The sequence below is a fragment of the Ursus arctos genome, unplaced genomic scaffold (genome assembly GCF_023065955.2).
Source record: "Ursus arctos isolate Adak ecotype North America unplaced genomic scaffold, UrsArc2.0 scaffold_5, whole genome shotgun sequence".
NCBI classification, from domain to species: domain Eukaryota; kingdom Metazoa; phylum Chordata; class Mammalia; order Carnivora; family Ursidae; genus Ursus; species Ursus arctos.
The window spans coordinates 78,914,272-79,202,629 of NW_026623067.1; the positions used below are offsets into that span (position 1 = coordinate 78,914,272).

Consider the following 288,358-nt stretch of genomic DNA (forward strand, 5'->3'; position numbering starts at 1 on the left):
CCGCCGCCGCCACCACCGAGGTCGCCGTCGCCTCCGCCTCCCGCGCGACGTAAGCTCCTCTGCTCACTCCCCTTCCCCACTGGGCGCGAGGCGGGCCGGCGGGCGAACGGGCGCGCGTACGCCGAACACCTCCGGCTAGCGCGGGGGCGGTGGGAGGGGCTACGTTGTGGAGTCGTGGGGTGTAGAAGGAAAGCTATTGGTTCTGAGGCGGGCGAAGAGTGAGTGCGCGCACGCGCATGTATGGGAGCGCGCACGCTGACCGCGCGGAGGCCGCCGGACTCTGGCCACGGTCGTGGGCCGCTGATCCTTGCTCGGGCGCCCTCTCTTAGAGGCCGGGAATTGAATTCCGGGAAGTGGGAGCTGCAGGCTCGCTCCGTGCGGGTATGGACGCTACTGTCACTCGGAACGATTACGCAAGGACGTCGCGGCGGAGAGACTGAGAAGCTACGGGGGGAAGAAGGGTGGTGGGGAAACGCTAAAAACGACGTTGGGGCTCGGGGTGCCGCGGGAGGGCCAAGTTGGATAAGCCGAGGGAGCAGGGTCTTGCGTGGAGTCTGGTTGCGAGGCCTCGAACCATACCTCCCTCGGCCCAGTCTGAACGCCTGTCCGGAGGGGTGGGGAGGAGGCTGTGCGTCACACCAGGCAGCCTGGGAACCCAACTGTTGGGCAACTGTGGTCACCTCCCGCCACCTCCTACGCTTAGGCTCCCTCGGGGGTCTGATGCCCCGAACGGGCGGGGCTCCTGAGGAGACGCAGAAAAATAGGGACCGAGTTGTTGACGTCCTGTGACACTTCTTGATTCATTTATGGGTAGCCCTTGCCTGATTCAGTAAAAAGTTTTATTGCCTTTCTAAGTCCCTTCCTGGAGGGCGGGGTGGAGGGTGAGGTGCCGACTCGCAACAGAAAAGCAACTCCGGGACGTTAGTAACTGTGTCAGTTTAACCTGCTGCAATTTAGTTGACGGTTTTTTTCATAACTGTAACTGCGGGCCTCAGTTACAACCCTTTATAAGTGTCGAAGGAAACACCTTTCAAGCATGGTGGTGGTGTCCTGCTTCACTCTTTTTGAAAGCATTTTTAAATCAAAATTCTTTCATACTTTTTTTTTCCAGTCCATTGATCAGTCTAGACTCACTCGAGGTTAATGATAAAAACTCTCTAATCCTATTCGCCAGTGATTGGATTTGGTGCAAAGGTCCACCTTCCAAACCAAATAAGTTTAATGTGGTAGCTGCATTCCCAAAATAATTCTTTTCGTCTGTGGGAAATACTCATGTTTTAGTCCACCAGCTGTTGAAACAGTTTGGTTTAAAGCCTTCAGAAAGATCTCAAAACATAATTCCAAATATTTCATTGTATGGAAGGGCATATTCACCCATTGGAAGTAGGGAAACAAACAAGTACACTTGTTTACTTGTCTACTCAGAAAAAAAATGTTTATCATGAAGTAGTAAGACAAAATGTAGCACTACCATAATTTGTAAAATGATCTGTGCTCACCCCTTTTTTTTTCTTTTCTTTTTTCCTAGTTATTAAATAGCTGTAATGCTGGGTTGTGAAGAATAAGATCATAACAAATATCCATTTTTAAGTCCCTAAAAGTAGGAACTAACTGCTAATTTTTAATGTTATGCTTTGAAAATACGATAAAGGTGCCTTAACAGTAGAGGCTTCCTGTGCCTCAGACTAATTTCTTTACTGGATTACTAGAGTGGTAAGTAAAAGGAAAAAGCCCCAGAAAAACAGTAACCATTTCAGATAAAGAACTTTGTAATCAGGAGAATGATTTGGATAATAAAGACTTGAATTGTATCTGTACTACATTTTATCATTATCTTACAAAAAAGAATTATATGAATTATATGTTTTCTGAAAGCACACCACAAACCTTTCTAAACTATGCCATTTGGATGTGATACACTCTATAGACACTTTTTTTAAAAATAAGTCTTAATAAATTTGTAACAAAATATTGAACCTTGGAGATTTGTATTTCTGGTAATATCATAATAAACTTTATGACTCCACAGAATTTTAGAATTACTGTTGAGAATGTGGAGAAATACAAGGTAAGTGGAAAATGGGAACAATCTTACCAGTTAAGTTTTTTAAAAGTTATTTGATGAATAAGGCAAGAGTATTTTTTTTGACCATTTGTTATCTGCACAGTTAAATTTTTAGTTTCACTTTGTTTGAACAAACTCTGTCCTTATCTCTATCTGTTGGTACTAAAAACAATAGACAGTTGATAGTCTCAGCACATGACTAACAAAAATCCTTGAAAATTAATGTCAACCAGGAAGTCTTTATGATTTCCCATTTGAGAAATTTCATATTCTTTGGAAAGCATATTACTTTTACAAACTTTAGGACAGCACTTTGTGGGTCCTTGATTCTGATATGCTCTGCTAGGACTATTTACTGATGGGTATCCATAGGCGGAGATAGATTGAGAACTACTTATCCAGAATTGTGAGATGTTCAACATAAAGACAATGAAAACTCTTGCTTATCTCACGAATGTTTTAGATGCCAAGATAGGACTTTAATTCCATAATTATGTTCTTGTTGCCTAGAGGATTTGTGTATGAGAAACTGCTAAAACAATCAGAACTGTATTAAAATAGCCTAGAATCTAAACCTATGTCATTATCCCCCAGATCTTTGCCAAACAGAGGAATAGCTTTCCAAATACACTTAAATTTACAAAGTCCTTTATAAATAGAACCCATGAAATTCTAAGTCACCTTATAGTGAAAATTTACATTTTTTATTTTTTTAATCATTTAAATTATATGACAGCTGTGGTTCCCACTGTTGGTCTGGGGGCAGAAGTCAGTAACTGAGGAAATTTTTTCCTAACTGTACATGCTGGATACTCCCATTCCTGTCCTCTTCTGATATGCAGAATTTCTAGGTTCTATATAGTGTTCAGAAATTTAATCTGGATTTTTCAGATATCCACCAACAGTTCATTCACTTTGCTTATAGCCATTGTATATGGGGATTTTTACTGATAAATTCTTGAATCACAAGTTAAATTTCAAATGGAAAGTTCTTAGAGGTGATACTAAGAGGCACCTATATAAAATCTAACCATTGAACTGTATATAAAGATACTACTTTCTCTAATTTCAAAGTTAAGTACACCCATAGAGTAAGAAAAGTAAGAAAAGTAAGTTTAGCTAATATCAAATTGGTGCATTAATGCTGTATTATTCCTCTCCTGCAGATCCTTTAGTTACTGTTCATTTTACCTCGTGTATGTCGTCTTCACCCTTTCTTAATCTCCACTACTTTATTTATGTAGGCCCCAGTTTCTCTACATGTTTCGCTCTAGCTCACCCTGTGGCTTCCTTCAGACTTGAAATCTAATGAAATCACTCCCCTGCTTTACATATTTTTAAATATACTACAAATTTGCATTTATTATATAGTAATTATTTAGTCTTCTCACAATCTGACCCCAGCGTTGCCTCCCATCATCCTAGGAGACACGTGACACTCTAGCCACACATTTTTTCACGTCATTAGAAATTTACCTTTAATTGTAAATGGATATAGTCCATTTATCTTACGAAGTCTTTTACAGGTTTTTAAGTAAATCATCAAGGATTGTTGAGTGTCCTGATGCAGTTGTACAGACAACTTATGAGACATGTCAGGTAGGTCTCCACCTCCCTTTTAGGACATCAAATTGTATTCTGTAAGTGCAGCATGTCTTGTATTGTAATAAAGCATTTGTTTCCATACTACACTGTGACCTCCTTAAGTGGAGACACTCTGTGTCCCCAGTGCACTTATCATTGACATTTATTCAATAAATTGCATACCAGACATTTCTGCTAGCATGGGGGTGATTGTGGGGGATTATAATAGAGCAAAACCAGATAATTTCAAGAGTTAAAGTTTAATAGAAGAAACCATCATACTGTAAAATTGTAACTGAGAAAAATGGAATGAAGAATCAATCATGAGAATTCATAATGGAGAGCCCTAGTCAGAAGAGTCTTCAGGGGCGCCTGGGTGGCTCAGTCAGTTCAGTGTCTGACTCTTGGTTTTGCCTCAGTTCATGATCTCATGTGTCCTGGGATCAAGTCCTCTATCGGGCTCCGCACTCAGTGCAGAGTCTACTAAAGATTCTCTCTTCCTCTCCCCCTCCCACTCATGTGTTCTCTCACTTGTTTTCTGTCTCTCTAGAATCTTAAAAAAAAAAAAGTCTCCAGAGGAAGTGACATGAATGGAGAACTGAAGAATTAAGATGGAGTAGATAAGCAAAAGAGAAGTAAAGAGCTTTCCAGGTAAAAAAATAAGACGGGCAAAAATTCTGGGCCAGAGAGATGAGGTCACCTTACAGTCCAGTTTGCCAAGGATAGGTATTTTTTTATTTTCAAAAGTGTTCTGGTTTGTACTACAAGGAGCAAAGTACGCTGGAGTAGACAGAACTGAGGAAGATGAAGCTGCATAGGAGCCAGGCTATTCAAGGCCCAAAGCCAGGTAAAGAGGTGGGTTTGGGGTACCTTGATGGCTCAGTCAGTTAAGTGCCCCAACTCTTGATTTCAGCTCAGGTGATGATTTCAGGGTTGTAAGATCGGGCTCCATGCTGGGCATCGATCCTGCTTAGGATTCTCTCTCTCCCTCTGCCCCTCCCCATTCTCCCTCTCTAAAAAAATAATAAAAATTGAGTGGGTTCTTTTCTTGGAACAAAGGGAAACCTTTGAAGGATTTTAAACTGTGATAATGAAGGATTTGCAAATTGGAAAATTTACTCTAGCCTTAAAAAATTAGTGGCATGTCAAAGAGAAAACAGTATTCTTAAGTGAGTTAGGCTAAAAGATAAATAGCTTGATGGACCAGGGTAGTGTTAAGGAAGAGAGAGTAGTTTTGGAAGGAACTGTCCACAGGACTTGTTGATGCAATTGGATTCAGGATTAGAAGGAGGAGGGAAGCTGTACATACAATGGAATGGAATGGAACTGAATGGTAATAGCATTCACTTCAGTGGTAATATATTTGGAGATGGGTAGGTGTAAAGATCATAAATTTGGGACTTACTGAATTTCTGATACCTTTGAGTCATCTGAGGGTCTTTGGTATAGAAGTCTGGAGCTGAGAAGGGAGATCTGGACTGAATAAAAACTGTTAAGTGTGTGGGGAGAAATTAAAGTCTTGAGTGTACATTAAATAAACTTGGAAGACAGCCTAGGACTATGCAGTCGAGAACGTCAATTAATTTTTGGCTAGATGGAGGAAGATGAGCTGGGTAAGGAGTTGCAGATGTCAGGGGTGTTGTGCAATGGATAACAAAGGCATAAGTACTTGAAGGAGTGGTGAATAGTGTATAACACTACTGAGAATCATGGGAAATAAGGTTGGCATATCCATTGGATTTAGTAACATGAGCATCTGTTACCTTAGGACTATTTTGTTGGAATAATAGGGCCAGAAGTCAGATTGGAATGGAATGTGATAAATGAAATTGAATCATTGAGTCTAAAATCATTGACTTTGACTTGGGAGGGAATGTGAATTGTTCTGTTTGCTTTTTGGGGAGAGGGTTGTGGATTTTTATTTGTTTAGGTGAAAGAGTTCAGATGTCTCAAAGACAATGAGAAATGTCCTTTTTAGAGAGGCTGATTAGAGAAGAGTTAGCAATAATTAGCTGGGAGGATTAAAGATAGCTAGAAGGATTAACAATCCTTCAGAAAAGGAAATACATTAAAAGTCTGATTTGGGGAAAAAAAATTTTTTTTTTCAATTAGGAGCTAAACACTAGATACTACTGTTTATAGTTATGGGCTCCAGGTGGGCATTTGGTGTGATTTGAGAGTTTCTGTGAGCCTTCTATTCCCCAAATTTATGTATGCCTCATATTCTACTAATGTTTGAAAAATTGTTGGTAGAAATCTATTTTAAAGCAAATACTCCTGGAAAGAGTAATATGTTAAGAAGTTCACAACTGTGCCAAAATTTAGAATTAAATTTTGGGTAGATTTGCAATAAAAATATTCAAGCCCTGACTCAAGAGATTACATTCCATTGTTTTAAGGTGGGGCCTTGGCTTGTGCATTCTTTAAAAGCTCACCTTTTTTTAAAGATGATTCTATAGTACTGGAAGACTATGGACATCATTGTATTAATACTGCATCAACTCAAAACAGTTTAGATGAAGTGTGGAGAGTCCAGGACGCTTATTTTTGATAATAGTGGTTATTAATGGGGCAAGGAGAGATTTTGCCTCACAGGTGAAATTTGGCAATATCTGAAAACATTTTTGGTTGTCACAATGAATGGCAGGTGCTGCTGACATATAAGGGGTAGAGGCCAGGGGTACTGCTAAAGATCCTACAATGTACGGGACAGCCCCAACAACAAAGACTTATCTGGCCCCAAATGACAATAGTGCCATTCTTTAGAAACCCTGCTTTAAAGGATGGCAAGCTAAGTAGTATTTTTTAGTGAAATCTTAATGGGTAGGGTTGTGGCTTGGTAAGGGTGCTAGTGAAGGAGGATCTACTGTACCCAACAACTTAGCCTAAACTCAGCCTTGCTTATAATTAGCAACAAAAGAACCTCAAACCACATTTGCAGAACAAAGAAATATAACTGGCACAATAGACTGATTATGTTATTTTCCTTGTTTAAAAGAAAATATAGTGTAATTGAAACTCTTCTTATTGCTGGTGGAAGTGTAAATTGGTTTGGAAAATTGATGGTAGTATCCATTATAGCTGAACTTATGCCTACCCTATATCAGCAATTTCTATCATAATAAATTAATGCAGGTCTCATTATTCGAAAGTTCATCGCAGTTTGGTTCGTTATGGCCTCAAACTGGAATAAACTGAAGTATATCCAATGAAATACTACCCATCAATTAAAAAGAATAGATTGCTACACACAATAACACGGTTAGATCTGACAGGTATTGTGTCGAGTGAAATAGAAGAATTCATACTGTATAATTCCATTTATATAAAATTTAAGAACAAAAAACCCAATTTGTAATGGTGAAAGGATAGTAACCTCTCAGGGTATGAGTATTAGATGAGGCATAAATGATGAAATGTTGGAAATGTCCTTCCAAATCTTCATCTGGCTGGTTGTATGAGTGTATACATATGAAAAAGTTTGAACTGAACATTTCAATTTTGTTGACTTTACTTTGTATATGTTATATCTCCATTTCTTAAAGATTAGGGAAAGAAAATGGGAAACCTAATTTTGAACTACTTGAAGTCTTTTGTCTCAAGTGCTTGATCAAATACAAGGTTAGCTACCTAATAGATTCACATCTTAAACAACTGCAATGCATTGTTTAGTGAAAATAAATTTTGAATTTGGAGTCAGATCTGGTTTTGAACCATAGTTTCATCCATTTTTATGACATTGGTAAAGTCACTAATTATATTGGTATTTTTGTTACTATGGAAGAACAGAAGATTGATGAGTTAAGAGAAGTATAGAAAAATCCACTTTGGGGGTGTCTGAGTGGTCAGACGGTTAAGCATCTGCCTTCTGCTCAGGTCATGATCTCCAGGTCCTGGGATCCAGCTCCATGTCGAGCACCACGTCGTGGAGCTCCACAGCAAGTGGAGAATCCGAGTTGTGTTGCAGAATAAGAATGATCTCACATTACTATGTCACTCAGTGTTCTAAGTGTTTTCATTTTGTGAGGTTGGTACTATTATACCCACTTTACAGGTAAGGAAGCTCAGAAGCTTGACTAAAGTAAATATGTATTGAAGCTAAAATAAAAAGACTGTCTGACTCCAGAGTCTGCTTTCATGAAACAGTGCTGACATATCAGACACAGCTGTAAGAGCTGCCTTGGTTCCCCATAGGTTTCCATTTCTTGATCTCAGTCTCTTGAGAAGGTTGAGTTTGCTTCCTATCTTTGAATTATTTATCATAATTTATCCTTCTAATAAAATTTCATGTCTTTGCTTAAGCTAGCTTACGTGGATTTCTGCCAATTGTAACTGGGAGAGTATTTCTTCAGTTTGTGAATGGGATTGAAAATAACAAACCTCAGAGAAACGGAAGCTGGCTGAATCAAGGTGGAATAGCAAGCAATAAAGACTTTCCTGCCCTAAAATGGGAACTTGTTAGCTTTTGTTACACAACTGTGAATCTTTTACCCAGGCTTTCTCCAATAGTACCTTAGAACTCAGAGTATATACACACTGAGGTAACGCATCACAGAATTTTCTAGCTACATATATAAAAAAAAAAGAAATCATGCATCGGTTACTATATGTAGAGTTTTTTTTAAAGTACTTTAGAAAAGAGAAGTTCTAAACAAAATTCCCAGATGAAAGTCAGTTGCACCAAATTTGGCCATTTATGCCAAATTCAGCAGATTTGACAATTATTGGAAGCCAATTTGCCTTTGGTCTGAGAATATATAAACAGATCAAGAAATTAGTCAAGAGAGGGGTGCCTGGGTGGCTCAGTTGGTTAAGCATCCCCCTCTTGATTTCAGCTCAGGTCATGATCTCAGGGTTGTAAGATTGAGCCCTGCTGCGCATGAAGTCCGCCTAAGATTCTCTCTTTCCCTCTCCCTTAGCACCTCCCCACCAAAAAAGAAATTAGTCAAGGGGTTTATTGAATTGCAACTTTTTTTTCTTTGCCACCTTCTAACACTGAAGTTTTTACATTTACATTCCAGAAAGTGAAATTTTAGTTATAGCAATAGGACTCTCAAGAGGCGGCAAATGATATTAAGGTATTCCAATTTCTCAGTTCCCTCCAAAACATTTTTCACTGCCCATCCCTTCACAAAAGTGTGACGATCCTTTGCGTTGTCTATCAATAGCTACTAAGATTGGAATGCACTATGTGTCTGGGAATATTACTAATGGCAAACTCTAAGCTGCTGTGCACACTTTTTCTTGTTTGCTTTGAGGCTAAAGCAGAAAACAATGAGGATGGACAGAGTCCCAGCTGTTGCTAAGAAACAGAAGTTCAGAAGAATTGATAACTTAAGGAGAAACCTGATCCACTAAGTTCTTCAGCATTAGCTAAATACAAAATAAATATCCCTAAAAGAAAATTGGCAGGCAGTCCTCCACAATAAAGCATTTCATGTCATAAACCCCAAGATAGACTCAGAGCACGGACTATCTCAACCCTCAAGCACCTCATTCTCAAGTACAAAAGAATCTGCACCAGCCAGCAGTGGGTACCCTTGCCCCAAATGAAGAACCTTAGTGTCCTTTGTCAGGAGTGGCCCTGGAAGACTAAAACAGAATCTAAATTGAGTGCAGCCAGATTTCCTAATAACTGACTAGGAAGTGGGTCCATTAGCTCATGCCTTATAAGATTTCAAGGGCCTATTATTTACTATCCCATTCCTGCTGAATATAATATATAATTTAGTTGAACTAGTTGAATTTATATTTAATCCACATATTGCAGAATTAATTCAAGTATTTCTTGGATGCTTTTTATATGCCTATCCTTGGGGTAGGGGCATGGAAAACATGTTAAGATGGACAAAGGGTTTTCTTACTTGGAGTTGCCATTCTACTTTAGGGGAGGGAAACGAGAGGTCATTAAAGAAATAAGGTTACAAGGATGGGTTCTGCAGGGGAAAGGTGAGGTAATGTCAGAAAGTAAAAAGGAAACAAATGGAAAGAGCAGTGGAGTGGTCAGAGAAGGCTTCTTCGAGCTGTAACTGGTAGAATGAGGTCATGCCTATTATAGGAAGAACCATGGGAAGAGCAGGAAGGAGAACAAGTGCAAAGACGCTGAGGTAAGAAGGGGTTTGTTACATGTGAAGAACCGAGGGAGGCAAGTGTAGCTGAAGCATAGTGTGTGAGAAGTTAAATTGATATTGGACTCAAAAAAACATTTAAGGAACCTCCTTTGATCCAGAGACTTGTGGTCTATGGAAAGCATAGGGGTTTAATTCCAAACACAAGCAGATATTATTGAAAGGTTTTACACCAAAGAATAGCATCATCTGATTTACTTTCTAAAAGATTGTTGTAGCTGCTATGTAGAAAATAGATAATCGTAGCAAAAGTGAAGTGGCTCTCTCTAGCTCTCCACTTAAAAAGCTATTCTAATATATAATAGCTGTTAGAATTAGAGGAGTAGCTTTGAAATGTAGAGAAGATAGAATTAAGATTAATTTAGGATGTAAAAGTGACAACATTTGAGTTGAGCCCCTCATTTGCTGTACATTAGTATCTAAATATATCAATAAATAGCAAACAAGTATATTGTTTGGAAATGTGGAGATAAATATCAAAGAGCTAGAAATGTTGAAGGTATTTGAGAGTGAAGAGGGCTGGGAGAGGGAAATGCTGGGTTTTTTTCCATAAACATTCAATATAATTTTTAAATAAAAATTGTGTGTGTGTAAAATCTTTGCTGTGAAAACGTTAGAGAGGTGTGTGGTAATAGATGGAGTAAGTCAATGAAGCATTTCTCTTTAGTTGAAAATGCTGATGTATGTTGGTAGACTGGCATGAATAATAAGCAGAGAATGAAAATTTGATGTGTAGTAGACAAATGTAATAACTGAAGAAGCAAAACTGAGAAGAAGAGAAAACATAGGTGTCAAGAGTTACAGTTGCCCCCGGTAGGGAAAATGATACTATTTCAATTTTAACAGAAAAGAAGGCTGAGAAGGCGAGTACAGATGCAGAGAGGTTTGTATATCTGTCGGAATGGAAATGAAGTAAATCCTCTCTGATGGTTTCTGTATGCACAATGAACTACCTATGGAGTAGGATCACCAGGTGAAAATGAGGAGAGTGAAGGAGTTTGGGGTAACAGGAAAAAAATACATTTCTACCTCAGAGAATGTAAAGATGAACTTTGTAAGGAAGCATAGTAGGACTGCCGGGTTGGCTTGGGTGTTCGTTTGTGGTGTGTGGTCATGAATTTATCGAGAAATGAGTCAGCTAATTGTATTATTTCTTTGTTAAGTGGCTTGAGTCTGCACAAAGAACCAAATAATTGAATTCAAGCAGGTTTGAGATTTTGTGAAATGAGTTCAACAGAGAGAGATGGGAGTCAAGGCACTCGACTGCGCTTCAAAAGGAATGATTATATGATGAAATATGAAATCCAAGCTGGGTAAATGTGGGAGTGAATACAGATAATTAACAAGTAGTGGGAGTGGAGGAGGGTATCAATGGACTGGAGGTCTGCAAGAAGCTAGAGACTTACTGCCAAGCTAACGTGAGCTGGACAGAGAGGAGGTGGTGGACCGAATAGGATGTTCAAAATTGCTATTTCCCTGGTGGCACCATTATCGTTTCTTATGTGGCCAGGGTTAGTCCAAGATATGAATTGAGGTTGGTGATAGTCTTTGGAGATGATGAAGGTTAAAGAATTAAGTCTTTTCCAGTTCCATGGTAAGAAGCTTGGAAGTCTCCACTCTATGCTAGCAGACTGTAAAATCAGCAACTCTTCTTAGATCAGTAAGAGAAGGGACAACACAGGGCAGACCTCTGCCCCCAAGATTGGTGAGACAAGCGAATACACAGAGTCATGATTTACCTGAACAGAGACAAGCAGAAACCACTGTGGGAACAAGACCAGATTAGGAAAATCCGAACTCTAATTGATGAATTTCTGGAGGCTTTGTGTAGACAACTCTGGGAGTTAAAAAACTTCAGGGGACCCAGTCATAGAGGGGTCCCCCAAATATTGTGCGATTTACCTCCAAGAGCTTGACTAGGTTCCCACAATAAATATGCTACACAAATCCTCTTGTGCTTTCTGCAGTGGGGAGGGGGAAGGAACCATTCAGAATATTCGAGACCATTCTGTTCTTCTGAACAAAGCTTGCCCTCAGGAGAAACTTGTTAGCCTGCGCCTAACCTACTGGGCTTGTATTTTCAAAGCCTAATCGACCTAGGGGGAGGGAAATATCCAACTCCTGCCCAGTCTAGTTATCCTGTCCCACCTCAGGGGGACAGAAAAAAACTGAGCAACACTTGTGCGGTTCACAGCCCAGAGGCATAGGCTCACTAAATGATTGAAATCTAATCGCAGGACTATAGAATGCTTCTCCTCCACCAACACCTCCACACATCACTAGAGGCCCATTTGCAGCAATTCCTTTTATCCAATACATTATGTCCAACTATCAAGGAAAAATATTTCCAGGTATATCAAGAGGCAAAAAACCACAATTTGAAGAGACAGAGTAAGCATCAGAACCAGACCTGGCAGAGTTGTTGGGAATTATTAGTCAAGGAGTTTAAAACAACGATGATTAATATACTCTGAACAATAATGGATAAAGTAGCAGCATGCAAGAACAGATGGGCAATGTAAGCTGAGAGATGGAAATCCTAAGAAAGAAACAAAAAAATATGCTACAGATTAAAAAACAAAAACACTGTAACAGAAAAGAACTAAGAGACTATGCTATTGGATGGGTCATCTACATGTATTTTCAAAGTCACTGAGAATGACCATGTGTAGTCTTGGAAAGGAGACATATGCTAGTAAACCAGAAAATAAAGTTGTCAATAAATAAAAGAATGACTAGAAGTGGACAGCTGTGAGGAACTTGACCAGTGATCAAGCTGATCACATCAGCTTCAAAGGAGCTTATATTCTTGGAGTCAAGAAGGACACACCCCAGATCCTGACCCTGAGATTCACTATACAGGGGCAAAGAGAGTCCAGTTGAAAAGAATATAGTTGAGCCATTATTAATTTAAGACAGCCTAGACTCATTTAATGCTAAGAATGTAGGTCCTAATTTGATAAGGACACATTCTATTCAACAACTACATGTGAAACATCTATGTATTGTGCTATTTGTTTTAGATGTTTGAGATACAACAAGAAAGCCAAGTCTCAGCATTTTCTTGGAATTTATATTCCTGTATCGGGAGCTAGAAAGTAATCATGTTATATCTGGTAGTGGTAAATGCTATGAAGAAAAAATACGTATTTTAAGAGGGATAGACAGTGATGGGGATGGTATTTTAAACAAGGTCACAGAGAGCTTTTCTGATAAGGTCATAGACATATGAGCCAAAAACGGAATAAAGTGAAGAAGAGAGGCTTGCAGATATTTGGCAGGGGCAGGGGCATTCTATGTAGAAGGAAGAGTGAGGACAAAAGCCATAAGGCCAGAGGGTACTTATTATGTTTATGACACAGCAAGGAATCTAATTTAAGTTCAGTGGAGTGAGCACTCACGTACTAATTATTTGTTTATACTAATTTTTGTATTAACACTGAGGAAGTAAAAGAGCTCATTTAGCTAGAAGCTTCTCCATCTCTTTTCATATTTTAAATTCTCCATAGAAGTATTTAGAGATTTGGCATCACATAATGCATAAATGCTTTATTTTTAAAAAATTAAAAATCAGTTTGATTTTATGGTTTCTTAATATTAGTTATGATTGTGGATCACCTGTTTTTTTCCTGTTATGAGTTAAGATCACTTTAATTAGAGGAATGTAAGCAAAACTTACATTTTATATATGTCACTAAGAAAACTTCCAGAGGAGATGGTAAGTGAGCCTACATGATTCATCTTAAATAAATAAGAGAAATAAGTACAAGTACTTTGTCTAAATTTGATGTTCTATGGGTCTTAGTAGTTAAATGAACATCTGGTCATTAATAAATAAAGCTGATTGAACATTTTCAAAACAATTCAAGCTTCTTAAAAAAACAACAACATAGGAAGAAGAGTGCAGTCTAGTAGAACTGCTATGAGGAAGAGTGTGGCAGCCAGTATCCTGCTGATTTTTATACTTCCATTTTGGCTCCATCCTCCATGCCCCCTCCTAAATCAACTCTTAACAAAGAATCCAGAGGGTGTCTTTAAAAACATAAGGCAAATCCTATTGCTCCACTGTTTCACACCCTTCCAGAGGAATCCAGCCTTCTTTCCATGGTCTTCTCAGAGCCTGTATGACCTGACTTCAGTCTAGCTCTGCAGTCTTACCCCATCATTCTCCCCCCCACTCATTCCGTCCCAGTCACTTGGCCTCCTTTCTGTCCACAAGCCTGCCAAATTCTTTTCCACTCCCAGGCTTTTGCTCTGGTTGTTTCTAGGCCTGGAATGCTTCTCTCAGCTCTTCTCATACAGGCTGTTCGTCATCCTTTAGGTCTCAGGTCAGATGTCACTTCCTCAGAGAGGCCCTCTAAACAGCACTCTATAACGAAGCTTTCCTGAGTTACTTTTTCTAGTTCTCTTGTTTATTTTCCTCATAAAAATAGCGATTAGGATTTACATTTACCTCATTTTCCTTGTCTTACTTGCCTATTGTTTTCTCCCCTACTAGAAGGTAAGCTTCCTGGTAAACTGATAGGATGAAACATTTGGAAAAGTTTAGGGATATGTTGAAAGTAAATTTTGTAGGATTTTTTAAAAGCAATTAAAAATTACAGGTAAAACATAAACATTCTACAGAAAGGTAATAAAATTATAGTACCCTGTTGCCATCTTTTTCATGGTTATCATGAAGTTAAATATGATTTAACTAAATATGGTGATGTAATTCTCTTGGAGTGGCAGGTGTGGACGTGATATGTGTGCTAAATGCCTATAGTGGAAGTTGGCATTGTTTGTCCAACAACCATTCCACCTTTTCCCATGTAGACCACTTTAGAGATCGGCCTGATTAAATTGATTAGTGTAATCTGATTGCCTTTGCCAGTCTAATAAATCTGTGGATGGGCAGTTCTGAGCCAATAAATCCATGGCATTCCCGAAGTTATAGGAAATGGCTCAGGAATGAACATATGACCCAATTTGTAGTAAAGATCTATAAGGGATATGTCTAGATATTCAGAAAAAGAGATTATTCTAATGTGAAAAATCTGAGAATGAACCTCTCTTTTCCTTTGGACGTCAGCTGTGTTAGTGTGAAACCAGGAAGTGCTACAGCTCCTTTCCCCCACAGGAGAGGCAGTCGAAGGATGGGGACATCATTCCAAGGATAATAGAACTGAGGGAACCACAGAGAAATGGAGCTAGTGCCATTGAATGAAGTTGACTCGGGTTCACAATAAACTCTCAGCTTCCGATTGTGGAAATCAGCACAGTTCTTATTTCTTAAATAAGGTGGGATTGGCATTACTAGAAGTTGAGGCATTCTACCTGACAAAATCCTATTTCTCTTAACAACAAGTGAAGAGACATTATCTAAAATATGTAAATGAAGAAATAGCTTTCAATATATATTATTTTTTTAAAAAGATTTTATTTATTTGTTTGACAGAGAGAACACAAGCAGGGGGAGCGGGGGTAGAAGGAGAAGGAGAAGCAGGCTCCCGCTGAGCAGGGAGCCGGATATGGGGCTCGATCCCAGCACTTGGGATCATGACCTGAGCCTAACGCAGACGCTTAACCAACTGGGCCACCCAGGTGCCCCTCAATATATATTATTTAGAAAAATAGAGTTCGCTAACAGAAGAAACTGCCTTAATTACCTGAGAAGTGTTTACCTCAGAGCCCAGAGATGAAGAGAAATGAGGCATAGGCTATTCTTTTTAGTTGTTAGTCCGTCAAAACAATTTGATTTGCTAAACATGTACTTTAATTATTTAGACTTTTTCAAAAAGAACCAATGAAGTTTAGAATTTTAAATTGAGTCCATTTAAAAAAATGATTTCTTTAATTACTATTTAATATGGGCAATTTAAAAAGCAAAGTATTTGGTGTTCTAGATGTAGATAGTGGTAATAGAGGAGTGGGGTACATAGAATGAACGTAGGAAGGAAGTCAGGGTCTTAAAGGATAAGAAGTTTGAAGTTTCATCTTTTTTTAAATTTATTTGAGAGAGAGAACATGGCGGGGGGGGGGGCGGTAAGGGCCAGAGGGAGAGGGAGAAGCAGACGCCCCGCTGAGCAGGGAGTGGGACCCAGGCTTGATCCCAGGACCCCGAGATCACGACATGAGCAGACACTTAACCAACTGAGCCACCCAGTGTCCCTCGTCTTTTTTTTTTTAAAGTGCCAAGTGGGTAATATCTAAAATGTATGTACTATGTTACACAGGTATTGAACAACCAAAAAAAGTACTGAATGCTTGTTTGTTAAGATAGATTTCTTAATACAAAATGGACATTTCATACGTATGGTTGTCATAGCCCCTTTCTGAGCAGTTAAGAACATCGGCTTTTCTTTTTCTTAGATTGATATTGATAGTATGCTTTCTGTAAAAATATTATGGCCCCATGTTCCACTTGTAAAATCTTTTTCTGTTTCAATGTGAAGCAAATTTACTGCTCCCCAGTAGATTTTCACAGTGCTCTCGTGTTCACTCTGCATAAAATTCTAGATAAATATTTGATACTTTCCTCCCCTTACTACAAATTCACTTTGCATCTTTTCTCATCCAGATTTCAAATGTCATCTGACATATATTTCAGTGGAGTGTTTCAGTATCTTCCATAACCACTTAATTTTTATATAGGATAAATAGTTGGAGACACATCAAGTAATTTTTTCACTACAGAAGAATGCCCATGTGAGAGGAAAGTAGTGGCTGAAATCCAGCCTGTGTCCACTTGCCATGTACTCTAGAATTTGCTGTCAGCAAGAAGGCACATTTTATAATTCACACACACAAAGTTTCTATACGTACTGTCGGTGACCACGGTTGGAGAGGGAAACAAAAACAGCAATAGGAGAGGATTATAGACTATATAATCATTTTCAGCAAAGACTTTTGGAACATTCTCTGAGTGATAGGCCCTGAGATCACCAAACTGAGGTAATCAGTGGGCCCAGAATGAATTGGGGAATCACAGGTCTGTTGAGTACCCCAGTTCGTATATTTTTTCCCATTGTCTCATTTGATTAGTGTCCCTTTTTGGTCTTAAGTATGGACCAGTATGGATAGTAAATTATGCAGTCACCGTAAAAAAGAAGGGAAAATTCATTATAGACTGAGTGCTCACAGGAGGGTTGGTGGGGGAAGGAGCACAAGGTGGAAATATGACTGAAAACATAGGGTCTCTGAGATGGTGAAAGGACACAACACTTTTAAGGAGTTTATTTGTCTTGAGAGCAGTGAGAACTAATGATGGTTTGGGAGCTGGGAAATGATAAGATCAGGTCTGCTTAGTGTTGGAAAGATCTAACATACATTTCCCTACCACTGCCTTTCCTCCCCACCCCCTCCCACCATACACACATACATGGGACTAGGAAGAAGGAGAGGAGAATCATGTCCTTTCTGAGTATAAACACCCTCATAACTGAGCTCCACTTAATCTTCAACGAACTATAACTCCTTGGAATGAAGAACCCACCCTCTCCATTCCTGTAAAACACACTGCTGTCATAGGCGCGCTTAACTTTTAAATGCTTTTATGTGGTAATCTACTCTAGTGCAACATACATTTCTGCTTCTGGAAGTTGAATTGCACATTTTAAATTATGTATTTGTTCTTTTAAGCCTGTTAATGCTAGTTGTACTCATTGTTGCAGTTATGTAATTTAAAAAATTACATAAACTGATGAACTAAGAAGGCAAACTAATTTCTATGAAAATTTTATGAAATGATTTTGAAAACTGAAAGTCAACTGGCTAAGAATATTCGGCTGTAAAAAAAAAAAAAGTAAAATAACAAAAATCCAGAAGATTCTGTGCTCAGTTTGCTTTATTATATGCTGTGTAACTGAAGCCACATTAATATGCTCTCTTAAAGAGATAGGCCAAGTCTTGCCTATAGTCAAAGCTACTACTTGGTTGGGCTTCCAGTAGTATATGATCATTCCCCAGGATTCATCCAGGTTTTGCAGGGGGCAGACAAATGATAGGGGCCTAGGATAGGGACCATGTATTAGGGTTCTCCAGAGGAACCGACTAATAGGATATATATGAAAAGAGATTTATTGTAAGGAATTGGCTCATTCTTAAGAGACTAAGCAGTCCCAAGATCTGCAGTTAACAAGCTGGAGACCTAGTAGAGCTAATGATACAGTTCCAGCCCTAGTCCAAAGCCCTGAGAACCGGGAGGGCAGATGGTGGTATAAGTTCCAGTCTGAGTCTGAATCCAAAGGCAGGAGAAGACTGATGTCCTAACTCTGAGACAGGCAGAGGGAGAAAATTCTCCCTTACTTAGCCTTATTTGTTCTATTCAGGCCTTCAATAGATTGGATGAGTCCCACCCTCACTGGGGAGGACGATGCGCTCAGTCCACCTATTCAAATGTAAATTTGAATGCAGAAACACTCTTACAGACACACCCAGAATGTTTAACCAAATATCTGGGCACCTTGTGGCCCAGTGAAGTTGACACATAAGATTAACTCTCACAGACCATCACCCAGCCATCCTTGTGATCTTTAAAAGTGGCCCTCATCTCCACCATCCCTACCCAAAATATGATATATTGTTTTGTTGTTGTTGTTTGGTCAGAAGTAGACTGGGTATTAGTTTCCAAGACTTCTATTTAGTCTTCCCCACTGTAACAGCTTTTACTTACGAGCTAAAACCCAATATGGGGATTACTCCAACTGCCAAGTATGTCAATCACAATTATAACCTTTAAGGATTGAAGAAATGAGCACTAGTTGTTTCCATGGACCCAGTGTACTCACCGTGAGTCTGAATTTGTCCAGGCCTACATTTATTCCCGGCCTTTATATATTCCTACTCTTAATGGGTAGGTCAAGATAATACTCTCAGTCTCTAAGTATCAATGTCAACTCACTCCCCGTGTCTCATTTTCCCTGAAATTTCCCTGGATATTTCTTTTTCCTCAGTGTTCAGTCACCTGAGAAAATGGCCTAGATCCCTTTGCGAGAGGGCCTAGGAGAATCATTATAATATATATTTGCCATAGTGCTGTGGAGTCCTTTCCGATAGGACCTGACTACCTACCTCTCTAGTCAACAGCTTCTGGTCTGAAAATTAGCTCTGTTCTGGAACCTGGGCAAGGAATCGTGACACTTTTTACTATAGTGACCATGCTCGGTCTCCTCATTCATTCTTCCTTCCTTTGATTACATATATTAGGCAGTATCCTTGTTGCCTGCCCATCAGTTTTTTTCTCCTAGGGACACTTAGTTCTAGAAAACATCTCCACAACTCTTTCCAGGTTGAACTCCGTTGGCCATCATTCTGATTTTTTGGTCAGTAGGATAATTTTGATTATACTAACCTCTGATATTAAGTTCTGTCTTCTGGATCTACTATGCATCTGGGCCATCATTCCCATTGTTATTAACAAGCCAAGGTCTATGAGGCTTACCTACAGTAAGTTCTGGGCTTTAGAGGTGAGCTGTCCCTGAACTTCTTCATGAGAGTGGTACCTCTCTTACCAGGGCATTCCCATTGGTTTTGGTGAATGGTATATCCTCCGGCCCCTCTCATGGAACATAATCTTCAATGTGGGCTTCTGGCCTCACATAATATACCTACTTCTCTGATCTTTTAAATCTTTCCCTCCACTGTCTGCCATGGCAATTCAGGCATTTCAGCATCTCTCAGCATAGACCATTACTTTCTCCAGACTTCCAGGAAGCATCCTAGCAGGAGATTTGAACCATCCCCTGGGACCCTGCCAGCATGTGAAATCCCATATCCCAAGAATGCCACCAGGTCAATAAGCTTACCCTTATCTACTCTTATGTTCTAGCTCTCTTGATCAAGCACTCTGAAAATCTGCCCAAACAGTCCCCTGTTTCCTGTCAGTATATGCTGAGTAGTTCTTGCTGCTTCTTTGGGATATAGATCAAGCCTGGCATATTCTCATGTGGATTATGCTGTGTCTTAACCCTAGTTATTGGTGTGGCAGCCATGGGAGAAGATGGGCCAAGTTTCTTAGAGAGCACTCTTTTGTTCAGAAGCACTCCCTGTAGTGAGTTTCTGCCTGGGGGAGTGCTAGATTGGGGGTTTTTTCTTTCTTTCTTTTTTTTTTTTTTAGAAGATTTTATTTATTTGACAAAGAGAGACAGCACAAGGAGGGGGAGCGGCAAGCTCCCCACTGAGCAAGGAGCCTGATGCAGGACTTGATCCCAGGACCCTGATATCATGACCTGAGCCAAAGGCAGACACTTAACTAGCTTAACTGCTTAACCAACTGAGCCACCCAGGAGTCCCAGGAGTGCTAGCTTTTAATCAGAAAGGGGGGCAACTTCTGTAGGCTCTGAGTGTTCATGAGAGTCTCTCAGGAACCAGAATCTTTGGGGGCATCCATGCAGCTGTCCATATCCCGTGTGTCAAGGTCCTGAGTTTTCCAACAAGTTACCTACCTACTTACCCTTGGCTTCAATTGTTTTTAAAGCTTCTTGATCGATTAAGCTTTGAGTTTGGTGTTCAAGCTTTTTCTGTTTTCTCAGGCCAGGAGCCAAGGGTGTCTTTGGAAGTCACTAGGGAAGTAGCGAGTTTTCACTTGGTTAACTACTCTCTGGTTTTCATTAACCTTCTGTAGGCCTCAGTGCAACTTAATAATAGCCAGCTAATAATAGCTTGTATCTATTGTTCATACACGTACACACACTTTTGAATTGCCTGCATTTTTGCCCCTGCCATGGCATTCCTCTGCTTCAGAATAATCTCCCTAGTGACAACTGGTGAATGTTTTCATAACTGGGCCACCACATGGTACCAGACTATCCACGCCCCAGATACCACATGTAGTGAAGTTCTTTGACAGTGGGACAGTTCTGATCGTTTCCCAAACCCCATCTTACTGATTTCTCAGACTACTCCTTTTATCCAGTGTCTCACTTGGGGTGTTCCAAGAAACAGAAGATGGCATGAAGTTAGTTGTACAGGAAGTCTACTGGAAAAAAGATGTAGGGGAGAAAGCAGGATTGGGAAAGAAAAGTTTCAGATGATGGTACAAATCTGACAAGAGCTCAGCCAACACAATGTGGAGCTCTAGAGCAATATTGCCTGTTGGGGAAATCCTGCATTGGGCAGAAATGGCTGGGCCCTAGTACCATTGCATGCTCAGTCATTGGCTGAGGGCTGCCAAGAAGAGGTTGCCTCAGTTGGAATGCTGTATCAAAACTTGAAAATGCTGCAGGTAGAGGCAGTTACCTTAATGGCATTAATTGCAGCTGAATTGCAAGTTCTATCTTGAAAGGAGATAGAAGTAGTGCACTTCCATGGCTGTCCTGCTGATCTAGCCTGGAAAGGCTTTGGGGTGCCAATAACGAGCAGCCGAAGAACTAGATCAAGGGGATGGGAAGGAAGGCTGAAACATGGAGGGCTGATTGAAAGCTGCTGAAGAAGCAATTATAGCACTACATCTCCCCAAGTCTGTAACATTAGGCAAAGTCCAACTGCAAAGTGGAGTTTTACTGGAACACAGTTATGCCCATCTGTTTACATGCTGCCCATGGCTGCTTTCTTGCTACAATGCAAGAGCTGAGCAAATCGAAAATATTTACTACCTAGTACTGTATGGAAAAGTTTGCTGACTTCCGATCTCTTAAGGTTATTTACATCTATATATTTCTATGGTAGAAATAATAAAAAATGGTGTGCCGTGGCATATCCCTTCACAAATCTGCATTCAGAGAAATCACACTGGTAGCTTGAAATTGGCTCTGGTGGGAGAATTTTTACCATAGAAATAAGCAAATGCTGCAATTCAGGGCTTTACCTTTTTGGAGAGCTGCTTGCTAAACACTGACCAGCAGCATTTATTGCTTCATGGTAAGTGCTGTGGACTGAATTGTGTCTTCCCAAAATACTTACGTTGAGGTCTTAAGTCCCTGTCCCTCAGAATGTGACTGCATTTGGAGATAAGGTTTTGAAAGAGGTAATGAAGCTAATCCAATATGACTGGTATCTTCATAAATAGGAAATTTGGAAACAGGTACAAAAGGAAGACCATGTGAGGAGTCAGGGGAAAAAATAGTCATGAACAAGCCAAGGGGAGAGGCTTCAGGAGAAATCAATCCTGCTGACACCTTGATCTTGGGCTATTATCTAAGCCACGTTCTGTGGTGCTTTGTTTGGGAAAACTAATATTCTAAGTAACTCAAAGTGTCAAAGTTTACAGAGGAACATTTATTGAAATGATTTTCAAAGAGCATTGATCTCTTGAGTGGCTGCACCCCACTCTTTTTACCACCAAATTCACCCCAGGTGCCAGATCAGCCTTTTGTACTCCTGGTCCCTTAGGAAATAAATGCTGTATTATTGGTAGTACTATATTAGTGCTAGAGTGTGTATTTGAGTAGACTATTAGGCAAAACATCTTTATGACTCCTTTAGGCATAGACTTTAAAACCTTTAAAAGTACTTTTAAAAATTGAGTGTTCGTGGGAAGATGCTAATCTATTTTCAATTCAGATTAATACTACAGAAACTATAGTCAGAAATCTGGTTTTTTTAATGTAGATTTGCATTCAGTTAGTAAATACAATCATCTACCCATGTGTATTTCTTTCTTTCTTTCTTTCTTTCTTTCTTTCTTTCTTTCTTTCTTTCTTTCTTTCTTTCTTTCTTTCTTTTTTTTTTAAAGATTTTGTTTATTTATTTGACAGAGATAGAGACAGCCAGCAAGAGAGGGAACACAAGCAGGGGGAGTGGGAGAGGAAGAAGCAGGCTCATAACGGAGGAGCCTGATGTGGGACTCGATCCCAGAACGCTGGGATCACGCCCTGAGCTGAAGGCAGACGCTTAACGACTGAGCCACCCAGGCGCCCCTCATGTGTATTTCTTTTCTACAGTTTTAGGACCTAAATATGAGGTCAGTAAATAAAAAATGTTTTCCTTTTAGACTTTCAAATATGCACGATATATTTTTAAAGTTCTGTTAGCATGAAAAAGGAACAATTCCTAAAACACACCACTTACTAAGAAACCTCTTAAGTGTTTCAGTGGTGTTGAGCAGTTTTCTATGCAGAATATTTACACTGTGTGCAGTAATACGTGCATACCTCCTCTTCAGCCATTTCCAAAATGTTATGTTTTATAAGTTTTTATTTTAATTCCAGTTGACATACAGTGTTTCAGGTGTACAATATAGTAATTTAATACTTCCATTCATCACCCTAGGGTCATCACAAGTGCATTCCTAATCCCTATTACCTATTTAACCCCTCTCCCCACCCATCTCCCTTCTAGTTGCCATCAATCTGTTCTCTATAGTTGAGAATCTGTTTCTTGGTTTGCTTCTCTGTCTCTCTTTTATTCCCCCTTTATTCGTTTGTTTTGTTTCTTAAATTCCTGAAATCATATAGTATTTGTCTTCCTCTGACTGACTTATTTCACTTAGCATAATAACCTCTAGCTCTATTGACATTGTTGCAAATGGCAAGATTTCATTCTTTTTTATGGCTGAGTAATATTCCATTGTATATATACAACATCTTCTTTATCCATTCATCAGTCGATGGACAGTGGGGCTGTTTCCATAGTTTGCTCATTGTAGATAGTGCTGCTGTAAATATTGGGGTACATGTATCCCTTTGAATTAGTATTTTTGTATACTTTGTATAAATATCTAGTAGAGCAATTATTAGATCGTGGGGTAGTTCCATTTTAACTTTTTGAGGAATCTTGATACTGTTTTCCACAGTGGCTGCATCAGTTTGCATTCCCACCAACAGTGCGAGAGGGTTCCCCTTTTTTCTGTATCCCCACCAATACCTGTTATTTCTTCTGTTGTTGTTTTTAGGGATTCTCACAGATGTGAGGTGGTATCTCATTGTAGTTTTCATGTGCATTTCCCTGATGACGCATGATGTTGAGCATCTTTTCACGTGTCCATTGGCCGTCTGGATGTCTTCTTCGGAAAAAGGTCTGTTCATGTCTTCCACCGTTTTTAAATTGGATTATTTGTTTTTTGGGTGTTGAGGATGTCCAAAATTTTGAATGTATTTCTTTTTTAACAGTGAAGATATCTTTAAACAAAAGCTTGTTTAGAATTGTATGCAAAGAAGTAAAAATAGAGATGGCTAGAATTGAAGTTAGGGAGGGCTGTAAAGGCTCTTAGACTCAGCCACTCCTCTGTCATCCCAGAAGTCCTGTAGGCTCCTCGCAAGAATCCTGGGACCCTGAGAAATATAGTTTGGAAAGTGTTATAGAAAAACAAGCAGTAGGTAAGAATTTGAAAGTTTTGCTCTGAGTTTGTGACTTTGAGCTGGTCATTAACCTTCTCTGGTCTTTGGTTCCCTGACTTGCACAGTGGAGATAAAAGATATAGATGATCTCTAAGGCTTTTTTCAGCTCTAAAATTCCATGATCTCCAGTTCTACCTGGTTTTAAACCATTTCACATCTATCCAGGTGATAACCAGGGATTTAATCTAAGTTTATGAGCAAGCCAGACTATGCCAAAGGGGGAAACACATTCTTAACTGCACTCTACATTGTCTTTAACTCTGGAAGCATATTTCATTTTTTTGCATTGGCTAAATTCATCTCTGGTCAGGAACTAAGAATTATTCCAAACTTGCCTGATTTATCTGGCGTAGATAAGGAATGCTCATGTTGTAACTTGAAAATTCTGTTAGTTCATGAATATCAAATTGACCAGAAACCTGGCACATAGTAGGCATTCAATAAATAGTTGTTGTCCCTTGTGACTTAGCTAAAAACCACTGAATTGTATACTTTAAAGGACTGAATTATATGGAATGTGAGTTACATGTCAATTTATAAAGTTGTTTGAGTGAATGAAATGTTGCATTTTGAATGTAGAAGAAAGGGAATTCATGTTGCAATTTTAAGATGTTGATTTCTGATGTTCAGAATTAAACAGCAACAATAACCAAAAATAAAATAAAATAAAATAAAAACAAAATTTAAATCAAATACCTAATAGCAACATTAGTTGTTAGGAGACATTAAAGATATTTGGGATACACCCTTGAACTTTAAGATTTTGGCAAGCATGTATATAATAGAAATTTCCTTGCAGCTTTTTCAGAGGCAAAATAATGACCAGATCAGCTGTGTTTCTTTATGACATTTAAAAATGTTTTTATGCTTTGTAAGTATTACAGTGACATTTAATGACATGAATTCATGATGCCTCATATGTTGCATATTTTTTCCTTCAATCAATTTCTTAATGCAATGGCAGTCGTGGACTTTTTTATTAACTATAAAATTTACAATGTTTGATCAAACTCAACATGAATGCAGTATTTTAATGTATTTCCTCCTTTCTGAGTAAATGAATATTTGCTGGGAGGGATGTTAGGAATCTTGTAAGTTAGTTTAAAATAAAAATACTTCATGTATGTTTTACTTCTTTTTTTCCAGTTTTATCGAAAAACAATTGACATACATCTCTGTATAAGTTTAAGGCATGCAGAATGATGGTTTAATTTACATATATTATGAAATGATTACAACAATAGGTTAGCTAACATCAATTTCCTCATATAGATACAATAAAAAGGAAAAAAAAAGGAAAAAATTTTCTCCTTGTGATGAATTCTTAGGATTTACTGTAACAATTTTTCTATATATCATACAGCAGTATTACTATAATCATTATGTTGTACATTACATCCCTAATATGTATTTATCTTATAACTAGAAGTTTGTATCTTTTGACCACCTTCTTCCGATTTCCCCTACCCCAGTCTCTCTGCCTCTGTTAACCACAAGTCTGATCTCTTTTCCTGTGAGTTTGGGTTTTTTGGTTTTTGGTTTTGGTTTTGTTTGTTTTTTTCCTACGATTCCACATACAAGTGAGATTGTACAGTATCTGTTTTTCTGTATCTGACTTATTTTACTTAGCATAATGCCTTCAAAGTTCATCTGTGTTGTCACAAAACAAATGGTAGGATTTCCTTGTTTTGTTTTTAATGGCTGAGTAATACTCGGCTGTGTGTGTTAGGGTGGGGGGTGACTGCTTTATCCACTCATCCACTGTTGGGCACTTAGATTGTTTCCATATCTTGGCTATTGTAAATAATGCTGCTGTGAATATGGAGGTGCACATATCTTTTCTAGTTTGTATTCATTACCTTTGGATATAGACCCAAAAATGGAATTGCTGCATCATACGGTAGTTCTATTTTTAATTTGTTGCGGATCCTCCAAATTGTTTTCCATAATGATTGTACCAATTTACAATTCCCCCAACAGTGCACAAGTGTTCCCTTTTCTCCATATCTATGCCAGCATTTGTCTTTTTTTTTTTTTTTTTAATGGCCATTCTAACAGGCATGAGATGATATCTCATGGTGATCAAAATTTTCTTTTCCCAAATGACTAGTGACATTGTGTATACTTTCACTTACCTGTTAGTACCTTTCACATGTCTTCTGGTTTATTTCTTACGTTCACCATATAATTAACAGGAGAGGGCAGTAACAGACTACTTTCGAGAATTCTATAGTTAACATATATTTCAGAGGCAAAATCCTATAATTCTGCTTTTAAAATGCTTCCTTCAGTAATATGTGCTACTTGTTCTTTAAATTCATTACTAATGAATCGTTTACACCTCTCATGTATCCCTTACAGCATGAAGGATCCTTAGTAATTGTCTAACCCCTCATTTTATAGGTAAGAAGATGAAAGCCTAAAGAGCTTATGTGATACCTAACCACTTGATGGCAGAATTTATTTGATTTTGTCTTTAATAACACAACAAACCATTTGTTTAGTCTGTGTCCATGAAATGGAAACTAGTTATGAACTTTGCAGTGGATTCAGAAGAGATCTGAAGAAATTTAGGCTTGAACAAAGTCAGGTTTACCCCCTCAGAATTACTTAATAGTTCAAAAAAAAATGAGTCAAAATTTATTAATTTAATCATTATCTGAATTCACAAATAAATCTGATTCCTTTTCCTGATCCTATTCCTCATTTTCATTGACTATATTTCTATTAGTATGTTAATATTTGTATACCTCTGAATTCTTTACAAAGAGGAGTTGAGACAACCCAGAAGCATATTTTTACAAAGCATAAAAGTCTTGCGTCTGCTTTGCACTCTAGTAGTAAGTTTGGATGATATATAAAAATCATTATATATTAAATCCCAGGTCTGTACTACTTTGCTCGACTAGATGCTTTTTTTTATTATTCAGCCAGTGAGAATTCTGCATTGCCCTGCTCATGGTGCATTTGGGGCCTTCCCTCCTCTGAACTATCGCTCCTGCCTCCTTCCCTCCAAAAAGCTAAAACACTGGATAGGTTGTGTGCACATAACCTCCAGACACCAGGCTCCTGGCCAGAGTCTGGCCCTCACTGTTCTGAGGTGCTGCTGAGAGGTCCAAGTGAACCAAGGCAGGAACAGTGGAAGTCCCTTCCAAAATTATTACAGCATATTATATCTATATGTTGGTTAAAAATATTCTTAGTAAGAACTTTGATAGGTTTTGAAAATTTCTGGCAAAAATTATGTTTGTTATCATATAGGTAGCTGTAAGTTATATAACACAGTTCCCGTTTTGATGCTACAATATGAGCAAACTGTAAAGATCAGGGCATAAAATAGACATTTTTATTGACTGTTTCTCTTAGCAAAGAGATAAGCTGTCCCAACCTTGGTTTTCCCACCCAGGTTTATGCTGTTTCTGCCTCTGGGATAGGAGTGGGAAAATTGGTCTTACTAGTAGCTTCTCAACAACAGCAGGTGCAGTCAGTCAGTTTACCGACATATTTGCTGGATACCAAAATGCTTCTGCCCTCAGTAATAATTTTTTATTATACACTCCCTGATGAACCAGAGAATCACTAACTACACATGTGCACACACACACACACGCACATACACACGCCTATAAAGATATAAACGAGAATGTGTAGTGGATGCTGTGCTGTGACACCCAGATTTCAGCCCCTTTAGGACTGAGACCCCCATGCTTACATCCAGCTAGACTGTGGGCTGCTCCCTGCTTATCGCTGCATTCTTCTCTTGAAATTCCTCTTGGTCTAATGAACATCCTGCGTCAAATTTACACTCCCTCTGTCGATGTGGGAGACTTCTCCGAGGGGGCTTCCAAGCTCACATGGGTCTCCTGAGGCCTGTGTTACAATTGCATCACAGTTCAAATTCTGTCGCTATCCAATCCTGTGTCTCTACGGCTCACAGATCTCGTTTCTGAGAGGAACCCCCACCCCCAAAAGGCCTGCTACATGCAGATCTCAGAATCTCAGGGTCTGTTTCCTAGGCTCCCACCTGCAATAGTATACATATATGTATATATGGAAGTAGGGGAGAGAAAGGAAGAAATTTGAATGAGGTGATGAATTTTAGCTATCACATGTGGCATAATCACAGGGGAAGTACAAGAAAACAAGGCTTGGATATCAAATTCATTTTCTTAGATGCCTCTGCTCCTAGTTTATCTACATTCCTTTTATTGGAAGGATCTTCCATTTATCCCTAAATGTTCAACTACTTCATCCTTACACGCTTCACTCTCTTTTCTCTATATGATTCCATGAGCAATCTTTACATTCAAATTATTCCTGTGAAATTCATTAGTACTTACAAATGGATTCCTAAATCTTTAGTTCCAACTCTAATTTCTTTTCTGAGATCTACATGAGAATTTTTCCAAAGGCCTTTTTGACCTCTCAACCTGAAATTTCTACAGACAATTCAAATTCATTATGTTCAAAATTAAACTCATGAAGTGAACAAAACTGCTCCCCCATAGCCTCCATTCCTTTTTAATACGATGACTGTCTTCCCAGTTCCTCAAAGTAGATTACCTTAATCATTGTTATTCTTCCTTAAGACCTTACTAACAATTCATCACCAAGTCTTAAAGATTCTAATAAAAATGTGTCTAAAATCTACTTTTTCCTCTGATTTATTCAGGCCCTCACTTTTTTTCTACTTTTTTTTTGCCCCAAAGCCCATCTATCTATCCAATTTTACTTCTTTAGCCATCTGCCCATTTTCTCTTTCAACCCTGTACCTCTTAATCAGTCTAATTTACCATGTGTCACTTAACTATAATCCTATAGAAGAGACTACCCAGTGGTGTTTACAAAAACCATTCTGGACCCACTTCCCCATTTCTGGTCCATTTCTTATACATACCCTGAGACCTCATTCCATTGGTTCCACTTCCTAAACTTGGCATGTGTGTGTAGACTCTGGCTCTTAATTCTTGAATCTTGGGATTCTGACTTGCCTTTTTTTTTATTCTGGACCTCTGCAGATAATGTAGTTACCATAGCCATTCTCATGCTCAGAGGTCTGCAGCCCAGGGTAGCTTAACGCTTAATCCTTGTGTGGGGACAGTGGACATTCTGCTGCTAACTGTTGATTCTAGGAACATACTTTTCCTAAAGATATGTGCAAAAATACACTTTAAATCAGTGATTTTTTTTCAACAATTTTTTTTTCTTCTTTTTTTCTTTCTTTTTTTTTTTTTAGCACACTATGGTAGATGTTGTTCTGGCTACTAATGATATAGCAGTCAACAAAAACCCTTATATTCTAGTGTTCTAGTGGGATAAGTCCATCTGTTGAAGCCCAAAGATAAGGGAGGGTGAGGGAGGGGAATGCTGACCATAACATTTATACCTGTCCACCTGGCTGAACTAGTTTGTTAAAAAGAAAAACTGCTTGTCCTGCAGGTACCGGCAACTTCTCCCACAGCTGTTCTAGGGATCTGCAAGCCAACATTGCTTCATCTCCTCAAACATGTCTTGGGGTCGATGAGAAAAAATGCCTTTCTTGCTTAAGCAACTGCAAATCCACATGGAAGCCCAAGACTTATAATTGGCACATTTAATAGGGTGATAGTTTATCATATAATACTGATACAACTTAGTGCTTTTTTGCAGCCTTCCTCCCCCTGGGTTTGAGGCTTACTACACAAAAGGAGCTAGAGGCTATTATACAAAGGAAGCTACCCCAAAAAGGACATTGATGAGCTTTAGACTCAAAAGCTGACTTTCTTGACCTCTCTAGGAAGACAATTGTCTTGCAAACCTGGAGAGTGAAAAGGTTTTCCTAAACTCCTTTTACTTGCATTTAACATATCAAAAGCTAGGCCTGGTAGCTACTGGGCTTTCAAGGCACCACTAACCACAATAGGAAACATTGTGTTATGACCCAGTTCAAATGCATGTATTATATTAATTATATATATATATATAGAGAGAGAGAGAGAGAGTATAAATATGATAGCTGAAATAAAACTGTTACATAAAAACTCTTATTGTTTGGAATGTATTTTGATATACGTTATCCACTACAGTTTCATTTCTTTTTAATACACTATTCACAACACACTGATCAGAGTTAAAACCAAAAAAACTAGTGTAGTGGTTTTTCAAAAGAGAGGATGCAATTAGGAAAAGAGAGAGGTTAAGTCAGCTTCTGGAGGGATGGCAGGAGTTGGGCGATGCTTAAGGGAGAGACTCAGAAGGACCAGAGTATTCAAATTCTTGGTGTGGAATACAATTGATCAGAAGGAAAATACCTTCTATTGGAGGATGGAATTACATTAATGTAGGTTATAAAAAGCAAAATGCATAAAGTCACTGAATTCAGGGGAAAGTGTAAGGTCACCAAGACATTCTGAAAAATAGATAAGGATGAGGCAAGCACAGAATGTTTACATTCTTATGATGATAAGCACAGGATGAGCTAAAAACCACAATCGGAGTTTGAGCAAAGGACAGGCTCTCACTGACTTATGCTGTATAAGGCCCCACTCCTGATGTCCTGAACAATGGAGTCCCTCTTCGTGATCATGATACTTTAATAGGAAAATACGATAAGAAAATTAAGTCCTTGTTAAACAGTGGTAGAGCAACCTGTGGTCTAGTTATTGTCACCTTGTGGAAAAATGAGAGAGCAATTGGAGGGTAAGAAGGAGAGAAATTGTGGAAGAAAGATGGAAACATAAAAATGATAAATTTGGGTTAGGCAAAAATAAGTGTACAGACTTGCATGCATAGAAAACGCTTGGGTGCCTTAGACCTGTTACATTTAATGAAAAGATTGTGTTCACTATGGATAATAGAAGTTTATATCTCCGCATTGCCTGGTTAGTGTGTCCCATCCTACACCTGTGAGGCAACAAGTAGATTAGGCCGAGGTTTTCCTGGACTGGATGAAGTTTAGATTTTTCTTCCTTCCTGCTTCCCAAAAGCAAGTGGGGGCTCACAAGGAAGATCAGGTAGGTTATAGAAAGTGAAAAGACCTCATTGTTACTGTATATCTGAGTATAGTGAATAAATGTGTGACCCTAACCCTATGATCTTTGCTCAGCTGTCCCTTTTCTGCAGGCCTTCTCTGACCATTCTGTTTATAATTGTACCCCAACTACTACTTATTCTCCTATTGTGCTTTACTTTTCTATATAGTGTTTGTCACAAACAGTTGTGTGTGTGTGCTGTGTGTATGAATAGTATAATGAGTTGCCATGTTTCCATCACCAAGCTTCAATAATTATCAATATTTTACCAGTATTATTTAATGTATACCCCCACTACTTTTATTTCTGGTGTATTTTAAAGCAAATGTCAGACATTACAGCATTTCCTTCCATAATGTACATTTTACTTACTATGTTTAATGTCTGACCTACCTTACTAGGATTTGAAGCTAGATGAGGGCAGTAGTTTTTATCTGCTGTAATCATGGAAACATTCCCAGCACCTAAGTTTCCTGGCACATAGTAAGTGCTCAATAAATATTTTTCTGCTCTCTGCTCAGAAGGGAGTCTGCTTCTGCCTCTCCCTCTTCTTCCCCCCCACCCCCGCCACTGGTGCTCTCTCTCTTTCAAATAAATAAATAAAATTTAAAAATAAATAAATAAATATTTTTCTAATGAATGAATATAGAACTTAAAAAGCGATAGTTTTAGTCTTTTGTTAATGAATTATAGATAAATGCATAATTTTATTTAGATAACCTGGCAATTTCCCGTTGGTGAATTGTGTGGGGGTTTCTAGACATCTTCTAGACTATGTTTGAAATGTCCAGCTTACCCTAACAGAACATTTATTAGCACATCTGTTTTGGAAAGTGTAAATGTAGAATTTAGGTTCTTCTAACAGCAACTGACCTGAAACTGGTCCACACTTATGGCTTAGATCAGGAGGACCTCAAGAGAGCTGATTGGGAAGCTGGCCCAGACTGTGAGTCCACTAGTTGGCCACAACTGACAAGAGCTGAGACAATTAGGCAGAAACAACAAGTGGAGATTATGCCTTTTAGTGTCTGGTAGTGAGCCAGACACAGCCCCAATCAGGTCCTAAACTAGACAAAAACACCACGTTCCATCATTCAAATGAGGAAGTACAAACATGAGTCTTAATTGTACTCTCAGTGCTCTCTCTTAAATAAAATGTCCTAGGTGGGTGGGGGATGGGGTAATTGAGTGATGGGTTTTAAAGAGGGCACTGGTTGTGGTGAGCATTGGGTGTTGTATGCAACTGATGAATTATTGAACTTCACATCTGAAACTAATGATGTAATATATGTTGGCTAATTGAATTTTGAATTTAAAAAAAGGAAAAAAATAGAAAGCCCTATACTATAGCACCACTCAGTTATCTCTTTCTTTGGGATTAGGACATTCTGGAAGACTTTCTTTATTCACTCCAACTCCCTAGGCCATCTGCAAAATCATCACCCTAGATTGATAAAATACTTGAATCTTTTCGAAGACCGCATCACAGTCTTGGTAGATGAATTAACCAAAATGGCAGGCCTCACTCTCTTTACTGAACCTCTAGATCCCCTAGTCATTGTCATATGATTTATTAAGAAAAACTGCCTACCATTGATATCCATAATTGAGCCCATTTCTCTTCATGCTTCCAGCAGTCACTACTCAAAGTTCTATATCTCTGTATCCATTTGTGCATCATCCACCATCTTAGACCAATTACTGCACCAGCTATATTTTAGATTATTTCCAATGCTATATACTATGTAGGCCCAAGGCATAATCTATTACAGTGTAATTTTCAAAAAGTGTATTGTTCTACCCAGTCAGCCAATCACAACATTCATGCCATCAAAGCTTCCATCCCTATTTCCTCATATCCTGTCCTCCCAAGAACAAACCCTGATGGTTACCTGGATGAGCTGCTCAAGGAAACCTATAGGATCCCTGCTTCTCTTGGACATTTAATGTTTTAGCTTGACCAGCATGTTCCCTTTTCTTATGGTAAAGACAGATTTTTTTAAGGCATTGCTTCTCTTCCATTGTCAATTTCTTTATCAGGTTGGGACCGATCCTCCCCCAGCTTTGATCCAAGAGTGATTATGTGATCCAGTTGGAGAATCACATTAGTCTAGTCATAGTGCTTGGACCATGGATAAGTACATAATAGAAGACAGGAAGATAATTTGAGCTATATTTGAAATTGTTGGGGGGCAGAAAAGCTCTCTTTACAACAGATTTAAACCAATATTAAAAGTCTTGAGCTGTTGGTGACAATTTTGCTACCGTGTGTGGAGAGCCTGACTAAGGAGAGCATTTCTGAGATTTAAATTAATGCAGAGGAAAGTAGAATCAAGATATGGCTAGATAATATTAATTGAACAATCACTGTGTGTTGATTAACCATACAACTATTCATTTAGTCTGCAATAACCGTTAGAGCAGGGTAAATGTTTATCATCCCCAATCCAGAGATGAAGTAAATGAGGCTAAATGTCTTGCCCAAAGTTTCACAGCTAGTGGTAAAGCTGAGGCTTGAACACAGGCAAACTGGATCTAGAACTTGTGTTTATTACCAGTATGTTACAGTGGTGATTAGCTATTGCTAATAAATACATAGACTTCAGAAACAGAGAGAGACCCAGTTATTTGTCTTTGAGTCACTAAATCCAGTCATGCCTGAAATCATAAACTTCTTGATTTTTTTCAATTAAGCAAAGAGATTTCTCTCCCCTTCCTATCCCTCCTTCAGAAGCCGGTTTAAATCATAAAACTGGAAAAGCTGAGTAATATACTCTCCAATAGGGAAGGAGCAAGATAAAGTATATAGAAATATGTACCATACATCAAGGCAGACAGACCACGTGGGAAATACTGGATGGCTTTCCCTAACGTACAGGCATTTACACTTGTACTTGTTTGAGGATAATTCATAAGGTTCTTTGAGATAATTCACTGAGTGAACCAACCCTTTAGTATTCCCCCCCATATTTACCCCTGCTTACTTATGTTATCTTTTATTTCTTCATGCCAAACCTGGCTAACATACACACTGCTCTACATCTAGGACCTATAACTTCAGCTGGGAAATCCAAATACATATTGAAAGTAGTGCTCTGGTGGTAACCTGGTATGCTGCAATTAGTCTCATACCAAGATTGCCTCTGAATATAGATGCCAGCTTTTCCTTAGGTCATTCCAAAGAAACTTAGACTGAGCTTTGTTTGGCAGAAGGGATCTGAGTCATATGTAGAGTCCATTTCAACTCTGTAGCCTTAAATAATCCCAACACATCCACGTACCATGAACCTACATGTGCATGACTTGCCCTTGTTCACTTGTTCTTTTTCTGTGTCTGCTTTGATCCTGTCCTTAACTGACTCCTGATTCTTCGTAACACCTATCCTCCCAAGGAAATCCAATGATTTTTAAATCAGTATTACAAAGCATATTAACCATAAAGGAAAAGATTGGCAAATATTGACAAAGTGGATGATATTAAAGTTAGGAACTTTTGTTCATCAAAAGCTACCATCTAGAGAGTGAAAAGGCACGCTATAAATAGGAAAAGACATTTGCAATGCATATAACAAAGAAACCTTACAAATTAATAAGAAAGATAGGTAACAGGGGCGCCTGGGTGGTGCAGTTGTTAAGCATCTGCCTTCGGCTCAGGGCGTGATCCTGGCATTCTGGGATCGAGCCCCACATCAGGCCCCAACGCTGGGAGCCTGCTTCTTCCTCTCCCACTCCCCCTGCTTGTGTTCCCTCTCTCGCTGGCTGTCTCTGTCAAATAAATAAATAAAATCTTTAAAAAAAAAAAAAAAGAAAGGTAACAATAGTAAAAAAGAACACGAAACTTGAATAGACGTGTCATAAGATACAATATACAAATTTTCAATAAATATATGAAAAGGCATTCAACATCATTAGTCAATAGGGAAATGAAAATTCTCTAATGAGTTAACATTAGCCAGTGACCAGAATAAATTAAAAATATCAATACTGAAAGTTGATGTAGATTTGGATATCATGTGTTGGTATTGTTCTAGAACTTTCATGCCCTTTAGTAGAAGTTTATTTGGTACAACTTTGAAAAAATGATACTACCTGCTAAAATTAAACATATGCACATTCAGTGAATAGCAATTTCAGTCTTAGACGTATACCCAACAGAAATACACACACATAAATATCAAAACTACACTGGAAATTCAGAACAACATTACTTAGTATGACGACAAACAGGAAACAATCCAGATGGAATTAGAATGGATAAATAGAAAGAAAACACGGTATGTATATATTGTATAGAATGGAATACTATTCAACCTCAAAAAAAAAGAAAATTCTGCAATTTATGACGATATGAATGGACCTTGAGAACATTATGCTAAGTGAAATAAATTAGACACAGAAACACAAGTATTTTGTGATTTCACTTATATGAAGTATCTAAAATAGTCAAATTCATAGAGATTGGAATGGTGTTTATTAGAGGCTGAGTAGAAAGGGAAATGGTGAGTTATTAATCAACAGGCATAAACTCTAGAGATCAGCTGTACACCTTTGCACTTATAGTCAGAATTAATATACACTTAAAATTTGTTAAAAGGATAGATCTTATGCTAAGTGTTCTTACCATAATAAAATAATTATAATAATTGGATGAATAATGGGTAGCACATTCATAAAATGGAAGGGAAAGTGAACATACTTTATTTCCACTTACACACTATGGAGGAATCTCACAAATATAATGTTGGCTGAAAGAAACCAGATATAATATAACTGCATGGTTCCATTAACATAAACTTCAGAAACTAAATTTCAAAGTTAAAATAGTGGTTACCTTTGAAATGATAGAGCTGATAACTCCATCTTGCTCCAGAACACCTCTGGTAACATATATACTAACATGGCTAACTGCTTAGTGGGTAATGCTACCCTCTATCCCAAGTCCTGCTCTAGAACATGGACAGGTTCCCCAATCTGTCCACCTGATTCACCAGTGGAAGTGGTGGTGGAACTATACTCCAACAATAGTTGAGAACTCAAATTTTCCCAATGCCCCATGTATATGAGTACCTATTTGTTCATACTGTTTTCTCTGCCTATCATAGAATTTCCCTTTTTTTCCTAGCTGAGAAACCAATACTTGTGATTCAAAACATAGCTGTACAGCCTGAGGCCAGTGAAAGAGGCAAAAAGGTATTTGAGTCAAACCCATCTTTGGCTTTTGACTTGCCACTTTGAAGTTGTGTGCACTTGGCTCTCATTTAACTTTTTAGCTTTTTTTTTTTTTTTAGCTTTTTTTTTACACCTATGAAATGAGAATAATGATATTTAGCTCACAGGCTGTTTGGGGGGCCTTATAAGATGATATGATGGAAGCTAATTATATATTATTTTTCTTTACTTTCCTTTTTTCCTTGCAGTTATTCCTTGCTTTTTGCTACGTACTCCTCTAGTACCCACTTGGAATAATTTTGAAGCCGTTAGCTAAAAAAATGTATTTAATATAGCTGAACTTGGTATTAGGAATGAGGGTTACAAAAATGAGTAAGATGTAATTGACCAAGAAATTGCTACTTTGGTTACCAATAGAAGGTTATTGATTGAAAAAATGATCTAATGTAATAATTTTAGGAAAAGTAATAAGGCCATTATGTACAGAAGAGACTGAAGTTTTGAGAGAGAGAGAGAAAGAGAGGAAATAATTAGGAATGTATGGTAGTCATGCTGATCCAAAGGTATCAATAACTAGCCCACTAGGATGTGTGAAAGGAAATCGGAAAAGAGAAATAATACATGAGACAGTAAGATGGAAGGAGCATTGGCAACATTTTTTCTAATAGGTATTGTGCATAAAAATAATACAATGGGAAGCTATTCTGAAGCCTCACAGTTAGGGATAGTATTTGTTCATTCTGAAAACAAAACCTATCAATATTTAATCCACATATCTGTATATGCTTCCATTGGGTTAGATGAAAAGAATCATGAATATTCAAAAACAAACAACCCCCTCACACTATAACAATACTAAAATTCATCAAATGGATTTCTGGATAGTCACATTAAACATAACTTTTAGGAAACAGCCTGATTGTAATTATTAAGAGATGATGAGAATTCTGTTACTGTTTTGTCAGAAAAAGGAGATCTATCTTGAAGAAAATAAGATACTGGAAAACATGGAATGGAAATTATTACTCCTAAACAGGAAGACTACCCATGTTGCAACTATTAGAGAACCATTTTGATGCTTCATGGCTTCAACGGATTACTGACTCTTCTGTAATGGGACATAAATCTTGAAAATACACAGAACTGGAAATTTGATGCTATTATTATGAGCTTGTTTAAATGACAAAGTTTCACTTTGACATTTAAATAAAACCTCTGATATGCAATTTGCTTAAGATATACTTTGTTGCATATTAACTACGATAATATAAACTTCTACTGTAGCAATGGAATATAAGGTATAAAGACAGTCCTGCACAATGGAAGTAAACTGATTCCTTTAAGGTTAAATGTAAACTGCTTGGAGAAAAAAAAAAAAGGAAAAGGACATATTAACAGAAAGCCCTAAGGTGGTCTGGGAAGATTTATCACAAAACAGTGTTTCATAGAGCAAATCATATAGTGATGCTGCTGATGTTATTAAGCACTGAACTAAGATTCCTAAATAGAGATTAAATGTTTGTGATACAAAAAGTAAATTACATATTTACAATTGTGGATATATAAAAAAACAGTGTTGAAAAAAATGCTTTTGGAAGAATCAGGGCTTGCCAAAGATCAAAACTAATTCTAGAGTTTTCATCAATGACAGATATGTGGGAGTTTGTTTTGAAGTAACAGAGTAATCATAATGGGGAAGATAGATCCAGGAGAAATAAAAGAATTCCTAAGGTAAAATCATGGAAAATCACAATAACTGTTTAATAAGAACCAATATTCTAAGTATTAAATTCCTGGATATTGCTCATCTGGAAAGAGAATATAGGACATTATTTTTATGCCTACACAAATGTTTGTAGTATAACTTCATCCCAAACAATGTTAGCACCTTGAACATTTGTTGTTTATAATGTCACGTAATTTGCTTATGAATTTACATTGCCCCTTGGGAGTAATCTAAAATGAAGCACCATTCCTGAATAGTTAAGATATCATGTATCATACTTGGGGAAGGTATAAGCGAACCCAGTCTAGAAACAGTGAAAGAATGTGGGAAATGAAGCCAGAAGTGAATAATCCCACCTGGAAGAGAGTTCATGAAGAATTATTGACAAACTTGGGGTTTGGTAAATGCAGAACATATTGGACTAAATGATTTCTTATTTCACTCTTAACTCCAGAATCCTGTGATTTTAAGCATCAAAAGATAGGAATCTTTTTTTGTGGTGAAAACTCTGATTTTTTATTAAGTTGTGATGTTAGCTGCTCTAATACTTAAACACCAAATTTCAGTGACCTAACATAGTGCGTTTATTTCTTATTCTTTCAACAGTCCCATTTCAGTAGCCCTGGTTTGGAGGCCTTCCAAGTATTTCTTGGGGGAGCCCAGACTCTACCCTATTCTAAGTCCTCCAAGACCTCTTCGATCGGGTAGCACATCAAAGACCTTACACGGCAAGGGTTTTGTTGTTGTTGTTGTTGTTGTTGTTGTTGTTGTTGTTTTTGCGTCAGGCTTGTGGCTTATGTCATTCATGCCCATATTTCATTGGCTTGGGAAAAGATACAAGTTTGTGGGCATGTAGATGGTGTCTACCCTACTTTTTGAGTTAAGCAACAATTTTAGAGAATATGGAATTACGGCCTTAAGTAAGAAAATTTCACAAAAAAAGATCTAGCAAATTTCCCTTGGCCTGTATTGTTGACTCCTTTGTTAAAAGTACTTTTTATTTCTCCTTCATAACCACTGGCTGGTAACAAGATTAGGAGAATATTTCTTTTAGAACAAGTTTCACACAATCCATCTGGTAGACAGTGGTGAGAGAACCTGGATATGGTGGTCTGAAGATGTAACAAAGATACCAATAGGAACTGTCTCTTCCTTGCCTACTGCATTCCCATATGCTCAATTTGTTTTATTTTGTGTCATCCAAAATGCAGATCTCAAATCTTCCACATGAAAATTGACTCACGCTGAAATATTAGTGAGAAATCTGGGCTTCATTTGAGCTATTGTAGTGGACAACAAAGAATGGCTTTCATGCCACAGTTCATATTCTTGCTAGACATCACTGATTTTGTAAGTTCTTTCTTAGGTATCATGCCCATAGAGGTTTATTCTCTCTGGCCCTTCTCTCATATATCCATCAACTTAGCTCACTTTTCTTCCCTTCTCAAATATTCCCCAAAAGCTCAAACTCCTCTGCTTCTATTATGAAGAGTTGCTTTTCCCTTCCTTGTAAGTGTTCATCCCAGCTAATACCCACTCGAAGGACCCCAGCTCCTTCCCTTGCCTTTAAGAAAAGTATTTTCCAAATAAAAATAGCTTTCTCTCAATGAAAGGAATTTTCATATTTGCTCCAAAGATAATAAAAATCTCTCCACATTTACAACCAGTCTGTGTTTTATAAAAACTGAACTTGAACCGATTATGTTTTGGTGAACAATTGAGGACCAAAGGATTGTAATGTCTGGGGCTGAGCATGGCCTTGAATAAAAGAGAATTCGTTGACTAGAATTAACCTGTCCACCACCACTTGGTGTTGCAGCATGGCTCTGGGACAATTCATATAGAGGGATGCCCTTCAAAGACATTAGAGGGTCAAAAGTGGTTTCAGCAGTCCCTTGAACTTTTCAGTCAATGAGTGACCTGAGGGAAATGACAGGCAACATAATAAAACACTGATCCTAAGTTCAGTCCTTGGTTCAGGAATCCACATTGCATATGGTGCCATGTGGGTGCCCTGGAGTTCTTTCAATCTTACTAGGTACAAAAGTGAACTGCTTGTTGGCAGGGAGTAACATTTATGAAGTTGGAAGATGCTCCGGGGAAGGACTTTCTTCAATTAATCTTTTCAGACACAGCATCGACTTCCTAAGACATAAAATTTGATATCCAAACATTGGAAAAATAGAGTTCATGAATATTTATGCCTAAGCATGGATTCTGCTGAGAGCTGTGGCTCGTTAGTGTGGGCATGTCTTTAGTTGGTACCATAATCCCATCCCTGGGGTATGCTATGACCCACAGATTAAGGTAGAACCCGGTAGACATAACTCCTGTTCTGGTATTGCATGTGCATATCCGGGAATAGGTGGATTTTCTCAGAGCATTTGTAAATCCAGGTCATGGTAGATTCCCAAACATTAGAAATCACATCTGTTGTGGTCTAGGATGACAAGCCCAGACTGAACATGCCTAAGTGCTGCTCTACTCCAGGTAGAAACTGTTGAGAACATATCACAGGAATTCTTTATTTGTGGGTCATAGCACACATAGCCTGTCTCATAGAAGATGCTATATAATGTTAGCTAATGTAGGAGACAAAGCTAGCTTTTAGTAATATACATTCTTCTCCCCTTCCTGACACATGGAAGACTACTCCTCAGCTCCCTCACTGTTTCATACAGCTGTGCCACTAGACTTGATGCATGATATGTGACCAGAAGTGAGGCATATCATTTTTCAGGCAGAGTTAGTGAGAAGGCCATTCGTGATTCTTCATCTTTCTTTCCCTCCCGGTCATGAAGGAGGCCTCAGGTTGAGTGAAAGAGGCAAGACATCAAAGCAGTCTGGAGCACTGGAAAGTCTGTGTAACATAGCCGCCCCAGAACAATTCTTGAACCCACAGTGAACTTTGTATAAAAGGAGAAATTAACTTTTATTTGAGACGTTGTTTCCTCTTTCTTTTCTTTTCTTTCCTTATAGCTGCATAACATAGACTTTCCTGACCAATACAGCTATTATTTTTATTATTTCTGAAAATGCTCTTATTTAACAAGTGCTTAATTTTTTTGGAATGCTGTTTTACAATAAGGAATTTATAATTTGGAGTAATCATTGATTTTTCTTTTTTTATATGTTCACACCCAGTTACCAACTCTTTTAGAATTCTCCTTCAAAAGATATCCCAATTCCAAATTTTTTTCACTGTTTTTAAACCATCTTAATCTTTTATCTGGATTACTACAATAACCTTTTTTTCCCAGATAAAGGAAATTTATCAAGTTTTTAATTTCAATTTCAGTATAGTTAACATACAGTATTATATTAGTTTCAGGTGTACAGTATTGTAATTCAACAATATTCTACAGAAAATTCCATATATTACTCAGTGCTCATCATGATAAGTGTACTCCTAATCTCCTTCACCTATTTCATCCATCCGCTCCCCACCGCCCTTCTGGTAACCATCAGTTTATTCTCTATTGCTGAGTCTTTTGGGGGGGTTGTCTCTCTCTTTTTTTCCCTTTGTTCGTTTGTTTTATTTCTTAAATTCCACATATAAGTGAAATCATATGGTATTTGTCTTTCTCTGATTGACTTATTTTGCTTTGCGTTGTACTCTCTAGCTCCATCCATGTTGCTGCAAATGATGAGATTTCATTGTTTTGTGGCTGAATAATATTCCTCTGTGTGTGTGTGTGTGTGTGTGTGTGTGTGTGTGTAGATATGTATGTACCATATCTTCTCTATCCATTCATCGATCAATGGACACTTGGGCTATTTCCATAATTTGGCTATCACTACAATAGCTTCTTATCTTCTGCATTCTCCCTGCCTCCCTGAAATCTCTCAGCACCCCCACCCCTACTTTCAATGCTAAACACAGCAGCTAGGGATCCTTCTAAAGGTGAGTTGGATTGTGTCACTTCTTCTTTCCAAACTTCCAAAAGCTTTCCATTTCACTTAATATAATAGTTAAAATCTTTACAATTGTCTGCAAGCCCTACCAATAGCTTTTTGGTGAGGTCTATTTTGAGCATCCTGTTTAAAATTTAAAACTACCTTCTGAGTTCCCACACATCCCCCACCTTTTCTATCTCCCTTCCCTGCTTCATTTTGAGCCCTTGTCACTAGTTGAAAAACTTAGTCATTAATTACTTAATTTTATTATTGTCTATCTCCCTCTACTGTAATATAAACTCCATAGGGTTACGTTGTTTATTGCTGTATTTCCAGCATCTAGAATAGTGCCAGGCATATTTAGCACTCAATAAATATTTTTTAAATGAAGAAATAAAGATTTCTCTCCAGTTACAGCAAAGTAATTGCATTTCCATATTCATTATAAATGAAGAGGGATATGTAATTACTTAAAAAGTGTATGTCCTTGGTTGTTAGAAAAAGGGGCAACTTAAAAAAATGTGCCATTAGGAGTGCAGATTAAGTTTCATAATTAATTATCATTGTAGAACCTCATAATGTGTTTTATATTCTTTTGGGATCTATAAGTAGAGAGAGGAGTTTTATTATAATTTTTTGAGGCATAATTTGTCACATAAAACTGCTCTAATGAGAAGAGTTATAGATTTTTATTTAAAGCTTTAATCCGTCGTTCTGCTGAAATGTTAAATATATCACCGTTCCTGGTAATATAAATTAAATGAGATAAGGAAGATGCTTTCTAACGGGACACAGGTAAGTTATGACAGGAGTTTACATGGACTTTTAAAAATTTGTTTATATTTAAATACAAGAATAATTCAGATTTTCCGTGAGGCATACAATTTTTCCCTTACTCGCTTGTTATTGTAATTAAAACGTCCTGTTACACCTGCTATGAGAAAGTCAATCCATGAAAAAAATCAAGCTTATAAATACTAAACAAATAAAAGAGATTTGATAGCATTATGTCAGAATTCTTAATTTTGAACACTGAATTTAATATTACGTCCTTCTCATCTCTTAGTTTTCTAAAATGTGTTAGGACATCAAAAAGAGATGAGTGAGTAACTGCTTCTTTAGCTACACAGTTTTCCCAGTAAAATCGGAGTCTGTTGAAAGTCCCTGGTGGGTGAGCACATCCATTATGCATTTCATAAAAACTTGCAATTAAATAATATAATTTGGGGTAGAAAAAAAAAGGAAGAAACTGAGTACTGCATCTTTGATAAAAACTTGATGAACTCCAATAGTAGTGTAAATTTGTGCTAGAAATCATGTTGTAAACTTCAGTTTATATTACATAACTTTTTCACTATTTCCTATAGAATATCACTAGAATTTGGGTTCAACATAAAAACTGTTGTGTAATATTGTTGAAATATTTTATTGAATGAAAATATTATTAAATAACAAAAGTTAAGTGCAAAAAAAAAAAAAAAGACTTCCAAAAGTCCTATGTAGCTTTTTAAGGTTATTTCTAAAATTATGGTTTATTTGTACTCTGAGAAGGCTGTGTGGTCATTTACCTGTTTGTCACACTCTCCCTATATATTATTTCCAAGGTACTACAGAATATCCTCTGGTAATGTGATGCCATTTCTTTTCCCCTGGAAATAAAATAATAAAATCCCATGAAGCAACTACAAAAATGCATTCAGTTACAAATTTCAAAAACCTTAATAGTAGCCATCTTACTCCATGCAGCTGGGACCCAAAGATGACCCAGAATTGTTTGGATCACACCAAAAAAGTCAATTTAAGATTAGGAAAACATTAAAAAAATGGCATGGACATATCTTAAACATTTTATCTTAATACATGCATGTCCATTAATTCATGAATTTTCTTTTGAGTACAAGTCTGCTTTGTCTTCTTTCTGGCATGAAAGAATACTCAAAATGTCATGATAGGATACACGAATTGCATCATTTTGGATTTCTAGTTTCTGTTTCTTTAAAGTGAAATAGGAGTTAATGACACTTATAAAGCAATTTGAGTGCAGCCTCTTTTGATTTTTTAAGACTTATCCCCCAATTTTTACAGTTGCCTTGAACACTCTAATTTGAGAGCAACCTTTTAAAAATGACTCACTTTTATTGAGTTTTTACAAAGCATTAAATTTAGTATTTATAGATAAAAACTGTCCTTTTACATTCATATTTCTTTTACTTTGAATTTTACTGTTACATTTTGACATTTATTTATCATATAATAAAATGAAAAATGTGTATTATAGTTTATTAAAGTAGTATTTATAATTTTATAAAAATAAGTATTTTATTAAATACTGATTATTGATAAGCACAACTCACTTAAATAAGTTGGGGAACATGTATATAACTCTTAGAGAGCTTACAACTCATCTAGGAGAGAAGAATCAGAGGCACTAGAAAGGAGCCTCAATGCAAGATTCATCAAACCATGGACTTCCGCCAGAGGGAGTGAGGAGTTGAGTGTCAGTTAAGAGAGCTACTGCTGGGACTGACTTTATAGAATACTATTGAGGTTTTATATATCAGCTCCATTCCTATATTTACTACTTTTGAATATCTGACACCCACAGCAAATAATATTTCCAGAGTGATATTAGTACATTTAATTAATATTAAATAAAATTATTCTAGTTCTTGGCAGATGGTCAATACTGTGACTCCCAGTTTTGTATTATGCTTACGCAACTTTGATTTCCTTTTGTTCTGTGTTTACATCCTTACACATTTTCCTAATGCCCATCTGTCACTCCTGGCCAATTTCTCATAAGCTCACATACTAATCTGGCCTCTTGATTGCATAAAGATGGTAAGAAGAGGTTAGGAAGAACTCCCCCAGGCAAAAGTATATCACAAGCAAAAAAAAATGTTCTTCCTGAAGACCAAGAACAGCAAGCCCAGATAACCTCTTTGGCTGCTTTCCCCATACAGTCTTTAAAAAGGCAAAGGAAGGGAAACCTGGGTGGCTCAGTCAGTTAAACCTTCCGCTCAGGTCATGATCTCAGGGTCCTGCGATTGAGTACCACATTGGGCTCCTTGCTCAGTGAGGAGCCTACTTCTCCTTCTGCCTGCCCCTCCCCCTGCTTGTGCTCACTCACGCTCTCTCTGACAAACAAATAAATAAAATCTTTAAAAAAAAAAAAGGCAAAGGAAGTTGGCATATTGAATTTAAATTAAGAAAATTAAATAAAAAGGCGAAGGAGAAATCAGAAAACGGGAAACCATCTTCCCAATGAGGAAGAGCCCTGGGGCCATCTGTCACTTATCCATAACAGAGGCAAGTTTCCCAGAGGGAAAGCCATACATAATACTGTATGTATTCATGGGACTTGAAATGGTGTTTCTCAAAGGAAAGGGTCGTTATGTCTTTGGGGCAGGTAGGGGGAGGGAAGCTGGACAGTCAGGACCCCAGGCCAGTTACCTCAGGCTGTAACATAAACTGAAACCAGTTGAGAAAGTACTGCTTTAGTCTTTTCATTTGTCACATTAAAAACTCCAATCACCAGCATTGCTACCTACTTTTGTTTTTATCTTATTCTCTTTTGGATGTGAAGTAAAGCAAGAAATACCTTGAGTTCCCTCAGGTGTATAGCCCATAGTAGCCCATATTTTATTCTCCTCCTGTTGACCCAAGACTCAAGCCTTGGGGCGCTGCTGTTCCTTTCAAGGGAGATTGCAGTATATCGGAAATGCCCATAACTGCACATAATCCCCACCTACAGCTCCCTTGCACCACTGGACATGGGCCATTCCCCTCCCCAGTGCCTGGAGTTTCCCTGAGAAACATCTGAAATAGGAAGGGACAAGGCTTTAACTGAGAAACATCTGAAATAGGAAGGGACAAGGCTTTAACTGAGAAACATCTGAAATAGGAAGGGACAAGGCTTTAACTGAGAAACATCTGAAATAGGAAGGGACAAGGCTTTAACTAATAACATGGCTGTTTTGTAAACTGTATGCGTGGCTGACTGAGTGTTTAGGGTAATCTGACCCAAAGAATTTTTTATATTTGGCTAGCAGTTTTGATAATACTGAATTTGAATGGTTTTTTTTTTTTTTTTTTTTGGCTAGGCTTGCTTACTATAATTTGCAAAAGGCAACTCCTTCTTCCAGATTCTATTATTCCCTATTTTATTTCGCTCTTACCTCATCTCCCAGTATACCTTATACAGGTATTTGTGAAACTTCCCTGTCCTCTACAAGCATTTGGGCTTGCTGCTTCCTATTGCTGTCTGCAGTAGGCAAAGCAGTCCTCTTCTATTCCTGTCCTTATTTTAAAGTATATTCATCAGACATACTTAGCCCAAGTTCCAGAGGGTCAACAGGAATATGAAATTATTACAGCAGCTGCTTCCACCCACAAAATTTAGAAAAACAGAAAACATTCTGGAATTAATCATGATCAGTGCAGCAGGTATACCGTAAGCTAGTATTTCTCAAAAGTATGGTCAGAGGACCTCTTGTATCAGAATCTTCTAGGGAACTGGTGGAAAATACAGATTCCTTGTTTGCATCTCTATTATAAGAGTTGAAATCTTCCTGGGGGGGGGTTGGGGCAAGAGTGGCATTTTCTTATGTTTCCCAATTGGTTTTTAAGCAAACTAAATTAGAACCCTTGGTTAAGTGCTACTTAGCACATACACACCAAAAGAGCAATACCCCCAGAACCAATATACGTCACTGTCTAGATGAGCAGTGTCCAGTAAAAAAGTGATGCAAGCTACATATGTAATTTTCAGTTTTCTAGCAGTTAGATTGAAAAGGTAGAAAGAAACAGATGAAACTAATTTTAGTAATGTATTTATTTAAACCACTTGCTCAAAATGCTATCTTTCAACATGTGACTAATAAAAATTAATGAGATAAGTTCTTTTTTTGTATTAAGTTTTGAAATTCAGTAGATATTTTGTATCTAAGGAAACTCTCAACTTGGACTAGCCTCATTTCCAGCGGTCAGTAGCCACACGCGGTCAGTGCCTACTAGATGGGAAGCAGCAGGTCTCGACTCGCATTGCTGTTACCAGCCATAGGCCATAGGCCAAAAGAGTATTGGTATTTTCTGGAGTGAGGGATGAGACAGAAGAAAAATTAAATAATAAAATAAAGTTTAAAAATAAGTAAAATAATATATAAAATTAAGTCAATTAAAAATAAAACAAAATAAAATCAAATATAAAGGCTTTTCGGTTCCAAACTCACCAAGAGACCAAGTAATTGCTGTCGCTTCTTCAGGAGCCAAGTCCAGGGACTGCGAGGTTTAGCATGTTCAGGCCACAGGCTTCCCTGAGATCCTCCTCTTCTTTCTTTTTCTGAATTATTATGTTATCGCCTAGGGTTCTTGTTGTTTTGGTCCACCATCCTGAGTGTGGCCTCTGCTCAATAACGAAGAGCCCACTTTGTAAACTGCCTTAACGCTAGTAGAACCCCAGCTTCGTTGGCTCGTCTCACTGGTGCCACCGTTCTAAGTGCTTCCCAGCACCCTAGGCACAGCAGCTCATTAAGAAGGCCCTCTGCCACGTCTCACTCATTCCCCAAATCCATTCTGTCAGCGTTGAAATTGCACCGTCTGGATTATTCTCCCTGTAGTGATGTCATCATTCTTTTCTGCCTCCTGTTCCTGGTCCGGCAGGGGTTGCTCTATTTTCTCTGGAGTTACATACTACTCTTTCTGCCCTGGCTGAAGGATAGGATGAAGAGGTAAATGGCGTGGAGAACACAGAGCACTGCAGCAATGTGATTGGCATTGCAAAGTCCGAAGTTTACATACTGGGACTCTGCCTTGGGGCTATCCTGATACTCTAGAACTGAATCTTTGTCTTCACCAAGTCCGTGGTCCACTTATTTGATCCTGTCTTGGTGCAATACCCGTGTTCTTCTTGTGGGGATTTGCCCATAAATAATGCAACAGCCCTTCAAGTTTGGGGTTCTTGAGTGACCTGACCTCCCAAACTTTAGCTATGTACTCAATTTGGTCATCTTAACTACACCAGATGTTGGTGACCAGAATTTTAAACTCGGAATTACAGGTTATTAGTTTGGGCTTTGGCCAGTCAGGACCATGTGAGCCTCCAGAGATTTCTCTTGTGTAGGTTAGAGGCAGACTGAGAGGCCATTTTCCGAGACCTGTACCCTAAACTTGAACCCTCAAATTATACTACTTGAGTGGACCTAAGTGCAAGAAAACATGAATACAAGGAAAAAATGAATCATAGAAACAAAAGGAATTTCTTTCAGAGGCCTAAACTTGAGTTGGTATAAACCTAACCTCCTAAACTTTCTTAGGGCTGCAGTTATGGTATAGTTCATCTGGGGAATGAGAGCTGTATGAGAAGGACTTTTCCAATCACTATGCCACATTAAAGGTTAGCTGTCCGCATTTGCAGGCTCAAAGAATACCAGGCCACTGACGGAGCTTTAAAACTGGTCATCACTCAAAAAATGTCACCTAAGAAAGAAAAACTCAGTGAAAAATACGGAGACATCCAGGACAGCTTCTGAATATCTTTCTAGATGGTGGTACCAGTATCCAAGATAAACAATAAAAGAGAAAGCCATTCTGTGGAAGCATGTGATGAGTTCAGTCTTGGCAGGGAGTGTTTGAGTCCTGTGTGATATCCAGGGACAAATGGGTAGTAGGCAGTTGGATATACTGATCTGAAGCTTAAATTACAGGGTTTTGGGGTAGGGATAAAGATCGGTGAGGCAGAAGAAAAAGGGTCGTCATTAAAAGTTGAAGGGTTAACTAGTGCAGAAAAGGAAAGGGGTGTGGGTATTGCTATGATGGTTCTGATGTAAAACTCCTCATTAGCTCTTCTTATGCCCAGGCAGATGTCCTCCTTGACTTTTAGTGTCTTTTTTAGGAATAGTTCTCATAATGGAGTTGAGAACATATTCATCACAATATTTGAAATGCCTATTAAAAAATTAAAATTTCTAGGCCCCTTCCAGACCTGTCGTATTATAATATCTCAAACTATTATGTAAGAATCTCTGGCTTGGGGGCACCTGGTGGCACAGTGGGTTAAGTGTCTGCCTTCAGCTCAGGTCATGGTCCCAGGGTCCTGGGGTGGAGCCCTTCATCTGGCTTCCTGCTCAGCAGGGTGTCTGCTTCTCTCTCTCTCCCTGTGCCCCTCCACCTCCCCCTGCTGTTCTCTCTCTCTTGCTCCTGTGTTCTCTCTTGCTCCTGCTCTTTCTCTTTCTATCTCACTCGTGCTCTGTCTCTCAAATAAATAAATAAAATCTTAAAAAAAAAAAAGAATCTCTGGCTTGATAACTATGGTTCCACTGAAGGTAACAATTGATGTAACCAAGTTTAGTGTATGTATCAGTTGCCTAGATGCTTGTTAAGAATACAGATTCAGCAGGTCTAGGAAAAGGCCAAGAGATTTGCATTTTTATTCAACATGCCATAACTGTGATCACCTGATTCCACTTTGAGAAATAATATTGAGTATTTGTCTATCTGAGTGATCCCAAGATAGGTATAGAACAGGGTTTCTTTTTTGTTTTATTTTGTTTTTTTTAAAGTATAATTAACATACAATGTTATATTATTTTCTGGTGTACAGCATATTGATTTGACAATTCTATATATTACTCAGTATTTACAGTGGTTAAGTGTAGCCACTATCTATCACCAATATTACATTATTTTTACAATATTACTGACTACATTTCTTATGCTGTACTTTTTATCTCTGTGTCTTACTTATTTCTTAATTGGACTTTTGTACCTCTTAATCCTCTTTATCTATTTTGCCCATCCCCCTACCCACCTCGTCTCTGGGCAACCGACAGTTTGTTCTCTATATTGAAGAGTCTGTTTTTGTTTGTTTATTTGTTCATTTTTTTTTTATTACAGGTGTAAGTGAAATCATATGGCATTTGTCTTTCTCTGCCTGACTTATTTCACTTCAGATAATACCCTTTTAGTGTATCCATGTTGGCGCAAATAACAAGATGTCATCCTTTTTTATGGCTGCATAATATTCCATTGTATATACACACCACATCTTCTTTATTCATTCAGCTATTGATGGACACTTAGGTTGCTTCCATATCTTGGCTACTGTAAATAAGTAATGCTGCAGTAAACATAAGGGTGCACATACCTTTTTGAATTAGTATTTTTGTTTTCTGTGGGTAAATATCCAGTAGCAGAATTACTGGGTCATATGATATTTCTATTTTTAATTTTTTTGAGGAAACTCCATACTGTTTTCCACAGTGGCTGTACCAGTTTGCATTCCCACCAACAGTGCACAAGGCTTTCCTTTTCTCCACATCCTCACCAATATTTGTTATTTCTTTTTTTTTTTTTTAAAGATTTTATTTATTTATTTGACAGAGAGAAAGACAGCCAGCAAGAGAGGGAATACAACCAGGGAGAGTGGGAGAGGAAGAAGCAGGCTCCCAGCAGGGGAGTCTGATGCGGGGCTCAATCCCAAGGATCCAGGATCACGCCCTGAGCCGAAGGCAGACGCTTAACGACTGAACCACCCAGGTGCCCCTGTTATTTCTTTTCTTTTCTTTTTGATATTAGCCATAGAACAGAGTGCCTTTTTTTTTTTTTTTTAGATGTTGTATATTTATTTGGCAGAGAGAGAGAGAGAACACAAGCAGGGGGAACAGCAAGCAGAAGGAGAAGCAGGCTCGCTGCTAAGCAGGGAGTCCAATGTAGGGCTTGATCCCAGGACCCTAGGATCATGACCTGAGACAAAGGCAGATGCTTAGCTGACTGAGCCACCCAGGAGCCCCCTAGACAGAATTTCTTAACCTGAAATTCAAATACCCCCAAGGAACCCAAGATTAGAATTTAGGGTATCCACAAACTTGGATGGGAAAAAAATACATTTTTATTTTCAGTGACTTCCAACTAAAGCTTAGCATTAAAAAAATTGTAAATGCAAGCAAGGAGCCACAGAAATAAGAGTGGTTCCTCTAACTTTATCATCAGTAGAAAACATGTATTTTCATATCACATTAGAACTGTTGCAAATGTCTTGAAATATTGTTTACAACCATCACTACTCTGAAATTATGGTAGTTATCAGATTGCCACTAGATCTCATTTGATGAAGAAAAATACATATTACTCTAAAATTAGATTAAAAAATTTTTGATAACTATGACTCAACAAAGTTGGGTTCTTTCATAATTTTACATATTTTTAATGCATTTAAAAATTATTATGAGAGGAATTCTATGGTTATATTAAAATGTGAAAAAGTCTGTGGCACAAAAAAGTTAAGGACCTTGGTGTAGGGAAGTTTCCTTATTGAGACATTGTAGAGGTGTATTGCTCAATTCTGTGAAGAAAAAAAGTGCACAAGTACTTACTCATCAAGAAATTCTTGTCCCAGCCCCGACTCCTCATTCCTGAGTTAGTTTTCACTTTAGTATTTCTTCTCATTGTCTACACATCTCCTCTGATTTGTTTATTACTCCTTAATGATTGAATGGCTGTGTTTTCCATCAAGAATAGCAAATTTAAACACAGATCTCAAGCCCATTATGAACATTAATTAATGCCTGACATCTCTTAATTAGGTAGGTAAAAACTACAATCATTTCATAGTTGGGAAAATCGGGTCCAGGCAAGTTTGGTGACTTGTTCTTAGGCCATCCAAGGAATTGCTGCTAATTTCCAGAATCATTGATTATTCTCACATGCAAACAGGTTTTTTTCCCCATCATATACCAATCTGTTGCAGAAACAAGCAACGTATTTTGCAAAATATTTCATCGATATAGGTATGGAAATAATCTTTCTTAAGGTAGAAACATTTGGTGGTATCAATAGTCATACTACTCCAATACCAATAATTTATTTGCTGGATTGTTCTCTGAAAAATAATAGATGTCCTGGTAGGAGGGAAGAAGCCCCAACCCAAAATAAACCATTAAGAACTACTATCCATTTTGAAATAAAACAATTTGTTTCTTCTTCTGTTTAGAAGTTTAGCAGTAAGAGAAACAGAGGGCAACAAAATGAACATGAGTCAACAAAATGCATTGACTTGGGGATGCCTGGGTGGCTCAGTCAGTTAAGCATCCAACTCTTGGTTGTGGCACAGGTCTGGTACTCACGGGTCCTGAGATTGAGCCCCACATTAGGCTCTGTGCTCACAGGGAATTTGCTTGAAGATTCTCTCCCTCTGCCCCTCCCCAACCCCCTCTCAAATAAACAAATAAATCTTTAAATAAAATGCACTGACTTAACTTTTGCTCTTAAGACACCACACACAATCAGTGAGTAAAGACATTTTTTGGTCTTTTCGTGGTCAATTCGTTTCTTATGGATTCATGTTGCCTTGATCAATGGTGTTTGTGTGTCCGATCTTAATCTAACTTTTTTGTTGTTTGACTAGTCCTTCTGGTTTGACAGCATACTGTAAAAAATTAGAAAATTCTTTGTGAATCATCTTTTAAGTGATATTTACTTTTATCTTTTGCTTTGCTAAATTCCTACTGGCCTGGCAAGGAAGTGAAACAGAGGACATACAAGCAAAAATGAAGGAATTTTCTCCTTATAGAAAAATTCCCATTAGTATATGGAGAGGGAATGAGGTAAATCTAAAATCTTTATTAAACAAACACCATGGTGACAGTTATCAGAGGCAAAAAACATTGAAGGATGCTAAAATTAGTGGGCAAAAGTTTGAGAAACAGGATATTTGCATGGTCTTAAACTACCTCCCCTAAGACATTTATTAATGACAAGGGAAAGGGAATGAGCACATAGAGAAACTTGACAGATACCAAGCACTACGTCTCCTGGTATGCACTAAGAAGGGCACAATGCCATTTCTGTCCTGTTCCTGCCCAAAATGTAAAACCTTGATCTAAACATGAGGATGCATCAGAAAAAACCAAATTGAGGGATATCTGACAAAATAAGTTCACCAGGACTCTTCCAGAGTGTCAAAGTCATGAAACTCAAAGAAAGACCAAGGAACTGTGACAGACTGAACGCTAAGTAGATGTGACAACTAAATGCACTGTGGCATCCTGGATTAGATATGGAGCAGAAAATGGCCCATAGTAGAAAAATAGTCACCAGTTTAAAATCTGTAGTTTAGTCCCAGTAGTGTACCAGTATTAACTACCTGGTTTTGACGACTGTACTGTGGTATGTAAAATGTTAACGTTGGGGAAGCTGGATGAAGGATATGTAGCAAATCTACTACTTTGGTAATTTTCTGTCATTCTGAAATTATTTTAAATTAAAATTTTAAAAATCAAGAAGTCTTTTGTGGCAATTTTCTAAATAACTCTCCATTGGCGATGTGGGAAAAGGAAGATTGTGGTGGCTTTGAAATATCTGGATGTCTTTCCAACTCAGTCCTGTGTTAGATAGACAATAATTCCTTGCCTGTGCATATGCAGTTTGATACTTTACTCTTTCAAATGCATAGAAGATTATAGCTTTTTTCTATATGAAGTACACTAGTTTTTCCTCGAATGGCACTCAAAAAATGTTGTATAAAATGTGAATAATGATTGTTGTCCTGTCTACCCTGCTTTTCCCTGCTGAACTTACAGGGTTGTCATAAAGTATAAAAACAGATAAAGGAAGTAGAAAGTATTTTGCAAGTTGTAAACATTGTATATGTGTAAGGTGTTAGTTTGATTATTGATGGAAAATTGTCTAAGGTATTTTTATGATTTATATATACATTGTATCAGTTTCTCCTCTTACTTCTCCTGTACTCTAGTGATATTCCTACTTGTTTACCAGGCTTATAAATTCAAAATTGCCCTTGAAGATGAGAACTAAAGGAGAGGAGATGGGTATCAGTTACCAAAACTCCAGCTAGTCGTCTTAAAACATGTTCCTCACCTTTATCCCAAGCTTTTATTTATTTATTTTTTAGATTTATTTATTTATTTTAGAGAGAGAGTGTGTGTGCGGGCTGTGGGAGGGGCAAAGGGAGAGGGAGAAAGAGAATCCTCAAGAAGACTCCCTGCTGAGCACAGAGCCAGACATGGGGCTTCATCCCAAGACCCTGAGATCATGACCTGAGCCAAAATCTAGAGCTAGTCGCTTGACTGACTGAGCCACCCAGGTGCCCCTGTCCCACACTTTTATTCTCTCCTATGACATATGAAATCATAAACCAAAAAAGGAAATTTTAGGGCAGAATAGGGGTCCGGAAGAGGGCTAGTTAGTGTTTTAAGCATGCCTAATTATAAGAATCCCCTAGTGAAGTCATTTCAAGTATGACCTCCAAATTCATAATCTATGAAGAGAATTCTAGGATCTATATTTTATTTATTTATTTTTAAAGATTTTATTTATTTACTTGCCAGAGAGAGAGAGCGCAAGTGAACAAGCAAGGGGAGCAGCAGGCAGAGGGAGAAGTAGGCTCCTCACTGAGCAAGGAGCCCGATTCGGGTCTTGATCCCATGACCCTGGGGTCATGACCTGAGTTGAAGGCAGACCCTTAACTAACTGAGCCACCCAAGTATTCCTAGAATCTATATTTTAAATATGCTTTCACCTGGTTATTATTGGCAGGCAAATTAAGAAACACTCTTACTTTATAAATAAATTGAGAGAAAATGACCAAATTTACTTAAAAAATTGTATACCCTATCTTTGGTAAATATTAATATGGGCAATATAGTCTAGAATAGGAAACAATTATATAAACAACTGCAGTAAATGCTTTACTAGGGGACTAACCAAAGCTGAATGCAACGAATTCTCCTTTGGGAGGAGTAGGATCAGGAAAGCCTCTAGAGACTTGTAATATTTCACCTTGTGGCTAGACAATAGAGGACAGATATTCCAAAAAGAAAGAACAATATGCAAAGACACAATGATGTACATGGCATTTTCAGAGGTTAGGAGTGGTCCGGGGCCTGGACTGGTGGGCAGCAGGGCAGTGGTGAAAGATGAAAGAGGAGAGGCAGATTGGTGTCAGATTTTGAAAACCTGAAATACCTTGCTAAAATAATTGTTCTTAAATGAGGGGTGCCTGGGTGGCACAGTGGTTAAGCATCTGCCTTCTGCTCAGGGCGTGATCCTGGCATTCCAGGATCGAGCCCCACATCAGGCTACTCCGCTATGAGCCTGCTTCTTCCTCTCCCACTCCCCCTGCTTGTGTTCCCTCTCTCGCTGGCTGTCTCTATCTCTGTCGAATAAATAAATAAAAAACCTTAAAAAAAAAAAAAGAATTGTTCTTATATGACACCAAAAGCACAAGCAACAAAAGCCAAAAAAAAAAAAAAAATGAAGAGGAATTAAAGTTTCTGTGTAGCAAAGACAACCATCAACAGAATGAAAAGACAACCCATAGAATGGGAGAAGATATTTGTAAACCATTTATCTAATTAGGGATTAATAACTAAAATATAGTTATTTTAGTTATAAATAATAACTATATTTAGTTATATATAATATATAATAATATATAATAATATAATAAATATATTTAGTTATAAATAATAACTCGTAAAACTCAATAGCAAAATAAAAACATTTTAATGGGCTAAGAACTTGAATAGACATTTCTCAAATAGTTATATGAAAAAATGTTGATCATCAGGGAGATGACATCAAAATTGACATATTACCTCACATGTATTAGGCCATTATATATGTGTGTGTGTGTTGGTGAGGATGTGGAAAAATTGGAACATTTGTGCGCTATCGATGGGAGCGTAAAATGGTGTACCCACTATGAAACATAGTATGGAGTTCCTCAAAAAATTAAAAATGTGATCTTGTATGGCCCAGCAATTCCACTTTTGGTTATTTATCCAAAAGAATTGAAAACAAGATCTCAAAGAGATATTTTCATCCCTGTGTTCATTGCAGTTATTCATAATAGCCAAGAGGTGAACACAACCTAAATGTCCATTGATGAATGAGTGGATAAAGAGGATGTAACACACTCACAGACACACTCACAGAAGAATATTTTTCGGCTTAGAAGAGAGGGAGATAGTATGATATGCTACCATATGGATGAACCTTGAAGAAATTATGCTAACTGAAATAACCCAGTCACAGAAGGACAAACACTGCACAATTCCACTCACATAAGGTATCTAAAGTAATCAAACTCAAAGAAACAGAAAGTGGAATGCTGTTTGCCAGGGGAGAGAGAAAGGGGAAGTGGAAGTTGCTTTTCAATCCTGTATTTTCTATTTCCATTTAAATGATAACCAATTGTCTGTTTCTTGAACTTGAATTCTCAGAATAATCTTTCTTTTTTTTTTTTTCTTTTAGAGATTATTTATTTATTTATTAGACAGAGATAGAGACAGCCAGCGAGAGAGGGAACACAAGCAGGGGGAGTGGGAGAGGAAGAAGCAGCCTCATAGCAGAGGAGCCTGACTTGGGGCTCAATCCCATAACGCCAGGATCACGCCCTGAGCTGAAGGCAGACGCTTAACGCTTAACGACTGCACCACCCAGGCGCCCCTTTCAGAATAATCTTTGACCTATTCTTCAAGATTTTCCCTTCCTTCCTTCTTTTCTTTCTTCCTTCCTACTTTCCCATAATTATTGCCAGGCATTGTATTAGTCATTGACAGTACTAGTGAGAAAGCTGGCATAGCTCCCTTTTCTCATGGAGTTTATAATGTAGTGGGGGATACATATAACAAACATAATGAATGAATAAAATAATTACCAGGTAATGTCATAGAAATTTACTGAGATAGAGGGATTGGAGGAGCCAAATTCAGCTAGGCCTCCTGAAATTGAGACCCAAAGAATGAGAAAGTCAATGTCAAATTTTGCTAAAAGGTAAGCGTTTATAAACATTAAAATGTTTTGTTCTGAAGCAGTCATTTCTAGGAGATGGAACGGCAAGCCCACAGACTGGGAGGAAAGATTTACAAGTCTCATTTCTAAGAAAAGTCTTGCATTCATTGCATGTTTACTGCAGCATTACTTAAAATAACCAAGACATGGAAACAACCTAAGTATCCACTGATGGATGAATGGATAAAGAAAATGTGTGTGTGTGTGTATAGATATATACATGTATATGTATATGTATATGTATATGTATATGTATATGTATATGTGTGTGTATATGTATATGTATATATGTATATGTATATGTATATGTACATATATACATATATGTATATATATGTGTATGTATATATACATATATATGTATATCATATATATATATCACATTTTAATATATGGAATATATATCATATTATTCGGCCATAAAAAATAATGAAATCTTGCTATTTGTGACAACATGGATGGAACTTGAGGGCATCATACTAAGTGAAATAAGTCAGACAGAAAAAGACAAATACCACATGATCTTATTTATATGTGGAATCTTAAAAAAAAAAAAAAAAGGAGTTCATAGATACAGTGAAAAGATTGATGGTTGCCAGAGGTGGGGGGTGGGAGTGTTTGAAGGGTATCAAAAGTACAAATTTCCAGTAATAAATAAATCACAAGGGTGTAATGTACAACATCCTAACCATAATTAATAATACTATATTGCATATTTGAAAGCTGCTAATAAGTTCTCATCACAAGAAAAAAAATTTTTAACTGTATAGTAATGGCTGTTAACTAGACTTAGGTAATCGCTTCCCATACATACAAATTTTGAATCATAATGTACACCTGAAATTAATATAATGTTATGTCAATTATACCTCAATAAAAAAAGACTGGTATTCAGAATATAAAAAAATTCACAAAATTCAACAATAAGAAACAGCTCAAAAAACATAAACATTAGTTTTGAAGAGACACATTACTCAAAAAGTCATATTGATGGTAAATAAGCATATGAGAAGACACCAGCACTCACAATGGAAATTCAATTAAAACCACAATGAAATACCGCTATGCATCTATTAGAATAGAAAAAATCCTGACACTATCAAGTGTTGATAAAGATGTGAGACAACTGGAATCCTCATATTTTGCTGGTAAGAATGTAACAGGGTACAGGCACTTTGGAAAACAGTTTGATACTTTTGTTAACTTAAACAATTTAAATATATACTTATATGTTTACCCAAGTTTACCCAAACTTAGTTTTTAGTTTTAGTGCCCACAAAAAATCTGTGCATGAGTATTTCTTTCAGCTTTATCTGTAGTTTTCAAAACTTAGAAACAACTCAAATGTGAATGAATGAATGAACAATCTGTGGTATATCTATGTATTTGAATACTACTTAACAGTAAAAAAGGAGAGGGGCGCCTGGGTGGCTCAGTCATTAAGCGTCTGCCTTCAGCTCAGGGCGTGATCCCAGTGTTCTGGGGTCGGGACCCACATCAGGCTCCTCTGCTGGGAGCCTGCTTCTTCCTCTCCCACTCCCCCTGCTTGTGTTCCCTCTCTTGCTGGCTCTCTCTCTCTCTCAAATGAATAAATAAAATCTTTAAAAAAAAAAAAAAACAATAAAAAAGGAGAAAGAAACCATGATGGATTCATGCAACAGGAATGAATCTCAAATGTATTTTGTTAAGTGAAAGAAGCTAGAACCAAAAGACATCATATTGTATGATTCCACTTACATGGCTTCTGAAAAAGACTAAATTGAGTTGGAAGACAAATCAGTGGTAACCAGGAGTAGAGTGCAGTGATGGGAATGGTGGTTGATTACAAAGAGGCAACAAGCAGGAATTTGGGGCTTGGGGAAACTTCCTGGATTATGACTGTGATGGTATATACAACTCTATGCATTTGTCAAAACCCATAGACATTTCATCACAAAGAGCAGATTATATAAATTTAAATCATGTAAAGTTTTATTATTAATTTCTAGTTTAATTCTCTCATGGTTTGACATTAGGCATTGTATGATTCCTATTTTTTAAAATTTATTAAGTCGTATTTTATGGCCCAAAATGTGGTTTATCTTTGTGAATGTTTGTGAGCTTGAAAAGCATGTGTATTCTGCTTTTGTTGGATGAAGTAGTCTATAGATGTCGCTGTCAATTATATCCCGCTGATTGATGGTGCCGTTGAGTTCGACCATGTTCCTACCAATTTTCTGTCTCCTGGATCTATCCACTTCTGAGAGGGAGTGTGGAAAGACTCCAACTATGATAGTAGATTTGTTTACTTGTAGTTCTACCAGTTTTTGCCTCATGTAATTTGATCCTCTTTTGTTAAGCACATACACATCCAGAATTGTTATGTCTTCTTGGAGAATTGAACCCTTGATCATTATGTAGTGCTCTTATTTATCCCTGATAACTTTCCTTACTTTGAAGCCTGGTCTGTCTGAGGTTAATATAGCTACTCTTGCTTTCTTTTGATTAGAATTAACCTGGTCTATTTTTTCTATCCATTTACTTTTAATCTATCTCTGTCATTGTATTTGAAGTAGGTTTCTCATAGACAACATATAGTTGGGACATGGTTTTTGGTCCCCTTTGACAATCTCTGTTTTTTCATTGGTGCATTTAGATCATTGACATTCAAAGTGATTTTTATAAGGTTGTATTAATATTTACCTTACTTGTTACTGCTTTCTATTTGTTGCCCTTTTTTTTGTTCTCAGTTATGTCTTCTCTTTTTCTCCCTTTTATGGCTTTAACTGAGCATTTTATATTATTCCATTTTCTCTCATTTCTTAGCATGTCAGCTATATTTCTTTTTTTTTTTCTTTTTTTCATTTGAGAGAAAGAGAGCACATGAGAAGCTGGTGGGGGGTGGTGGTGGTGGTGGTGGTGGTTGGGACAGAGGGAAAGGGAGAAAGAGAGAATCTTAAGCAGTCTCCACACCCAGTGCAGAGGCCGACATGGGGCTTGACCTCACGACCTGATATCATGGCCTGAACCAGAATCAAGAGTAGGATTCTTAACTAACTAAGCCACTCAGACACCCCTCTGTTATACTTTTTTTTTTTTTTTTAACTTTTTTTAGTGGTTGCCCTTGAGTTTACAATATACACTAACAACTAATCCAAGTCAATTTTTAAATAACACTATACTACTTTCTGGGTAGTATAAATACCTTATAACAACAAAATAATCCTAATTCCTTCCTCCCATTCCTCCTATCATTGCTGCCCATCATTTCACTATATAAGCATACATAAGATATTCATAGGCATCATAATCAAATTCATTGTTACCGTTATTATTTTGAACTAACAGTTATCTGTTCAATCAATTAGGAATAAGAATAATGAGGGGCACCTGGGTGGCTCAATTGGTTAAGCCGCTGACCTTTGACAGATCATGATCTCAAGGTTGTGAGACTGAGCCCGGTGTGGTTGGCTCCACAGCCAGCATGCAGCCTGCTTAAAATTCTCTCTCACCCTCTACCTTTGCCCCTTCCCACCTCCCTCTCTAAAAAAAAAAAAAAAAAAAGAGAGAGAGAGAGAAATGAATTTTTATTCTACCTTCACTTATTTCTTCTTCAGCGCTTTTCCTTTCTTTATGTAGATCTGAGTTTTTAACCTATATTATTTTCCTTCTCTCTACATTTCTTTTAACATTGTTTGCAAAGCAGTTCTACTGGCAACACATTCTCTCAATTTGTGTTTGCCTGAAAAAGTGTTTATTTCTCTTTAATATTTGAAGGATAATTTAACAGGGCATAGAATTCTAGGTTGGTGGTTTTTTCCTTTAAACACTTAAATAAATATTTTACTCCACTCTCTTCTTGCTTGCATGGTTTCTAAGAAGTTGGATGCAAGTCTTGTCTTTGCTCCTTTATAGGTAAGGTGTTTTTATGCTCTGGTTTTTTTCAGGATTTTTCCTTCATCTCTGATTTTCTATAATTTGACTATGATAGACCTAGGTGTAGTGATTTTTTTATTTTTATTTTTTATTTTTATCCTGCTTGGTATTCTCTGGGTTCCCTGGATCTGTGATTGGGGTCTGACATTAATGTGGGGAAATTCTCAGTCATTATTGTTTCAAATATTTCTTCTGTTCCTTTCTCTTTCTTCTCTTTCTGGTATTCCTATTATGTGTGTGTTACACATTTTGTAGTTATCTCATAGTCCTTGGATATTCTGTTCCTTCCCGCCCCCCACAGTCTTTGCTCTTTTTGCCCTTCAATGTTCAAGGATTCTATTGATATATCCTCTGGCTCAGAGATTCTTTTCCTCAGCCATGTCCAGGGTACTAATAAGCCCATCAAAGACATTCTTCATTTCTGCTACAGTGACTTTTATCTCTAGCATTTCTTTTTGATTCTTTCTTATGATTTCCATCTACTTATATTACCCATCTGTTCTTCTTGCATTCTATCTACTTTATCCATTAGATGCCTTAGCCTATTAATCATAGTTGTTTTAGATCCTCAGGCTGATAATTCTAATATTCCACTGTGTCTGGTTTTGATATTTGCTTTGTCTCTTCAAATTATGTTTTCTGCCTTTTGGTGTGCCTGGTAATTTTTCTTGGTGTTTGGACATAATGTACTGGATAAAAGGAACTACTGTGAATAGGCCTTTAGTGATGTGGTGTTGAGGTGTTGGGCGGAGGGAAACATTCTATAGTCCTGTGATTAAGTCTCAGTCTTTCAGCAAGACTATGTTTCTGGACTAGGAACCTCTCAAGATTTTCTCAATTTTAATCAGCTCCCTTAGGGGAATCAAGACAGCTAGAGTGGGCTGGAGTTGGGTGTTTCCCTTCCCCTAGGTCATTTAGGTTCTGCTAATACTCCAACAGATGAAGCTCGGGTCAGCTAGTTTCCCCTGAGGATAGGGAGAGGGCAGGCTTTGTTTAGAAAAACAGAATGCTCTGGAGTACTTAAAAATGGTTCTTTTTCCCCTCTCCCTGCCAGAAGCACAAGGGGATTTTAATCAGATATTTAGTGTGGGAAACTGGTCCAGCTATTGGAGATACATCTCACAATATTTGGGGGACCCTTCTATCACAGGGTCACCTTGGAGTTTTTAACTCTCAGTGTTGTCCATTTTGGGCCTACAGCAATTTGTCACTTATAGTTCAGGTTTTCTATTCTCATAATGCTTTCCAGGCAGTTTCTTCTCTTGAGTCTCTGGCCTACTAAGCTGCTGCTCCCTGTATTCATCTGTCTTTCTAATCTTGGGGGCAGCAATTTGCCCTGTGTCCTCTCTTCTCTGTCGATCCCAAAAGAGTCGTCAATTTTTCAGTTTGTTCAGCTTTTTACTTGTTATTAGGATGAAGTGGCAACTTCCAAGCTCCTTACGTGCGAAACGAAATTGAAGTGAGAACATGTAAATTTTTAAAAAATCAAGCAAGGTAAGGACCAACACAAAGCTTTTGGATTTTTTAGCTTATATATGTCATTGGTGACTGAGAAGTTTTGATAGAGTAGGGCTCATTGGATCCAAATTGCATTATGTTTAAGAGGAAATGAGGTGAGTAAACATAAAATGTATTGTGGGTAACATAAGAAGTTTGGCTATAAAGGGGAAAAGGGAGGTAGCTGGATGAGAATATGAGTCCATAAAAGTTTTAAATTTATTATGTGAGACCAATTAGAAATAAAAGTAATAAAAATGTATAACACTTCTACTGAGGAAATTATAGAATTTAATAAAAGATATAAAATATCCAAATATGTAGCTATATCATGTTCACTGATGAGATAATGTCATAAAAAAGTTTCAATGTTCCCTGAATTAATTTATAAATCCAAACAATCTCAATAATTATGCTAATAGATTTTTTTGTATGTGGGCTTTGCCAAGTGGATTCCAAAATTCATTAGGACAAGCAAATGTGTAAGATTGCCAAAATAATCTCTGAAGAAATTGGAAATTGCCTCATTAGTTTTCAAGACACATTATAAAGCTGTATTGATAGAAACAGTTTGGTAATGGTGTAGAAATAGAAATTGGCCTGAGTGGTAGAGGATTTTTATAAACTTATCAGGTGGTGACTCTAAATGCTGCTACCTTTACCATGTATTCTCCTTATTGAAGCAAAATAACACAATCTCTGGCAAGTGGTATGCAGCTAGTGCACTGGCAAATGTTTTATTCCCTCTACATCATTGAAGAGGCAATTTGCTTTCACGTGGTCAGATCAACAAAACATAGTCACTTTTGCTTTTAGCTCTAGAGCTCTCTGTCATAATCCAGACTACGAAATCTATGAAATCTTGCTAAGAGATCTATTGGACAGGAAGTAGCAAATATTTTTGCCAGAAGGTAGGAGAAAAACCCCATGGAAACTTGCGGGGGTGGGTCGGTGGTGGTTCTAGGGCTCTAGAGGTTTGGAATGTACTGAGATCTCTCCTTCAAAGTAAAAATTAAGTTGATGTATCTTCCACCTACTAACGTTCAGAAAGAGATCTAATGCTTTGTGGGCCCCCTTGGGTTCTGGAGCCGGTATGTGCTTCATCGGAGTGATTTACTTTGCACATTTACTGAGTTTCAAATGGGGCTCAGAGAGAAAGAAAGCCCTGAAGCTGGTCCAGAGCACAGTACAAGCTCATCTACCAATTAGACTGTATGAATCAGCAGGTCTGTCGCTTTGAGGCCTGTTCAGTGAAGCTACTGGCAAACCCTCATAAGAGAATGACAACGCATGCACCTAGAATTTAAAAACCATGCAGATATCCATTCTCCTTTTGAGAAGTGGCACATTTCTTGCTACTAGTACCACTTAGTGCTAGTTGGGACTAAATACCTAATCATGCATGGGACACCAAGTGACCAGGCAATCAGAGATGACTGTCGTGAGCTGGGTATTATCTGATCCACAAAGCTCTGAAGTTGAATATGAACAGCAGTACTCCATGATAAATAGTGGTGTGAGACAAAGCCCAAAGAGATATTAAATATATAATTTGATTCAGTTAAGGTTCAGACTCTCATGACACCCTCTCCTACTGCTCCTTCAACTCACATCTGTGACCTCATGGGACGTTCCCTCAGACCGGATGACTGAGGAAGAAGAAATTCAGGCCCAGTTTACAGATGATTCTTCATGATATACTATCACAGATGGAAGTGAATTGTAGCATAATTATGGCCCAATTCAGAGGTGGTCTGAACAGATAGGAAATGAAATACTTTCATTGAACAGAACTTTAAGCAGTATACCTGCTTACCCACTGTGCCTGAAAGGAGATATGGCCAGAGGTGTGGATCACATGAGTAGTGGCTCGTCTTGGTGGTAGGTATTCAGAGACTTATAAAGAAGAATATAGATGTACCTTTTAGAATGAGGACAGAATATGAAGATTTGTCTCATGTGAATTCCTACCAAAAGTTACAAACTAGAGTCTAGCAATTGCTAGCTAGACACAATGACAAATTATGTGGATAACACTTAGCCACTTAACCCCAGTGCTCACTTAAGAATTTACAAACAGGGATAGGGATTATACATGGCTCAACACCATAATCTCACTCTCATCAAAGCTCATCTGGCTACCACAATTGCTGAGTGTTTGACTAGCCAATAGCACAGATCACCATCAAACCTCTGAAATGGCAACATTCCCGAGGAAGAGCAGCTAGAAATTTCATAGCAGGTTGATTACCTTAAATATATTCTTATTTGGGATAAATTTGATTAAATTTTTGAAATTTACCTTCCCTGCCTGAAATATCTCTATCAGCACCACAATCGATGAACCTAGTAATATTATATTCACTATTGCAGTATTCCACAATGCAAGAGGATTTCTGTAAGTGTGGCCCATGGAAACTTAGGTATCTCCAGGACTCCTTCGGGAAAGCTGTGAGATCAAAACTGTATTTTAATAGAACAAAGGCATAATTTGCCATTTTCTTCATGTTCATTTATACTGATGGTGCACAAGCAATAGTGAGCAAAACCTTTGGCTCCTTAGCATACATCAAGAAAGGGGCATCAAATAGGACTAAGAGCCAAATGATAATTCACTACCAGGCACTCACGGAAAAAGATTTTCGCAGAATGTACTAATGAGGTAGTAAAAATGATTAAATTTATTAAAACTTGACCCGTTAGGTTATGTCTTCTTCATATTCTGTGTGCCAAACAAGAAGTCATGCATATAGCACTTTTGCTACATATCAAAACACAATGTTAGTCTTGTGCGATTACATAAGTTGCAAGCTGAACTAGTTGCTTTTTCTCATGGGGGCACCATTTTTACTTGACAGAGCTATTGACAGAAAATCAGGATTATTCAGACTTGCATATTGGGCAGATATTTTCTCAAAAATGAATGAAGCGAGCTTGTCACTTCAAGGAATATAATTGACAATATTTTGTTTCTTATGAAAAAATTGAAGCTTTCAGCTAAGTTAGAATTTTGGAAAACATCCACCTCTGTGAGCTTAAGCTTTTCAATAAAGATTTAAAAAATTCTATCAATGGTGAAATTAGTGAATGTGATTTTTTTTTTTGATATTGTATAATGAAATGTGTCACCATTTGGAAGGTCTGAGTAACTCAGTGAACCAACAGTTTTCATATGATCAAAGCATGAAGTTACAAAATCATGCATGGTAAAAAATTCATTTAAAGTGCAAAGTAGACCAATAGTTTTAATGTAACACAGTACATTAAATGCCAAATTTAAATATAAGGCAAAAGACAAATTGAGAAAACTATTTTCAATACATATTAACACTATCAGAAGCAAAAAGTGCATTATATTAACGAGTATAACAGATCATTGAGCCGTTTCTACTTGCTCAGGTATGAAAATGAAAACTTTTTAAAAATCATTGCTTGAAAGTGTGCTGTGTGGAATTTTCTTTTTCATCCCTTAACACTTTCTTGAATAGAGTCCAAAACCTTCTAGTCACTTTGTTATTAAACAGATCCTGAATAGTTTAAAACCACAACCTCATATGCCCATCTTTAGTATTACAAGAAGCTGTTTCTCTGGCTAATGGGAATGACTTCAGGGAATGGGTGTAGGGGGAAATACTACAAAAACTGTACAGTGTCCAAATAATCAAAAACGATTATTCTGAATCCTATTCCGTGCTCTCTGGTCCTGTGTTTTTTGTTTTTGTTTTTAGATTTTATTTATTTGTCACAGAGAGAGCACAAACAGGGGGAGTGACAGGCAGAGGGTGAAGCAGGCTCCCTGCTGAGCAAAGAGCTCAATGCTGGGCTTGATCCCGGGACTCGGTTCCAGGACCCTGAGATCATGGCCTGAGCCGAAGACAGACACTTACCTGACTGAGCCACCCAGGCACCTGTCCAGTCCAGTCTCATGTTTTATCTGGCATGGCAGATAGGGGGTGTGAGGAGGCTGGGAGAAATAAAGTTGTTTTTGCTGCTTCTTTGTAAACCTTGGGGATACAGGAACTGTCTGGTCGCAGTTTTGGGGGACATTTTGATGTTGCTCTTTCGCATGTGGGATACCTTGCACCTCTGAACTTCAGCTTTAGAGCTGAACCTAGATTCTTGATAGTAGACATCCTATTCTGTAAGAAAAATACTGGGGTACCTAGGTGGCTCAGTTGGTTAAGTGTCCAACTCTTGATTTCAGCTCAGGTCATAATCTCAGGGTTGTGAGATTGAGCCCCACATTGGGCTTTGTGATGCACATGGAGTCTGCTTGAGATTCTCTGTCTCCCTCTCCCCCTACCTCCCACCCCTGCTTGCTCTCTCTCTAAAAAGGAAAAAAAAAAAGAAGAAGAAGAAGAAAGAAAAAAGAAAAATACTAATGCTACAATAGAAACATGACCAAAAAGCTTAAACAGAAAATCCATAGGAATATAAATGACTAATAACAATTTTTGTCTAGTAAAAATTTTACATGTTACATTACCATTAAAAAAATGTTTCAAGGTTGTGATGTGATAGCGCTTTTCATACACTGCTGATGGGACTTTCAACCAGAATAGCAGGTCTGAAGAATAATTCGATTACTTGTGTTGAGAATCACAGATATCCTCATACCCACTGATCTACGAATTCTTTTCCAGTAATCTACTCAAGAAAATGATCTTAGAGGCTGCCAAAGATATATGAGCAAAAATAATCTCCGTGAAATTATAAGAGTAAAATTACAACTGCTTAATTAGCCAGAAAGAGGAGAATTGTTAAAATATGATGTAATTATATGATTGTAATATTATATAGCTTTATTAGTGTTCTCCAGAGAAACAGAGAAAATTATATATTCTCTAATGCCATATATACACATATGTTCTTCATACCTGATGCTCTTTTTCTCTCTCTAAATATATATATTTATATAATAAATTCATATATATGAATATAGAAATTATTTATGAATTATGACTATATTAATATGTGAATTTATTATAGGAATTGGACCATGCAGCTTTGGGGTGGAAAAGTCCCATGATCTGCCATCCGCAAGCTGGAGAACCAAGAAAGCTGGTGGTATAATTCAGTAGGAAACCAAAGGCCTGACAACAGGGAGTCCCTGGTGTGAGTCCCACAGTCTGAAGGCCCAAGACCAAGAGCTCTGATATCTGATATCCAGAAGAAGATGGAGTCCCAGCTCAGGAAGAGATAATTAGCCCTTCTGGAGCCTTTTTTCTATTCAGATGCCCTCAAAGGATTAGATGATACCCACCCACTTTGGTGAGTGTTGATCTTCTTTACTCAGCCTACTGAATCAAACGTTAATCTCTTCCAGAAACACTCTCACAGACATACCCAGAAAAAATATCTTACCAGCTATCTGGGCATCCCTTAGCCTGGTCAGGTTGACACATAAAATTAACCATCACAATAGCCAATAAAAATAATGCTTTTAAATAATTTTTAAATTTATGGAAATTGCTCAGAGTACAATATTAGATAAATGAAGTTGAATTTAAAAAGTGAGTGCACATTATGAGTCTAAGTTTATTTTTTAGACAGCACACACGCATATAAAAATGGAGGAAAAAGTTTCATGATCATGTATTAAATGAATATTAAGTAAAATGGAATATAAAACTGAATATACATAGTACGAGTCTAAGTTTGCTTTTTAACTACACAAACATATAACAGTGATTGGAAAAACATAATACACTACTGGGTGTATTATTTATGTAATTAAAGTACATTAAAATAATTCTTTGAATGATACAGTCATTCATGTTTGCCATATTTCACTGAATTATTTAAGTGTATAATTGGGAGACAACATCATGTCACTAAAAATATTCACTGAGCACTTTTACATAAATCATTGCTAACCTAAGAAATACCAAAAGATAAGACATAGTCACTGTTCAGAGTCTAGTATAGAACATAGACATCCACGTTAAACACCCACAGGATGTGACAAATTGCCAGTATTAAGAATGCAGGAAGTGGTATAGGAGTTTGACTTCCAAGGGACAAGTGGCAACAGATGAAGTAAGATATAGTTGGGCTTCTATAAAAGGACATAGTTCTTTAAAGAAGAAGAAAGAAATAGAAGCAAAAGATAATATTAAGAGAAGCTTGAAATTTGCTTGACAGTTATAGTAGTTTGTTAGGGCTGTCATAACGAAGTACTAAAACTAGTGGCTTAAAACAATAGAAATTTATTATCTCACAGTTTTGGAAGCTAGAAATCTGAAATTGTTGTTGGCAGGACCATACTCTCTCCAAAACCTCGAGGGGAACCCTTCCTTGCCTCTTCCCAGTTTCTGGTGGTTTGCCAGCAATCCTTAACATTCCTTTCTTGTAGATGCGTTACTCCAATCTTCCACTTTATGTGGTGTTCTCCCTGTGTCTTCATATCATCTTCCTTCTGTTCATGTCTGTCTCTGTGTCTAAAGTTCACCCTTTTATAAAGACACCAGTCATATTGGATTAGGGCCCATCATAATGACTTCATTTTAAGTTGATTGCCTCTGTAAAAACTGTATTTCCAAATAAGGTCACATTCTGACGTAGGTTAGGACTTTGACACATCTTTTGGGGGAACACAACTGAACTCATACCAGCAGTTTTATGGAGCAATGATTTGGAATTGGCATAGTAAGTTCGGAGAGAGCTTCTAAGGCATGAATTAGGCTGAGGAAATGAATTTTGTTTTAAGTAGGTGATAAAGAGCCCCTGAAAATATTCAAGAAGAGCTCACTTCCCTGTCAAGCTCCCACTGAAATGTCAGGAACGTTTTATTTGTTTTTTGGTTTTATTTGTTTGTTTTGGTGATGAAACCATAACATCACTCTTAAATAGGTAAGATAGGAAGAATACATGGAAGGTAGAAAGCAAATGATGTCAGATGGACTGAGAAAAAAACAGAACAGCAACCTGGGATGGCAGAGGAAAGCTATTTTCCCTAAGAGAGTTCTGGATAAGCTCTGAGCTGAATCCATGCAAAACAAAACAAAACATGTGAGACATGGAAAAATCTGAAATGTCTTATGTATAAAAGGTGCCAAAATTTCTATGAACTGCAAAGTCTATTCAAAATTTGCACTGTTGACACTGTTCAGTGACTCTAACTGCGGTGAGTCATCGCATAAAATCTATAATGAGTTTAATTTTCACAGACCACATGTTGAGTAATTGTTCTTGATATATGGCTTTATTATGACATCATTCTCATTTAAAAACAACTTTATTTCTGGAAAACTTCACTGTAAAAATTATTTATCTATAGCCATTTTGCATTAAATTAGTGCAAAATTCTCTCATGAACATATCGAAAGCCTTGTTAGAGATTCTATCACTGTAAATCCAGCTCCACATTCTCAAAGTCTGAATTCTGAATGCAAGCTCTCACTTGAGAGGGCAAGGTACAGAGTCGAGTTTTTATATTCTTGACTGTTCTCCCACGCGAGATGTAAACAGTCAGGATTCCAACTTTCTACACTTATCTCTGAAGCAGACACTAAGTTGACTTTCAAGAGTCAACTAATCTTATAAATAAAACTAGTTCAAATGTAATATTGGATACATTTTTAGTTATTGGAAAAGATACCTTCTTCCCTTTTGGTCTCAAAAATTTCAGATTATTTGTTAGAAATATCACAAAAGTTTGGGGGAAGAAGGCATTGAGCAAAATATTTGATTGTAGTCAATTGCTGAGCTCTTGTAAAAATGGAAAGCTGCCATCTATGTCCTTACTCTTTGCCATGGGATTTACTTCTCTGTAGTGACTTAATTTCAGGAAAGGAAGACTTACTCAGATACATATTTATTTGGCAGTCTGCCAGTAGTGGAAAGAAGGAAAATCTGTTTGAGTAATTATTTGTTCTGACTCATATTTGCTTTCAAGTTTTAATTGAACCTGAATTTAACTGTCTTCCATTCCCCTCCTGATCCCTCCCTTCAACTGAAACTTGAGGATTGGGGCGCCTGGGTGGTGCAGTTGGTTAAGTGTCCATCCCTTGGTTTTGACTCAGGTCATGATTTCACACTCTTGACATCGAGCCCCGTGTTGGGCTTAGCACTCAGTGGGGAGTCTGCTTGAGTTTCTCTCTCCTTCTCCTTCTGCCGTTCCCCCCATGCTCTCTCCTGCTTTCTAAAGTAAATAAATAAAATTTTTAAAGGGAAAGCTTGAGGAGAGCAAATGTAGTTTTCTTTTACTCCAAACAGATCATTTCAAAGTCATGAAGAGAATGGATTAAATGACAGATTAGCATTGAAGAGATTAATACATGGCAAAAATTTCAAGATAGTGGGCCTCAGGTGCAGGCTAGATATATTTCCAAACATAATTCAATAGTAAAAGGGCCCAGCGGACAGCCGAGGATTCTTGATAGCCAGGTTCATATATAGCAATTTAAATATCTCTAGATTGGCTTGGTAGATCAAGGACCTGATCTGTTATTTGGATCCCATCTAAAGAAGACCTAGTCTATTTTTAAATTGCAGAATTTACAGAAATTTCCTCCTTAAGCAGCAGCCTAAGTTATTGAGAAAATCAAAGCCAAAAGATGTTTTTTTCCCCCTGCTGTGAATTAAAAAAGGAAGAATAATGTATTTCCTTTCCCTAAACAAGAGAGGAATAGCCAGCAACTTATTTCTAAAGGCTCGAGTTACAACTTCTCTTCCGACTCTGTTTTGTCAGGGAGAAAGTGAATCATGGTGAAATTTCCCTCTGTCTATAATTACCATGAAGAGAGAGGGTTGCTGGTCTTCAGAGGACATCACAGGTTTAGACAATGAAATAATGCAGAGTAGAGTCCTTCTCCAAATTATCAGGGCAGCATCAACCCACCTCAGGGAGGACTTCCTCGCTTGCCTCCCAGTGATAACTAATACCTGCTGATTTTATTTCCCATGTGAGCATGGGCATGACCCCAAATTTAATTTGGTTTAGGAAAATAAAGCAATGTGATGCTTCCCACACCTGGATATATAGAAGACATTTGCCTTCTAGAAGTCCAGGGAAGGTTGTTATAAGATAGATCCTACATCCAGAGCTGTCCCAAATTTTCAAAGTTACTCTAGGATGTTTGTGCTAGAGGCATAAAAATAATTCTTTTTTTTAAAAAAAGATTTTATTTATTTATTTGACACAGAAAGAGAGAGCATAAGCAGGGGGAACGGCAGGCAGAGGGAGAGGGAAAACTCCCCACCGAGCAGGGAGCCTGATGTGGGGCTCGATCCCAGGACCTGGGATCATGACCTGAGCTGAAGGCAGAAGCTTAACTGACTGAGCCACCCAGTCACCTGGCATAAAATTAATTCAGTGCTGGATTAAATTTGTGCAAATAACCTAATAATAAAATTCTAGGAGGATAGGTGATCACTCAGAAGAGCCTAAAATTTGTTGTTCATGAACTATGTTAATACGCCTTTCTTCTATATTCACCTTTTATCTCTTTCATCTACCGTATTTCTTTTCTTATTTTGTTTGTTTTCTCTTTTATTATTAATCTTTCTCTAGACCAGTTGAAAAGTCAAATATCTAAAGCCAGAAAACTAATAAAAATTAGTGAATGGGGCTGTATGAAAGATGATAAATGGTAACTGGCTCTTGGCTTCAGTGTTAGGGAAGAATATGGAGTTGCATGTTTGGGGTGGGGGACAAAATATTGAGTCCACATGCCCTATAGAAGGAGAATAGTCACTAGTCAGCTGTTAACCATCTGGGAATGTGGATGCAAAATTGCCAGATTTCAGACTTTTTTAAAGAGAAACTGGAAATCCTGCCTTTTTTTCTTTCATGAAATACCCTGCCTTTAAAAATGTTGGCTATCCAAATACAAACTATAGAGTTTCATATTCCACCTACAGATTGGCCAAAGTCAGATGGTGTGGTATAGGGAAATAGATGCTCTCCCATACTGCTGGTGGGAACATGAGTTGAGACTGTCACTATGTAGAACGTTTTAGCAATGCCTGTCAAAATCAAGTACGTACAAATGCACCTATGTTTGACTCAGCAATTTTACTTTTTTTTTTATTTTCAAAGATTTTATTTATTCATTTGCGAGAGAGGGAGAGGAAGAATGTGTGCATGCGCAAGAGCTCGGGGAGGAACAGTGGAGGAGGGAGAGACAGGGAATCTCCAGCAGTGGTGGATCGATCCCCTGACTCTGACTCATCCCACCTGAGCCCAAACCAAGGGTCTGACACTTAACCCCTGAGCCACCAACGCACCCCTTAGCAATTCTGCTTTTAGAAATTTGCCCTACAAACATGCTTGGACACTTACAAAATGATATGTATGTAAGGATACTCACTGCAACACTTTTTTAATAATAAAATATTGGAAACATCTTCAATGTCCATCAAAAGGCATCTGGTTAAATAACTTATGATACATGAAAACAATGGAATGTTATGAAGCCATTAGGATGAATAAGGCAGCCCGTATGTGCTGACATGATATGTGTTGTTAGAAGGAAGGCAAGATATAAAATAAACAGTTTATACCGAACGCTACCATTTGTGTTTTTTATTTTTTTAAATAACACATATATTCTGGAACTTGAAGAATATATATAATATATACTACCTATGCTTATATGATATATAAAATACATATATACATATTATATATATTTAAAGATTATCTGTGGAAGAATATGAAAAAAACTGAAAATGAGGCTTGTCTCTGTGATGGGGAAGGGGGTGGTTGGGAGCAGACAGAGTTGGAAAAGTTACTTTTCACTGTACATCCTCTGTTACTTTTTGGAGCTTGTTTCATGTGCATGTATCATTTATTTGAAAACAAATAATGGAAAAATATGAACAACTAATTAAAAATGTTAAATATTTGTGAGCAGGCCAGCATTGGCTGGGCCACGATTTTGCAACCTGTCCTTGGCCTGCAGGTCCCCAGCTTGCCTCCTCTGCACTCGCCTGAACTCTTTGAGGCATTTACCTCTTCCGTCCTGGGTCAAGATTTAGTGCATCGCCTTCCTCAAGGTCGTCGCTCAGGCAACATTCTTAGGTGAGTGGACCTTCTTCACCTTAGGTTTCCCTTCTCTTGCTCCATTATCTTTTTTTCCTTGTTTCCTTCCACCACAGCCCCAAACCAGTCTTCCCCCAGATCTCTGGTTCTCTTCCTGCCACCAGCTGGGATAAGAACATGCATGTGCCATAGGGCGGCCTCAGCTTTGGTGTCTGACATGCAGGCATGAGTTTAGATGCTGGCGAGCGCTTATAGGTGGTGTAAACATTTCCTACCTTCTGAACCTGTTTCCCCTTCTGAAAACTGGAGAGAAGAATGCCTACTTGACAGAATTATTGTGAGACTTTTAAAAAGGAATCTACTGGGGCACCTGGGTGGCTCAGTTGTTAAGCATCTGCCTTTGGCTCAGGGCGTGATCCCGGGGTGCTGGGATCGAGCCCCACATCGGGCTCCATGCTCCGCTGGGAGCCTGCTTCTTCCTCTCCCACTCCCCCTGCTTGTGTTCCCTCTCTCACTGGCTGTCTCTCTCTCTCTGTCAAATAGATAAATAAAATCTTAAAAAAAAAAAAAAAAAGGAATCTACCAAAAGTGCCTTTAAAGAAGTGTCTAGTCAAGGGCTTAGAACATAAGAGGTGAGCAGTAGCTGTTAATTCATTCCCAAAGTGATTGATAACAGTTAAATTGGCTCTCAATGTCTTAAACAGACATCTATCAAAATTGTTGTTCAGATTCTTCCATCACAATAGAGTGTAAATAATTAATAATAGTGCAAAAAGCACTTTAATTTTAGTGGAAATTGAACCATGAAGCCAAAAGAATAAAGCTCAAATGAATAGCTTTTAAGTATTAACGAAAAGAGAGATTTAGTTGTGTGAGAGAGAAGCTTGGTGTTAGGAGTTTGGAAAGAGAAGTAGTAGTTCCGGGGAGTCGTCTTGCTCCATCTGGCTTACCTAGGAAAGGCATAAAAGCTGTGTCACCGTGGGACTATTTAAGTTAAATATTGTCAATTAAGGCCATGCATCCCCAGGGGAAAAGAACAATATGGACTACAAGTGGTTGTATGTTAACTAAGCTACCTCTAGAGAATTTCTGAAATACACTGAGGATTTCAGAATCCATCCTGAGGATGGAATCTGAGAATCCCAGATTTTTGAGAAATCTCCCGTGCCTGCCAGTTACTATCATTTTCATTATAGATAGAGGATATTTAAACTGCTATCATTTTCATTAGAGGTAAATTACATTTAAAATGCACATCTAAGGCAGCCTTGAGAGGGACAGAATATTCCAGAAGAGCCAGAGGTGGCCTAACCTGAGTAGAGAGAGATCTTACTGAAATGTATTGAGTTGGTGGAGAGAAGAGAGGGAAGAATTTGTGTGAATAAAAAAAATAAATGACTTACTTTGGCATAAGTTGGCAGTCAAAGGCTATAAAGCTAGAACTATTCTAACAGGTTGCATTTTGGTGACTTTTCAAGACGAAAGGCCCAGAATACCCATCTTAAATCTTCGTGCCCTGCAAATGATTCTTGATCCATTTATCACAGAGTTGGAGCAGTATTCTAACAATGCCCTCCAAGTTGATGATTTTAGAGTACATTGTTGTCTTCCAAGATAATTAGAACACTTTTCAGACATTGCTTAGTATAAGACTTTGTACCATTTAAGAAAAAGTCAGTAGTCCAGAGATTTCAGTTTTCCAGAGTATGAAATGAGAGGATTGGACTACAAATGCCTAGCGTCTGAATTCTTCTCGCTTCCAGAGTCCACTGAATGTTTTGTAGAGAGAAAGACCGTAAAGCTGGAGAGTGGAAGACATGTACCTAAATTTGCCTAGAAAGTGCTGACAGAGCGAGGAGTTTCACCAGCATTTCCGGTCTCAAAAACAAGTTCTCACTTTAGTCTTCAATAAAGTAAAACAGGGATCAGAAACTGTTACTGTTTGTTCAAAAGCAGAAGCTACAATCATTTCAAAGAAAGGGAGAGCAAAATTGAAACTGAAACTCTACTTCTACCTATCTGTAGCTCCGGGGGAGTTTATCCGCCAGGAGTTTCTGCTCCCTTGTTGCAAGAGAAATGATCAAACCACAGAGGTGTTTTTCACTGAAGTCCTCAATCAGAACCTATCTGACTGTTTTCAGTAGTAACCAAGACATTTTATGGGTATCCCAAAATAGTTTTTTGTGGCTTTATGAAAGGTCTTGCTTCTTTCCCTTTCTACAGCATATGTATTCATTGACCTCACTTCCAAGAGCTTTAGTCTGAATTGATAACTAGAATAATTTGCACCATTAATCAAAATGCTCTGTGAAATAACCCAAACCCCAAATGCAAAGAACAAAACTGCGCCATACGCAGATGCTTGCTGCTGCTGCTGCTGCTTCTTTTTTTTTTTTTTTCCAAATAATTCCAAAACCTTGGCATCCAGGATCAGATTGAAGGGAAGTGGTTAGCCCCCAAACAAACTTTTATCAGGAGGTTCCATGCATTCTTCATGAGTGTGGTAGGCCATTCAATATTTTAATATACTTTGAAGTTTCAAAGATACTGACAGAAAAGAAATAAAACAGAGGGAATTGTCTTGGCGTCACGCATGTTAGGAAGTTATGTGGGGAGGCATTACAGAAGAGGCCAAGAATGCCAGGGGACTAACACATAAAGGACTTCATACCTCCGTCAGCCATTTTTGCCTAAAATGCTGTTTTCTTACTTCTCAGTGATCTCTTCGTTCATCAAGGCTCACTTCAAATATTACTTCCTGTCAGAAACTCTGTCCCCAAACCGCAGATTTACTGATTTTCTCATTTGTGTTTCTGTTGACATCTTAACACCTCATATTATCGGGTTTTGTTTTTGTAGCTTTATCCCGTGATAGACTCTCAGTTCCTTGAGGATAGAAAACATTTAACTTTGCAATTCTTGCAGTATGTACATTAGTTAATAGATTAGATAATAAAAGTCTAATGAAGGGAACCAATTTGGGAAAAGGGAGCTAGTAGCTGAAAACGACCTAAAATGCTCGCTTCTTTCATTTTATCCCACACATGCTTGCATTTGTCTGGATATGTCTGTCACTGCTTAGATGATGCGTGATCAGACACCCCATCTATTAAGCCATCCTTCAAATGTCAAACTTCGGTTTCTAACACGGCTACACAGTTGTGTTATTTTAAGATTTTCAAACCTCTTTTGCATGTTACCTTATTCAGTCCTTACAACAATTCTACAAGTTTCCAGATGAGAAAACAAACTTAACAAGCATTGGTGACTTGGATTAGAACTCAGATCTTTTGAGCCCTCAGTATATTCCATTTGATCCAGAGCTTAATAATTTAAAAATTTTTATAGTAGTTTGAAACTTATGGAAAAGTTGCAAGAATAGTGCAAAGAACACCTGTGTATTTCACTTATAGTCACTAAATGTTGTCATTTAGCCCATTTGATTTCTCTCTCTCTCTCTCACCTATTTATCTATCTCTCTACCTGATTTTCTTTTTTTAAAAGATTTTATTTATTTAGTTTAGAGAGATAGAGAGCACGAGTGGGAGGGGCAGAGGGAGAGGGAGAAAGAGAATCTCAAGCAGACTCCACGCTAAGCGCAGAGCCCAACAGAGGGCTTCATCCCAGGACCCTAAGGTCATGACCTGAGCCAAAATCAAGAGTCGGGCATTTAATCAACTGCACCACCCAAGCACCCCACTATCTACCTAGTTTCCTAAACCATTTGAAAATAAGTTGCAAACATCATTATCCTTTACCCCCAAATATGTCAGTGTATATTTTTTAAGAATGAGGATATTCACTTATATACCATAGTAAAATAATCCAAATTAGGAAGCTTAACATTGATATAATACTTTAATCAACAGACTTATTAAAAGTTTGTAAATTTTTGCAATAATGTTTTTTATAACTTTTTTTTCTCTTTTAGGATTAAACATGATCACACATTGCATTTAATTTTTGAAATATTTATCTTCCTCACTCTATTTTTAAGACTTCAGGGCATTTATTTTGTAAAATGTGCCTTAATTTCAGTTTGTCTGGTGTTTCCTGATGATTAGATGCAGGTTACACATTTTGGTGGAGTCGTACATAGGATATACTTCTCGGTGTATCACGTCAGGAAGTACCTAACCCGTTCCTATCATTGGTGATATCTGCCGGGTTCCTTTCTCTATAAAATTTTCTTTATAAAGTTATTATTCCATTTCTACTTATGTCCAGGCTTTTAAAACTTTTTAAAATCTCTAGTAGGGTTAATTGTTGTATAGGCCACTGGAGTGCCCTGACTCATAGCCTTGTTCCAGCCATTGCCAAGACAGCCATCCTCAGCTCAGTGGAAACTGACCTCAATCTCCTAACCTCTCCATTTGTGTCCCGTTGTTACTCTCTACCCAGCAGCTGGGATGCCTGTAGAAATGACAGACCTGCCTCACATGTTATATAGAGAGAATTAATGCGAGTGGGGCAACTCTTGACCTATGAAGGAAGACCCCAGCGGATAAATGATACCCTCTTCTATCCCTTGGATGCACAATTCTGAGGTTCCTTCTACATGGCTCCTTAGAGGGTTCCAAAGGATCATGCCCTGGTTGCCTGTGGTCATCTCCAACTCGGGAATGTCTCACGTACTGCTTTACTGTCTTCTGCTTTGTTCTCCTCAATCTTTCCATCTCTGATTCCTGAGATCATTTCTCAAACAATCCCTTGCGTATAAGTCCTTGTCTCATAGTCTCTTCTCTTTCTGAAGGTACCGAGACTAAAATGGTCATGCCTACAGGTTACTAGTCAGTGGACTAAAGAGGTTACAAGTTAGAGTACAGTGATACAAATAGTTATGCGTACTTCTTAGGTGCTGTCCTGTCCAGACCTTCCTTCTTTTCCCCAAAACAAAGCACACCCTCTTTTACACTAATGCCACTCTGTTTAGGCTCTGACTATGCCATCGACGCTCCTCTTCAGTCCAGTGTTTCTCCCCTGCCCACTTCTCCCACCAGGGCAGTGCCTTACCAGCTGTAATCCCTGAGGCCACTGCAAGAGAAGGAAAAGTGAACACATGGCTCTGCTCCACTGCACACACCTCTTCCTCCTCTTTTTCTTGCAACTTTGTTTTCTCTTTCAACTAATTATTTTCATTTTCTTCTTGCTCATTTCTTTCTGATAGGAAACTCATCCTCCTGTGGAAAGAAAATAAAACAGAGAAGAGACGAGACTGCTTTGTAATCCTGTTGGTAGCAAAAAAACCACCCCAGAATATTCTTTCTCTGTGTGTGTATGTTTTCTAGAAGAAAACAGCACCATGATGAAGCACCCAGCAAATAATTTAGTATGCTAATTAAATCAAGGTGGGCCCCTTGATTGGTCTGGGGAATGAAAAGTTTTGAGAATTGGAGAATTCCCTGTCTTGGACATTATTAGGAAGACTGATAACTGCTTCAATTCCAATTCAATTCAATGACATAGATCAAAATTTAAAACTTCCATAATCAATTCCCTCCTTTTTCAATTAAAGTATATAGTAGCTATCTTTAGCTATCATAGAATTGAAGAAATCAGAGATAATGAGGTAATATGATTTTTACATGTTTTCAGGCGATGCAAGAATCATTCTCAATAGCATGGAAACAATTTCTTCTCTGCCACCATGCAGGTATGTGGCTTACTTTATTTTCTCACTGGTTGTGTTATATTCTGTCACATCTCTCTTAAGATAATAAGGCTGGATTGTAGGTCTGGAGCATACTTTTGCCCATGGATTGTTGATAAACACTGCAATTTAATTAAGTTGATATTTTGAACATAAACTCTCAGAGCTGGAAGAGACCTCTGAGAATCCTTTATCCAACCTTCTGCCCAGTGTAGAAAGTCTCTCCACAGCATACCTAACAAATGGCTTTTTCGGCCTAATGATTTCAACCACTGGGTGTCAGTTGTGAAGAATACACAAGTATTTTGTTGCAAAGTTATTAGTCTAACTACACTTTCTCCCTTTTCTCACACTCCATTAGAAAGTATGTGCTGCCAGTCATAAACCAAGATGAAACTATGAACAGAATGTAATTCAATCTTGTGGTTGAGTTGTCCTGCCAGTCATAGAGGTGAATACGTAGCAATTCAGCAACACTCTGTCCTTGCAGAGATAAGGCATATTTTTGGAGACTGTGCCCAGGAAAGGAGAATAAGTAGTCTATGGCACATGGTATGCAAGTAAGCTAACCAGCTCAGATACTTTCAAAGTAAAATTGAACAGGAAGTCACAGCAGATAATGCCACTTTCTTTACTGGTAATTACTGGCCTTACAATTTTAATACGTGGCTGCTACAGATTAAAAGGTAGGTGGCAATTTATGCAACAGATCATTGTTTCAGAGTCAGCGGTAAAGAAGGGTGGCCCTAAGCAATAGATTTTTTTTTTTTTACTGTGAGGTAAGATAGTAAAGATGTTATTAATAGACTAAGACTAAAAGAGTCATGTCTTAATTATCGTCCCTTTTTCTGATTCTCACTTAAAGATTTCTTTTGCCAGTGAAGGACTAGAAAGAAAGTTTTAGGTTTCGGCTGGTAATACAGGGAACAGTAATTGTTGAGTTAAATCAAAGAACCTTCCAAAATCTTGGTTGCTCAGAGTACCAGTGGTCAGATATTTTGCCATTGGAAGCAATAGAGAATAGGTAGCTCATAAAAATGAAAAAAAAAAAAAGTACTTCTTGGTAAATCCATCACTTAATGTACTGGGCTAAACTAAACTGCATAATTTAACCAACAGGCTGACATTTTCTCTGCAAGAGCCCCACCAAGTGGTCATCCACCCTGTGGGTGAAAGTCACAGAAAAACAGATTAGGAATCCTTTTAAGGAAGAATAATAGGACAAAAGATGGATGAACACAAATCGTCCATCTGTAGAGAGATTCGGATTTAGGCTTCATATTTAAGCAAGACATCTGCTTCTCTCCACTATTTGTGTCTGGTAACTTTCTTGCCCTTACTTGAACTATGCTTGCTCTTTGGCCTCCTGACCCCATGAGCTTTGAGTCCTTCATTTTCCCCTAATCAATCAGCCCCCCTCTGTCTTCCCATTTTCTCCTGTCCAGCCCCAGACACTGATGTCCACCACTTAAATCACACTTTCAATATCAGTTCAGCTCTAATACAGCCATCCTGTTTCTTTGGCACTGGAACTGAGCAGGTGAGAGTTTCTGGAAAAAAATAATGCAGCGACAATTGGTGTTGCTGCATATCGCTACTTTCTAAGATTGAGGCCTCAGTTATGGTCAGTATGTGTCTGATCACCTGACACTAGTTATTCTAAATCTTCCTTTTCCTCTCAAATCCCCTTCCTGCCATCAGCCTTTCTCAGACTCAGCAGATGATGGTTCTGTCATTTCTCTGAGAAAAGCCAAAGGCATGAAGTGCCCTCTTACGCATAAGCTTATTGGCATGTCTACCTCCCTTTTGAGTGAACTAAAGGCTCATTTCTCAAACTGGGGCTTGGACTCCATCCCTACTCAGTAAATTCATTATATCAATGACCACTTCCCACCCCCTCTGTCCCCGCCACCTGTCTTTACCTCAGGAAACAAAGAGAACAAAACTTTATCTCACCAAAAATAAAAAACAAAAAGCAAGACTACTTTATCAGTTTGGGGTTTTTAACTATAAGGAAAAGAAACCAACTCAGAATAACTTAAAAACATGGAGTTCATTGGAAAGATACTAGTGTAATTTGTAGCAAAGAAGAAAATGCTGAACAACCAAGCCCCCCAGAGGCAGAAAGCTCAGGATCATAAAAAATGGAACTGTGGACCTTCGTGGTCCATATGCATACAAACTCGGGTTCAACTGCCTTCCCTCCCTGTGTGTCAAACTCAAGATTCAGCTCCTGGGAAGGAATCACTTGATTGGCCTAGCCCGCTAGAAACAGGTGTAGAGGAGACATTCGAGGTGCATTCACCATTGACCTCCTTATGTTCAGTGGACATCATTTCCCTTATTTTCCTTGGTTTCTCTGTGGCATATGACATGGACAAATATTTTCTCCTTCCCAAGTCCTTCTTTTTCTTTAGTTTCTGTGACACTATTTTCACTATTAAAAAAGTCAACGATCTTTTTAGTCTCTAATGGAGATTTCTTTTTTTCTGCCTAAACATTAAATATCGGCTTCACCACAGCTTTACACTTCTTCTCAGATGCATGGCCTCAACTTCCACTACTGTTACAGCGCAAACTCTACCTCATGTCAAAACTTTCTCTTGAGTTTTGGACTGAATTATATACCTGAATATGCAGTAAAACTCAGTGTGTCTAAAAGAGAACTTTTTTCCTTGCCCCAAATCTGCTCTTCAGTTTGTTGAATGGCACGTGCCTTATCAGTCTCCCAATTCATTTCCCTGGAGTCTTCCCTACCTAACAACCCCTAATCAGCCACCAATCAGTCACTAATTGTGGCATCTACTTCCTAAATACTTCTTCTCCTCTTTCCCTTACTTATAACTATTCTTGATGAAAGACTTTGTCATTTCTTACTTAGATTACCACGTTAGATGCCTCAAGACCAGCTTTTCTCCCATATCACACTCCATTTTCCCCAGAGTGATCTTTCTGAAATGCTAATCTAATCTGCAAGATTGGATTTAGTCCTTTATCTTTTAGAATAAACTCAAAGCTTATCCCACTCATTCTGTCTCTGGCTACTTTTTAAGCCCTGTTGGTGGCCTGTTCCTTAGGTCTTTACTTAAAACAACCAGGCTTCCAGTTGGAGGGACTGGAATTGTTTTGAAGTCTTGCTTGAAAGTAAGAGTTTCCTGAGGGTGTTGTTAAATGGTAGATTCTTCGCCTGGCCCTACACTTAGTGAATTGGAATCTCCAGGGGTGGGACTTAGGAATCCGATTCTTACGAGGGGACCAGTTTATGAAATACTACCTGAATGTTTCTAGGCAGTCCTTCTACTTATGTCATTTCTTCACTCTGGAATACCCTTCTCTCTTGTCTTTCAGAGCTGTACCGGTGACCTTCATTTTCATTTAGATGTCTCTTCTTTTCTTTTCTTTTCTTTTCTTTTCTTTTCTTTTCTTTTCTGTGCTCCTATACTGCCCAACTCTGTCATAGTACCTAACACACAGGAAAACAACATTTGACTGACTTTTCCATATTACAACTGGTCCAAGAACGCATTGTTTACCTTTGTTTTCCTAGCACATAAGAGGCAAATAGTAGACATCTGACAAAATTTCTTTGATTTGTAAAAATGTATAAAAAGCTCAATGTATTTTTTGTTGTTATAGATTGTTTTCTATTGCTTTCCCTCTAGAGATAGGCATAAGTTGAACACTATCCAGCTACTTTTCTTTCTTTTTTTTTTTTTTTTTTTTTTTATTTATTTGAGAGAGAGCATGGGTGGAGGGAGGGGCAGAGGAAGAAGCAGATTCCCCACTGAGCAGGGGGCCAGCCCAGGTTCCATCATCCCAGGATCCCGAGATCATAAATAGAGCAGAAGTCAGACGCTAACCTACTGAGCCACCGAGGTGCCCCAGCTGTCCACATACTTTAAAATATCCTTGTTACTATGATTCCTTTAGAACAGTATTATAGGAAAATATTTTTTGATATGTGAAAGTATAGTAATATATTGCTAGAGGAAAAACAGGCTAAGAAAATATGTGTATAATATAAACTTTTTTTGTTAAAAAAAAGGAGCAAATTTGGGATGCCTGGGTGGCTCAGTCAGTTAAGTATCTGCCTTCGGCTCCGGTCATGATCCCACGGTCCTGGGATCGAGTCCCAAGTTGGGCTCCTTGCTTGGCGGGGAGCCTGCTTCTTCCTCTGCCTGCCATTCCCTCCACTTGTGCTCTCTTTCTCTTTCTGACAGATAGATAAAACCTTAAAAAAAAGGAGCAAATTAAATAAAAATGTATACATATATAACATACTGGAAAGATATACAGGGCAATTTTACTACTGTTATATTTGGATTGTGGAATAAGGGGAGATTTTTATCTGCTTTCTACTAGCAGTATATGAATTTTATAATTAAAAGTATTATTTAGAAAACAAATAAGCACTGTCTTCCTCAATCTACTTTGAAGATAGTCTGCACATGCATGTGTCTGTGTGCACGGATACACCCCCTACCCCCACACAACAAGAAACAAAAGGAATGTTTGGGTGCTTTAAGACTTGACTTTTCAATAGAAAGCCGGAAACTATTCCGTAAAAATATAGTACTGTACTGATCAGGAAGGCTTAGGACTACAACGAATATGTAACTATCATCAAAGATAATTGTCTATTAATTAGAGAAAAGGGACAGGTATGTTTGGAAGCTTATCCATAATACACAATTCTTTGTGATTTGTGAATGGATAGGACTCAGGAAAGAGAGAAACTGTTTCCAAGGAGAATTGTGTTCTCATGGCAAATGCTGGGTGGAGACTTGAATTTCTGGAGGGTTATAAGCCAGTTAAACACATGATATTCATCCTTGGGGCAATTTAGTCAACAGTGCAATTAACATCATCAGCTGCCAAAAGGAAGCAGTTTTCTGGAAGTAGATTAAAATAGGAAGGAAGAAGAGTCTAAAAAAAGATTCAAGTTGAACAAAGTCTATTATCAACCTTTAAGTGGGTGATCTTGGAAGACTTTACCTCCTTTTTTGTTTCTTGCCATAGCGTTTCATATTTATTAATTTTCTTTAAATATTTCTGAAAATGTTAGAATTTGCTCTGTGGGGGAAAGAAACGTAATAAAATAGGGATAATTGAATGGGCTGTGAGCCACTTTTGCTCTTTCTTAGCTCTGTCAAGGACATGGTCATTTCTCAAAGCATCATCATTCACTGGTAGAAGCAGCATGAATGGTAGTGATGTTGGCCTGGAGGAAATGTATCAACTTTTCTGCAGGTGGCCTAACCAACCCCAACTCTGCAAATGTTATAAGAAGAAACAAACGATTGTTCACTTGTAAATTTGACTCATAAGTCCACAAATAACAAATAAGAAATATTAATAAATTTAAATTCCCATTTGTTTGGCTGGAATAACAAGCCTTAAGATCTATGTGTCACCTTATTTAGAATTCCAGGTGCACTTGAAATACACCCAAACATAAAGTAATATCTAAAAGCAAATACACATTTAGCGTAAATGATTTTTTCTTATTATATAAGATTTTTTTTTTTTTTCCAATGTGTGTCTTAGATGCCATTATTTTAAGTAAGGGCTCCCGGTGAAGTTAAAATATGGACTCCACAAATATTTATCGTTCATTCAGGCAACTTTTCAGGAGTAGGCGTATTACATGAAATGGGGCAAAAAAACGTGTATTTAAACACCACGTAATTGGCTTCAAATTAAAATATGCAAAGTCCAAACTACTTTAGGCACAAAGGGTTAATAATAGAAAACATGGAAAGTCACAATACTTTAACTAATTATGACTAGGAGATCTTAACACAAGTCATCACTTCACCAGAAAGGTTTGACATTTGACCTTTGATTTTTAAAAATATGTTGCTTACTCTGCAAGAGTGTCAAGTCTTGAGTGATCCAATAGTAAGTAGCTTCTTTCTCCTCTGCTTCCACAAAGCTGGGAATTATTTTGACAAGATTCAGTACCAGGAATGCTTTTTTTGAACAAAAGACCTGAGAATTTTTTTCTTGGCCTTACTTAGAGTTAGCATATAAATGGCAAGCAATGATTTATGATCCATTAATTAAATAGAACCAGAAATTCTATAAAACATTCTTTGTTTTTTCACTTTGGCGGGAATTATAGGTTTAAATGGTTTTATGATTAGCTTCAAAGAACAAGCATAAATAAACTTTTTATGTTAAAAAGATAATCCGAATCTATTTTAGGGAGTATGATGTGCTTTGTAGGTAAAATAGTAAGGCGAGGAATTTGTAATTCAACTACTTGAAGTTAAACTTTTGATTGAAACTAAATATCCAGATGTTATTTTATGTAAAAAACTAAATAAAAGAATAATCAATCATTTTTTGAAATTTCCTTTAATTTAAATTAAACAAAAGCAGAAGTTTTATGGTCTCAAATTTTGTCTTTACATACTTTAAGATCGTCAAGAATTCCTTGTCTGGTCAATCATTGCTTTTGCAGTCAACACAGTGCTTACCTATGTGGGTAGTCAGAATTACTCTCTACAGCAGTCTATCAGACCCTATTTCAGACTGACATAAATTACATTGCTCCTTCACAATTCAGTTCTTTTGGTTTGTACTAACGACTTCCAAAAGTTACATGCCGGTGAAGACAATAGGTGTCTTTAACCTCAACTTAGATGTGAGGTGATACATTACAATGGGAGAAATAAGGCAAGCCTCAGGCTGAATTTTGACACCCAGCAAGCACTGGTTAGTATTTTTTTTCTCGTTTTCCTTATTTTATTTTATTATTTTTTTATTGTGTTATGTTAGTCACCACACAGTACTTCGTTAGTTTTTGATGTAGTGTTCCATGATTCATTGTTCGTGTATAACACTCAGTGCTCCATGCAATATGTGCTCTCCTTAATACTCATCACCGGGCTAGCCCATCCCCCCATCCCCTCCCCTCTAAAATCCTCAGTTGTTTTGTGGAGTCCAGAGTCTTTCACGGTTCATCTCTGCCTCTGTTTTCCACCCCTTCAGGTTTCCCCTTCCTTCTCCTAATGTCCTCCCTACTATTCCTTATGTTCCACAAGTAAGTGAAACTATATGATAATTGTCTCTCTCTGCTTGACTTATTTCACTCAGCATAGACTAACACCAACACCACCTGTCTGTATTTACAGTGAAGTCCAGCTCCTCTTCTGTTTGGGTCCTCTGCCCCGAAACTGGCATAGAAGGTTTACTGCAGGCTGATGCAACAATAGTAGAGTGATAGAATTCAGGACCAGCGTGCATGCATGTCAAATATTTCTAGCCGATCCATGTACATAGAACACCAATCCCTTCTCTAATGCGAAATGATTCCTAACGTCTGTTATGTTTATTAATAAACACTTTGGTGACTGGAGAAAAAGACAGCTGAAGCTAGAAGCAGCTACTTTTGAAGAGCTTTTGAATAGTCTTCCATCTGCTAACTGACTATCTCTGGTAAATGTATTCTGCTTATAGTTTGTGCATTAAAGCTAATGTGTATGTGTGTATCACACGGCCTGTGGTGATGTGTTTTAAGTTAAATAAATATAACGTTCTATCCTAATCCTTCAATGTTTCTTTAAGAATGAAAGTATCTTACAGAGCCAAAATGACATTATCACAGCTAATAAAATTAATGATTCATTAATATCACCTACTACTCCATCTATATTGTCCCTTTGCAGGTAGGTCTATCTGAATTGAGATCCAATCCAAACACACCTTGGTAAATCCCTTGCGTCTCTTTCATTCTCCCACAGTACGCTGACATTCTGACTTGCTGAAGTCTTGCCAGTTGTTGTTTAGAATGTTTGATAGTGTTTGATGCGTTTCTCACGGTGATGTTTTACTTGTTTTCTCATTCCTGCTAATCTCTAATCTAGGAGTTAAATATACAGGCTTTATAAAATTCAAGTTACACATTTCTGTCAAAGTTAAAATCATAGGGGATGTTTGGTATTTTCCATTGGATCACACTGGGAATCACAAATGTCTGGTACTTCCACCAATGGTGATATCAAACTTGGCCTTAGGATTAAGAGGTTTGAAAGCCTGATTCTTCTATTGCAAAGTTATGTTTTTCAGCTTGTGACCAAATATTTTTTGGCTGGAACTATGTAAATAACCACGCTACCAACGGTCACTTGCCTAATCTTTTTAACACCAAATGATAAGACTTGGTTGCATCAATAATCTCATTAGCGTTTACAGAGTAGTTATATTTATAATTCTCTCATTAATTCACAGTTATTAGATGGCTTTCTTCTGGCAAATAGACCTTCTTTCTTCAACTAGGGCTATTTATTCTAGATGGCAGTTCTTTATGGAAAGGTGGACTAAATGTTGACTTTTTCCTTTGCCTCTAAAATTTGGAGGTAATATACCGAGCAGATATCTGCCACCAGGACTTTAATATATATATATATATATATATATATATATATATATATATATAAAATATATTACATTTAATATATATTATATTTATATTATATTATATATTATATATAATATATTATAAATATATTATATTTAATATATATATAATATGTATTTATGGTATATATTATATTACATGTAGAATATAATTCTCATTGTGCTTGTGCCAAAATGGTCATCTGGGAGCAATTATTATGGTATATTGCATTTCCTATTCGTTCCTTGTTATGTAAAGTTCCTTTAGTATCTGAAAATATAGTAATTCACTGCTCTTATTCTCTCCATTATATTTCCTTGTAAGGATATACTTGATTCGTTTACTGTCATCTTTTCCCACCAGGGTATTCCCATGGTGTTCCATGATTTCTGTTGTGTCTTGATTGTTTCATTTGTAACGTTTATTTGATGCTGAGTGGATTCCCACAAACTGCTGATGTTCCAGGGCTGATGTCCTGTTACTTTCCATTCTGCCATCCCCGACACTCTTCTTGGGAATCTAAACAGATCGTGGAACTCTCTTCCAGGTGGTCTTGGAAACAATTTATATGGCCAATATTTGTTAAAGGGTAAATACCAAAGATCTAGCACATCAGGCAGGAGAGCATCTCTTGAAAATTTTGGTTAATTGTGAGACTGACTTAGATTTGACAATACCTACATTTGTCATTATGGGATCCCACTGGTCTGTCTTCTGGTGCTGTGCTGAAAACTGAAATAATTTGTTACACTAGTTAGGTCAATGTAACACATGAAATATTGTGTGGCTTGAGAGATAAGGGCCCCTGTGAAAGAAAATTACCTTGCTTTCCATGTTGAAGAATGTTAAAATAAAACACAGAAAATATAACTAAACCTCTGTGAGAGCTGGTATCAGGGCTGAATCCCCAGAGTGAAGTCTCACATGTGATAGAAACTGAACAAGTGTTTGCTGAAAGAATTAATTTCAACTCATTCATTTATTTGGGAATTAAAAATCTTCTAAAACAACACAGATGAAAGCTGGAAAAATCATCTTGTTGATATCTCCTCTCTTGACCTATTCTATATTTTCTTCTGTAGGAAAGGGTATCGAAGCTCTTTTTCCTTTTCTGAAGGAGTTTATAACACTAAAAGAAGATCTGTTTCTCATCCTTCAACATCAGTTTCTTACTGATATTATTACTAAACTTCAAGTTCACTTCAGAAGTAAATAAAATAAAGGCACTACCTGAAGAAAACACTCCCTTATCTATCATGCTTCAGGTTCTCTTTTTCATGTTCACATATCCAAATACTCAGAAATACGATTTTTCTCATCACTAAGGTATATTTAACCATGTACACTCACTAAAACTAGAAGAGACTGATGTATCAATTAGAATGTCAAGAGAAATATATCTGCCAAAGGAACAGAGCATTATTAAAGAGTCAACATGGTTCCTTTCTCCCTTCCTCCAGCCAAAATCAACAGAAAAGTCTTCACGAGCAGGGAATTAGATTATTTAAATGGCTTATGCCACCATGGCTGGTACTTGATACCCATTTCCATGATGGCAGTTTAACCGTCAAATTAACACAAAGTTCTGTGGTTGTCAGACCCCTCTGTCCTATAGAGAGTGCTAGAAACGGAACCAATCAAAATAAGCCCTTCGAGCTTCCCTTTCATATATAATAAGCACACTATTCTATTCTTATTTATATATTCTTTTCTATAAATAAGGTTAATGTCCTAAGAATTGGTTGGGTTTAAGCTTCCCAAATATGACCATAACCTAATCATTTAATCCTACCCCTCTGAGGTTTTATCTGGGTCACATTATTTGACTATTAGTTCTCTACCAAAAGATGTCTGATCTTATTCTTTACTTTCTTGCTCATGCTATATATAGGGAGGAAAGGATAAGGGGAAATAACTGTTTTCCACAGCATTTTATTTTGAAAATTTTCAAAATTACAGTACAGTTACAAGAGTAGTACAATAAATTCTTGTGTATCTCTTAGGTTTGTCAATTGTTAATAGTTTGCCAAACTAACTTTATTTCCTCTCTTCCTCTCATTTCTCTCTCTCTTTCTCTCCTCTTTAATATTATGGATCAGGAAATGTTTTCAGTGCATAATAATTCATTAGCACTATTATTATTTTGATATTAAGTTGTCTTAAGTTTGGCCAGAGGGAGCCCCTTCAGACTATTCCTTTATGCTTTTGACGAGATCGTATTCATTTATTATATTCTAATTCCTCTTGATTTCATGTCTCAGTAGATTTAACCTTCAGATTTGCTACTGTTCTGCTATCTGCCGCACGTATCTCCTACAGATATGAATGCTTTAGGAATTTGAAATAATTACTTGATCTACTCAATGTCTTTAGGGCAAGATTTAAAATATAAATATATGTATACATAGTTTGATACTCTTACATTCCATGATAAATTATATCTTTTTAAGAAAAATTTTCTATATTGGGGCGCCTGGGTGGCACAGCGGTTAAGCGTCTGCCTTCGGCTCAGGGCGTGATCCCGGTGTTCTGGGATCGAGCCCCACATCAGGCTCCTCCACTATGAGCCTGCTTCTTCCTCTCCCACTCCCCCTGCATGTGTTCCCTCTCTCGCTGGCTGTCTCCATCTCTGTCAAATAAATAAATAAAATCTTTAAAAAAAAAAAAAGAAAAAGGAAAATTTTCTATATTAAATTCAAAGACTAATATTAGAGATGGAAAAAACATACCTCAAAGTGACATTTGCTTCTTGGTGTAACTTCATCAGCAACACTATACTCAATACCTTTTTATAGTGTTGACTGTCTTATGATATTATTTCTTATGAATTTTTACATTAGATCATATGAAATTTAATATACATTCAGAATTCTGAATCCAACTAGAGGTTAAAAAATTCAAAATACCACAGGGACTTTCAGATGAACAATCCAGTATTGGTCAGGAAGGTTAAAATATAGGACTTCGTTAAAGACTTTTCCTGGTGAACAATACTTTGAAGCACTTGTACTGTCCAACGTTTGCCATTCTTTATAGGATGTAATGTATGTCACTTCTTAAGGAAAGTCTCACTTCTATATAGTTCTTTCAAATATTTTCTCTATGTGTCAGTAATGTTTTCACTTTGAAATAGAGAAAAATATTTTCCAGAAGTGGGTTATTCTCATGACATAAAGAATTTTTAAATTCTTTTATCCCATAGAATATAGTTTATTTCATAAAGCAAGATTTAGCTAAAATGTGCAGTTACTCTGAAGGTTTAAGTATGATTTCCCAAGATATCCAGGCAGTCACTTGCTCCCCCATTGCTAAAGAAGTTTTATTTCTAGTCCCAGTTTTTTTGTTTACTGACTCTATTGTGTTAGTATAGGCAAATGATTTGACCTCTATGGGTTTCCTTTCTCTATATGAAAAACAAGGGTTCGGGGTGCCTGGGTGGCGCAGTCGTTAAGCACCTGCCTTCGGCTCAGGGCATGATCCTGGCATTCTGGGATCGAGCCCCACATCAGGCTTCTCTGCTATGAGCCTGCTTCTTCCTCTCCCACTCCCCCTGCTTGTGTTCCCTCTCTCGCTGGCTGTCTCTATCTCTGTCAAATAAATAAATAAAATCTTAAAAAAAAAAAAAAGAAAGAAAAACAAGGGTTCAACTAGATGGTTTCTAAAATCATCTCCCATTCTAAATTTCTGTAAATATCTGGTAACAGATCTAAAACTTTATTATTTGAAGAAAGCCCATGAGAAATACTCCCTTTTCTCTGCAGATTCCCTTTGGAACAACCTTCTGCTAGAGATGGAGGTAAGAGCCAGCACAGGGGACCACAGGGTGGCTATAATTCCCTTCTGCTAGCTCTTTCCTTACTTAGCCTTTTCTTACTCATGTTTTGCAAACACAGAGTATTGCATACGCACCGCATTGCTGTGCTGAAAACTGCATACTCTGGTACAAATGTCGAGAAGAGGATGGATGGGAGGTCAGGCAACAGTTCTTTTTTTCCTTCCAAATTTTAAGCATGAATTAATGCTATTCATACTGCTCTCCACATAGTAGTGATATTAGGACAAATATGTTCATTCGAGAGACATTACAGGTCCTGTATCTCTAAGAATCATCTCTGCGATCCTCTCCCTCTCCCCGTCAACTTTTACCACATCCAATTATTTGCAAAGACATTGTAAAGGATTCAATATTCTAATGACAGTAGGCTGTCTCCTTGGAGCAACTCAGCGGCCTTCAAATAAATTACTGGAGAAAATTTATTCCATTCAAAGGAGCAGTATTTCTTACAAACTTTCTGGAAAATAGTCCCCCAAATGTTCTAACTTCGAGATCTACTTATTGCTGGCTTAATGATCAAAAGGATTTAGAGAGCACAAAGCATTTTGAAGCCGGAGTGATTTAAATGCCGGTTCGGCCATATCCCTTGTTCTTGAATGTGTTCACTCACTTGCTGAATTTATAGAACCAATTTGGGAGAAGAACAATGTTTCTGCCTCCCCTAAGAAATTCCTCGAATTCCTTGCCATGACAATCAAAAGAAAATCTGAGTTGCTCTTTGTGAGACATTTCTTACATACTCATTAGCAGTAAAAGTCTCGATTGTTCAGGTTTCAGAAAGAAAACCACGAAATTTCCTTATCCCTCTACCTTTAAAAGCATAGAGTGCCGCAGTAGATAAAAAATAACAGAAACCAAAAAACAAACAAACAAAAGACCCCACAGTTAACTACAGGTAGTGTGTATGGCCTGAGCTTTAAAGTCAGAGAGACCTGGCTTCAAGTCTTAGCGCAGACATTTGCCAGCTCTATGATTTTCCTTTTAAGGAATCCGTACCTCACTTTTCATCTATAAAATAGGACCCAATGTTCAGTGCTATAAATTTTAAACAAGATAATACATATGATATACTTAGCACAGCCCTTGGGACATACAAAATGTCCAGTAAATACTAGCCATTATTAACTGGTTGCTAACATTTTAATTTTATTTCTGAAAGTTGAAGAGAATTTTAAACATACAACTAAAATACTATTATAGCTCCGCAAAAAAATGAAGGATTCCTTGCTATTGTTAAATGCCCAGTCAGTGTTCACATTTCTCCAGCAGGTTTATACAAATTAGGATCTAAACAACACCAGCACATTAAATTTGGTTGAAGTTTTTCCTAACAGCCTCTAATCTATTGGCTTATCCCCACCTCTTTCTTTTCTTTTCTTTTCTTTCTTTCTTTCTTTCTTTCTTTCTTTCTTTCTTTCTTTCTTTCTTTCTTTTCTTCTCATGCTTTTTATTTGTTGAAGCCATCAGATCATTAGTTCTGTAGTAATACTCACATTCTTATTTGCCTGGTTACATCTGCCATAGTGTTACTGAAAATGCTAACTTGAAAAAATTCAAACTTTAAAATTTAATGCTAACTGAAATTAGATAGTTAATTTAGCTAGACTTCACCAATTTGTAAATTGCATGAGGTCATGCTTTATTACTCTTTTGCACCCTTGTGGGGCCTGATGATATGATACTAGGCAAATAAATACTTGTTGCTTGATCAATAACTCAGAGTGATAGCCTGCATTTGACTCATTTATGTTGACATTTATATTAGGGAAGAAGTAAGAATGAAATTTAAGAATTAGGTCTGGTCTTGCCATCCTTTTGCTGTTTGACACTGAAAAAAAAAATCATTAAATATTTCTGAGCTTCAAAGATGAGGGTCTCTAAAAGAGGGATGTTCTCTCTTATACGTTTGCTGTGGAGTAAGAAAATGCGTGAGTGGTACTATGAATGCTGGTTGAATAATAGATGTTTTTCTTGGATAAAAAGAATCAACACTGATATTTAATTTTAACATCAGCAGTTGAATAAAACGCTGAATGGACTTACTGATTGAAAAGCCACCCTTATATTTAAAAAATGGAAAATGATTTTTCCTACTTACCTTCCATTTCTCTCCTGGCCATTATCATTCAGTTTTACATGCCATATCATGAGTGGAGAATGAACTTTCTCCTAATCCTCTCATCGAGTGAAAACCCAATTGAAATAATGATTGGCTTAGTTGGCAAATGAGACAAGAGCCTTTAACTTAGACAACCAGAGCTCCTGATTATACCAGAGCTTCCCTGAAAGCAGTGAGGACAAATCTCCTGACCAAGAGGGCAATTGAAGAATCCTCAACTAATTTTTAACCAATGGCAAATTAAAGTGGAATATCCATAGAAATAAATAGGAATGCATGTGAATACAAATGTTATTACAAAAAGTATCATTTCAATGAATATTAGATACATTTGTAATGAGGGACATTGGAAGTAAAATCAGTGTCCTAATTTCAGTTTTAACAAAGGCTCCCTAAGTGCCTACTGTCAGGGCACCTAATATATTTAATTGTTTAAAAAACAGCTTTTAAGTTTTATTTAAGATTTATTTATAAAAATTTTGATTCACAATTAAGATATGGGTTGTGATGGCAGAACTACAGTGAATGGTCAGGAAACAGCATAGTTGCGGAACTGTAGGAATGTTGAATATACAAGGCCAACACTCGCTTGTAGATTTAACTGGAGGTTTGCATCTATCTGTTCTCTTTGGTTTGGATTGAAGATCTTTCTAGTAAAGGAATTACATGCCCCATATGCATATACAAACAAGCCAGAGCAGTGGTTTTCATCCAAGGGAAACTATTTAAAAATATTAGTACCAAGGGTTCACCCAAGTCAATGACAAATCAGAATTTCTAAAGGTATGGCTTAGGCATTTACTGCTGTTAGGGCAAAAAGCTAGAATTGGCTCCTTTTAATATTGTCCTCAGTTAAAAATGGGAAGCTGGTGATAAAATTAATTTTGGGAAAGTGTGTAACATTGGAAAATTACAATAGGTCAGGAAGGAAGCAAAATGAGGTAGCTGTTATATTTGTGCCTTCCGTGAGCACAATTACAAACCCCAGACCAAGCTACCGTTTAGGGTTTCAGCTCCTTGAAATTATTTCTGGTACTTATGCTTCAATTTCTCATTTAGAGATTGATTACCTCCTCTCCCAGATTAGTTGCCTTTAAACACTCTACAGGCAATTTAGCTTTTCTAACAAGGTTTCTCAAGACTACTTTTATATGGGAAATAGCTTACGAGAGTCATTTTCTCAACCAAAAAACACTGATAAAAGATTTTTTTTTCCATGACTCACCATAGTGAATAGGTTTTCATGTAAAAAATAGTCTGGTCCAAAATATCTATATGTTTTTGACCAATTTTTTTTTTCCTTTCAATAACTGTTGAAAGAGTTTTAATGTATAACTTGCTAGGGAGGAAGTTTTGTTTGGAAAATGTTTAATTTTCAAGAATGATTTATATTTGGAGGTGAAAGAAAAGGAAAGGGTCTTTGCGCAGCTTACTTCAAACTCCTCTAAGCTGGTATGGTTTTCTGGAAGTTGGAATGTTTTCCACTTATCTCACAGCTTTCATTAGTTTGACTGTTTCTTCTCTTATCTTACTGCCAGTTTTGAAGGGAAAGGATGAATCAATGGATGAGGAAAACAGTTTTTGAAGTTGCAAATTTTTGAACTTGTGAATTTTTGAAAAAACTTGCAAATAAATATTCTATTAGTTTATTCTTTTGTGTTACTAAGTCATCATTAATCTTCAATTACTCTTTGAACGTTTCTGTAGCAGTTAGTCAATTTTGCTTTCTATTCCATTTACATTGTTCACCCAACAATTTTTCATTTATTGGTTTTGACTTAACACCGTCTGTGGAATGGAGAACACATAGATGACTTCCCAAGGTCCTTCCAGACTTACATTTTGATGAACCTATGACTGAAATTAATCTTGAGTTTATCTCTTGCTCTGCATGGCAAGGCTCTAAGCACAATGTTGTCAGTTTCCTGCTGTTAAAAATAGCTATAAAAATGAAACATTTATTGACTGCTCTGGATTCAGTTGTATATGATCAGGTAATAGCTTTATTCTTCTATTACCATATGTCACACCTGATTTTTAGGCTTTCCCTACTCTAGTATTTGATAGCATTTTACACAGATTTTGTAGATTGTCAAACACTAACACGTATTAAGAAGTCCATTCTAAAGCAACATTTTCTTCTTGCTTCCAAGGTAAAGTTTTTTCTCTAGTTTCAGCCCTGACCCTGTTTTAGGAATCAGTGATGTGGCCTGGGAGGGGGAAGTGTTAACTGTTCTTTCAGTCGAATTACTTCAGATCCTCTTCCTCTTCTCCACTCACTATTTTGTACCTGGCTCTTCCAGCATCCAGGTGGGGAGTGTGATGAGCAATTAAGGGGTAAAAAGGGAGACAGTAAAGGACAGTGGTTAAGGGCATGGCCTGTGGAGTTAGACATTTGGGGTTAGATCCTTTACTACCCACTGGCTTTGTGACCTTGGTTATAATTCTATGGTTTCCTTATCTATGAATGATTTTATTTTGACAACTTGATTTTAAAAATAATTTGTGGTTGTAAGGCTTATGTGTGTTAATTTATATAAAGCATTTACTCAGTAATTGTTAGTTGTTCTGGATATTCCTGCTGGGTTTGTTAGTGCTTAGTATTGGTTTCCCTTCTGGGCCTGTGTTTTAATGCTGATTGCTCTGGACCCTGGCAGGGAGGTCCTCCTCTGTGGCTTGATTCCATGGGCTCTGTGCCCTCCCTGCCCTCCGAGAAGATCTCCGAACTGCAGTTTCTCGATACTTACCGTGTACTTGCTGGCTGAGACTTTGCAATCCCTGGCCTTGCTTCTTCCCTAGCACCAGACTCAAAAGTTTCTTTCCCCCGGGGAAGGGAGCTGAGATTGAACATGGGGAAAAGCGTGCATCCAGGCCCAGCTGATTGCTGGAAGTGCAGGCCATTCCTCCTGCTGGTTTCTCTCTCTGCTCTGCTGTTGAACTCGAAATGTGACCAGTGTGGCTGAGAAACTGCATTTTTAGTTTTATTTAATTTTAATTAACTACAATTTAAATTTAAATAGCCACATATGACTAGTGGCTATTGTATTGGACAACTCACTTCTATCTTTACACAGACTTGGTTAAGTCTAAACTAATAATTTAAGAAAACTTCTTTTTCCTTTTGTAAGACTTATTTTTTTCTATTAAAAATAAAAATAGAATTATTGAGTAATACAGAAATATAGATTTCTCTGTCTTAGATTACCTATTTTATTGAATAGAATGATTTAAAGGAGAAGGTCAGCACTGTCTCTTCACTGTTAAAACGATCCTAGGCGATGACATTTTAGTATTATTGACAAGGAGGCAGCATTCCTTTAGGGATCTTCTGTGACTTGCATTTGAGTAGAGATGTAGAGTTCACAGCATTTTTTTTTTTTTTTGAGGATTTAATTAATTTATTTAGAGAGAGCATGAGAGGGAGGAGGAGCAGAGGGAGAGGGAGAGAGAGAATCTCAAGCAGACTCTGAGCTGAGTGTGGAGCCCTTTGCAGGGCTCGATCTCACAACCCTGAGATCATGTCCTGAGCTGAAATCAAGAGTTGGTTGCTTAATCAACTGAGCCACCCAGGCGTCTCTAGAGTTCACAGCATATTATTTCATTTTTTTTCTTCAGAAAGAATTCATAATATTATTATCCTTCTCACGTTAGGGGTGGGAGGTCGAGCATCCAGGAGGTACAGTGACCTGCCAGATACCGTGGCATGAGGTTTGGGGGGTGGAGGGGGGGAGGTCGGGCTTACTTTATGCATAACAGTATTTCCTAAGGACTCATTGCCCCTGGAAGACCCTGTTACATGTGAAGGATTCAGAGGAATAAAATAAAGCTCTCCTGTCTTGGATATTTGGAGCACCTTCCCCTCTGTCTTCATGGAGGAGGCTGGCAGGAGGAAGAAGCATGAGGCTGGCCGTGAAAGGTCATAGCTCCTTCCAGGAGTCCGTTAACACTTCTCTCCAGTGGGGTGTCAGCAGCCCATCCTTCTACTGAGGCTGGCGGGGCTCTGCCAGTCCTAGTCCTGGTGACTTGCACCTTCCCTAAGGCTTGTCTCTACATCCCGCCGTATCTTCAAAACTCGACCCTCTTATTTATTTATTTTTTTAAAAGATTTATTTATTTGAAAGAGAGAGAGAGAAAGAGAGAGACGCACATGCACGCAGGGGGAAGGACAGAGGGAGAGGGAAAGAATCCTCAGGCAGACTGTCCACAGAGAGCAGAGCCAGATGAGGGACTCCATCGCAGGACCTTGAGATCATGACCTGAGCCAAAATCAAGTGCCGGATGCTTAACCGACTAAGCCATCCAGGTGTCCCAAAACTGGTCCCTTTTAAAATAAATCCTCCCTTTTGAATTATCTGGTCAGTGTCTGCTGATTCTGGTTAGGACACAGGTTAATATTTCCCTTCTGTCTAACTGTTCCATTTCTGGTGGTACATCTCCTCTCTGGGTTGGGTGGGACATCACACAAGTTTCACTGAGAATAGCAGCCCTGAGGCCTCTGTTCTTGAACACTGGCTGAGCCGCAGAGTGTGATACCATAGATTCCAGTGCTCCAATGCCCAGCACTGGGGGGGCCTCGACCCCATCACAGTTGATGTCTCTGTGTTGAGCTGTGGGTTATTAGAGGCAGCATTGTTTGGCAAATCATTCCATTATGGTACACCTAACATACGAAATATTTAAATTCATCAGTGATAATAAATTCTGCCAACAGGTATACATTTATTTATTGACCAACCATGGAAGGATTTCATTTATGGAATCGGTGCTCAATGAGTGATTTTGTGGGTGACAAGGCTTGTATTTACTGTTAAGTTATGATACACTATAAATACATACCAAGAAATGAAGAGATATTCTAATTATTTATATGTATATATTTATTTATTTTTAAAAGGTTTATTTATTTATTTGAGAGAGAGAAAGAGCGCACAGAGGGAGAGGGAGAAGCATATTCCCCGCTGAGCAGGGAGCCCGATGCAGGTCTCAACTCCAGGACCCTGGATCATGACCTGAGCTGAAGGTGGTGCTTAACCAGCTGAGCCACCAAGGTGTTCCAGAGATATACTAGTTAATTAAGAGATCAATATATGACCATTATTTAATATATTCTGTCTCAGGTCACACAATTCTATTTTAAGAGAGATTTATGAACCTTTTCCTTTTCTTAGATTATCATCAGGACACAATTTTAGTCTCTTAAATAATACCATTGAGGCGGCTGTGTATCTTATACTACACGATTATTAGAGTGTCTTTTATGTACCGCCCACTGTGGCAGGTGCTGGGGTTAAAGTAGTGAACAGGCAGATACTGTCTGATTTGGCAAACTTGTATTTTATTAGGTAGAATATATGTCAAAGGAATACTTTACAAATGACTTATGGATTGCAACAGTTACATGGCAGTAGGGTTCTGTTTTCTTTCCCCCTCCTCATCCCACACCCCCTCTCCCATTCCACCTGGAGCCTGGCTCACATTGAGACCCAAGAAAACCGGGTTTTTGACTCAAGAAAGAGACAGATATTCTTTAGCATAATCAAGTGCAGGAGATCTACTAAATGGTGTTCATCGCAATAATATATCATGAAGAAGCTAATGGCTTTATACTGAGAATCTAAGACCGACCTCAGTGCAGATTTTTTCTCCTTCTCTTTTGCCCTCAGCTATGAAATCTCAGGAACAATTGAACAATGGAGCATAAAAGAGCTGAACAAGAAGCAACAGAATATAGGGGTATGGTTGAAGGAGGTGAGAGTGAGGAGAAAAGAACATATAGAGGAGCTTAGAGGCTGTGGGAGGAAGAAGAGAGAAAGGGCCCTTGGCAGGGATCTTTCTTTGCCTTCATCCAGGTTGACTATATGGGAAAGCCATGAGTATTTAGAACACTGGACGAGCTATGCGTGGAGCCAGCTTTCAAGAGAGTTCTTAATGATTTTAGCCCCCTGGTATTCATATCCTTATGTTTTCTCCTGCCACATTGGAAAAGGTTGGCCTGGGTGACCAATAGGATGTGATTGAGTGTGTCTTTTGAGTCTGAGTGATAAGAGATATGTGGGTTCTGCCTTGCTCTCTTGAACCACTCAATGTGGGAAAGCCAGCTGCCATGTGGTGAGGACTCTCGAGAAGAGGTGAGGTCCGTAGCTGAGAAACCGAGGCCTCCTTCCAATAGACAGGAGGCAGCAATCCTGGATGTGGGTTTTCTAGCATCAGTCATACCTTGAGATGACTACAGCCTGAGCTGATACCTTGATTTCTCTTGAGACCTAGAGCCAGAACCACCAGGTGACCTTCTGAATTCTTGACCTAAAGGAACCATGAGTAATAGATCTGCTGTTTTAGGTCTCTATGTATTGGGGCAAGTAGTTATGTGGTAATAGATAATTAACATACTGAGAGATAATTTAAATAGAATCCATCTGAATTTTCACTGCTGTGCGGATTCTGTAGGAGTTGAACAAGGGGTTCTAGCCTGAGCTGTTTGTTTATTCTTTTGAATTCTGCAACTCCTTGATTAGCTCAAAATGAGACTTTAGGACTATGGACTACACTACCCTATCCTTCTATAGTAAAGGGTGTGGTAATCAGGTTACAATTTTAAGGGCTAAAAGGAGAAACACAGGGTACAATGAAAGAATAGAACTTGTTAGTAGTGTTAGGGTTTACGTGTAAGAGTAATACAGGCACGAGAGACTGAATAATCCAAATAAACCTATACTGGGTGCACCTGTTGTAAAAATCATCAACTTGACGTTTTCCTGCTGAAGATATCTAGGTTCTTAATTCCTTAGGACCATTCACCTTTTCTTTTCTCTTTTCAAAACATTTATTTAAATCCATTTCTACTGTAATTTGGATCATATTTCTGCCTCTCTCCCCCTTTTAAAAACAACCTGTTGTTCTTTTGATAATAGAATATTCTAATACTCTTTCCTTGTATTCTACGTTACAGCTTCATTTCAAATCCCAAATCCTCAGAATTGGCATTGTTCAGCAAATTAACAATGACTTATACCATAGTAGATACCTCGTTGAGCTTTCTATTTAATGTAACAATTTGGTCATTGCATAAAAGGATATGTACCAATGATTCTAATAAATGAAACACCATTCTGAGTTCCCTTTTAAGTACAGAAAAGTCTATTAAAATTAATTCATTAACAAAAATCCCACAGTATTCAGCAAGGCAAATTCAAGTTGAACGATAACATTATCTCTCTTGCTCAGATGTTGCTATTTACATATTTAACGTCCTGAACCACTGTGGAGATTTCAATAAAGCAAGCATGTGAACCAGATACACCTGCCTATTGCTTTTATATATCTGACTCCTTCCCTCTTTTAACTTTGTCATCAAACTCCAAAATCTTCTCTAGTTCTTCGGAGAGTGTATTAGTAAGGAATGTCAGCTTCTGGCGCCCTCTTGTGGAGAAATGTTCCTGGTGTTGGTGTTATTGGCAGCTCGGTTGTAGTTTGTTCAGGGAAATCTGAAAGATGAATCATTTTTCCATTTATTTACGCAACATGATTTGAATTACTGAAACAATGTGACTCACTTCTTGCTCAGTTATAAGACTGAGGAACTGAGATACATTTCTATTAAAGCAAACAGGAGATATTAAAAAAATTCCTGACAAAGCCATTAAAATTCCATTTTTGATTTTGTTAGATGGGATCTTTTTATTCTCACTTGCATTAATCATAATTAATTTTCAAAACACAATGGACTAAATTGGCTAAAGGGGGGCCTTCCCTTTGGCATTTATCCTTTCAGGTCTGGGGGCCAGGATCCACCAGTATTGTGAGGACGGGTGTCCCTGCAGGATGGGTCATCAGACTGAACCCTGTAATTCATCCTAGTGCCCATTCCTCCCCTGGTCTCTTCACACAGGGGCCTCCTTTGGTCTGTCCTCCCCTGACATGTTAGTTTTCTTTCCTGAGGTCCGAGCCCCGAGGGGAGCCGGAGTCTGAGTGATGGTAGTGGGCTAGTGCCCAGCTAGACCGCGCAATCAAGGAATAAAGTAGGCTTACAGCATGGGAATGATTTCTCTGATTCTGTTTTTACCTGCCTCTGTGGAAACTCCAGCTGCCTCTGGGGATCCCCCATCCCAATGATTTCTGGGAGTTTCCGTAAGTGCTCACACTCAGCTCCTCAGCCACCATGTAGTGAATGAAGCATTTTCCTTTCTTCCCACCAGCCTTGGGATGTGCAGGCTGCCGGAGATGGCCTGTTAGTGTGGCTGTAGGACGCTGGTGGCTGTGTGCCGTAAGGTTGCTGCCTCTGTGATGTTGAGGCCAGTCCAGATCCCTCGGGCTTTGTCTGGGGCTGGAAATGTGCACGGTGCTGGTGTGCTAGAGATCGTTACCTAGTTACCCAAGGCTTCCCTCTGCACTTCGATTTCTCGAATCTGTGCTGGCTTCATCTCCAAGTGGGGAAAATTCCTTCCTACCCTTGTTTTACCGTCTTTCAAAAATTGCACAGCAGGACTGACTGGAGTGCCCAGTATTTCTCAGACCTCAAAGCAAGCGGCTCTCTTGTATTTCCATGAAAGCTCTCGCCCCTCATGCCTGGCCCCGGAGGGTGTGAAGGCACTGGCCTGGGGCGAAGAGGGGAAATGGTAGGACACGTTGAGGCACACTCCCCAGATAGCTCTCCTCCCACTCTTCACTGGGGACATTTTTATTAGAAGAAACAGTGAGTTTCACTTCTCTTTCTTTCTTTGCCTAAAGGCTCCCCTGCTCCCAGATTCTTTGTGGCTCTGATTCATCTGTTTTCCAGAAATGCTCAGACATGCCTGAGTCTAGGAAGAATGTAACGTAGGCTCCAGTGGGGTTCTCTACATATTCATTAACGGTGATAAAAGTGATAGTGGATGGTGGTGCCAGGCTCCAGAAAAGGAACATCTTTAAATGGAAAACACAGGCAGTGCTCATGCTTCTAAAATATTCTAGCAGTTGTTCTCGAGGGGAGACTATATCTCAGAAACTCTGAGTACGGTTCCAAAAGTTCTTGAACATATCACAGCATAATACTAAATGAGATGCTCTCACCTTATTTTTTTATAATAATTTTTTATTATGTTATGTTAGTCACCATGCAGTACATCCTTAGTTTTTGATGTAGTGTTCCATGATTCATTATTTGTGTGTAACACCCAGTGCACCATGCAATACGTGCCCTCCTTACTACCCATCACCGGCCTATCCCAGTCCCCCACCCCCCTCCCCTCTGAAGCCTTCAGTTTGTTTCCCAGAGTCCATAGTCTTTCATGGTTCATTCCCCCTTCTGTTTACCCCCCCTTCATTCTTCCCTTCCTTTTCCTACCGATCTTCCTGCTATTTCTTATGTTCCATAAATGAGTGAAACCATATGATAATTGTCTTTCTCTGCTTGACTTATTTCACTTAGCATAATCTTCTCCAGTCCCGTCCATGTTGCTGCAAATGTTGGGTAATCGTTCTTTCTGATGGCTGAGTAATATTCCATTGTATATATGGACCACATCTTCTTAATCCAGTCATCTGTTGAAGGGCATCTCGGCTCCTTCCACAATTTAGCTATTGTGGACAATGCTGCTATGAACATTGGGGTGCATATGGCCCTTCTCTTCACTACGTCTGTATCTTTGGGGTAAATACTCAGTAGTGCAATGGCTGGATCATAGGGTAGCTCTGTTTTTAACTTTTTTAAGGGACCTCCACACTGTTTTCCAAAGTGGCTGTACCAACTTGCATTCCCACCAACAGTGTAAGAGGGATCCCCTTTCTCCACATCCTCTCCAACATTTGTTGTTTCCTGCCTTGTCAATTTTTGCCATTCTAACTGGTGTAAGGTGGCGTCTCAATGTGGTTTTGATTTGAATTTCCCTGATGGCTAATGATTTTGAACATTTTTTCATGTGTCTGTTAGCCATTTGTATGTCTTCATTGGAAAAGTGTCTGTTCATATCTTCTGCACATTTTTTGATTTGATTATTTGTTTCTCGTATATTGAGTTTGAGAAGTTCTTTGTAGATCTTGGATACCAGTCTTTTATCTGTAGTGTCATTTGCAAATATCTTCTCCCATTCCGTGGGCTGCCTCTTAGTTTTTTTGACTGTTTCCTTGGCTGTGTAGAAGCTTTTTATCTTGATGAAGTCCCACAAGTTCATTTTATCTTTTGTTTCTCTTTCCTTTGGAGATGTGTCATGAAAAAAGTTGCTGTGGCCGATGTCAAAGAGGTTGCAGCCTATGTTCTCCTCTAGGATTTTGATAGATTCCGGTCTCACATCGAGGTCTTTCAACCATTTGGAGTTTATCTTTGTGTACGGTGTGAGAGAGTGGTCAAGTTTCATTCTTTTGCATATAGCTGTCCAATTTTCCCAGCACCATTTATTAAATAGACTGTCTTTTTTCCACTGGATGTTTTTTCCTGCTTTGTCAAAGATTAGTTGCCCAAAGAGCCGAGAGTCCATTTCTGGGTTCTCTATTCTGTTCCATTGGTCTATGTGTCTGTTTTTGTGCCAGTACCATGCTGTCTTTGTGATTACAGCTTTATAGTATAGCTTGAAATCTGGCAATGTGATGCCCCCAGCTTTGTTCTTCCTTTTCAACAATTCCTTGGTGATTCGGGGCCTTTTCTGTTTCCACACAAATTTAAGGACTATTTGTTCCAGTTCTTTGAAAAATGTCATTGGTATTTTGATCGGGATGGCATTGAAAGTATAGATTGCTCTGGGTAGCATAGACATTTTAACTATGTTTATTCTTCCAATCCATGAGCATGGAGTATTTTTCCATCTTTTTGTGTCTTCTTCATTGCCTTTCAAGAGCGATCCGTAGTTTCTAGAATATAGATCCTTTACGTCTCTGGTTAAGTTAATTCCAAGGTAACGTATGATTTTTGGTGCTATTGTAAATGGAATGGATTCCCTAATTTCTCTTTCTTCAGGCTCATTGTTCGTGTATAGAAATGCAACTGATTTCTGAGCATTGATTTTGTATCCCGCCACCTTACTGAATTGCTCTATAACTTGTAGTAGCTTGGGAGTAGATTCTTTTGGGTTTTCCATATAGAGTATCATGTCATCTGCGAAGAGAGACAGTTTGACTTCTTCTTTGCCGATTTGATACCTTTTATCCCTTTTTGTTGTCTGATTGCTGCTGCAAGGACTTCTAGTACTATGTTGAATAATAGTGGCGAGAGTGGGCATCCTTGTCGTGTTCCTGATCTTAAGGGAAAGGCTTCCAGCTTTTCCCCATTGAGAATGATATTCGCTGTAGGCTTTTCATAGATGGTTTTTATGAGATTGAGGAATGTACCCTCTATCCCTACACTCTGAAGGGTTTTAATCAGGAAAGGATGCTGTATTTGTCACATGCTTTTTGCGCATCAATTGAGAGGATCATATGGTTCTTGACTCTTTTCTTATTGATATGATCTATCACACTGATTGATTTGCGAATGTTGAACCACTGTTGCATCCCAGGGATGAATCCCACTTGGTCTTGATGGATAATCCTTTTAATGTACTGTTGGATCCTATTAGCGAGGATCTTGTTGAGAATTTTGGGGTCCTTATTCATCAGGGAAATCGGTTGGTAATTCTCCTTTTTGATGGGGTCTTCGCCTGGCTTGGGGACCAAGGTAATACTGGCCTCATAGAATGAGTTTGGTAGTTTTCCTTCTGTTTCTATTTTTTGAAACAGCTTCAGGAGAATAGGTATTATTTCTTCTTTGAATGTTTGGTAGAATTCCCCAGGGAATCTGTCAGGCCCTGGACTCTTGTTTTTGGGGAGGTTTTTGATCACTGCTTCAATCTCTTCATAATTAATCAGTCTGTTTAAATAATCAGTTTCTTCCTGTTTCAGTCTTGGTAGTTTATAGGTTTCCAGGAAGGAATCCATTTCTTCCAGGTGTTTAATTTATTGGCATAAAGCTGTTGATAAAAGTTTCTAATGATCCTTCCTATTTCATTGGTGTTGGTTGTGATCTCTCCCCTTTCATTCATAATTTTATTAATCTGGGTCCTTTCTCTATCCTTTTGAATAAGTCTGGCAAGTGGCTTATCAATCTTATTTATTCTTTCAAAGAACCAGCTGCTAGTTCTGTTGCTCTGCTCTACTGTGCTCCTGGTTTCTAATTCATTGAGCTCTGCTCTAATCTTGATCACCTGCCTTCTCGTGCGTGGGTTAGGCCTGTTCTTCTGTTCCAGCTCCAGCTTCTTGAGGTGAGAACATAAAAAACTGCATTTTAGATTTTTCTATTCTTTTGAGTGAGGCTTGGATGGCTTATGTATTTTCCCCTTTGGACTGCCTTTGCAGTGTCCCATAGGTTTTGGACCGATGTGTTTTCATTTTTGTTGGTCTCCAAAAATTGTTTGATCTCCTTCTTAATTTCCTCGTTTACCCAGTCATTCTTGAGCAGGATGGTTCTTAGTTTCCAAGTATTTGAGTTTCTTCCAAATTTTTCCTTGTGATTGAGTTCCAATTTCAAAGCATTGTGGTCTGAGAATGTGCGGGGAATAATTTCAGTCTTTCGGTATTGGTTGAGACCTGTTTTGTGACCCAGTATATGGTCTATTCCGGAGAACGTTCCATGTGCATTCGAAAAGAATGAGTATTCTGTTGTTCTGGGGTATAGTGTTCTATATATATCTATGAGGTCCATCTGGTCTAGTATGTCATTCAAAACTCTTGTTTCTTTGTTGATTTTCTGCTTAGATGATCTGTTGTTGCTGAGAGTGGAGTGTTGAGGTCCCCTACTATTAACATATTATTATCTATATGTCTCTTTATTCTGGTTAAGAGTTGGCTTGTGTATCTATCTGCTCCCCTGTTGGGGGCATAGATATTTATAATTGTCATATCCACTTGTTGGATACATCCTTTAAGAATAATATAGTGTCCTTCTGTATCTCTAACAACAGTCTTTAGTTTAAAATCTAATCTGTCTGATATGAGAATTGTTAACCCAGCTTTCGTTTGAGGTCCATTGGCATGAAAAATGGTTTTCCATGTCTTCATTTTCAGTCTGGATGTATCTTTAGGTTCAAAATGAGTCTCTTGTAGACAGCAAATGGATGGGTCATGTCTTTTTATCCAATCTGCAACCCTGTGGCGTTTTATGGGAGAATTTAGGCCATTCACATTGAGAGTGATTATTGAGAGATATGATTTTAATGATGTCATGTTGCCTGTGAAGTCTTTGTTTCTATAGATTGTAAATTTTTGTTCTGTATCACTCTTGGGGCCTTTTTATTTTTATAGAACCCCCTTAATATCTCATGTAGGGCTGGTTTGGTGGTTATGAATTCCTTCAGGTTCTGCCAATCTTGGAAGGTCCTTATCACTCCATCAATTCTGAATGACAGCCTTGCTGGATAAAGGATCCTTGGCTGCATGTTCTTCTCAGATAGAGCTTTGAAAATACCCTGCCAACCCTTCCTGGCCTGCCAGGTCTCTGTAGACAGGTCTGACATTATTCTAATATTTTCCCCTCTGTACGTAAGGATTTTCTTCCCCCTGGCTGCTTTCAATACTGTATCCTTGGATCTAATATTTGCAAATTGCACTATGACGTGACTTGGTGTAGGCCTGTTCTCATTGGTCTTGGGTGGGGTCCTCTCTGCCTCTTGAACAAAAATGCTTGTTTCCTTTGCCAGATTAGGGAAGTTCTCAGCTACAATTTGTTCAAATATCTCTTCTAGACCTCTCTCTTTCTCTACCCCCTTGGGGATGCCGATGATTCTGACATTGGAACGTTTCATTGAGTTAGTAATCTCCCGTAATCTACATTCTTAAGATTGGATTTTTTTAAGCCAAGTTTCTGTTTTAACTTTCTCTTCTACCATCCCATCCTCCAATTCACTAATTTGTTCTTCTGTCTCATTTACCTTGGCCATCAGAGCGTCTAGTTTAGACTGAATTTGATTTATAGCATTTTTAATTTCTGCCAGATTAGCTATTTCTGCCCTTAGAGATTCTATATTCTTGTTAATATTTTCGTTAATATTTTTTTCAATCCTACACATCATCTTGACCATTGTTACACTGAACTCCATTTCTGACAATTTGGTTATATCCGTATCCATCAGTTCTGTGGCAGAGGCCACAGTCTCTGTCTCCTTTCTTTTCTGAGGGTTTCTCCTCCTCGTCATTCTGATGAGGAGAGGTTGAGGGGATGCCCAGAGCCCAAATTATTGACCAGGACCCAGGCAGTGTGCGCTTGTTTTATAGGGACCTTAGGGATGTGGGCTTCCTGATTTTTCAGCCTGCCTTCTGGGGGAGGGGCCTGCCGCGCTGATACTCAGGCAGCCCTGTTTGGGTAGAGTTGCCCCCCGCCCCCGTGAGGGGGGATGGGGATGGGCACAATGTGAGCTGGTATTTCTGGGCTTTTGTTCTTGGCGGCTTTCCCTGGCGGTTTTCTGTGCCTCTTCTGAGAGTCAGAGCAGCAGTGGCCGTATCCTAGCCTCTGTCTCAGAACAGAGAGATCACAGTCCACTCTCCACTGAGCTCTCTTGGCCACTTAACTCTGTTTCTGTCCATGCTGCTAAAAACCCCGCAGTGTCCCGGGTTGAGCGCCCCACAGCCGCTCCCCCAGCCCTCACTTCCAGGACCGGCACATCTCTGTCCTTTGTGCTTCTAACACCACCAGCCACCCTGGGTTCCTGCACGTGCTCTCGAGCTCCCTGTTTCAGTGTGGTTCACGCATGCTCCAGAGCTCCAGTTTTCCGTCTGATTGCATGCGCGCTCCCGAGCTCCCGGTTTTAGTCCGGTTCCAGTGAGCGCTCCGGAGCTCCGGTTTTCAGTCTGGTCGTGCGTGTTCCCAGGCTCACGGTCTCAGTCTGCTCTCTCGCGGGTGCCGGTCCGCAAGTCCGGCCCACTCCCCAGTGCAGGTGGCTACTGCTTCCTGGCGCCTGAGCGCGGCGGCTCCCTCCCCCTTCCGTTTATCTTCCGATATCTGTGTGCGGTTTCACAGCTCCCCACTTCGTACCTCAATACTCAGTGCTGGAGATGTTCGTTTGTAGAGATCCAGATGTATCTTCCTACGTCTCGGGCTGATTTCGTGGGTGTTCAGGATGGTCTGGTACATATCCAGCTCAATTCAGGGGACCAGCTGAAAAAGGGGTCCCCTACTCCTCCACCATCTTTTCTCCCCGCTCTCACATTATTCTGTTCTATAAAGGACTTCCACCTGGTGATGCCTTCAGCAAACATCATACAAAATTGTTGTAAAGCTTTTTGTTTGCAAATACTGAGGTTACAAGAGACTGAACAGTCAAATCCCTAAATAAGTAAGTAGGCATTTTTTTTTTCAAAGAAATTTTATTTATTTATTTATTTATTTATTTATTTTAGAGAGAGCATGCATGTGCGTTCACACACGTGCGGGATGAGGGGTAGAGGAGGGGAGGGGCAGAAACCAGCAGACTCCTCACTGAGCAGGGAGCCAATGCGGGGCTGGATTCCAGGACCCTGAGATTATGACCTGAGCCGAAACCAAGAGTTGGAGGCTTAACCAACTGAGTCACCCAGGTTCCTCAGTAAGAAGGCATTTTTTTTAAAGGGAGATTACCTTGACCAGCCAGAAATCTGCATAAAGATGTCCAGGTTTCTTCTATTTTTCCAGGTAATTATATCAGAACAGTCCTAGTGATGCCTCATCTCTGCCTCTAGCATTTTGTGGCACAATAGTACAGACCCAGCTCCCCTGGATATTTACAGGCAGCTACTCTTGAAGACAGCATTGCTCAGTGGAGGCAGCCTGCCTGGTTTTGAATTTAGGTGCCCTCACTTTCTAGCCCAATCACCTTGACAGTAACCTTGGCCTCCTTTTAAGCCTGCATTTCCTCGAAGCCTCTATTTCCTGATGTATGAAATGAGATTAATAATACTGCTAGTACCTACCTCCTAAGTTGCATGACTTGGCTGAGATGATTAATACAAGCTAGGACAGGGCAGGACATGCAGTAAAAGTGTAATAAACTTTTGTCTTTACTGAAAGAAAATATAGATTTTCTCACTAAGGTTTTGCATGCCAATTATTCCTCAATAAAGCTGTTAGTTAAAGTAAGAGAAGAAAAATTTAAATTAAAATTGTCTTACTAAAATTGATTGCCAAGCTTGACTCCTGAAAAATCAGTTTTCTTTTTTTCTAAGGAAGATAAAGTTCTGAGAAAGACAGAAGGGCTGTGTTTCCTGCAGCACTTCATGAAAGAAGGAGTGTCTGGAGATGACATGAATTAAGGTCATAAAGTGTCTTTGGTTAGGAATGTTTTATCTAGGCCAGCACAATCTAAAAGGTAGTCACTAGCCACATGTGGCTATTTATCGTTTGAAATGTGGCTAATCTGAATTAAGATGTGTTATATAAAATATACACCAGAAACTATAGTTAATAATACTGTATTGCATATTTGAAAGTTGCAAAGAGAGTAGATCTAAGAGTATTCATTACATGGATGCCTGGGGGCTCAGCTGATTAAGCATCTGACTGTTGATTTTGGCTCAGGTCATAATCTCGGGGTCCTGGGATTGAGCCCTGCACAGAGCTCCACCCTCACTGGGGAGTCTGTGGGAGATTCTCTTCCTTCCCCTTTGTGCCTCCCCCCAACTTGCCTGCTCTCTCTCAAAAAATATAATAAAAATAAATTAAAAAAAAATTTTGTAACCATGTGTGGTGATGAATCAAATTATGTTGTACACTTGGAACTAATATAATGTTTTTTTTTTTTTTAGCTTTATTTATTTATTTGAGAGAGAGAGAGAGAGCTAGTGAGTGCAAACAGGAGAACTGGCAGAGGGAGAGAATCCCCAGCAGACTTCAGGTTGAGTACAGAGCACGATGTGGGGCTCCAGATGGGGCTTGATCTCAAGACTCTGAGATCATGACCTGAGCCAAAATCAAGAGTTGGATGCTTAACTGACTGAGCCATCCAGGCGCCCCAGAACTAATATAATGTTCTATGTCAGTTATACTTCAATTAAAAAAATTACACACCAAATATTGAAGATTTAGTATAAAAAGAGTGTAGTTTATTTGATATTTAAAAAATACTGATTACATGTTGAAATAATATTTTGGATGTTTCTTAAAGGAAACGTATATGAAATTTATTTCACCTGTTTTTTTACTATTTAAAGTGTGGCGCTAGAAACTTTACAATTGCAGATTTAGCTTCACCTATAGATTACTATAGGACGGTGCTATGATCTAGATACATTTATGGCTTTTCTTGGTGACCCAAGGATACACAGAAAGGGTACAACTTCTCAAAGAAATCATAGTGAAGCAGGTTATCTTTTTTTTTTATATTTTTTTATTTTTTAAAGATTTTATTTATTTATTTGACAGAGATAGAGACAGCAAGCAAGAGAGGGAACACAAGCAGGGGGAGTGGGAGAGGAAGAAGCAGGCTCATAGTGGAGGAGCCTGATGTGGGGCTCGATCCCATAACGCCAGGATCACGCCCTGAGCTGAAGGCAGCCGCTCAACCGCTGTGCCACCCAAGCGCCCCATCTTTTTGTTTTTTAAAGATTATTTATGTATTTATTTGACAGAGATGAGAGAGAGCATGAGCAGGGGGAGGGGCCGGGGCGGGGGGGGGGAGACGGAGAAGCAGACTCCCCTCTGAGCAGGGAGCTTGCATGGGTCTCTACCCCAGGACACTGGATCATGACCTGAGCTGAAGGCAGACGCTTAATCAACTGAGCCAGCCAGGCGTCCCACAGGTTATCATTTTAATGTCAGACTATTCTCATTGCATCTGTAAAATTTTTAGATGTACAATACTGAGAGAGTAAACTCTGGCTTCAGATGCTACGGCTAAGAATCCTGACACCATCAGTGAGTATTTGTTTGATCCTGGACAAGTATCTGACCCTTCCGAATCTGAGATAGGTGCCCCGCCCCGCCCCGCCCCTGCAAGCGGGTGATGTTATTACACGGATCTACAAACTCAGATGTGCAAGGAACAGATATTTATTTCTCCATAACTGAAATGAATTTCTATTACGAATGCCCAATCCATCTATTGCTGGAAATAATCTGTCTTTCAGGGTTCACATCCCCCATAAACGAAGTGTTTCCTTCCCTGCGTGTTGTGCTTACGTCAGCCGGGGACAAGCGTGTGATGCTGCGTATCGTCCTCCATCCGCGCCGGCGTCGGCTGGTCATCAAGGCTGCTGTTTCCTCCTCATCCCAGCGGCAAGTCTCTCCAGGTAGCCCCTATCTATCTTCCATGTCATAACCCACTTTAGGGTTGATGGAAAACAGTCATCCAGTTACAAAACCTACCTCATAGGTGCATGAAGAGGAGTAAATAAGGTGATTCATGTAAGGTGCTTAGCACAATGCCTGATACAAATTCAGCACCTAATAAAGGTACTTATTACTTTTGTTGTTGATGCTGCCGGTCTTCTCAGCCAGTGCACTTTGCGTTTCCAGAGATCTAGTTTCCAGAAAAGAGGTTATCATTTCTTTTCCTCCTTTTCTCAGTAGTTGAGAATGAGGAGAGAAACTGGATACCCTGGAGTGGAAACAAAACAAAACATTGGTCTCTAATTACTCTTTGGTTCTGATCAAGAGATTAGCCTCTAGGATTGGTGCTGGGAAGATGTGTGTGGGCGCATGGGTAGTGGGGAGAAAGCTGCTAGATCTCTTAACATTGGGGGGTGCCATTTAATTACTGAAATAACAGCATCATAAATACTTATTAAGCATTTCTGGTAAGTCAGTAATGGTGTGGAGGGTACAGAAGACGTGCTGGTCGTAGTCTATGCATGTGCAGAATTTACAGCTGAACATATGCTGTAATGGAAACACGTGTTGCATGTTTAAAATAAGAGATGATGCGGGAGGGAAGGCTGACTGTTTTGCGTGGTTTCATATGGCAGCCGTACTTTGGTGGGAATGTGAAAGTTCAGGGTTAACACTAAAACTTCAGAGAGAGAAACTCAATTTGTTAGTGCACTTTGAGCTAATAGGAACTCGGAAACTTACTCTTCCCCGAATTCAAAAGAATCTAATGGGTAATCAGAATGTTGATGTATTAATGTGCAGTAAGGGATATTCCTTTCAAGTGAGAAGAATGCTCATGTAAAATTTAATGACGGCTAATACCCACTAGAAGATAAAATGAATAATTTTTTTCAGTTTTCATTACTATTCATTTATTAACGTATTCATTTTGTCATCTGGCGGGTATTAGCCAACACTAAAGTTTTACTTTAAACGTATAAAAGAAATTCTTTGGCATTGAAAATTTTACCCATTAATTACATTTTTGAATATGGAGATTGGGAAAAGACTTCCAATATTAAGATTTTAGTAGTTAAAACATCTCAGATCAGCATGGGGGAAACCAGTGTTTTGTAGACGGATGGCTTGAGAAGCATGGCTTCGGATTTTGAATGCCTTATTATTTCAATGCTTCTCTTCTACGCACTCATATTTATTAAAGGGTTAAGCCTTGACCTGGTCTTTGAATGAGGTTTTAGATTTGGATTAAGGTAAAGAAATAAGACATAGACGCTGGAGAGGGAATCAAGTGTAGGAGGAAGATGTGCCCGCAGACATTTGCTGCAACTGAGAAGGGAGTCAGCTGGTGCCTGGGAGGGGAGTGTGTAGTCTGGAAGCTAGATCTGATAGGCCATATGACTTTACTATGTTGTAGGAAATTGCACGGTGGCATGGAGAGCGTGATATTTGTTGGAAGAGACCTGAACTAAAAGGCTCATAAATCTCTTAACAAGAACACTGGAATTTGGAGTGATAATTTCCACTTAGCAATTGGGTGTCGCAAAGATGTTAAGTATGACGTGTCATCTAATAAAAAATTTTAAAAGTTTTTCTACCCGATGAACTGCATTTTCAAAATGTTGAACTTTTGGATCATAAAGGAAGCTGATTTTGTGTTTAACTTCTGTCAGCACTTGTTAAAAGTCACTTTGCAAGCAGTTCTTCAAAATACTGTTTAGAGAATCAGCCATTCTGAACTATGATGTGAACTATAAATGTGTCTGACTTTAAACCCCTCTGCCTCTCAAAGCTGTCTTTTTGATGATAATTTAATAGGCTCTTTGAGGCAAAAGGTAGGTAGCATATGTCACTAATACATCTAATGTAGAGTTATTATCAAGTCTTCTTGTTTCAATATTTCCTTCCCCATTCCCTCTAAATCTCATTTAATAACATCAAATTGAGTTATAGAATATTAAAACTGTAAGGGATGATCTTGGGTCACATGGCTGCGATCTCTTTGTTTTTTTTGGAATTCTCTAAGGCATCGGAGGAAGTACAATTCAAAGTACTCTAGTTTTTCTAGGTAATTTCTAGGGATGGGGCCAACCACATAACCTAGCCAAAGTATCAGCATTCTGCTCTGTATCTACTGCCAGTAAGTTCTTCTGATATCGTGTGTATGTGAAGCAAAACACAATTTCTTTATCCGGCCTCTTTTTTGTTAATCTGGATCCTCGGTTTCATAAAATCTATCCTTCCACGAATGAATAGATGGGGCACAGGTACATTTTCACGTTGTGACTTAGGTAAATGTAGTGACGCTAGTCCCCATCTCCACCGTGTGATCACCAGGTGGTGGCTGATTGGATGTGTCCACTTGGCTGAGCCACAGTATCCCGATACTTGATCAAACACTAGTCTAGATGTTGCTGTGAAGTTATTTATGATGAGGTCAGCATTTAAGCTGGTGGATGTTTAGTAAGGCAGACTGCCCTCCCTAGTGTGGGTGGGCCTCTCCCCATCACAGGTGAAGACCTTAAGAGAAAGAGAAAGAGAAAGAGGGAGTTTGGGCCTGTCCTGTGCCTTCAGACTTGAGCTGCAACTTCAACCCTTCCCTGGCTCTCATCTGCAGGCCTAGACTGGCACAAAGCAAAACCCTCCACGGTGTGTGAGCCAATTCCTAAAATAATTTCTCTGTCTCTTTCTGTCTCTCTAGCTCTCTGTCTCTGTTCCTCTCTCTCTCTCTCTCTCTCTCTCTCCACACACACACACACACACACACACACACACACACACCCTGTTGATTCTATTTCTCTGGAAAACCCTGACTAATAAAATCAGGATTAATGATCTCCCTTTAACCAAACTCCATGTTAGAGTTTAAAGTGAAAGCAAGAGATTGGAGTCACATTTGAGAGATAAATGAATCAGTCTTCAAGAGTAAAGAGAAGAAAAATGGAAATCCAAAAACAAGGAGGCATGATTTTATTATTGGCCAATAGCTAACCCCTCAAATTGGAGATTTCACTACCAGAGATCAGTTGCCATAAGGAGCGGATCCAGGGTTTGCTTGTACAGTTTGGGATGCTTTCTTTAAAAGAATACAAAAGTATTGCTACTAAATTAGGTATGAAAGTGAATATTTATTTAGGTTGAGAAGAGGAATCACAACAATTTACAAGTTTAAAAAGCTGACAAATACTGTAAACACAACAAAATCCACAGAGAAGACCTAGTTTTGGTTAATTAATTGCCTGACATACCTGCACAGGACCCCTCTTCCTAGTTATTTTTTTGGTATATGTTTAGTATTACCACTTCAGAAAAGAAAGACAATTCAGTCTGTAGATTTCAAACCCCGTTTCTTCTCCACTACCAACAAACTATCATGCCAGACAGCGTAACACACGTTCCTGTGGAGATAGGTCCTTGTCCTGTGCCTTCCCCGCACAATGCATGAGTGTGCGTAGCACTTACTGGAAAGATGCATTTCTAAAGCTTTTCCTAGAGTGAAATGACTGGTGATAACTTAACTCTACATCTGTGAGACCAAAAACCGCATAAATGTATCCCACAAAACCTGAGCTAAACAGCCCCTTGACTTGACGTACCCTTACCAGAGTCTAAAAACACCACAGCTGTTCCACTGTCACCCTCTATGGGGGACATGTGATAGAAGGGAGTTCATCAAGGAAAGAGACATGGGTCCTAAGATAAGATAAAATATCCTCATTTTGTAAATTTTACAAAAACATATGATTATGTGAACTGGGTAAACGAGAGGTCTCAAAATGTAAGCCTCTGGCTATGCGAGTTATATGTATGACATTCTTCTCTTTTCCTACTTCTAAATAATTTTTCAAAGAATCACTTATTAATGTAAATTTATTAATATATTTTCATGCTACCGGGATAATGTGTGAAATTTTCCATAATTAAGTGTAAATATTTATACTGTGAGTATGGGAACTACACATGAATAGGAAATGAAATATCTTTAAATCATAAATTTGCAATGAATATTTTAGAGCAGTGTAATTGAATCTTGCTTATAATTATGGTAGACATACAATAATAACTGTTTTTTTTTTTTTTGAAATAGCTTTTTCTTTTTCACCCCCAAAAGGGCAGAGGAAAAGAACAAGAAAAAAGTGAAACAGGCCAGCTTTTATCAGGGGAGGCTGACTTCAGAAATAAAACATGTACTGGAGCCATTCACAGTTAGAACTGATTTCAAAATGAAATTACCATTGGCTTTCAAATGGAAATTTCAGGGAGAAAATGTTAATAAAAATGTAATGGTTATAATGGCAACCGTAATGATGATGATGTTATGTGTGTGTTGTTAGATGAATGATTATCATAATCTCTGACACTTTTTTTAGTCCATAAAGAGGTAGATTAAAATTGGTACTTACAGGGATCATAATTTATTCACTTTTCCCTAGCTCATTAAAATGACTTTGCCATTATTTCTAAATTCTCCTCGTATGATGGGGCCATGCACATATGGCACAGACAATCAGACTGACAGGAACTTTTAGTCAGTTCCAATTCTGCTTTCATTATTCACAGGACTAAAGACTCTCTTTATAAAATCAGTTACTTGGCATTTTCTCATTGATTCTGAAAGAGGTTTATGCATGAATATGCATAGGAATCTGTGGCTGGCTGGTGTATTGGTGCTCCCCCGGCCCCCAGGAAAAAAAAAAGACCGCTATGCCTCTCTTTAGCAATGCCCTTGTGTGCCCGCCTTCCACCGAGCTCTGCGCTTGACCATGTAACTCGCTGTGGTCAGTGGACATTAGCCAAACTGACACAAGCAAGCTTGTTGAGGGCTTGCACACTCAGGTTGTCCTGTTGGAAAACTTCATCTTGGTGCCCAGATACCATCCTATAGAGGAGTCTGGGTTGTCTTGCTGGAGAGAGATAACATGTGGAATGGCCCGGGAGGATGAGACACAACAAGGAGAGGGAGGCCACTTGGAAGAAAACCAAGGTCCTCTAGCCAAGTTTCTAGTTAACTCTATGAGACCCTCAGCTGACATTACATGGAATAGAACTACCCAGATCAGCCCACAGAAATGGGATCAGTAACACAATATTGTGGTTTTAAACTAGTAAATTTTGGTTTGTGATCAACAATAGATAATGGAAGCAGGAATACAGATTTTTTTAAAAAGATTATTTATATATTTGACAGAGACAGAGCATGAGCAGAGGGAGGGGCAGACTCCCCACTGAGCAGGTAGCATAGGGCACTGGATCCCAGGACCCTGGGATCATGATCCAAGTCAGAGGCAGATGCTTAACCATCTGAGCCACCCAGGTGCCCTATAGAAAGATTTTTTAAGGTCCGAAAATGATTTAAATGAAATTGTAGAGTCTTATTAAGTTGAATGCTCATTAAATTGTTTATTCAGTACTTTACAGGTACAGCTTTATGATTTTAATAGCTAACATTTTTAAAGTACTTCCTGTATGTTAGTCATTATACTAAACAATTTGCATTTATTAATTAAAAAAAATCTCTACAACAATTCCTTGTAGGCGCTATGTTTGCCCCCATCCTACAGATGAGGAAGCTGAGATATAAAGACAGTGAATACTTTGCCTAAAGTTACACAGCCGCTGCCACCCAGTGTGTGAAAGATATACCAAAGAACTGCAGTCTGCACAAGCGGAATGTATGCTTTTTAGAAAGGTCTACGTCCATGATATTATTGTAGGAAGAGATGATGCTATTATAACATACTAAACAGTGTGGTGTTAGTTAAAAGACCATAGGATTTCGAATCAGAATGACACTACTGGTTTAAATGGTGGCTCTGCCACCAGCTTTGTGATGTTAAATAATTTATTTAAACTCTCTGAGCCTCAGTTTCCTTATCTATCAGATTAAGTTTTAAAAATATCTATTCCAGGTGCCTAGGTGGCTCGGTTATGAGCGTCTGCCTTTGGTTTAGGTCATGACCTCAGCCCGCTCAGCGAGGAGCCTGCTTCTCCTTCTCCTGTTCCCTCCTGCTTGTGACCTCTCTCTCTCTCTCTCTCTAATAGATAAATAAAATCTTCAAAAAAAAAAAAAAATCTAGTCCATGGTTGTTGAGAGAGTAACCTGGGCCACGGAGCCAGCTTCTATCTAATTCTGCTGACTGTTCTCATCTCTTCCCAAATTCATGTTCCTAGACATCCCATGGGCAGTTTAAAATCAACCTTAGTGGAAGTATTAGCACTTTGAAAATATTAAAGCCCCATCAGCCCCAAACTTCCAGCCTGGAGTCTGACAAAATCTGACTTACTGATTGGCTCACAGCACCGGTGTGCCGTGTCACCCTGACAAAAGCGAGGAGACGGTGTGTCAGTCAGGGCTGGGTTCCTGCCAGAGGACTCTGAGGAGTATCTAGGGAAGAGGCGATCCGTTCTGGATTGGCCGCTGTTTCTGGAACGGGATTACGGGAGGTAGGGATTAACTGGGGGTTGTGTGCTGCCGGAGGGTAGAAAGTGTTAACAATAGGGCATCCAATTGAGACTAGTAAAGGGCATCCGGGAGTGTCACTGATGAGAAAGTAGTGATCACTCATAAAGGGAGTCATTACGACCTTTGACGACCTCATAAAGAAACCATTTGTCCTGTTAACTTTGCAGCTGACGCCATGTGCTGTCCTTCCGGCCTGATTAACCGCAGGGCTGCTTTTTGTTCTTCAAACTGACTTTGACTCTTATGGTCTCAGAATATCTTTCAGAGATCAGCAAACACTACAAATCAGGGTTTTAAAATTTCCTTCCTGGAAACGCTGTTCCGCATTTACCAGTATATTGCTACTTGTTTGTTTTCATAGTTCTGTCTTTCAGGAGCGACTCCTCTTCTTTTAAGACTCAGTGAGCACAGTCAAGTCCCATATGCATAACTAATAAATGTCTAATATCCTCCAAGGTTATTTCTTAGAATCCCCAGGGAATGCTTATGTTTCACAGATCCAGTCTCAAGAGCGTACCTTTCAGTCACTTACCCATTTCAGGGTTTCTCTGGGAATATGTGAAGATTCTGTCATAACTACCTGAGTAAAAAAATGCTTAAAAAAATTTTCTTCTCAGAACTTAGGAAGCCTTTCCTCTAAGAAGAAAAAGTTCTGTTTTCCACCTTAGTCTATAAAAGTTCCTTAACTCACTAAAAAGAAATCCGGATTTTTTAGCTTCAACAAATGGGCACAGTGACTATCTATATGAAAGCAGCAATTGTCAGGCAAAAGACAAAGATCTGCCAGGGAACTCTTCAAGCATGATGTTTCCAAATGTGGAATTTTTTCTCCTTCTAAAATAATATACATTTTGGGGGCACCTGGATGGCTCAGTCAGATGGGCACTCTTGATTTCAGCTCAGGTCATGATCTCAGGGTTGTGGGATTGCGTCCCATGTTGGGTGCTGTGCTGGGTGAAGCCTGCTTCAGATTCTCTCTCTCTCCCTCTTAAACAACAACAACAAAGCCAAAAAAAACCCCAAAAAGCAAAAAAAAAAAAAAAAAAAAAACAACCCAAAACAAAATAGTTAAAATATTATACATTTTGAAAGGAAAACAAGTTGTCTCGATAATGGATAGAAATTAAGGTAAGGAAGAACTATGACTCAGAATGAAAGATGCACCAGCTGCTGGAGTTGAAACTTGCTTGTAGAATCTGAAGCCATGGATCTTCCTCTCAGAAAAATGCACATGCCTCAGCGTGTGCACACATACATAGCACAGTCACAGAATTTCCGTGTTCTTTGGTCTCTTCAAGCTCATTAATACAGTCCAATCCAAGGGGAAAATCTGGATCCTGTCTGTTGAATTTCCTTCACTTTATTTCTGAAGTTACCGAACCAAGTGACGCACTGAAGTAGGGGTGGATCTAGTATTAAAAGTAACAACTCTTACCGTAATAGGCTGCTACCACCGTGTCTTGTCTCATCGACTTCGTGTTCCCCTACCCTGCACGAGACAGCCAGCCTGGTGGGTCCCAAGGCTTGTGACAGGAAATAGTTTTGAATAAGCCATACAGTGTGGTGGTTCGGGGCATAGGCTTTGGAGGTGGGCCAGCCTAGGCTCAAGACCTGGCTTTGCTTCAAATCTGAATTACTGTTCAGATATTCTATGTTTCGGTTTTGTCACTGTAATGTGGGGGAAAATTATGGAATTGAAGAATTGCTGTAAGATTAAATGAGAATGATATGTACGAAGTACTTAGTGCTTGTGTCCTCCAAAATTGGAGAGTCAGACAGGCTGACACAGAGAATCACAACTTACTGGAGCAGAAATCCATGAGCAGAAACCTCCCTGAGAATCAGTATCAGGGTAAGAAATCCTGAAGTGTAATTGACCAAATGCCGGAGGCTCAGTGTGGACACTCTGGGAGTTAGACTTCCAGAGAGGCCAGTTGAAGGGGGGATATGCTCACACTTTTGTGAGTTTACCATCAGGAGTTTGCCCAGGTTCTCACAGTGAAGATTGGAGAAAAATCCCATTTTGAACCATTTTGAAGCACATTACAGCATTCTGTCCTTCTTTACAAGGCCTGCCCTGTGACCTCAGTTCTCTGATGGATCCAAGAAGGGTTGTTGATTTTCAATTCAGATTCTTACTTGGTATGACAGAGTGACAACTTCTAAGCTCTTTATATGCTGGACTGGAAATCAGTTAGTCTGAGCAGGTTTTTGTGGACATGTTTTTACTTCTCTTGAGTAAATATCTAGAAGTGAACCTGCTTAATGAAGATATTTAGTGTACATTTTGTTGGCAATGCAGAACTGTGACTTTATTTAAGTGCTATATTTGAAATTCACCAAGTAAATATATATTTGGGGAATAGTTCTTTAAAACCTACATTATCATATCATTGTTTTGTTGTCAGCTTTAAGATATGCTGCTGCAAATTTAATATTGTAAACACAAAGTCTCACCAAAAAAAGAAATGTACTGAAAGTTTTTCTTTTCATATGCTTTATCAGATACCTTCCCTGTCCTTGGGTGATAGGCTAGTCATTAGTGATGGTTGAAAAGTATTCCTTTCTTATCTGTCCCTCCGTGTCTATCTTTCCAAGAAGCATAGAGAAGTCTTGGGGTTCTAAGGTCAGCACGTTGATTGTGGAGAATCAAAGGGGTTGCCAGAAGCTGAGTCTGGACCCATCTAGCATCTCAGTCCAGGGCTGATGACCAGGTCCAGGTACTCCATCACGTAGGTATGAGTGCAGCTTCTTGCCTAAACACCACATAGGGATATTCCTGGGACCCTGGTAAAGCTCTACAGAATAACTGAAAACAGATGGGGATGGGAAAGGCCTACTCCGATGTTTTAGGGATAAGATTGGAACTTATCTGGAGACCAAGCTGGTGACAATGGGGTAGGCCTATTATATAACTACTTACTATAAATGAAACAAATGTAGCAAATTATTTTCATTAGAAAAGTTATCTTTATATTAACATTATTCACTTTAATATTGCTTTTACTTATTTTTATTCTGCTATTTTTATGAGAAAAAGAGGTACACCTCTCAGTGTCTTTGGGGATCATTTTGATTATTTATTAATGGGAACTTTTATATCTTGCAGTTTGGTTTATAAAATAATCTAAAATTTTAATACAAGCAGAAATAAGTGTATTATGGATCGTCTGATAGAACATTTACAACTGAGAATGATTCCATGACTTCATATTTATGACTTATTTGTTACATGGTAAAGGCCAAATGACATCATGATGTGCTGTTATGGATTAGATTTTCAGAGTAATTTGAATTGAGAAAAGTGATTGGGGAATCAAATCTTCTTTTGGGATGACAGTATCATATTAACATTGCAAAAAGTCATATAACAAAAATCTCAATTCACCTCCCAACTTGGAGAAATCTCTTAGTCCTAAGAGTAATAGTAAATATACAAAAGACTTTTTAATTAAATAGAAATTTTTATTTTGCAGCGTTGAATGTTAGCAGCAGGTAATTGATTGATTCATTAAAAAATGATTGATAATTTAAAAGAAATACATTATTAAAAATAATGACAGCACAGAGGATTTTTAGGGTGGTGAAAATAATCTGTATGATATTATAATGATGGATATATGTTATTATCCATCTATCTAAACCCTATCTAAACACCAACCTGAGGTTAAGCAATGGACTTCAGGTGATTAGGATGTGATCCTTGGTAAAAACTGTACCATTCTGATGAGTGATGGTGATAATGGAAGAGGCTTTGCATGTGTCGGGGCAGGAGGTATAGGAGAAATTTCTGTACTGCCCTCTTAATTTTGTTGTAAACCTAAAACTAGTCTAAAAAAATATTTAAAGTCTTTAAACAGAAGTTTATTTTATTTTATTGTTTTAAAGATTTTATTTATTTATGTGACAGAGAGACAGCCAGAGAGAGGGAACACAGCAGGGGAGTGGGAGAGGAAGAAAAAGGCTCCCAGCGGAGAAGCCAGATGTGGGACTTGATCCTGGAACGCCGGGATTGCGCCCTGAGCCCAAGGCAGATGCTTAACGACTGCGCTACCCAGGCGCCCCTTTAAACAGAAGTTTAAAACATCTCCCCCCCTCAAATGACAATGATGACAATTCAAATGAGATCATCATACTTAAAATGAAAAGAATCAAGGTGAACTTGAGTTATCTATTGTTACATGACAAATTACCACAAACTTAGTAGCTTCCAACAATCCACATCTATGATCTCATGGTTTCTGTGGGTCAGGAGTCTGAGCATGTCTTCTTTTGTGTCCTCTGCTTAGGGTTCACAAGGATTTCATTTAGTCAAGTCTACCACTTGCCTATGTCCTCATCTGGAGTCTTGTCCGCTTCCAGGCTCACTCAGATTGTTCCCAGAGTTCATTTATTTATAGCTGTAGGATTCATGGCAATTTGCTTCTTCAAGGGCAGCAGGAGAGAAAGTCTGTAGCAAGATGGAATCCTATATGACACACGTAATTGTGGGAGTGGCGTCTTATCACCTTTGCCATATTTTGTTGGTTAGAAGGTCACAGTTCCCACAATACTCAAGCGGAGGGGATAATGCAAGGGTATAAAGAGTAGGAGGTAGGTTTCTGAGGCCACGTACAAATCTGTCCACCCCGCAGTAAATGAAGTGTAAAACTTGCAAATAGTGTACTATTAACCCCAAGAGTTGTCACTGATGTTCAGCAAGGCAATATCGTCTATTACATAAAACTAATATAATTAATAATGCAGATAGTTTAACACTGGTAATATATGAGTATTTTTTTCTTTAAAGAAGGATCTATGCATTATCCAGCCTAATCTGATTGTTTTCTTCAGAAGAAAAATGTTCTCTTATGGGGATGAATCTATCTAATTGTTCTTTAAATTAGCACCCATTTAAAATTATTAGTTTCCCAGGGTTTACTATAACAAAGTATGACAAACATGGTGGCTTAAAACAACAGAAATTTATTCTCTCAAATTTCTGGAGACTGAACATATGAAAGCAAGTTGTCAGCAGGGGCATGCTGTCTTTGAAAGCTCTAAGGTGAGATGCTTTCTTGCGTCTTCCTAGATTCTGGTGCTTGCTAAAAATCCTTGGTATCCCCTGGCTTGTAGATGTATTGCTCCCAGTTTTCCATCTGTTACCACCTGGCATTCTCCTTGTGTATTTCTGTGTATCTTTTTCTTCTTCTTCTTCTTCTTCTTTTTTTTATAAGGACACTAGTCATGTTGGATTAAGGGACCACTGTACTCAGGTGTGATCTAAGTTTAACTTAACTAATTACATCTGCAATGATCTTGTTTCCAGATAAGGTCACATTCTGAGGTGCTGAGATGGACATGAAAATTGGGGGAACACTATTCAACTCAGACAATCCCAAAGTTTAGTAGTAGTAGTAACACCGTATGGTAGACCATTTTTGAAATAACTCTTAATGAGTCCCACCTCCCGCTATTCAACCTCTGTTACATCCCCTCATCTTTGGTGTGTGCTGGAACTAGTGGCTTTCTTGTAATAAATAGAAGAGGCATAAGAGATGGTATGTCACTTTGAGATTAAGCTGTAAAAGTCTGTGATTTTTAGTTTTTCCTGCAGACTCTGTCTTTGGCTCTTCTTACTTGCTTGCAGTGATGAAGCAAGTTGTCATGCTGTGAGCTGTACTATGGAGATGCCTGCATGGTAGAGAAGTGGGGACAACATCTGGCCAACAGTCAGTGAGAAAGTGAGGTCCTTAATCCAACCGCCGGAGAGTAACTGAGCTCTGCCAACAGCCAATGGACTGAGTTTGGAAAGAGAGCCACTACCAGTCATGTTTTAAGATGACTGCAGACCCAGCAGACAGGTGGATTGCAGCCTTCCAAGGTCCTTGTGCGCAATCTCAGAGCTCGAGGATCCTGCTACGTTGTGCCTAAGTTCCTGACTCACAGGAACAGTGAGATAATAATGTTGTTTTACAGCACTCAATTTGTTACACTTCAATAGATAACTGATATTCATTATTTCTCCCATATCATTCTCAGCAAATATTATGAAACCCGAGAATATGTTTTACATTTTCCTTTTATTTTAAAAAAGTCAAGCAAGTACAGTCTCATGTAGCTGAATATAGCATAACTTCTCACAGTGTCACTGTAAACTTTCTATGGGTGATTTGATGTCAGGTGAAATTCTTGCCTCTTATGAACTCTGAAGAAAATCCCAGAGATTTAATCATTAAGGTTTAATTAGAATTTGATAGGATTAATTATAGAGTCATATCAACAACATGATTATGCTGTATGCTTGCTTTTAAATGGAGCACTGGTGTTTTTGTCCTGGACATTGGAAATAAAAAGAAATTTATTTTGGTTTGGCAGTTTAGAATAGTTGGGTATGGTTCTATTATTGTCTTCTGAAGGTTCAGTTTATAATAACATGTGACATACCATTGTCCTATTTCTGTTTATTCTAAAAGAACTAGAAAGCTAATTTTTTAAAGTCAAGAACAAATAGTTTTCCTGGTTTTCATCCAAAGGCTACATAAACCTGCAACATAAAGCCTTGGGAAAGGAAAATTGGGTATAAATGATTCCATTTTGATTGTTTTTAATCAGTCCATTGATATTAATGCCTTCGAAAGTAAGGACAGTGGTACTAAGTCTGGTGGTACACTAGGATGTTGAAAACAATTTTAAAGAAATTACATTATTATTTTCCATTAATTGAATCATTAAAACTCTTGCTGTGCTATCAATTTTCCCTTTAAGTAATAAAGCACCGATTGCTTAATTTTGAAAAAATTTAAGCATTTCTTTGGCCAATGAACTCAGATTTTTATAAATAGTTTATTTTGAACATCTCTTTAAATAAGTCTCTGTGGCATTATTAGTTGAGCTACCTGGTTTAATATTGAAGTTGACTAGATTCTCAATCCACCGGTCGGGGCCAAATATAAATAGGCTTAGAAATCCTCAAGAATTGGGAGGAGAAAACTGAGAATGATTCCTTGAATTTATATGGTAAGGTTTTTTTAATTCAAATAATTTTTTTCCTATCTAATTTTCTGTGGAGCAGTTATTAACATATAGCTGGTTTATTATTACAACTGTTTAACATAAGAAGTGGATCTAAACTGCTGACATTACATAGCTCAAAATTGGTTATGCCCATGATAGCAGTTGTCACATTTTTCATCCTATTAGAACCTTCACAAGAGCTCTCGTGACCTTCAATGTCACATTTCAATTTTGCACCCATTACAACAAAATAAATAAAATGTTGTTCTATTAATATTTTTATCTTATTTGAGATGGAATATTCTGGGTATTTTAATTTCAATAAGATGGAAATTTCAGGGGCACTAAGATACCAAAATAAGCCAATATAATATAGTTTTAAACTTTTCTATTAAGTGCAATGCCCAAATAGTAGTTATTTGTGCTCCTTTTGTGACCAAAGACAGGCCACTTTTTTTTTTTTAAAGATTTTATTTATTTATTTGACAGAGACAGCCAGCAAGAGAGGGAACATAAGCAGGGGGAGTGGGAGAGGAAGAAGCAGATTCCCAGCGGAGGAGCCTGATGTGGGGCTCGATCCCATAACGCCGGGATCACGCCCTGAGCTTAAGGCAGACGCCCAACCGCTGTGCCACCCAGGCGCCCCAAGACAGGCCACTTCTTTTGAGAATTTCTGGACTGGTAATCTAGGGAAGAAAGGAATATTTTTTTTCTCACATGTTACTCTCACCTAACATCGAAGCTTTAGCTCCACCCTAAATTTAACTGAAATCTCAGCTCATGACCGAGTCAGATCTGAATACATGAATTATGGAACCATATATTGATTTGGGTGAGCCAGCGGGATCTCTAAACAAGGTAATTCAAACGAAGGACTGGTATTTATGTTATTGTGGTCGCCGGCTGTCAAGATGGCCCACCACGATCCTTACCTTGTAGGATCCACGTTCTTATGTCGTTTCTTCCGGTACGATTTAGAGCTGGTCAGTGTGAATAATAGAAGTCAGTGGAAGTGAAAGTGTGTGACTTACAAGTCTGAGTCATATAAGGTATTGAAGCTTCTGCCTTGGTCTTTTGGGTCTCTCATTTGGGGAAAAGCCAAGTGTTAAGGACCCACAGGCAGCCCCTGTGAGGAGGCCCATGTAGAGAACAACTGAAGTCTTCTGCAATTTGCCAGATGAATGAGCGAGCCTCTTTGGGAGTAGCACCTGCAGTCCTAATGAAGCCTTCTAATGACCAAAGCACCAGTTAAAACCTGATCCCACTCTCATAAAAGACCCTGAGATAGAACTATCCAATTAAGCTACTTCAAAATTGCCGATCTACGGATACCATGAAAGACAGTTTTTCTTGCTTTGAACCTCCAAAGTTTGGGATGATTTGTCAGAAAGCAGTAGCTGCTTACCGTAGTTACTTATTCCCCTTGAATAGGAAGATGCAGATATTTGATCTGAAAAGGTGACCTTTCGTGTACCTAGAGTATCATAGGTACTAAAAAGTATTAATTGAACATATTAATAAATACATAAATGGACACAGTTAAAAATACAGCACTGGAACTTAGTTAAGATAAAAGAAATGAATTAGCATTCTAGTGACCAGAGAAGTATTTTTATATTAAAACATTTAGCCTCATGGCATGGGAGAAGCTGCATAAAATATGTTGAACAATAGAACATGACTATAATCTCCCAACATATAGCAGAGCTGTTTATTTCCATTACAATATTATAAGAATAAAATTATAAGGGCATTTAATCTGTGGAAGAGATAGTGTAATATGAATTTTATGTGTCAACTTGGTGAGTCTATAATATATGGTTATTTAACCAAACACTAACCTAGGTGTTTCTATCAAGGTATTTTGTATATGTGGTTAACATCTATAATCAGTTGACATTAGGTAATGTTGGTGGGCCCCATCCAATTAATAAAGGCCTTCGGAGCAAGAACTGAGGTTTTTCTGAAGAAGAATTTCTGCCTTAAGACTGTAGTATCAACTTCTGCCTGTTTCCAGCCTGTTGGTCTATGGATTTCAAATTTCCTGGCCCCTACAATTGTGTGAGACAATTCCTTGAGATAAATACCTTTCTCTCTCCACACACACAGACACACACACATGCCCTATTTGTTCTTGTTCTCTGGAGAACCCTGGCTGATACAGATAATTATTTCCAGTGAGTATGGATATACTCCCTTACATTTTCTGTCTTCTTTAGTTAGTTTGATGGCAAGTGGTCAGATTGGACAATAGCCTGGGAGCAGTAGTGACCTGTGTCATATTTAGTACAAGCCACTGGGGAGTCAGGATGCTTTCTCCTTCTTTCCCTTCCAAACTGGAAGTATCTTGGACACTATGTGCCCCATAATATACCATTGCCATAAAAAAAAAAAAGGGCAGCCCACCTAGTAGTGGGCTGTGGTGTGAACAAAACCAAATCTTTGTCATGTAACTGAGATTTTGAATTTTATTATTTCACCAGTTTATCCTATCTTGAATAATACATTATCTAAATGGAAAAGAATCAGGTCATGGGCTTATTAATCAGAGGTCTTTTGGTTGTAAGCAAATGAAAAGCCATCTCAATCCATCTTTAAAAATAGAATGACTTATATAAATTGAATGGTCCAATAGTAGATCTCATTATTTATTCATAGCTGAATCCAGAGAGACAAAAAACTGTCATCAAAATTTGGGTCTCATTCTTAATTTATATTTTTCCTTTTTCTTCTCTCTCTCTCTCTTTCTTTCTTTCTTTCTTTCTTTCTTTCTTTCTTTCTTTCTTTCTTTCTTTCTTTCCTTCCTTCCTTCCTCCCTCCCTCCCTCCCTCCCTCCCTCCCTCCCTCCCTCCCTTCCTCCCTTCCTTCCTTCACAATCATAGGGAGTGATTCTGATTCACCTGACTGGGTTATGTCCCTAACTCTGAACCATTCACTCTGGCTAGGTCATGGATTAAACTCCTGGGCCAGCTTTGTTCAGAGGCATATTCTTAGAGAGGGGGCATTTGGGGAACTGGTAAGATCAGCCCCGTTCACATGATAAAGACTGAGTTAGGGGAGATTATCCAAAGGAAAACTGGGCTGCTCTGACCAGAAGTCCAAAGAAAGTCAGGCAAGCAAAAGCAATAAATTTCTACCTCAGGGGAGTAGAAGCTTATATGTCTTTTATATCAGGAGAAAAGAAGCTGGATCACATATATAGAAACAGAGATGCATTTACTGAACATGCTTTTTAAAACTGAAATGTTGTGGTGAGTGCGTGGTAAACTGGCTATGCAACTGACAATTGCCAGAATAGCTGTTGCAATGTAGTAATTCATTTATATCTGAGATAAAAGAGAGCACTTGCCACATTACGAGCATGCATATCAATAATACATCTATCAATGGACAGAAGATGTCACATCTGATTGAAAGCGCTTAAAGTGATACTACATCTCTCAAGAAATAAAAGCCAAGGGCAAGTTATTCCATATTGAAATAATAATCATAATTATTCATTATTTAGATGGTACTGACACATTAAGAACTTGTTCAGAGAGCAATTAACAAGCCGACTAGTCAGCCACATTCTAATCTATTTTATACAATCTGAGTCAAACTAGTCAAATAGAAAAACTGATTCAAATGGAAAGCTCCTTGTTTCTCAGTTATGGTATTTATATGAAAAAGTTGCTAAGAGGTTATAAAGCACATATAGGGATGTGTGTCTGTACAGATCCATTATGGATCTAGTTTTGTGATATATATTTCCATAACTAATATAGTTAAATAAAACTAAGTATGGGCACGATTCTAAATCTTTTATTTATGTAATAGTGCATTGAATATTTGCTGAAGTAAATTAAAATTTTGTAAGAAATTATTTTTCTCATTTAAAATGTTTAGAGAATAGTTTAATCAGCAACTTGGGTTGGTTGGGTGCCTTTAAGAAGAAGAAAATATTCAAATAACCCTTTCCCCCTCTCTTTTCCTTTATTTTTTTTAAAAGACAAAGTATTGACTGCAAGTATAGAAATCAAGCGTCTCCTAGAAGACGGGGAGAACAGTAAAATTTGGAACATGTTAATTTCCTGCCAAATTTCAGGAATCTGTTTCTGAATTTTAATGGGCATGACAAAACTGGAATTGGCAAGATGAAAGTTTCATAGGAGTTTGGAAGTCAACAGAAATTCAGTAAATATTGTGATATATAACACATTTAGACAAAGACAAAAATTGTTAATAAAAGTTTAAAAAGCATCTGCTTTTAATACAAACCACAGGTGAAAGCCATGAAAGCTGCACCTATAGAAAATTCTTTTTCCGAATCTCTTTCTTTGAGAAACTTGCTGTGATATTTTGATCTGTTGTAGCAGATTCTTTCCTAAGTTTTTGAATCAGGCTCACTGAACCTCTATTCAAAGTATGTTGATATAGTCCCTACCATGCCCTGGGCACATAACATGCGTTTCTCAGAGAAGTGAGGGGAATTCAGGTGTGCCTGACTCCAAAGCCCGCCTGCAGTTTCTCAGTCTGCCGTAGGGCCTTGCCTGTCACACATGACATGGGGTGTCATGGTTGTGCTGCTCTGTTTCTGATGATTCTCTGTTCACTCCTCCCTAATATGCATAGGCGCCCCATGGAGCACTTTCAGTCACCTGATTTCTGATCCCTTACCTAGTTTCAAAATTGCAACAAGAATCATGCTTTTTTTTTTTAATAATTTTTATTTTGTTATATTAGTCACCATACAGTACATCCCCAGTTTTCGATGCAATGTTCCATGATTCATTATTTGCATATAACACCCAGTGCACCATGCAATATGTGCCCTCCTTAATACCCATCACCGGCCTATCCCAGTCCCCCACACCCCTCCCCTCTGCGAATCATGCTTCTTAACACTGAATCACCTTGGCTCTGAAGTCTCATAGGAAGCAGAGGCCTCATGTCAGTAAATTAGCTCTGTTATACTAGCTGTGTGATCCTGGACAAATGCTGTAGTCTGTTAGTGCCTCAGTCTTCTTTCTTTATTCCTCTCATTTATCCATGAGATCTTCTGACCTCTTAGCCCAGCTTTGTGGAATTTCTAGTGATGCCGATGAATTTGACCTTATGTTAAATTATCTTGTGTTTTTCTGTTTTTTAAAATAATTCTCTTATATTAGGTATGATTTTGATTTGCAACTTTGGGGGAACAATAGGCAACATTTTTTTTTTTTTTTTTTTTTTTTTTTTTACAACTGAATGTGGATTGGAGGCCCCCTATGTTTAGTGTAATCTTTTGTGTGTGGGGATGGGGGTGGTAGATCATGACTTTTCTTTAGGGTTGTGCCAACATTTGAGCGTGTGGAAAAGTGGGGAGAAGACCCTGGTCCTTCATCCATCGCACTGGTTGTCATTCAATATTCCTCTTATCAAGTGGTGCTGTTTGGAAGAATGGCTTCTCTCCCATTTTTGAGGTATTGCTGCTCAGGAAGGACTCAGGTGGCTCCACACAGGTTTTCTGTGTGACCTCAGGGGTTATGTAGACACTGTTCTCTGTGAAGAAGAGTCTTGGGTCTTTGAAGCCAGGATTCCACAGATGTCTGAAAGCTTTCTCACCTCTTTAGTCCCTGGTGCTGAGCACTCAGGTTTGTGAACGTGCACCCCATATAAAATTCATGAAGTCCTCCAGTGTCTTCACTAGTCTCCCAGGAGCTATTCTTTCTTCTCTCGGAAGAGCCATTTTCTAAAATTACTCCAAGCACAGCCTCTGTTCCCTCTCCCCGCTGGTCTGACCCAACCTAGTAACTGCAGTTGCTTTGAGTCCTAACAAAAGCCTAAATATTCTTGATGCCCAACCACCTCTTTCTGCCTCTGAAACCCAAAGCTGTCAACAGGCCCTAGAGGTAAAGAAAATCAGAGTACAATGTGGGAAGTTCCTATTTCTAAGGGTTTGGGTGACAGTAATGATATTAAAATTGCATTTTTTCTGAGAGTCTCATATAGGAGTGGGGTGAAGACAGAAGTTATTATCTCGGTACATTATCCTGCAACATTGTTCTTCATGTGTATTTTAAGAGGATGTCAAAAACTGTAAAGCAGGGATCGTGAATGCTTAACTTTCGCAGCCACTGCTTGCTGCCTCCCCCATGACAGATAGAGCTAATTACTCGGTTCTGTCAATGGTCTACACTTGCTTGTTAATTCTCAACGTGATGGGAAAGACAGCCAGTACTAATGAATTTGATTCAGAAATTGAAATCAGAATACGCTTACCATCTGTTCCCTAAATATTATATAATGTGGAAAATTCTGAAATTTAGTGCTGGTGCCAAAGGGGTGGGGCAGAGGGGAAAGATGAAGGGATGATTGATTGAAGTTCTGTGTTTCAGAAAGGTCCTAGGGAACATGGACTCACTTTGAACCTAGAATTTGCTCTGCAGCCTTTGTTATGAGTACTTTTATGTTGTGGGTCCATCCGAGAAAAGGTCTTGGGAGACAGATATATTCTAAAGAAACATTTAAAAATCCTGTGCATTTCTTGGTTGAAAAATGAAATTTCTAGACAAGAAGCTGGAAAAAACATTTTTAGTGGTCTACCTCTTCCTTTACCAGTGACGAAGACTCTGTGAGACCAAATTAATACCATAAAGTTAATAAGACAATTTAAAGAAAATAGAGAAGAGTTGGATGGTCCTAAAGATAGTATCATGGACCCTTCTCTAAAATAGAAACATACATGATGAACCAATCAGTGCACTAATGCTGTGAATGGTCTGGTACATCAGGGTTCTCCAGAGAAACAGAAGCAATAGGAGATATAGATCTATATAAGCATTCCTAAGATTTTTGGCTTTTCTTCCATGTATTTCTTATAAGGAATTGGCCGGTGCGATTATAGAGGCTGAGAAGTCCCAAGACCTTCGGACTGAGTCCTTAAGTGGGAGACTCAGCAGAGCTGATGGCATAGTTCTCGTCTGAGCCTGTCAGGCTTTAGATCCTGAAGAGCCAATGTCTCAGTTTGAGTCTGAAGGCAGGAACAGGTTGAGGTCCCAGCTGGAGGGTCGTCAGGTAGGAGAAACTCTCCCTTCCTGGGGGCGGGCCTTTGTTGTTGTTCTCAGGCCTTCAACAGCGTGGATGAGCCTGGCCCACCCCTTAGAGAGGGCGCTCTATTTTACTCCGATGATCAGTTTAAATGTTAATCTCACCCCAAACACTCTCACAGAAACACCCAATTATGTTTGACCAAATATTGGGGCACCCTGTGGCCCAGTCAATTTGATATATAAAGTTAGCCATCACACCTGGGAACTCTTTTTCCTAAAAGAAAAGAACTAAAGACAATGAGATTTTTACCCTTTGGGTCTAGTTTTTTTAAACATTATCCAGGCTGCCACTTATTTTTTATTAGTATCTATCTATTTATCTATCTATCTATCAATCTGGATGTCTAGTTTTCCTAAAAAGATTTTATTTACTTATTTTTTAAGATTTTATTTATTTATTTATTTATTTATTTACTTATTTTAGACAGAAGAAGAGAGAGGGAGTGGGACAAGCAGACTCCCTGCTGGGCACAGAGCGCAATGCCGGGACCCTGAGATCATGACCCGTGCAGAAATCAGGAGTCAGAGGCTTAACAGACTGAGACTTCTAGGCGCCCCTCCCTGAGAGGATTTTAGTAGACCATCCAGATTTGCTAGCATTGCAATTACCAGTGTTAGTTCAGGGTGTTACACAGATAACCGCTGCTCATTAAATAAAAGCATGTTCAATTCCAGCTCAGAAGATGACATTATCTAACCTAATTCCAAGAGGCCAGCCTATCCAAACACTAAGAATACCACTGCATTATTCATATGTTTGCAATTTTTTCACTTTAAGGTCTCATGTACATCTAATTTGTGTTATTTAATGTGTATCAGAAATCCACACACAGGCACACTTAATATTAAACCATGCAATGAATTTTAAAGTAAAATTTCCCTGTAGAATTTTCCATGTATCTGTATTACTCCTTTATGCCCATTTTCCTTTCCCCCCAATTTATCTAAATGGCATTTGACAACTAACTTCAGATATTTGGTAAGCATTCCTAAGATTTTTGGCTATTCTTTCCTTTATTTTCTAATGTAAAAGACAAGCAGCTGAGAGAAAACAGAACCAAATTTGGCTGGCCCTGATACAAATTTCAACTATTTATGTTCCACAGCTACCAACCAAACTTACTGTTAAGAAAATATTAACCTTAGCCACAATCTCAATTTTATCGTATCCACAAACCTTGGAAACTCTGAAACCAAAACTAATTACACCAAGAGTTAAATCTAGTTTAGTGGGCATGTGAATTTATAAAATAACAAAATCACAGGATAATCCTTACTTTTCTAATTCTTTTCTGGAAAATGCATTATAAACACACTGTATTTTCCCACAGGAACCTAAAATTGCGAATGCATTCCTACTCAGTTACTCACCATCAAATAAGTCATGGTTGTGACTAGCAACACATGATGAAAGCAAAGATAAAATGATAAACCTGTAATAAACTTATTAATAAAATTGTTTTAGAAGTGCTATAGGATTGGGAAAATGTTTTTTGAATATTTTTTGAGATTTTGCTTAAAAAATTCTCTAAAATGTTGGCAAGTAATTTAAAATATTAAAAAAAAAAAAAAAACCCAAAACAACAAAACCGACCACGAACGACACTCTGGAGGTCACAGAAAACATGGATACAGACCTCCATATAGATCATCAGTCCCTAAGCTTCCTTGCAGTTCAACCACGGGCTTGCACAAACAAACTGATACCCAGAGAAGTTAAACAACTTGTCCTAGAACACACAGCAAGTCAGAATAAGAGCTGGGACTAAAAATCAGTCCTTTTGACTTTAGCTAATGTTCTTTCTATTTCGGAGAAGGAACAGTTGGAGATGCACTTTTAAAAATGGGCAAGACTGTGGGTAGAGAGAGGGCATCCTGCCCCAAGTATCCTGCAATCAGTGAAACCAGCCAGTTCCCAGCGTGAGCAGGAAAGTAGTCGGGACTGCAAACAGGGACAACCTACCGAGCTCTCCTCTTCCACAGGACGCAGGCAGGCAGGGTAAGGGCAATGAATTCCTATCTCTGCTCCAGACTCCTGTCATGTGGCCTTTTAAATTCATTTATTCAAACGTCTTTGTTTAATGGCTGCTATAGTCTACATTTCTGTGGGAAATATAAATGTAACATGTTTTCTGACATCCAGAAATGGAAACAATTTAAAAAGCGAAGCTAACATCCATTTGACATAGATAAAATGAAGTTGCTAACTACACAGCAACCGAACAGGTCAATAGTAAGGTTGATTGCCTTAGAATTGATCTCGGCTCTGGGACTGATTGGAATGAGCCAGGCAGCTTAAAAAGTACCCATGGAAGTTTTACTGCAGACTTGTTTCTGATCCATTTTCTTGTAGCAAGCAGAAACATTTAAAATTATGCTGTTAACCTTATTCTATGCTCAATGTTATGTTTACCCTTTTAAAATTTAGACATTGCAGGGGCGCCTGGGTGGCTCAGTCGTTAAGTGTCTGCCTTTGGCTCAGGGCGTGATTCCAGCGCTCTGGGATTGAGCCCCATGTCAGGCTCTTCTGCTGGGAGCCTGCTTCTTCCTCTCCCACTCCCCCTGCTTGTGTTCCCTCTCTCGCTGGCTGTCTCTCTGTCAAATAAATAAATAAAATCTTTAAAAAAAAATTTAGACATTGCAGCATTTAAATATTTGAAGGCATCGGTAAGTACTTCAGAGGTTGAGGAGAGGTCCCTTCTTACTCATCTCTTTGTTCTATCTTTAGGCCTCTTCTTTTCTACATCAACTTTATACATAAGGGACAGCTTTAAAAGAAAAAAAACCTCAAGATGGATTTATGCAGGGAGAGACAGGCAAGTCCCTAAGTCATACACAAACTGTTGGGCAACATAGACTTTCTTTAGCTGGGAGGTCTGCCTCGTTTGTCTGCCCTTTCAAGCCTGGAGAAGTTTTGTTAGATGAACCTTCTGTGGGCATTATAGACTAAGCAGGTAAAGGTGCTGCGAAAAGAAGTTCGGGTGTCAATCAGGCAGACCTGAATGAGCAAGAATACCTAAAATATTAAACAGAAAAGAAAATCGTGTCTGGTACTATTTCCTAGTTGACAACTAAAATTATTCAGATTTCCCGTTATCTACTCCAAACCCTCTCTATTTTTAACCAGAAAAAACCCAAACCAAAACAAAACTTTAACAGGTTTCCTTTAACAGGAAATGTTTTTCTTTTTCTATTTTTAACTGAGTTTTCTACTATAATACATCGTATTTCATAATTACTGAGTTTGTGCTACTATCTATTCATGTGTTGATTTTATACAAACATAGACATACAGTAATTTTCTTTTTTTTAGATGAATGACTAATAATTTCATTTACATTTTCCTGATATTTGAGGAGTATCTAGTTTTTCTAATGCAAATCTTAGTTTTGCATATGAATTAACAACGTGCCATATCCTGTGTTATATACTAACCCTGAATGTTCTCCTTTGGTGATCTTTTCTCTGTCTGGTATTCCAATATGACATAGTGATTTGGATCTTGTCTCTGTCACTTGCTAGCTGTGTGACCTTAGGCCAGTTACTTAACCTCCATGGGCCTCAGTTTCTTCAGCTGAAAATGGGAATGATAGCAATAACACCTTCTCATGAATTGTTATAAGAATCAAATGAATTGGGGCGCCTGGGTGGCACAGCGGTTAAGCGTCTGCCTTCGGCTCAGGGCGTGATCCCGGCGCTGCTGGATCGAGCCCCACATCAGGCTCCTCCGCTATGAGCCTGCTTCTCCCTCTCCCACTCCCCCTGCTTGTGTTCCCTCTCTCGCTGGCTGTCTCTATCTCTGTCGAATAAATAAATAAAATCTTTAAAAAAAAAAAAAAGAATCAAATGAATTAACATTATAAAACGTATGAACAGCGCCAGATACATAGTAAGTGCTACATACATGTTTGTTAAATGAATAAAACACTTTTCCATCATCTAAATATATATGTAAATACCTATGCAACACCAGATGGTTTTCAACTGAGAGATTAACTTCTTTTCTTCTCTGGTCCTCATTTTTCTTCTTCTTCTCCCTTCTCCTATTAGGATTCAGAAGAACAAAATAAGAAATCACTTGGGAAGACTGACTTGTGTACGCCACCGTTTCAAACCTGAGATTACAAATTGTAGCATACTTTGGAACAAGTAATAGAAGATTCAGTTCCATCCCACTGGTTTAAACTGGCTCACAAAGTCATGCACGAAAGCAGAATGGGTGTCAGGGCTGGCTTAACTCCGGGAGTGTAGCTCTTTTTTTTTTTTTTTTTTTTTTTTGCATTTTCCTGACTTTGTTCCTTTTAGTACAACGGGTTTTTCTTTAGGCTGAGTTGCCTCATGGCAGCTAAATGCCCTTTGGAGGCTCGAGACTCCCTATAACGGAGCATAGAGAAGATGAGGGGTAGTCTGTTTTGCTTTTAAAAGCAAAGAATTTTCTCGCCAGAAGCATCCAGAAAAACTTCTTGATGACTTCCTGGCCCATATTAGGTTACAGGCTAATTCCTGAATCAATTTTTGAGGCTGGGGACTACCATGAACTAACTGGATTAACGGAACTAATCTTTACTCTGGAGGATAGGATTACTTTTAGATAAATGAGGCCCAATTCCGGCGCTAGGGTCCATCAACTTCCTTTTAAACCATCGGTAATGGTGTGAGGAGTCGATGTCTGGACAAGAGTGGAGTCGTGTCAGAAAGGTGGAGGGGGAATAGATGCTAGTAGACAACCACTGATGTCTACACATCGGTTATGTTCTCTATAGCAGGAGACTGGTGAGGCATCACCGGCAGTAATAGATGTCTAAACGAGGAAACAGTTAGGGCCAGTGCACCTTCAGATTCCACAAGTGCTATTTTAAGTTCTAGACATCATTTTTAGGATTTCCGTGGTTATTCACACCAGGCATAATCAAGACTATGTCAGCAACCTTGTCCGTCCATGGTACTGACTCGGGCACCAGGCTCACACAAATCTAACTGCAGTTTCTGGGCTTATATATTTATTTAATTAACATAGTATTAAATGTGTTTCTTCGTATTTTGAAAGAATTTTAAATTTGTAGAACATTTGCAGGAGTGTGCAATGAACTTTTTTCTCTGAACCATTTGAAAGTTACTGACATGACGCCTGCTACGCTCCAATACTTAATGTGTAATTCCAAAAGCAAAGACGTATTGCTACCCAAACATCATATAATCGTCAAAGTCAGGACATTAATATTCCTCTATTACTTCTAACTTGTTGCTGAGCCCATTTATGTTTTGATACTTGTCCCAATAAGAGGATTATAGCAAAAAAGATCCAGTCAAGGATCTTGTGCTGCATTTAGCTGCCGCTTCTCTTCAAGCTCCTTCAGCCTTGAGTCTCAGTCATCCTCGACTTTTACACGCCAGTTATTTGGTAGAATACCCTCAATTTGGGTGTGTTTTATGTTTCCTTATGATCGATTCAGATTACGTATATGTGGCAGGAATGTCACAGAATCACAGAAGTGACAGTGCGTTCTTTTTACTGCATCCTATCAGGTGGTCTGTGATTTTAGATTGTTCCAATATTGGTGATGTTTACGTTGAATCCTTGATTAAAGTGGTGTCTGTCAGGTTTCTTCACTGTTAAGTTACTCGATTCTCTTTATAATTAATAGGAATTTGGGAAGAGTGTGCGCGCAGAGGTAGACTGGGCTTCAGGCCTAGTTTAATGCAAATTTTTTTCTTTTTGCAAATTCTTTGATTCTTTTAATATGCAATTATGTAAATATCCCATTCTCTGTCAAACTTCCACTCACTAGTTTCAGTATCCATTGATGTCTTTTGGCTGAATTCATTGTGTTGTAATGGTAGTGGTTGCCAAATATTTGATTTTTCTAATTTAGGCATTCCTTCTATATTTATTAGTTGCCCTTCTAGTGTAAGGTTCTCATTTACTTATTTGTTTGTTTCTCTCTTTACATTGATAGGGGCTCACAAATTCATATTTCATAAAACGGACTGTAATGTGATTATTTAGTTTGATGCTCACGTTGGTCTTCCCGTGGTCAATGGAAGTTCCTTCATACAGGCTTCTGTGTCAGTTTGGCACATCCTTTTCATTCATCGAGTATTTTATTACTTTCCAACACAAAAGGATGTTCCAGACTCATTTGGTACTTTCCAGCTCCAGCCCCAGAATCAGACGCTTCTCTGATGGGCCCTGCTTCTTTTCATGGAGAATGGTATGTAGAAACCAAGATTTGGGTGCTGGTTATGCTCGTTGTTATTGGGTGTTCCTCTTCCCAGATCTCTCAGTAGTCAGAGGTAGGGAAAATATTTGAGTTCCATATTCCGTCTCTCAATTCAGTGTACCTCAAATTTAATTTTAGCTTTGCTGGAGGCATACTTGTCTTAATCGTGTAGAAGATATTGGATTACGCACAAGATGCTTCTATGAAATGTCCAACTGTATTAGTTTCTGATGGCTGCTGTAGCAAATTACCAGAAACTTGGTAGTTTAGAGGAACACAAATGTGTTCTAACGCTGTAATAAACATCGGAAGTCTGAAATCGGTTTCACTGGACCAAAGTCAAGATGTTGGGAGGACTGATTTCTTCTTGAGGCTCTGCGGCAGAGTTCGTTGCTGTTTTCCAGAGGCCATCTATGTTCCCTGGCTGGCAGGTCCTTCTTCCATCTTCAGAGCTCATCCCTCTAATCTCTGCTTTTCTCTTCCAGTCTCTGCAGTTGGCTTTCTCTCTTTCTGACTCTGACTCCTGCTTCACTCTTTTTGGGACGCTTGTGATTACCCAGATAAACGCCTCATCTCAAAATTCTTAATTTAATTCCACCTCAAAGTCCCCTTTGCCATGTAAAGAGACATAGGCACAAGTTCCAGGAATTAGGACAGGAACATTTTTGGAGCCACTACCCCACCAACACTCAGCTAGTCCCTCTGCGTTTTCTATTTGTTTAGCATAAATTTCACTTTTGAATTGTATTAACCTGGACACTTGGATTTGCAAGTGTTATAAAACAACAACTTGGTGTGGGCAGAAAAAGGGGGACTTCATTGGCTTTCATAAATGAAAGCTGCAGGCCTCTGTTCTATGCTGATGAATCCAAGGAGTCTCAGATGTTGACAGCATTTTTCTCTCCGTCCTTCATCCCTGCTTTCTCTGGTGTGTCTTCTCAGCCTGGCTGTCATCTCCTATTGCTAAGATGGCCTCTAGTAGCTCCAGGATTTATTCGTCCATTTTGGAACTCCAGGATGTACAGAGATTTTTTTCCCCCTCGTGTCAATAAAATCTAATTAGTGAGTTTCATTGATCTAGCTTTAATGGGACTCTGTAAATCAAAATGTTTGCTGCTGTTACTGAAACTGCAACCATTTGATATATTTTTAGTTATTTACCACTTGATATATTATTAATTTGCTTATTCATTTGTTTTTCTCAACTTCTTCTATCTCCCTCTTCTTTTTTCCTTCCTTTCCTTTTAAACATTCTTATTTAAAAAAGAATCAGATAGTATATCTCTGATTTTTATTAAGTGTCTCTTAACTTATTTTTACTTGTTTTTGGAGATAAAAATAATTTAGTAAGAAAATATGATCTTAAGATTTTTTTTGTAGTTGATAACTTTATTATTTAACAATTATTAATTGACTAATTTAATTACTAACTATTATATTTAATAAATGTTTTTCTTAAAATGATTTTTATAATAATGCATTTAAATTGTTCGAAGTTCCTTTCTTATGTGTTAGTGAGCCCTGAGGTGAGAACAGAATGCATGGTGTTAAAGACACTTAGACATATAAAAATATATAAAAATTATATTTACAGTGAAGAGGTTAAAAGCTGCATATGCTGTTAGCATTTTCTATGCTGTTTATTTTTTTGGGTTTTATGTTAGTGCTTTCTTTTGTTTCTGTAATTGAAAGTTTTATGAAGTGTAAATAGATTTGGACCATGTACTGATTTGAATAGGCAATGTATGCTGACTTTACTGGTAGATCTTTTTCAAAACTTCTAGTACCAAATATCCTATTTATTTCTAGGAATAAGCACATGTCAAATTCAAACAAAACCAAGCTTACTTGAATACACTTTAAAAAAATGGAAGTTTTAAAAAGGCAAGCTTTACTGACTTCTAAGATTACTTTTTATTAAAATTTCAAACTCCTATTGTACTTTTATTTGGAAGTAGACCTCATAAGTGTTTTAATGCCTCTTTCATCAGAACTTATACTCCTTTGAGGGAGGGAGAAGGAGAAATGGGCACAAAAATGGAGCTTGATCAATACTTTCAGATTGATTGATATTCACATTATAAACCTGGAGTCTGTTACTTAACAATGCCTCTTTAATTGAAGCACCATAATAAAAACTTGGCTTTTTCATATTGTGGATATATCAGTTGCTGTTTTATAGACTATGACCGTCAAAAACTTGTAGCCTATAGATACTATTATATTTTGCATAATAAAAATAATTTTTTTGGTTCAGTGTAGAAGCATTATATTGAGATAGTGGGATACAGAGTGTGCAATCATGGGGCAACTTAGTCTTTATCTCCAGTATTTTTTTTTAAGATTTTATATATTTATTAAAAAGAGAGAGAGTGGGAGAGAGAGCAAGCACAAGCAGGGGGAGCATCAGGCAGAGGGGGAAGGAGGCTCTCCACTGAACAAGGAGCCCGAGGCGGGACTTGTACCCAGGAGGCCGGAATCATGACCTGAGCCAAAGGCAGACGCTTAATCAACTGAGCCACCCAGGCGTCCCATCTTCAGTATTTTTAAAAAATTTTCTATTGAGTCAATTCTCCTCTTGCCTTGTGGATAAACTTAAAGCTAGTTTCATGACTTTTCAGGTTACTTTTAGGTCCTTTTAGTCCACTGACAATCTCAGGTCATTCAAATATTTATTTTCATGGAATGGAATTTTTAAGTTCAGTGAAGCTAAAGATTATCCCCTTCCCAAGGTTGTGAGAACGGCTGTGGAAAGAGCGGGCTAGTTAGCTTCTTTTTTTTTATTTCTTCAGAGAGTGCTTCTTCTCTTTTCTCACTCTGGAAACAGCCTCTCTGCTCCTTCTCTGGAGTTGGAAGAGGTGTGGGGAGGGCAGATATTGACACTGCTTGTCTGGCACGTAACTGCTGGTTTCCTCTGGCCATGTCAGATGTGTGATGCCAAGTCTTACTGGAAAAAGTGTTCTTGTGTGTTCCTGGGAGAACACCACACCTTCCTTCCTCCATTGTTGGAGATCTTGCACCCATATTTCCTTGATGCTGATGAATACATTTTCTGGCTGACTGTTTATAGTTTCTCCATCAGCTCTTAGGAATCTAGAAGGTTTATTCTCTGCTGGGTTATCTCATATGGGAAGGCAGTCTTCTTGGGCAGGACAACACCCAGGCCATTTGTCTCTTGCGTCAGGAACACATCAAATTTACTGGAACCATCTCTCTTGACTCTGCCTTCAGAGCGAAGTCAGCCGTGGTCTGCTGTCAGGCAGCCGCGATCCCCAGACTCCAGAGAAAATATGCCAACTTCTCTGAATAGGTCATCAATGCCCCTTTCCACAATATATCTTCCAAAGTAGCTACAAAAAAATCTGTAGGAGAGGAGAAAGATGAACTTTACCTATATAAGTAAATATTTTTTGTATCAAGTAGTCTGCTCAAGTTTCAAGGCATTTGCAAAATGAGTGCTTGATCAAGTTCATTCAACTCAACAATTAGCCCTTATTGGTACTGCAGTTTCATTCATCACCACTTTGTAAATAACAACAGCTGGTTTATAAATATTATGCAAATCATAAAATGCTCACTTATTATCAACAGTTTGTTAATGGACTACTAAGAAGCCAGAAAAAAATATTGTCATTTCAACAATTACATCAGTAAAAGGGACAAATTATAAGTATTATAGGCATATAAGTATTAATATATACTTGACTCCAAAATCAAGACAATAGCTTTTTCTTAAAAAAATAAAATAATCCTTAGTTTGGTATGCTGTGAGATTTATACATTATTTCTAGAATTTATCATTTTGCATCATTTACATGTACATACCTTTAAGGCCAGCCATTCTACCTGTAGAAATTTATCCTTGGGGCGCCTGTGTAGCGCAGTCATTAAGCGTCTGCCTTAGGCTCAGGGCGTGATCCCAGCGTTCTGGGATCGAGTCCCACATCGGTCTCCTCCGCTGGGAGCCTGCTTCTTCCTTTCCCACTCCCCCTGCTTGTGTTCTCTCTCTCACTGGCTGTCTCTCTGTCACATAAATAAATGAAATCTTAAAAAAAAAAAAGAAAAAGAAATTTATCCTTAAAAGATAGATAAGTATGTTGTGTGTATTTTCGCATATGTCATTTACTGCATTTTTTTTTTTTTAGTATGGAAAATCAGAAAATACCTAAATGTTCATTGGTAGATATTGCTTAAATAAATCAGGATAAATCTATATAATACTTTACAACCACTAATAATTGATGTATATCCTTATTTTTTCACACTTAAATAATTTCCCAAAATATAGTTAATTGGGGAAATAGTCTACAAACGGATGTGGATAGTATTATTCCATTATTGTAAAAAAAAATATAAATATTTTTATATATGGCCAGGGAATTCTGGATGGATATGCATTAAATTTTTATAGTGGTTGCTTCCAGTGGTGGGGTTCATATATTCATATATATTTCTTTAAATGGGCCTGAGCATTATGCTAGAAACTGGGGATATAAAGGAGAAAAAAGATGAAATTGTTGCCCTAATACAGCTTATGTTCTAGACATTAAATGAATAAATATAAACTAAAGTTATTATAGACTGAAACAAAGAGTATTTTATATAGGCAATAGCTATATCTCATAGATTGTGATATATTTTTATTTTCATTTATTTCAAAATACTTTATTGTTTCCCCTTTGAATATTCTTTGACCCAGGGGTTGTTTAGAACTGTGCTATTTAATTTCCTAATAATTGGAGATTTTTGGATATATTTCTGTTATTGAATTCAAATTGAATTCCACTGTGGTCATAGAACATACTTTGTATAACTTGATTTATAGCTTTTTAAAATGAGTAGTACATTGGAATTAATCTTATTGATTTGGCCTATTTTCCCCTTAAAACCTTCCTTAACCGTTCTGGCTTTCCTGACAGCCTGCTTTCTTTTCTTAAATCATCAATAAATATTTCTTTTTTTTCCAGTGCACATTCATCCAAGTTAATGGCTGTATGTCCCATTGGGGGAAGGACTGGGGAAATCATCATGGTATGTAATGCGGGACCTTATTTCTAGGGGTCTGGCTGTCTTTTCAGGCCAATGGGTTCCAATTCTAGACTTGCAAATCAGCTCAGGTCCAGGAACTGAGCAAAAGCTTGTACCTTTTTATTGGAATGATAACCAATTATGTATAATGTCTTGCTCCTCACTCTTGCTCCCCCTCACCTCCTGGTTGCATGTTAAGCAGCACCAAGGTTGGCTAGTTATCAGTTTTGCTTGTTAGGATACCAAGTTCTCTAAAAGTGACTCAACTCATTGCAGGTCCAGAGGACTTGGTCGCCCCTCTGACTTTGCTGGTCCTCATAGTAATTATCGGTGCCTGAACATCACGCTGCCTGTCCTCAACTACTTCAGGATCCCTTTATCTCTTAAGATATTAATGAGCCCTGTTCTGTGAATGCATTTCCTGCCATCATACTTGGTGTACCAAGAACTTCCACTGAACTTCTCAGTGGTGCTGATTCCCTCTCTCCAGCAAATTCCTGATGGTCTTTGTGAATGGTTGGTACTCTGGGATCTTCCGTGGAACATAATCCTGTAACCCTTTTTCTGGCCTCACATATTATTCCTCTTCTACCAGTCTCTCTATTCTTTTGTGTATTTTCTGCTAGGAGAAATCAGGTATTTCTACTTTGGTGACAGTGGCCATCATTTTTTTCCCATCCTCTAAGAGCCATCTGAACAGTGAATTAGCCATTCCCTGGAAGTTATAAGATGCTAAATCCCATGTCCCAAGAAAATACCCCCAAATCAATGAATTCTTGCTTTTCCAGTCTTATATGCCTTCCTGGCTTGATCAAGTACCCTCAAATTTCAATCCTAAAAGTTCTACCTTAGCTCCTGCTGGTCAGTGCTGAGAAATTCTTGCAACTCTCGAGGCATATCATTTCTTTCCTCTCTTATCAGATCCATTATATTCCCAGTCAGGTTGTGCTGGGTTTAACCCTCGGTCATTGTTATCAGCCTTGTAGGTCAAATAGGAAGTTCCTGAGAGGAACATGAAATGTCCTGTGAGGAGGAAGCCTCTACAGCATCTTCCAGCAAAGCGCAAGTGGCAGATTTTAATAGGGAAGGGTGTAAGGGGTTGCAGCGTCAACAGGGGCATTACGCAGATGGTTCTATCTTGTATTTAAGGATCCTGGGTTTCCCCAGCAGGAATCTGACTTTTATATTATGCCCCGTATTGGCTGAGCATTCAAACATTTCTGGGATGCTGAGACTAACAAGTAGGTCTTCAGCGTATGCTCAGCTGTGTCTGCCCTTCTGTCTGAAATGGGGACATCCTGTGGGTTATTAGAGAGAACACAGTGCTTTCACATTTAACCATTGACAGCTTGTGACCAGCCCTCAGTCTCTCATTAGCCTTCTGTAGTGTGTCAGAACAGCTTAGCAATGAGTAGGATTGTTTTTCAAATGCCCGCCATTGCACATGGCATAGCATTCTCTTCCATTCGGACATTTTCCCAATTTACTACTGTTGAAATTTTAACATTTGTGCTGCTACCTGTGTTAAAGGCAACCTGTGTCTGCCTGCTAACCAGCATGACATCCTATTCAGTTGCCAGGTAGTAGGCAACTAGTCCAAATATTTTTTATAATAATTTTTTATTTTTAATTTAATTTTATTATTAATATTATTATTTTTTTTGAAAGAGAGACAGCATGCATGCATGGGGTGCCAGGGGGAGGGGCAGAGGGAGAGGGAGAGAGAAAATCTTAAGCAGGCTCTATGCCCAGCATGGAGCCCGACGTGGGCTCGATCTCATGACCGTGAGGTCATGATCTGAACTGAAATCAAGAGTTGGATGCTTAACCAGCTGAGCCACCCAGGTGCCCTAAAATCTTGGTCTGACTGCCTTTACCTTGGTTTACTTTTCATACAGCAGGGTTGGTTTGGATCATTTAAGAAACAGTTGCTAAGATAGGGTTAAAAGTAGAAGAAATTAATTAACTGGGAAAATGCCTGACGTCTAACATGGCCTCAAAACTAATGCGACAGTTTTAGAGAGCAGCAGCTGGGGTCCTCAGTGACGTGAAGTACTTAGACTCCCTGCAGTCAGATCTGAGAGGCGTATTCTCATGTCCACCACACCTACCAAATGCTAGAAGATACAAGTTCTGAATCTATTTTTATTTTGAAATTTCCATAGGTGATATTAAGTATGTGTCTAATTTAGGAACAATGGCGAGGAATGGAATGAAAAAAGGTTCAAATACAGAAAAAAATCAATCTTGGGTGACATCAATATTTTAGGAGTGGTAAGTTGGGAATCACATGGAAAAAAAGAAGTGGCCAGAGAAGTCAGAATAAAACCAGATAAAGTGGCATCCAGGTATTTCTTTTCATCTCCACCACCACCAACCCACTCTAAACCACTATCATCTTTTACTTGAACTATTACTGTGTGGCCTGTCCACATAATCTACTCCACCAATTTTTTTTTTTTTTTTTTTTTTTTACTATAGTCAGAACGGTCTCTAAAAGAACAAATTAGATTATATCCCTCAATTTTCATCCTTCCTTCTTAGGACAAAATCTAAAGTCTTAAAAATGGTCTTCATGACCTAGTTTCTATCCATCTTTCCAGCTCCTCTGGTATGCTTGCCCACACTATCTATATTCCACTCACAATGGCTGTCCTTTAATTCCTTTAACTACTTCCCTTGTGCCTTGGAATTTTTACATACATTGTTTTTGTTTTAAATATTTCTGTTCCTCTTCATCCATCCTTCCCTAACACAAAAGGCAAGGAAGGAGAAAGTATCAAGAAGATGATAGCAATCCATTTTGTCAAAGGCCTCTCTGAAGTCCAGTGATGCAAAACCGAAAAACTTCCATTGGGATTAAGGATAAAAATGTCATTGATTAAATCAGCAACTATTATTTCAAAGGCATGGCAGAGGCAGAAGACACAGTGGAGTGGGCTGAAAGGTGAGTTAGAGGTCCAAAAGTGGACACAATGATTATAGAGTGCTTTTGGGAAGTCTAAGGACAGAAGCAGAGAATGCTGTCTAAGTAGGACATAGGGTCAAGAAACATTGGTTTATTTGTTTGAGATTTGAGAGACCTGAGGAAATGCTGAATACAGCTTCTTCTAGGAGTGCTGCAGACTTGTTTTTGCAGGGCCGGCTCCAGAACACAACAGACACTAAATCCTTCCGGTGGGAGGGCAACCTCCTCACCAACTCATCTCCTTAGAATTGCCTCCTCATTTTTTAACCCTATTTTCCAGGAGCACTTAGGAATCTGAGCTCCACTCTTGCCTAGCACTCCTTTTATTGACAGAATTGATGACTTTTACATTTCCTCTGGGTTTCATTCTTTTTCAGTGGCCTGTCCTATGATTTCTTCCACTTGTCCTAGGGATGTAACGTATACCTAGCATGTTCATGCCAAGAGAGAATTTAGAATATGAAATAGTGCAGTGATTTTCAAACTTTTGAAAACAGTAGACTCCTTTATTCAAACAAATTGTCAGTGCATTACACTGAGAAAATCACAAGATGACCTCTAGAAGAAGGCATGTGGGAGAAGTAGAGACTTACTCACCCATCCCTGATTCTAGGAAGTTGCCAAGATACTTTTCCAAAACTTACAGGATTCAATGGAATATGAAAATTTCTGTGCTAGATCATACTAATATGATTGTTCTGTTACATGAATTAATGTACAGTGCTCATAATTAAAAAGCATTATAAAGGTCTCTTGGAGAGAATACAATGAAACTAATTATAGAAAATTTAAGACAGGGGTACCTGGGTGGCTCAGTTGGTTAAGCATCTGACTCTTGATTTCTGCTTAAGGTCATGATCTCAGGGTCATGAGATTGAGCCCCATGTCAGCCTCTGCATTGGGCATGAAGCCTGCTTAAGAGTCTCTCTCTCTCCCTCTTCCTCTCTGCTCCCAGCCCCCCACTTGTGCTGTCTCTCTTTTTGTCTCACAGGAAGGAAGGAAGGAAGGAAGGAAGGAAGGAAGGAAGGAAGGAAGGAAGGAAAGAAGAAAAGAAGGGAAGAAGGGAAGAAGGGAAGAAGGAAGGAAGAGAGAGAAAGAAAACTTAAGACAGTGGTAAAAATATTTTAAGGCTGGTAGGCCATACCATTTAACGTTTTTTAATGTTCATAAGATTATTCTATCTCTTCAAAGAATTTGAAGATCCCCTTTTCTTGCTTTATTTTTAAAGCAAATGGAGAAAATTTGATTTAGAGAAAAGATTCTCTTTGTTCAGGCACATGCACAAAGTAGGTACTTAAGAAATGTTGTTGATGTTCACGAACCCTGTTGAATTTGAGAAGTGCAAATGTCAGGTTAGAGTGCCTAGCTGCTTCCAGAGCAACCCTGTCAGGGCAAGTGCTTGTACTAGTTTCTGCTCAGGGCCACAGTTCTTGTTTGTGCAAATTTTGGAATATACAACTCCACGGAGCATTATTTACAACAAGGAACATTGCACATGTGACTACGACCAATCTTTGTACATGGTGATTACGTATCTTGAGGGAGGAGAACATTTTACTTACTCAAGGTCATCTTTTAGATTAGCAGTTGGTTTAGTTATTGATTGGCTGCATTCAGGGGACTGACTCAAATTCACTGAACACTGAAGGATCTGAAATGGAAACCAGATGCTGAGAACAATAATTGCGAGTGATTGGAAATACTTCTGTTGGTGCGATTGCATTGTTACCCCAATAGGAAAGTCCATGTGGAAAATAAACATTACGTAGAAGCTTGTGTGAGGAATGTGTATGTTGCAGATTTCTTGTTTTCTTTGTCATCTTTTCCTTCAGGAACTGCTCTTACTCATTCCGTGTAGCTCTTTAGGAATTTCCAATAACAGTGTCCCGCTAGCAGTCCGTATGGGGTGGGCATGGAACCTAGAGTGGGCCTATCATAATACCCCAATTCCCTCAGCCAAAGTGTTTGACTAAAAAAATGAGCCTAGAATGGCCCACACTAGTCACTATAAAGTGTAGGAGAGAAAAGAGCTTGCCTTTTTCTCTTGGATCGTGTTGAGTATGGCCCTCTGTCCTCTGCCTCAGGGAGGAGTAACGAAGTAAATGCACAAAGAAAAGTAAAGCTGGGAGACTGGATGTTGGAGGGGACAAGAGCAGAGAACAAGTAAGGAAGAACAGATGACAGTGTTTGAATTCTTGAAGAGCCAGAGACCAGCTCCATCCATAAATGTTATAACCAAATGTTTTAACCAAAAAAGTTCCCTTTCCTACTTAAGTATCCTTTAGTTGATTCTTTTTCACCCACAACTGAAATGTTTCTGATTTATGCAGTTTGGAATCAGAACAAGAGGGCTTAACTGAGCCCATTAGGCCTGCTGTTCTCCAAATGACATGGCCTGCACCTGCCACGTGATGAGAGACATCTCCGGAGCACCATCTTTGGAAGTGAGATTACACATCCATCTTCTCTGATTCTACACCTTAAGTTTCTGGTAGGACACGTCCCTCTGGCACCATATTTTTCTTCAAATAGAGGAGAGCATAAATGATTAGATTATAGCTTTGTTTGTCATGACCCCTGTTATTTTGAAGGATCTTGTTTTTCCCTGAATCTCTTTAGACACACATTTCTGACACATTTATTTGGTTCATCTGTAGGTGCCATTTTTCTTTTGTTTTGCTTGGCTATGGATTATAAGCCATATCATTTGCTTCGTAATAACCGACTTTAGAAAAACAACAGCATCAGTAGTATTATGCATTATAGGTTAATTAATGTTACAGAAAATCTCAGAATTCTAAAGCATGGTAGTAAATTTCATCCTTAAGGTGTTCATTCTTCTAAATTTCATTCCCGTGAGATCATTTTATGTCACTGCTTTGGGAACATCTAGCAGAGTGCTCTGTGGAATCTACTATCTCTACTCAAAATAATCTTTCCTAGAGCTGAATTTTATTAAGGTACTTTAGTCTTTTGTAAGATAAAATTAGATGTCTCAGGATAAAGAAGCACAACTATATAATGGTGCTTTTAAAGAGACTGATGGAATAAAGAATACATTTCTCCCAAATTATGCCACGGATCTCTTCCTTGGAGTCTTAGAATGCCACTGGCAGAGCCACAGAGTAATGGATGTTGGGTTTGGGACCTATTTGTTCAGGCAGGCACTTGTGACCGCAGCTAAACTTCAGAAAGTAGTACCAATATGGGAGAAAAGAAGGGAGAGAGATTTCATTTTTCCTCTTTACTCACGAACAACCCTCTGCCTTATTTCCACTCACTTCTTATTAAATGAGATGATAATGACATAATATATGTGAAAGGGCTGTGTATAATGTTAAACTCCTGTTTAAAAAGACATTATTCCTTATTTCGATACCGTAAGCGCTTCTTCGTTCCAGCAACTTTTCTCTGATTACGATTCTCTGGAGTGGTGGAGCAGAGAGAGCATTAGATTGAGAGGAGAGACACCTGAGTTTCAGTCTTGGGTCTTCTATACGTTTCACAACTTCTCTGCAAGCCTTGGTTTTTTATTTTTGTTTTTGTAAGGTAGAGAAGATTATGACTGTGTCCCCTCTCCAAACAAAATGAGAAAGGGACATCTACAAATGCATGACTTTAGAGAGAAAGACTTAGAACAATGTACACATGGGTCCAGAAGTCTGATTTTTCACTGATAGTCATAGCACAACATTCACGCAAACGTACATATACTCACACACGCATATGAGACGCACACCTACACGTAGGCGAAACTATCTTTCCAACACATTTTTCCCACCGCTTATGCAGAATGACCAGAAGAGGTAATTTCAGATTTGATACATCTCAAGAAGGACTTTTAAGGCTCTTTTACAGGCGGCCAGGAGACTTGCTTCGACTTATCTAACTGACTCATATCGTATTGATCACTTGATATCCTGGGAAGGTAGTACCCGGATACGTGTGTATTGGGAGGGGATTCCTTTACTAAGTATCCACCAGTCCAGTTCGGGAAGAGCCATTGAGTGTAGCTGATAAACAGAAGGGTCAGGAAGTGAGACATTTGACTCTTGCTTTTTTGAAGTGAAAAAGGCTGCGTGACCAGCTGACATTTGCCAGGCGCACAGTCCCGGCAGCTTGTTGTACAGGCACCTAACACACCAAACTCACATCAGTGGCACCTCCACTTTGCTTCATTCTCCTTCTTCAAGGAAGCTTCAGCTTCTGTCTCCTGGTGGCGGAACCTGCTTGTGATTTCTGCAAATGAAACAATGACATGTTTCCAATTTGTTCTGCAACAGGCTTACACTCTTCCCCTATATATATATATATATATATATATATATATATATATATATAATTTAACAAAGCTGTTAGTAAAGTTACAATTATATTTTAATATATAATGCCTCACACTATCTCACATGAGTATTGAGAGGATGGAATTAAATATGGTCTGAGGAAGTGTTATTTGTTCATCTTGCCCTGACTTGGCAAGAAGAGGTAGTGGCTGTTGTTCACCTCAGATTTTTTTTTTCTTTGTAAAACGAAAGGGTGAGGCTACATGACTTCTAAGGTTTCTTTCAGTTATAATAATCTATGAATTTACAAATAATAGAAGGAATGCATAAGTAAGTGACATTAGTGGTGAAATGGAGTGAAGGGAATCCAGTCCAATTGCATTTTCAAGCCTTAAAAATTTGTTCTGAACCTTGGCTTCCAAGGATATCTAGGTATATATTACATATTAAGTAAGTTTAGTTTCTGAAAAAATGAGAAATATCTTATTATGTTATCAAAATTTTATTCACTTTTGATACTAAATTTCATGTTCTGTATCATGAAGGTGTATCTTTATACCTTCATCTACATATATATGTGTGTGTAGCTACCATGTAGAAGAAAGATTAAGGCATTATCCGTTAGCAAGTTTAATTTGCTTTAAAACATTAATATCAAAATTAATATTCTTCCAGTAGTCTTACCTTCCATGTATCTTTTTCAAAAAGTAAAGCAACTGTTCAAGAAGTTATAGATTCAAATTGCTCAAGATGTGACAGGAACAGTAAACGAACTTTTAGGAAGGCAGTTGAAGGTTTCTAAGTAAACAGGAATACGTCAGATTAAATAGATACCTTCACCTTCTCTCTTGTCAGTATTATCATGGTTAAAAAAATAATGCCCCAAACTTGCCAGCAGAGGTCCTCAGTCTCATAGTTTATCAATTCTATTTATTGAAAAATCTCTTTCCCTATGATATAGCAGTGATTTCAAGGACTCCTTTGCTTACTTCAGATAACGAATGGCCTACAGGCTTAAACTATTAATCAAAAAGGATATATTTAAGTTAAAAATACAGTTAATATGTGCAACAGTGTATAAGGTGCTGGAAAACATTCAGAGATACAAAAGATCTAGGAAGTAGAAGTGCAAGTTACGTGTTTTTGAATTGGGGGTTTCTAGAGAAACTTGGCAGATAAAGGTTAAGATTGGTGATCTGCTTTGTTCTTTCCTCAGTTTGAACTATTGTTCTATTTCTGGGAGAAAAAGAAAACAAAAGGATTCATACAGGAACTTATTTAGGTAAAAATTCTGAATAGTTTGTTTTGTCATTAAAGATGAATTTTAAGAAGAAAATAAAATAATCAGAAATAGAAATAGCTAGTGGGAGGTTATTGCTATCTGAAATAATTAGATAATGCTGTTTGAATTACCAATCTTCCTTTTTTTTTTGTCTTCACAAAAGACACAAGAATTATTACTGTAAATTCTCTTAAAAAAAAGGTAAATAGAGTGGTCACCAGAGAAGCTTGGGCATCTCTGTTGATAGAGCTTCCTGGTTTCCTGGTGTTGTGTTAGTGTTAGTTGACAAGATGTGCAAAATATCAAAAACCCACATTTGGCCAGAAGACAAAAATCGATTTTTGATGTAATGGCCAAGTCTCTGTCTCTCTGGGCCTCAGCTTCCTAATCCATGTGATATCTGAAGGTGTGGTTTTGTGTGCATAGGGCATGTGTGTCAAGGAGGGCGGGCGAAGGGGTGGAACTCCAGGACCTGACATGCACCCATATGCCAGGCACATGGAGTAGGTATTTTCTCAGGGCTAAGAAGCAATATAATGGGAGTTTGATAAAGAGAAAGGAAAGATTCCAGGAAGTGAAATTATGATAAATAATCTCAAAGTGAAAAATAGAGAAAGACACTTTTAAATAATTGTCTTCTCACTTAAAAAAAAAATCTTTTTGAGGCTGTTTGCTGAGTTTTTTCTGATATTCCTCTGCTTCCTACCTCCCCTCCCCCACTTTGGTCCTTGGCTGCCTTGAGAATTGCAGAGTCTTTAGAAGTCAAACAGAGAGAAGCTAATGATGGAAATATGGGAAACATTCTTGGCTTTTTTAAAGGGTTGATCTAGGAGACTCTAGCTATGAAAACTAAGCAGTCCTTTAAGATGTTTTTTTCAAAGCTTCTACAGACAAAACAGGTGGCACTTAATTAAATTCTTGGTAGCTTTTAGAGCGCTAAAACATCTTTGGAGAAGGACTTGTTTCTTTTACTTCCTTCCATACCTCAACCGGCGAGAACTAACAAAGTAAGAAGGAATAAAACAAAAAGAATGCTGTTGTCATTTTTAACCTGTTGAGTGTGACTGTTCATTTCCTTTCTAAAAAGCAGTCTCTCAGCTATCCTCAGGGCTACCCAGAATGATTTGACTAACTAATTTTCACATACACATCAATATAATAGTCATAGGCATGCACAGAGGTCTTTGGTGTCTGTTATCAAAGGCTTTGGTTTTACATAAAGATGTTTGTGGTGTATGTAGTGTTTTATTCATTCAAATGCTGTATGTACACAATGTGCCATTTTCCCACTGCATTAAAAATGGTCTTTAGGTATCTAGATTTTATTAATTTTTATGTCTTTTTTTCCCATAAAGCTCTTTCTGTGCTGTTTATCTGAGGCATTCATTTTACTGAATGTGCTTATAAATAATATTTAAACTTCTGAATAGCAGTAACTGTCTCTAAAATATTTGTTGACCAAGTGAAAAATATAATAAGGTGAAACTTTTATATAATATATTGCAAAGAGTTACACACCAACTCATAAACATGTCTGTTTTATACACAAATTAGTTCTTAGAGTATGTCCAACCATATTATAGAACCCTTAAAATAATACTTTATGAGATCCAGACTTATGTATTATTTTATAATTAGATTCATTTACATTCTTAAATTCTCTTCAGATAGGAAGGGAATCTACAAAATTCACGACTTACATTGGTAGATTTTACTTCAATTCTTTGGCTGTTATCGTAGTCTGTTTTGGTGTTTCTCTGTGCCTTGGTAAAGGTGAGAAAATTGGATTTTATTGTTCTCAGTTTTCTCTGTTCAAGTAACAACAAATGTCTTAAATCTCACGGGTTAAAAAATTTTATCCCTTTCTTACCAACTGAACTCAAAATAAATCAGACTACTCATTTCTGAATCAAACCTGAGGCTTTTATTGCCCAAGAGTCATGGATGCCCCTTTCTCTGTATTTCTTAGTCAGTGGGGCTTCTAATCTAACATGGTGTCTACTCTTCTTTAGGGGAAACGAAAAGCCAGGGGACCTGGCCAGTGTCCCTCAGGGACTGGCATTGGACAAGCACTAAGCATTGACCAGAGGGTGACAAAAGCTGCTTATAGTTCCTTCCTCGCACAAGCAAATGTTATAAGACACATCCAGAAGAGAGTCAAATGGAAATTCTGAAATTAGTTTTGAAGGGTGAGTTTTAGAAGCATTATTTTCTTTTAGTGCTTGAGAATTTAGTCAGTAATACCCAAAATACAACCATTTGTTTTCACATATTTCAAAGCCATTTTATAGTCATTTACTACTGTTTAGTTCCTAGCTGATGAATTACTCACAACCCTTAATCTTTCTCACCTCATTAGTTTTCAATTTTGCACATCGCATATCTTCAAAGATGACTGCTGCTTTTCTATAGAGAAATGCTGATGTGCTCAGGCTGTTACAGAGAAGAGTTGAAGGAGGAAGGAGACAGAGGGAAAAGCAATAGGCAACCTCTTCAGCAGGGCTGCTTAACTGGCAGAAGTGGATTAGTTCCTAAATCCCCACACTGGGGTTGACGTGGGTGTTCTAGACAGCCATGATGGTAGTGTTGGGACACTGTGATCTTCTGAGTATAATAAAAATAGAAATAATTTTTAAAATGAAGCTTAAGTTTTGAATTTTCACTTTAATATTGATTACTGGTTCCCATCAAATTATGTGGGCAGAAGCATTATTTGGAAATTAAGCCAAACCAAAGCAAAGCGAAACCACAGAAAACATACAGCATTTTGTATTGTGTTGAACTTTTACACTGAGAGAGAGACAAACATCCTGGGCCAGTATATAGTCCACATTATTATTATTATTAATACGAGTCATTTTTATGTCATTCCATCAGTTACTCAACACAGGTATGTGTCCAAATAGATTTTCGTGTTATTTTTTTAAAAAATATTTTATTTATTTATTTTAAGAGAGAGAGAGAGAGAGAGAGAACATGAGCGAGGAGAGGGGCAGACATAGAAGGAGAGGGAGAAGCAGACTCCCTACTGAGCAAGAAGCCTGATGTAGGACTCAATCCCAGGACCCTGAGATCATGACCTTGGTAAAGGCAGCTGAAGGCAGACACTTAATGGACTGAGCCACCCAGGTGCACTATCTTTTTATTTTGATAAAGGGACAATTTGTAGATCTTCTTCTGCTCCTAAAATTATTTTTGCCTTTTGGGTATTTATTATTTCTATTTTTTGGAAAAAAAATGGGAATTATAATCTCCTTCCAATGCTATACTATCTTTGCCAAGATGGAGAAAGTGTTACATCAAGGAAGAATTAAATTTAACATTTGTTTAAAAAAAATTAACATTCGTTAAATAAGCATCATATTAGATATTGTGGCATAGTGGATGAACTGACTGGTATGTATCCCATTCCTTTTTTTTTTTTTTTTGCTGTTTTTTTTTGTTTTTTTGTTTTGTTTTGTTTTTTTAGCTCTTATTCCTAGTGCTCTATGGCCAATAGGGGCAGTAAGACTAGATCTATTTTTTAACTTTTTTTTTTTTTTTTTTTGGATGGTGGCGGTGGTGGGGGAATCGGGAGGGAGCTGGTCTGCCTTATGATCTGACTGTTTTGGGCTGTGATAGAAGATGGATAGTTAGAGAAGAAACAAAAACTTCAGAAAAAGAAGGTTGTGGTGGCCATGAAAGATGGGAAACCCATACACTATCAGTCTGTATGTTTGCCTCTGTCCATGGTTTTGCCCATCTACCTTTATCAAATATCCGAGGAATTAATTGGGGCAGAATATTGAAATAGATATAGTTTCTAAATTGTTCGTTAATGCTGAGCTTAAAAATAGAGTCAACAAGGGACTGGTAGAAAAGGATATATTTGTTTATAAACTCTTTTCTTTAAGCTTCCCTATTCTTTCCATTTTAGAAAATAGCATGATACATATTTTCCCCCACACTTACTATTTTCTCGTCAATTAAATGCTGTCATTAATATGCAAAAATATTTTACCTAGAATTTCATTCATTATGAATTTACATTAATTTGAAGAAGGTTTTAACTGAAATTTACCTTTATGTTTTTAATGAAAAAAAGTTTGCTAAGAAAATTAATAGTAAGTGACATTTGAATAGTACATCTTCCTAATTAGGTAAACTAATTACTTTCAGCCAGTTTAGAAATGCTCTAAACATAACATAGTGTAATTGCTATTTATGAAATAAATATCTAAATTACATTTCAGGTACATCAGTAATTTAATTAAAGTCATTCTCATCTATTCATTAAAATAAAACTTTAATGTTGGGTAGCTCAGTTGATATATACAATTGGAATAATGAAGCTATGTACTTAAATTTATTTTATATTTATAACTGGATATATCATAAATACTTTCATTAGATAAGATAGTTATTTTTTTTACAGTTAATACAAACTTGATAGAGTTTTACAGTCTCAGTTTTGTCATAAGACATTAAAGGACAAGGAAAATTTTGAAACAGTTAAAGGATCAATTTATTTTTTCATTAATCTCCTTGTAGTTAAAAAGATTACATTACAAGTTCCTCTTACACACTGAAGCAGAATCTTGGCAAAATATATTCTTTTAAATCCCTAGAGATTACAGAATTGATCATGTAAGGCTTCTAAAATAATGGCTGGAAATGTGGGTACTTTAATTATTTTTAACAGAAAACACTGCAGAGTGTAAAAATAGTATCAACAGTGCAGTAGTACAAAAACAGTATATTATTACAAAATAGTATTAATTAATCTTGTGATTGGGTCACTCAGCATGAATGAGTCTCAAGTTCCCAATCCACAATACGGAGACTTGGGATTGAATGGTCTGTAAGGTTACTTATAATTCCAAAATAATATGTATCTACAGTATTGCTATCACGTAGCCTCAAAGAACATCAGTATCATGTAATTTTGTATTTATTTAAAACAGCAAGACTTTTGGGACATGAGTTTATTCATGAGGTTAGTTTATCAGCTCAAAACATTTCATTTGGAGGAAACTACTGAACTTTCACGATGGTAACCACTTTATTTCCAGGAAAAGCCCCTGTATTTCCCGGTGGCGTAAATGATGGGCTGTCTGAAGTTTGATTCTGTTGTTGGCACTCATGTTCGGGGACACCTAAGAAACCAAAGTGGCTTCTTACTTGCAGTTGGTATTGACGGTATCAAAGGATGTAATCAGTTATTTGGAGTGAGATGTTCAACACTTTCCTTTCAGCATGCAACGTTTTAAAAACCTTGCTTGGAAGAGAAGTTTATATTTTATACGGGAACTAGTGATCTTTTTGAAATGGAATCAGGCTTGTGTTGTCATGGCAACACAGAATTCCATGCTCCTGCTTTCTACAATGTATATTGCTCTGAGTCCGGGTGTTTTTAAGTGTTTCATTCATTGATGGCAGTATCGAGAAAATAGATCAGCCAGATGACATCTATGGTGTCTGTCAACTTTGAATTTCTAAAATACATCGAACATTTCAAAGAGAGTGATTACAGTGTCTCTTTTAAGAGGGAGGCGAGATACTAACTTCTATTTTCTATAATTAGTGTATTTATCGCCAGTGGCTATATCAAGCAACCACCGCTTGTCAGTGACTTGGTACAACAAAGGATTTTTTTCTTGCTCTCGGCAGATGTGACCAGGGTAGATCTCTAGCAGAGGGGGACTTGTCTTTGTGCACCCCAAGAGACTACTGAGAGTGCTTCACTCTATCTCTTTCATCTGCCTCGCTAAGAAGGGAAGACAGAAAACATGCAGCATTGTACAGGTGGTTTTATAGCTAGTTTTGGAAGTGACATCCATCCATTCTGCACACATTCCATTGACCAGAACCCAACCATGTAGAGGTGACTAATTGCAAAAAAGACGGGGTATGGTATACAGTCTTACAGAAGCCCGGAAAGAGAAACGGGACCGACAAGCAGCCTGTCTCTGCCATTGTGACTTTTTTTTTTTTTTTTAAACAAATGTTTTATGTTTAATTAGAATATCTTTGGAGAAATTTAGATCTCTATTTTAAATTCACTTTGAATCATGTACAGGTGGTAGCTGATGCAAAATTTATCCTTGTCGCTTTTTCATGAAAGACTTATTCACTTTTCCTTTCCTTTACGATTTAGGAGATTCTGAATTTAACCATTAAGTTCTTTTTTTTTTTTTTAAGATTTTATTTATTTATCTGAGAGAGAGAGCGAGTGAGAGAGCACAAGCAGGGAGAGCAGCAGGCAGAGGGAGAGGAAGAAGCAGTCTCCCCGCTTGATCCCAGGACCCTGAAATCATGACTGAACCGAAGGCAGACGCTTAACTAACTGAGCCACCCAGGCACCCCAAAGTTCTTATTTTTTTATATGCATTGCTACCTTACAATCTCACTTTAATTATCAAGTTCTTTGCTTCTGTTGAAAAGAACTCTGTAATTACAAAGTAATAATCATAATAAGACTTTTATAATTCCTTAGAGGCCAGATGAACTTCATTTGAAGTAATTTAAAGTAAATTATTTTGTTCTGAAATGTCACATTTAGTTTACTTACCTAATAACACAAAAAAAGTTCTTTTTTTTGAGAGAGAGAGAGAGAGAGAGCATGCAAGCACAGAGTGCAGGGGCAGAGGGAGAAAGAGAAAATCCCAAGCAGACTCCACCCTCGAAGCCCGAGGTGGGACTCAATTCCATGACCTCGAGATCACAACCCCAGCTGAAATCAAGAGTTCATTGCCTAACCAGTTGAGCCACCCAGGCACCGCCACCCCAAGATGTTCTTAATGATGTCTTTGCTGTTGCTTATATGTGCAGTGAGCGTACAGTTATGTGTGACCAATTAAAGGTGTCCACAAATTCTTTGACACTTCTCCATGGAAAAGTGGAGTCTGTGTTCCTTTTCTTGAATCTTGGTGAGCTCTGGGACGTTGTTGACAATAGAATATGGAAGGGTTGATGCTGTGCCAGTTTTTACGCCTAGATCTTAAAGGAATGGCACCTTCCACTTTTGGGCTCTTGGGATAGATGCTCTTGGAATGAAGCCAAGGTACTGTGAAGCTTAAACCACATGTAGAGGGCATGGGTAGGAATTCTAAATAACAGCTTCAGTTGATCTCCCAGCCTACAGCCAGTATCAGTTTTCAGCCATCTGAGTCAAGTATCTTGGATGTTGGTCTAATGGATCCTTTAGATGACTTTAGCCCCAGATGCTCTCTGGATGTAATCGATGAGATCCTTCAAGGAAAAACTGTTTGGCTCTTCCAGTCAAGTCAGAAATATGAGACATAGTAATACATTGTTGTTTTATGGGATGATAAAAACTTGGAACATCATATTTTCCTTTATTAAGATTTTACTCCTAAAAAGCTTCTAATACCATCAGAAGTTTTTACCAACCTTTAGATATGGTTGAACAGTCTTTGGATTTCGGGAAGTGAACATGAATCATATTACTTTCTATTATCTATCTATCTATCTATCTATCTATCTATCTATCTATCTATCATCTATTTATGTTAATTGCAATGCTTCCAGCTGGGACAAGTGGGTGGATTAATATTTGAGGCTGAGTGACATTGCCAAGGACTGAGTTCAATAAGATATATTTCTCAAGGTTGGCAGCAGGCAATATTCTCACAGTTTTCTGGGTCACTGTCATAAACCAGGATTCTAAGAACATAATAATTTAGTTTAAGGGAACATGAAGCTCAATAGTTTGTCCCTGGTAGCAGTGTCAAAACAGAGTTGGTGGGAAAGTGTTGTGCTCAGGGAAAAATGCACACTTGAAGCTGTGCAGGAAATAGGGGATGCAAACATTACTAGTCAAATAATGTGAATATAGGCAGGTCAAGCTGTATGTTGATTATAATGATTTATATTCCCTATATAATCTTTATAGTGCATGACTTGAAACAGCCAGTAAGGATCAGATTACCTTAAGTACTTCTCTCGGATAGGAGTCTAAATCCTGAAATACAAGCACCGCAGATCAGTCATTTGAGTTGTTCTTTTCCCCCAAGACCTCCATTAAAGTAAATATTCCTTGAAGAATATCACTTGAACAAATTCATGCTTGGGTATTAAGGATTTTCAGATGTAATCTTTCCTGTATGGACGAGTTTTCAAAGCATTGGTGATTTTATTTAAAGAGCCTTTCAAGAAAGAGTTGGTGTTGTTCTTGGGAAGATGCTGAGAGTTGAAATAGAGAAAAAGAAGAGGTGACATATATTGTGTGCTTCATAGTTTTATCTGAGCTTATGCTAAATGAGCTGTGTGCTTACAATTCTATATATGCTGCATTCTGCTGATCTTCTTTGAAGTCATTTTAGAAAATAGTAATATAGTAAGTCAACCGCATTTATTAAAACCTACTCTTAATTTGTAAGCATTCCTTTTATCAGTTTTATTCCAGGGTATATGTAAACTTTCAGAAAATGCCAGTGTGAATCCCGAACAGAACAGGATAGTGCTTTCTTCACCAGGCACATGTTTAGAATTATGATTCTTTTGGTAGTCCCTTAATGTGGTATGTATAAATGGAATAATAACCTAACAGAACAGTTTGTTTAGATAGTACAGCTAAAGTAATTTCACTGGTGGACTCCTCTTCCTCCTACTATTCCATTCTTTGGGAGCATATAGCCATCTAGCTAAAGACTACATTTCCCAGAATTCTTCTGATTGAGAGTTCCTACATGGCTAAGTTATCACCAGTAGGATGGGAATAGATGTGATGTGGACAACTTCTGCCCTGTTTGCTTAAAAATTAAAAATATTCCGGATTTCCACTCTTTTGTTCCTTGTTTTGAGTATGAACATAATGTGTTTTTGATCCAGTTTAAGTGTGTAGATGAAAATAATACCTTGGGGGAGTATTGGAGCAACTAGGTAAAAGGGTCCTATAGTCCCAAAGGACCTTGTGGACCAGCGCTACCCCAGCAGTCTTGAATGCTCCTCTTGGGACTATTATATGAGAAAGAAGTAAACTATATCTTGTATAACCATGGGTTTTTAAAAAATCTTTGATAAAGTACCTTAGTCTTCAATGTAACTAGTATACCTTACCTGTTATGGTTAAAACAAATATTCTCTTCTGTGAAAGTGCTCAACATATAGCCCAGTATATATGGTTGACAATTGCCTCAGTAATTCAATGATGTTAAAAAATAGTTCTGAAAATGATTCACTAGGTTCAGAATGTAGACTCAGTGGGAAGGATGAGCATTCAGGTTGTAGACCCAGTGGGAAGGCATCAAATTTCTTCCTGTCAAAATATTCCTTATTTTTATTGTTCACTTGTTTGTTTGTTTTTTTAACACTTAGACTTCTATAGCTGCTCACTAAGTATTTCTTTCATTCACTTATTGTGTCCTTACTTTGTTCTAAGTACCAGAGAAATCAAAGAAGTATTGGCTCTCATTTCAAGAAGCTCATGTCCTTGTCTATTCTGAAATATCATCTCCCAGAACTAAGAACAGTGCCTACCATGTAGGGTATTTGATGAATACTTGAAGACTGAATGGATATAATTGATGGGAAAAGATCTATACAGAAATGCTTAGCAATACAAGATAGTATTGGAATAACAAGTGGCTTTGAAATAAGAGAGTCATCAGTAGAGTAGGAGCTCTGAAGGATGTATGAGATTTAGCTGGAGAGAGTTTATATTGGTTTGTAGAGACAGGAAGAGGTAGTAGGCACAAAGTTAAAAGCAATGTAGATAATCTCTGTCCAATAGAATTTCTTCGGTGATGGAAGAATTCTATAATGACAGTCTGTGTGGTACCTAGTAGCCATACGTATATATTGATTTATATAAAATTAATTTTACATCATTTCAGTTAATTATAATGAGCATTTAAATAGCCACATGTGGCTAATGGCTACCATATTGAGGGCACAGTTATAGATAACTCAAACATAAGGATGTATAAACAAATATTTATTTTTTTTAAAAGATTATTTATTTATTTGACAGAGAGAGACCACCAGCGAGAGAGGGAACACAAGCAGGAGGAGTGGGAGAGGAAGAATTAGGCTCCTAGTGGAGGAGCCCGATGTGGGGCTCGATCCCAGAATGCCAGGATCACTCCCTGAGCCGAAGGCAGACGCTTAACGACTGCGCCACCCAGGCGCCCCTGTATAAACAAATATTTAGATATAAGAATGAGCTGGCTAAGTTTTGGGCTTAGCGAGTGCCTGAACTCACTAACTAAAGTGCCTGACATGGGAGTACTGAAGTATAAAATCTAAAATAAGACTGAGGAAAGGTGTACGTTTTCATGTCCCACCTGGAAACGGTTAAGGTTGCACTAGATTTTCCATAGCGCTGCCCTAGTTGTACAGACACACACGGCCTTGAAATGAGAGCTAGTTATTGAAAGATATTGAGAAAATTAAAGGAGTCACTCAAGATTTTTAAACCGAGGTCTGTGTTTTTATCCCTTTTAAATCCTAGTTACTGGCTTTTAAAAAAAGTGTAACTCTGAGATTATGTGGATCAAGACATCCAAATTCCCATTGCATAAGTTTTCCCCAAGTTATTTATTTCATGCAAAGCCATGGCATGCTAGCTAAATAATGAAATGATTTACTTCATGGAAAGCCAGGGACAGCATTCGTTGAGTCTAAATTTTTTCCAGGAAATTATGATTTGTGAAAATAGAATCTAAAATGTTTTCCTTAAATGTACTATAATTTATTTGGAAGTTGTACATTGTTTGTGTCGACTTGCCCCAAAAGATGTTTTTTTAATCCATTATAAGGCTCATAGTTAAAATTTAGTGAGCACAGTTGTGAAATATAGTATGTCCGATTTTGTACAATTATGTGAGAGAGAATTAAATGAGAGGGGAAGATGGAAATGAAGAAAGGGAAGATGAGAGAACAGGACAGAGGACATATTTACTGACTTCCTTGATGGAATATCTACTTATGTTGAAAATTTGAGGCCGATTTCTCTATTCTTGAGATGCATGCAAGTGAAATGGAACAGCAGCAAGACTTCTCTAAACTGACAAATATCAGAATGTGATAAATCTCTTTGCCAGCTGTCATGGTGTACTGCATGGTATAAGCAATGTGCAGTTTCTGTGATATGGGAAAACAGAAGTGGATGGGAAAATAGAATATTTTTCCTTCCAGATATCAAGGTCATTTTATGAGATGTAAAGACAGAAGTGTTTCTGGGAAGCGTTCTGCTCACTCCCAGAGAGCTTTTATCGATCTACTGTAAAAAGCCAATTTCTACTTTCATATGTGTAGAACTCCTGTTGAGGCCAAAGGTAAAGGACACACCTGGATCCAAAAGAGATGTTTTAGCTTGAATTTTCTAAAATAAATTTCAGCCGGAAAAAAAGTTAATATGAAATATTAAGCCCAGAAGATTCATTCTACACACAGTGATATCTCTGTAATGTTTCCTTCCCCTGCAGGAAACTGGATCCACTCTATATTTGTTTTGAATTTCTCTGTCCATCTATCTCACTTCCAAAGATTACCTTTATTCCGCTACTCAGCCATTTAAGGGAAAAGACAGAAAAGAAAAGGTCTAACACAAAGGCTGCTGGAAACTTGAGTTTTTAATTTGCAGCTATTTGTTTTACTATTAAGTAGTAACAGTGGAGTGGTTTGGGGCAAGCTACATTAAACGCTTTGATATTCAGATTTAGCAGTTTTAGATAGGGCATAATGATCCCTGTCAATTGTTGATGGAAGAATTCAATAGAGATTTTTGTGTTGCTGCTTTTAAATTGGAAATATTCATGGTTTAAGCCCGATGAGCTTCTCTGCCCTTCTATTTGCGATCTTGCTTTCATTTGTATTAGACCAGTTACTGGGTGTTTACGGGGTTAAAGATATTCTTCAGGTGCCACTGTAAAGAAGAGTTTTGTGAGTGCAGTAAAAGAAGTTCTAAAAAAGAGTTTTGGTTTATTGAGTAATTTTATTTTTTGATGAAACATACTTCTAAATTTTTAATTGATTTCTGACAAAGGAATTTGCTTACCACCTTGCTGGAACATTTGTATTTCTTTAGACTATAAAGAATTTAATTCTATGGCTCTGGAAGTCTTGATAACTGATTTCCTTAGCAGATAGTCCATCCCTGACCTCTGAGGCCATCTGTTCCAAAATCTGGACCTGTAGAAAAACGGTGGACATCCTCACAACAATTTCATGTTGTAGTAGTTGAATTACTGTCTCTTGGGGTTAGTAATGACCTCTTTACTCTAAACCTCCTGAAAAGTCTGCTGGGTCTCTCTCTCTATATCAGGGCTGGAAGCAAAGAGACTTCTCGGAATTTCTGATTTAGTTTGGGACTGCAGCATTATGTGCAGAATTAAGAGCCATCTGAAAGGCTGGCCAGGTGTGTGATTTATGGCTATCATTATTCACCTGGTTATTTCCTAACCAGAAGTTGGACTTAATCGAATCTAAAGTATATCCCACCATAATCTTGCTCCACTGGTCTTCTGTTAGCAAGATATTACTGACAATGCCTCTTCCCAATGTTAAATAAGGGTCCTTTTGTCAGGGAGGGTATATATGTGTAATGTAAATTTATACCTTCTTTCTTCAGGTTACTAGCTGTTTTCCTCTCCATTGATCCATGCCATGTAACCTCCTAAAGCCCATATTATTCAAAATTTTGAACCATTTAAAACAAGCCAAAATTTTCCTGTGTCCTTTCTTCTTCTGCCCAAATTTCCATGTGAACATTTGATGTCCTATATATATCATTAAAGGAGAATAACTATATTCAAGGCTATTTTAAGAAAAAGAAGAGGCAAATTTTTTACATAGATATTTAATTTTTTCAAAATGTAAATTTTCAAAAATGCACAGAAGAGGAGAGACGGTATAATGAACCTACATCCCTCTTCAAAAATGATCAACTTTTGCCAAATGTTTTATCACCTTTTATCTTGTCAGTCTATTTTAAAGTTAATCTGAACCATCATACCATTCTACATATAAATACACTGCTTTGCATTTCTAATATATAAAGAGAAATTTAAAATGTAGCTATCATATAGTAATAATTTCTAACAAATTTAACAATAATTCCAAATCACTTACATCTAATCCTTAAGTTTTTCTGATGACCACAGTGATGTCATTTTGAAATCAGGATAAAAAAAGGTCCATAGTTACATTTAGTTATTATGTCTCTAAAGTCTCTTAATGTACTAAAGTTTTCGCTTATATACTGCTTTTTCTTTTTTATAATTGATTTGTTGGAGAAACCAGTCAATTTGTCCAGTAAAATGTTCCACATTCCGGATCTGACTGATTGTTTCCTTGTGGTGTTATAAAATCTCTGCTTTCTTCCCTGTTTCCTGTTCACTAGTCGTTAGAACTAGAGGCAGTATGAGACTCAGATCCAAACCGTGTGGGAAGAATAGTTCATAGTGGCTACTGTGTGCTTCATAATACATTACATCATGAAGCCTGTTCTCCTTTGTTGGTTAATGATTAATGACACTAAGATTAGTCAATTGGTTTAGGTGGAGTTAGCCTAAACCCTCCATTTTGAAGAAGACCATATGGGACCTTAAACTAGAAGATACTGTGGTTATAAGATACCTTATAGTTTTAGCACCTATTGTTATTATCCTGATTCATCATTTAATTGTGATTGTAATTTATTATTATTTTTAATTTAAAGACATTTGTTTATTTGTGAGGGGGAGAGAGAGAGAGAGAGAAGGAGAGAAATAGAGAGTCTCAACTGCTTGAAAGTGGGACCCGAGACAGGGCTTGATCTGACACTGAGATCATGACCTAAGCTGAAACCAAGGGTCCAGTACTCAACCGACCAAGCCACCCAGGCGCCCCTATTAAAAGCTTTAAAAAAAAAAATCCTAAACTTATAGGAAAGTTGGAAGAACAGTACAGAAAGAAGATTGTTTCTTCCTATGTCTTTCAAAGTTTGCTAAATGATGTGATGCCCAACCATTCCCTAATACTTTAGTGTGTATTTCTAGCAACAAGGACATTCTCCTACATAACCACAACTGAAACATCAAAATCAGCAAATTAATATTGACACATTACTATCATCTAGTCTCGACCTCATTCAGATTTTGCCAAATATTTCAGTAATGTCCTTCATAACAAAAGGATCCAGTTCGGGATCATGTGTTGTCTTTAAGCTTCTTTAGTCTTCTTTGAACTGGAACAGTTTCTTAGTCGTTCTTTGGTTTTCATGACCTTGGCTTTCTTGGAGATCATAGGCCACTTATTTTGTTGTATGTCCTTCAACTTGTGTTTGACTCATATTTCCTGGCGAGTAGATTCAGGTTATGCATCTTTGGTGGAAATACTACAAAAGTGCTGTTGCTCTTATTGCATCCTATCAGGTGACTCATGATTTTGATTCATCCCATTGCTGATGATGTTCTCTTTCATCACCTGATTAAGGAAGATGGGGTCTGTCAAGTTTCTCCACTGTTAAGTTCCTCTTTAACCCTTTGCAATTACTTAATATTTTATTAGAGGTACTTTGAAACTATTTAAACATTGTACTCTTTCATGAAATTTTAAATGTATTTTTTAAGTGATAGCAATATGGACTCATACATAATCTCTTATTTTACTCAATGAATTATAATCCACTAATATTATTTTTAATTTTTATAATCAAATCCATTTGACCAGAGTTCCTTGAAAATTGGCCCTGTGTCCTTTTGACATGTCCACATTATTTTTCCAATACTTACCTACTTTTTGATATAAGATGATCTAGGCATACCATGTCCTTTAATTGCTCAGATTTGGAAACAGCTATTTCTCCTGAGATCTCTGGTTCTTTTTGTGGAGATTAGTATTTAAAAACCAAGATGGGACACTGGGTGTGCTCGTTGCTATTGGAACATCACTGTTCCCAGGTCCTCTCAGTGGACGGAGCTACATACCTACTTAGATGTATACACACATATTTGCATCAATATTTATTTCTCTTTATATCTGAATATATTGAAAATCACTCTCATACTTCTATTGTCATCTAAAGTCACAGGATTCATTGTAGTTTTCTTCCTCTTTTCTCTGAGATAGATTTTTTTTAAAACTTTTTTGATTACTTCTCCTTATGTGCCCGATTGCTCATTACTCCCATAACTCTTTTCTGGGCAGATGCTTCTCCCCCAGCTTGAGCTCTGACATTTTAGCCAGTTTGAGAGCCTGCATGGACATCTTCTTTACCCTGTCCCATTTCTGACAGCCCTTTTCAAGCCATTCCTCCAAAAGACAACTTTCTCAATCTGCTTGAGTCTGATACCACATAATTTACCATCTTGGGTGTTGAAGTCACCCTCACAACTGTTCATGCTCTCACTCCCCATAGTGGCCCACCACAGTGGGTGGATATCCTCTGACTCTGTCCAGGCCCTGATATCCCTGCTATGTAAGGATGTCTTCCTCATTCTGCTCAGACTCTGTTGTCCCTGCTGTGTGAGGATGTCCTCTTCACTCTACTTAGACTCTGACATCTCCACCATGTGAGGATGGATTCTTGGGCTTGGACTCCCTGTAACGGGTAACTCATTTGCTCGTAGTTTGAGTTCTGACACTCCAAATACAGCAGCCCTCTTATGCAAACATTATTCTTATTGTGGTGGACAGACTTTTCAGTTAGCCCCATGATCCATGCCTCCTTGTGTCTATGTCCTCATATGATCCCCTCTTTTTGAGGGTGGGTGGGATCTGTGACTTGCTTCAAACTAATAGAATATGGGAAAGGTGCGGGGATATATATTATTGTGTGAATTTGAGTACATAATTACATTGTTTAAGACTGTAGGGCCATCCTGATGGGGTCTCAGTCCTTTGCTGGTTGTAAAGAAGCAAGCATCCTTGTTGGGGAACCCTGTGTGAAAAGAAACTGTGGAAAACCTCTAGGAGCTGATGGTGGGCTCCTGTCAATAGCCAGCAAGAAATTGATGCCTTTACAGTGTTAGAACTGAATTCTGCCAACAACTTGAGTGAGATGAGTGTGAATCCTTCTCAAGTCAGATAAGACTACAGCTCCTACTGAAAGCTTGATGTCTGTCAAGATTGTGAGACCCTAAACAGAAGACCCAGTTAAGCTGTGCCTGGACTCCTGACACATAGCAACTGTGAGATAATAGATGTGTGGTTTAAGTCTCTCAGTTTAAGGTCACTTGTTATGGAGTAGTAGACAATGAAAACACTTAACCTGCTTAGGACATTTCACTCTGGAACAGAATGGGTCTCCCGCTGCCCTCGAGTCTGGGGATCTACTTGCAATGGCCAAACTAAGGACTCTAGGATTGATTGTTTGGTAAGGAAAGAGACGATGATGTGAGAGGGAAGAGAAGGGGAGGGGGAGTGGAAGGAAAATGGAAAGGGGAAGGAAAGGCAAGAGAAGTAGTAAGAATGATAACTTTCTCATTTGGTTATTCCTTCTGTATTTTTTACCTGGAAGTTTCCTTTAAATAAAATTATTACCTCAACTATTTTGCTTTCCAGAATTATATTTGTACAGGAAAGAAGAAAAATGCTTAATTTTCCCTTTTATTTTTCAGTGTTCAAAATAAGGTGTTGGTGCCTTAGCAATATCTAATAGTGATCAATGAGTTGAAATTTTGTTTTCATAACTGAATTTGATGTGTCTCAATTCATTGTTGTTGTTATTCCTTTTAATGTTCAAATTGTCCTATTTTGAGGTTATCGTGAGCCCCTTTATGTTGACTTTATATTGACCCCATTTGATAGCTTTTTACTTTCTGGCACAGCAAAATGATCCAATCTGTGGTGTATACTTCTGTTCTAGGTATGGAATAATCAAAGAAGCCTACTCAGAAATGTTATTTAAAAATCACGGTCTGGGACCTAGAGGGATTTTTACTGCTGGGTAATCATTGTTTCTAGGTAGGTCTTTTCAGCGAATAGAGTGTGAAAACATATAAAATTTATTTTTTAAGAATAAAAAAATTGTGAGTTCATACTGATTTTTTAATTTAAAATTTAAAATTTACAAGTACAGAGAGTTGGCTGAACTTGAAATTAAGGGGATAATCCTCCAGTCCGGGGGCCACATCTACTCAAGACTTTTGACACCAGCTGCAAGTTTGGGAGTCCCCAGGGCCATCCTGACTTCATATCAGCTGGCTACAACTTTAGAGTCCCCATGGACTCCCTCAGATATGAAAATGAGCTGGAATGAATCACAGAACTCATGAAAGTTCTACATTTATGATTATAGTTTTATTACAGAAAAAGGTACAAATCAGAATGGGACAAAGGAAGAGACATACGGGAGGAATGTGCATCTGGGAGGGTTCCAAGCTTGAAGGTTCAATGTCCCCAGGGTCATGTTACTTTTGTAGCATCAGTGTGTGAAAATATACACATGCAATATTGCTAACCCAGGAAGCTTCTGTAGCCAGTTTTTACCGAGTCTTCATTTCCTAGGTATGATTGATCAAATTATCACCCACGTGGCTGAACTCAGTCTCTCCAGCCCCTTCAGTTCCTTTGTTGTCAAGCTGCAATTGCATGGTTCGAAACTCCAACTCAGAGCACATGGATAGTCTTTCTGATGTTTCTTTTCTGATGTTTCTAGCTAACATCTTGAGTCATCTCATTAATGTAATCTATCTAGAAACTCACCAGGAGTCTACCAGGTAGCACAAACTATCTGGATACCAAAGACACTCCTACCATTCAGGAAATTCTAAGAGTTTAAAGGTTACTTCTCAGGAGTTGGGCAGATCTCTTTTTGGGGAAAATTAATACTTCATTGCACAACAAAGTTTTACTTAACACTTTTGCTTTATAATCATGTCCCTTTTTGCTAAAACTCCTGGTTTATGCTCAGGGATAAGATTATTCTTGGTTTAAGGAATTAAGGAACTAGAAAATACAAGAAGGCTACCCATAAAATGTTATACCAAAAAAAAAAAAAAAATGAGGTCACAAATGAGTGTTGTAAGGTATGGTATAATATACAAGGGCTCAGTGGGTGTGAATGAGAATGACCGTAAGTAGTTTAACGGAAGAGGCAGATTAGAGTAAGTCAAACTGTTGTAATGAATAGAACCCCAAATGTAAGTTTCAACATAATAGAAGTTTATTGCTTGTTCATGTAACAGTCCAAGGTCTTCTTGGCTCCATATAGTTATCAAGAATCCAGGCTAGTGACAGAAGTTGTAGCTTTAATACATGGTTTTTAAAGTTAATCTGGATATCACTATCCTGGTCTCCTGGTTGTAGGAGAGCATGAAGCAATGATTGCAGGACTTTTTATAGGTTATACCCATGAGTGCCTCATACTACCTCACTCACATTCCATTGGCCAGTCCTCATTCTTAGGGCCCCAACTAGGAGCAAGGGAAGCAGAGATATTTGGTAAAGATATATTCCCAGCAGGAAGGTAAGAATTAATTTACTGGTTCACATAGAGCTTGAGTTAAACTTTGAAGATGAAATATGACTGGAGAGAAAAAAGGGAACATATTTTTGGGGAAGATGGAGAACAGCGAGCAGAGCAGACAAGATTCAAGTTACACGGTTGTGAAAAAGTAAATTATTAGGAAGAGCTACAGGCGTGATTTGATAGATTGTTCCTTGATTCACATGGATTTATAAGTACTTGCTTAAAAATTAGTTTCTTCAACTAGACTATCACCTTCTAGCATAGTACCTGTCACATAGTGGATATCCAATTAATGCTATTAAATCGGGATGTTAATTTCAATTACTTAAACATTTAGTTTAATCAGAACAATGCTCCCTTTGAGAAATAACTTATCTGTCATCTTCAGGATGTATCACTTTTAAAAGTGATCTCATCAGCTGATACTCTAATCAATGGTTGTTTATTTACTTACTTATTTATTTATTTATTTATTTATTTATTTATTTATTTATTTTTAAAGCAGAGACTTTAGGTATATTTTAGAATTATATTACTTGGAACTACCAGCTAACTTTTCATAGTTTTTATTTGTTCTTGTGTTTATGTACATTGACTGTATGCCTTTATGAGGTAGGTTAAAATGATCTACGTATTAAGGATAGAGATTGAAATAAATTTTGTTTACTGAAAACACAGGTATTATATTTACAGTGAAGAAAGATATCTTTAAAATAGACCACAAATGAAGCTATTCAAAAGAAGAAAACTATGGAGAAGATGGAAAAATAGTAAATGATTATAGAAATCCATGAGATATAAATACCGTTTTTTATTCTTATCCCTTTATTTAGCTAGAAGATGAAAAGTTATTCTGAATGAAAGTACTTTGATTCTAGTATTTACCATGATTTTGTGTCTACTGATACGAGTTTTGTTCTTATTTGCACTCAGAGCGCAGAATCTAATAATAAAGCATAACGGCACTGATAATTTTTATTCTGAGTACATAGTTTGACTGACTTCTTAAGGATCTGCAAACGCGTAGGTGAAAATACTGCTAGGGAGGGGAATGACTGGGGGGAAAATGTGCGTTGCTTGGCCTTTACATCTGATTGCATTTGTTTAGAATGGAGAGTTTTAGTCACTATGCAAGGTCTTGCCTTGACCATCCAGATCTCCTCTCTGTCCTTTTCTACCATTTACTGTGCCCTGAGAGGCTACACTGCGTGGACTGCATTGGTGGGGTATCTTGTGCTCCGGCTTCAGTTAGGGTTCGAACAGTGGGAACACTTGCAGTGTAGCTCAGAGGGAGAGAGGAAAAATTATTCCTCTAGTTTCTACACTGTGGCATTGTGCCACAAAATGAATGTATCCTTTGTCTAAAATTCACAGCTCCTTTTAGATAGCCCTCTCTGCACAATGCTCCCTCCCTCCTTCTTTCTCTTTCTCTCTCTCTGTGTGTCTGTGTCTTTCTCTGTCTCTGTCTTGTGGGTCCTAGTAGATACACCTTATGATCCTCATTGCTTCAGGTCTGCAAGTATTAGCATTGCCCCGCTGTTACTGGCCCCAGGATACTGCACTACCTTTTATGGTTTTCTTACAACCTGTCCACACCTTTGTAAACAGATCCATTCATGAAATTCTTCTCACATAACAAATTTGAGACTTCATTATTTTGGGGCCAAAACCGGTCTGCAGTAACTGGAACCAGGGATTAGAAGGGATACTAGGAGTGAATTGCTCACTTAGTTCAAGAGAATGTTCTTGCTAGGCCGTGGGACGTGGATAATTTTTCGCCTACAGTAGTAATATGATCATCTCAATATTCATAGTAGTGGCATGGAATTAGGTGCAGGTAGAGGGCAAGTCATTGAGAGATCAACTGTGAGCTTAGTTGCTGTCATGGCAATAATGATTATGTAACTTAGGGTCCTAGAGAGTGTATACATGGAAATGGAGAATTTTAAAGCTTAAAATATGTATAGAAAAGCCAAACAGCCTCAAAGGCTATTTAGGAGTGCTAAATAGTAGTGGCAGATCAGATACAACTGGCAGAGTAATGGACCTAGCTGTAAGAGGCACAGGAATTCAGCTCCAATTTGATGTTCAGCATTGTCAGGTCTATTAGTTAAAGTAAGAACAATAAAGGAGAAGCGTGGGGACACTGAAATATGGGAAAGCATCATTTGGGCAGACATAGACAAGGTTGCCCCAAATCCTCTGATGCTGGCAGAGGCAGAATCTCTCCTCTATCTGAAAGAACTAGTCTTACCCTGTAAAAAAGACTTTTGATGATGAGATCTGTTACCTCACAAGGAGATGCTCAATAACCTAGGACTTCCTCTCACCAAGGCTGACCCAACAAATGCTACTGGTATACAGTACCCATCCTGGACTATTCTCTGGGGTACAAGCCACTTACCTGGTGGAAGGTTGGTTTCTTTTTTCTTTCTTTTTTTTTTTTAAAAGATTTTATTTATTTATTTGACAGAGAGAGGGACAGCCAGCGAGAGAGGGAACCCAAGCAGGGGGAGTGGGAAAGGAAGAAGCAGACTCCCAGCAGAGGAGCCTGATGCGGGACTCGATCCCAGAACGCCGGGATCACGCCCTGAGCCGAAGGCAGACGCTTAATGACTGCACTACCCAGGTGCCCCAGAAGGTTGGTTTCATGATACTTACCTGTTCATCATGGCGGGGCGGGGGGGGACACAAAACTTAGTCTTTCATGATCTGGGTAAGGATTTGTATTTCTTGCCCAATGTGCTTCTGCTAACACCACGATTAGTGCACTTACGCTATGGGATCGCATGCTATGGGATGCCTTAGCGGTTGCCTAGGTATTCTTCATGATGTCTCCGATCAGAGGACTCATTTGACAAGAAAGGAAGTGTAACAATGGGCTAATTCCCATAGAATTAACTGGTTTTCTCATGTGCCCCAATGAATAGAAGCAGCTGGATTCTACATGGAGGAATGGCTTGCTGAAGCTGAGTTACAATTTCAGCTGGGAAGTAATATATGCCATAGAAATGAGTCCTGAAATCCTGCTTTATCCTTTATGATTTTCGTACACCTCAACTTTTATGATACTCTCTTTCATTTATAAAGTAGGTCACTTTTTTCTCTTATTTTCTGCCTCTCTAGCCTGATTTGCAACTGATCAGTTGATGTCAGGGTACATTTCTTGGGATTTATGGAACTAAACAGATAAAGGGATAGTTGTGAAAGATTTGGCTCTTAAGCCATAGAATGTTGTAGTAATTAAGAAGGTACTTGTAGGACAGCCCAAAATTTAATCTGAGATGTTAAATTTAACTTGTAAATGGAGCAAATTGTTTGTTTCAAGTGTTGTATCTTCATTATTTTAACAGCAGGGATTTAAAAAAAATTCAGATACATTAAAACTATAGATGTGTGCATCAGTGGGTGAGAAAAATAAATCGTTGGGGACTCCACGGCTCTTGGCCCCCATTTCAGAGACACTTGAAGTAGCCTCTCTGAGTTCTATTATGGCATAGTTCTTTGCTCAATCCCTGTTTCTTTTGTCTCAACAGGAGGCATGTTGGAGGGGGTTTTAAATGCCTGGGTCCCAAATAGCAAATTCCATATGGAAATCATACAGTTTTCCTCCTATTGGTGGTGGTGCTTTGGGGAAGGGAGTTGAGTTTTGGTGGCACAAGTTTGTAAAGCTAAACATCTTAGTTTTGAGAGTTTATTCAAGGTCACTTGAAGGTCAAATTAAAATGTAAAAATTAATAACTTCTATATTTTTTAAAGATTTTATTTATTTATTTGAGGGAGAAAGAGAGAGAGAGAGAGAGAGAGAGAGAGAGAACAAGTGGGGGGGGAGGGGAAGAGGGAGAGGGAGAAGCAGACTTCCTGCTGAGCAGGCAGCCCGATGCGGGTACTTGATCCCAGGACTCTAGGATCATGACCTGAGCCAAAGGCAGAGGCTTAACTGGCTGAGCCACACAGGTGCCCCAACTAATAATTTTTAAAAGTTAGTGCTGAATCATACTTTCTAGCCTAGTACTCTACAACTCAGACAATTGTGCTGAATTTTATTCATTTCTCTTAATAGCTGCACTCATTTTTCTGGTTCTGTCCTTTTTGCTAGAGTTTATAACATTGAATGGTACTCCACAATCCTGAAAATTGTAATTTGGAAAACCTATCTGATCATTTTTGATGATTCTCCAAACTTTACTGACATACAGTTAGGCTGGATCCCTTAATAGCTACACTTTTACGTACATAAACTTGAAATGCCTGACCACTAACAGTGAAAGCCTAGAGGTATTAAAGGGTAAACTGTGCTTATTGCTCTAGACAGAGACCAACACATTCATGGTACAGGCCAGCAGAAGTTTGCATCTCTTAGAAACCATATATTACCAGAGGCTATTTTTACAGCTCATATTTTAGGGATTTTAGCAAGCCATTGACCTCTAACTTTGTATTTGTATTCTTTTGGACTAAATTGATGCTAGGTAGAGTATGTCTAAAGGTGCAAACCAAGAGGCTCCAACAGTCTATGAATAGTATGTGTCTTAATGGAAGGTTCTAATGCCATCCATCAGGCCCTGTAAGCCCCATGGAACTACTTGTGGTTTTTCACAGACTTCATGATCTTATTCCTCTCTCCATTTAGCCTGAAATATCCTTCCCCTTTTTATCCTTCATTTTTCAGGTCCCATTCCATGGAAAACTTTCCGCAGTGGCTCAAGTGTGTGGCAGGTGTTTAATCTAATGTGCTCTTATAGCGTGCATCTGCTGTCTATTTTGCAGTTGACTCTTTATTCCATTAAATTATGTGTTCCTTGAGGGAAGGAACTGTAAATATTTGTGCTCATAGTAGTTTGTATTCCTAGTAGTAGTTTAATGCTTATGAATACGGGCTTTGCTATCTGTGAAACCTGGGTTCAAGTTCCAGTTTGCCATTTATAGGGTGGATCACCCTGGATGAACTATTTATACTTTTGAGCCTTAGTTTCTTAATTTGAGAAATGTGAAAAATAGTATTACCTAATACAAGTATTTTGGGGATGAAATTATATATATACAAAGTACTTAGACCCTGGATGATGTTAGATGCTCAATAATTATTATAAAGTATTCCCAACAGATGTAGAATAAATCTTTCAGTTCCCATACATATTTATTGAACTTGGATACTTAACAAAAATGGAACCATATAATTATCTTGAATCATTGGCCCACAGGAAAAAGTGTTAGTCATCTCACAAGTAAAAATTAAGGGCAATGAGCAAGATCTGACAATTAGTTCATTACCATATCATTGCAAACATTACCCTACTACCCACACATGTATTATTACATATGAGTAAGTTACAGTATTACTATGAAATCACTTTCAAAATACTGGAATTGAGAGTTGTTGTAAGGGTTAGCTTGCCCTGACTGATAAGAATATTGTTGAAAGAATGGAGTTCAAGCTCATTTTTATGACACAGAGAGTTCTTCATGGTTTTTCTTCTTTCTCTCCTAAACTAGCTCTCTGCTCCATTCCACATTTTTGGATTCCTGTTATAGGCAGTTTTTTTTATGAACACACTCATCCAGTAGTTTCTGTTCCTCTCAATTTCCATAGCAGACACCCAATCCTCTTTCAAGATTCAGATCATAAGGTATTTTTGCTGATAAAACTTTTCCAATAATCTAGTGTATAATTTGCTATTTTATTTTTTTGTGTTCTTACCATACCCTATAGATTTCGTGTCACCTTATGTCATATGGATATGTCTTCTCGTAAGCCACATGAGGGCAGACCCTGGTATATAGCAAAAACTTACTGTATCTAAGCAAAGCAACAGATGATACAGTATTCTAAGCATATTCAAGGGACATTAGAAACTGTAATGCTTACATTTCAATTCCACTTGTTCTCCAAGTCCATTAATAAACATCTATTTATTTCTCATATTTTCAAGAGTTCTTAGGTTTGTTAAATATGCATTTAGATATGTAGATTAGTATATTGCCTACAATGATCTGGGCAGGTAATCTCTACAGGACTCAGGGAAACATGTTTATAATATTTAGGGATCTTTTATTTAAATGGAGATCTTATTTTCTCTTAGATACAATCAGTACATTGCCCAGATGAGTAAGGTAATAAAATATAAGAACAGTGAAAATAAAGGCAGAATTTCCACATGAGACATACTGGACAGTATCCAATTTGTATATAAAATGAACTTATATAATTTGGTCAATTTAAAAACACCAAATTTAGATTCAGGGCCATGGTTCTAGTCAAATCAGACTAATGGAATGACTATTCTGAGTTCAAACTCAGAGGAATACTGCCTGAGTGAGATCAATTGCAGGGGCTAGAATTTAGGCTTTATCCATTGTGTTCAAAATAAGAAGAAACAAAATGGAAAATTGCCCTAGCCTACTTTGGCTGCTCCCTGTATCTGACCTATGTTTGAGGTGCAGGCATCTTCTCATTCTCCTGTTCTCTTATTAGTCCTTTTTGCCCTGATTGTATGAGGGGAGCTGGGTTTTGGTTGCCCTTCTTAAAGCACTCATGTAATCTGTCCCTGGAGTTGCCCAAGGAGTTGTTGGATATGAAGGTTGAAACATGAATGAAAGTCCAGCCTCCACTTATTAGAAATGTGATTTTTTAAAAAGATTTTATTTATTTATTTGACAGAGAGATAGAGAGAGCACAAGTAGGCAAAGCAGCAGGCAGAGGGAGAGGGAGAAGGAAGCTCTCTGCTGAGCGGGGAGCCTGATGCAGGGCTCTATCCCAGGACCCTGGGATCATGACCCGAGCTGAAGGCAGACGCTTAACGTACTGAGCCACCTAGGAGCCCCTAGAAATGTGATCTTGTACAAGTTTCTAAAACTCCCCGAAGCACAGTTTCTGCCTTTGCTAAATGAGATTACATGCCTTCACAGGGTGTTTGTGAAAATCCATGGTGTAATGCGTATGAAAGCAGTACGTAAACTGCCAAACACTATGCAAAGGTGAGTTTAGTGTTATCAATCTGTGCTACATTGTGCCAGTAGGCAAGGACTGTTTTATGCTGAACTCTTCAGGACTTTTTTTTTAAAGAATGGTGTTGGTAGAAGACATTGTTCTGTTACTATCTATGGAGAGGTAGAATGTGAACATGGAAACATACTATGTTCCGGTCCACTTGCTGGACAACCTTTGGGGGTAACAGTTTGTCTGTAGAGCCCAGTTTTCTATGCAGTTGAGGATTTAGTCTTTTGTCTCAACACTTTAAAAATATTCTTGATGGGAATGGTTTAAAATATATTTAGAGGTTGAAGGAGTTAGTGAAGAAGGATTGATGGATTATTTATTGTGAACAGAAGGAAATATAAAATATATGCTGGCTCTATCTTATTGCCTTGTAAAGAGCACAGTCACCATAATTCTCCATTTTATTAGTAATGCAGGGGCATCACTATGAGTATTAGTTACACTCCGCTGTGACACTGGGTTATTTGCCTTTATATCACATAACTCCAAATTGTGTATTTTGATATTTGGTTGTTTTATAATTTTTATTTCCTCCTCTGCTGTCTTTTCTCTTCACTCTGGGGTAATACCTATACTAGTCTTGTTTTTTGCTTATTTGCTACTTTTTCATGAAAGTCAGGAGAGAGCCAGTGTATTCCAAATAGGTCCACCTCTCGACAGGCCTCCCTCAGAAGAAGCCTGGTAGGCACTCCAGGACTCTGAGAGCTGTGGAGAGACCTCCAACCTTCCCCACTCCATCAGTACTCAGAAACTTTCCTCTAGAGTGTGTCTCAGGAAAGTCAGGACTAATAATTGGGACAAGAAGCCAATTCTTTCCAGGTCATCACTCATTTCCTACACTTTAATCCTCTCTGTCCAAGGTATGTCCTTTTTGGCTCCATTTCTCACCTCTGAATTTCCTCCAGTGTGCCTTCCGGAAGTCATGCTCAATGAAGGAGGCAAAGCCTGTCTGGGGCTGAGAGAGTGACTATCAGCTCCGATTGAAAAGCATCCCTGCCATTCAGCAGACTGGGAGGTCAGCTGGGAGTAAAGGTAGCTACCAAGTTAATAGGACACAGCATTTCTGCAGAGTTCATGAGGCGACTGTCAAATGCCACAAAGATTCCCCTCCTTGAGTGAGTATTGCATTCTAGACCCACGTTGCTAACCTTATCTATTATTGGAGACAACCATTTGCTAAGCCACCCTCACTTCATAATAGCATTTAATCTCTAGTTAATTCTTCTCCAAATCTTACCTCAGAAACTGCAATCAACCCAGAACTGTTCCTTGCTTCCCTTAGATGTTCCTCAGAATCCTTCAAGCAGGAACCCAACCCTCATAAAGCGTTTATAAAGTATGCTTTCCCCTCCCCCTTTTGAAAGCTGAATTCCGTGATTCCTCTGGAGTACGTTCCCTTGCTGCATCAAGTCAATAAATCTGATTTTATTGGACTACAGGTTTGTTCCTCCTAGTCTTTAGCCAGTTAGAGTGTAATGCCAGTTACTGGCAAATCCCCTTTATCACTAACCTCTTTTCTGAACATAACATTAATATCATGTTCTAACTGGATCTGGACACTTCTTCCCCTGCACCCCTTCTCAAAGTGATAGCTGTCTTATCTTTCATGTATCTTATACCACTGGGTCTGCAGATGGACTATATGTCCTCTTGGCTGACTTCAGACCATCCTTCTTATCCTTACAAACATTCACTTTTAAATCTCATTTCATCAGATTATATTACTGTCTCCCCCACTCTTCCTTGTGATAATCAGCTATTGCCATCCTCTGCCTCACCCCTACTCTGCTACCCTCTATTCCCTGAAATGTTTCACTCTTGGCTTATTGGTGCTCTTTACGACAATTTGGTTGTTTTAATTCTTGGAAATTTCAGTACCTGTATAGATGATACTTCCAATACCCTGGTTCCTCAGTTCCTTGACTTTCCCTATTGACTTTTGTCTTCAGCTCTGCCTAAATCATTCACTCCCATGGTCATGCTTTTGGCGCTGTCAGTACACATAATTTAATTCCTCCACCAGCTCAGTTTCAGCTCCCTGAATACCAGTTCCTCGTTTTTTCTCATACTCTTGACTATCTCAACTCCAATAATTTTTCAGTCCTATTGGGTATAATTCTACCAGTGTTTTAGTGCCTGTAACTTCTGTGCCTCCAGTTCCCTCATTTTTTGTCTTAAATCACATCCTTTATCATTATAATAACTTCTTACTTGATCATGAAAACATGTTTAACCCATCTCTCCCCCTGCTCTATGTCTGCATAACTGAACGTGACTGCAGAAGAACGCAAAACCATGCTGTTTGATTGCATTTTATTTTATGATTTTTGTTTGACAAATGGCATTTTTAATTGTGACAGAACATATATAACATAAAATCTACCATTTTAACCATTTCAAAGTATATAATTTGTTGAGATTAAGTGCATTTACACTGTTATATAACTACTGCTACCATCCATCTCCAGAACATCTTCATCTTCCCAAATGAGAACACTGTATCCATTCAACAATAGCTCTTCACTCCTCCACTCCCCAACCTACTGGCAACCACGATTCTACTTTCTGTCTCTATGAATTTGACTATTCTAGGTACCTCATGTAAGCCCAATCATACGATATTTGTCCTTTTGTGACTGGCTTATTTTGCTTAGCATGAAGTCTTCAAGGTTTGCCCATGTTGTAGTGTTGTGTTAGAATTGCATTCTTTTTTAAAGCTGTATGTATATACCATATTTTATTTATCCATTCATGATTTTTTTTCTTAAATTCGTGATCACTAATCTCCTTTGAGCCTCAATTCTGCCAGATTGTCTTACTCCATTCCCACATTTATTTTACTCTCTCTCCTAGACTGTTATTTCATGCCTTATTCTACTTTCTCAAATCCATAAGACTTTACTCTTAGCTATTGATTTCGCTTTCTATATTACTGAGAATTAGAAACATTCAAGAAAGAATGTCTGTAAGATTCCATTGCCATGTCTACCAATGAACCTTAGCACCAATATACACTGTTTTCCCACCTTTTGTTATCATCTATTTTGCACCAGCTTACATTCCTTTTTATAATTACTCAAGGTCATTGCTATGATAGCTGTCCTCTCTTTTGCCTACGTCATCAGGTTTCCTTTTTGAAAAATGTTTAATTTCTTAATTTTTTTCCTGTTTTACTGAGATATAGTTGACATATAACACTGTATAGGTTTAAGGTGTACAGCATAATGACTTGATTTACATATATTACAAAATGTCCCCCACAGAGAGTTTGGTTGACACCCATCATCTCACATAGATACAAAAAATTTTTTTTTTCTTTGACATGAGAACTGTCAGGTTTTACTTTTTTTTTTTTTTAATTTTATTTATTTATTTGAGAGTGGGGCAGGGGGAGACAGCGGGGTGGGAGGGCAGGGGGAAAGGAAGAGAAAGAATCGTAAACAGTCTCACACGTAGTGCGAACTCCACACAGAGCTCGATCTCCACCACCTTTAGGTCATGACCTGAGCCAAAATCAAGAGTCAGATGTTTAACTGACTGCACCACCCAGGCACCCCCAGGATTTACTTTCTTAACAACTTCCAAATATACCACCCAGCAGTGTTATCTACAGTGACCATGTACATTATATTGAGGGGAGGTATTTTCCATCTTTTTCAGTGAAGTTCTCAATTCCAACCAGCCCCAAATCATGACCAGGCTGATTCAGGAAGTCTTACTACCAAGTCACCACAGAGTCTAAGAATTGCAGTTCTGAGTTATTAATTGATCTAAAGCGTGAGCCTTAAATACATTTTTTTCTTCCCGATTTTTATTTAAATTCTAGTAGTTAGCATACAGTGTAATATTGGCTTCAGGAGTAGAATTTAGTGATTCATCACTTACATACAACACCCAGTGCTTATCACAAGTTTTCTCTTTAATACCCATCACCCATTTAGCTCATCCCCCCACCCACCACCTTCCATCAACCCTCAGTTTGTTCTCTATCCTTAAGAGTCTCTTATGGTTTTCTTCCCTCTCTCTCCTCTTTTTTTTTCCACTTCTCACACATCCAACTGTTTTGGTTCCTAAGTTCCATATATGAGTGAAATCATATAGTATTTGTCTTTCTCTGACTTATTTCACTTAGCATAATACACTCTAGCTCCATCCACGTCACTGCAAATGACAAGATTTCATTCTTTTTGATGATTGAGTAATATTCCATTATATATATATATATATATCTCACATCTTCCTTTTCCATTCATCAGGTGATGGACGCTTGGGTGGGCTCTTTCCATAGTTTGGCTATTGTTGATAATGCTGCTATAAACATTGAGGTGTTTTCCATCAGTATATAACGTGCTGGAACTTCTCTCATCTTAAAAACAGCAAAACTCTTCCTAACTCATTTTCTTCTTATCACCACTAGTTTTTCTCCTTAACTTTGCTATGAAACCTCTGGAAAACCTTTGCTATACTTGCTGCCTCAATTTCTTTTTTTAAATTAGTTCTAATCTGTCTTTTGCTCTACCACTCTAGTGAAACATCACTTATCAAGGTCACTAATGGCTTCCACGTTTTTAAATCCAATCCAAATCTCAGTCCTCATGTTACTTGACCCTTTTAAAATATTACATACCACTGATCTCTTCCTTTGCTTTGATGCACTCTTCTTGCTTGGCTTTTTGGACAACTACTATTCCTGACTTCTCTCCTATCCCACTGACCTTTTCTTATTAGCCTTCTTTGCTGCTTTCCCCCCACCTCCCATTTCTCTGATTTCTAAATGATAGGGGGCCCAGGTCCTAGTTCTTGGTCTTCTTTGAATTTCTATATGCTCCCAACTCTAAATGAGCCTTCAAGATCTTAATGAGCCTTATATAACTACAATCTGACCACTTTACATAGTTTCTTCTTTTTCTTCCTGAATGTCCTTTCTCAAATACCACTATCTCAGGTTAGTTCACGTTGGACCCTCACACCCAGCCACAGCAGTTTCTTCTCTCTTTTCCTGTTAGCCTTCATTACTATTTAGCAAACTGTATTTTTAAGTTATGTACCTTCTATATTGCCCATGAGAGCAAAGATTTTTATTTGTTTTGTTTAGTATTGTAAACAAATACTATTGTATCCCCAGTGCTTAAAACAATGCCTGACACATAGTTGGAATTTAATAAATATTTGCTGGATGAGTGAATGAAAACTTAGTACTGAGAATTAGGAAAAGTAAGATTTAGAGCCACATGTACAAGAGCAAATAGGTCCTTAGTTATTATCTCCATGGTTTTCCTATGAGTAAAATTTTAGTTTTATGAAGTAGCAGCTTAACAACAATAATAACAACTGAATACTTATTATGTGCAGAAGCCATCCCACATGCTTTCTTCACGTCTTATTTAATCCGTACAATCATAAGAAATAGCTATCATTACCTCTGTTTTATCGATGAGGCTAAGCAACTTGTTCAGAGTCACCTTGCTAGTTAAGTGATTATGCTGGGATTCAAAATCAGTTTTATCAGTTGTTGTTTTTTTTCCACTGTAATACATGGTTTACTCTTTGGCACTTGGCTGATGGTTTTGGTTAATGAGGTATTAATGTAAGCAATAAATTAGTCAGAAAAACTGAATGATATGCCATTAAGCCTTTTGAGTTTATCATTTCTTTTATTATGCAAACTTAAATATAATGCAGTTTTAATATCTTCTGTATTTGTGGGAGATCTGAATAGTCAAAATGTAGGGCAAGCATTGTTTTCATTTTTAATTGAAAATTAAAATTTGCCCTGTATCAAAATCTGCATGCATGTAATAATAGAAACAGATATGCTTGACCTTTTTTAGTGTAATATTTGGTTATTAAAAATGGAATTTTATTTGGTTTGACTATTTCTCTTGCATTTAAGAGGCAATAAAAAAGCTCTCCTGCAGCTAATTTAAAAATAAGAACAAATTCTCATGGATGTAATGCAAATATCTGCTGTGAGGCAAAGCCTGCTTCATTTTATTTATTTATTTCTGCATTCATTACATTGATTACACTGTAATGGGATTCAGGGACCCTAACAATGGAAGAGAAAATTGAATAGGTACATGTGAGAGAAAATTAGTCAGCCAATTTTCCTGCATTTTGACACGACATTGTGATTTTTATTTTGAGTTTTGTAAATCATTCATTTTGGGGCTGTGATAAGCAACATAGATATCACTCAATTTTCCAAATGTAATTTGAAGCAATTTTTTTTCTTTTGATACATTTTTGGTTATGTGATAAAATGTGTTGATAAATTAATCTACTTTTCATATATAAAACTTCCTTCCTTAGATCAAAGAAAATGTTCATTGTCAGTTATACATACTTGAGTAACTGAGTGGTTTAGGCATTGGAAGAACTGATTCCTAGCTCCAACTTGTACATTTTCTTACTCTCTGTGCCTTGATTTCTTCCTCTGAAAACTCAGCATATTCCTTATCCTCTTTATTTTATGGGTATATTGAAACTTTCATCAGGTAATTTATGAAAATCACTTTGTAAGTTGAAGTCACTATGTAAATGTAAAATGGTAGTGGTTTTATTACTATCCTGTGGCTTAAAGGGATTTTTAAATGTATTATCAACTTGGGGCACCTGGGTGGCTCAGTCAGTTAAGCACCCGACTCTTGGTTTAATCTCAGGTCATGATCTCATGGGTGATGGGATCAAGCTCCAGGTTGGGCTGCATGCTCAGCAGGGAATCTGCTTGAAGATTCTATCTCTGCCCCTCCTCCACCCCACATGTGCATGCTTATGTACACACAGTCTCTCTCTCTAAAATAAATAAATAAATCTTAAAAAAAAATGTTTTATCAACTTTATACTTTCTCCAAAATTGATGGTTTTGGATTGTAACATCCACCTTTTAGAATTATTTTTTAGTTAATGAAGAATTTCCTGGAGTATAAAGTAAGCCCTTCATGGATTTACAGTACTGGTAAGGAATTAACATCCTAAAGCTTACTCAGATTGTGTTTTCTTTTTCGTGTTCATTTTTTTTGTTACTGAAATAATTAATTTTGATATTTAAATTGTTTCTATTTTTTTGTGGTTATAAACAAGGCTGTAATGCATTTTTGAGTGCATATGCCTTCACATATTTATATAATTTAATCTTGAGTTTTCTGGTTGACATGGTGTACAGTTTATAAGAGATTCTGCCTAGATCCTATCTGGGCTCAAAAGGAAGACCCTTTTGTTAGCCTCTCCCCAGTTTATTTATTTATCTTGAGAGAGAGAGTGCGAGCGCGGCACACACGGGGGAGGGGCAGAGGGAGTGGGAGAGAATCTCAAGCAGATGCCCCATGAGCGCAGAGCCTGATGTAGGGCTCAATCTCAAGACCCTGAGATCATGACCTGAGCTGAAATCAAGAGTTTGCTGCTTAACCAACTGAGCCACCCAGGTGCCACCAATTCATTTTAAATCTATAATTTCAAATCTACAAGATGATCATCTGAACATCGCATTCCACATGTAAGCACTGAATCATAATTTATGTGTCAAAAAAGAAAAAGAAAAAATTAGACTTTCTGTTATTGATTTCTAGTTTAATTCTTTTGTGGTCAGAGAACATACTTTGTATAACCTGTGTCCTTGGTTTTATGGCCCAGAATACAGTCTGTCTTAGAAAATGTTCTGTTTGCACTTAAAAAGAATGTGTATTCTTCTGTGGTTAGGTAGAGTGTTTCATCAATGTCAATTAGATCAAGTTGGTTGATAGTGTTATTCAAGTTTTCTATATCTGTATTAGTTTGCTAGGGCTTCTGTAATGAATACCACAAACTGAATATCCAAAGGTCTGAAGTTAAGGTATTGGCAGAGCTGTCCTTCTTATGAAGGTACTAGGAAAAAGATTTATTCCAAGCCTCTCTTCTAGCTTCTGGTAGTTCCCTGGCTTGTGGTAGCAGAACTCTAAAATTCACATAGCATGTTTGTCTCTGTGTCCAAATTTCCTTTTTTTATGATCCAATCCAATCATATGAGACCAGAGACCTATCCTACACTGAAAAGACCTCATCTTAATTTAACTAACTACCTCTGTAATGTTCTATTTCCAAATAAGGTCATATTCTGAGATATTGAGGGTTAGGACTTCAACATGTGAATTTTTGATGGGACACAATTTAACCCATAACAATTTAACCCATAACCCTTACTGATTTTTGGTCTACTTTCCTATATATTATTGAAGCAGGTATTAAAGTCTCCAGCTCTTATTGTGTATTTGTCTATCTTTGTATTTCCTTATAGTTCTATCAGATTTGCTTTATGTATTTTCTAGCTCTATTATTAGGTACATAAGCTCTTGCAACTCTTATGTTCTCTTGATGAATTAACTCCTTTATCATTATGAAATAACCTTTATTCTTGATAAATATATAATATTTTTTGTTTTGAAATTGACTTTGTCAGATATTAATATAGACACTCAAGTTTTCTTTTGATTTGTGTTTATCTGTATTCGTATTTATGTATATATCTTCTTTGCTGTTTTTTATCTCATTTCTCTGTTTGAATTTATGAACTATGGATTCTTGGAACTGTTTTGACACACAGGCCCTGTAAATATTTGATACAAATGTTTCATAGTTTAAATGCTCCTCACTGTTTGAGGAGACCTGCAGTAGATGAAGAGGTCTCATCTATTATTTTCAGCCAGCAACATGCACATGATGCATAAAAAAGAACTTGGGGAACCATGCAAGATGTCTGAGATATCTCCCTGCTTTGACTGTGCTTCTTGATTTTGTGTATCCTTGAAATTTATGTAAAGTTTCATAGTGAGAAAGATCTCTGATTTGTGGGAATCTGATCCTTGCAACAATCAGATCCTTTGTGTTGGCTCATACACTTAAACATTTGGAGGCACATCTGCCAGAAAAAGAATTTTTTAAATTTTCTAAAACAGTTTGATTTTAAGGTTCTGTTGGTAGTAACTGAGGTATATGGCTTGAGGGGTGGTAGGGAAATAAGCTTTCCAATCAAAGGTTTATTACTCTCTTCATATTTAAAACAGATAAATAGCAACTTTAAAACTGGTAATAGTTATTCCGAAGTTCTAATCCCTAGTAAATCTGTTACTGTTTTCCCCTCTTCTATATTCTAACATGGGTTTTACTGAGAAGAGGGATTATTTGTGTAAATGAGGGTCCCCTACTACTATCTGAGTTCCCTCTTGTCTTGCCTGGTCAGCATGTGCTTGCTGGCATATGCTGCTGTGTTTTGAGCTGGTGAGACTCATCTTTTGGTCTCTCTGCAAGATCAGTGAAAGGGGAATGTCTCTGCATCTGCTGACTAGGCATCTTGGAATCTGCTATTCCTGAAGGTCCTCTGAGACCTAGCCATATCATCCCCAAACCCAACACCTTGAATCACCTCGCCCCTCACTATAATGGCCTTATGTCAGATCCACTGGCTTCAGACTATGTGCGAATGCTTGGATAATTTTCATAACCCATGGACTCCAAGGAGTCACTGGAGAGGGATGCTTCCTCCTACCATCTTCGGCCTAAATGTTCTCCACACAGTTTCTAATTTGTTGTAGCTGTTTCATATTGTGGTAGATAGTTTTCCTCTAGAATCTCTAGGGGTGAGTGAGGCAAAAGCCTATATAACTTCAACTTTACCCTCTCTTATGCTTTGATATCACTGACTGTTATTAAGAAACTGAGGGAATAATAAAGAGCTTGACATCTTACCTTTTTGCTCTACTCTTTGTTCTTGCTACCCTTTTTAGCTTATCTCTTGGAATCTTCTTTCCTCTGTTGAAGGAGAGTTTCTCTATGACATACGCATTTACTTTTCATGATCTTTTTTGAACCCATCCCCTGCTTCCTGATGCAGTAAATCTCAAACTAATACTTAATGTCTGAGCACTATAGGAGGACATGATCTATGGGATCTTTTTTTTTTTTTAAATATTTTATTTATTTATTCATTTGACAGCGAGAGACAGTGAGAGAGGGAACAGAAGCAGGGGGGAATTGGAGAGGGAGAAGCAGGCTCCTCGCCGAGCAGGGAGCCTGATGCAGGGCTTGATCCTAGGATGCTGGGATCGTGACCAGAGCCGAAGGCAGATGCTTAATGACTGAGCCACCCAGGCACCCCTGATCTATGGGATCATAATCATATATTGGTTTGACATTTCCAAAATTATTGTCCCAAATTTGCAAACCAAACCTACAACAAATGAAAGAAACAGATCAGAGAGTGTTCAGATTTTGTTAAAAATATTTCCAGGGGTGTTGGAACTAGATGAAATTGTAGGGATGAATTGCCATTTATTAAAAAAAGAAATTATCTGCAAGGGGAGCTAGATGATGTTGCAAAGAATAGGGTAATTAAATGAAATATGAGGGTCCTGCTGACTCCTTCAACGCACGAGACACCTATCATAGCTTATTTCAGATAATATTTTCCATTAACCTAGTAAGTTAGATTTTTTTCTTTTCTTTTTTTTTTTTTTAAAGATTTATTTATTTATTAGAGAGAGACAGCCAGCGAGAGAGGGAACACAAGCAAGGGGAGTGGGAGAGGAAGAAACAGGCTCCCAGCGGAGGAGCCTGATGTGGGGCTTGATCCCAGAACGCCAGGATCACGCCCTGAGCCGAAGGCAGATGCTTAACGACTGCGCCACCCAGGCGCCCCATAAGTTAGATTTTTTTAAACATAAACACTCCTTTATATATGAAGAACTGGAGAAGAAAGTTACAGCTAAGTGTGACAAGGACAGAATTTGAACCCACAAATGCCCATTTTGTGAATCCCAAACCTGTGTCTATCTATCATATCCTTCTATAGGTGCTAAAAAAGACCTGAGACTCAGATCTGCAGAGCTATAGGCAGTCTATAATCTACCCCATAGTGCTCATGGAAAAGAGTAAATAGGCTCTTGTGTTCTATGTGATTTTTTCCCCATTTAAGTAAAGCCTGTACGCACCTATTTTTCTGATTAAAATCTTATAGATAGACACATTGGTAGGGAGACTATTCCTGAGTGCTGCATAGCTCTAGGGAAAAAACCCCGACAACTGATAAGTGAGATGAAGTTTAGGATTTGTAAAGGAGATAACTATAAATGTACATTGGTGTTTGGGGAGAAACAAAGTGAAACATTTTTAGCAAAGGGTATCATAGATGCTTGAAAATATGTTGCTACAAAAAACTTAAATTGGGCTTAACAGTTCTTGAGACTTTGATCTAAATCAAAAGGTTTTTGGACAGCTTATGGATTTTTTTTTCTTCCCTGAAATTGTTGGAAGCCATAGATTTGAAAAGGAATTTCACATAGATATGATTATCACAGCAGTGATAAACTGTTATCTCTACAGAACAGAAGGAGGCAAATCAGTGTTTTGTGGGACCAGGTTCCGCAGCCCTGGTATGGCAAAGCCAACTGAAAACATGGGATATTATGCATGTTAAAGGGATCCTGATGAAGTTTCACCAACATAAACTTCACCAAGTCACTTAAATATAAATAAGATGCTTTCATATTGAATTGCTTGGAAAAGGGAACTTTTGCTCTTTCTCCATGAATTTTAACTTAAGAATATATAGCCATATGAGCTAAAATATTATCATCTGAAGCAATGGTCTCCACATTTTCCAAATTGCACCCCTTATTAGTAAAACATTTTGAAGCACACGTCTCCAAATTATATTGCTTATATTTATTTAAAAAATTGGCATTGATATATATTATAAAAGTACACACAAATGAAAATTTAAAGTACAAGTAAAATGAAATAAATAATATATAAAAAATTTTAAAAATTTTCGCTTTTACTTAAAATACAAGTATTATTAATACCAGTATAATCAAATGTGTTACATTCTTTTTGAAAAAGGTGGTTTAACATTTTTGTGATCCAGTTATTTGAAGGTGTAATTCTAAGACCATACAATGTGGAGGAGAGCCAATGCCATAGCTAGATTTCTGTGGATTCTCAAGTGAGTTGTGAGTTTTATCATCACTTTGGCTCTAAATTCTTATTCTTGTTGGGAATCATTTACAGGTGTGATCTCTACACTGCTTTGTGCTCAAGGCAGAGAATCAGTAAATTTCCTTTCTGCAAACTGCATTGGGATGTTCGATATCTCTGCTCTTAAATGTTATTTGGTTCTGACACCAAGGCTTTCTCATTGACCAACTTTGCTCATGGGCTCTGGCCTCTTACTAGTGCAGTCTTCTCCCTCCCTCTCAAATCCTTCTCTGATTGTTACTATCTGTTTCCCAGCTTCTTCCATATCCAATTATATCTCAGCGTGATTTGTTGTAACAAACCATTAGCCAAAATAAAGAATTTGCAGAGACTTTAAATGTCTTGCCTTCCTTTCTTCCTCCATAATCCCTCTGTAGATGGAAGGGAAGAGGACCTAGATTCATTTATACACTCTGAATGATGGCACTGGCTTCAGAAAGCAGAAATGGCTAAAAATAGTTTCGTTTTGTTTTTAACTGAGCTGAAATTCATGTAACATAAAATTATTCCTTTTAAAGTGTACAATGCAGCGGCACTTGGTACATTCATAATGTTGTGCAACTACCATCTCTGTCTAGCTCAAAAACATTTTCATTACCTCAGATGCAACCTCATTCCCATTAAACAGTCATTCTCTATTTCCTCTTGTCCCATCCCCTGGCAGCATCTGCTCTCTGTCTCTATGGATTTGTGTATTCTGGGTATTTTATATGAATGAAATCATATAACATATGACCTTTTGTGTCTGGTTTGTTTCACTTAGTACAACATTTGCGAGATTCATCCTTATTGTAGCATGTATCAGCACTTTATTTTTTTAATGGTTAAATAATATTCCATTTCTTATACCTACCATATTTATTTATCTGTTCATCTGTTAATGGACCTTTGGGTTGTTCCTACTTTTTGGCTGTTGTGACGAGTGCTACTATGAACCTTTGTGTACAAGCATTTGGTATAATTCCGTTTTTAAATAATTTTTTTTCATTCCTTAATACTATTTTCTCTTTTGCACGTTTAATCAATTACTACAGTGATCTGACATCTATTGGGGTACTGGAATTTCATACTGATCACTACTTTGGCTTTCCATTCAGACTCTATTTTAGCGGCTCAGGAGCTTCTATTTTAACTCTTTTCCTGGGGAGGGGGTGGAGACTAGATTTGGCCAATGATTTGGTCCTGGATCACCTTGCACCTCACTATGGAAGTGGGAGTGAATGTTGGGTCACCGGCTAAAGACCTGCAGTATGAAGCTGAGGCAAAAGTGATCATTTGAAGGAAAGACCCAGGAGTATTAGACCTTGGAAGTTGAAGAAAACAGGGGCATTAGATTAAAGCCAGGTTCTGGGATTCAGTGGACATGACTTAAGACAAAGACACATTCATGTCCCATTCCTATGTCCTTTTAGGGCATATGTCTCATATTTTTGTGGCTTGCCTTGTCTTTTTTAGGTTAACTGTATTCACCAGCTAGAGGCCAAGTATTACATCTTTTTATCCCATAAATCAGAATCAAAAGACTACTATCATCACTTTTGTTAGTGATCCGTTGTGTTGATAAGAAAAGTTTACTTAAACTGTGTTACTTTTCATGTAAGGCTACTACCCTACGTTGGAAGCACACAGGGATAAAAAGTAAGAAGCAATTGTAAGAAGGAAAGAGCATTATTAACACTCACTTACCACTTCTGAGCCATGAGTTAACTGCTTGTCTACAAATCTATGTGTATGTGGTTTTTTCCAGCTAGTCAATTCCTCCTAAATCTTCAAGCAATGGTATAATCAATGCGGCTGCTTAAACACTTTAGGCGGATAGAGTCAATAAAATTTCCTAAAGAAGTTGGAATTAACTCTGTGTTGCCTTTTATTCTATGGGGAAAGAGATCATGTTTATTGTCCATTTGACAGGTTTTTATTTGCAGGTTTATTTGAGGGAGTCATAATTAAAGCAAATAAATGTTGTTAAAGGGAGAATATTACTTATAGTGAAGATTAAGAATATTATGTGGCTTTTTTGTTGTTAATTTTTAATTTTTTTTCTAGCTTTATTGAAGTATAATTGACATAAAATTGTATATATATACGATGTATATGATAGCCGGATAAGCATATACATTGTGAAATGATTACCATACAAGTTAATTCACACGTCCATAATCTCACATTGTTACCTTTTGTGTGTGCACGTGTGTGGGTGTGTATGTGGTGAAATTGGTTAAAATCTATTATCTTAGCAAATTTCATGTATGCAAAGCAGTATTATTAACTATAGTCACTATACTGTACATTAGATCCCCAGAATGTATTCATTTTATAACAAAATTTACGCCCTTTGACTGACATCTTCCCACATCTATCCTCCATCCCTTGGTAACCACTATTCTACTTTTTAGTTCTGAGTTCAACTTTTTAGATTCCACATATGAGTGACATCATACATATTTGTCTTTCTATGTCTGGATTATTTACTTGGCATAATGTTCAATCTGTGTTTTTGCAAATAACAGGATTTCCTTCTTTCTCATAGGTGAATACTATATAAATACATATATGTATGATACATATATACCACATCATATATATATATATATATATATAAAACAAGTAACAAGTATATATATATAACATATATATCATATATATAACATATATATCATATATATAACATATATATCATATATATAACATATATATCATATATATAACATATATATCATATATATGTTATATATATCATATATATATCATATATAACATATATATATAACAAGTATATATATAGTAACAAGTATATATATATAACAAGTATATATATATAACAAGTTATATATATATATAACAAGTATATATACCACATCTTCTTTACCCGTTAATTTGTTTGGTGGACACTTAGGTTGTTTCCAGGTCTTGGCTATTGTGAGTAATGCTGCAATGAACGTAAGAGTGCAGATAACTCTTCGAAATACTGGTTTCATTTCTTTTGGATATATGACCAGAAGAGTAATTTCTGGATCATACGGTAGTTCAATTTTAAATCTTTGAAAAACCTCCACACTGTTTTCCAATATGGCTGTATCAACAGTGTACAAGCGTTCCCTCTTCTCAAGGATACTTTTATCTTTTGTCTTTCGCATACAAACCATCCTAACAGATATGAGGTGATATCTCATTGTGGTTTTGATCTGCATTTCCCAGGAGAGTAGTGATGTTGAGCGTGTTAGTTGTCTACATATGTGTGAGTCTGTTTCTGGGCTCTGTATTCTATTCCATTGGTCTACGGATCTGTTTTTATGCCAGTACCATACTGTTTTGATTATTATAGCTTTGTAGTATAGTTTGAGATCATTAAATGTGATGCCTTCAGGTCTGTTCATCTCTCTCAAGATTGCTTTGGCTATTTGGGGTCTTCTGTGGTTCCTGCAAACTTTAAAATTGTTTTTTTCTATTTCTGTGAAAAATGCCATTGGAATTTTGATAAGGATTGCATTGAATATGTACATTGCTTTGGTTACTATGAGCATTTTTACAATATTAATTTTTCTAATTCAAGAACATAGGATATCTTTCCATATATTTATGTCTTCTCATTTTTTTTTTGTCATCAATGTCTTATAGTTTTCGGTGTACAGACCTTTCATTTCCTTGGTTAAATTTATTCCTAAGTATTTTGTTCTTTTTGATGTTATTGTAAATGGAATTGTTTTCTTAATTTCTTCCTCAGGAAATTTGTTGTTAGTGTATAGAGATGCAATTGATTTTTGTGTGTTGGTTTTGTGTCCTGTGACATTATTGAATTTAACTATAATTCTGTGTACTTTAAAGGGTAAAGTTTTTGATTTGAATGAACTCTGACCTCTAGATTTTTTTCTTTTATGGACTGTACCTATTTTCGTTGCTGTATTTTAAAGATCTCTGTCTAACCCAAGGTCGCAAAGGTTTTCTCCCATGTTTTCCTTTAAAGGTTTTATGACTTTCATTTATATTTAGGCCTATGCTCCATTTTAATTTAGGCTTCTGATACATTTGGGTAGGATACCAATTATAATAGAGGACATTGGATATACTAGTTATAATGGTTGGTTGTAAGAAACATGAACTTACTTAAGTATTTCAAGTAAAAGTAAATTTATTGAATGAATACTGGAAATTCTGATGGAGGCTAGTTTTAGAAGTATGGTCGGTTCTCATGAGAATTGGAGTCATTGGGCATCTTCTCTCTCTTGTTCTTCTTTCTCATTTGTTCATATAAACTCAGGTTTGTACTTTGGCCAAAATGTACCTTTTATTCAACACTTGAGAAAACCAGGTCCTTTGGAGGCATTTGCCATGGACTACTCATAATTTTTTTCTGTTTTCTACCTTTTTGTCACCTTCTTGGCTTCCAGATTATTAGCTTGCTATTCATTTTTGTATGAATGTGCTTTTGCTTCATATACTTTCCTGATTTCAGTAGATGTGAACCTTACTTAAAAGAATTCCTTTTCTACCTTGTTCCCATGGTTTTGCATGGGCTGTTATCAGGTTTATCATTACTATTGGGTGAAAATAATCCAGATGTTTGACAATTTTAGGATCATGAATCTTAAACTTGCTTAAACGGTTAAGAAGTGTTATCCTTTTCTGCACTATCATTAAAAAAGAAATAATGTGACTATTTCACAATAAGAGAAGGCCTATTTCTCATTTTGCAGATCAACTAAAGTTTTTATCTTCATTCAGGAAATAGAACATGGGTGGCCCTTATTATAACATGTTATATAGTGACTATAATACTGGCTGGGGAACAGTTGAGGCATTAGGTGACATATTTATGTTGCAAATGCTAAATTCTACCTCCATCCCATTCTAAGCCCCTAATTGGGAACTTGGGAAACTTAAATTGGAAACTTTCTACAAACTTCCATAATGGGCTAGTCCCCTTCCATTTCCTTCTACAGCTATGTTGCACTCTTCTCACTCTGCTTTGTGCCCCAGGAAACTGCGTTATGTGGGCTGTATAAATAGTTTCCTAGATCTCTGGATTTTATTTGGGTTTGGCTAATTAGAAGTCCTAATCAAAATGAGTAACTATCTTTTTTTTTCACCGCATAGAAAAGTATGATTTGAGCCACTAGTCTCTTATTGTGAAATCTGTTGGTGCATGTGATCTGAATGGTTGGTGCAAAGCTGTTCCTTGTAAAGAAATATATCAGTCATCAGTAATGCTATTGGCCTTTCCCAGCAGACAATATTTTTCTTGCCATTGCTTCTTTTCCTTCTTTCCTCTTCATCCTCACCTTTTTCCTTTTTAATTTTGAAGCTGTGCCATACTGTGTACATAGGATTTTCTATTGTGTTCTGTGCTTGGGCTTGCCTGGTTTTAGTTCACCAGAGAAAGTTGCATTGATTTCTGATTCTATATTGTTTTAGTTGAATGTGTGAAGAAGACCTTTCCTGCATCAATTTTTACTAAGGCATCAATACAACTGATTTCTAATGCCAAGTGAGGGAGAGCTAAATCCTCATACTCACTTGTTACAGAGAAAAATGTCAAGAAGCACATTCATGACCTTTGGAACATTTGGCCAGATCAAGGATATAGAAAAGAGGTCAAAGGGGCACCTTGGTGGCTCAGTCAGTTAAATTCTGCCTTCAGCTCAGGTCATGATCCCAGGGTCCTGGGATTGAGCCCAGCATTGGGCTCTCTGCTCAGCGGAGAGCCTGCGTCTCCCTCTCCCTCTGTTGCTCCCCCTGCTTGTGCTCTCTCTGTGTCAAACAAATAAATAAAATCTTAAAAAGAAAAAGAAAAGAGGTCAAAGAGTGAGAAGGGCTTTGTGAGAAAATTGTCTTGGTAGACTTCTGTTGTCATTCTGTGAATCCCTACCTACATCTCAGACACAAAGGGAGGCAAGAGTTGAGGGGGCTGTCTCTCTCATACCTGACAAGCTGATGTAGTCTATGATTGCAAGACGAAAGTCAGATTCTAGCCCACCGTTTAATAGAGTAAAGGAATTGCAGGTGTTTCCTGTGGATCAGAGGTAGATCCCACATGACAGAGCATGCCAGAATAGATCTGGTTTTGGTCTTACCCGAAAGAGGGAGTGATGGGATTCCAATGGTGAGAGTCTGTGTAGAGTGAGAACTGACAACCAGGAGCAGACTCGTGAAGGAACAGAATATATCATTAATATTATAGAATATGAAGTCAGAAGGGCCCAGTAGAGGAGCCTCTGATGGGTTCAAGGAAGCACCCATAGGAGAAGGAATCAGCTTGAAACATCTGCCGTGCATGTCGTGGTTTAGTATACAGCACATTTAAAAGTGTTCTGTGGGCTTATAATATTCTTTGTAAGATACAAAGTTAGGAATAATGTTTTTTCCATTAAAAATTTATTATCAAAGTATAGTTGACGTATAATGTTATATTAGTTTCAGGTGTACAACAGTGATTCAGCAATTCTACACATTACTCATACACTAACTACGGTAAGTGTAATCACCATCTGTTACTGTATATTTTCTTCTTCTTAATTATAATTCATTTCCATTATGCCACTTATTTTTATTTACTTGAATGAACATAAACAATTGGTGTTGAAGACTGCCATTGAAATTTTGTTTCTTTTTAGTTATCTTTGCATCTGGTAGATTTTGTTTTATAACTTGGTTGGATGCATGAATGTTCAAAACTGCTATATCTTCATTACAAAAACTACTATGATCCCAATAAATAATTGATTAAGGACATGAAAAGTTCATTCATAAAAGAGAAGATATAAATGCAAAAATGCATATACAAAAATGTTAAATGTGAGTAATAAGCAAAACAGCAAATTACTGTGTTCATTAAAAAATATTCATTAACAAATATTTATTGAGTACCTATTATGTGTCAACCACTGAGCTGGCCATTGGAGGTACACAACAAATATCAGATATAGTCCCTGTTCTCATTGTGCAGGTGGAGAATAATAGGTCGTATTTTTATGTGTTTTTATTTTGCCTAGCAAATCAGCAAGTACAAAAATTATAATGCATAATGCTGATAAAGATACATTGGGCAAGGCATTCTTCCAGACTGGTGATCATAGTTTTTGGAAATTTGTCTGTCAATATTGGTCATACTTTTTAATCTAATTATTGTATTTCTAGAGATCTTTGCTAAGAATATAATAAAGAAAAGAAGTTAAAAGCATGAATAACAGTTTTTAATAGCACTATTTATCATGGCAAAATTATATAAAACTTCAATGTTCAGCTAATAGTGGAAAGCTATGTTATGGAATGCTTATGATAAATTGCTAAGTAATTTATATATGAAGTTGTCTATATAATTTCAACTATGTAACATATCAATTAAAAAGATACAAAGAAAATACATGAAAATGATAATAGAAAATTAAACGAGAAGCTCTCCTTATGGTTTAGGTTCAGGCATACAGACTCACCTTCACCTCCTAACCACATCTTGTTGGGATTTCCTCTCCGAGGACTTCGACGGAAGCATGGTGAAGATTCCATTCTGCAGGTGGCGAGTAATCCCAAGACTCTTTCCTTTGGAGGCGGATGTTTATAACAGCTGCTGTTCTTTTTCTAGGTTAAAATAATTTTTCCTACCATGAACATACTATTTATGACTTTTTAAGAATTATTTTTCAAACATTAACATGGAATATAAGATGTGAGGAACAGCTATTACTTATTATCTAGCTTAAAAATAATACAAATAATACTTATATAAATTATAAACCACTATTTGCTTTGTATCACACTCTCATGTTGCTTCCACCTTCTCTCCAATACACAGAAGTGATCATGTTAAATTTACTGTTTATTTTCAGGCATCATAATTTTACTGTGAGTAAATGTGTCCTTAAATAACTTAAGGTACAGTATCACATGTTCTATATGTTTGATATGGTTTCATCCTGTGAATAAATTTCTACCGCTTGAAAAAAAATAATTTTTCCTGTGTTCCGGCTACAGAATTTGGGTTTGTTCTTCATTTATTCACTTTAGAAACTCCGGCAGACTTCATTTAGCCATTTGGATCACTGGAGAATCATATGATATATAGGTTATACAATAGAAAACTGACAGGCTAAACAAATATGGCACCAACTTGCATTGTATATTAAAATAGAAATTAAACCTGCAATTTTAGTTAATGTAAAATCTAGAAATTGCTTTGCAGATCTTTCCAAAAGCTATACAGTACTGTGGAAAGTACAATTGCTGTACTGTAGAGATAATTATTAGATAGAATAAAATCCATTTATTGCTTTGTCAGCAAGAAAAATGTTAAAAAAATAACACAATAATAGGACAAATGTATAATTTGGGAATGAGCATTTGAAACCAATGAACTGTAGTTTGATCAACACTTTTTTCTTTTGTGCTATTGTCTGGCTTTACTAGTTATTGAATATCACCAAAAGAAAGCCAAGGGAGGAAAAAGAAATGGAAGAAAGGTTGAATAAACAGCAAATGGAAAAATGTATTCCTATTTAGATATACTTTCTTTTTTTTTTAAGATTTTATTTATTTGTCAGTGAGAGAGAGAGAGAGAGCACAGGCAGAGGGAGAAGCAGGCTCCCCACTCTGAGCAAGGAGCCCGATGTGGAACTCGATCCAGGACCCTGGAATCATGATCTGAGCTGAAGGCAAACATTTAAATGACTGAGCCACCCAGGCATCCCGATATACTTGCTTTCATATAGAAGATATACTAAATATGCCTTAATGTGTTTATGTCAAAATTATTAAACTTTTCAAACTTCCAAGACCTCTTATCATGATTTTATGATACATATCTGAATATAACCAAAGATGTCAAAGTGAACATATCTGTCTACAATTAAATATTTTACAAACCTTATTTATTGGCCTAGTCATTTTAAACAGTATTCAAAACAACCAAAATCTTAGAACAAAGTAAGAATGACAGACACTTTCTTGAGGTTTAGTTCGGTGAAATATAACCAGAAGGTAACGCTGACTCTCGCTTTATTTGCTTGCTGTTGCCTATATAAAACAGTAGCCTTAACAGAACACCAGACAGGGTAGTGACTGAAAAAAACAACATGGTAAACTGTTCCCAGAATTTGATGTGTCAGACTGGTAAGAGTGGATGTATAGTTGAGAGCAGCCAGTTGATGATGCCATTCTAGAAAGTTTCTGAATATGCCTCTGGGGAACTTGGGGTCACTGGGGTGTAGAATCAAGAAAGTGTGGCTAAGTGTGAGTGTAACTTGAGAGTCAAAACCTCAATCATTTGTACTCTCCTGCAGTCCAAAGGAAATGATGTATGTTCACAGATAGAGAGAAGGTTTGCCAGTAGCCTCAAGAAGAGGAGCTCAAGCTTTTTGTTTATGTCCGTCCCAGGAGGGTAGAGTCCCTGCTACCCCCCGCGAATTCTGATCTTGCTCATGCCCCTCTGCTAAAGGGATGGGCTTTGACCCTCACAGCTCAGTTGCTTATGAAGCAGTGAATCCCCTTATTCTGATTCTACAATTGTCAAGCAAAAAATTGTAGATTTTAGTTACAGAATTGTTGTCAGGAAGACAAATGACAGATCCTTTCTATTCCAACATCAAATAAGTTAATTGAATAATTCAACAAATATTTATTGAGCATTTGTTTTACGTCTGGGTCTTAGGTCTAATTTACGGTTTATCTCATTAGTGGGTATTTATCATCATTAAAAACATTATGCCACAATGCTGTATTTATTTGGACTCTATTTTTATTTGGACTCTATTTTTATTTGGACTCTTATAATTTGATTAGCACATATTACATATTCGTCACACTGACTTGTGTTACTCTGTAAGTATTGTCAAAAACTTAGTTTTTAGAGATGCAGGGAAGAATGAGATTCTCGACTGTTGTAATGTCCCCCAAGTAGTTATACAGAACGCAGACGTTACCTGCATGATTAGCTTGTCATCTTCAGTGACATTTCTACCTTCTTTCTTCTTACCTGAAACAATATTTTCAGAAGCTATGATGAGACAAGATTTCAAATGAAGTATGTCAAAAAGTGAAAATGATCTTCATAACACTATTCCTGAGTAAGGATAATGTAAGAGGGGATGTATTGATACTCAGATTCTTACACAAATTAGAATAAATACAAGTAAGTCACATTTTAAGTCATCTAATTTGGTCTATAAAATATATTATTTCTCCACTTGGAAAATCAAAGGACAAATGTTACTTTAACGGAGTTTCTTTAAAACGGCTTTGTTTATAATGTCATATTTTGTTTGAAATACATTTTTTCTTAACTAAATTTTTAAAATTAATTTTCCTTTTTTTTTTTAAGATTTATTTATTACAGAGAGAGAGAGAGAGAGAGAGAGCACAAGCAGGGGGAGCGGCAGGAAGAGGAAGAGGGGGAACACGGGTTGGATCCCAGGACCCTGAGATCATGACCTGAGCTGAAGGCAGACACTTAAGGGACTGAACCATCCAGGTGCCCCTAAATTAATTTCCTTCCTTCCTTCCTTCCTTCCTTCCTTCCTTCCTTCCTTCCTTCCTTCCTTCCTTCCTCCCTCCCTCCCTCCCTCCCTCCCTTCCTTCTTTCTCTCTTTCTCCCTCTTTCTTTCTTTCTTTCTTTCTTTCTTTCTTTCTTTCTTTCTTTCTTTCTTTCCCTCCCTCCCTCCCTCCCTCCCTCCCTCCCTTCCTTCCTTCCTTCCTTCCTTCCTTCCTTCCTTCCTTCCCTCATAGCCCAGGTTATACTAAACTTCCCTGTGATCATGATAAGCTCTGTCTTTTCTGGGCTACACTGTAATGTTATGTACTTTTGTTTAGCCTTAGTATTAACTGCAAGTTCTTACATATACAAAGACCAATTCAATTGCTACATCCATACTATTAAGTTGTAGATGAGGTGTTTTTTGTTTTGTTTTGTTTTTCCTGCACAGCTACAGTGTATAAAAACTGTATGGACACCTCCACTTAATACACCTAGAAATGCTCCACAGTGGACTTGGCTTTTTGTCCATTTATGTAGATGGATTGGTTAGATAAGTAACTTCCCTTCTGGAATCTGAGCTCATAGGATTACACTTACTTCCTTTTTTTTTTTTTAGATTTTATTAATTTATTTGAGAGAGAGAGAGAGAGTGAGCACAGGTGGGAGGGAGAGAGAGAGGGAGAAACTCCCCACTGAGCAAGGAGCCCAACTAGACTTGGGGCTTGATCCCAGGGGATCATGACCTGAGCCGAAGGCAGATGCTTACCTGACTTGAGCCACCCAGGCACCCCAGGATTACACTGACTTCCTATACGTCATTATTAAACATCTTTTGTTCTAATTTACCAGTATCTATAGGTTATAAGGGGTTCCTTTGAGGGCGGGCAATTTTCATTTTGAGTAACAGGAAAACACACACACACAATATAGGTGCAAATATATCTGAGTATGTATGTGTGTATTGCAGCTTTTATATTTATCGATGTTATGGATTCTCAGAGAGGTTATGAATGTAAATCATAAACCAAAGAAAGTATTTGTGGAGTAGTAGCCCAGATATCTGACTCAGGTATTTTTGTTGTTGTTCACATATATTTATGGCAGCTTCTTTTCATTATAGCAAAAACAAACCAGTCCCCCAAAATTATGCCAAAAAGCAAAGGAACAGTAAAAACAAAACAAAACAATGCTGCATATGTAGAACTGGGAAATTATCAATTAAATTGTTGTATATAAAACTGAAGACATGTTACGTAGGCATAAAACTGATGCTTACAAATAATTTTGACATGCAAATTAAAAAATATTATCAGTCAAAAGTGTCTAGTATGTGTTTTTTTTTTTTAAATGAAAGACAAAGATACACATTAAATTATTAATACTTGCTACTCAGGGATAGCAAAATTGTATTTCATTTTCATGTTTTACTTTGTATATTGTTATATATCTATAGTAAACATGTTCTTTATACTTGAAACCAACAAAGTTTACTAAGATAATTTAGGTGTATTTTGTAGTTTCCTTCTTCAACGTGGCCTCTTCTCTCCCCTTAGCTGTGGAGTTTGCTCTGTCAGTCTTCAGGTTGATTTCTGGGGTGTTTAGGATGATTTGATAGTTATCTAATGGTTTTTGTGGGATGGGATGAGCCTAGGATCCTACTCTGCTGGTATCTTCCGGTCCTCCTGATTCAGATCTTAGCTGAAGAATTTAGGAAAGTGGTCTAATTTCTCCCAGAATCCTTTCTTCCATTTATGGTTTTAGAGATGGAATGGAGGATATCTAAGGGGACTTTCTACTCTATAAATTCATAATGGTAGTTTCTTTATAAATAAACTGAATATAGAATATTTGGGAAAATTTTAGATACTCTAGTTATTTAAAGAAGCCACTGAATAGTGTTGTGCTTCATATTTAATGAATCATCATACTGAAAAATATGTAACTTCAGAAATATAAATACTCATATTACACAGTTAAAGGTAAAAGAAAAAGAAAACTATTTTATAAAATTATGTTGTAAGTTGTGGTTTTAGAGAAGAGAATTTAGAAGGCAAAAATAAAAATAATAAATTTTAAGAACTATCTTCTACATATATTAAATGATTATTACATTTATGGATTACAGTAGGGATAGTATTTTTTTTTCCAGTTTTATTGAGAAATAATTGACGTAAATCACTGTGTAAGTTTAAGGTGTATAGAATGATGGTTTGATTTACATATATTGTGAGATGATTACTATAACAGGTTCAGTTAATGTCCATTTTGTCATGTAGATACAGTAAAACGAAAAGAAAGAAAAAAAGGAAAAGAAATTCTCTTCGTGATGAGAGCTCTTAGGGTACTGTAATAACTTTCCTATATATCATACAGCACTATTAACTATGGTCATCACGTTGTATATTAAATCCCTAATACATGTTTATCTTATAATTAGAGGTTTGTATGTTTTTTTTTTTTAAGATTTTATTTATTTATTTGACAGAGATAGAGACAGGCAGCGAGAGAGGGAACACAAGCAGGGGGAATGGGAGAGGAAGAAGCAGGCTCATAGCGGAGGAGCCTGATGTTGGGCTCGATCCCATAACGCTGGGATCACGCCCTGAGCCAAAGTCAGACGCTTAACCGCCTTGCCCCGCAGGCGCCCTGAGGTTTGTATGTTTTGACCACCTTCCTCTAATTTCCTCTCCTTCCACCCTCCACCAGTGGTAACCACAGTCTAATCTCTTTTCATATAAGTTTGGTTTTTTAATTTAATTTTATTTAGATTTCACATATAAGTGAGATTATAAAGTATTCATATAAAATATTTGTCTTTGAGTTATTTCATTTAGCATAATACCTTCAATATCCCTCTATGTTGTCACAAATGGTAGAATTTCCTCTTTTTTTTTGACTGAATAATATTCTATTGTGTATATATACCATAGCTTCTTTAGCCGTTCATCTGTCAATGGACCTTAGATTGTTTCTATGTCTTGGCTATTGAAAATAATGCTGTTATGAAGATGGGGAGGCAGGTAGATTTTCAGCTTGATCTTCTTATTTCTTTTGGATATATTCCAATAAGTGGAACTGCTGCATGATATAGTAGCTTTATTTTCAATTTTTGAGGATTCTCCATACTGTTTTCCGCAGTGGGTGCACCAGTTTGCAATCCCACCAACAGTGCACAAGGGTCCCATTTTGTCCACACCCTCCAGAGCATTCGTTACTTCTTACCTTCTTGACGATGGCCATTCTAACAGGCGTGAGGTGATATTTCATTGTGGTTTCATTTTCCATTTCCCTAATGCCTAGCGATGTTGGACATCTTTTCATGTACCTGTTGTCCTCTTCTATTTCTTCTTCAGGAGAGCTCTTGTTGCTACTTACAGTCTGTTGGATGGTGCTGATTCCTTTCATTTTAAGGGTGCCTCCTACACTTCGGCATATCCTGACTCAGTGTGACTCTCCTGCGAGCAGAACTGAAGGGAAGGACTTGGGTGGGGCAGTTTATTTGTGAGGTGATGGCAGGATTCAAGAGTGAGGGAGTAAGGAGAAAGGGAGGAAAAGAGCAGAAGTCAATGGAGATTGGTGCCGCAGGCCATGCGGGTTTGAACTAGGACAAGTCCATCTGGGAAACAGGAGGTTGGAGCATTTGTCCAACTAGTTCCATCTACTGCCTGAAGGGTGCATTAACTACCTGCATCTACTGAGTTTTCCTTGCAGAAAGATTTGGTGACCTCCCACAATGGTGAAAAAGATCCTGGAGTTTGGCAAGAGCCTGGAAGTGTCAGGTGTCTGAACTCTGTCCCACAACTCCAGGTTAAAGGGGAATGTGACACAGGTCCCAGAGGCGTTTGCAGTATACCTCACTGAAGAAATCAGGGTGGAGAAATTTTGGGTGAAGGAAAGATTGAGAACGGTGGTTTTCAACCCATTATCCTTGGAGTTCCTTCTAGAAGTGTGGGACAAAGGAATAGGTTTAGATCTTCAACCTATCACCTTCGTTCAAATAAAGGGGTTTAGTTCAAATGTCTCTAGTGTACATATTGAACTTCAGAATGAGATTTTGTTCTGAAGCTAAGAATTTTTTTTTTTTTAAAGATTTCATTTATTTATGTGACAGAGAGACAGCCAGCGAGAGAGGGAACATAGCAGGGGGAGTAGGAGAGGAAGAAGCAGGCTCCTAGCCAAGGAACCCGATGTGGGACTTGATCCCGGAACGTGGGGTCACGCCCTGAGCCGAAGGCAGACGCTTAATGACTGCGCTACCCAGGCGCCCCAGAAGATAAGAAAATTTTGAAAACCTTGGAGAGTGGTGATGAAGAGTGTGGACTTAGGCTGCAAGCCTCAGCTTCACCACTTAGTAACTGTATGAATGTTGGGGAAGGTACTGAAGCCTGTTTTCATATCCTGTGACATTTAATTGTGAAGAGGGTTTGAATGCATGAAAGGGCTTAGCATGGGGCCTAGCACAGTGTTAATCCCACAGTAAGCTGGATAAGAAGCTTTGAGCAAGGGAGACACATGGAAAGCCTGAGAACCTGGTAGGGCTTCAAGACAGGGAAAAAGAGAAATAGAAATTCTACTATTAGGAGTTGCACAGTTGGCCTGAGAATGACACTGATGATGGGTGTATAAGCTTTAGAGATACTGAAGAATTTTAAGCTCAACAAGGCCGGAGTCTAAAATTTATATGTATTTTATACATTTTGAAAAATGTACAGCTTGTTAATAATACAATTCGATTCAATTGCTTTCTTCAAATATTTTCATCATTTTAGAGATCAAATCTCTGCACATTTCCTTGTATAGCTTAATGTTTAGAGCAGGTAGAGAGAATTCCTTTTGGTGTGTGTTGATGGTTATACAGTCAGTTATTCCATAATATTGATTAAATCTTTTTGGCTCTGAATATGTATTTAGCATACTAGCTTCCATTTCATACCAATTGTAATCCCATCTGAACCAAATTAAAGAATAAATTAATATTCTACATATGCAAACTCATTTAGACAAAATGGCTAAAAATTATTTTTTGGATACTGACAGCAGACCTGAATATTTAATGTTGCTTTAAAATTTTTATTCTTCTAATTTAATTTTTGAATGTTCCTTTTATTTTTCTCGGACTTTGGGAGAGTAGCCATAATTTCTATTTCCTAGCTCTACTGTGTTAATTGTAAGTTTCTTTATAAGGAAGTAATACACTATTAAATTTAAAGGAAATTATTAAATGCGTCTGTCAAATGGAGCAATACATATAAAATAAATTTTATTATAATATGTGTTTTCATTAAATAGATTAATAGGCATATAGTTAACTATTTATTCCTATAATTGGTTTTATAAATAATGAATACTTTTTTTTGTTTTTTAGATTTTTTATTTATTTATTTGACACAGAGAGAGACAGCCAGCGAGAGAGGGAACACAAGCAGGGTGAGTGGGAGAGGAAGAAGCAGCCTCCCAGCAAAGGAGCCTGATGTGGGGCTCGATCCCAGGACTCTGGGATCACACCCTGAGCCAAAGGCAGATGCTCAACGACTGAGCCACCCAGGCGCCCCATAAATAATGAATACTGAATTGCTAGTTGATGGAGTTCCTCACTCTTCTATCCTACTTATACTCATTTAATACGTTAGCTATTATATATATACACATCTAATCTTTGCACTGGTTTTTCCATATGTTATCTCATTAATAGAACGTTCTATGCAGTAGGTATTATCTCACCCATATTTAAAAGAGGAAAATAAATTGCACGAAATAATTTGCTCAATGTCACAATGATAGTATGTGACAAAGAAGAAATTAGTACCTATATCTGTTTGACCTCTAGGCAATGATTGTGGTATGCATCTCTACAAAAGAAGAGATTCAATTTGCAAACCAGTTTCAATATTTTTTGGGGTCATTTTATCATACACAGTCAGACTCAGCGAAGATCCTGTTGCTTTATTCCCAGCTGATTTATTCTTTGGATGAAAAGGAGTCTTAGACCAGTCAGTATACCAGTTTAGGGACAATTTTTAGACAAGAACATCCTAAGATATCCTGTATTTCACTTATTCTTTACGTGACTGTCTGTTAAGTCCCTCTGCATCAAGACCTGTGTGATTGCTGGGAACACGGAGATGAGGGACGTATCTTGGGCTGTACGGGATTTCACAGTATAGCGAAGGGTGCACATAAGATAGGGACCAGACCACTGTACAGTGGGTGGCAACCCTATGATAGAGGAATAAACAAAGTGTGACTGTCATATGTGTACAAGGATGAGGCAGGACATGAAAAATTAATTTCCAAAGGCAACAATAGGGTAATGTGGGTGATTCAGTCTAATTGAGGGGACATATGAGTGTCCTGGGTGGGTGGTGTCACCATGGAGCAGTTCGTAAGGTTCAGGAAGATAATGGGGCATTAATTTATGTCACTTCTCCTGGCCAGTCCAAGGGCATTGATGGAAGGCACTCACCAGACAGCAGCTAGAACAGGTGTCTCTTTCTCACAGGACACGTGATAGATGGTTTAGGCCTTGCTTGTACTTGCACAAATTTCCCTGCTGTGGAGCCTGGATGGGACTGAAAATCTCTTTGTTGATTTTCTTCTTCCCACATACCTCCCCCACCTTCCCCACCAGATTTAGTGGTTTGTCCTAGAACTTAAAACCATTCCAACTCCCCTTTGCCCTCCTAGACACATGAGTCTCATCTGGTCTCTTGGAGAAAGGCTCATCTGACTTATCCTCACACTTTTTCTGGACAATATTATGACAAAAACACACCAGTGCTGAGCTTCCTTCAGTTCCTCTCCTTCAGACTCCAGGAGCATTTTTTTTTCTGTCAACAAAAACACTCATCTTGCAAATCAAAGTCCTCGCATTTGGAACTTGTTTGTGATAATGGCTTCAGAAGTTTATTTAATGCATGCCTCTGATGGGTACTGAGAACAGAAGGAAAGAGAAACCCAACTATAAATACTTTTTTTTAAGGAAAGTAATTTCTGTACATAATTTGGAAAATCAAATAGTTTTACAAGTCTTATGATTAAATACCTTCATCCCTTGCTCTTTCCCTCACCATCTCCAAGTTTTTCCTCTGTAGATACAAGCATTTTCAACATTTTCAATCAGTTCTTTCGGCATTTGCCTCTACCTTTCAAAAGAACGTGCTTGATTTTCAGTTTTATATATTGTAATACGCAGAATAATGGCCTCCAAATATGTCTACTTTCTAATCTCCAGAAATCGTGAACGTGTTGTGAGTGGCAAGGGACAGGTGTGGGCAAGGATGGAATTACAGGTGCTCACAGCTGGCCCTAAGATTAGGCGAGGAGTCCGGGTTATCCAGCTGGGGCTAATGTAATCACAGTCTCCTTTAAATGTGGAAGAGCCTCCCGAAGGTTCTGCATTAGAGCGATGTATTGTGGGAAGGGCGAGCGCCTGTTGCGGCTTTGAAGCTGGAGCGGCGCCTCCCCTGACCGAAGCTGGGAAATCCGAGCACACAGACTTTCCCCTAGAACCTCCAGGAAGAAACGCTGCCCTGCGGCACCCCTTGCTTCAGCACAGCGGGAGGCCCATTTTGGACTTCTGAGCTCCAGAACTGTAAGTTTCGAAGTTCCTGTTTATTTACGGCGCCGAATTGGTGGTCATTTGGCTCCTTAGCAGTATGAAGCTAAAACAGATGCTACCAGGGGATTTCACACAATGAAAGATAGGGGTGTAATTTTCTTTCGTTTTTCCCTTCTCAACTTTTCCAGTAGGGATCCGTCGGAAGTGTGGTTATATTTAAATTCCGTGTGTACATTTTCAGGGCCGTTTCTTGCTTTTCTCAGGCGAACCATATCCTGTTTCCGATAAGCGCTCATTTTCCTGGGAGCCACTGCCGCGGTTTGTGTTTGCTTGGTTTTTGAAAACCAGGAGCTTTCTAAGAAAGGGTAAACGGGGAGCGCTTTTTGAGGCCTGGAATGCGTGACATGTCTTTATGCTGTTTTCATGGCTGACAGCTACTTAGCTGGGTATAGAACTCCATGTAGGCAAAAAACAAACAAAACAAACAAAAACAAAAAACAAACAAAAAACAACAAAAAACTGTCTTTTGTTGTTGTGAATCCATTGCTTCAGTTTGTGCGGGTCTCTTGCATTTTTGTTGTCTCCTTTGCTTTTAGCGTTTAACACACATGCGCACCGACGGAGAATAATATAAAACACATGAGTACTTTATAAGATAGTGTAAAGTAATAGCTAACCGCCACTAGGGTCAATAAATAGTAGGTTGCTGGCTCCAGGGCCATCTCGGTATATTCTTTCGGATTTTACTACCTCCTCCTTTAAAGGCAACCATTGTCCTGATGTATATAATTATTCTCTTATTTGTATTTTTACTACCTATAAATACTTTTCTAAACTATATATTTCAGTTTTTGCCACTTTTTGGATTTGCTGTCAACGGAGAGAGATTATACATAATCATTCGGGTTTTGCTACTTGGCTGAATATCGGGATCATTAGATTTGTCTGTGTTGTTGCAAGAGCTTGCATTTCGTCCGTTTCGTTGCGGTGGGAGTGTGCTATGGCTTGACTTAGACCACAGTTTCCTTCATTATTGGTGGGCATTTTGGATTTTTCCATATCCATCTGCCTTTTAGCTTCCTCATTGCTATTTACTTTCTGCTGTTGACCTTTCTTAATTCTTTTTAGTCATCTAAAAATCCTTCATGCCTTATATTTTTTCTTAATGATATTTTTACTTCTATTTTCATGGGTGGCTTGGGGGGAAAGGGTTGGGAGGTATATTCTATGTTGAAATGATGCCGGGATTGTTTTAAGATATTATGTGGTACAGTAGCTATGGAAATTATTTTCAGTGTATTTTTATACACTTGAGTTTCCTCGTTCCTTTCACTGTCATAAAACCAGACTGACCATCTTGGGATTATGTTGAAGCCATGTTTTATAAAACCTAAAACTATGAGTTGATTGGTTAACAGAGATAGGTTACTGTGTTTGATGTAAGGATTCTGCTCTCTAAAGGGATGGGACATAGCTGCATATGTAAGAGGCAAGACAACCACAAATGATTTAAAGCTGGGTTTTGAATTCGTATTACCTTCTCATCCTCCAGTATCTGTTAATCTTAAGGTCCTCTTAAGAAATGCTGCCTAGAATGATCTTTCATTCGCAAAGAAATACACATTCAGCAATACTTAATTTTTTTTAATTCACTATTTTTTTCTATTATCTGATCCTCAGTGCATTTCAGTATCCTCTGCTTTAAGTTAACAGGCAGTCCTCTGCTATTTTGACCATTGTACCTCAACAGAGCTGAGCGTGCACAATGGCCGTCGATAGTAGTGATACTTGAGTACAGACCCAGATAGAACCATAGTAAACAGAATTGCAGAATATGGTTTATTGTTTCTAGGCAGTAGCACACAACAAAAGAGAAAATATAGGTAATTAAATACAAGCGATATAAACACCTACTTCACTCTGTTGTTGCTAAATATAATTATATCACATGTATCACAAATTGAAAGTCTTATTTCAAAAAGAGCAACCTAATTATTTCTAAAGCCCTTTTTAAACTCCAGCTATGACCTTGATGATTACACAGTTGAAAGAAGCTGTATTTGAATGAGTGTTTTTCTGTGTGGAGAGTGTTCTCTCAGTTCATTAAAATCACCATGAAACACTGTTTCCTCATTCAGGTTATATGGGATAATGGTTACTACACCTGCCTTATCTTCTGCATTTAACCATTGATGCTTAAGTCTGAACTTCAGAAAATGTGATACCTATCTATTATTTGTAGGAATGGATGTTATTTAATTTAAAAATACTATACAAATAAACAAAGAAAAAAGCAGATACCTTAGGGGGTGGAGATCATAAACATGAGGAATTTTAGCTGTGATATAGTGGTGACATAGTGACCATTTTTATGGTGTCTTAAACTGTGTGATCCTCAAAGGAAGGTATTGTCCTGTTTTATTTACAGAAAAACAGGTTTACGTGGAATCATGTTACTTCTCTAAAAGATTTAAACTTTGATTTTTTTTTCAATATGAGTGAAGCATTTTTCAGAAATTGGTGATGTTTTTTCTAAAGCTGGAATCTTATTTTCTTGCCATATTTAACTCCATTATGATCCCTACGGAAGCACCAGACGTGGTTATTCTTTCTCTTTTCTTTCTTTATATTCTTTTGGTGAATGGATCTAGCATTTCTGTGGAAAACAGAAGGTGGCGCTCTGCCTTCTATCTTGTGATATTTTCCACTTGAGTGTTTATTTTAATTCTTCACTGTTAAGATTCAGAACAGCACTCTGTTGGTGAGTTGATTGTTTCTTTGTGGTTAATGACCACTTTTGCACTTATCAAAAGGCAGGGACACAGTCCATGAAGGATAATACCAAATGAGGCACCAGTTGTCATTGACGATTCAACAGTAAACAGTGGTTAAAGTTTGACAAGGTCCCTTATAGTTTACTTGCCCATATGAGCAGCTTGTCTCCTGAATGATTTTCTCCTCATTCTGTTTTATAGACATGGGTAATAAAAAAACATTTAGGTGTATAAGAACACTTGGAAAAGGTTTGCTATTACCAGTCTCACATATATACTGAAATTGATGGTTGATTAAATGAGCATATGTGATGTAATCTGTGCCCTTTGAGCCAATTGTCAAATTAAACTTCTTTTTGAAACTTAAGTCTTGTTTTATTTCCTTGTACTTGTTCTGATCTTGGCTAATTTATGGATGGCAGTAAAAATCAGTTCATTGGCTTTACTCTGTATTTATGGTATATCGTTTTCCAAAGGCATGAAAACAGTTAAAGATACTCATCAAGTATCATCAAAATGATTGTTTTTTAAAAAATTTATTTTTTTTTTTTTTGAGAGAGTGCGCATGAGAGCGAGAACACAAGCAGGTGGGGAGGAGTGAAGGGAGAGGGAGAAGCAGACTCCCCGGTGAGCAGGGAGCCTGATGCGGGGCTCAATCCCAGGACCCTAGGATCATGACCTGAGCTGAAGGCAGGTGCTTAACTGACTGCGCCACCCAGGTGCCCTGTCAGAATGATGCTACCTTTTAATGAGAATTAATATGTTCTATTTTTTTTTTTTTTGAAGGTTTGACTCTTCAATTATGTGAATAAAACAGACCCAGCAGATTTTTCAAATGAAACCACTTCAGGCTTCATTGTTACCTAATTTTTTTAAAAAAAAGTTTCATCTTTTATATTCCTGGCCCTAAATGAGTGTATTTGAATTATGAACATGACTATGTTAATAATATAAACTGTTAGGACATATGTGTTGGGAATTGTTGGTTATTTAAAATTGAAGTCCTAGTCCTATAACTTGGTTTTGTTTTTTAACATTATACCTGGTATCAGTGTGGAGCCCCAGAGTTGGCTCTGTTTACCTCTTAGGTATGGCCTTTGGAAAACTGTCTCCTGCTGAAGATCATTGGGAAGCTGTATGGTTTTTAAGAGCTGGCTATAGAACTTTATTGTTTTTACTAAGAATCTTTCCTAGGATTTAATACCTCATTCCTGGTGGCTGCTGCTCCTGGACTGATGGAAGATACCTAGAGTTCTAGCCACATGGCCACATCCACTGTTTCCAGAATCTCTGCAAAACATCTGCCATCCGTATCCCAGATCGTTGTCAATTACAGCACTCATTGTTTTTGCTGAATAAAGACTTAAGCCTTGCACCCTTTTAAAGCATGTCTATTAAGGAAACAAACCAAAGCTCCCAAGTTCTCTGCTTTATAAGAACTAGATAAAAAAGAAGGGATGCCTGGGTGGTTTAGTTGGTTACGCATCTGCTTTGTCGCTTCAGGTCAAGATCCCAGGGTCCTGGGATTGAGTACTGCTTGGCAGGGCGTCTGCTTCTCCCCTATCTTTGGGTATATGTTTAAATGCTCGTTGCTAGTAAGCCAAGTGTGGTTCTAATAACTATCCCCAGACAGAGTTGCTTGGATGTCATGGTACTCCTCTGTCTCCTGTCTTTATTTCCTACATAGACAACATCTGTGAGCCCTTCTTCTGCAGTTGAACAAGTAAAATGACAGCCTGATACAGATCCCTTACAAAATCTAATCCTGCAGAATAACTGAGTCGTTATTCAGTCTTTCTGAATTTGAAAGCTACGGAGTCCAGGGACCAAACGGTAACTTTTTATTGGGATCAGAGGCATCTATACCGGATAAATACAGATTTTCCCAATTAGAAGGCCAGTGGTGTTTTGCAGAGATTTGGAAAACCGTAGATGTGGCCATGAGGCCAGAAGTCCAGGTATCTTGTATCCGTCCAGCCACAGCAACCAGCAGGAAGAGGGTAATAAGTCCTAGGAAAGATCACTAGTACAAACACTGAAGCTCTGTAGCAGGACTCAGCAAACTTCTATCAAGGATCAGGTCCTATTTTAGTTTTTCTAGGTCAATTAGCAAATGGAGGATATTCTGTAGGTATTCGTGTAACAGTTAAAAATGTGACCATTTCGACATGTAAAAACCATTCTTAGTAGCCTGTACAAAAAAAGGCAACAGGTCTGACTTAGTCTTCAGGTCATATTGCATTTATCTTTACTGGATTCAAACATTTTGTACCATGTCTTCTTTGTTTTTAACAGTTGACACTAGCATTAAAAATACTTGGTCAGATAGATGGAACCACAACATGCTTACAGGTCCGCTGTTTGTTGCAATTTGTGAAAGAACTATAAGCTGATTCGACAGATGAATATTTTGATTTGGTTGATTTGCCTACAGTAATGAGGACAAAATGACATCTGGTAAACATAAAGTCGGGTCCTCAACAATCCAATGGCATTTATTTAAACTATTAGGGAAACGTCAAAAGTCCCACTAGAGACGAAAGCTCATTGCTGAAGATAGTTTGTCATGTTTTACAATTTTATGCTTGGGAAAGAATCTGCTGTAGTTTAATAGTTATATAACTCAGAAAGATTTTAAAATACCGCTTATTGAGAAGGAAAAATGTAGAAGGATAGTTCAGGAATTAAATGATGTCTTAAAGTTACAGAGGCTTTTGATTGGTCAATACTAAGCTTTTGAGAATTTGCATCTTAGGTAATTTGTGGAAAAACTTTCCACAGATTGGCAAAAGACCTGTCTAGCAATTTTTTTTAATTAAGAGTATTTTTCCCTTGCCATTTTTTCCTGTTTCAGGACTTCCATCTAGCATATCATGTTATATTTTATTGTTTTATATACTTGGGCTCCTCTTGGCTGTTACAGTTCCTAACGTTTTCCTCATTTTATGAGAGTTTTGAAGAGTATTGGCCAGGTATTTTATAGAATGACCCTGAGTTTGTATTATATCTATTATATATAGATGGATAGATACATTATGTGCGCATATATATATATATAGAGAGAGAGAGAGAGAGAGAGAATTATAAAATGTAAATGTAACATATATACAATTAGATTTCGTATTCTTTTTCTATAAGGGATAGTCTGAGCCAAGTTTATCCATTGATGCTGGATAATTTTTGCAATGTGGATTTAAAAGTGGAGGGAGAGGTCTGAATCATATTCTACCAGAGAGATGTTCTTATAAGGACATTATTAAATCTTTCAAAATTCTCATTCAGCTGGATTGGATTTACAATTTCACACTTAGTGTTCTTATGATGATAAGTGAATCTTTAAAGCTCTTAAGTCAGAACAATCTTCAGTTTCCTCACATTTTTCTATAGGCCTCAGGAACTTTGGCCTATTATAGGACTCTTTCTTTCTTTCTTTCTTTCTTTCTTTCTTTCTTTCTTTCTCTTTTTCTCTTTTTCTCTTTCTTTCTCTCTTTCTCTCTCTCTCTCTTTTTTTTCTTTTTCATTTAACATGTTATGTATTACTGGTTCCAGAGGTAGAGGTCAGTGAGATTGATCAGTCTTAAATAATCTCCAGTGTTCATTACATCATGTGCCCTCCTTAATGTTCATCACCCAGTTACCCTCTCCCCTCACCCCTCTCCCCTCCAGCAACCCTCAATTTATTTCCATGATGAGTCTCTTATGGTTTTTTTCTCCCTCTCTGATTTCATCTTATTTTTTCCACTCTTGCCCTATGATCCTCTATTTTGTTTCTAAATTCCACATATGAGTGAAATCATATGATGATTGTCTTTCTCTGATTGACTTATTTTGCTTAGCGTAATACCCTCTAGTTCCATCCATGTCATTGCAAATGGCAAGATTTCATTTTTTTGATGGCTGAGTAATATTCTGTTGTACATATCTACCACATCTTCTTTATCCATTCATCTGTTGATGGACATCTTGGCTCTTTCCATAGTTTGGTTATTGCGGACATTGCTGCTACAAAGATTGGGGGGCAGGTGCCCCTTCAGATCACTACATTTGTATTTTCGGGGTAAATAGTAGTGCAGTTGTTGGGTCATAGGGTAGCTCTATTTTCAACTTTTTGAGGAAGCTCCATACTATTTTCCAGAGTGGCTGCATCAGCTTGCATGCCCACCAACAGTGTAAGTGGGTTCCCCTTTCTCTGCATCCTTGCAAACATCTGTTGTTTCCTGACTTGTTAATTTTGGCGATTCTGACCGGTGTGAGGTAGTATGGCATTGTAGTTCTTATTTGTATTTCCCTGATGCCAAGTAATGTTGAGCATTTTTTTCATATGTCTGTTGGCCATTTAGGTGTCTTCTTTGGAGAAATGTCTGTTCATGTGTTCGCATTTCTTGACTGGATTATTTGTTTTTTGGGCGTTGAGTTTGGTAAGTTTTCTTTTCTTTCTTTTTTTTTTTTTAAGATTTTATTCATTCATTTGACAGTGTACAAGCAAGGGGAGGGGAAGAGGGAGAGGGAGAAGCAGGCTTCCTGCTGAGCAGAGAGCCCGATGTGGGGCTCAATCCCAGGACCCTGGGATCATGACTTGAGCCAAAGGCAGATGCTCAACCAACTAAGCCACCCAGGTGCCCCTGATAAGTTCTTTATAGATTTTTGGATATTAGCCCTTTGTCTGATAAGACATTTGAAAATATCTTCTCCCATTCTGTCAGTTGTCTTTTGGTTCTGTCGATTATTTCCTTTGCTGTGCAAAAAGCTTTTTATCTTGATGAATGCCCAGTAGTTCATTTTTGCCTTTGTTTCCCTTGCCTTTGGAGATGTGTCTAACAATAAGTTGCTGTGTCCGAGATCACAGAGGTTGCTGCCTGTGTTCTCCTCTGGGATTTTGATGGATTCCTGTCTCACATTTAGGTCTTTCATCCATCTTGAGTTTATCTTTGTGTATGGTACAAGAAAGTGGTTCAGTGTCATTCTTCTGCTTGTGGCTGTCTAGCTTTCCCAACACCATTTATTGAAGAGACTGTCTTTTTCCTTTGGATATTCTTTGGTGCTTTATGAAAGATTAGTTGGCCATAGAGTTGTAGGTCCATTTCTGGGTTTTCTGTTCCATTCCATGGATCTAATGTGTCTGTTTTTGTGCCAATAGCATACTGTCCTGATGATTATAGCATTGTAATAGAAGTTGAAGTCTGGCATTGTGATACTGCTAGCTTTGGTCTTCTTTTTCAACATTCCTTTGGTTATTTGGGGTCTTTTCTGGTTCCATACAAATTTTAGGACTATTCCAGCTCTGTGAAAAAGTTGGTGGTATTTTGATAGGGATTGCATTGAATGTGTGGATTGCTCTAGGTAGCATAGACATTTTAATATTTGTTCTTCCAGTACATGAACATGGAATGTTTTTCCATTTTTTTGTGTCTTCCTCAGTTTCTTTCGTGAATGTCCTATAGTTTTCTGAGTACAGATCCTTTGCCTCTTTGGTTAGGTTTATTCCTAGGTATCTTAAGGTTTTGGGTGCAATTGTTAATGGGATTGACTCCTTAATTTCTCTTTCTTCAGTCTCATTGTTCATATATAGAATTGCAACTGATTTCTGCGCATTGATTTTTATATCCTGCCACTTTGCTGAATTCTTGTATGAGTTCTAGCAATTTTGGGGTGGAGTCTTTTGGGTTTTCTGCATAAAGTATCCAGTCATCTGTGAGGATTGAGAGTCTGACTACTTCTTTGCTGATTTGGGTGCCTTTTATTTCTTTTTGTAGTCTGATTGCTGAGGCTAGGACTTCTAGTACTATGTTGAACAGCAGTGGTGAGAGGGGACATCCCTGCTGTGTTCCTGACCTTAGGGGGAAAGCTCTCAGAGTTTCCCCATTGAGAATGATATTCGCTGTGGGCTTTTCATAGATGGTTTTTATGACATTGAAATATGTTCTCTCTATCCCTACACTGTGAATAGTTTTAATCAAGAAAGGATGCTATACTTTGTCAAATGCTTTTTCTGCATCTATTGAGAGGATCATGTTCTTGTCCTTTTTTTTTTTTTTTTTTTTTTTTAATGTGTAGTGTATCACATTGATTGGTAGATGTTGAGCCCCCCTTGCAGCCCAGGAATAAATCCCACTTGGTTGTGGTGACTAATCCTTTTAATGTACTGTTGGATCCTTTTGGCTAGTATCTGGGTGAGAATTTTTTGCATCCATGTTCATCAGGGATATTGGTCTGTAATTCTTCTTTGTGGTGGAATCTTTATCTGGTTTTGGGATCAAGGTAATGCTGGTCTCATAGAAAGAGTTTGGAAGTTTTCCTCCCATTTCTACTTCTTGAAACAGCTTCAGAAGAATAAGTATTAATTCTTCCTTAAATGTTTAAATTCCCCTGAGAAACCATCTGGCCCTGGACGCTTGTTAGGAGATTTTTCAATGACTGCTTCAATACCTGATGGTTATGGGTCTGTTAAAGTTTTCTATTTCTTTCTGTTTCAGTTTTGGTAGTTCATATGTCTCTAGGAATTGAAAGATTTGTTAGACCAAAAGGCAGTCAGGTCATCCAATCAGACAAGCTCATACTCTTGAGGTCTTGCACAATTGGCTTTCTGGATTGGAGATAATGACCAAGCCATATGGGCGCTCTTAACGTCTGGCCGACAGGTCCAGAAGAGTTCAGTAAGTTTGATTAATTGGGCCAAATCTTCCAGTGTCTGTTACTTAATTTGTCAAAATATCATTTCTTACTGGGAAATAATAAACTCATCAGGGTTTTATTTGTCTTAGAGTTCCCATGTCTCTGAGCAATGTTATGAACAGTGATGTGTGATATCAAGATATGTCTCCCTTGGTTTTGTCCTGTGTTTGCTTCTCTATGAATGTAGTACATGTCTAGCCTTTGTATTACAGGTGATATGTCACCAGCATTTTCAGTTGATTTTTTAAATTTCACTTGTTCGACAGCAAATAGATGAAATTTAGTTAGCGATAAATGATGTGGAAGTTTAGCAAGTATCTCCAACAAAGAAAGCCAACTAAGAATTTTTCTCTAAGTAGTGGAGAGGTTTGCTCTAATGATAACTAATGAACGCTTACTAAATTGCTCAGTAAACATGTTTCAGCCATGTTAATTTGGTTTTTAATAGCATTTCTTTACAGATTATCCTGGTATAACTTAAAAATACTGACATAAGGTTAAAGTCCTTTAAAATAATTTGCCCCCCTATACCTTTTATTTAGGGAAGAACCCTATAGAAACTTCATCAGTAATTGACACCTAATAATAAATTCTCATTGTTTGATAACAGTATTTCCTAGATTAACTGTCTTACTGCATCTGTTCTAAGAGGCATGCTTTTTTTTTCCCCTCACTTTAATATATTTGGAATTAGAATGCATCCAATAAATGGTGGTATGTTGTGGCATAATTGGCAGTCTAAGATCACATAAAATGCCAGCATATCTTAAAATTGATGTTGTCTTAATGAAATAAGTGATATCTGAGTTTCCCTGGAAAGAAGAAGCAAATAGAAAAAAATGATAACAGAATAGAAACAATCTGAAGTTAAATACATCATTAAAATCCTTATTCATTGGTGGCTTCTTTTATGTATTAAGGTAGAAGATGAAGGGATATACAAAGTATATGACTCCATCCCTGATCTCAAAGGAATGAGATGTGTTTTGGCAAAGTGAAGACAAAGCAATAATGAAACAAAACATACATTGTCTAGCCATCTTACCAATAGTGCATATGCTACAAATAGTACATATATGTATTTGTGTACACACTGTTGTGGTTAGGTTAGTTGAGTTCTTTAGAATTTTTATCAATATCATCATTATCACACCCAGCCCTCAGTGAATGCTTCTTCTAGACTGTACAGAAACGGTGCCCTGTAAGACCTAAATTACAGAGGATCCTGAAGAAATGCTAGAATTGATCCAAGTTCTAGGTGTCAGGACAAAAAAGGCATTCCAGATGGGAAAAGGGCTGTCAAAAAATGTTAGCCCATGATGGAAGAAAAGACTTACAGTGGCAGTAAGATGTAATTTTAGGGGGTTCAAGACTAATGCTGGGGGCCGTGGTGGTATGGTGCCCTAACAGGCTGATAGAAGATGGTAGAGAGAACTGTGTGCCAGAATGAAGAAGGCCCTGAGAAGCCATCAAGCACATTTAAGGGAAGGGCCTCTCTTTAAGCTCTGAAAAGCCTTGTCTTGGTTCTGCTATTTCCTGTAGTTTCTATTGTTTTCATTTGCTGCCAACCCTCAAAGTTGCCGTTCACTCCATGTCTTTATTCAATAAACTCTTCGTACCGTACAGTATGCCTCCCCTTGCACACTGTGATACTGAAACTGCTCTCAAGTATCTGCACATGAAATCTGTTTTACCTCAGCAATGCCATGTCTGGTTCTATGGAAAACTGCCATTGTAAAGAGGAGAACGGAGGCCCAGAGAGTTTATATGACCCATCCAACGTTACTTAGCTCTACATGTAGTATCTGATTCTGAAACCAGATCTGCTGACTCTCCTCTGGTTTTAGCACCAGAACCAGAGCTCCTTTATGTGCATTCCCATTGCTGCCTGCCCAGAACTGACATGATCCCACTGGCATACAGATGCCTTGAGACAGACCTGACCAGGGCAGTCATTAAAATTTTCTGCCCTCTATTGTATCGCCTCATAGCTATAACCTAACATCAGAGTACAGGTAAGAGCTGGATGATAATAATAGGTAGATCTTATGTAACATGCTACAATAGGAGAACCAAAGACTAGAACTTCAAGTAATTTAATGACTTGAACCAGTGGAAGCAGTTGCCAAGGTTCTATATTACGATTCACGCTCATGATCACTAATACTGTTCACAGAAACTTTCAAATGATTTTCATCCATGTGTTATCTTTGCCTTTATAGTCTTAACCTACAAGACACAGATGAAAAATTTTATTAATAATTTGATATGGTAGGTTACTCTCTAGGAAAACTTGTTAATATTTGTAATGATCATATGTCATGCATATATTATCCAAGCATGAAAAATTATGTTAACATTTAATTATCAGAAATCCTTAAATTGACAATACCAAGGGTTCCTGTGAACCCAGTGGTTTTCCTTTTCATCCTATAGTTCCCGTTTCATCCCTCAAGTGCTGGTGGGCACTATTGCTTCACGTGAGAGGACCCTGGATAACAGAATTTTATTTTCAAACTGTTCTCTGCAATTTCCCTCAATTTTAAGAGGGATAAACCCTACTTTAATTGGATTTATCAAAACTGGTAATGGATTGGCTACATCACCTAAAAGTGTGTGTCCAGATGCTCAAATGATAAAAGATTCTACTTACCTTTATCTCTTAGTCAAGTGTTTATAGGTTCTGGTTTGTCTGGGATAGTCCAGATCTATATAGTTTTTCTGGAAGCCTGTTAAGCATTTGTCCTGAATGAAATTGTCTTACTTTAGATCATGGGTTCTATGATTACTCTATCTGGTCCCTGAATTGGTCTTACACATATTTTCCCTGTGGTGGTAAGACGGGCCTTAGCAATTCTAATCTTGAATTGCAGTGGCCAGCTTAGTCAACAGCAGAAACCCTTTTTCTTAGGTGGGTCGTGTGACTTCACTGAATGAGTTATTTTGGCTAGCTAAAGGCTCCAACCAGGAGATCGTTGTTATTGTGGAGGGTTGGGGTGCGGGTGGGGGGATGGTTTCAGCTCTACCCAAATAGTAAAGACTGAGAAATAGGAAAGTGTCATCTTTCAAAACAAAATGTCTCTGTCAGTGGTACTTCCAGGTAAAAGGTAGAGTAGACACTGGGGAAGCAAAACTGTCCATGTTTATATATACGTAATTTTAAAGTAGATCTCACTCCCTCCCCCATTTGAGTCCAGAATTACCTAAGACCTTGTCCTTAGTATTTTTACCTAGTTTTCCACTCTAGAGATGATTTGCTTCCTATTATATTTCTGACACTCCCTTATTGTCCTCCTCATGACCTTGCCCCTTCAGTCCTCTCCCTCTTCTCCGTATGTCTACTATCAGTTATCTGCTTTCTCTGATACCTCTGCTTTTTTTCATTATATGTTTAAATGAACAGAAAGTAGTTAATCACAATTTTATATTAAATCCCTAAATTTAACGTTCTGTGTCTCAGATACTGGTGGCATCTTCTCTCTCCTGGTTCAGTTTCTCAATTAACTTGTGTGCAATTGCTGACTCTTAAATATGTTATTCAGCAAATTATCAACTCTGTCTAACCAATAATTGTTTGAGATTTTCGGCATTTCTTCTGAACTTGGCACTGTGGATTACTCCTCTACCGTGAAGGCCAGATTTAAATGCCCTGCTCCTTCATCTTTGTTTATTCCGTCTGAGTCCCAGGTGGGCTTCTGTTTCCTGGTCTGTCCCTTCATGTTGGGTCTTGGTTCTTTTGCCTTTTTATCTGTGTTTCACACTGGTTTTACATAATTTTATTCATTCTGTCTTTAGCTTTTATTTGCAAACTACTAAGCCTAGTTCAGATTTTATCTCATAGCCTGACAATAATAGACTCAATTGCTTGTTGCGAATATGACCCCCAAGTCATCATTTTCAGACTGAACTCATTATCTTCCCTCCTACATTGACTTGTCCTGATTTCTCTTACTGTGTACTTCAGTACTCAAGTGAAAAGTTAAAATGTGTGCTTGAAATGGCCTTTTTCTTATGGTCAATCAGGACTGCTGACTTTTACCCTTCAGTGTTTTTTTTTTTTTTTTTTTTTAAAGATTTTATTTATTTATTCAACAGAGATAGAGACAGCCAGCGAGAGAGGGAACACAAGCAGGGGGAGTGGGAGAGGAAGAAGCAGGCTCATAGCAGAGGAGCCTGATGTGGGGCTCGAACCCAGAACGCCGGGATCACGCCCTGAGCCGAAGGCAGACGCTTAACCGCTGTGCCACCCAGGTGCCCCGACCCTTCAGTGTTTGTTTTTTTTTTTTCCAAGTTTCCTGGCGTATTAGTAGTTGCTACTATTAGTTCTTTCTCTTAGGGTTTCAAGTCTTACATGCTACTACAGTCATCTTTGCTTTGCAGTTATCTTTACTTCAAATCCATCTTCCACGTGATAGCTGAATTTGTTGAAGGCACAAGCCTATAAACATGCTGGTCCTGCTTTACTTTGAACCCTTCAGAGGCTCCTCACTGACTGCCGTGAAAAGTCCCAAGTCTCTAAGAAGGCTCTGCTTGACCTGGCTTGAATACATACCACTCTTACTTTCTTGCTTTTTCACATGCTTATCCTTTCCTTTTACATGAAAAATAGGGGCAGTATTGTGAATAGAAAGATAAAGGCATTACCTGGGTGGGAAGGGGATGGGGGAGATACTTACCTAGTCAACTATTTGTGACAGTTCCAAAACACATTACGGGTATGGTCTTTCATAATTTGATTACAAAAAAGAGAAAGGTTTGGAAAAGAGATACTGGGTAGGATCGAAAGAGGAGTTGAGGTGCATTTAGAAATAAAGTATCAGAAGAGTCAGCATTCCGATGAGAGCATATCTTCTCTCATTGACTCAACTACTGAATATATTTCCTGGTAAGATGATAGGGAAATAATGTGTGGTTCATGGGGAAAATTAGTGAGTTTTTAAAAAGCTGAGTGGCAGGATTTTATAGTATGTCAGACCAAGATTAGTCCTCAGCTGGTGCCCATTTCAACTTAGTAATTTTATAATAAAACAAATTTAAGTATAAATATCTGTGCAGATACCTGGGTTTCTACTTTCTATTCTAGTATTGCTAAAAGAACTCGAAGTAGGCAAAGAATTAAATGATTTCTGTACTGCTGTGTTGTCCTGCCTCTCTCTGTTCTTTTTTTTTTTTTTTTTTTCTTAACAGCACTCTTAAGTTCACATGTCAATGAATGGATTCACCATAGTCAGACTTTGAAGAGATGGATTTGTAAACCAGAACTGAGCTTATTTATAAAGGAAGATCCATCTAGTGCAATCTATAATGGAGACCAAGTGTCTTCTCAGCATGTCACTTTTTGACATCAATATATGTGGGAAACCCAGTTTGTTAGTAATAGATGGCTTTGGCACACGTAGAACCAGCCAGAGCAAAGGAAAGTGGATGGATTTAAGGGACATCTCTTTAACGTTGAGATAGAACCTGAAGGAATTATGCTTCCGCACAATAAGGATAGATGCAAGTAGTAATTAGTGCCTGCTGGCCAGAGGCCGTGTCTCTGCTGACCAGGTCAGTTCCTGGCAGACACTGCTGAATTTCTTACACTCTATTCCCAGCATTCCTTTTGACTCTAAAGGATCTTATTTTCCCACATTTTACTCCAAAGACTGAGTCTAGGTAATACTAGGAAGTAGATAAATTTTCTTCATGTGTTTGGGCATAATTTTTTCCTAAGTCGATTATTTTTTTATTTTATTTTTTGTCAAAATACAAAAAGGACGGGTGCCTGGGTGGCTCTGGTGGTAAGCATCCAACTCTTGATATTTGAGTCACAGAACAACTGTGAGATCCAGCCCTGCATTGGGCTCTGTGCTGGGCATGGAGCCTGCTTAAGATTTTCTCTCTCTCTCATCCCTGCTCCTCCCCCGCTAAAAACAAAAAAAAATTAAGTAGGGGCGCCTGGGTGGCTGAGTTGTTAAACGTCTGCCTTCGGCTCAGGGTGTGATCCCGGCGTTCTGGGATCGAGCCCCACATCAGGCTCCTCCTCTGGGAGCCTGCTTCTTCCTCTCCCACTCCTCCTGCCTATGTTCCCTCTCTCTCTGGCTGTCTCTCTGTCAAATAAATAGATAAAATCTTAAAAAAAAATAAAAAAAATAAAAAAATAAAGTAGAAAGGAAATCACACATAAATATGCAGTTTGTTGAGTGACTAAAAACTGAACATGCTAGTAAACAGCACCAAACTCCTATTCCTTTTTAATAAGTCCTCTTTCACATGTGATATGCCATCATTTAATCATTTTTCACTTTGGTTTCTTTATTTTAAAATAAACCCAGAAAGCAAGACCAGTACTTAACCCAAAGTGATGAATTGCTGAAGGTGGAATATCATGTGCATCAGGGAAGATAAAAACTGCAGAATTGCCCAGCTTTTCCTTGCACAAATGCTGGGAGACGTGAAAGTAACAAAATGCTGTGGGAGTTGGAAAACTTTTTGTAAAAACTGGGAATGAGTCTTGAACTAAGCATAGAATTTACTAGAAGGCAGGGAAGAAAGAGTGAATAGAAGTGAGGGGGGCAGTGTGGCATTGTATAAAGCTGAATGAGGAAAGAAGAAAGAAGGTAAGTGGGGACGGGTAGAGCATAGGACGCACTCCATTGTATACTAAAAGGAAGTATTGTAGAGGTACGGAGTCCTGCAAATGGAAAAAATGAGATACAAAGTAGAGACTGAATCATGGTTTCTAGCAAGAATGACCATGACAGGCTTGAGAAATAGTTTGACAGTAATATATGTTGAAGGGCTTGGAGGGGAAGGGAGTACAGTTGAAAAGAACAACTAGACTGTTGCTCTAGGGAAGGTAAGGTCTGTTTAGATTTGAACTATAGAAATGGAGAGAAAGGAACAACTCCTAGATATGTGGAAATAAGGGTCTGTAGAATTAGGTTACACATTGAATATGCAGGTATAGATATCAAGAAAGTAAGAAAAGATTTCAAATATGTACGATTAAGAACAGCTGGTTTGGGGGCAAAAAGGATTGCAGTTTGGCATATCATGTGTTTCCATAGCTGATGTGACATACAAATGAAAGCCTCAGGTGGGCAATCGGAAATGCTGTCTTTGGGCAGAAGATGGGAAGATTGGAGCTACATTTGGAAATGATATGCCCTGAGAATTAGGGGAAGGAATAAGTTGCCATTTGAATGCTAAGATGGACAGAAGGATGGTATCCTAGACTTGGGATCTTGACATGGAAAACAGGATGCTTCAGACTTTAGAACTGAAAGAAAAAACAACAATAAGCAGTTTTTATGTCGCATACTGTTCTGAGTATTTTGACTGTGTTCGTTTAATTCACATCCTCGCAAAGAAAACTGAAACACTAAGAAAAAACAGAAGAGAGCCTTAAAAGTCAAAGGATTCAAGCGTTAGACTTGAGCTAAATGCTACAGAAAAGTTAAATCGACTGAGAGATCATTGTTGAATTTGAGATAATAGCTCTATTATTTTTTAAAGATTTATTTATTTTAGAAAGAGCATGCTAGTGGGTTGGGGCGGGGCAAAAGGAGAACATCTTAAAGCAGATTCTCCACTGAGTGTGGAGACTGGACATTGGATCTCATGACCCTGAGATCATGACCTGAGCTGAAACGGAGAATTGGATGCTCAATTGACTGAGCCACCCAGGCACCCCGGGGGTAATAGTTTTATAAATACCTGTTTGGAAAATAAACTTCAGAGAAAGAAGTAGAAAATATTTAGAAGCAGTATGAAGGGAACCAGTATGTAATGAGTCTGACATTGAATGGAAAGATATACACAGGATGAGGGAGAAACTATAGCGTTCTTGAAAAGGAGAGGTTTAAATAAAAGGAGATGGGGGGAGGACATACATGGAAGAGAAAACACTGCAGATCCATGACAGAGGGCCCTATTGGGAAAGGGACACCCTGGGAAACAGAAGAAGTGAAATCTAGTGTATGCATGGGAGCATTAACTGCAGGAATAGGAGATGTGTTTGTGGTTAGTTTTATGGGAAGAGAGTGTGAGGGAACCTGGTAATAAAGTAATCTTGTGATGACTCATTACATGCAGAGCTCACAAAAGGCTTCCATTGTCTTCATCAAGTCAAAAACAGAAGCAGGGAGTACTAGGAACTAAAACGTAAGGAATGATAGAACAGAGGGAGGATGGATAGGAGGAGGAAGCTAATGTTCACTGAGAATACACTAGGTACCAGGTTCTCTGATTAAAAACTCTGACAAATCGGTCAGTGTGATTTTTTTTTTTCCCCCCCCATGCATCAGTTTTGTAAAATTGAGTGTCTTCCTTCAGGTTATTTATGATTTTTTAGTCTTTTATTTTACTTGGGAAAATTTCTCCTGTTCTTTCCTCTTCCGTATTTTATCTCCCATTGACTCTGGGTTGACTTATTTTATTCTGTAAGAAGAATTCTGCTCAGGGTGAATTCCAATTTGGATGTTCTATGTGTAAACATAATCTCATGTACCAGCAATTTCCTTGAATTTGAAGCTTGCATAAATACACTTTTGGGTTCTCCATCATCTGAGTAGAAGTCTTCAATCTCCTTAATGCAATCTTTAAATTACTTTACGTCTTTTGAAATGTTCATGTTTTATGGAGAAGTAGATGAGTTCTTATTCTTTGGCAGACTAAAAGAATTATGTTCCCAGGAATAAGAAAGAAATAAGTTTATTATGTACTTGACAGAATTTTACCCGGTGTCTTTATCATCTTGAATATGATAGAATATTCAAGCACTTCTTTTTGATAAAATTACACTAGGTTATAAATACACAAAAGACTGCATTGCTATATAGTTAAATTCATACTAATTTGCTGTCTTTGGCCCTTTTTACCTGACCATTGAGCACTGGTGCCTCTCATGTATTTGAGCATTAAAACTGATACAAACTACATTGGAAAGACACAGGTTAATAATAGGGAGGCTGGTGTTCAAATGTCAATGAAAGGATTTTTAATGGTCAGTTACAGCTATGTTTGCCTATTTTGTCTCCTAAGCCCTGGAAAGCACCTTCTGAGGGTAAAGTTCCATTTGTTTCTTGTTTCTGCGTAGGTTTTCCTCCTGATATTACTACCACTGATTTCTCTTATAGATGCACCCAGACTCCTCAGTGACAATTTTAAAACAATTGTTTTTGGCCACAGGATTATCAGAAAGGCATTTGCAAGAATGAACATGATCCATTAATTAGAACAGCAGGAGCATTTTTCTTAGGCAAGGCACAGGATTTTTAAAAAGTTACTCCAGTGTGTATCAGAATCACTAACATAGTCCCTTCAGAGATTCCTGACCAATATATCTGAGAAACTTTCTGAACAGGTATGTTCTGAAAAATCTCTCTCAATAATTTTGAGGGATACCAATTATTCAAGTGAAATTATCTTACAATTGAGTATTATGGGACATTTTGTAAGTGAAAAAATTTTAAGCTTCGGGGAGTTGAGAACTCTCTAGTTATCGTGATAAATTTCTTCCGTGGTTGTTAATGGATAAAAAACACTTTTTGATTGTGTCAGCATTTTTGTTACTTTTTGGGATTCACTTACTGGGACTTCACCTTTAAATCATTACTTAGAATATTAAAAAACAAAAAATAAGGCATTTTAAGAAAAAGTAAAACAAATGTAATTGGATATAAGCTGAACTGCTGTAAGAAAGCCAAAAACAAGGACTAAGCTTCCTGAGATTGCTGTACTATTTTTCAACATGTTCCTCCTGCATGAACAGGTGAAAAGCTATCTCCCCAGCAACATACCCGCATTTAAGACAATAGGAATAGGAAAGAGAGGTGGGGATTTCTAATAAGAATGTGATCTGGAAATTGCAATCACCATTTCTGCCCATTTCCCAGTGGCCTAAACGCAGTCACATAACTGCCCCTTCATGCCTGGGTGGTGGGGAAATAGAGTTCTTTGCTAAAACAGGCCCTTAGACCATCTGAAATTCATGAAGCTCTGTTTCTTAAATAAAACCAAAACCAACCAACCAAAGAAAAGCAGGAATGGTCGATACACTCAGGCAAGTTAGTAGCAATCCATAGACTCAAAATTTTGAGGTAATGAGAAGATAAAAAATTATCAGGGGAAGATAGTGAATTCCATGAAAGTGCGAAACTTCAGCTCAGCCTTACTATTGTAATAAAATTTATCAGATCTTTTACTGCTAGGCTATTTATAAACTAGAGAAGTGTAATAGACAATGTTAACAGGTAGTATGTTTTTATTTTTTCCTGGCTTATGAAAAAAATTACAGTGCTGAAAAAGTAGTATTACAGTTCCTGCTTCTGCATGTAGAGAAGACTTGTCAGTGTTTAGCGTTCATCACCTCATTTTTCTTCCTTCTGACAATGTTGGACAGTTATTGTGCTTCTAGTCAATCCAAATTATAAAACCTGGAAAGCGCTCATAGTCTTGTTCATTCTTACAAAGGCCGAGTGACAACTCTGACTGTCGAAGTTTAAAAACCCAGTAAAAATTTCCCATAAAGCAATACCCACAGTTAAAACAGTTCATCACTTTCTACAACAAAGCCAAGCCTCAAGCCTATAATGAATTTTGAAAGCCTTTCCCTTAGAGCTCAGGAACAAGAAAGAGATGATCGACAAAAACACAAATATAATTTGATAACGTGCATCTTTACTTGGTTTCTCTCTTTCATAATAGTGCTAACGTCACTTGATTGTGCTGTGTAAGTAGTAGAAATGTCCAAAGTGTATCTGGCTTCGAAGGCATGAAGAACCTTGATCAACTCTATCATGGTTTCATATTCATGCTTTTGGGTTCTTGGCTTTAATGGCTGCAGTAGTACTTCCAACTTACTCCCACCATATGGACGTATGCATGTCCCCATACCTGTGTTTTTGAGTCTTGATATTAATAGTAATATGATTAATAGAAAGACACCTTTTAGTTTATATTAAAAGTACTGGTTCTTGGCGTTGGGAGTCGCTAGCTTCTCTGTACTGGAAGTGAAGGCAGGTTGAAGATGATAGCCCATCTGATAGTCTCATCTTTGCTCCTCCATCCTCACTGATACGTGGCTGATACCCTTTATTTCAATGTGTACCTCCCATGTAATTACAGTAGAAGACAGATAATACACAGCTCACAGACTAAGATGGATAACTTGATTACATTTTAGAATTGTTTTTGACTAGACAAGTGTTGGCAAAGGCAATACATTAGTCTCACTGTTGAGGGCATCAAATGTCATAGTGATAATGGGGTTTGGGGCCACGTGTTTCTTTTGACAGGCTGCCACATGCTGTTCTGTGGCTTTAGACTAGTGCTTGAAAGAGATGAGAGAAGGTTGCGAGGAGGTGAGAAGTATATGAATCAGTTCCTGGGGTGTCCTGGGGCTTGGAAGAAAATGACTTGAAACAATTCCAGCTCTCACTTTTTTCCTTCAATCAATTCCCAGCTGGGCTGTGGCAGAAGGCGGATGATAAGAAAAGAGAGGAGAGCAATAAAGTGCAGCCACTTTATAAAAGAAGTAGCTGTTTCCCAGAGGGAAGGAGAAAGAAAAAGAAGCCAAAGAGTGGGGGGAGAGAATGGGAAGGAACAGAGCTTGCTTAGAGGAGTGGGTAATACAGTAAAATCTTTAAAAGTTGTGAACATCAGTTAAAACAGCTAAGAAGTTGAAAGAGGTGTAATGGGGTTGGATGGAAAAGGGCTTCACTGTAACCATACACTGATGATAGGAGTCCCTAGTCACGTCTTTGACAATGAAAAACTGCTTTGGTGAGTTGAAAATCAAGATGGAAAAAACAATCCCAATGAGTATGTGAACTTTATGTGGTCATTCACAAGGCACGATGATTTCTACATCACCAGGAAAGCAACCAACAAACCACCAGGGACTCCAGTCTTAAGACAAATTAACACATAATTTTATTTGACCTAATTCTATTACTAGGTGTATTATTATTATTTTTGTAATGGCTCCAGAGATCCAAGTTCTAGAGCACTAGCTTGATCTGACATGTTGTGAAGGGAGACGCTAGAGCACTTCTGTGTCCCCCGTAAGCTGAAGTGTTGCTTGACACGTGCAAGCACATGCAGGCTCAGAACTGATAAGACCAAAGCATAGGAATTCAGCAAACCCTGCGATTACACAAGAGTCACTTGTGTTTCTGTCATTCTTAGTGATGTATAAAGCGAAGTCAGATTGAAGGGTATAAAATATTTTACACAGAATTTTGGAATAATGGGATACATGTTAGAGCCTAAAGTATAATACTTAAAAAGGAAATCAAGCATATTTAAAAGGACTCCTAGCAGTATGGGGAGAATATCCTCTAAAATGAGCCACTAGGGGGGAAAAAGGAACGTTCTTTGTTTTGTCTTTGCTTTTCTTCTGGTAGGTAGTTGGTCTTTTCTAAGTCAGAATGTTAGAAACATAACTGAAATTTCTGGTTTCCTTGGGAAAAGCAATTGATGAGCTATTTTCTCTGACTTTTGGTAGCATAAATGAATGACCCCAGCTGACACAAGAGAAAAGACAGAAGAGCGAAGGAGTGGAAGATTCCTCTTCAAGTAATGATGACCTTACTCCCACATGACTAGGAATAGTAGTAGTAGTTATTCAGATTTGTAATAGTTTTAATGATGGCAGGATCTAGGTAACCTTACAGGATTTAAGAACGTAGCTGTCCTGCTGCTTACTTGGTTTAGGTTAAAATATTAAGTGCACTTCTTCATGGTACTCACGGTCTTCTCTAGAAACACAGGAAAGGCTTTGCTTCCAGTGCACAGGATCACAGAGCCGAAACTTGATTCTCTTTGATCCCGTCTCCTTTCAAGACATTGGAAATATACGATCCTAGACACAAGCTCTATGTTCAGCAACTACTCTTTTGGGTTGAACAGGTGTGAATCAGCCACCTATATACAAGCACTTCCTTTGCTCCGTGAACATATATTCACTTTGAGGGCTCCAGGCTTGCCAGCATTCTTCCCCCCGCCCCCCATACTCCTTAACAATACCACACTGAATAAAAAAGTCTTCCACAATTGTAGTCCTGCCACCAAAGAACCAAAATATAGGATTAAAGTTGAGGCGGTCCTATTCATGTGTATTAGATACCTCTGTTAAACTCTTACTCAGGAACACTCGATTTCAGTGTTTGGTTATGGTCAAGTGGTTATCTTCTTAACCATTGCAGTGATTTGGGAAGACTATATTCTGCTAAGGAGAAAGACACGTGGAGGAGTTTTCTAAGTCTAGCTTTGCCACTCTGAAGGATTAGAAATGGATATAATTAAGAAATTAATTTTTATTTTTATTAAGATTTATTTATTTGACAGAGCGGGGGAGGGACCGAGGGGGAGGGTGAGAGAATATCTTAAGCAGACTTTGCACTGAACATGGAGCCCTGTGCATGGGGCTCGATCTCACAACCATGAAATCACAACCGGAGCTGAACCCAAGAGTCGGATGCTTAACTTACTTCCTCGCCCAGGTACCTCTAAAGTTAAATTTTCAAACACAGAAATTCTTTCAAAAATTCAGCTCATCAGCTAATTTCTTCAGCATTCAGAGGTAGATTTTCCAATAAAGTAGTTTTCTTATTGATCTTCGGAGTCCTAGATTTAATCTTTGTATTTTTTTTTTTAATCTTAATCTCCAGAGAGACTTGCTAGTGGACTGGGCTCAAGACATGTAAATATGATACAGTGATAAAGCTAATAAAATGCAAATCCCACAAGTTCCAATGGTGACAGATAAATGTCAGGTTTGTTCTCAGTAAAATGAAAACATCGAGTGAAACTATTATTGGAGGGCAAGTCCATCTCCCTCTCCCCCCCCCCCCCCGCTCCCCACAGAAGTAACACTGAATTTCTTCTTTTTTTTTTTTTTTAAAGATTTTATTTATTTATTCAACAGAGATAGAGACAGCCAGCAAGAGAGGGAACACAAGCAGGGGGAGTGGGAGAGGAAGAAGCAGGCTCATAGCGGAAGAGCCTGATGTGGGGCTTGATCCCAGATCACCGGGATCACGCCCTCAGCTAAAGGCAGATGCTTAACCGCTGTGCCACCCAGGCGCCCCTGAATTTTTTTTTTTTAAACCATTATTTTCTCTGGCCATCATTGTACACTGAAATGTTAAAAACATAATACTTAAATGCATTTCTTCAACATAGGTGTCAAGGTTAAGAAAAAATCCTTTCATCTTCTTTAGAAACTGCATTTTCTCATTCCATTACACAAATAATCCCGTTTTCTTTCAACCAAGATTGAATTCTGACCCTATGAAAACTGGTGGGATAAACACCCAGAAGAGAACAAAGCACAGAGACGTTGAGCGTCTACATGAACTGACAGGACAAGCTGACCCGTGAGAGCGTATACCTCAGAGTATTTCTGGAACGAGATAAATTGCTGTGCTCATAATGCTGCCGTGCCTCACGTTGTGCAGAGCTGTTGGGGTCGGGAAGATACAGTGGGCACAACGAAAAAACTTGTTAAGCACGAGTCGATTCCCCTGTGTTGTGTCTGGAAGATGTTGTACTCGGCAGTTGGGTGCTAGTGGGAATAAGAGTTTTAAGTTCTCTATCTGTAACCTTAAAATAAGTCAAAAAGAGAACATAATGGTCTCACATGGCAGAGCTCCTTCTGACTCTTACAACATCTCAAATGGAACGTGGTTCTTTTTAATTAATGGACACATACGTTAAACCAACAGACAGAAAACCTTTCCCAGAATCATTACAACCACGTGATAGCCTGATTGACTCAGGGGTCCCTAGGAGGCTCGTGTTTGTTTTGCTTTTTTTTGTTTGTTTGTTTGTTTGTTTTTTTGTTTTTTTAAATCAGTGGTATAAACAATATGTTCTCAGTTCCTTAGAAGTTGGGCATGATTTGTGGTGATCCCTGGTAGGGACATTCACATGGTTACCATGGTTGATTCTTGCCTTTGCAGGCAAGGGTAGTGTTCTAAATTTTAAAAATAAATTTTTTTGCATTCCAGGAAAACATAGTGGATTTTACTGGTTTTGAGTGTTTTGCTGCAGCCTTATTGGGAAGTTCTACCCATTTCTGTCAAATCCCTCAAGGGAGCCTAAATGCTACATTTTTCAGAGCCTTTGCTGATCTACCCTTCCTGTAGGGGCATCTCTCCCCTTAAAAATCTGTATTTTTTTTTTTTTCTGCATCCTTTTCTTAGAATACTTAGAACTTGCTGCCTTGGGTGCCTGGGTGGCTGTCAGTTAAGCGTCTGCCTTCAGCTCAGGTCATGATCTCAAGGTCTAGGGATCCAGTCGTGTATCAGGCTCCCTGTTCAGCAAGGATTCTGCTTCTCACTGTCCCTCTGCCCTTCCCCTATGCTTGTGCTCTGTCTTTGGTGCTTTCTCTCTTAAATAAATCTTAAACAACAACAACAACAACAACAAACCCCCAAAATACATGCTATCTTGCATTAAAGTTACTGGGGCACCTATGTTTTTCTTGATGATATTTTGGGCAATTAACTGTTATTTCCTTCCTATTTGTGCCCTCTCCTTTTCCCATTCAAGCAGCAAGTTTACCAACTGAGCCTTGCTTCCAGGGAAAGATGTGACCCAAAGGAAGGCACATATAAAAAGGGTTTCTTGACTTTGGTTTCTAGAATTTTAAACCCTCAAGGGAATGAAGTGAATTGACGATGAGTTTAACCAAAATTTTGGAGGGTTTGGAGCGGGAGGGAATCATCCTCACCATCACTAGAAAAATTTTCCTAGGAGTTTAGGGGAAGAAAGAACATGGGAAGTGACTGGATGACAGAAGTTGGTGGTTCACAGTGGCCACTGCTTCTGGGTTTGGGTCTCTGGGGTCTGAGAGGGAAGGGTGCAGATGGGTGGATAAGCTCACAGAGATTTCAGGGTATAGAGTGACTCACAAGTAGAAGAACCATTCTTTTGTTCTCAAGTAAGGAGTAAGGAGTTGGCAGGAGGGAATACACATTTTTCATTTTTCTGTAACCTTAAAATGAAGTAGTTGACTTTCCAGACCTAGAGAGACAAAGGCAGTGGCGTTGCAGTTTGCTCCCTGCTTAGATGAAGGATTAAGGAGAAGATAGGACAATGGATAATATAGAAGAGAGAGGACAGAGGGCAGCGAAGACCAGATAATTGTCCTTTCAGCTCTTGGTTGCCTTTGTAAGTTTAAGGCTGTAAGAGATGGTATACAAACTGAAATAAGACTGAATGTGGCCAGATAACTTGTTGAAAGTATATATGCACCATCCTATTTGGGATGGGGGAAGAAGTTTTTTTTTTTTTAATTTTAGCAAAATAAGACTGTATTTTGGGGGGCTTTGGGCACACTTGAGTTCATGAGGCCAGCTTCATGTCTCATCTCATAATTTTTTTAATGTTATTTATGATGTACCAGAATTTCCTTAGGCATTTTATGAATGTGAACTGATGAATTCTCACCATCCCACTATGGAAAGTTTGTATTTTTGCCTCATCTCCTTATTTTTAAATAGATAGGGAAATTGAGGCAAAGGGTGATAATGGAAACTATCCAGATAGTTTAAGTGGGAGGTGATGGGATTGAACTGTTCTGTTTCTGGAAGCTACTCTGCTCCCTCTCACAGTTCACAATTTTTTTTTTTTTTTTTTTTTTTTTTTTTTAGGACAGAGCTATATTTCAACTATCTTTGCTTTACCTAGAGTTCCTGCTGTACTATTCTGCTAAGCATCTAATGAAATACATTTACTGACATCTATAGTTCAAGTAGCCAAGGGATACTAAATAAACACAATGAAAAAGGAAAAAAAAAAAAAACAAGTAATTTGGGAGAGTGCCCAAGTTCATGGAGGAAGTGTCATTCTGTTGTCTTGATCATAAAACACCTACATGTTGGCATGGATCTGCAGTGAAAATCTCCAGAATTTAAGTATATGTACCATAGAACCATATTTATTAGGGTTTTTTCCCACCTTTTTTTGGTGGTAAGCTATACAGCACATCGTAGCGCAGTGGTAAGTGGTGCCCTTAAATTTGAGCTAGAGCTTATGTGAAGTTACTAAAGCAATGAATAACATAATGGAGCCATATTCAATGAAAAGTTGTCCTACGGTCCCTCTGAACTTTCAAAATCCTGTCGTTAGTTTGGTTTGTTTAATATTTTGGTTACCTTGGATTTTGGAGGAAACTGATTAGGCCATTAAAAGACCTTACTGAATTGTTATAAGCTGTTTGTGGTCAGATACTACGGTAAGTCATTGGTCATTCTCTCAGGCAATCAAACAAAAGTGCGTGCCAACGTGCAAAGGCTGCACTAATGATGATGTGGGCCAGCGTTGAGAGGACCTACGGAAAGCCGACTAGAGTGAGCCGTTAAAGGCCACTGATGCTGAAGCAAGATGTTGAGCTTGGGTTGGAGCCAGAGGACTGGAGTTAGAAGAAAAAAGCTTACAGACACAGAAATGTGTGAGCTTTTGAGGGATTTCTGTCTTGAGGTCTTAGAAACAATAATAAACAAGGGATTTTTTATTTCTTCTTAAAAGATTTTATTTGAGAGAGTGAGCGAGCAAGGGAACCGGGGGAGGGTCTCCACTGAGCAGGGAGCCTGATGTGGGTTTCAATCCCAGGATACCGAGATCATGACCCTAGCTGAAGGCAGGTGCCTAACTGACTGAGCCACCCAGGTGCCCCAAACTAGAGAGATTTTAAAGGCAATCCTCTTGAGTATTTTTCCAACATTGCAATTCGCTGGGTGTTGTTTTTGGCAATATCTGCGAGGCTCACCAAAACATTGTATTTGACTTGTCAAGTATAGCAATTTCTGTCTTTAGAAGATAATTTTGTGTCCTTTGACCTTGATACTCAAAGCCTAGCTCTCAGGACTTCAGCATTGGAGTCATCTAGAACCTTGTTACCCATGCAGAATCTCGGGCTCTTGCTAAACCTACTCCACTGAAGTCTGCATTTTAACAAGATCGTTAGGAGATTTATATGCACATTGAAATTGGGGAAGCCCTCTTCTGTGAAAAATCCTGCTTTTCTTTATGACCTAGTGACCTAGGTGTCATTAAAGCCTATCTAGTGTAATGACAGCGGAGGTGAAAAGTGGACTGAAATCCACTCCAGAGGTTGTGTCTAATTGCCTGCACACAGATGGTTGGGTCCTACCCTTCTAGTCACTGATTTAGTAAGTCAGGGAGGATTATGAGAAATGGGGTTTCTAGAATGTTTTCAGTTGATGCTGTTGTTGATGGTACTGGTTTAGAACCATTGCTCAAAAATCAGATATTGATCCATGGTTTACTTTCACTGGGACAGATTGCAGAACCATTAAAGGGGGTGACTGTGCTACCTTTGGACTGCATGGCCTTGGGGCAGTTGTTTCATCTTTTTGAGCTTCAGTCTTCAATGGGGATGAAATGAAGTAACAAAGATAAATAGCAAGTGGGTAACAAACTAACGCAGTGCCTGGCAAGAAGTAACTTCTCAATATGTATTTCTTATTTTGCTCTTCTCCTGTGGGAATTTAATTGCTTTTGAAACAGTTAAACACTACCTGTTCTCACTTTGATTTCCCTTCTAGTTTTCATCCAATTAAACTCTCCACATTAAATCTTAGGTTCTAGCAGTAACAAATTTTTGATGATTTTCTTAAGTATATTTGCTACATATGCTAATATCTCTGTTCTCTATTTTTTGTTGCTATTCATAATCAAATCATTCTACAGTTGTATAATCTCTGCTAACTCAATACCCCCATCAATGTAGATTTTATTATTCCCTCCTCTATGCTAATAGTGGAACTTGTTTATTTCTGTATTGCTGAGCTGACAACATTTCATTTAACTGATGAGTAAATTAACCTAATCATCACTTAATCATTTCTCTCTCCCACCACTGCCCCCCAGGATACTCTTCTCTTTATAGCAGGGTCACAGCTGACTCATTTGTGTTCTGAACATGTGCTACGTTGCTTGGTGCATAGTAAGTGTTGGATGGATTTGCAGGGATAGAAGCAGTCTTTATGATATCTTCTAATTTCTTTTTTAGGGGTTCTGTTACCAGCTCAAGGGCACCAAGATTCCCAGCTGGGGTTTTAATGAGTTGGCATAGACATAGCTTTCAAGGGAACTAGGAAAAGTTCTCAATCTTTAAAATAGAGACACCTGCAAGTGAATATGATAATGAACATGATTTTTAAAGATTATATAATGGTTAAAATAAGATCCATTGGAAATCAGATGCTAAACTCATAATCTAATCATGCAAAAAATTGAGAAATTGAGCTATAAGTTGAACAGAATTTTTTCCTACATTCCTATAATATATTTATCATGTATTTATCCACTATAGTCTTTTATTTGAATTTCCATGCACAAGACTTGTATCACTCCATTGCAATGAAGATGAGTTTGCAGGTATTGAAGAAACTGCAATAAGTTTTTTAGAGCTGGAATGAGTGTGGACTGTTAATAGACTTGCAAAGCTCGTAAATCGCCTAACGTAGAAGACAATGTAAATTCTACAACTTAAGCGTACGTATGACAGACTATAGGCTTTTTACCATCACAAGTTACGATAGCTGTAAAATGTCTTCATGGAAGTGGCAGTGGGATGATTTTAGACACTTAAGTTTTGGTCTGTTTCCAGATCAGCTGTTTTTCTTAGTTTTTAAAAGTTGATAAAATGCCAAGAGTTCCAAAGAAGGCTACGTAAAACATTTCTTAGGAAGAAATGACTATACTTGCCCCTTTATTTATTTATTTATTTTTTGAACATAGAAAAATCTCAGTTTTAGTATTTATCCCACTAATAATGACCTTGATATCCTTTTATTAAGAAGTGTGCTAAAATTTGATCTTTGTTCATAAGTGTTCCTTAAAGTTACATATCAACAAAACGATCTATAGACAATGCTAGTTTCTCTCTCACATAAATATGCATACATACATGTGCATACGTACATGTACGTACATATATATGAAGAGCAACAAAAGAAGTTGTACTGATTCTGGTTTAAATAAAGAATTGGAGATGGGTCGTAAAGAAAACATTCTACCAACAAGCTGAAATGAAAACTTTGCTGAAGGAAGGCACTAAGTACAGATCCATATCCATATCCATGAATTACTGAATATTGCAGCCTTTTTCAGTACTTGAATGTTTTTGGGATACTTTACTTCTTGGCTCTGCCATTGCCCAGCATTCTAAATTCATCAAGACATGGTGGTGTGTGAGTACTTCCTTATCACCAAAAATTAATGGTGACTGGAGTCTGTCTAAGAAGGGACATGATGCGTTGCCATGCAAATGAATTTGGACTCTATCTGGAAGGAGTTAACTATGGTGGCAATATGAATGGATTGATTTTTTAGATTGTTTTAGTAACAGTGTATACTTTGACTTTATTTGGTTCTGCAACATCATGAGTTGCTAGACCTTCTCTAGGTGACTATATGCCTCAATGTAGGTTTTCTCAGTGATACCATTTGAGGGACTTTTTTCTACCTACAAAAGACCCGCCTACTCCATAGTGTATCTCTCACCAAACTGAGGAGTCTTGTCCCTTTTCTGGTTCGTAATTGTTGCCTTTATGCTATAGGTGATGCAGCATGGTGCAGTAATGCACTCCCTCAACAGGCGTCCAGCAAAGGCTGAGGGAGCGCCTGCAGGATAGCCTGCGGTCTCTGGATACTCAAGGAAACCAGAAAGACAAAAACGGCTCTCTTAATGATAGCTTTTGTTTTTGTACTGTAGAGTGTTGAAAAATTGAGCCCAAATTTGAAATAGATAAAATTCTATAAATTGGGACAATTAATGAATTTTTATAAGTAAATTATAGTAGCAGAGCTCAGAGGTGAAAATATTTTTTTAAGTGTGTTGCGGCTCACTCTTTTACTGGTACATATTTATATGTTTTCACCCCCCCCCTTTTTTTTTTTTTTTTAAAGATTTTGTTTACTAGAGAGAGTGAGTACAGCCAGGGGTAGGTGCAGAGGAAGATCGAGAGTGACAAGCCGACTCTGTTGAACAGGGAGCCAGATGTGGGGCTCAGTCCCAGGGTCTTGGGATCATGACCTGAGCAGAAGGCAGACGGTTAACTGACTGAGTCACCCAGGTGCCTCTTCACCCTTGTTTTTAGTAGCCTTCGTACTTTCTAGATCACTGTCACTAACCTTAGCAAACTGTGTTGGAAAATGACATTTCCCCATTTTGCCCTCACCAAACTGATGGCACGGGATTTTAAGTTAAGTATTATACAGCTTATACAAGAGGACTTGTGCCAAATATTCTTAAATTAAAAAAAAAAACTTTTTCAAGAAGGAATGGTTTTCATATGGTAATCAGTCCAGTTCTAAACAATCAAAAAGCAACGGTCATGCTTATAATTGCCTGATTTCATGAATATTTATGACGAGTCATTATACTCATTTACTAGTTTGATCTCTAAGTGCTATAGATTGGGACATTTACCATGTCTGTCTGGTAAAATAAGTTACCTTGTTAAACAAGGACACCTTACTATTCAGGAAAGAAACTCCGTGAATTGCATCTGCTTCTCATTTTTCAAGTTTACTGTAATTCTCTTCCTTTTGAATGAGGGTCCTATAACAACCTTTGCTGTACATAAATTCTTAGCTCTGCTTTCTTATCTCTTGAAAATGCTGCCTATTATAATCTCATATAAAGTCAGGCATGTTTTAACCTAATTTTCCTCCACTCCTTCTAGTAAGAGACAGAAAGAAAATGCAGTTAAAAGTGAATGAGAATAGCTGGATACCTGGTTAATTTCCTTTTACATCTAACTTTGGTATTTGAAGTCATTTTAAGCATACTGGCAGGAGAATTAAGGTTTGAACAGAAATTAAATTTCTTTACCTCATTTCAAGGTAAAACGAGAGAACATATTTGAAAAGGCAGAAACAAAAGCTCAAATATTAATCTCCTATCTATAATGATTGATTAAATTTGCCTCAATCATATAATTTTGGTTCAATTTCAAAGTAAAGGAGATTTTGTCCATAACATTGACAGTCCGAGGTTTGTTGTATAACAAGTAACTTCAAGAAAAACTTGGTTAAAAGATGTAATGTGTACAAATTTCAATATGTAAGTGTGTATGAACTGCTTTTCCATGTAAAACAATTTTCAATATTTTGTTTGTATGGGTGAAGTTTTTCTAGATGAGTAGTTTAAAACCTTGTCAAAAACAAGGAAAGTTTAATACTGTGAAAAATTAGAAACTCTAAAGTAGCACCTGTAATATACATTAAATGGGAAAAGACTTAGGAATGGTAAAAAAAAAAAAAAAAAAAAAAAGTTGACGGCATTTGTATAATGTCATCCAAATAACAGACACATATTAAGTGTGTAAACAACTTGAGGCCACTTACGTATCACCTCAACTCTAATATAGTCCATTATCCTGTGAGAATAGTGAGGTTTGTAACTTGTGCAGGGCCACACAGTTGGTGATGAGGCTGGATTACCTTGAAACTATACTGAATGGAATAGAACCTGCGTGGAATCCGCCACAGTCAACTTCGAGATGCCAGCTTCCAATCCTGTATTAAATAGTTAATAGCCTTTCATACACACTGCTGTTGGGCCTGAAATCTGCGTGTCTAGACAGATCAGCTGCTACTCCTAGTACAGCTGTGAGACGGGTGAATTTTCTTTGACTCTTCTCTCTGATTTGCTACCTTTCTTCCTCAGCACTTCTTCCACTGATACCCATTAGCTTTCTTTAATCCAAATCTTAAAGTTTAACTTTGTAATTACCTCTGACACTAAATATTAATATCTACTGGAGAGATACTCATTTTAACTGGAAAGGCTGGGGAAAAAAGTGGAGCTTTTAGGTAGGTTCACTCTCAGGATTGACATCCTTTTTTCAAACCAACCTTTACTGCTTGCTTTCCTCTTCTGCCCTCCCAGATTTTTGTGCCCACTCTTCCTCCCTTATATCCACTTCTTTGTTTCTTGGTCTACAAGCAAGTGGAGTCTCTCCATCTCCTTAACCTCACACCACATAGACCATGATAGATGTTGCCGTCAGGGAATTTCGGATTGAACTAGGACTAACTCAATCCACAGTCTGACCTGCTGAACCAATCTATAGTGAAGTCATCTAAGGCACTTAAGACAAGGCATTTCTTACTCCCTTCACTGTTGAGGTAGGCAAATATGTTCATCAACTGTGGTAGGCAGATAGCTTCCAGATTTTGATAATGTGTCAAGGAATGAGTGCTCCGGCTATGGACAGGTGAGCTTCTGGCTTGAGAAGGTGCTAAGTAAGAGACGTGTTTCCTGTGTCAAGAGGGATACTTTGTAGGCTCTGTGGAAGATGTGAATGATAGCAGTGGAACTGACTTCTCACACGTGTGGTTGGGGGAAAATGTCAAGCACTCATGGATGAAGACTGATGATGTTTAAGGAAGTCTGCTGCTAAGAGTAAAAATAAAGTGTGAATGCTAACTAGTAATTGGAGCTATAATAACATTTTAAATGTCTAGAAAAATCTCAAGTGAAGTCACTGGGAAATTGTTCACCAAGCAAATTCTAACATTCAGTTGTATACTCTAGAAAGATGAAGAAACTTACTGATCTTGACAAAATGTCATCTTGCAGTTGCAGGGATTTGAGCACTCTAAATATTTCATGTAGATCAGTAAATTATTCCTGCTGGCAATGTTACACTATTCTAGAAATTATCACCTCAAAAAAGAAAAAAAAAAACCCACTATATTTTCAAGTTAACATTTCATCCTAACAAATCATTTTCCAATGTAAATGAAGAAGCACCTGATTACAAGTCTGAAGTTAATTTTCAGCACAAAAGGACATGGGTTCTAGTAACCTTGCTACCTAGTTCACATTTATCCCACTTGTTTTAAAATCAGCGATCTATCTATCAGGTATAAAATTACTCTTAAAAACAAGTCTGCTTGTTTATGTATCAACTGGGCTGGACCATGGTGCTCAGATATTTCGCCAATTATTACTCTGGATGTTTCTGAAGTAGTGCGGTGTTTTTTGTTGTGTTGTGTTTTGTTTTGTGTTGGGTGAGATTAACATTTAAATCAGTGGAATATAAGTAAAACAGACTGGCCTCCATAAGGTGGATGAGCAGCAAGCAGTCAGTTAAAGGTCTTCATGGCACAGAGACTGAGCTCCCCCCAGCGACATGGGAAGGAATTCTGCCAGCAGATGGCGTTTGAGCTTGAACTGCAGCGGGCCAGAGTCTCCAGCCTGTCCCACCACACTGCAGATTTTGGACATGCCTGTCTTCTTCTTCTTCTTTTTTTTTTTTTTTTTTAAAGATTTTACTTATTTATTCGACAGAGATAGAGACAGCCAGTGAGAGAGGGAACACAAGCAGGGGGAGTGGGAGAGGAAGAAGCAGGCTCCTAGCGGAGGAGCCTGATGTGGGGCTCGATCCCATAACGCCGGGATCACGCCCTGAGCTGAAGGCAGACGCTTAACCGCTGTGCCACCCAGGCGCCCCTGGACATGCCTGTCTTCTAATTGGATGAGTCAATTCCTTAAAACAATCTTTCTCAGTATGTACACATCCTACTGGTTTTCTTTCTCTATAGAACCCCAGCTACCACAAAGTGGTATTTCCATATATCCCTTAAGTATCTTTCTGCTCTAAATACCTTTGTTAATTCCAAGGTGACTGTTGGTTTAAGATAATGGTTTCTGGTTTTAGCATATTAGGGTTTTTTTGGTGCTTATTGTAATGACAAATGCTGACTTAATTTATGCTCTGTAGTTGTAGATTTTTAATACTATTTAACACCTGCTCTTTGCCTATGCTTAATTTAACAGAGGTGTATATTTTTTCCAAGTAGGAAAAAATTAGAGAATACAGAGTCACTTGGGACGCAAAAATTTTCTGAGCAGAAAGCATATAAAAGCACCATGGTGAAAGATTTTCCACAATCATACGTGAAAATAAAAATACACAATGCCTTTCCAAGATGCTCCCCTCCCTTCCCCGTGTGAACCCCATGAACTTTGCTAGCCCTTTACTTTGTAATTCATCTTTACATGGAACTCTCCAGCCTTCAGTAGGACCTTGTAGCAGTGAGACTTACTGTTCCCCTTTGTCTGAGTGAACACTCAGAATGGGCACAGTTGCCCCTGAAAGGAATTATAATGATGCAGAATATGGCCATAGACTCTTGAAAAAGGTCTCTTTTACCCACTGCATAGCATTTTCCTTTCATCTCTAATTTTCTTTCTTCATCCCATCCTGAGTCGTTCAAAGAAGAACCTTCTGTACCAAGCACCAGATAACATACCTGAAGATCAACTCAGTAAATGGTGGTTAGCGGTGATAAATGCCATATATAGAAGACAGGCCAATTTTCTCTCGGGAATAAAATCTCTCCTTTTGTGTGACACCTACTAGTAAAACAAACCGAAGGTATTTTTTGTTATTTTCAGTATAACTTTAGATCTATGAGGTTAGTCCTCACAAATGGTTAGAATCCCTGGGCCTTATTAGGGTATTTTGGCTTTAAAAATAACTACACTTAAAAGTACAATTAACTTTCTCACTCTATGAGATGATAAAGTTTGTCAAAAACAAAAGCTTGATATTTTTCTTTGCAATTAACGTTAATGAAGTTTCTGTTGGTCACTTTTTAGGGTAACCTAACTCTTAGGAATTTGTTTCTTGGTTGGTTAGTAACTAAACGTCCTTCTAGGAGAGAGCCTGAGGTTTTAAATTTGACTAGCACTGTGCATTGACCTTGATGGTGACTTTGGCAGTACCCGTAGTGACAAGACTGCCTGAACTAAGAAATGGGGGAGGCTACACTGGGATTTTAAGGGACCCTCAAAGCCTATTTTATGGATGGAGCAACATTAAACAGACGTGAGTAACAATATCTGTTCTAACCGCCTATACTTTGTACCTCACTGAACTCTCATTCATTAGGTGGAAGTAGTATTTTTGAATGCTAGGAAGCGGATCCTGTGTGCAGTACTCAGGACAGGGTATGCACTCAGCATCATGTGTCTGGAGCCTGTCTTTGTGCCTTGAGTGGTTGTGAGTGAGACGTACAGGGAATTTTCCTTTTGTCTACCTTCCTGAACCCTGTTTCCTTGGCCATACCTTATTGCAACTGGCTCTAAAGTATATAGACAGGTTTTAAGGAAACTTGGGCTGGCTGTTCTTATAGTTGAGTAGTTTATTCACTTTGGAAGATAACAATTTTTTTTTTAACCTAGGATTTGACTTAAATAGAAGTTCTCCTTCAGGGCTTAGGAAGAGAAATTCATGATAGTTTCTAATTCCTGTGCCTGTGTGAATTCAGGGAACTACATGAGGAATACTGGTGATTAGAGAGCTGCGTTCTTCAGAGGACTGTCGGGTACAGGAAGAAAACAGAGGGAGCTCTCCTTTGGGTCCTCCAAGGAGAAGGGTGCATCTCCTCTAGAGGCACTTGAATAACAGACTGTGAGGTGGAATGCTGGTTGTTACTCACTAGCTCTGTGACCTTGGGTAAATGTTTAAACTTTTCTATGCCTTGATTTCTTACACATAAAAGGGGCATAGTACTAGTATCCCCCTCCTATCACTGTCTGCAGATTACATGAGTGAATTTGTAACTCACACAGTAAAGCAGGACTTCGATGTTCAGTAACTTAAAAGAAGTCTTTGCTGCTATTTTTATAGCTGCCTGAGAGGATTTGGTGATGCCGTGTGAGCTGGTCTCTGGTGGCATTGCAGAGAGAGCAAACCTGAGCAGTGTAAGTACATACTCTTTCATGAAAAGAAATGGGTATTAATTTAATATTCTATTACTGGAAGTAACTTCGGTTTAGAAGCTCCAATTTTATCTTTAAGGTACTCACGTGTAGTTGAAAATATTGTTTAATTACGGATTTACCTCATGATTTTCAATCTATGCCAAATTCCCATGCCTTCTCGGGGCAGTCTTCTCAGCTCACCTATTCTTTCTCCCCAAGATGGCATCTAGGTACAGAAGTGACTGTGAGTACGGTAGGGCAGTTGGGGAGCAGTCTCATCTTCATTGGCCTGCACTGAGGGTGATGGACTTCTCTTTGCCTTTGTTCCTTTTGGGAACATCTCTGTTCTCAAAGTACTTGTCATTATCTGGTCTGGCAGCTTGTGGGTTCTTCTCTCATAATAGGTTGTTCCCAGGGTACATCTTTCTTGATAAGACTTCAATACTTGTGAAATGGCTTATCTGGTGCTCTTCTGTATTCTCCACCCATTCCCAGCCTTAGCCTGTTTACCTAAAGTTGTCTGATAGGGAATTCTTTCACCTCGGACCATTGCAATTCCCTGGCAGGCACGTGAGGAGCTTTTGTTATTGCGGCCATTGGTATTCTACCATAACCTTGAAATTCTTGTCCTAGAGTGTAGAGCATCTCTATCCTTAGAATTCTGAGAGACACACTGTCTGTTCTTTGGATCCTTTCTTTGAGGGTACCAAGACTCCCAAGGACCTTGACCTGAAAGAGTGTTTTAAAATATTTGACTTTTATATGAATTTTTTTCTCCTTTTCTCTCTAGGCTCTTCCATGGTCCAGGAATATAAATGTGGTCAGCATTTATAAATACTATGCTCTAGACAGTGGTTGGGCTAACTGCAGTTGGTGGGCCAAACTGGCACATTGCCTGTTCTTATCAAGTTTTATTGGACCACAGCCATGCTCAATAATGGTGGTATAATTTATGAGTGACTTTGTGCTACCATGGCAGACTTGAATAGTTTTGATAGGATTTGTGGGTCACAGACTCTCCAAAAGATTTAGTATCTGGCACTTTACAGAGAAAGTTTGACTCTGGCTCTAGACCTCCAGGGTCTAATCTCATCTTCCAAGCCAAGAGATTTTGAAATTCATAAGAAATCCATTTATTTCTTAAGTGCCTTATTCTTTCACATAAAAAACACCTTGTTTTCAGACAATTGTGCCTGCTATGAGTTTTAAAAATTCTTTTAGTATTTGAGTTGCCTTCTTTGTTTCAGATTGTTAAGGCTCCCCTTTGAGGCTATAAATGCCATAAAGCCAATGGGTGGAGACCTATCAAACACAGATTTCTCAAAAAAAATGATTACTGAGTCTAGGATCTCAAAATAGGGTCCTGCTTTAACTCACTTGTTTACTAACTCACTGATTGGTACCTGAATCAATCAGTTATTAAAAGTTAATTAATGTTGATATGCCAGGCACTGTGCTAGGTGTTAGGACTACAAATACTAACAAAACAAAATTTCCCTGATTCTATGGACATGAAAGACTATTCTAACAGGATTAAAAAATATATATTTTTAAAAAAAATACTCATTTTTAAACTGACTCATTTGTTGTTTCTTTCCCTTTATATTGCGTGCACACAACGAGGCTCTTTCCAATTGCATCAGGCACACTAGGTAGAGAGCCATACAGTGGAGTCAGTGATGCTGTTGGTCTTCTATGAAAGTTCAAGTCCACTGGAAAGATACTATTAGGAATCCTGGGATAGGGTAGGGATGCAGCATCTTCAAGTGAAGGAAGGAATAGAGTGTTCAAAATGGGAGTGAGTAGGTCTGCAGTCCTGAGTTAGAGAGTAGGAGACCTGAGCACTGTCCGCAGTAGTGCTTGGGAAAGGTGGCAAATCTCGACAACAGTAATTGTAGGACTCTCCTGGAGGAAACAGGGCGTTGTTTCTCAAGCTCAACTGATTCCTGTATTCTCTACATATAGCAGAAACGCTAAGAGCTTCTGAAAACTGTTAAAAGCTTGGAAAATGAGGATGTCAATGAAGACCATGATATAATGACGATTTTTACCCTCCTACCTGCCTTTTTCCCAAAACTGCATAAATTCGATATGTCCCTAAGTGGATTTTGGTATGCACCTAAAAGGTGTACAAAGCAATAACTGTTGGAGGTAGAATTTCCTCTTGTTCTGTTTGGACAGGGCCTAGGATTCAAATTTAATAACTTAGTTGAATAAGAAGCTAGAACTGGATATGTTAAAATACTTGAGCATATTGTCTACAATTTATGCCTAGTGAAAGAACTTCACTGTTAAGATAACAGTTTGGTTAAATACCTGCCATGCATTTGATTTGGTAAGATGCAGTTGGTTAAGGTCAAGAAGTTACTAATGGATGCCACACAGCAAATAAGTGATTGGGTTGTGATTTTTTTTTTTTTTTAAACCCACAGCCAGAGTGCTTTCCCATGTGACTTGTTGACACCTGGTGAAGTGGGGCTAAGTAGGTAGCTAGGGAAGCTTCTACCCAGGATGTCACTGTATTGCTGAAACCACGGATGACAGGAGATGGAATATTAAAACTTTCTTTTTGGAAGGTCTCATTCCTTTTTTTCCATTTTTACATGACTACATTGTTGAATATCTTTATCTTTTATTGAGGAAGGCAAGTAGTAGAAGGCATTTAGGGAAGAAAAGAACTTTTCATCAGGATACCTGATGAATGCGGGTTAGAGCCCCCAAATCTTTGGGTAAGACAAATTATGGAAAACAATAAAATATGATTCATTGCTGGCTGAGTGATATGGCCTGGGCAAATGGGTTATAATTAGATCCACTAAAGCATAGCCAGGTTTGTGCAGCTCTGACGTATATTAACAAAGAATTTCATAGATCTTGGTTTAACTATGGTATTAAGAATGTGCACAGTAAAAGAGTGTTTTTAAAATAGCTCTGGTTTAGCATGTACCAGCAGAGCTAATGAAAGCAGAGTTTGTTTGAGGTCATATTGCCATGTAGGCATATGGATGCCTACTGGCTGCCATTTTTGGCAGTCTACCACTTAAAAATGAATGTTTTTCTAGAAGGAAATAAACAACAATTGAAGAGTCTGTATTTCATCATACCATATGGCAATTTCTAAGTTACTGTCACAGGTGAGAGTTCATTGTCAACTTAAAGAAATGACTGTATGTTTCTGATGAGCCCTCATACACTCAGTTTCAATCTGAAGTGCCAGATTTTTGTGTACTTAGTCACAAATTTCTGGTATTGTATATATATTTAACCTTTCATGCATCAGAGGGTAAGAATGGTTAAAAATGGGTAAGAATGGTTAAAAAGTATGACTTTGAATCTTTGATTAAAGCTTTAGTCTTTTTTAGATTAATTTAGAATTGAAGTAAATATTTCATGGGAATACAGATTTATATATTCTAATTCAAACTAGAATTTGAACTCCTGTATATCAGACACTGTACTAGGTAACAAGATAAATACTATTTCTAGATATCATAAATAAAGTAGACATCTTTAAATTCAGAATATTAGTGTTTCAAGGAAATGGAAAGATTTTGTTCATCTTTGCTGTAGAAGTGGGAAAACTGAGGTCCACGTAGTTAAAAATACTGTAGTCCTGGATAGCTATTTGTATAGCAATAGCCCAAACTTTCTGAATCTCATTACAATCACCTATCTGCCATTTTACACTTTCCATAAGAATATTTTCATAGTCATTCTCAAACTGTGCAAGAAGATCTACATGTATAGAAAAAAACCTTCTATTTTCATGCCCCATTTCTGTTCATAATCAGAAAGCATTTTCGATATATTACATAATCAGGAACAGATAGTTAAATTTTAATTCTTTCACTGAAAAAAATAAGCTAAAAAGTGTGTATTCAAAACATTTAATTTTACAAGTTTAATAGAAATTTTTCATTGGTTGGATCTGAAAGGCCAAGTAAATAAAGTTAATGGTTACAAATTTTGGAAGTTTGGGCTTAAGGGACTATTATAATGGTCTCATCATACACTTGTAGTTAGGTCTTCGTCTGGTTGCACATATCTGTATAAATGACGGAAACCAGCAGATGAACATGTGAACATGGAAAAAGGTGAAGGCAGATAATGAATGAGTAGGAAAAAATGCTAAGCAGACTCTAATACACCATCAGTAGTGGTGCCTGACTGTTGATTTCATAGAAGTAGGCATACGAACAGTATATTAAACTTCTAAAACTAGTATATGAGGGAGAAGTATGTAAACTATCAGATAGAAAGCAAGTGAGATGCGAGTAAATTCTCTAATGTAAAACACTTTTTATTTAGTTCTAAGTTCTCAATAAAAGGGAAATGTTTGGTATTTCTTAGAGTTACAGTGATGTTTTGTTTTTTAACCAAGTCAATCCAAACATAATGGTAACCTAAGTTTTACCAAGTTGTGTTACTCTGATTTTTTCATCAGTTCATGAAGGAAACATGATTAATACCTGAAGCAAACATGACTAGATCATGCTGACTTGGTCATTTCTGTGCATATCTCAGTGTATAACACATCGATGCTTTAGTTAATAAAGAGCACTTCTGTGGATAGGCTACACAAGGACAAACCTGAATTATATTAGACTACCTAAATAAACTACTTAGGAAGAAAATACTGCTTTATTCAGAAAGGCCCAAAACTCTTAAAATATTTTATTGGATTAATTAGCACATAACCATTGAAGCAATGTATCAGATTTTTAGACTGAAAAATCTTTTATTGTTCTACTTAAAAGTGAAAGGAAAAATAAAGTCATTCTAAATATCCATTAGAACTTTTAGAATCATGGATCAAACGCTATAATTTTTTCTATTTTCAATACATATGAGCTGCTAATATTTATTAGATCTGAGTAAAAATTCTGAGAAATGATTTCAGGATACAACATACTCGTGCTTGCTTTTACATAGATGAACACGTTTATAAGAGACTGATTTGGGGGGCGCCTGGGTGGCTCAGTCGTTAAGCGTCTGCCTTCGGCTCAGGGCGTGATCCCAGAGTCCTGGGATCGAGCCCCACATCAGGCTCCTTCACTGGGAGCCTGCTTCTTCATCTCCCAGTCCCCCTGCTTGTGTTCCCTCTCTTGCTGGCTGTCTCTCTCTCTCTCTCTCTCTGTTAATAAATAAATAAAATCTTAAAAAAAAAACTGATTTGGTTTCACATACCTAAAATTAAAATTTCCCTGGGGTAAAAAATTTGTGTGAATGTTTGATTGTCCAGGGTGCGTGTTGGCATTATCTACGTGGGATAAATGCCGACCAGATGGTCTATGGCCATCTAGCAGAAAGGCAGCTGGACTGCCCTTGTTTCATATATATGGTTTAGCAACCATGCAAAAGGCATCTGTTTGCTTTGCACTTTGAAAAGTAAAAACAAATCTAAGGTACAGCTCACACATTGCAAATGAACACTGGTTTTACACTCATTATATAAATAGGGATGTAAGAATCTTAGGTATATGTTTGCTCATGCTGTGTTTCAGCTAGAATATCTTCGGTGAGGGGGAAGATGAGAAACCAAACAATCTCACCCAAATCACAATTAGGACACATATTTTTCATTTAAAAATACGTAGCAAAAGAGAAGATTGTATTCCAGAAAACATTCTTCCTGACTTGATTTGAGGCGAGTTGTTTCATGGTGCTGAGTTTATTTCTTATGTTTATAGCTATTATCTATTGCATACTATCTAATAAGAAAGCAAAAGAGAATAGAAAATGTGCCACTTCAGAAAATAGGTTTTTGAGTTCTGGTGCACAAATCATTTTATTTATAATACATTATGTTAAGACCTCCATTAACTTTCATATTTTTTGAGAACAAATTTAAATAACCACGAAGCTGCTGTGAATGCCTACATTTATGAGGTTCAAGCAGGCACATGCTCTGCAGAAAAGGGATGGAATCTAGAACAGAGTCCTGGTTCTCATACTTTAGATAAAAGTACAAAAACCACTCAAGAATAGTCTGTGATGAGGATTAAAAAAAAAAATGAAGATTGTAAAGTAGTGGGTTTGGGATGTGACCCAACAATCTGTTAACAAGCATACCCAGTAACTTTGATATAGGTCACCTATATTTGAGATAGAAGCTCAAGCAGATGTTGACTATATTTCATTGCTCATGTTCCTTTATCAACTGTTTTCATTACCCTTTTGTCTGCTTGCTTGCTTTAAGAAGGGTTAGTGTCTCTTCCATTTTCTGATGTCCTATTTCCTTGATGTAAAAGGGAGTCATATAGTTGGATAAAAGATGTAGGTGGCAAGGTGGATAACTGTTTCATAAATTGATGAGCCAGGTAAGCCATAGCTGAGTGGAAAGAAAATGGATTTTGGATTCAGTGGGGCTTGTTGACAAATTGAAGTTCTGGTATGAGTAGCTGTGTAATCCTGTAATTTATTTCATTATTATAAGCTTCTAATTTCTCTTACCTGTCTTTGTTAGGGTAACACTAATTCTGTAAGAGAAATCCTGAAATTTTAGAACATTTAACACAATAAAAATAGGATAAGGATAGGTCTCAACATGGTTACTTAGGGATCTACACTGACAGAAACATTGCCTCTAACAGTTCTTCTTGACAAATGGCCCACAGAGTTGTCCTGGGCATTGACAACTAGCAGCTGAAGAGAAGAATGGAGGATCTTACAAATTGTCACTAATTGTGGAGGCATAAAGATACAGTTCTCTGAATGACCTGTTGTAGGCTGGCTTAACTGAATTCGTTTGCCTCGTACATAATCCTTCATAGACATCCATGACATGGTCCTTCGCAATTCATTGAGTGGAAATGAAAAGAGAAGCAACTTGAAGAAAAGAGAGGTGTATGCAATTTGAGACGTGTAGATTTTGGAAAGACAGGATATTGGAGATAGCTTCTTGGCGGTAAGCTACATGATTTAATGCTGTGAGGAATGGGAAGGTTTCATGTGTTCACATATAAACATAATCAACACTTAGTAATGTTTGAATAGTCATGGAAATCAATGAGAGTAGAGAAGGAACGAGTGCACGATAAAGAAAAGACAAAAAGGTCAGATATCCCAGGGATTAGCAAAAGTTAGGGGACAGGAAGAAGAAGAAGAGGAGGAGAATAGAGTCCTGAAGAGAAGTTCCTGGAAGAAGACAAGGACAAGAGGGATTGAGTACCACAGAAAATCGGTTATGATAGCTGAGAAAGAGCCATTGATTTGGGCAAGTAGGAGATTAATGGCCGTCATTGTAAATAACTTTTTAAATCTTAGGTAGAAACCTGACAGCAAGGGAGATGAGAAATAGATTGTCAGTGGACTACTTTAAGGAGCTGATGTTGAAGAAAATGGAAGAAATGGGAGTGAAGACTAAAAGTTGATTAAGAGAAGCTGATTTAACATGGAATTTCAATAGATATGAAATTGAAGCCACAGATAGCTGGGAAGTCTTGTTTTATAATATTTGTTAGGTTAAACTTGATACAGTTCCAGTAACCTCCCACCTAGCAAAGGGGGAATATAATCCATTGTTATGTGACCCCCCCCCCCCCATGTTCTCAGGTTTGAGCAAAAATCCCCAAGTGGGAACATGTTTTCTTGATGCTAGAAATTCTCATTTCTGGGATCCAGCTTTTTAAAACGATCCAAACATTGTCCTGTGAATTCCTGCTACTCCTCCCGAAAGGTTCTTCCAGATGCTGGAGTGTGAGTCTTTTGTTCTCTGATCCTTAAGACCTGGTTGTGGCCTTGAATGCTGCCCACATTCTACCCCAGCACATTCTTCCTTTTATCTCCCTCTTGAGGGAATATAATGTATTTCAAGACAGGAATGAATATTCTTTAACTTGAAAGAATTTCTGGTTTCTGCCCATCAAAGACAGGAAAATGTAAGGTAAAGAATACAAAAGAAATGGGGACCACTAAAAGGGTAAAAAGAGTGAATTACCTCATCACATGCATGGAGGTACATTTCACTTCGGATACTATAAGAAGAGCAATCAAAAGGATTTCAAGGGGAAGTGGAGGTTGAACATGGATGACAAATGCTAATACCAACAATGCGTCAGGGGTTATGTGCTATCACACTTCTCTCCCTTCTTGACTTCTTTGCTTTATTCAGGAAAGACAGATGTGGGGAATAATCCCTTGAAGGGGGACAGGATACCACCAACTTGTGCATGAGTTCTCTATGTGTTGGATGGATGAGAGGCAGGGAGATTGCTTTATGAAAATAACTGAAGTGATGCATTCTAATGATGCATTAGATATAAAAAGATAATTCTAATTTTCTCTTAACATGTCATTCTTTAGCTTCATAATTGTAGTGGATTTTCAACAGAAGACCTGTATCACTCGAAGGAGTTTTTGTGGTGTTCTTAGCTGTAATGGTACTTCCTAAAGTAAAAAGATACATATATTCTTAAATGAAACTCTCCAGGCTATGATTGTATAAAATGGTTAAGAGAAGCATGGCTCTTATTTCCCTGCAGTTTCCAGTATTCTTGCTGCATATCTATTTTATATAGCTCAAGATGAAAATTTATACACATATGGTGAGTTCAGAGAACTGTAGGAAAAAAATATAGTTTCATGTTACCTCCAGAGATAGCACATTACATAGTGTTTTGTGTGCTACAAAAGTAATAAAGTGATTGCAAACTAAAGTATACTGTCCTAATAGCACCATTATTTCCTAACTGCCTTATACTTTAGGCAGTATATAAAAAATATAAATATATTTGTTTTGTTGTTGTTAACATGGTTTATTGAAATCTTAATGTGGAAAAATTTACAATTATTTCTTCCCATCCCATTAGTGTTTTTTTTAATCAGTATTTTTTTTAAAAAACTAATTAGAAATCGATAAAGAAGATTTTATGTCGAGGTTGATGAAACACCAGAAGTAAAGGTTCCAATCGAGGAGATGGTGGATGAACAAATAAAGACTAAATGATAGGAAGTGACTTGCCTGGGGACACACAGCTAGGAAGTAGCAGTGTTAAAATGAAGAAACACTGTTCTACATAGAATTTTAATATCCCTATTTCAAAATGAAAGGAGTAAAATTGAATAAAATGTCCATATTTTTGGCCTCTTGGGTTTCAGGATATATTTTCATCAGGACACAATTAAGGTTAACGACTGTATCAAGGAGAGGTTGTCAGAGAATAAAAGAAAATATATTGGATAAATGAAAACCACAACAGGCTTTCTAATGAATGGGAAATAAAGTTGTGACAGAACAAGATTCAGAACCTTATTATATGATGATAATGACTCAAAATAAAATATTCCTGGTTTTGTTCTTAAATACTATCTCTACACCTTAAACTATAAGTTATTAAAAAGGAAAAGAAATTGAGAAATCTAGTCTTGTAATATCATTATTGGTAACAGGTAAAGAATAGATAATAAAAACTCAGTGAATTTAAATGAGTTTTAGTCACTTGAAGATATCTACAAGTATTAAATGAAACAGAAATACCATATAGCTGGTTGGGAACTTTTCTTTCCATTTTCTAGATTTTTTTTTTTCTTATTTCTTGAAACAGGAAGTTAAAAGCCTGAAGGAGATAACTTCTGTTATTTTTTATCAAAGAACCCTGAGACATTCTTTCTACTTTCTTCCTTTCTTGCCTCTGATCTTTTGCAGAGTTTGTAAAAGGTGTCGAAATCCACTTTCAGATCTACCACTAATGGGTGCCCTTTTGGCCCCCTTAGTAGTGAGGCCAAAGATTAAGTGGTTATGGAGACTACACTTCTGTCCTGTACTGAGCATTGCTCTGCAGGTTGAGGCTGAATTATATTGACAGGATGAAGTTGTCAAGACAATCTCAGTTTTCGAAACTCTGCCAGCTAAGTCCCAACTGTTTCATGAACGGTTACAGTATGTGAACTACTATGAATCAAATTCAAAGAATGGAAATGGGAAAAATGTGCTCTAAAAGAAATTGCTAGAAGTTGTTTTGATCCCTGTAAGCAAAAGAAAAGAGTTCCTGAAAACAGGTAAGAAAGAATGAGGCAGGCAGGTGTGGAATCACTGTGCATCCCCTTTTAGGGAGAGGTCCTGAATGAAGGAAGGACGCAAACTATTCTCTGATATTTCACTAGCTTAGGCAAAATTTCCCAGAACAGGCAGGAGATCTTAAAAACAGGGGTTAACCATGACCACAAAAGGTCTAAAACAAAATCAAATATAAAAGAGCCATTAAAAACACATAGGTACTTGAAAGTTCCCCTCTAATAATATGTGAATGGATAGATCATTTTAGAAATTCGTATCGTCTGTATGCTTCTTGGGCATTAACTTCTAAAAGTTGAATTGCTGGTCCAATAGGTTTGTGTATTTTAAATTTTGATGCACATAATTAAATCATCCAATAAGATGTTTTCTTCTTCATAATCTTTTCTTTTTCTTATCTTCCTCCAAAATACTGAATTTCTTTCTAGCTGTTTCAGAGCCCCTGATGGCAGTTTTTACTTCTGTCACAACCTTTGCAATTTAATTTTTTATTCTCACTTTTTGAAAAAATAGGCGTTGGTATACTTGGATCAGGCAAAGTCAGCATTGAACTTTAAAAATGTTAAACAGAGAGGAAGGCCATTACATAAAGATAAAGGGGGTGAATACATCAAGAAGACATAACTGTTACTGTTTATGTAGCAACATTGGAGCACCTAGATAGGCAAAGCAAAAAATCACGGAGCCAAAAGAAGGAAGAGACCATAATACAATAATGATTGGGGACTTTTATACCCCCCTCTCAACAATGGATAGATTATTCAGACTCAACAAGGAAAGGGGAATTGAGTAACATGGGAGAACAAATGAAACTAAAAGACATAGATGAAACATTGTATCCCACAACAGCAGCAGAGTATACATTCTTCTCAAACACACATGCAACATTTTCTAAGAGAGCATGCATTAGGCCACAGAGCAAGTCTTAGCAAACATGAAAAGATAGAAAGCATCCTCAGAATCTGGTCTGACCACAGTGACATGACACTAGAATAACAAGAGGAAAACAAGAATAACATGAGGAAACTAGAATAACAAGAGGGAAAAGTCATGCACATGTGGAATTTAAACACTCTCCCGAGCAATCAGTAGATTAAAGCAGAAATGAAAGGGGAAATAGAAGTTGGCTGAGACAAAGGAAATAAAAATGGAAACACAGCATACTTGAATTTGTAGGATGCAGTGAAATGCATTCTAAGAGGGATGTCCATAGCCATAAATGCTTATATTGAAGAGATAGCAGATACACAACCCAACTTAAATAATTCATTTTCCTTATTACTGCTCCCTGTTGTCAGAGATTACATGGTTAGAACTTAGATTCATTTTGAATGAAAATGGAATATCTATTAAACATCATTACTAGGGAACCAACATTTGAGGTAGATTAAATCCTACTGGGTACTGATAATTAAATAGGAAGTAGAATTTTTCACCCAGATGTTACAGTTTCAAATTTTAATAAGGACTATAAGTTTATACCAATGAGCTGGCTGTGCACTGGGTGTTATACGCAACTAATGAATCATCGAACTTTACATCAAAAACCAGGGATGTACTGTATGGTGACTAACATAATATAATAAAAAAAATTTAAAAATTCAAAAACAAGCAAAACTTTATACTCAATTTTGCTATGAACCTAAAACTGCTCTTAAAAAATGAAGTTTATTGGGGCACCTGGCTGGCTAAGTCCAGAGAGCGTGCAACTCTTGATCTCAGGGTTGTGAGTATGAGTCCCACGTTGGGTGTAGAGATTACTTAAAAATATTATTTTTAAAAATTAAGCTTATGTAAAAAGAAAACCAAGCTAAACTACTCCGGTGTTAGAATCAGATAATGTTAACTTTGGGAAAGTGGGAGGAAATAATGATTGACAGGAATACTAAGATGGGCTTCTGAAGTGTTAGCACTGTTCTACTTCTTGACCAAAGTAATTGACATGTATGTTCTCTTTGTGATAATTCAGTGAGACATAAACTTAAGATCTGTGTGCTTTTCTGTACATATACTATAAATCAATTTAAAAATTTTTTTGATATACAAAAAAAAAAATGAGCTGGCCTCAGCAGTATTTATAAAAGAATGCAGTTGTAATCATTGAAAAGTAGAAAACCATGTAAAGAAATTGTATTAGATTTTCACTTTCACTGTGATAATTATTTAAGATGAAGCTTACCATTAAATGGTTAAACTACTTCTAGATTTTTAAAAAAAGTTGTAAGGAATTTTGGTATATATATTTTTCTTTTGTAACCCCTTGTGTGTGTAGACAGGACTTCACATACAAGGGCAAACCTGTCATTCCAGCACCTGCATAATGTACCAATAGAATAAGCATTAAATTCCTGTTTTCCCCCCTTCCATCCATTCATGCTTCTGGGACTGATCATTTCATTGTGGGAATAATTGTGGATCAGGCTTCTGTCTGCGGTTTTATTCTCTGTACTCGAAAGATAGGTTTGGGTGGTCAGAAAGAAAGGTGAAAAATGAAGGTTTCACTTGTTTTTAAACTACTTTTCTTACTCTGTTATTCTGATAACTTTTTCATTTTAATCACAGATTGGGAATTTATTGGTCCACTCCACTGGATGGGCCCTTAAATCTAACAGTTAACTTTTTTTTTTGAACAAATAGTTGTTTTGTCATTATTTCGAAGGTTAAGGACTCCATGTGCAGCTTATTTGGATACCTCTGAATCTGTCACAAGGTTGAAAATGACACAAACTGTCAGTTGAGGCTGTAGTCATCTTAAGGTTTGACTGGCTAAGAATCGACTTCCAAATTCATATATGTGACTGTTGGCAGGCATTAGATCCTTGCTGCTGTTGACTGGAGATACCACTTCTGCACAACATGGGCTTCTCCATAGGGCTCTTCACGGCTTGGCAGCTTGTTTCCCCAGAGCGAGATCTCTAGTGGTAGGGGTGAGCAAGATGGAACTCAGTGGTTTTTTTTGTTTGTTTGTTTGTTTTGTTTTTTTTTTTTTTGTAACCTAATTTTGGAAGTGGCATTCCACTATACACAACCTTCTTATTTTGGAATACTGTTAGATTTTAGAAAAGTTATGAAGGAAATTCCAAATTCTCCTATACTCCTCTGCTAATATCCCCTAATATTAGCATATTATATTACCATGGCATGTTTTTCAAAACTGAAGACAATATTGGAACAATATTGATTATTACCTAAACTTGAGACTTTATTCATACTATAACAGTGATTCTATTAATACCCTGCGGGTTTTAGGATCCTATCCAGGACACTGTATTGCATTTAGTTGTTAAGTCTACTGTCTCTTGAGGTCTGTGATGGTTTCTCTATCTTTATTTTTCATGACCTTGAGAGTTTCATGGATTACTTAGGTATACTCCTCGGTTTGGGTTTGTCTGGTGTTTTTCTCATCAATAGACCAAGATAATATATTTTAGGCAATAACACAGTACCGTTGAACTGCCCTTGGCATTCTATTTTAGCAGCATTAACAGGATACCACATGACAGGTCATAGGTGATATTAATCTTGATAGCTTTTAAAACAGGAAATTTAGAAAAAAAATCTACTCTTCCCTTCTACTTTTTTTTTTTTTTTTAAAGATTTTATTTATTTATTCGACAGGATAGAGACAGCCAGCGAGAGAGGGAACACAAGCAGGAGGAGTGGGAGAGGAAGAAGCAGGCTCATAGCGGAGGAGCCTGATGTGGGGCTCGATCCCATAACGCCGGGATCACACCCTGAGCTGAAGGCAGATGCTTAACCGCTGTGCCACCCAGGCGCCCCTCTTCCCTTCTACTTGTTAATGATAAGTCTTCTATACTATGTAACTGCAGCTTTCTTCTATTAGGATTTGCTATGAAAGGAATGAGAATAATGCTACTAAGAAAATAATCAATTTCTGGTACATTAAATAGGATACTGGAGTTTTTTCCCCAAACTTATAACCCCCAAATTAAAATACTACTGAACTTAGATAATTCACTGAAGATTCCCCTACATAAGAGAAATCATTATATACATTTAAGTGTTGGTTTAAATCAGAAGAAGGATGATACTATTCAGGGGAAGTCAACAAAACTATAAGCTTTTCTGTCCTTGGAGAATGGCATGGGGAGAATAAAAAGGAGATAGGAAAATGAAGCAATTGGATAGCTACCTCCCAATTTCCTCTTCTTGCCTCCAGCCCAGGAGGAAGGGTATGCGTGTGCACTTGCATGTGTGTGCTCGCACATGCTTGTGCTTATCATCCATTTTAGATCAGTTAGCATGCATAAAGTCAGAGATCTCTGATTTGAGACTCTAATCAGAGGCCACATTAAAGGCATAGTTAGAGGCACATTAAAGTAAACCCGGCTAAGGAGCATGGTCAGACAGAAAGAGGCCCGGATTTTGGGTTTTCACTGCTGTCCTTGTATATCCTGCATAGCATGGATGGTGAGTGAAGCCCTGGTAGGTAGGTCATAGTGGCAGTGGGTCTGTCATGGTGGTGGCAGAGCACATGGTGGGCTTTCAGGACAGACGACTGCATGGAGGACGTTGCAGACTTAGGGAGGGGCCTCCAGCCAGTAGAAGGTAAGGTCCAGATTAGGTAGTCAGAGAACACTATTAGGCTGTGACCAAATCAGGAGAGTTATCTTCCCATCTATCAATTTAAATGAAGATTGCTAACTCGGCTGGTCACCATGGATGTGGGTATGCCCACCATCATGGGCCCTAAGACCAGCATAAGGTCAGGAAAATTCTCACCTCAAACTTCAGAAGGACATTTGACCACTTGACCTCCTATTTTCCCCCTATGTCTGGGCTTAATTTGAGGGAACGATCAGAAGCAAGAAATGGCTGTGGGAGATGGAGCATTTCATGTAGGGATACTGTTCAAAGTATCAGTAAGTCCTAACCTTTAATTGTACAAACAGTTTAATACAGAATACTGAGCATACAATTATTTTTGTATATCTGAACTAAAGTTTGGGTTTGGTGTTGTAATTCTGATGTGCCTTCATCAGAAATCTCAGTCAATTGACTAGGCTACCTCCAAGTCCCCTTGGACCGAAAAGCCATTTGGCTTCTTTCTCAACTTGACTCCTGTTTCTGACTGTTGGTTTTGCTCTTCCCACTTCTTAGAGATGCTGAACTATTATCCTTCCTAATTCCTTGTTGTCCTTGAAATACAAGTCTCTAGATGGTGTGCTGGCCTAATTGGTCTGGGAAAGAGTATGAAAGTGGGCAGAATGGCTTCATGGCTAAGATTGCGATCTTCTTTTAGAAAACACAGTATCCATTTTTCTAGGATTGAGATCACGATTTTACAAGAACGTGGGCAAGTGTGGTAGGCCAAGTAATTGTCCCTTGAAGAAGTTCATGTCCTAATTTGCAGTTGTGATTAAGGATTTTGAAGTGAGAGATGATCCTGGATTATTTGGATGGCCCAGTGTAATTTGAAAGATTCTTTTATGAGGGAGGCAAAAGGATTAAAGTTCGACAAGATATAAGGTTGGAAACAGAGGTCAGAGAGGATAGAAAGTGATACATTCCTGGCTTTGAAGTCGGAAGAAGGGGCCATGAGCCAAGGAATGCAGGAAGCCTCTAGAAATGAAAAAAAAAAAAATATATATATATATAGATCATTATCGTAGACTTATTGGAACACATTTAAAGATGATTCCAGATGAGATCAGGTGCGTTCATCTTGGTATGGCCAAGGACTGAAGGTGATACCAAGCAAAATGACCCATGCCTATGTTTTAGGAATTTATTAATTTCCTTTATTAAAAGTAAATAGAGCCCAGAAATAAAGATTGGAAATTTAATACTAGCCATGTTTCTGTTAATAAAAATGATTTAATACTTGATAATAAAACGTATTCAACTTAGGCACAGAAAATGAATTTAGAAAGAACTTGGGAAGTTTCTGTGTGAGGTAAGCAAATCACCTCAACTCTTTAATCTTTAGTCTCATTTTATCTTCTACAAAGGGTAGAATAAAATGACCTCCGAGGTTCTTAAGAGTTGCAAAAATTGTTGATTTATGCTGATAGTTATTGCTAAATCTGTTAAAGGAAAATGCTATCAAGAAAGTTAGCAAAATGGGAATGCGAAATCTCTGCTGCTCTAATAAAGTCAGGTGGCACTATTAAGACACTGATAGAAGCTTAGAAAAGACATTAACTGATTCAAAATATCTTCTCCACCCTTGCAAAGTTCAATTTCAGTCATTTGCATATTAATGTATTAGATCACAGTCTTCTCTGGAGCTTCCTGTAGTATAATCTAAACTCGGTCACTGTACATGGTGGGCGGGGAGAGATTGAAGGAAGAGGGAGACACCTAGATTGGCAGGTGGCTGTTTTACCAAGCAAGGAGACTTACAGGGCTGGTCTTGGGTGGCCACAAGACAAGTATATCTTTAAAGTTTATATAGAAGCCTTACCTGGGTTCAGATGGTCCAAATAACACATTGCTCTCTGAGGGCTAGGTCTTTGAAAAAGAGCTCCCACTGAGGCAGTGGTAGGGAGAGAGATGGCCAGCACAGGGAGGGGAGTGAGGAGCCCCCGATCGCCCACATCCAATTCCCGGGTCAAGTGGCAGTCACGTCCTCTCAGCTACTACCTCGGTAATGCAGTAACACTTGATCCTAACCATCCACAAGGCTCAGTGCCAAAGTAGTAAGTCAATAGTCTGGTTGATGGTTTTTGTCTTTCTAAAATTGATTCAGTAAATTTATTCTGAATCATTTTCACCATCTGCTCTATAATTGTGGGTTGGGGGAAGGACAATAGGACAGCTCATAGTTGTAATATGTAAATTCCACATAGAGGTGTGACTTGGTCACTTTGGCAAAAGCCGCAAAGACAAATGCCACAAATGTCAAAGAGCTCAGGTACTCACAGTTAATATGATGGCATTTTAGAATATTAGTCACTTACTTTTTCTCCATACTTGATAGTAGGATTCGCAAACCTAACTGAAATGACAATAATGTAGCACGTTTGCCTAGTCCATTTACACTTCTCTAAATAATACCATAATACCTAATTGGATCCAATAAAAACTGCTGTACAATAAATTAGCAACAAATAGAGCCCCAGAACCTATGATGTTTGACAAACGGAACTCTAGAATCTACTATTTTCTGCCATAAGATGAAACCTAAAGTGGTTTGAGTAAAACCGAAGGAAGTGATATTGTAGCAATCAGTGGCCATAAAAATCAAATGTTAATGGGTACTTGGGGACCTGCATGGGTTAGCAAGGCACAGTGGTCAGAAGGCTGAAGACAAATGTCTGTTGAAAATATTGTACAGCTTCTGTGAAGCTGACAGCCACACCAAGGGATTCTGATGAGAACTTTTTAGCAAAGAAAGAAAAAAAAAAAGACTCTTAGGCAGAGTGGTTATTAAAGTGCATAGAATAATAATTAAGTCCTTGGAGATTTACTTGGATAAAGGGATATATGCGGGAAACTCTCTGAGAAGACAGTTTCTCAGACCAAAGTTTGGGATGCGGCTTAAACAGGCAATAGCGAGCAATTTTCACAAGGAATAGTGACTGGCTTGTCAGTTCAGAATTAGTTCATTGACCAGAGCATGGCATTGCCACTCGCTGAAACTGAAGCCTGTTTAATAGTTCGAGAGTCAGTTACAAGATCACCATGTTGCTTTTTATGCTAGTTCTCACCAATTTCATGAGAAGTCCTCACACTGGCTCCCTGACGGCTTCTCTTCCACCCTTTAAGCCTGAGTTTCTGCGGTGGTGAATTTGTATACACAGTCTTGGGCTTCGAGAAAATTTCTCTCATCATTTCATGAGTGATGATGATGAAAACATGTGTGTACTTCCTGTCTGTTCAGAACCTTCTTTCATGTGTTTAACTCCATATTGAGTACTTACTGCTTAGTTGTTCTCTAACACAAGGAGCAGGCAGTCATAACCGCCACTGTCCGGAGCCATCCTTTTCTAGGATAGGCTCAGCTTTGTTTCTAAGGGGGTCTTACTGTAAAGACAGAGGATCGGGTTTCAATTTGAACTCCAACAGAAAGACTTTCTTCCTGCGAGAGTTCTTTAAAACCTTCCAGATAACCATCAGCAATAAATCCCGATAACGGAGCAGAAGTCTTCCTATACCTGAGGAGATTGATGATGTCAAGCGCAGAGCCAGTGCGGTGCTCCAGTGTGCACACTAAAAGCACAGATACAGTATTCAAAGTTGCACTGTGAGGGGCTCCTAAGCCAACTAAGGCTTAGTAAAATTAGTTGTTAGACTCTCCTGTATAGAAGCAGGTGGGTTTGGCACAAGAGCAATCCAGGACGCCTATAGGAGATTTCAGAAGGAGTGGCGTGGGCATGTCCCAGCTGTACGGGCTCAGGATTACTTCTAGTTCCTAAGTGAGGAGGAATTACTGAGTGAGATCTGAGCTCAAGGTGTATCTTTTATTGCTTGTGAAGTGCATAAGCCCTGTGTTTTTGTTTCTTGTTTAAATATAATCAGCATATAATTATCACTTCAGAGTATAGGTTTGGTTATTGTCCACGAATTTTTTGATGTTAAAAAAATTCAGAATTAAAGATTTCTTTCCACATACACATTGATACTTAAAAGGCATACGTAATTGGGTTTGGAGGTTTTGCAGTGATTACCAAAATCAAAATTACACCTCACAGTTTAGACAAAACCAGTTTTTAAGAAGTTGTACTTTTAAGTATTGGCTTCAAGAAAGTATACTTCTCTCTACATCTGCTACAGTTGAAAGCGCATCACCTTGAATCTTAGTTGGCTTGAAATTACTGTAGAAACTGTCCCATCACTTGCCCAGCACCTTCCAGCCACGACATGACTTAAGCCAATGTACCAATGTTTTTTCTATCAGCTATTAAAGTCTTTTTAGTTTCTATTTAGAAATTCCCTTTTTTTAAAGTCAATTTTTTTTGGTATTTCTTCATCTGACATCTCTTCCTATATAGATAGAACACTCTGATCTGGTTTAGGTTATTTGTCAGAGATTGTCATTAAGGGAGAACACGTGATGTGATGAGCACTGGGTGTTACATGCAACTGATGAATAATTGAACTCTATATCTGAAACTAATGATGTTCTATATATTGGCTAATTGAATTTAAATTTAAAAAATTGTGGATAGTCATTTAATGTTCGGGTGAAGGTGGGCTGGCCTTCACCAGGCCAGAGGCAGGTTTAATGCAAACTGGGAGTTAGGTCCACATCACTGACAAAAGCAGTCTGGGCTACGAGTGAAAGTATCACATTTCAAGTTCATGGAGGAGGAGTTTTGCTTGATGAAGCCATACAAGGATGTGCCATTCAGTAAAACCTCTGACTTGATCTTTTTTGTTCTCTCTTCCTGACTCTTTGATTTAGAAACTCCTTCTGTGAACCTGAAATCTGAAGAATATTGTCCTTTGATCTACTTATACTAATTTTAGTGGATATATTACTCAAGAAATTAAAAACATGTGCAAAGGAATAAGTACAAAATAAACAAAAAGGTAGAGAAGTAGGAAATGGACCATATGGAACAAGTCTCGAGAAAACTTAAAAAAAAAAAGTGTTGAAAGATAACATTGACCTAAGCTGGAGTCAGGAAAATGGGCAGGTAAAGAGAGGAACATACGTAACACTATGAGGCAGTAATGGGTGCAATGCGGTAACCCAGGGTAGTAGAGTGGCAAGGAGGATACAGGTTCTTAGCTTGGATTCGCAAATGAGGAGAGTCCAGTCTTGGGAGTAAAAATAATGAATTTGTTTTTGGAACATACTGAATTTGAGATATCTGGAGATTGTCCAAGTGAACGTGTTTGAGAGAAAATGGGATGTAGCAGGATGGAACTCAAGTCTTGAGCGATGACTTAATATACTAACTACAGCAGTGATGGTACCATTCACTGGTGTGCTTACTGTATTCCAAACACTCCACCATATTCTTTCTGATCTATTTTTCTGACCGTCTCTATTTTTATGGCTGCTTCTCAGGTGTTAAACTTTGATTTCTCGGACTCACTTCCTAATTTCTCTTTATTAGTGAGCTGTCAAAACTTCTGGTCTCTAGTAGGAACCTTGTTGGGTTTCCAATGCTTTTGTCCCCCATCAATTTTCAGTCATTTGAGTGGGATTCTAGGAGGGAGAGAGAGATGTGCACCATCAGTTTGCCATCTTGGACTTGAAGTCAAACTCTGAGTTGAGGTATTCTGCTTAGAAAGTTTCGTCACATTTTGAAATGCATTAAGCATTTTAGGGCGAGGCATCATCATTTCATTCTACTAAATTATGTTCTGTTATAGCCTGAAAGAGATGAAACATGACTTTAATGAAATGTTGATGTTTTTAGTTGTAGTGAAAAAATGATTCTAAACAAAGTTTAGGGTCAGGCTTTTCTCCCTGTTTTTTTTCCCTCCTTCTCTTGACATCAAGAAACATGGCAATGAGAGATTTTTTTCAAAAAGTTTTGAAAAGATATAAAAATTTGACAAAAAGATAGAAAATTAAAAAAAAAATTACAAGGAAGAAAATGAAAACCATCCATAATTCTAACACTCTGTACAATCACTGTACACACGTGGATACATTCATTCTAGTCCTTTCTTTCACCCTCATGACGGTATTCATGTATTTATTTGCTTGTGTTTATACACATACACACATGCATATGTTTATAAAATTATATATATTAATCCCTCTCCAGTTAGTACTACATCACCAACCTTTCTCCCATGTATTTAGTTAATGTTAACATGATTTTGTGGTGGCGTGGATTCCAGTATATTTGTTTTATAATTTAGTTAAGCTGCCTTTGTTGGGCAAAAGGGTTGTTGTCATTTTTTCAGCTTCATAAGTAAATCTTCAACAAACATGCTTATAAGCAAAATCTCCATGCGTATTTCAGTAAACATACCACACATTCCCTGAAGGGTGTGATACCAAGCTGGTTGGGATATATGATCACCACTGATTACCAAGGTATTTCAGTTTCTCTGGCTAGAGGTAATTCCCACCAGAAGCTACATGATTCATAGGACATTCCGAGATAAAGAAAGATTGTACTTTGACTACAGCCTTGCATGTAGCTGCACTAGTCTTCAAAGATGATTTCCCAATGAACCACACCTCCACAAACTGACAGACTTGGTAGTCCCCATGCACACTGAATTTGGGCTATCTCTGGGCAACCAATAGAAAGTGGCAGAAGAGACACTGCATGACTTCCAAGTTTAGGCCAAGCTTTTCCTGGGAATCTTGGAACTTGGATTCTGGAGAAGTGAGTCAAAATAGATAACAAAATCCTATTATATATAGACTTTCATATTATGAAGAAGCCCAATAGCTAAGGGAACATGAGAAAGGTGGTGCTGAATACTGCTTTTTTTTCTTTTATATTTGAAACTACATATAAGGTGGACTCTCACTTTGGCTTTTGTTGGAAGTAATAAACAAAAATACTGACACTAGCTGTGAAGGGACACTGGCAGGACAGAGAGTTATTGATAGCCTCTAGGAGTTCTAGCCATTTTTGCTGAGTGTTAGAGAAATGAGTGAAGACGGCTTCTTGGACATCCAGCCCAACTGAGTCTGCAGCTGACTCCAGCCCCAACCACCATTTGATTGTCATTGTGTAAAGAATGACAGACTCCCGGAAAGAACTTCCAAGGCCCAATAAGCCCTCAAAATTGTGAAACATAAAAATAAACTTTAGTGTTAAGCCACTAAACTTTTGGGACCCTTTGTTACATAGAATTAGACAAGTGGAGCAATGGGCATATGTTTGAGTTTGAAGCAGTTTCATGTGTCTACTTGTTCCAGACCAACCCTCCTCTGTTGGTATTCATCATGCCTTGAGTAGAAACGAAATTGGGATCCATGGAAAAGATCACTGAGAGCAGTATGGAGAAGTAAGTGGAAATGGAGCCGTTAACTCTTAAAGAAGTCTGTGTACACTGTGCTCAACTCCTTTCAAGGAGGAGATGTCACTTGTTCTGCCTTTTTTCTTTTATATTTAGAAGAAGAAATTTCAAAGTCCACTTATTTTGTTTTTTCGTGGAAAGAACACAAAAATTTGTCAATAATGAACACACTGTTGGAATTATATTTAACCTCAAAGAAAAAAATGATTAGAAACTTAAAAAAAAGAAAACCCTACAAGCCGACATGTTGATCGGGTTCATCATAGTAATTGATGTTCACTTAGTTACATTTATTTAAATTACAGAGCAAAGCTATACTTGAGATGCTAGGTACTAGTATTAAAGGGAAAATTCTTTTTAAAGATTTTAATTGAGAGAGGATGAGAGCAGGGGGAGGGGCAGTGGGAGGGAGAGAGAGAATCCAAAGCAGATTCTGTGCCGAGCAGGGAGCCAAGTGCAGAGCTTGATCTCACAACCCTTAGGTCATGACCTGAGCCAAAACCAAGAGTTGGACACTTAACCGACTGAGCCACCCAGGCACCTCTAAAAGATAAATTCTTAAATTATAAAACTGTCTTCAGTAGTGGCAGTGAGTGCGATCTTTTTCTCTGTATCTGATGATGATAATCCTCAGTTTCAGTTATGTCGAAGTTTGGAGCTAAGTACTGTCTCTGCTTCTAGAACTGTGGGAGCCTTTTGTAAAAACAAAATGTGATCATTGTCCATGAATACGTTACAGAAGGTTAAAAAAAAAAACCCAAGACAAAACAAAAAAACAACAAAGAACCACCAAATAAGACTTCTAACAATACTGAAGTTTTTTCAAGTCCTAAAAACTGGCCAGAATTGCTCAGGCCTTGAACAGTACAGTGAGAAGCCGCAGCAGCATGATTTGAAAAGACAGAGGCTCTGAGCAGCGGAGGCATGGGAAAACCAGACACCTAACAAAGAAAACGTGGGTCCTGGGAGAAGCGAATGTGGTTGAGAGATCCAGGAAGATCATCGTCAGGAAGGAGCATTTAGATCTGACAAAGGAATCTACCAGAGTCTTTAGAAAGACTTAGAAAGTAAGGGTATTGAGATTGGAAGAAAACAAAAGAGAGTCTGCTGTACAGAAAGCATGTGAGAAAAGATGTCATAGTATAACTCAGGAAACGTAATCGTTTTTCCTTTCTTTTTGCCCACAAGGAGAACATGCCCTGTGTTTCTTTAACTTCCGTAATTGCTGTGGTTCTGGTAGAGTCCCATCATTTACTGGCCCTTCTATTCCTGTTTAAAGACCTTTTTCCTGGAGCTGCCCTACTCTGCAGCTGAAAATAATTGTTCCTTCTTGGAATTATGACAGAAGCACGCTCTTTAACAACCTGTTTTTGCTGTCTTCTGAAAGACCTAGGCTCAATGAAGCAGACTAATGGGGTATGTAAATCAAAGTTATAAGAAGTTAAAAAATAGATTCTGCACTTTTCATAATTTGGTTAGTGCCAGATGCTGAGCACAGCTTCTCAGAGGCGGCGGGGGCGGGGGGGAGTTACAAGAACCCCATGGAAAGCGTTACGATAGCTGACAAACACCTGCTGGCAGAATTCCATTTGATTCACTTAATGAATATTTCTTATATGCCCCTATTTTTAGTTACCTTGCTTGATTTTTCACAGGTTTCTAATACATGAATATTACTCTTCACTATGAATCTATCACATTTTCACTTTAACATATGATGTATGCTTAAAGGCTTTATTCTGCCTTCTCTGTGACTGAATCAGATTACTGAATCAGCCCATTTCTGCTCACTGATTCTCAGTGCGGATTCTACAGGTGTGGGAAGCACAAGCCCTTGATTTTGATTTCACCAAACCTTGATTTATGCTGGGTATGGATTTGATGTGTCATATAAACTGCTTTGCATAATTGAGGTCAAGTTTGGGGAAGATCTGGTGCAAGGCCCTTCGTCCTCCTCCCTTGTACTGCAAACATTTCTAGCAATCACAAACATCCTTCTCAGTGATTTAAGGCGTAGCTTTAGAATCCTACTAAATCCAGCAGTTCATGGAGACACTGCCAATCAAAAGAAATTGATAAGTATATTCCAGTTTTTATTCATGGCTCTAGGGGACAGGAGAATTGAGAAACTGTAATCCAGCAAAGTCAATTAAGTAATTTGGGTTTCTCCTTTCCCTCCCTAAAGAGTAGATTTTTGACCTAAACAACATATGTAATTACGTAGCTTTCCTTGTGTGCGTGTGTATGGGCTGATAACTATATGTACATGTTTGGATGCAACCTCTGAAGTTCAGTGAAGAGCTTAAAGAAAAATAAACTTTTTGAGAAAAAAACCTTTTGAGAAAAAAACCTTTTGAGAAAAACATCAGTAAACTTAACACTCCTGAGTGGTGAATATCTTTAAATATCCATTTGTCAAAATATAAATTATTCTGAAAGCTTTAAAAGAAACTGGACTTCTACTCAGGTGGCTAACATCTCCCAGTTTTTAGATGAGCTCATATCTGCAGATAGAATTTACCACATGTAACTTTAGACATATATCAAGGATATTACTAAATTCCTATCAAAACTGAAAGAGACCATCAAAAATATTAATGAAATCCAACAAAAGTGGTTTTCCTTTGGGTCTCCGCTTGCATATCATCCTATAAATAAGACCCCTGTTGGGTATTATTTTTTAAAAATTGAATACTACCTCAGCACATCTGGTTTCTTCATTTGCTCCACTGCCAAACTCAGTGATACAGTCTCTTAGACTTGCCTATTTTTCTTTTGATTCACCATATTTAACTTACCATATTTATTGACAGATGAATTTCTGGCACCTAAAACTATACCTGGCACATAGTAGTGACCAATAAATTTGTGATATAAATTTCACTGATGTGTCATTTTTAAAAAGCCTATTATATGATTCTGAAGACGCGAGGGAAGCAGTAGGCGCTCAGGTATTCGTCAGTTGCACATTTATAACTGCCCGGTGCGTGCGTGTCTATACAAGGTGCATTTATCCGTTCACTCATTTCAGAACCAATTATTGGGTTTCTCTTGGGTATCTGTCTCTAACAAAACATGGTTCTTGATCTCAAAGGTTTTGCAGATTAGAAGAAGCTCTAACACCAGCGATAATATACTATGACATGGAAAAACTCAGGGTCATAGGTTCTATCTAAATATCTTCAGATCTCTCAGTAGATCTCCTGTGGTAGCCTGGTTTAATTTTCAGTTGTTGTTTGCCATGGGACACTTCACATGAACTAAATGTGTGTGTATTTTTATATAATTTTTATGTGTGTAGAATTTTACAAGAAAGAAATACATATAATACATACATATACACATATGATTTGTTTTTAAAGGAGATGGAAAGAGTTACTACAAAAGTTATTGAAGGGCAACTTAGAGAATGATTTATCTACTTCGATAAACAATCTAAAATTATGTTGTAGTAGAACGTAAGGAGAGCACGTAATGTAATGAGTACTGGGTGTTATATAAAACTGGTGAATCACTGACCTCTACCTCTGAAACCAATCATACATTATATGTTAATTGAATTTAAATAATAAATTAAAAATTTAAAAAATTTCTTCAGTTAAGTGAATTTAATTCTATTCTTCCTTGTTTATGTGAGTGTTTCTGGTACTTGAAAGTGCAAAAATAAAAGTTACAGGTAATTCATTAAGAAACCATAATATTTGTCATAGAATTTGGATTAAAAATTAACTAATGGGATAGACTGGTGATGGGTAGTAAGGAGGGCACGTATTGCATGGTGCACTGGGTGTTATACGCAACTAATGAATCATTGAACTTTACATCAGAAACCAGGGGTGTATTGTATGGTGACTAACATAATATAATAAAAAAAATTTAAAAAAATAAAAATTAACTTATGTATGTATGTGATTAGAAGTAATTTTTCATTCTTTTTAGTATAGTTTCTGAGCTAAGAAGTCTATCAGGTTCCAAAATATGGAATTCAGAGCTGGAAGAAACCTTTGAAAGTATGTGAGGTTTTATGTTACAGATGAGAAAATAGAGGTTCAGAGAGTTTAACTGACTTGACCAAAGTTTTAAAATGTCAACACTAAAGGGAAAAAAACCCCGAAACCAGTATTCTCATTTGCAGCCTGGAGGTTTCCAGCACATTCGACTATGGTTAATTTATTTTGGTACTCTGTTTTGTCTGAAACTCCAGAAGGGATTTCTAATGTTTTGTGCCATATTTTCATGGGTTACGTAAAAAGACAAAGAACAGCATTAGTTGAACATGCCATTCAAGATACAGTTAACTTGGACAATTTTTCCTGCAAAACATTTTCCTAATGGTATTCATTTTTTTTTTTTTTTTACATTACATTCTCAATTCCTTCGTACATTTTAAGTCCGCAAACTGCATATTCTTGAATTAATTTCTAGGAAGAGCTGAAATGCATGACAGTATTGATTTCATCCCAAATTCATTCGAGATGATTTTCTAAGAAACATGTGAGTTACGGGTTAGATTTTGCAGACTTTTGAGATGTTCCTTTTATGTAGACCATAAAAAGGCAACCGTGGAATACCTATTGGATTTACAAACAATTCCTGTAAAGAGGCTGAAGACGGGGCGGTAGAGACTGTTGAGCACTTTCATTACAGTCTAATTAATATAATACGGATTAAAGCAGGTCAGAAGATGCTTACTTCATTTTATCTGGTGATTATGATCGTGATGAATAAGATTCCTATTATCTTTCGGAAGGGTATTTGATCATGCCCCAAGACATGATAAGAGAAATGTTCCTATTAGCGGGTGTTTAGAATTGCTAAAATGTGGCAGAGACACAGCCTGACCTTCAAGGTAGTTGGAAGTGTGCCTGCTGTTGCTTTTACTGCCCATGTATCCCATGCCATTGAGTATAAGGAAACGTGGTGCAATTACTCATTAGTTGTCACTGACTTATTTTTAGCACTTGAAGCTTGGCTGGATCCCTGCTTTCAGACACTCCTCCTGTTTCGTTTCTTTATTGTCCAAGAGTCTGTCAGTTGCTTGCCTGTGCGTTGTTAGTCTTGTGCTTTTTCTTCTGGAAGATAATAAAGGTCAAATATCCCCCCGGACTAGTGAAGTATTTTCAAATCAATAAAGTTGGATTCAAATAGCTTAGAAGGTAGGATTTGTAAGAAAAAAATTCCAGTGTTTTTTCCCTCCCAAAAGATTGTGAGTAATACAAGGTTGTTTCTTGTTGTTTTTTTTTCCCCAGTAAACACCTTTGGCTCACACAAACAATGTAGTCTGTCTGTCTTTTTGAAGTTCTCTAACAAAATTAGAAAAAAAAATAGTAATATCTTTAGGTTACAAATCTTGCATCATATTCCTAGTCCCTGGGTCAATTAGAAAACTCTGTGATTTAGCTCATTCTATTTTACTTCAGTTACAGAGACATTAACCTTGTAGCATTCATTAGGTGAAAGTTTATGGAGTTTACTGATGATTAAGTAGAATATGAAAATTTTTTATACTGCTTGTTACTGTAAAACACCAAGTTTTAAAATATGAAGTATAGCATTTTTAGTTTCTTTTTGGTCTTTTGGTAAATTGTTGGCTGTTAAAAACAAATGAACAGAAAAACTTTCTTTTGTAAGTCTTCCAGCCATTTTTTAAATGGCATTTATTATAAACAGAAGAGTAACTTTGTTTTTGTTTTTAAATATCCAATCATAGGTTTTAAAATATACTTAGCTTTTACTGGAAGTTCTGTCAATGAGTCAGTAGAGTATTCATGCAAGTGTCTACCTTCGTATATTATAGATTGGTCTCATAAAGTTTGTTCTGGAAAACCGAACATATATGTGAACTTTCCTTGAGAAGTGTAGAAGTTGAAACATCTAGAGAATTGAGTCACAGGCAAAACTGATTAGCTCAGAATGGAAAGAGGCAACTAGAAGACATTATAAATTCTGTGAAATTATAAATTGGAAAAAAAAATAAATCCTATAATCTTTGCATATCCTAAGAATAGTACATGGTTTTGATACCTTGGAAGTCTATCATAGAAATATGGATACAGTAGCTAAGTCAAACATGATAAACTTAAAATTGCCACTCTATTTAGAATAATATTCCCTGAAAGTATGTAATTAAGATAAATCAACTTGGCATGTTGTTGCTGTCAACAGGGATAACTCACTTAACCTCATTCTTAAATTCATAATTTAATAATTTGCAAATCACTTTAACAAATTATTTCACCTGTTAAGAGAGGTTAAAAAGATAGTTATTAACCTTAGAAAATTGAAGTATACGTGCATAAAATTTTTACCATTTTTACTTTTTAAGAATACAGTTCAGTGGCCATTGTAAGAATGTATATGTTGACTATGGTCTGGTAAAGTTGGGGTGGCGACAGGGGGAGGTGAGAACTAGGGCTGGAAGGAAGAAGTTGATAAATACCAGGTTGCAGGGAGTCACCACATGCCTCACAGGGTCACAGGACAAAGTGCTGCTGTCCTCAGGAGGCAGAAGCCAGGAGTGAGGGGAAAGTATACCTGAGGCCATGGCCTTTCTTGGCCTTTCTGTGGAAAAGGCAAGGGTAGTGACAAAGGTTCTTTGTTTGACGAAACTTTAGTGTGACTCTCAGAACCCTCTCCTAGGGTCCTTTATGTATTTCCTTGTCAAATCTAGTTTTGTCAATAATCCTGATAAACAGTTGAGCAGGAATCCCTCATCCTCCCCATCGGAGCATTCTCAGTATTTGATCAGGTTTCTCCTTTTCCACATCCCAGAGGCGACGTCTGACCACCCTGGCCTGTCTCCGAGAATCCTGTTAGGTCTGTTTAGTCAGAACACCCCTGACCCTGGATGTTTCCTCTTAGTGACTTTTCATTCACCAACCCCACCCTGTTCCTTCGTACACTCCCACTTGCCCATGCTGTACTGAGTGGAGCCCAGTGTCTCCCCCACTGTAAAACCCCATTTCGGTGGTCCTGTGCCTATTGGGATGATCCTGAGTACTGTCTGCTTTATGGGACTTTCATGAGAGCCACTGAATATTGTTTTTCTGTAACAAAGGACAAGATAAACAGTTTGAAATTGGCTAGCTGTCATGATTTTGTGGGCTTTGGGCTATAGCAATGGTCTCTAATTTTCTGGTACCTGCCTTTGGGATGATTGAGCCATAGAGGAGGTACTGCTCTGCGCCAGTTAGTTTACATATAAAAGATGTGCTTCCAAGGGAGTCTCTTGTTACTAACTCTAAGAATTGGCTAGTCCTGCAAGGAGCAAGGCTCTGACAGAGAGACTCTCCCCCCATGACAGAGCATAAAGATAAAGACAATAGAAAACCTAGTTAATAAAATTGGCCCTGTGATGAATGGATGTCAAATAGACAATTACAGAATCTAAGAAAATACAGAACAGTGACATTAAGTACATTGACAGCGTGCAACAATCAATACCGTCCATCTCCACAACTTGCATCTTCCCAAACTGGAGCTCCGTACGCATTAAACAGTACTTTCCCTTCTCCACTCCCGCGACGCCCTGGCAACTGCCTTCCTCCTCTGTCTGTATTAATGTGACTATTCTAGGTACCACATACAAGGGAAATCATGTATTCGTTCTTTTGGGACTGACTTACTACACTTTAGATAATGTCTTCAAGGTTCGTCCATGTCGTAGCATGTGTCAGAACCTTCTTTTCAATGACTTTGTGTATGCATCCTATTTTGTTTACCTCTGCTTTCATAAATGGGCACTTGGGATACTTCCACCTTTTGGCTACTGTGAATAATGCTGCTCTAAAGATGGGTGTACAAATATATCTCCTTGAGACCTTGTCTTCAGCTATTCTGGGTGTATGCACAGAAGTGGAATTGCTGGATTTTATGGTAATTCTACGTTTAATTGTTTGAGGAACCAAGAGTGAAGTGTTGAATTTCATTGAGGTTTTAATTTTCATTTCTGTAATGATTAGTGATGTTGAGCGTCTTTTCATGTGCATACTGGCCATTTGTATATCTTCCTTTGAGAAATGTCTAAACCCTTTGCCCATCTTTCAATGGGGTTAGGTTTTTTTGTTTTGTTTTTTCATTGAGTTGTTAGGTATTTTTACATATACTGTATCCCAATCCCTTATCAGATAAATGATTCGCGCATCTATATACTATTTTCATTTTGTGGGTTGTCTCTTCACTTTTTTGATTGTGTTCTTTAATTTTAAAGAGCATCAGTTTATTTTTGTTCCTGTTGTCATATGCTAGAAATCATTACCACATCCAATATCATGAATCTTAACCCCATGTTTTCTTCTAAGAGTTTTATAGTTTTCTGGAGGCACCATGATTCCAGATTTCAAGCTATATTTCAAAACTATGATCATCAACACAGTATTGTATGGGCACAAAAGCAGACACATAGATCAAGGGAACAGAATAGAGAACCCAGAAATGGACCCACAACTATATGGTCAACTAATCTTGAACAAAGCAGGAAAGGCTAACGAACGGAAAAAAGACAGTTTCTTCAACAAATGGTGTTGGGACCACTGGACCACTTTCTTACACCATACACAAAAATAAATTCAAAATGCAGGAAAGTCCTAAATGTGAAACAGGGAATGATCTGAATCCTATAGAAACACAATCAGCAGCCTCTCTGATCTCAGTTGTAGCAGCTTAATAGACACATTGCCAGAGGCAAGGGAAACAAAAACAAAAATGAGCTGTTGGGATTTTATCAACATTAAAAGCTTCTACACAGCGAAGGAAATAATCAACAAAACTAAAAGGCAGCCTACAGAATAGGAGAAGATATTTGTAAACGAAATACCCGATGAAGGGTTAGTATCAATAATCTATAAAGAACTTATCAAACTCAGTACCCAAAAAAACAAACAATCCAGTTAAGATATGAGCAGAAGACCTGAATAGATGTTCCAACAAAAGACATGCAGATGGCTTACAGACAGAGGGAAAGATGCCCAACATCACTCAGCATCAGGGAAATACAAATCAAAACCATGATGAGATACCACCTCGCACCTGTCAGAATGGCTAAAATTACCAAGAAACAGTAGGTGCTGGTGAGGGTGCTGGTGAGGGTGCCGATAAAGGGGAACCCTCTTGCACTGTTGGTGGGAATGCAAACTGGTGCAACCACTCAGAGAACTGTTCGGAGGTTCTTCAAAAAGTTAAAAATGGAAATACTCTATAATCCAACAATTGCACTAAATATTTACCCAATGGATACAAAAATACTGATTCAAAGGGATACATGTACCCTGATGTTTATAGCAACATTATCAACAATAAGTATACTATGGAGAGACCCTAAATATCCATTCATTGATGAATGGATAAAGAAGATGTGGGGGTGTGTGGGTGTGTGTTGGATTATAACTTAGCCACAAAAATAAACCTTGGCATTCGCAATGAGGTGGATGGAACTAAAGTGTATTATTCTAAGTGAAAGAAGTCAGGGAACAACAAATGCCATATGACCTCTCATTCATGTGTGGACCTCTCATTCATGTGTGGAGGAGATGAACATACGGGAAGGGAGAAAAGAAAAGAGAGGGAAAGAAACCCTAAGAGACCTGTAACAATAGGGAAGAAACTGAAGGTTGATGGAGGGAAGTGGGTGTGGGATGGGTTAGATGGGTGATGGGTATTAAGGAGGGCGTTTGTTGTGGTAAGCGCTGAGTGTGGTATGTAAGTGATGAATCCCTGAGTTCTACTCTAGAAACCAATATTGCACTGTCTGTTAACTAAGTAAAATTTAAACTAAAAAAAAAAAGTTTTATAGTTTTAGCTCTTAGGTATAGGTTTTTGATCTATTTGAATTAACTTTTGTATAAAGTAAGGTGTTGATAATTTATTGACAAAAATCTAAGACTGTTGAGTCTTGAAATTATGTGCCCCAAACTGGTAAAATTTCTTAACGGACAAGTGATGGAAACATGACATCTGAATAAGGTTTTGTTTTGTTTTGTTTTTCCCCTCTCCCTCATCCTCCTCTTTCTCTCTCTCTCTCTCTCACTCTCACTCTCTTTTATTTTCTTCCCTGTGTTTTCTATGTAAGACAAAAGTTTAAGTTAAAAGTAAGAGCTTTGGAATATATAAACTTACTTTACACCTTAGCACCCTATGTCTGTTTTCTTTGTAAAATAACTCTCCTTGAGCCTAATTATAATAATTATCTTTTGGAATTCTACAATACAAAAACTTTTTATTGCAAAAATGTAGATCTATTTCCCATCTGCTGATGTTACTAGATGGTTTTCTTCCTTAGGTTTGATAATCCTCATTGCAACAATTCCTTTCTAGCTACATACTTAACAAAATGTCTCCCCAGATCTTAGTAAATAACCTTCAGAGACTCTTGGGTGACTTCCACTGTAAGGTTGAGTAGGAGATGAGAAGAACTCCCTTAAGACAGACAGAGATGCCATTCCTTGGAATGAAGGAAAACTTAAGAAAAATTGGAACAAGTCCCTGTGTACGAAAGGACTCTTCCAGGGATGTTGAAGGAAAGGGGTGAAAATTGATTAGATTCTACACATACTTCTAAGGCAAAGCCAGAAAGATTCTGTTTTAGGGGGGCGGGGAGAGGCTGGTTTGGAACGCAAAACAGGTTAAATTCGACTGTGAGGTTTCTGGCTTGAAAACCTGGAAGGAAAGGCTTGACATCGGTTGAAATGGGTAAGACTGGATGGATCAGTTTGGAGGAGGAAGGATAGGAGTCCAGTTTGGGACATATTAAGTTTTGGATATCTGTTAGTCACCTAAGTGGAAATGTCAGGTGAACATTTGGAAATATGAATTGGGGTTTCAGAAAAGAAGCTAGCATTGTATAGAGAAGTTTGGGAATCACTGGCACAAACACGGGAAAAGAAAGTAAAAGGAGCATATGTAATTAAATAAAAGGAAAAAGATTGAGTCCTGAGGTAACCTAACATTAAAAGTTCTAGGAAAAAAAACCCATTAAGGTTACTGAGAAGACACAACTATTTAAGTAAGAGGAAAACAACGAAAATATGTCACTCTAAAAGCTAAGTGAAGAAAGTATATTTGGGAGACAGCATTGATTGACATTTTCAAATATTGAGAGGTCAAAAAGGATGTGAACTAAGAATTGCTCACTGGACTTAGCAATGAGGGGTAATTGGTGACCTTGGCGAGAGAAATTTTGCGGTGCTGGAGGTTAAATCCAGATTGTGTGGAGAGTAGGAATTGAAAACAAGTGCAGACAATTCTTTTTAAAGTATTTTGCTGCAAAGAGGAACCAAAAAAAAAAAAAAAAAAGAAAAAGAAAAATTGTATAGGAAGTTTAGAAAAGCAAAAGGCTGTATTAAAGATTAAATGTCACTCTATTTGGATGTTGATGATGGAGTAAAGCAAAATTGCCACCCCAAAACGTGTCTCTGACATGAAGACTATTTTAAGGTGGTATTTTTTTAGAAAGAGAAGACTCAATTTTTTTAAACCTTCTCCTTCATTGGCCCCCCAAATTTAGATAAGTTGCCTGCACCAAGAAGACAGCTATCACCAAAGATACCTTTGTTTTCAGACTATTCCCTAAAACATAGGAAATATTTGTTTATTAAACATTTGCTTTTCCCACCTCCTTGTGAATTGTCTTCCTCCTCTTTGAAGTTCCAACCTCCTACCCCCCTCTTAGGTTAGTGTAGCATTTAAGCCTCATTTGCCTGACTGCCTATAGGTCTCGTCTTATGGGGTCCTCATGCATAAGTAATACAATTTTTTTTCTCCTGTTAATCTGTCTTTTGTCAATTTGTTAGATCAGTCAGAAGAACCTAGAAAACTATAGTAATATTTTTCCCTTCCTGAAAAGTAGAAGGATTGAAGAGCGAGGAGGAAATTGGTGCAGAAGTTAGGAAAAAAATTACTAAAGTTGTGTCCTTAAGTAAGTGAGAAGCTCTTTGCGAAGTCAAGGGATAGGGTTTCGACATTAACAGAGGGTTCACCTATACTAACAGGAAGAAGGGTGTTCAGGGTACAGAGGTCCAGATGCTGGCATATGGGTTGATGTAGGGTTTGATGTACCTTTCCTTTGCTGCATTTTTTTCAAAGAATCAGGAAGCAGGGTAATAAGCTTGCACTGAGAACAGGGGCGGACATATTTGAGAAGTAAGAGGTGCACTATAATAATCTAGGAAAGTAGATGGACTGGGGAAATAGAGAATAGTGATAAGATATTTTAGTGGTCTCCAAGACAACCCCTAGGTTCCATGATTTGCTAGGAATACTGGCAGGACTCAACAATAGCCATACTTAACACTGTGATTTATTATAGCAAAAGGCACAAAGCAAAATCATCTGTGGAAAAGACAAATGAGACCCAGTCCAAGGATACCAGGTATAAACTTGTAAGAGCACTTTCCAGTAGAGTTACATAGGACATTTTCATTTGTTGAGCACCCAGTTGTGACAGCACATGTGAAATGCTGTCTACCAAGGAAGGTCATTAAAGACTCATTGCCTGGGGTTTTACTGTGGGTTGGTCATGTAGGCACCTTCTGTGTAGCACATACTAAAATTTCAGGCTTCCAGAAGGAAACCAGAAGTTCAGAATAAACCATATTGCTTGCACAAATACTTGAGGCCTAATGAGCCATTCTTATCAGGGAATGGTGGGAACCTCTCCTGAAATTCAAGTTCCCAAATACCGGCCAAGGGCTGGCTTTGCCAGCAGGCCTCTCTAAGGACAGCAGTCTTAGGTCTGCTATGTTAACTCTTCTGTACGCCAATGTAGTAGTCATCATTTTAATGTGAGATGGTAGCTGAAAGACTAGCATAGATGTGGTTCTCTCCAGCCACTGACATAGAAAATGAAAGTTGGATTTAGCCTCCGTATCAGTGTTGCAGGTGAGCACAGTGAATCCACAGAAATGCAAGGGAGTTAAGAGTGTATAAAAGGAAGTAGCAATAAATCTGCTAAGAAATGTAGGCTTAGGGTGGAGAAAGAGAAGATTTGTAGATTGAACAGTGAGGGGATAGAAACATTGAGCATGGGGTCAAAGGGTTGTTGGAGAATGGAGACGTAAGAAGTCAGAAGGAAGATTATGTGGTGATCAGAAGTAAGGCATGGCACTGAGATTGTGAAGGAGGTGTAGCTGTTGGTTAAGACCAGGTCTGGGGTTGACCCACTGGCAGGGGTGACTGAGGTGTGTGAAGGGCAGGATCATTGGAGGAGAGGTCAAGGAACTATTTATAAGCCAAGGTATTGGAAAGTTCTTCAGTGTGGATATTACACTTAACCACGAATTAACACAGGAGTAGTATTGGAGAGAATGATAATGAGCCAGGAACTGACACCAGTGAAAAATGGAGCAGAAAGAATTGGAAATAGGTTGATAACTGAACAATTCAGTGTAGGGAGTAATATGTCTGATAACGTGCAATTTAAAACTGGGGATTGAGAGAGGTAGGAGGAAGAATGAGCCAGTGAGAAGAGCAAGAAGGATACATGTCCCACTTGAAAGCACAGCCCAGGGGAGAAAAACAACCATTGCTTTACAGAGCTGGGTGGGAAGCAGAATCTTCAGGGAAAGGCAGACTTTTTAGCTGTATGTAGCCAGAAAGTGAAGAGAAGGTGTTGAGAATAGACTTTTGCTGGTGGTGACTTTAATTCCAGAAAGCTCAAAGGAAACGTTTTGGAGATAGGTATAGGTAGGAGGTAGGAGCAGAAGAGGAAAAGAGATCATGTGATAGCCTTATGATAATTAAAGTATCTGAGATCTGAGGGTCTGAGGGTTCTTGTGTTGACTGACATGAACAGGGAAAAATGACATGCTGAGATTGGTTCTGGCAGATTCAAGGAAGATGGGGCTGTGACCAGTCTAGGTTAACAAGGAGTTGTTATCTAGCCTTTTCTTGATGTCCTTCAACTGAACGGATGAAATCTGGGATAGCTGGATCTTACTCTTGAACTGACAACCTGGTTGATAATGCAGGCAGAAGACCTGGAGTGGGAGGGATTATTGTCTTAGGTGAGGCATTCATTCAGTTCATTCTTGACCTCTGTTGGGGACAAGGTGACCTTACATGAATGAGGTTATCTTTGATGAGTCTCTCAGTCTGGGAATACTAAGGTATAACTTGGATCTTTATTCTTTGTTCCTTAAACTTCTTTCTCTTTCTTTCTTTCTTTCTTTCTGTCTTTCTGTCTTTCTGTCTTTCTGTCTTTCTGTCTTTCTGTCTCTCCTTTCTTTCTCTCTTTCCTTTCTTTAAGACCTGATTTAGAAAATAGTGACAATACGGGTCTGTGTCATAGTTTTAGAGCTGACTATGAAAGCCTGAAATATGGAAGGAGAACAGCAACTGAGAAAGAGAACAGTGTCTGTTTTTTCCTATTTTCAGCTCCTTGATTTTATTGGAGAAACAGAATCCTGAAAGAAATGTAAACGCTTAAAAGGAAAAGAGAAAAACAAAAGTTATTTTCTTAGAGTAACTTGGTAGTGAGATTTTCTGTTCAACTGTAAGTTGTTTATATATAATTGAAAGAGAAGATAGAATGACTGCAGTAATCAGATTGGGTAAAATACTTATATAAGAGTTATAAACAATTAATGCAATCTAGGTGGGCTTGTGGGTTTTTCTTTTTGCAGTTAGTCTTACACATTCTCCCCAGAGAAAAAGGAAGTTGGCATTTGGTAGACTAAGATATTTTTCTCAAGTTTTAACTTAATCTCAGCCATAAAATATAATAACCTTCTATAATGAAAAGGTTTGTTTATACTTTGTATCTACATACTCTGGTCTGTCATAAAGGTGGATGTACCCGCAGCATGTCCCATTCTGTTTTTCATGCCATGAAAATTGGATCTAAGTGCAATTTCCAGATCGGGTAAAGCTTTTATTTCATACAATTCAACCTGTGCATATCACTCCTCTATCCTATACAGCTTTCTTTACATTGTACCCAGTCACAGAAATACTACAAGAATGTTTTCTAGGAACCAAAAAATAATATTGACCCTGTTCATTTGGTCTGTCTCCAAATGCTGTATTTTCTTCCCACTGGAAAACTCATTCCTGTGTGACTTTGAGCATTTTCCGGTGGACCGTTGTGTTGTTATGCAGCTGGTCGGCACTATCGAAGGGTATGGATTGGCTTCTTAATTAAAACGGAAGACAGAGTTGGTCCTCTAGCATTGGGGTTGTGGTTTGCTTTCCCTGTAAATGACCTCATGGTTGCCTTTGAGAATTTCTTTTGGCCTGAGACTACAGAAGACAATGCACTTGGATCTCAGCTTCAAAGGGACGGATGAGAACTAAACCACTGCTAAGAAAATATAGGATGTTTGAGAGGAGGGGAATGCTAGACTGAGAGGCTGAACAGTGGGATTGGACATGCATTAGATAGACTTGTAGTTAAATCCTGGCTCTGCTTCTTACTAGCTGTGTGATCTTGGGCATGTTACTTAACGATTCTGAGCCTCAGTTTACATGCTGTAACATTGTTGGGAGAATTAGAGATACTTCTTGAGAGGTTCTAGCTATATGGTTAAGTATTTAATATTTTATTAGAAAGATTCATATTACCCTATGACAGTGTACCGAATTTCTTCTCAAGCTGTGAAATTTTCCTCCTCCAGTTTCCTTTTGTTCCTTAAGGAAAAGAATAATTTCTAATCTCTCCTCTGTTTAAACCTTGGGCAGGGACAATTACAGCCTCTAGAGTATACCTTGTTGGTACAATTGCCTGACTTTGGATTCAAGCCCTTGTTTTGGATGCCTCTGACCTTCTTTCCCGTGGGTGGTTATCACCTGGAGGGTTAGTCAATATGGCTGCCCTAATGCGATGTAGAAACCTGTTGGGTTTAAAGCCAAGGCTGTTATTTGAGGGCACTGCCACATTTATGAACACTCTCATCTGCTTTTCTGGTAAAGACATATGACAGCTAATTTCATGTTTATTCATTTTAAAAGAAAAATCATTTCCAATTTGTAACAAACTGACCTTAATGCTCTATCTAAAGTAAAACTGGATGCTATTAGTTTTGAGGTTTATTCTGTTTGAAGTTGCATAGGTAAAAGGATCAGAAATAACAGTAATTTTTTTTTTTTTTTAACCACAAAAGTACGGTAATTTCATTGTCCTTTTGCGAGAAATGTAGAGAAAGGTTGCCAGGAGACTAAATGGATCTTAAGGTACTCAATGAAAAAGAAAAAATCTCTCACTAGCTACAAAAACAAAACCTGCAAATAGAAAATATTCACAGCAGCATTCCCCAATGGCTGGAGCTTTTCACTTGGTTGGACACACCAATAAAACCTGTCGAGAAAATAAAGCTAGATATTTTATGCCTACATATATTTTGAGGATACAAGACAGTGAAGCTCCCTCTTTCAAACTTAGTTTAAACAAAAAAGGAAAACCTTCAGATTATTTCAAGCTCCAACTTAAATATCTAGGTTGTTTAGCGGCAGGAGGTCTTTATTTTCCCCTGCCTATCATTATTGTTTATTATTTATATTTTCTTGATTTTCTTTGTGACCACTGATGCTTTTCGATGATGGATTTGGGGGCTGGCTAACAGAGTCCTGTCCACAGCCTGGAGTCTTCGTTCTGTAGTGATTTCTTGTTGTTCTGAATTTCCCTTGGTCTGTACATGGACTGTAGTGTGGTAGTTGCTACTTCATCAATCTTGTCTCTTTTTTTTCTTTTTCACAGAACTTAATAAATTCTGGGGAATGCTTCAAGGCTTTCTCTGTCTATGAAAACAAACTGATCCTTTGCAAAACATACATTGGTTTTCAAGGAAATTTTACCTTCATGTTCACTAAAGGAAACTAATATGTAATGAATATTTTTCAGGGATCAAACCCAAATGCCTTCATGGATGAGACACGTAACAAATACATGAAGGAAGGGGGAAGGCAAGAATATAGAGGAGAATGAACAGTAGAATCTGGGTAACAAAATACTGTGATTTCTTAAATGTCTGCAGGTCAGTTTTTTTTAAACAGTGCCTAACCTAACCATTGTCATCTCCGTCCTGTCAAATTGTTGACGATATGTGTTGTCTCCACTTAATTCTTAACAGTATCTGACTGGGAAAATTTTTTTATTCCCATTTTACAGATTAGAAAACTGAGGCTCAGAGAATTGAGACAATTGAAGGCCACAGTGAAGTTTAGAAGGCTGAGATTTGAAAGCATATCCCCTGGAATCAATTCTAAGATTAATTGTTTCTGAACCGTGCTCCTTCTGTAGCCTTGAATACACCCAGAAGTTGATAAAACAACTCATTCATCCAAAAATTGTGTGTCAGGGAATATTTTAAGCATTGGAAAGGAAGCACAAAATCAACCCATTGAACTTCTGCCTTCATGGAAGTTATATCTTGGCAAGGGGGAAATCAACAAAATGTCAGTGTACAATATTGTCTTTTATTATTAAGTGATACAGAGAAAAATAAAACCAGGAAAGGAAACGGAGAATGATGGGGGAGTCAATTTTTAAAAAGTGGGATGGGAATGGCCTCCCTGAGAATGTGACATTTGAGAAAAGGGAATGAGTCCTATGAATGTCTATGGTTGGTGTGTTCTAGGCTGAGGGAACAAGTGTAAAGGCCTTGAGGTAAAAATGTGGCAGCTGTGTGTGTGAATATTGGAAATGGGAGGAAAATAGGAGGATAATAAAGGTCCTCTTGAGTGTGAGGAACATCAAAGAGGCCTTGGGGACTAGAGTAGAATACTGAGGAGGAGAGCAGTAAGATATGGGGGCAGACTGCTAATGGGGAGATTGGGTAGGGCCAGATAAATCACTGAGAATACTTGGGTTTTCAGTCTGAAGAGATGGTTGATGGGAAGGCACTGTAGGATTTTGGATTTTATTTATTTATGTGAGAGAGAGAGTGAGCATGAGCACAAGCTGGGGGAGGGGCAGGCTTCCTGCTGAGCACGGAGCCCTACATGGGGCTTGATCCTAGGACCCTGTGATCATGACTTGAGCCAGAAGCAGACACTTAACCAACTGAACTACCCAGGTGCCCCAGCACTGGAGGATTTTGAGCAGAGGAGTGACACAATCTGACCTAGGTTTTATACGATCTCTCTTGTTGCCATGTTCAGAGTGGACTAATGAGGCAATTGGACAATGAGTTTAGAGGCAATGGTGACTTGGACCCTAGTGATAATAATGAAGTGAATGAGAAGTGATGAGAATCTGTATTTGCTTTGAAGGTAGCACTGGAATAATTTGCTGATTAAATATGGGATTTGAGAGGCCGAGGGGAATCAATGACAACTCAAAGGTTTTGGCTTGAGCACCTGGAAGAGTGGCCTTGCCATTGACAGTGGTGTGGAAAGCTGAGGTAGAGCAGGTGTGGAAGGACCAGGTATGGAAGTTAAGCTCAAGCGTGTTAGGTTTGAGAGATTTATTAGATTTTTGAACAGAGGTGACCATTGGATAAACACATTGTGGATTTGAGGAGAGAGTTGGGCTTGGAAATACATATTTGAGAGATGTCAGCCAACATAAATGGTATTTAAAGCCATGAAACTCAATGAGATTATCAAAAAAGTGTATGTTGATAGTGAAGAGCAGATGTCCAAGGACTGAGCCTGAGGCACAGCCATATAAATCCATCAGCTTTTGCTTCAATGTATTGTCCGAGGTGATGGTAACACCTGTGTTCAGTCTGTGGATTTCTAGAATCTCTTAGTGAAGTATTTCTTCTATAATTTTGTTAGGACTTTCTTCATCCCCAGTGTGTGTGTGTGTGTGTGTGTGTGTGTGTGTGTGTGTGTGTGTGCCTCAAACTCAGTTTTATCCAATATTAATTTTTCTATTTGAGCTTACTTTGGGTTAGTATTTGATAGTATAACTTTTTAAAAATTTCTCTACATTTTTGAGAAACTATGTTTTAGGTTTTCCTTTAAAAACAGTATAGCTATGTTTAAAAAAATCTTGTTAGTTTATTAATGTTTGTTTTCTTTGAATCAATTTACTTTGGGACTGGAATCCAGTCTAGGTGCTCTGGTGAGAAGTTGAGCCTTTGTCAGTTGTAGAGATTTGCCCTCCCTTCCAGGTTTTGTTTCGTTAGTGTTGTGGAGTTTGATGTGGGGCCACAGGGTTTGTGGGAGGCAGTGATCTTGTGGCTGTCATTTGTCCTCACATATTCTCGTAGAGGTACGCATGGTTTGTGCCTCCAGCCCTTTTAGGTCTACTGGGAGTTGGCATCCTGGTGTAGTGATCTGGTGGCCTCATGTGGCTCAGAAAACCATTCTTTTTTAGGGTCTTGATAATTCCCTTGGGCATTGCCAGAGAGTCAGGCCTTGGTTTTCTGAACCGGGGGTCCTCAGACTTGTTTTTATCTCTTATCCTTTAGCGTTGGAAAGTTGACCTATTTCTTCAGTGTGGGGAAAACTTCTCTCTTCATCTCAACCATTTTCTCTCTCTCTCTCTGGGTTTGGAGCTTTTGGAAACCACATGTGTAGAATTCTGGCAGGCTACTTCAGCCTTTTTCCTCACCATGTGTGCCTCCCTGAGGAGCAATGAGGGATGGAAACTGCTACCCGGGTAAGTATAGGAAATTAAAGGAGAATAGGATAAATACTTTTAATAATATGCCTAAATATTACCTACCCACAAATGAACAGTACACCTTTGAAGCAAAGTCTAGACTTCACATCTTGAATTTAGATTTCAGGTTCATGGTGTCTTAAAAAGACAAGCAAACAAACAAGAGGAAGGAAAGGAGAGAAGAAAGGAAAGAAAAGGAGAAAGAAAATCCTAGATTTATAGCATCAGGGATTCTTAGGCTAGTTTTGGATTTCATTAAAACCAGGGACTCCCTGAAATTATATAGAGAAAAAGTTGGTTATGTGTGTTTGAATGCTTGTGGGGAACTAGAATGTTGGGAGAAGATTTACAGTGTTAATAAGATTTTTAAAAGCAACTATACTATTCATATTTAGGGGAAAAAGTTTAAAATTACTGGTTTTAAAAAGGTTTTGTTTAATAGCATGGGAAGAGGTTACTGACAGCAAGTTCATAAAAGACGCAGATTATCTATAAATTAAAAACTGAGGGCAAATGGACATTTCAAAAGCTCCAAAAACATGTGCTTTTATAAATTTTCAAACCAAACATTTGAACTGTTATAATGGATATTTAAATGAAAACTTCTAATTTTCCTGGTTAAAATTTTTCTGTAACATATGACATCTAATTTAAAAGACTGTATTAACATTGTGTTTTCTCGATTGTTTTTCACCTTTACATATTTCTATTACTACAGAAATTTGTAGAAATATATCTACCCATTCCCGATTTTTTTTGTAAAATACGTGTTGAAAGGGAAGTGATAACCATGACTACTTTTTTCTTATGTTTATTTTTAAAAATATATTTAAACATAGGTGTATATCAGATTATTTTAATGAAGATATTCACAGGTAACTTAGAATTTAACTTGGAACATTACTTTTTTTTTTTTTTTTTTAGATTTTATTTGTTTGTTTGAAGGAGAGTGCAGGAAAGTGACTGGGGGCGGGGGGGGGGGGCGGTGGGGATTGGGAGAGGAGCAGAGGGAGAGGGACAAGCAGACTCCACACTGAGCACAGAGCCCAACAGGGAGCTCAGTCCCACGACCCTGAGATCGTGACCCGAGCTGAAATCGGGAGTTGGATGCTTAACTGACTGAGCAACTCAGGTGCCTCTGAAACATTACTCTTAAGATCTAAATTAAATGGACGTGTACCATATAAATGAAGTTATTAAGTATCTCTGGATTAATATTTATCTTGTTGAAAAATTAAAAGAAAATATTTCTCTTTGATACAGAAATATTTGTTCCAGTGAACAATTACTGATTTGAAAATATCCTAAAGGAAAAAGACTCCTTCCTGTAAAACATAGTGCATTTAGGTTGTCATGGTACACCTTGCAACTATTGGAAGCTATCCAAATCCTCTGGGTGGATATTACAATTCTAAGCTGATGAATAGATTCAAATGTATCTGTATTCAGAACTACTTATAGGCCCTCTAATATTCTGAGCACAGCCCCTGTGCTGATTTTTTGCTTCCTCAGAGCAAAGGTAATAATTGTCACAAGGTGAATATCTTTGAACTGCCTCAAAATAAATAAAAGCCTCGTGATACGGAATTTACTTTCTATGATCCTTGAAATGCTACTGGATACATGGCATTTGCTATTTTTTTAAATGTCCATGATTTTATCTTTTTCTTCCTCTTCTTTTTTTTTTTTTTTAAGATTTTATTTATTTATTCGACAGAGATAGAGACAGGCAGCAAGAGAGGGAACACAAGCAGGGGGAGTGGGAGAGGAAGAAGCAGGCTCCCAGCGGAGGAGCCTGATGTGGGGCTCGATCCCATAATGCCAGGATCACGCCCTGAGCCAAAGGCAGATGCTAAACGACTGTGCTACCCAGGAGCCCCTTTTTTTCTTCTTTTTAAACTTGGACATGATTATCAAAATTGTCCTTAACTTTCTCGCTGGCTCTTGTCTCTCCCTCTACTTGAAACAGCCTGTTAGACATGTCTTTGATCTTCTTGGGTTGAAGTTCCCCCACGTGAATTCTCAAAATTTAACAACCGACTAAAGAGCTGGCTACGCATAAAAGCCTCCTCACTCAGTGTACTTATTAGATTTTATTCCTCTTTCTAGTGATATAATTAATTCTATTTATTTCTTTTTGTGTACCCAACATATATTTAGATCAGTCTTGTTATTAATCGGTCTTAATTCATAACCGAACTGGAGGAAAAATCAGCATATTACAAACTGCTTAATTACCCCAAGGGATCCCCTCTTAATCTATTTTCCCCTTTACCTTGGCTGTCAGGAAGCTCAAACATAGCATATTGTTTATTTGACATAGTTTAAGACTAGATTACTCTCCTCCCCTATTACTTGACACATGTTTTCACTTAGCATATACGATTGATTTTTAAAAATTGTAAAAATAAATATATAAGGACCTCTGGTATTTTGGGACATAGGTTATAATGATAACCACTCTTGACTAAAACACCATCTCTAGTATTGGCCGGAGAAGACAGTCCTGGAACTCAAGCCCCAGAAATGTGCTTCCACATAGGGGTCTCCTGTGGCGTGTGCAAGGATGAGTATGGAGTGCCAGGAGTCCAGTCCTAGAGCATACTGATTTCCCTCCCTCTCAATCCTTCTGAGACTTAAAGGGAGTCTTGTCTGAAATTAACAAGGGCCCGGAAGAAAAGGTAGACAGAATACTCCCAACCTGCCCCTGCCTAAAGGGAGCAAAGATTCATGGCATTTTTGGACGAATTTTTATATAGCCTTCCTGTTCCATTGTCTTTTCCACCTAGTATGCAATCTAGGCAGCCTTTGCTAGCCTAAGTTCTTAACTATTGCTTTTGTGACTCTGTGGGAGCTTTCCCCATCTCTCTCCTTCCTTGCTCTTCCATTCCTTAATCACGACCTGCTTCATCCTCTGTACTTAGGACCTGAGACTGTAGCCCTTAACTGACACGGTAGGTTACCTGGGCCTAAAAAGAAACTCTTCCTCTTGACTGCTTCAGCCAGGGTTAGAGCAGCGTCCAGTCCTTCTCTAACTCTCTTATTTTTTATTTTACTGCTCTGAGAATTCCCAGCATATTGAGTTAGTTGGTAAGTTCTGTACTTAGTTCACTTTGACAAAACTCCTAGCTCTACCCCATGGCTTGCACCCTGGCCACTACTTACTTTAGTCCATTTTCTATCAGAAGTGAGACGAGGTGAAACTCCTCCCAGCCAGTTTGTCTAATTATTAGGCTCTCCAGTGAAAGATTAGATTGCAAAAAGATTGAATGTGTTGGATAAAATAAGGTTGGGGATTTATATGTGGATTTGCAGTTGCCTGCATTCTGTATTCTCCATTATGGAGGATAATTGCAAACTGGCAGTAAGAATGTTAATGAGGTATATGATATATAATAGAATGAAATTAGGCTGTGTCTTCTTTGCCAAATGATGTCTTTTTGGTGTTTTCTGTTAAGGTTACTGTAACCCAAATAATGTTTTTTTTTCAAGGAGGGCATACAAACCTGACTAGAGTAAAAGATACTGGGTGAGGGGATAGAAATGAGAGATGTTTAGGGAAAAAAATGAATGAAAAAGCATTTTCTTTTTCTACTGGTAAATGAAATACATGAATGAATGTTAAAATCATGGACAAATTGTTGCCTGTTATTTTAGAGGGCTCAACAAATTGTTCATCG

General features: G+C 37.9%; 1 long non-coding RNA gene across 3 annotated transcripts; it reads left to right on the plus strand.

The window, feature by feature from the left end:
• The first annotated feature begins 3,565 nt into the window (after positions 1 to 3,565).
• On the plus strand, positions 3,566 to 210,160 carry LOC130542731 (uncharacterized). Of its 3 annotated transcripts, XR_008957475.1 has the most exons (16): positions 4,212 to 4,300; positions 23,588 to 23,710; positions 50,214 to 50,369; positions 67,047 to 67,328; positions 72,965 to 73,083; positions 78,640 to 78,697; positions 111,089 to 111,250; positions 131,593 to 131,784; positions 135,870 to 135,915; positions 137,777 to 138,031; positions 143,008 to 143,071; positions 148,367 to 148,527; positions 153,614 to 153,790; positions 172,472 to 178,113; positions 195,416 to 195,472; positions 196,415 to 210,160. It is a non-coding gene; the product is annotated as an uncharacterized LOC130542731 (long non-coding RNA). The 3 variants fall into 3 exon arrangements; XR_008957473.1 differs by lacking the exons at positions 131,593 to 131,784; positions 135,870 to 135,915; positions 137,777 to 138,031; positions 148,367 to 148,527; positions 153,614 to 153,790 and adding an exon at positions 3,566 to 3,664 and having other exon boundaries at positions 4,200 to 4,300; positions 72,917 to 73,083; positions 172,472 to 172,639; XR_008957474.1 differs by lacking the exons at positions 131,593 to 131,784; positions 135,870 to 135,915; positions 137,777 to 138,031; positions 143,008 to 143,071; positions 153,614 to 153,790 and having other exon boundaries at positions 148,367 to 148,480; positions 172,472 to 172,639; positions 196,415 to 197,765.
• Positions 210,161 to 288,358: the final 78,198 nt, after the last annotated feature.